Below are 288,358 nucleotides of genomic sequence, written 5' to 3'. Positions count from 1 at the left end.
TTCATTCTTCTGCATGTAGCTGTCCAGTTTTCCCAACACCATTTGTTAAAGAGACTATCTTTTTCCCATTGCATATTCTTGCATCTTTTGTTGGAGATTAACTGACCATACAATTGTGTGTTTATTTCTGGGCTTTCTATCCTATTCCATTGATCTACGTGTCTGCTTTTGTGCGTGTACCATACGATTAGTACAGCTTTGTAGTATAACTCAAAGTCCGGAATTGTGATACCTCCAGCTTTGTTTTCCTTTTTCAAGATTGTTTGGCTATTCAGGGTCTTTTGTGGTTCCACACAAATTTTAGGATTTCTTGTTGTAGCTCTACGAAAAGTGCTGTCGGTATTTTGATAGGGATTGTATTAAATGTGTAGATGGTTTGGGGTAGTGTAGACATTTTAATAGTATTTGCTCTTCCAATCCATGAGCATGGAATATCTTTCCATTATGTCATCTTTAAATTCTTTCACCATTGTTTTATAGTTTTCAGAGTACAGGTCTTTCACCTCTTTGGTTAAGTTTATTCCTAGGTATTTTGTTATTTTTAGTACAGTTGTAAATGGGATTGTTTTCTTAATTTCTCTCTGTGTTGCTTCATTATTAGTGTATAGAAAAGCAATGGATTTCTGTACATTGATTTTATATCCTGTGATTTTCCTGAATTTATTTACCAGTTCTAGTAGTTTTTTGGTGGAGTCTTTAGGGTTTTCTATATATAATATCTTGTCCTCTGCAAATAGTGAAAGTTTTACTTCTTCCTTGCCAAGTTAGATAACGTTTTTTTCCTTTTTGTTGTCTGTTGGCTGTGGCTAAGACTTCTAGTCCTATGTTGAATAGAAGTAGTGAGAGTGAACATCCTTGTCATGTTCCTCATTTTAGGGAGAAAGCTTTCAGTTTTTCAATATTGAGTATGATGTCAGTTGTGGGTTTTTCATATATGTCCTTTATTATGTTGTGGTACGTTCCCTCTAAACCTACTTTGTTGAGGATTTGTATCATGAATGGATATTGTATTTTGTCAAATGCTTTTTCTGCATCTATTGAAATGAGGATATGGTTTTTGTCCTTTTTCTCAGTAATATGATATATCGCATCGATGGATTTGTGAATATCGGATGCCCCTTACATCCCAGGAATACATCCCACTTGATTGTGGTGGATCATTTTTTTTTAATGTATTGTTGGATTAGATTTGCTAATATTTTGTTGAGGACTTTTACATCTATGTTCATCAGAGATATTGGCCTATAGTTCTCTTTTTTTCTAATGCCTTTATCTGGTTTTGGCATCAGGGTAATGCAGGCCTCATAGAATGAATTTGCAAACTTCCTTCCTCTTCTATTTTTTGGAATAGGTTGAAAAGAACAAGTATTAACTCTTCTTTATCCATTTATTTTTTTTCTTCCATGTTTTTATTTAACTTCAAGTTAGTTAACTTATAGTGTAGTATTGGTTTCTGGAGTAGAATTTAGTGATTCATCACTTACATACAACACCCAGTGCTCATCCCAACAAGTGCCCCACCCATGGCCCCTCCAACAACCCTCACTTTGTTCTCTATAGTTAAAAGTCTCTTATGGTTTACCTCCCTCTCTGTTTTTATCTTACTTTAGTTTTCTTTCCCTTCACCTATGTTCATCTGTTTTGTTTCTTAAATTCCACATATAAGTGAAATCATACGGTATTTGTCTTTCTCTGACTGACTTATCTCGCTTAGCATAATACCCTTTAGTTCTATTCACATCATTGCAAATGGCAAGATTTCATTCTTTAATGGCTGAGTAATATTCCATTTTATATATTTTTTATATGTATGTGTGTATATATATATATATGTATGTATGTATGTATACACACACACACCATATCTTCTTTATCCATTCATCAGTCAATGGACATGTGGGCTCTTTCCATAGTTTGGCTATTGTGGACATTGCTGCTATAAACATTGGGGGGCACGTACTTCAAATCAGTACTTTTTGTGTTCTTTGGATAAATACCTAGTGTATTTGGATAGTGTATTTATCTTTGGATAAATACCTAAGTACAACTGCTGGGTCATAAAGTAGTTCTATTTTTAACTTTTTGAGGAACCTCCATACTGTTTTCCAGAGTGGCTGCACCAGTTTGCATTCCCACCAACAGTGTAAGAGGGTTCCCTTTTCCCTGCATTCTCACCAACATCTGTCATTTCCTGAGTTGGGATGAACTCTTTTAAATGTTGGGTAGAATTCACCTGTGAAGCCATCTGCTCCTGGACTTTGGTTTGTTGGGAGTTTTTTTATTACTGATTCAATTTTATTGCTGGTAATCAGTCTGTTCAAATTTTCCATTTGTTCCTGGTATATGATTAATCCTTTCAAATTGATTCTGTGTCCCATCCTACGTATATAAGTATCATACATAAGACCCTAATCCCATGACTTTATCACTGTTGTGTGAGTAAAAATATTCACATGTTCTCTTTAAATGGAAAGGACTTTCAAGCCCCCATCTCTCCAGACCCATCCTGAAGCCTCAGTTCTGTATTGGGATACCACAAGGAAATTAGCAAGAGATAATGAAAATCATAACTAGAACAGCAATCTGTTGTCTCTCCAAATTGCAGAATTTGTAGTTCAAGCACTTTAGCAGTGGCCTAGTGGTTAAGAACACAAGCTTTGGGATCAGATTGCCTGATTTCTTTTCATGGGCCCAGGATTTACTAGGCATCCAGTTTGTCGATTGTAACACTGGTATTGTTCTTTTCATTTTTGTTGTTCCCAAAATAATTGAATGGAGGTGTGGTAGGCAGTACCAAAAGATGTCCACATCCTCATCCTGGAACCTGTGACTTTGTTACTTTCCACAGCAAACAGGAATATTGTGGTTGGAATTCAGCCCAAGAGATTCTCCTGGATTATCTAAGTGGGTCCAGTGGTATCACTATAGGCCCAAAAAAGCAGAAGAAGAGGAAGAAGAATCAACTAGAAGAGGTGGGAAGAGCATGAGGCATGGGAAGGGCTCAACCCACTGTTATTGGCTTGGAAAATGAAGGGGCGATAAGCCAAGGAATACAGGCAGCCTCCGGAAGCTGAGAAAAACCCCAGCCAGAAACCAGCCAGGAAACAAGACCCCCAGCCCTACCACTATGTGGACATGAACTCTGCCAAGCACCTGAATGAGTCTGGATGTGGATTTTCCCCATATACATACCATATATACTATGCCATTTATTATATACCATGTACTCCTACAGAACGGCTTTCAAGTGGGATGGTGTGACTAGAAATGAATGTGCTTGCCTCATGTTAGACACCATGCTAGAATCTTTGCATGTGTCATCTCATTTAAAAACACAGAGAGACTGGCGCACGTATATAGCAAGACCTGTACAATCAGGGTAGAAGGTCAAGAGTTAGACAATGAAAGGGAAAAACTTGCACCAGAAATCATGGCTGAGGTTACTCAATTTCACAATTAAAGTAGTCTTCATTAAAATATATTATTTTTATTACAAAAAAATTGAAAGATGTAGGACAGAGAATAATAAAACAAAAATCGTTTTACTCTTAATCCAGATTTAACAAATCGTGCCATATTTGACTCATATTTTCTTTTATAATGAAAACAAAAATGTCCCAGATGTGCTGTAGTCCCCATTGTGGCTGGCCTGCTCTCATCCCCTCCTTACTTCCTCAGAGGTCACCACCTTCTCGAAGTGATGGGAATGCTCTCCGTCCAGATTTCTATACTTCTACTACATATGCATGTACCCACATGACATTATCTGGGGTTCTCTGTCAGCCTTACACAAATGGTAATGTGCTGTGCTGTGCCTTCTGCCACTTGCCTTTTCTACTTCACATTGTTCTCAGTGTTTATCTACATCGATATCTGCAGATCTAAGTTATTTCTTTTAATTGCTTGAATAGCATTCTATGGAATGAATTACCCACAGTTTATTTACTCGTTGCCATATTGATAGACATTTAGCCCGTTTGCACATTTTTGCCATTACAGGACCTGCTGTCATGAGCTCTCGTACATGTGTCCGTTTTTTTTTAATTGGAAGGTTTGTCTTTTTCTGGTCCATTTGTTACTCATTATATAATCCCAAAACACATTCCTTGCTCACTTAAAGAATTAGAAATATCTTCTCCTGGTTGATTTCTTATTTATTTAATTTTATTTTGGGTGCCTTTTTTTTTTTAATACAGACACTGACTTGACACAGTTGTATGTATCAATCTTTTCCTTTGAGGTGTGTGCTTTCTGGGTCTTGTTTGTGGAACCCTCCCTACCCCGAGAGGGTTCTTAGAAGTTGACTTTGGGGCCACCAAGGAAGGAGGGAGGTGAGAAGGGGCCAGATTTGTAAGCTATTCTGTCTCTGCTCCACTCAGAATAGCACCTCATATGTCTGTTTTATATTTGGATACCTACATAGATTAGCATTGAAGATGTTGTCTTGCTATTTAAAAAAAAAAATCAGAACTTTGAATATTGTTGAATTTGCTCAGAGATTCCTGTCCACCGAGATAAAAACAGAAAGAAGGTGAATGACATGAACTCCTAAGAGAAAACAAAGAATGAATATAATGTGCCATATAGGTTCTTTGTGCTGGGAACAGGAGGACGGCCAATTTGCTTAGAGAGGGAAGCTCGGAGCACTAAGTCCTAGGCGGGACATGTCCTGTGGAGCCTGGTGTGAACAAGGAACATAGAAATAGCATAGATACTAGTTTTCAGAAGGTTCAGAGAGATTCTCATATGGCCTTGCTTATGGAATTAGCAGGAGACAAGGAGTTCATCTCAGAATACAGGGTCCTTTCAGGGCTTTACTGAAACAAGAAAGTATGTGTATTCTGGCCATGGCCCAAGTCACAGATCTGCCGTGAGCTTCACATAAGAGCGCACATTGGTGCCTTCGCATCTGGTGAATCAAAGGGTCTGGCTGAGAGAGCAATTCTCCCCTCACCAGGCATCCACCCCGGTTTTCAGCCTCTGCTCTCCTCTTTCTCCTGAGAGGACTTACTAGTTAATGAACTCAAATCCTTCATGTTTTGAATGATGTGTGTGTTCAGCAGCTACAGAGGTGAAATACGCAAACACGAATCACTGCAAACCTTACAAACCTTCCAGTTTGTAAAATTTTTCCCACCTGCAACTCCACATGTGTGCATTTTGTTCCTGTGACCACATGGGGAAGGAAATCTAGCTCATTCTTTATTGTTGGTGATGGCTGGAGAGCCCCTAGTAGCTGGAATATCTTATTTTGAAACATACATGTCATCAGAGACCTGTTTCTATCCCTAGCAAAAGAATAGAGCATTTTACTTTATTATTAACCTGGCTTCTTCTTTAATTCTCTTGCTCCTCTCCACATATTTATATTTTTCCCTTTTTTTTTTTTTTTTGGTTTATATTATGGTCTCATTTTACATTGTCTGTGCTAGGGCTCCATGATTATGCTTCACTTCATTTTTTTTTTTTTTTTATGTGACCTGCTTAGATTTAAAATGATCTGTTTTCTCAAAAAGAGTTAGCACACATGATAATATGTTTCCTGGCATTCTGCCACTGCCCTGTCCCCCCACTCTGTGGATTTAAGGCTTGCTTCTTCAGGAATGTGCAGAACTGTTCTGAATAAAGATAAAGTAAAGAATTCAAAACTCTTCTCCCAAGAAAGGCATGCAGAGTGATTTTTCATACCTGTATAGTAAAGAGGTTGAGTCAAGCATTTCCTTTGAGCAGTCAGAACATTAGTATTAAGTCATACTCAGCCAGACTTTTCTACCCGCGCCCTAAATATGCATCAGAGGGACTTCCACTGTGTGTTAATCTGTGGGCATTTCCCCCCAGGGGGTCTTTGTTCCATGGGTCTGGAAATTGAAACAAGTAAAAAGGATACAAAGATTTCTTGCCAGATTGTGAAAGACCTGAACAACTTTAGGGCCAACACACATGCAGACTCCCATGGTTACTCACAACACATCATGGATCTCAACTTACACACCTTTCCGAGTGCAAAGGAACTGGACTTGCTCACTACTGTTAGGGTCTGGGCAGACAGGAAACAGAATTCCATGCATAGGCTTTCATCAAAGTGTCTTTAACAAAGGAAGGATTTATAGGGTAAGTGGATTCAACAAAGGATGTTGAAGCTTCAGGGACTGCCAGTGAACAGCAAGGAGACATTTCCAGCCCTGGAGCTGAAAAGGAAGGGAAGGCAAGCGTGTTCCGGAGCCCATTGAGAGCGGGAGCCGGGAGGGCAGGACTGCCTGGGAGGAGCCGGGGTCACAGACCAGGGCGGCCAGATGGCAGTGAGGAGACAAAGAAGGAGCAGGTGCAACACAGCCCTTCTCCCTCTCGGCCTCTCCTCTCCTGCTTCTGTTGGCCAAACCCAACTGGCAAAGCTGGCAGGCTGGGGAGCTGGGATAGGTAGCCCCGTGGATCAGCTTCCTGGGACAGAGAAGGGTGGAGGAATGGCTGGTAAGAAAGGGACGGTTGGAAGTGGGCAGATGGAAAGTAACCAGCACTGGGGTTAGGAGTAAGCAGGTTTGAAATATGCTCAAGACAGTCTTTTTAAGGATAGTCTGACTTAGCTCATGAGACTTGGGGTTGCAGATGGCTTAAGTTATTGTGAAGAAGCACTCCGGTCTTCCACATGAGCTGGCCTTGGTGAGACATAGGAGCCGAGAACCAGCCATGAGAATTCTACTGACCTGCCAGAGTGATACAGTGTTTGAGCTAGAAGGGACCTTTGAGGAAGCATCTTACTCAACCACTGCTCTTTAGGAATAGGAAAAATGAAGTTTTTAATGTTCCTCCCTTCAGTCCTCCCTTCCTAACAAGACAAATATTTATTTGATTGCCTACTGTGTCCCAGGTACTGTTCTCATGATGAGAATTCAACAGTGGATGGAACAAAATCCTGTTCTCATGGAGCTTACGTTCTAACAGAGGGAGAGAGACAATAAACAATAACAAGAAAAAAATATATACAATAGGTCCAAAGGGGATATGTGCTATGAAGACAAATCAGGCGAGATAAAGGGTGGACGAGCCAACAAGAACAAGAGATGGGCTTTCTCCTTTATGCCGTAGACATGGAAAACCTCTTTGGTTGACATCATTTGAGCTGGGATCTGAAGAAGGGAGAGAATGAGCCATGTGCACATCCAGGGCCAGAGCATGCCAGGCAGGCAGGGGGAGTCGGAAGCGTCAGGACCCTGAGTGGGAGCACGCTTGGCGCAGAGCTCAGTGAGAGAGGGGTCTGGGGGAGGTGATAGGAGACGGAACTGGTGAGCCAGGTGTGAGCCAGGGCTGAGGAGCCTTGCAGGCTCTATGGAGCTTGGTGTCATTCCCACTGTGATGGGAAGCCATGGGAGGGTATTGAACAGATCAGTGACAGGGCTTCTGTTTTAATAAGCTCTGTCTGGCTGCTTGGAGAGGGGCCTGAAGGGGGCAAGGCCGGTGAGGAGGCTGTAACTGTCCTCTGGCGGAGAGGGGCGGATGGCTGGGAGCAGAGTAGACGTGGGGGAGGTGGTGACAAGTGGTCGGATTCCAGATGTGTTGGAACAGAGAGCCAACCGGATTCGCTGCTGGAGGAGCCATAAGGTAGTGGGACACAGGAATCAAGGATGACTCCAAACATTCTGGCTTGAGCATCAGGAAAGGTGGTGCTGACATTGCTGAGCTGGGAGAGAAGTTTGGTGGAGCAGGGGTAGAGACAGGAGTCAGGTGAGGGGCTTGGAAGGCTTTAAAGGCTTGTTTAGATGTCTATGCAAAAAAAAAACCCATATATACGTATACTCCTATGGACGTATGTACGTGTGTGGGCGTGAATATGAAGCTCAGGACAGGGGTGAGGCTTGTATAAATTTGGAGATAGTATTTAAAGTCATGAGAAGGTGAGGACATCTACAGAATAGGTATAGCTATAAAACAGAACAAAACTTAGCACTGAGCCTGGAACACACTATTATTAATATTATTAATACTAGTATTATTATTAACAGTCAGCACTAGATGCCAGGGAGGGTGTTCAGAATTCCACATAGAGTACTTTATTTAATTTTCCTCAGGGCTCTGTGAGAAGTTTACTATCATCCCCATTTTCCCTGTAACTAAAGCGAGGCGCTACGACTCCATCAGTCCCCTGAAGTCACACGGCTAGAATGTGGCAAAGCTGGAAGCGGGCCCAGACAGTCTGACTCCAGTGGAAGCAGCCAGCCCCAGCGCCCAGAGCAAGTTTGTGGCAGACGATGTCTGATAAGCTTCTCTCAGTGCTACGCTGCCTCTGCTGATGAAGTTCTTTCATTTCCATGCAGTTACTCAAAATGCAGAATCACACTTGAGTATCACAGCATCCAGATATCAAGCACGCCCCATGGCCAGCTCCAGTTTGCAGAGTTGATGCCATGTCTCCCCTCGGCATCATGAAGTGCCTGACTCCGGTCAGAGGCCAAGGTTCGGAATCACCTACCTTTCGTCAGTCACTTCACAATGACAGAGCAGCTGGTGTGGGCAAGGTGTTCGTGTTCGACACCGATTGGCATTATCTGTAACTTCCTCAACCTACATTTCCGAAAGTAATCAGGAGCGTGGTGTGAGGGGAACTGCTCGGGCTTCGGAACCAGGCAGGCCTGGGGCTGAATCTAGCCCCGATGTTCCCTGGTGGGGACTTTGGACTAGGTGTTTAATTTCTCAGCACCTTGTCATTCTCCTTCACAAAGTAGGGAAAGAGGGAGAATAATTCTTAGGGCTTGGAGTTGCTGTGAGAATATAACAGAACAGACAGGGAAAGCGTCAACACAGGAACTGGGCCATCATGGTGCTTGGTGTACCGTAGCTCTTGTGATGATGATGATGATGGTGATGGTGTTGATGGTGGTAGTTATGCTGATAATGGTGGCAGTGGTGATGGTAATCATCATCATCCAGCATAGGAGAGGCCTGGCTGGACCCACAACTCTGTGGGATACAACCTGGAAGCCTGAGAGAGAATGTCTGCTTTAAAGAAGAATGTTTAGTGAGGTTTCACTAAAATGCTTGAAAACCCACCACTCCATAAACTACTGTTTATTATTAACAACAAGTTCAATGTTCACTTATGGGCCAGACATGGTACCGAGTAATTTATATCTATTTCATTTACTGCTCAAGATAGCCCTTTGAAGAACAAAGTATAATTAGCTTCATGTCAGAAGAGAAACCTGAGGCTCCAAAATGTTAAGTGTCTGATCCAAGGTCACACAGAAGAACTGAAGGTCTGGGGAGAGCTAAAGCAGGAAGTCAAGCCAGGGTTATCTGATTCCATATCTGCAGCTCTTAACCCCTGCACCGTATTGCCTGGGTTCTGACCAGATGTGCAGTAGCCATTCTAAGAGGTCAGGGCACTCTGAGATGGTAGAGGGTACGTAGGGCTGATGCTGAGGGCTCTTAGGAGAAGTTCACACACATCAGTAGAAGTGTGTTTGAGATACACATGAGGATTTAAGCTAGAGACTGCAAACAAGCAAATCAGAGAGACACCTTATTGGCCCTGCCTAGTATTTCTGCATTTAAGAGCAGGACGTTTCCCTTTGAAAATCCAGATGTTTTGCTTTTCTTTGAAAGTGGGATGGTCTAGAAAAACTGGATCGTATTCCAGAATGCCTTCAATTAACTGGAGGGCTCCTACCTTTAGCTCAGGTGTATTTTCTTCAGTTGGCCCAGTGCCCAGAACTCCCTCTTTCTTTTGCCTGCCAAGTTTGTTTCTTTGTCCCCCTGGCCTGACCCTGTAGCTATTTGAAGAGTGCCCTGTTCTTGAAGGTCACATAGGGACCAGAACACAGTTCGGGTTGCAGTTAACAGAGCAGAGGTCCTTGCCCAGTAAATGCCAACCCTAAAGAAAGTGGGGAGGGCCCAGACTTCCTGTGGGTCACCTCCATCAGGAGGCCATCTCCACAGCAGGAAGATCAGTCTGTTGCTGCAACAACAGGAGTTTGCTCTGATCAGTTCTACCATCTGCCAAGGTCCCCCAGTGCCTGTTCTGCCTGCCCTCTTTGCTGGCTGTTGATCATTACTTCCTTTCTGTCCCTTTCACAAAATTCCTGCTACCCTTTGTTTTTCCTGTGGGCTTCTTCCTAAAACTGTTTGGGAAGGTCATTGTTTTCTTGTTTAAAAATATCTTGTCTTCAGCTTTCCACAGTTTCCAAGTTCATGAGCGAGCAGGACCCTAGCAAGCCAATGAGACAATATAAAACCTCCTTTTGAATCTTTTGTTGAAAAGAGGCAGGTATAAATAGAAGTAGAAATAAGAAATCATCTTGTCTCTATTGCACTTTTTGATTTTCAAGACACAGTCACATCTCCTCTCTTGCATGATCCTCAGAATAGTCCGGTGGGGTAAGGAGAGTGGGAGTAATGTGTCCATCTTTCAGGGACTACAGCTCAGAAGTGATGTGCGGGCGCCTGGGTGGCTCAGATGGTTAAGCGTCTGCCTTCAGCTCAGGTCATGATCCCAGGGTCCTGGGATCGAGCCCCACATCGTGCTCCCTGCTCAGCGGGGAGACTGCTTCTCCTTCTGCTTCAATCTCTCTCTCTCTCTCTCTCTCTCTCTGTCTCTCATGAATAAATAAATAAAATCTTTAAAAAAAATTATTTAAAAGAAGTGACGTGCCCTGAAAGGCTCAGTGGTCAGTAGGAGAGAAAATGTGGACTGGTGCCCAGGCCTGACCTGGAATGAATCTCCATGGCATAACTCATCTCTTGCCTCACCAGTTAGTTGACCACCTTATCATGGACCTTTGCTCTGAGGGAACTGAAGCTGAAATGCAAAGGCCAAGGATCTACTCATTCCGCCATCCTTCCTCCTCTTTCCTTCTTCCCCTCCTCCCACAAATGGCTCCGGAGCACCCACTCAGTGCCAGGCCCTGAGATCATCCCAGGCTGGGCAATGAAGCCAGGATGAATAATACCAAGAGAAGATGGCTTCACTGCTCTAAGAAGGCCACTTCGTGGTTTTATGGCTTTTTATGATTTTTAAAGCCAGTTCGCAGCAACCCTATGTGCTGAGTGTGCCTATTTTGTGGATGGAATTTAGGCTCTGAAAAGCCACATGACATACAGCTAGTCAGCCACAGAGCAGAAACTCATACCCAGGTCTTAATACTTTGGGCTCAATGCTCTTTCCATGACTGATACTATTAGCACTTAATAGTGCCTGGCACACAGTAGGTGTTTAAGAAATATTTGTGAAACATAAATTAAGATCACAATGCCTCTCAAAATGACTAAGAACCTCTAACATTGACATTTCTCCTTCAAGGCCAAGAAAATAAGGACTGTGAGGAATCTTACAAACCTATTCCTTAGTAGAAGCCAACAATGCCTGAAATTAATCCTATTATTTTCACCTAAAGCAACATATGAACCTAGAGAGAAAAACAAACACCTCAGCTGTGGCAGATAACTGCAGATAAAGCTTTTTCTTAGGTTTGTTGACATTCTTCTTTGCCCAAGGACAATCTGTTAAGAAGAAAATATTTTTCCCTATCTACTTCAAACTACATTCCAGACTCGAAGTCCAATATTGGATAATAAGTAGTAAAGCAAATTGCTTAAACTTCTCAGGCTCCTTTTCCCTAGGTGACTTTCCAGATCTACTGTGGGAGGGTCCCAAGAGTCTCCTCGCTGGGTTTTGTTCTCTTTTGCAACGGGGTGGGAGACACGTGGGGAGCAGGTTGATAGGAAACCTTGGGTTTGGCTTGGTTCATACATCAGTACAGAAGCGTGAGTGAGCAATTCAAGAACCAGTTCTGTGGTGTGAACTCTTCCTCTTGGAGGCCTGGCTGTCCATACCATTCTCCTTGGGATGATCCAAGCGGCTCTGCTGCCTGGCACCACTCTCTAAACTGGTCCACCCTTCCTTGCAGAAGGCGGGACCAAAGTCAGTTCTCCTCTGGAAAGGGCAGCCTAGATGCTGACAGGTAACAGAGCGGCTGTCTCGTTCCCCAAGCTCACCGCCTCCTCTCCCTTCTCCACCAGTTGGCCCATCTGGCTTTTCTCCCCTTCAGCCCTCTCTCCACCACTCCCAGAATTAATAGCTACTACATTGGACTGGCCATGGAAATGATGGACAGCAAGAGTGTGGACCCTGGAAAATAAAGGATATGGAACTGTAGGGAATAAAACTCCTTTTTTTTTAACCTTGATAATTTATTTTTTTTTTATTATGTTCAGTTAGCCACTGTATGGAACATCATTAGTTTGTGATGTAGTGTTCAATGATTCATTAGCTGCATATAGCACCCAGTGCTCATCACAACACGTGCCCTCCTTAATACCCATCACCCACTTACCCCCTCCCCTCTGAAACCCTCAGATTACTTCCTGGAGTCCAGAGTCTCTCATGGTTCATCTCCCTCTCTGATTTCTCCCCCTTCAGTTTTCCCTCCCTTCCTCCACGGTCCTCCATGCTGTTCCTTATGTTCCACACATGAGTGAAACCGTATGATAATTGACTTTCCCTGCTTGACTTACTTCACCTAGCAGAATCTCCTCCAGTTCTGTGCGTGTCGGTGCAAATGGTGGGTATTCATCCTCTCGGATGGCTGAGTAGTGTTCCATTGTATGTATGGACCACATCTTCTTAGTCCATTCGCCTGCTGAAGGGCATCTCTTATTTCATATTTAACCCTCCGGCCTAGTGTCTTTTCCATTCTTGTTTAAATCAGCCTGTGTTTCTCCAAGTGAAATCACTAGACCAGGGGCAGCAACAGCATCTGTGAAGTTATCAGAAATGCAAATTCTCATAAAAAAATTAAAAATTAAAAAAAAAAAAAGAAATGCAAATTCTCAGCCCCTCCCCCAGACCCTCTGAACCTCTCTGGGTGGGGCTCAGCAGCTCGTATTCTAGCTGGCCCTGCGGGGGAGTCTGCTGCACGCCCAAGTCAGAGAGCCACCGGTTTAAATCGTTTCTTCTTCCCACTGAGTATCATCCTCCCACATGGTAGCCTTCACCCTCAGAGCTTTGTCTTCGAATATTTATATAAATGGACAGAGATTTTGTGATCACACTAACTGATATGGAGTCTTCAGACTATAACCTTTGAGATAATGTCAGAAGAAATGTCAACCTCTGAAAATCCAGCTAAAAGTAGTCAGTAAAGTGTGATGGAAATAGCATGGACTGTGATATCAGACAGCTGTAGGTTCAAGTCCACCAGATGTTCAAATGCACCTGCTAGCACTGGGGTGTTAGTGTAATTATTCACACCTTCTGTACATTGTCCATAAAATGTGGATAAAAGACTAAAGTCATAGGGTCATTGGGAAGAATAAGCACATGTGAATATATAATATATGTTACACACCAACCACCCCGGAAACAGTCCCTTCTTCCTCTCTCCCCACCTCCAGTACAACCACAGTAGAAATGCACACACCTGCTCTTTGGTGTTCCCTCCTTGCCTCTCCCGAAACTCTATCAAGGAGGTCAAGGTATCTCCTAAGGCCAGGCAAAAACCAAAGTATGTCTCAGTCTGTTGTCTAATTGAGATGCCCAGCCTCTTTCCTCAGAGTTAGAATGTGGCCAGTAGAAAAAAAAAGTTATAACCTAGACCTTTTATTTGATCTAATCGTATGATGACCGCCGTCAGAGGAGGATGGAAGTAAGGCATGAAATCTAGAGAAGGGAAATTTGTGGTGTTTCAGAATTTATTAGTATTGGGATATCTGGGAGTCTCAGTTGGTTAAGTGTCTGACTGTTGATTTCGACTTAGGTCATGATCTCAGGGTCGTAAGGTTGAGTTCAGCATGGGGCTCCCCGCTCAGCAGGGAGTCGGCTTGGGATTCTCTCTCCCTCTCCCACTGCCCCTCTCCCCCAAAAAAAAAAAAAAAGAATTTATTAATATTCATCCAAAAGTATCCAATGAAAAGAGAGTGACAGGTACTTTATCAGAGGAACCCTAATGATTTGGGCTCCTAATAAGGAGGAGGGGCAGTTCAAAACTTTTCCACAGTCTGGGCAAAATGGTCCTTAAAAATATCTTCTTCCCTTTATGCTGAGTCTGCACTGATAATTCATTGCGTATTGACTTTTTCTATGTTACCAACCCTAAGCTATTAAATGATGCATGTGCATTGAACCCTCAGATGTAATTACTCTAACTTCCCCCACCCCAGATTTTCAGATGAGAAAACAGATTTAGAAGCTAAACCCAGTTTTTCTTTTTATTATTATTTATTTATTTGAGAGAGAGAATGAGATAGAGCATGAGAGGGGGTAGGGTCAGAGGGAGAAGCAGACTCCCTGCTGAGCAGGGAGCCCGATGCGGGACTCGATCCCAGGAGCCTGGGATCATGACCTGAGCCGAAGGCAGTCGCTTAACCAACTGAGCCACCCAGGCGCCCATAAACCCAGTTTTTCTGACATTACCAAGACCTGGATTCAAACTTGGCATTCCACCCCAGAATCTGAACTCTTAACCACTAAACCTCAAATTCCTAAAACACTTATCCAGGTAGCTCAATATGAAGGAGTGAATCTGCCGAGTAAGAGAAAGCAGCATTCTACCCTTTGGAAAGTTTTGTACTCCCATTATGAATCAGTCAGCTGGCATTCTCATTTATAAATCTGTCCAGTTAGTATCCTTCTGAGTCAGTGCCTGGAAGCTTGATAAACTCAGGGACAGCTGATTGAATAAGGTTTCTAAAAATACGAAGGTGAGGGTTAGGGCCTGTCCTGAGATTACCTTCCCAAGGAATTGCCTACCTGAGCAGACCTGCTGGAGGCAGCGAACCAGCCAGCCAGTTTTCTTTCATACCACCTTAAATGCAGTACAATTCAATCATAGCTGTTTAATATTAGACAATTCCGAGAAAAATTTAGAATGATTATGTTGGAAGGATTAAGCTTCTAGGAGCTTTAAGGATATAGGAGAATTCAGAGCTGCCAGAAATTCTAAAGATAGCAAATAGCTTTTATTTTAAGTAACAGATCCAATCAACCGGTGGTAGTAATTGCCTGGAACCCTGCATCAAGAAGGATTCTGAGACTGCTTCTGGACTGAATAGTAGAGAATGTCATGATTGATTAGCAATGTCTGCCATGATCACAGATGGTTGATGTGGGAGACCATGTGTCTTATATTTTATCGTCCATTCCCTCAGTACTAGTATCTCAATTGATATTGACAATTATATTGAATTCAGTGTCCAATTATATTTAGGTAGAAAATAATATATCTTGAAAAATATTTAAATTGTATGAAAGCATACGGGAGGGTACTTGCTGATAATAGGTGCAAACTTGAATTAACTTTTCAGTACTTTTGTCCACGGAGATTAGTTTCCACCTTAGCATGGTAAAATACAAAAAGAAAACTTTGCTTCCCTATAAGAAATGTGAGGGTTCATTTTGGAGCTGAATTTTCTTGTGGACAGAAGTAGATGCTGCTTTTGAGACATGAGTTTGTTCATCCCACACAATCACAAAACGTAACTTAAACATTTTAAGGGTGTAAAAAGCTCTTAATGTTTTATTTTAAATGTTGTGATTGGAAATGTGTCTGTTCTGGAAATTGGAAACACAGGCAATTTAAGTCCCCCCAAAATACACTTTTAGCTGTCATTATTTGCAGATGATAAGATCGTGTACACAGAATTTTTTTAAATTTCCAGATTCAAATTAATAATTTATAGATTTACAGATTCAAATTAATAACTGAATTTAGCAAAATTGGTAGATACAAAGTCAGTGAACAAAAAAACCAATTGTATTTCTATGTATATGCCAGCAGTGATTAGGAAATGAAATTTTTAAAATACCATATATAATTGCATCAAACAAATATGACATAAAGTTAGGACAAATATAGTGAAGGATGTATAAGACTTCTACACTGAAAACAAGACATAACTGAAAGAAATTAAAGAAAACCTAAATAAATGAAGGGCTCTTCCATGTTCATTGATTAAAAGATTCAATATTTTATCCCCAAATTAGTCTATAGATGCAATCTGAATCAAAATCACAGATTTGTCTCTCAGTGTGTGTGTGCGTGTGTGTGTGTGTGTGTGTGGTGCATGTACATGCAAAAAAAAAAAAATTCCCAAGTTGTTTTAAGCTTTAAGAAGAAGAAAACAGGAACTTGTATTACCAGATCTTAAAATTTAGTATAAAGCTAGAGTAATTAAGAAAGTGCAATAATAACATAGAAGCAGACGAATCAATGGAATAAAATCCAGAGACAATGTCTACATATATGGTTACCAGATATCTGACAACAGTGTCATTACTCTGCAGTGAGGAAAGGATGACCTTTACAACAAATGATGTTGAGTCACTTGAATTTCCATATGGGGAGGGAGCATAAGTGAAACATGACCCTTTCTTCACACTATTCACAAAAATCACCTTCAGATGTAAAAGGAAAAACAATCATCTTCTAGAAGATAACATAGGAAAATATTTTCATCACATTAGGATGAGCAATGATTTTTTTTTAGAGAGAAAGAAGAGAGAGCACAAGTAGTGGGGAAGGGGCAGAGGGAGAAGGAGAGAGAGAATTTTTTATTATTATTATATTATATTAATCACCATACATTACATCATTAGTTTTTGATGTAGTGTTCCATGATTCATTGTTTGTGTATAACACCCAGTGCTCCATGCAGAACGTGCCCTCTTTAATACCCATCACCAGGCTAACCCATCCCCCACCCCCCTCCCCTCTAGAACCATGTTTGTTTTTCAGAGTCCATTGTCTCTCATGGTTCATCTCCCCCTCCGATTCCCCCCCCTTCATTCTTCCCCTCCTGCTGTCTTCTTCTTCTTTTTTTTTTTAACATATAATGTATCATTTGTTTCAGAGGTACAGGTCTGTGAATCTTAAGCAGACTCCACACCAGCATGTTGGATGATTAACCGACTGAGTCACCCAGGTGTCCCAAGCAATGATTTCTTAAACAGGACATGAAAAGCACCAACTATGAGAAAATAATTGATAAATTGAACTATAGTAAATTAAAAACTTCTGCTCATCAAAAGGCATTGTCAAGAACATGAAAAGGCAAGCAGCAGAGTGGGAACAGATATTTGCATAACTAACAAAAGACATGTGTTTATGTTTTTTTTAAACTCTCAGACATCAGTAAGAAAAAGATAATACAATAGAAAAATGGACAAAAAGATTTAAGTAGGTATTTCACAAAAGAGGATATGAGGCCAATATAAGGACTCGACATCTTATTTTTCAGGGAAATGCAAATTACAACCTCAATGAGATAACACTATATACCCACCAGAATCACTAAATTAAAAAAAAACAACTTGTAATTACAAGTGTTGGTGAGAATGTACAGCAACCAGAGCTTTCCTGTATTGCTGGCATGTAAATTGGTACAACATTGAAAATTGCTTGGCATTGTCTACTAAAAACACATTAGCACTCTACGATGTTGCCAATTTCCTTCTTAGATATATAAAAAACAGAAATGTGTATATAAGAGCACTGAAAGACATGTACAAGAATGTTCACAGCAGCATTATTTGTAATAGCAAAAAACTGGGACCCACACAAATATTCATCAACATAAAATGGACCAGTATATTGTGGCATATTCATACGGTGCAATACTAGATAGCAACAAGAAGAAATGAATGTCTGCTCATGCAGCATCATAGACAAATCTCACAAGGAAACACACGGTTGAGCAAAAGAACCCAGATAGAAAACAGCACACACTGTTCTGTATACATTATACATGATCTGTATAATTCCATTCACATAAAACCAAAACAAAATTTATTGTAATAGAAATCAAAAGACTCGTTCTCTTTGGGTAGGATGGGGATCCATTTGGCTTGCTGAAAGTGTTCTCTATTTTTATCTGGGTGGTGCTTAGGACAATTATTTCACTTTAAAAACTAATCTCTAGTGATAGAGTAGCGGGAATAGTGAGTTTGAAGGGGCACACAGAAGATTCTGGGAGCTAGTGATGATATAAGAAGCTACATATCTTGATAGGTGGTGGTTACATGGGGCCTTCATTTTGCAAACATTCATCAAGCTACTCATGGTTTCTGCCCCTTGCACTGCAGATTTTTTGCCTCAGTAAATCTTACATTTAAAAAAAAAAAAAGTTCTGTATTTGAGGGAGAGAAGACAGTAAAAGCCCTGTATATGGACTGACCATTGTCCTTTGTGGTAACAATAAGAGAAAACATTTAGGGACACCTGGGTGGCTCAGTTGGTTAAGCGTCTGCCTTAGGCTCAGGTCATGATCCCAGGGTCCTGGGATGGAGCCCCACATCAGACTCCCTGCTCAGCGGGGAGCCTGCTTCTCCCTCTGCCTCTGCCTCTCTCTCTCTCTCATGAATAAATAAACAAAATCTTTGAAAAAAAGAGAGAAAACATTTACTGAGCAGGTAATACACGCCAGGCCCGGTGCTAAGTACTTCATGTGGATACTCCCATTTTATTCTCATATGTCCCAAGAGGATTGGTCCTAGTAATATCCTCCCACTTTACAGATGAAGAATCTGGGGTTTAGCAAGATCATAGGACTTGCCTGAGGTCTTACAGTTAGTAAGCAGCGTAGCTGGGATTCCAGCCCTGGTAGTCTGCAAACGGAAAAATGGAATTCAAATAATGTTTCTTAAAAAAGAAAGAAAAAGACAAAGGGTGTTGTCACAGATACCTGGTTGTATGTGCCCTCAGAAAGCTGCCCACTGTCCACCGGCCCAGCGAATTCACCCTCCGCCTCTCAGGCCCAACAGAAGGATGTTGTGAATTGGCTTTTCCTTCACACGTCGTCAGCCTCCAGGGCTGAGGAGAGGTGGTGTGTTTGAGTTGGATCTCAGGGAATTACTGTGGCAGGCACTTGCTGGATTTCCTGGAACTGGAGGAGTGATGTAATGGTACTGGACGAGGCTAGAAAACAGGCCTCACCATAAGCACTGTGTAAACCATCCCTGTCACACCAGGCCTCAGGCCCTCAGCCCACCCCACTGTGCATCTCTGGCACACGTACCCTTCACACCTCCACTCCTAGCCCCCTCTCTGTCTTCTCGGCACCCCATGACTGAAAATATTAATGTGTAGGCCATTCCCAAGCACTGCCTTTCACTGAGAACTTGGAGTTGTTCATCAGCTACAAGCGTTGCCCTGGTCTGAGTTGGAAGGTTAAGACGGGGCACTTCGCTTGGAGAAATTCTGTAGAAGTTTTTCACAGACCAAGTGGTGAGTGACCAATTTCTGTCATTTTTTCAAGACTATAAAGAAACCCAAGTAGCAGGAGACAATGAGGTGCCTGGGGTTAGGAGAGTGTTCTAGCGTTTGCAGATCAGAGGCCAGACTCAGAAATGGAGACCTTCAGCTCCCCTCAGAACAATGGGCATGATGTTTGAACAGCAGAAGATCCCAACATCTACTCAAAGTTACAGATCTAGCTGAACAGTTCCCTCTTCCTCCCACTGCGTTCCGGGGTGATTCCATGAGATTTTATTTTTCCCAAGAAGGCTTTAAGTGCCTAATGTAAGTTTTATCAATATTTCTAGAAAAATCACCCATATCCCAGGGTTCTTTTAGCCAGTGATTTTCTTTGGGTTCCATTCACCCTGACCCATTCTGATTGTTTATCCACTCATATTTCGTCTAGTGTTTCAATTCATTGCAATTCTTTTTATTTTTTTTATTTGAGTATAGTCGACACACAATGTTCCATTAGTTTCAGGTGTATCCACTCATATATTTTGTATTAACTCATTAACTGGCTTAATCCATCATTCATTTAACATATGTTTATTGTCCACCTACTGTGTGCTCTGGAGTATCAGCTGTAAGGGACATGGTTCTTCTCTTCCCCAAGGTACACAGTTACGCATTCCCAATTCAATTTTTATATATAATTATACATTTAAATAGATTTTACACCTACTATGTGCTAGGCACTCTTCTGACTATTTTTACATTTATGGTCTCACTCATCCTCACAGTAAGAGAAATTTCTGTTTTGTAGATGAGGAAACTGAGCCAGAGGAGCTAAAAATAACTGCCCTGAGGCCCCCAGCTAATAACAGATACAGCTGGGATCTAAGCCAGGCAATCGGATTCCATAATCCCTGCACCTACCCACTGAATATGTATATATAGATGAATAGAGAACAAATCTGGAAGGCTATAACCAAATGTCAGTCGAAGTCATTTGGTTCTTTGGAGAGAGGGAGAGGGTAGAATGACCTGGTGATTTGTATTTTATTCTTGCTCTATATTCTCTATTATGCGGTGCGCGCTCGCTCTCATTTCTCTCTTTCTCTCTCTCTCTTTCTCTCCCCTGAGTCTATTTTACTTGTACAATGAGAAACAGTCAATCAGGGTAGAAAAGCATCTGAAGAGCGGATCTGTAGGAGTGAGGCGGGGGAAGAGGCGGCGGCGGCGGGGGGGGGGGGGGGGGGGGGGGGGGTTGGGCAGGAGCTTGGCTTCGGGTCGAGGTCCGGCGCGTGAAGACACCTTTCCCTCAGGAAGTGGCACGCGAGAAGGGGAGGCCTGTTCTCCTCGGGATTCTTTCGCCTCCCCTGCCTAGGCTGGAAGCTTTTTTTAGTGACATTGCCTGGGATTTGCAAATAGGAATATTCTAAAGTAGGGAGGATTTTTAGTGACCACGCCAGCCACCTGAGAACAATGTGTACTCAGGGAACAAACATGTTGCATAATCACCGGCCCAGGGAAGGTTAACTGCACAAAAATACCTGCTCCGGAGTAAGGCTTGGTGTCAGCTCAGTCACTATGACAAGCCACGGGTGACCCAGGCTGCAGATGCTCCTCGCCCCACCTACTGCCCTGCTGGAAGTAAACAATGACGTCATCCTTATTTCAGAGACATTCCCTTATTCCCCTATCAGCCTGTCTATTTGCAAGAGCGAAGGATGCCTGCTGCTTCCTTTGCTCACAGGCAGAAAGACAGAATGCAGTGTTCATGCACTGACAGGTGTTTTCCCCTTTAGGTCACTTAATCTCCAAAGCAAATGTATAAAGTAGAAGATTGAATATCCCCATTTGACAGATGAGGAAACTGAGATTTGGAGAGGCTAAATACTCATCATATAGCAGTTTTCCTGGAGATGACCTGATCATCAAAGGAAAACCAACCTTTAAAAAAAGAAAAAGAGGGGCGCCTGGGTGGCTCAGATGGTTAAACGTCTGCCTTCGGCTCAGGTCATGATCTTCAGGTCCTGGGATCAAGCCCCATATCGGGCTCCCCGCTCACGGGGGAGTCTGCTTCTCCCTCTTCCCCTGTTTGTGCTCTCTCTGTCTCTCTGTCTCTCTCACAAATGAATAAATAAAATCTTTAAAAAGAAAAAGAAGAAACCTAAGAAAAATGTTGGTACAAAACAAAAGGCATCATCAGTTCATTCATGTGGATGTTGAAAGTGAATAGATTGGGAAGGAGACTCATTCTTCTGAGACTTCATTTGCTTTTCATAAAGTAGACCTGAAACCCTATTTGCTCCCCTAATGATATATTCAGACCAAAATGTTATCTTCTGTGGCTCAGTGTAGTCAGGTTATGTTGGGAAGTTCTGTTTTATTCTAAGTGCCACAGAAAGCCACGGAAAGGCTTTTGTGAGGGAACTGACCTGGTCCGATTTGTGTTTAAATCTCATGTTGGGTGCCAAGGGGATAATGGCCTGAATGTCTGTCTTTCCGACTGGACAGGAGGCACTATTCTTGTTTGCTTTTGATTCATTTACACCTGTCTGTGCCCACTCAAGAGAGTCAGCTCCATGAAGAGTAGAGACTGTGTCTGTTTTTTCACTACTGCGTCACCAGTGGCTAGAACAGTATCTGATCCAGATTAGGCTTCTGATAAATGTTGGTTGAGTGAATAAGTGAATGAATTTATACAAGAATAAGAAAATGAATCAAGTACCACATGAATGAACGTAAGGTATGTTGAGCCCTATGAAAGAAAGGATAGAGTGGCAGGAAAGCATATAAAAGGGAAATTTGGACTGGGGATGGGAGGGTGATGATATAGCCTGGAGGCAAAAATGAAGAGAAGCAGATTTAAGGCATATTGGTGACGTAAAATTAATGGGACTTACTTGATATGAAGGCTGGGGGGGAACGCCCTAGGTATGAAGATGAGCTTCATTTGCTCAGCCCTCCAAACTGGACATCCAGTTAAATTCGAAAAGAGTGAGTATTTTCTAAGTTGTTTATTAGCTATTTGTACAGAAAAGCTGCAGAATAGCAAGCCTGATTTTCCCAATAGTGAGATGCTGTCACTGAAAATAGGAAGATAAGAGTGGTTATTTTTATCGTATTTACAGGAATCAGTTGTTAGCAGTCTCTGTATGATGTTTTCTTCAATACTCCCTCCCTTAATCCCCTGATATTTCTATAAGGTTTCCATGGCTTGGTTTCCATGACACCACAACAGTCAGTTTCATCCATTCTGTCAAAAATAAATAAATAAATAATAACCGGTCAAGAAAAAAAGCCTTTTCCTGCACCTGAGTGAATGCACCGTCTCTCCATCCCATAAGTACACACGCATGCACGCGCACACACACACACCAGGGCTCCTAGCACAGAGCTAGGTACACAGATATTTACAACAATCAATTGCCTTTCCGACTTAGGTTAAAATAGCTTTCACATCTTAAAGACTTTTGTAAACCATCTGATTAATATTTATAAAGAGCAATTTCCAAGTTAAGTGTTCTTCCACTCTGGACTCTGAAAGTGATTCTCTTGAGACTAGTTGCTAAAGGCAGATGCTATTGTTTTATAAATTACGAATGAAATTCCTCTCATTTTATCATCCTCAAAGACTTGCTGTTATTTTATTATCTCGATTTCAAAAGCTAGTAGCAGAGGAGATGATTTTCATAGATGTGTAGGAAGCATCGATTTTCCTTTTCCCCTCAATTCCTCCGTTCAGAATTTGTTGGCTGGACAGCCCTCCTGAGCTTGCCCTGTGATGGGTTTCTTTTGAGATTTCTGTGTTTTTTTTTTTTAACCTCTGACTCCCTTCACCATTTCTCCCACCCCCACCTCCACCTCCACCCCTCCCTGCACCTCTGGCAACCACCAATCTCTTCTCTGTATCTCTGAGCCTGTTTTTGTTTTAGAGTCCACATAGAAATATCGTACTTGACTTATTTCACTTAGCATAATGCCCTTTAGGTTGATCTGTTTTGTCACAAATGGCAAAATTTCCTTCTTTCTGATGACTGAATAATATTCCACTGTGGGGTATGTGTGTACATATATCCAACAATTTCTTTATCCATTCATCCGTTGGTCTGTTTCTCTGACATGAATATTTTGGCTGAGCTTAGAGAGTTCATTCACAAGTTTCCCATCTACTGTCCAGATCCAAGGTGTGTCCTTCTGTAACACAGTGGGCTTTTGAATCCCTGCCCTGGTGAGTGGTGGATGTATGTCTGTGTCGATATTTCCAAGTCGCAAAGCTTGGATGACTAAACAAACAGCCTGTGGACTCAATCACTTCCTCCTTCCTCCTCTGACTGTAGCATGTTGGTTTTTCTGGGGTGGGTTGCACCTGTAGATGGTGCATGATTCTTGTGAAAACAGCTGAGAGGCTGTGCTATCTTCTCAGGCCAAATGCTCTGCAAGGCAGTAGCCCATATAAACCACCTCTGAACCATCAAAATTCTTGGGGACTTAAATAACAGGGTGAGAGTACCGCAGCCTCTCTGACACGAAAGGTGTGCAGAAGGCTCAGAAAATGCCACGCTTTTTGTCATTGTTCTCAGTTTGCAGCACAGCCAATTTCTATTGATTTTCTCATTTGTTTTTTTAAATGTGAAGTCCTATTTGTTCTATAAACATAAAGAAAGCCCAGACCAGGCACTTCACTAGGAGAGCCTTATGGGTCCAGCTGGGAATTTTGTTCCTTCTTGATGTCTGCACAATGGCCATATACTTTTACATGTCTCAGCTTCATAAAGGGCTCTGTGAAAGAGCTCTGTGATGGACAGATCACAAAAGTAAACAAAAGTGTCATTTTTTTAAAAAATCTCTGGGAATTATTCTACCATGGTTCTGCTCAGATCCCTGAACAAGAATTTGAGACAATTTTCATAGACAGGTATGTACAATATAACACAATGCCCTGGTGGCTTTTGGACATAGGTTTCCTTTTTGTCTTTCTTGTGTCTAATGTGTATTGGGTAAGGGGAGCATATATGATGTTGCTTAGACTCTTCAAAGTTTGCCCATTGCATCTTTCTCTTGCCGTAGCTTACAATGCCGTGCATATTGTGGGCCCTGCTTTTTCTCATTTCAGGCTCAATTACTTGACCCTGTTTCTCTGTGGTTCGGCCACCTGTCATCTTTACACTTCCTAGACACCTTTGTCCTCCCTGGCCCACCCCCAGAGCCTTTATACATTCAGTTCTGGTGCTGGACAACTCAGCCACAAACACATGCAGACACACACACACCTACCTACACTCACCAACCACACTCACTCATCCACCACACACCCTCTTCTACCCAGTTAACACCTAGTCATCCTTCATATCTTAATTCAAGCACCACTTTTGCAGGAAAGCCTACCCTGACCCTCCCAGGTTAGATTAGGTTCTTATCTTACATACGGTCATAGAACCTATTCTTTTCCTTCAGAGCACTTGACTAAGCTGGCAATTATATAACCATTTGGGTACTTCGTTATCAATGGCATTCTCCACCCAAGATTTTGTAAATCCTGTGCAAATATACATTGGATCTATTTTTGGTTCACCTTTGTATCCTCAGCCTTGTGCATAGAGCCTGGCACATAGTTGACTTACAGTGAATATCAGATGGATGGATGGATGGATGGATGAACGGATGGATATGTGCGAGTGCATGTGTGTGTCTGTCAGGTAATGGGGCTATTGCTGCTGTAACTTACCAAGTATATATTTAGTTTTCTTTAATTTGGACTGCTCTGATAAGCAGAAAGTAGAAGTAACACTATTCTTCATGTGAATCAACTTCTTCGCTAATTCTCCTTATGGAATGAGCATTCATTCAGTCACATAAACACCATGAATGATTCTGGTTAGCATTCAGGGAAGAAAAATCTATTTATAGGACTTATGAAAATCATATAAATACCATGTCTTGTTAACTGTGCACCTTTGTTCATTTCAACCTAATCACAAAACAGCAATCTCTCCTCTTTAACACCATTAACAAATCGTAATGTGCCCAAGATAAATTACTCAGTAAACACATGCTTAAGTACATCAGCAGTGAGCAACTGAGTGTTATGTTACACACCCTGGACACTCGGCAGCAGCCTCCTTCCCTCTCCACCTCCCTGTTAGAACAGCCTGTGGAATTTGGGACAGTTCCAAACAGAAAGGATGAAGAGTACAAATACATATGCTGATGCTTACAGAGAAATGATATGGGAAGGTCCCGTCACCCACTACTGACTGGTACAATACAGCTGGGAATGCATTGTGATTGTGTACCAGATAATTCACATAGTTGCAGAATGGAGAAACGTTGATAAAAAGCACATCAGGAATCAGAGAGCTTAAAATAGTCAAGATTGCATACCAAGGCCGGGTTGAATTCTGGTTACTAACTGCTGGTGCCCATCCAAAAGCTGGCTTAGGGAGTAATGGTCATGGTAGCATTCTGCTAGTAAAATTACTTTTAAATATAGAAACCAAGGCATTTTAGAATTACCTTGTACTTTGGTTTACAAGTATGTAGTCTAGTCTTGCCTCAAGCCTCCAACAATCAACGGAATCATAGAACAATGTGTGATTCATGAAAATGCCCTTTATAGGGCATTGCTGCGTGATTCATGAAAAATGCCCTTTATAGGACCTATTCCATGAAGAGTGTAGTGGTGAATTCTAGAGCGACAGGCATCAAGTGCCCATAATGCAAATCTGAATTATAGTTTCCATTTCTTTTAAAATTTTCAAACTTAGAAAAACTAATATTTTAAAACTTGAAGTAATATGCACGGATTTGCCATCATAGAAATCATTCACCTAAATTTATTGTTTTGGGTGTTTCTAAAAATAAAAGCAATACATGCTCATTGAAATATGTATCTATATTTACATATAAATATAGGGACATCTACAGAGATATGTAGATATAGGTATCTACATTAAGTAGTACAGATATTTATAAATTAAAAAGTACCTTTCATTCGCTCCTTTTCCTGCTGCATATCATATCCCGTTTCCCAGAGAAACCCGGGCTAACAATCTGACATATTTACTTTTATTTTTACACAAATAGGATCCTACCCTGTATGCGGTACTGCAACATACTTTGTTTATCTTTAGGATATATCTTAATGTCCTATTGAAGGAAGCTGAAGGAGGGGTACACAAGACTTTTTGTACCCATTGTACTATTTTTGCAACTTCTTGGGAGTCCATTAATATTTCAGAATCAAATGGTTTTTAAGAAAGTAAGAAACCTTTCATTTTTTTTTTTTAAATGTATCTTGGTTATGGTGCCACTTTGGTACATTATAACTACTTCACTCTGTTGACTGGGTTACTAATATTTTATTGTTTGGATATATAATAATTCTTTTATTTTATTTTTTATTTTTTTAAAGATTTTATTTATTTATTTGACAGAGAGAGACACAGTGAGAGGGGAAACACAAGCAGGGGGAGTGGGAGAGGGAGAAGCAGACTTCCCGCGGAGCAGGGAGCCCGATGCAGGGCTCGATCCCAGGACCCTGGGGATCATGACCTGAGCCGAAAGCAGACGTTTAACGACTGAGCCACCCAGGCGCCCCTATAATAATTCTTTTAATTAGTCTCCTTTTGATGGGTATTTATGTTGTTTTCCAGTCCTCTGGTGTTACACTAACAATGCAGGGGACAACCTAGTACTTCTACCTCTAGTTGTCATACACTTTCACAGGCCAAGCACCTCCCCTCTTTCAACTGTTCTTCTGTATAAGCACGTATCTAAACTTTACAATCTCAGGTAATTGTGTCTAGGAAGGTTTTGTACTAGCAGATTCACATTTTTATAAGAAACATCTTGGCAGAGCAGACATAAACAAATTACTGAAAAAGTTTGTGTCTGCTACCCCAAAGTTGGCTTTATTTTTCCACCAGGGTTTCTCCTGGAGGGGCACGTGCACACCAGATCTTTCCCGTGTGTCCAGAGGACAGTCGGTAGGAGGCCTGCGTGACTGAGCAGGCTTCAACCTTGACACAATCAAACAAACAAAGCCATCTGCAAGTTCAACAAAGAAGAGAGAAGGAGTTTCCCCAAGCTGGTTGAAGACACAGGCAAAGAAATAATGAACTTCTCAAAACCAGCTGCTTAAAACCATGCCTTTGCCAGGCCTTCTAAACTTGGCACCAGTTCCTGTTTGCCAACCAATGACAGACTTCATCACAATTCAATACTTTATCCCTAGCATGAAGTCAGCCTTGTTTTGAATGTTAATATTTGCCTCCACAACACGGAATCCATTTTGATAGGTATTAATGTGACATATTTAGGAACCCATGCTACTGCTAGGCACTATAACATAGGAATTGGAATACAAAGATAACTAAGGAACCCTCTGCCTGCCTCCCCAAAAATACTCTATCCAGACCAGCAGTTCTTAATCATTTTTGCAGCCACGGTCCCCTTTGAGGACCTGATAAAACCATGGAATTAGGACAATGTGCATATGCATGTATACCCAGAACTCTACAGATGATCTCAGCTAGTACACCAAGCTGGGGACCTAACCATTAATGCATGGACCTAGGTTAAGCTCTCTTAGTCTAGTGGAAGTGCAAGATGGGCAACTAGGAAAATAGAAATCATCCAGCTGGAAAAGTCCTGTAGCGAGGGATATAGTCACGACCACATCATACTTGTCATTTGCAAAGTACTTCCTCCTATCGGTGTTCTCTTGTAGGAAGCTGACTCCATTTCCATCAAATAAGGCAATATGCTCAGAGAAATGATGTGACTAGCCCAAGGACACTCAGCTGGAAGCTGGAAGAACTCCAACCAGAAGCCAGGTCTATAACATATACCCTGTTTTGCCAAATGGAATGGATTACTAATATAAAACACCATGAGCATAATTAAAAAAAAAATCCTAGTGTCCATCATAACAAGTTGAAAAGTTCCAGTCAGTCATCAGGATTACCCCTGTGTATGGAAATTATTAAATTTTGAATAGTATTTCTCCCACACACCCCAATCTCTTTCAATCTCTTTCTCTTTCTCACTTAGTGCTTCTTTGTTATACAATTAGTTCCCCTATTAAATTATGTATTCTTTGAAGACAGGGGCTATAGTTGATTTATTTACATTTCCTCAGTGCCTAGCCAAGTACCTGGCATAGTCAGGACTCATTGTCTATTGAGTTAAGGAAAGTTCATTACACAGAGATTAAAGAGACTAGCTTCTACCAAACGTGTTCCTCGGTTCATGTCACGCCTTCAAAGATTATCTCTAGGAAACAAATGTGTCACCAGTTTGTTGACATATCACCCTGTTTTCCCAGCATTTTTTTTGTTCTCCTTCCTCCCCACCCCCCTTTATTAGCTATCTGTGATATTTGATAAGTGGAACCAAGCTGGATTGAGTCTAATTTAAACATTCAACACCAAGCAGTCTTTCACTTGACATAATCAAAAATGTTTTCCATGTTCTATGCCAAAATACAAGAAACCTTAAGCAATAATTTAATTATTTAAATTAGTTCCAGGATTTGGATATTTTTTGCTGAAAGCTTATTGGAATGAAAAAAAAAGGAAAAAGCCAACTGTGACTTACTACCCACCCCAAGCCAAATGACAACTTTCGAAGCACTCTAGTTGCTGAAACAATAAGTGAATGGTTTAACCCCTCTTGGGTCTTAGAAACTATACCCAGCCTTGCCAAGAAGGAGGGAGGGAATAAGTCTATTTGACTTAACCACACTGAACTCCTTGAGGGCAGAGTCTATTTTTGATCCATCTTTGTTTATAAAAAAAAAAAAATTGGCACATTGAGCACTCAGTAATTTTTTGCTAAATGAAATTGGATTTTTGCAAAACCTATACATATCTGTAATACATGTTTATATGTGTCAACACATTGTGTAAATATCCTATGTGGGTGGATATCCTAAAAGGGCAGGCTCTGCCCATACCTTCTCATACACAAACTATATAAAGCCCATAGGGCTTAGCCGTGTGATCACAGCTAAAGTCAGTTATGTTACAGAATTCTACATAGTATGTACATACTCTGGTTAAAATCACTCTGTATAGAACCAATTCTTTATAATAATGTCTCTGAAACATTTTCCTAAGTAAAAAAGATGAAATGACCCTTTATAGCATAGAGCTTGCCATGTTTGACGCGTGCTGTGTCAGGTCCTCCGCTGGCACTGGGGCGGGGGGCGGTAGCCTGCGTTCCCCTGTCCTGGTGTGGGGTATACTGACCATTTCTCCGCAGGTCCTGTCAGCATGAGAAGCTCATGTCTACTGTTTCAGTGTTCTCCCCACAGTGTTTGGCTTCGTCTGATGCTTACGTGGCTCATGCTTTATAATCATTATGTTTTATTTTTTTCTTTTGTCATTATTGCTTTAAATGATCTTTCTTCATGTATTCTTTTAAGCTCAATCCAAGAATGGAGATAGTACTACCCCACCTCAGCCACTAAGGTACGCTCTACCACACAGAACTCGCTCTCAGACACGGGAGGTTCCACTGCACCATCTTGAGCTGAGTGTGGTTCGGCAGAGCGGGTCGTTACCCTGCATGACTGGCTTCTTCCTGCCATTCATTTTAGCTTCGCTGTGCAGTCCTGATCCACAGTGGCTGGTAAAGGTGGACTAATAGTGGAGCTGGACTCACAACAAAGAAGCTAAGGAAGGGTTAAAAAAAATGATGTAAAAGTGGCAGCTTTATGAAGCTCTGTGTGTTTTATAGGAAATGGTTGACAAAACAGAGGGCTGAAATCAGCAGATGATTGGGGATTTGGGGAAGTTGTGAAACAGTATCCAGAGCCTGGGAAACGCCACTGTAGATGACAAGAGTCACCTGCAGCTGGAAGCAAGTAGGGCCCCAGGTAAGTCAGGACTTAGAGGAATTGAAGAAACCGGAGAGCGATTGTTAAAGCACAGTCCAGGAACACACTGAGACAAGTCCCCTTTGCAGAAATACATGAATGCTCACACCATGGCATTCTGAGTTTCCTGCTGCTTAGAAGCACCTAGGCATTCCAGGAACAGCAAGGTGTCCCAGGAGAAGATCCCAACCTACCTTCCTGTCCAAGTGACTTTTGCAACAAGAAATGCTGACCTGGGGGGAAATATCTGGGGTCACTAACATTCAACACACAATAATTCCATTTCTGTACAACTACCTCTCCCCATCGAGGGAGTGAAACCTGAGGGCTCTGAGGAAGGGGGCCAGGCCAACTCCACACCTCTCTTCCTTGGGCTCTCTGAACCCACACTGGCTGGATTTAAATGTGGTCACTCTCCACCATCACCTAATTTAGCACCCTGGCACTTAATAAATATTTAACACTATCAACTGTGCTTGCAGGGAACAGCTTGAAAATGAATTGCCTCATTTTTAAGCAGCTGCTTGGGAATTGTGCATTTTAAAAAACTGAATTGACTTGTTAATAAAACAATGAATCCATGTGTTACATGATATATTTTTTTAGTGTTAGTTTCAAGCCACATGCCCCAGAAAATAGCTCTCTTAATAAGAAGGAATGACTCAATTTTTTATTAAAATGATGGCGTTATTCATCTGTTCATTCAGCAAATATTTGAGCCTATTATGTGTCCAGTTCTATTCTAGGCCCTGAGAATGCGTGGGGAGCAAGGCAGACAAGCTTTCATGGTGATTACATTTTACAAAGCAAAAGTAAATACACAGAGAGCTACATGATGTCATGTACTGTGAAGAAAAAGAAAGTAGGGAAAGGGGTAAAGAGTGATAAGAGATGCCATTTTACAGAGTATAAGGCATCTCAGAAGAGGCGACACTCAAGGAGAAAACCAAAATGGAATGAGAGTTCAAGGCATATGAATATCGGGAGAGTTTCAGGGAGACAGGAGAACAAGGGTGAAGGCCATGTGCTAGGGACGTCCTTGGCAATACTCAAGGAACTGTAAGAAAGCCAGGGTGGGACGCCTGGGTGGCTCAGTTGGTTAAGAGTCTGCATTCAGCTCGGTCATGATCTCAGGGTCCTGGGATAGAGTCCCACACTGGGCTCCTTGCTCAGCAGGGGGTGAGTCTGCTTCTCCCTTTGCCCTCCCCTGCTTGCACTCTCTCTCTCTCTGACAATGAATAAACAAAATCTTTTTTTTACACAATGTGTTTTTTTATTTTATTTTTTTTTTTTATTTTATTATGTTAGTCACCATACAGTACATCATTAGTTTTTTAATAAATAAAATCTTGAAAGAAGGAAGAAGAAGAAAAGAAAGAAAGAAAGAGAAAGAGAGAAGAAGAAGAAAGAGAAGAAAGAAAGAAAGAAAGAAAGAAGAAGAAAAAAGAAAAAAGAAAGAAAGAAGAAGAAAGAAGAAAAAGAAAGAAAGAAAGAAGAAAAAAGAAAGAAAGAAAAAAGAAAGAAAGAAAGAAAGAAAAAGAAGAAAGAGAAAGAAAGAAAAGAAAGAAAAAGAGAAGAAGAAAAAGAAAGAAAAAAGAAGAAAAGAAAGAAAGAAAAGAAAGAAGAAAAGAAAGAAAGAAAGAAGAAAGAAAGAAAAGAAAAAGAAGAAAGAAAGAAAGAAAGAAAGAAAGAAAGAAAAAAAAAAGAGAAAGAAAGAAGAAGAAAGAAAGAAAGAAAGAAAGAAAGAAAGAAAGAAAGAAAGAAAGAAGAAAGAAAAGAGGGAAAAGAAAAAGAAAGAAAAAAAAAAATCCAGCCAGGGTATTTGGATGAGTGAGGAGGAAATAAAAGATGAGGTTGAAGAGGTAGCAGGAAGTAACTTTTTTTTTTTTTTTAAAGATTTTATTTATTTATTTGAGAGAGAGAATGAGAGATAGAGAGCACGAGAGGGAAGAGGGTCAGAGGGAGAAGCAGACTCCCCGCAGAGCAGGGAGCCCGACATGGGACTCGATCCCGGGACTCCAGGATCATGACCTGAGCCGAAGGCAGTCGCTTAACCAACTGAGCCACCCAGGCACCCAGGAAGTAACTTTTGCCAGGGTTTCCAGGCCATGCTGAGGACTCCAGCTATCATTCCAAGTGTGATAGAAAGTCACTGGAAGCCTTGAGTAAGCACCGGAATGGCAATGCCATGGGCTTTTCGGCTAATTCCTGGTGACGTAAAATCTGTATTTTAAAAGGCTTTTCATCTAGAGAATGAAAGCAAATCCTAAGAGACAAGCAGGGCAGTACACTAGATCATGAGACTCATAGTTGACACCTCAGTTGTTAAAAAAAGAGAAGAACCATCCTACAGTAGGAGATGGTGGTGATAGATGTCTGTCTGAGTTAAGGCCTGAAGCTGCGGCATGTAAAAAAAAAAAAAAAAAATTAAGTCCCTCTGAAAATTCCTAAATATAATACTGCAGTCACGTAGATTTAGGACCATAATTTATAAAACTTTTGTGGCAAAAAAAAAGAAAGAAAAGAAAAACAAAATTTAAATTGGTATGAGGTTAGGAGTTTCCCCAGAAGCCTGCTTCTACCAACACAAATCCTTTTGGGAATAAGACACACCTCACAGATAAAGTTTGCAAAATAATATGAGATCTCTATCAAAAATCAAAAAAATGCATGAGGAAATAAGCCACGATGAATGAGAGATGATAAATCTACAAAGCACAGAATCAGACAAACCAAAAAGTCTAGTTATATACAATGTATCAGCTAAGGAACATAAGAATATTTGAATAAATGTCTAAATGGTACTGAAGTTGTAACAAAGAAATAAGACACTATCAAAATTGACCAGGCAGATATGAAAAAAACCAAACATATTTCCCAGAAATGAAATATAAAAATTAAAATTAGAAATTCAGTGGAGTGGGGCACCTGGGTGGCTCAGTCAGTTAAGCATCCAACTCTTGGTTTCGGCTCAAGTCATTATTCATGGGTCATGAGATAGAGCCCCAAGTCAGGTTCTGCACTCAGCGGAGATTCTGTTTGAAGATTCTCTCCCTCTGCCCCTCCCCCATGTGTGCAAGTGTGCAGGTGTGCACTCTCTCTCTCTCAAGTAAATAAATCTTTTAAAAAAAGAAATTCAGTGGAGTGATTAAAAGCAAATTAGACATAACTAAGGAGAAAATTAATGAACTGGGAGATAGAAGAAAATATCCAGAAAAAAGCACAAAGAGAAAAAAAAGGATATAAAAATAAAAGAGGAAAAAAAATAAGACAGCATAAGTGACAAAGAAAACAGTGAGAAACTCTAGATATACATTCATTAGAGTTATGGAAGGCAATCATAGGATAGATATATTTTAAGAGGAAATTGACTTAGAATTTTCCCGAATTGATGAAATAAATATTCAAATTCAAAGATCCCAAGCATGATTTAGAAAGAGGAAGAAGAGGAGGGTGGGGGAGGAGAAAGCACCAATGAACAAATGAAAAGAAAGAACACATGCTTAGACATATAATGGATACCACATAACTGAAAGCAAAGGGAAAAGATCTGATTGTGTAATTTTTAAAAGTCAGGATGAAACTAAAATCTTTTATACTAATAATGAAAGTGCCACCACTTCTGAAGCAGCAATTAAAGGCAAATGTAATACTTATATTAGAAAATATGAAAAGCTATAAATTACTTCACTATCTACTTTGAGTGTTAGGGAAATTTTTTAAAGGACAGTAGAAGGAAAGAAATAATAAATATAGAGTAGAAGTTAATAAAATGCATTTACCAGAAATGATCAACAAAACCAAAAGTTGGCTCTTCGAAAGGACTAATAAAATTTATAATACAATCAACAATTGACAAGATTTATCAAGGAAATAATGAAAGAAGGCACAAATAGTATTATAAATGCAAACCAGAACATAAATAACACATGGCATAGACATTAAAAAGGTAAGAGCGTTTGACAAAGAATTAGTATCTGAAATATATAAAGAACTCTTACAATTCAATAATAAAAAAACCAAACAACCCAATAAAAATTAAAATGGGTATATGCATAAAATACAAAAAAAAAAGATTTTAAAAACACTTTGCCAAAGAACAAGTATAGGAAATGATATCCAACATCATTGGTCATGAAAACCACAATACGATCCTTCCTTCCTTCCATTCATTCCCAATGGAAGGAAGCAAGGAAGGAAGAAAAAAGAAATCTGATGATATCAAGTGTGACAAGTATGTGTAGCAACTGTAATTTCATATATCACTAATGGGAATACAAAATGATACAGCTACTTTGAAGAACACTTTAGCGGTTTCTCAAAAAAAGTTAAGCATATACTTCCTATGTGATCTAGGAGTTTCACTCCTCAGCATCTACCCAAGAAAAACGAAATCATATGTTCACACGAAGATTTGTACACAATGTTCAGAGTAGCCATTATGCAAAATAACCAAGAAGTGGAAACAATCTAAATGTGCCTCAGCAAGGGAATGAATTTAACACAATGTGGTATAGCCATGCAATGAAATATTACTCGACAATAAAGAGAAAGAAACTACTAACACAACAGCATGAATGAATTTCAAAAATATCATGCTAAATGAAGCAGTGTACAAGAGACTAAATACCACATGATTCCATTTATATTAATTCGGGAAAAGGTAAAACCATATAGTCAGGAAAGAAATATATGATTGCCTAGGAGCAAGGATTGAACAGAAGGAGGTATAAGAATTATTTTTGAGGTGACCAGTGTATTCTAAAGCACATTTAGTCTTATTTGCATCACTGAACATGCTTACCAAAACTCTTTGGAATTTATACTAAAAATGGATGAATTCATTGCATTTCAATTACACAAAAAGCTAGAAAGATGCTAATAATAAAACAAGATGAGAGGATATTATAAACAACACTATGTCAAGAAATTCGAAAATACATATAAAATGGACGGTGAAAATTGCCAAAACCTCCTAGAAAAAAAAAACAGAATACTTACATGGTAGTATGATCTTTAATAAAAATCAAAGAGCAGTTACAAATATTCCTTGAATATTACATAGGCTCTAGACAGTTTTACAGGTGAGTTTTACCAAATATTCAAGAAATAGATCATTTTAATCTTAAACTATCCAGAAAACAGAAAAAGAAAAATAAAAAGAAAAGGTGGGAGGGGAAACACTCTCCAATTACTTTTAAAGACTTGTATAACCTTGATAGAGAAACTGACAAGAAAAACTGGAGATAGGAAAATTACACTCCAATCTCATTTATGAACATAGGTACAAAAAAAATCCTAAGCAATATGTTAGCAAAAGAAATTAAGCAATGTATAAAAAAAATAACTCATTACTTAGGTTTTGAGCTTATCCCCAAAACACAAATTTAGTTCAAATTTACAAAAACCTATTAATGTAGTTCACCATATCATCTAGTGAAAGGGGGAAAAAAAAAAACCCATGTGATCAGTACAACAGATCAGAAAAGGGAATCAGTAAAATTCAACAACCATCATAATAAAACCTCTCTTAGCAAACTAGGAATGGAAAGGAGCAGTCTTAACCTGATAAATGGTAACTGTAGAAAACCTGGAGCCACCCTCATATTCAGGGGGAGAAACACTGCAAGCATCCCTATTAAAATCAAGATCAAGACAATGATGCCCTCCATCACCACTTGTCTTCAATAATGTACTGGAGATCCTAGGCAGAATAGGAAGCAGAGAAAAGCCTTGAAAAATAAATAAAACTCACAATTGACAATAATTATCTACATAGCCCCAAAATATCTACAGACAGGGGCGCCCAAGTGGCTTAGTTGGTTAAGCATCCAACTCTTGATTTCAGCTCCGATCAGGATCTCAAGGTGGTGGGATGGAGCCTGGAGTCAGGCTCCAAGCTCAGCGTGGAGTCTGCCTGAGATTCTCTCTCTCCCTCTGCCCCTTCCCCCCACTTGCCCGATCGCTCTCTCTCTCTCTCTCTCTCTCTCTCTCAGAAATAAATAAATAAAATCTTTTAAAAAATCTACAAATTCTTAAAATTAGCAAGCAGGTTTAGCAATATCACTGGATATAAGATCAACATACCAAAATCGGTTGCAAATCTAGTTACCAGCCATAAGCAGGTAGAAAATTCAAATTTTATAAAGATACCACTATAATAGCTACCAAAATACAAGGTATTGAAGAACAAATCCTACAAAAGATGTGTAAAGCTTTATGTGGAAAACTATAAACCTATTTAAAGGAGCTTTATCAAGTCCTGGCAGTGTGCCAGGCACTCCCCTAGCTAGTAGAAATACAAAGCAAATGTATTGTTCCCACTCTCCAGGGCCAACAGGCTGGAGAGAGAAACTGTGCCCGAGCAAATGGACGTCACACCTTGGATCAAGTGCAATGGACGTGGGTTTAGATATGATAACAGGGATGAGTCATGTTTAGGAGGGTGAGAAAGGGGGCATTCAAAGTTGGAGACACTTACACTTACTCTGAAGGATGAGTAGGCATTTTCCAGGAGAACAAGGAGAGAGAAGGAGTAAGCAATGCTTGCAAAGCAGAGGAAACAGGATGGGAATAGGAAAAGATAGGGGACAAAGAACCCTGTTCTCCACAGCCACACCAGCTCAACAGGGGTTTGCTGAAAAGGTCATCCGTTGCCTCACCTCTGACCTCTCGGGCTATCCTATCCATCCAACCTCTCTTCCCTCCATTGCTGCCTCTTAAACCATCTCCTGGACCCCAAGACCCAATTCACATCACTTTCCCGACTCTCCCACCCACCCCAGTGCCATCCATCTTTTCCTCTGTTCTGATAGTAGCTGTAATGGATAGCAGCTGTTGCCTTCGTCTGTTCACCAAATAGCAGCTGAAGTATTTCTACTACCTTTGCAAATTATCAAGGTGATAATGAGTGGGCCCTAAACATACATGTTTTAAAAGGACCGTCATTGCTCACTTCTATAGAGTTGCTCTTCACAGAAGATTGTGATCTGAAGGAAGTCTTTGCTGGTGGTGGTTTTCTTTTATTACATGACATCACAGTGAATGACCTCTGTCTAACTCACAGGGAGACCAAGAGACAAAATATGTAACACTTGGCCTCTCAGATAAACTCCACCCTCTGTCCTTTAAAACAGTATGGATTTGCGAGACAGAGGGAGAGAGAGAGAGCAAGAGAGAAGACACAAATTACTGATATTGAGAATGAAAACTAGAGATCTCACTGAAGATCCTATATGTATGTATTAATGGATAATAAAGTCTTCAGGAACAAAAAAGAAAAACAGTATGGATTTCCTACCCTTTCACTGTTCTCTCCTGTCTCACCAAAATCCCCCATGTGGGAATGCAGACAAGTTATTGTCTATTGAGCTGCATTCTGCTGGTTAAAATGATAATTTGCTTGTCAGCTTGCTCACACCTGTGCACCACAAAGCACCTCATCTAGACACGCACGGAAGTCATTTGATATTTCCTGCTGCTGTACAATCACTACATCATATTTAAGTTCATAATTTTGCACAATTCAGTGTAGGGAATGCTGTTCTTTTTTAGGTTCAGAGGACGTAGGGAAGTATGGAATATTAGGAAGAGCACTGGATTTGCAGTTCCAGGAAAACAGTGCTGTGAACTTGGGAAAGTCTCGTAAAATCTCTAAATCTCTTAAATCTCTTAAATTTTTAGGGCTTCGGTTTCCTCATCTTCAAAGAGGTGATAATGTCACTCTCTGACCTATCTCATCTGGCTGCTGTGAGGATCAAAGGGGCCAGGCGACTGGGCTGGCATTTTGAGAAGTGTAAAGCTCCTTCCCAATGTCACGTGCTATCACTATTACGAAGAGTATCCAGCACAAGATGATAAGCATTTCCCTTCTCATGAACTTAAATCCTTTGAAGCTAGTGTTATCTACTTGAGAAGAATCAGCTCTGTTGAGGCATGCCCAGAAAGTTCACTGGGGACATCACCATTTTTAAGACTGCCAGGATTAATACAACGAGTGAAATTTATCATCTCCCTTGAGCATCTTTCAGCATCTCCAGAGTCTATCTTTTTTTAAACTTGAGATACAATGACGTATAACATCATGTAAGTTTAAGGTATTTAACATATTAATTTGATATGTTTATGTTGCAACATGATTAAAACAGTAGCATTAGCTAATACTTCCATTACTTCATATAATTATCATTTCTTTTTTGTCATGGAAGCATTTAAGATCAAGTCTCTTAGCAACCTTGAAGTATATAATACAGGATTGTTAACAATAATCACAATGTGGTGCATTATATTTCCAGAACTTATTCATCTTCTAACCACAGGTTTGTACACTTTGGCTGATATTTCCCAATTCCTCCACCCCCAAGCCTCTGGTAACCACCCTCCCCATCTCTGTTGCTATAACTTCATCTTTTTTAGATTGCAAATATAAGTGATATCATACAGTATTTTTCTTTGTTTGTCTGACTTCCCTCACTTAGCATAATGTTCTCAAGTTCCCTCCATGTTGTTACAAGTGGCAGGATTTCCTTCTTTCCTGTGATTGAATAATATTCCACCGTGTGTGTGTGTGTGTGTGTGTGTGTGTGTGTGTGTGTGTGTTACATATACACCACATCTTCTTTGTCCATTTATCCACTGATGGACACCTAGGTAGTATTCATTTCTTAGCTACTATGAATAATGATGCACTAGATACAGGAGTGCAGATGACTTTTCCATACCCTATTTTCATTTCATTTGGATATATAGTCAGAACTGGAATTGCTGGATCATATGATAATTCTATTTTTTTTAATTTGTTGAGGCATCTCTATACTATTTTCCATAGTGGCTAAATCAGCTTACATTCCCTCCAACAGTGTACAAGGGTTCCCCTTTCTCCACACCTTCACCAACACTTGCATCTCTTGTCTTTTTCGTGACAATCATTCTAACAGGTATGAGGTGATAGTTCATTGTGGTTTTGATTTTCATTTCCCTGGGGATGAGTGATGTTGAACACTTTTTCATGTACCTGTTGGCCATCTGTATATCTTCTCTGGAACAATGCCCATTCAGTTCCTCTGCCCATTTTTTAATCAAGTTGTTTGTTTTTCTGTTACTGAATTATATGAGCCCTTTCTACATTTTACATATTAATCCTTTATCAGATATATGGTTTTCAAGCATTTTCTTCCATTCCATAGGTTGCCTATTCATTTTGCTGATTGTTTCTTTTGCTGTGCGGAAGCTTTTTAGTTTGATGTAGTCCCTCTTGTTGATTTTTGCTTTTGTTGCCTGTGCTTGCTTTATCATATCCAAAAAAGCATTGCCAAAATCAATGTCAAGGAGCTTTTACCTTATGTTTACTTCAAGGAGTTTTACAGCGTCTGGTCTTATGTTTAAGGCTTTAATCCATTTTAAGTTAATTTTTGTGAGTGTGTAGAATAGGGGTCCATTTTCATTTTTTTGCATGTGGTTATCCAGTTTCCCGGCACCATTTATTGAAAAGACTATCCTTTCCACATTGAGTATTCTTGGCTCCACAGTAGACCACATATGTGAGGATTTATTTCTGGGCTCTCTATTCTGTTCTTTTGGTCTGTACATCTGTTTTTCTGCCAGTACCATACTGTTTTGATTACTACAGATTTGTAGCATGGTTTGAAACCAGGAAGTATGATGCATCCAGCTTTGTTCTCTTCCACAAACTTGGCATAGGAGGAACATACCTCAACATCATAAAGGCTATATATGACAAACCCACAGCTAACATTATACTCAATGGTGAAAGGTTGAAAGCTTTTCCTCTAAGATCAGGAAGAAGATGAGCATGCCTACTGTCACCTCTCTCATTCAACATATTACTGGAAGTCCTGCTAGAGCAATCAGTCAAGAAAAAGAAATAAAAAGCATTCAAATCAGAAAAGAAGAAATAAAGGTGTCTTTATTTGTGGATGATATGATCTTAAACATAGAAAATCCTGAAGACTCAACCAAAAAAAAAAAAAAAAACAAAACAAAACAACCGTTGTAACTATAAAAAGATTCAGTAAAAGTTGTGGGACATAAAACCAACATACAGAAATCAGTTGCATTGATGTACACTAACAATGAAATACCTGAAAAGGAAATAAAGAAAATAATACCATTCACAATAGCATCAAAATCAATAAAAGACTTAGGAATAAATTTAACCAAGGAAGTGAAAGATTTGTACAATGAAAACTACAAGACTTTGATGAAAGAAGTTGAGAAGAGAGGGATGAATGGATAAATATTCCATGTCCATGGATCAGAAGAATTAATATTGTTAAAATGCCCATACCACCCAAAGTCATTTATAGATTCAGTGTAATCCCTATCTAAATTCTAATAACATTTTCCACAGAAAGAGAAAAAACAATCCTAAAACTGGAACCACAAAGGACCCCCATATAGCTAAACCAATCCTGAGAAAGAAGAAATAAAGTCTGTTTTTTAAAAGATAACTATTGCCTTAAGTTTTAAAAGAAAAAAAATATATACATATATAACTATTAGTTTCATTATCTGGTGGCACTGTTTCCAGTGTAACAAATCACCAGAATTACATTATCTTCATATTTCCAGGGTTTGATTAGACTGGAAGAGTACATGATAGGTCTAGGTTCCCTATCTGCTAGTTGTTGTCAAGAATCTCTCCTCAGTTGACACATGTCCGATATAGTGGAATCTTTCTTTCATTGCCTGTTAAATATCTAGCATTTGGAGCTAGAAGTCATCCTTCATCTCCCTACCATTATATACCTCCATCATGCATTCACAGAGTGAAATACTATGAAGCTTTTCAAAATGAGATTTCAGATCTATATTTACTTAGGTAAAGAGACTCATTATATGGTTAAATATAAAAAAAAAAAGCATGTTATGAAACAGTACTATGGTATATCTCATTCCTGTAACAGAAGATGTGAACTTGTATTATCACATACCTAAAGGTCTGGATGGAAGCAAACTCAGGTAATGATTAAGTACCTAGACTTTAGAGTCATGTCGACATGAGTTCAAATCCATTCTCTGCTTGACTGGATGACCTTGGGCAGGTTGTTTAAACTTTCTCAGTCTCATTTTTTTCCTTCTTTAAACGAAATGCAATGAAATTTGCTTTCTGAGGTTATTAGGAAGATTAAGTGCATGATGTGTGTAAAACATTTAGCACAGTGCCTGGCCCACAATAACTAGTCTATAAATGATACCCATGATGATGATCATAGGCGAAGAGATACAAAAATGTCAACAGCTATTATCTCTGGATATAGACTTAAGAATGATTTTTATGTACTTCTTTAGGCCCCATCCCTATTTTAGCCAACTGTTCTGTGTCAACATGTATTTTTGTATATGCATATAACACAATAGGGATTGTTTTGTAATGTGATTCTTAATTCTGTGACACTATCATCTGTCTCATCAATAGTAATTTTGTCCCTACGCACTATGTCTTTAAGATCCATCCATGCTACTATGCCTACCTCTACTTCATTCCTTCTCAATGCTGTTTAGTGCTGCAGAGTGTGTGTTCTCAGCATTTTATCCAAAACCTTCTCAGCAACTGGACTCAGCTTGCTCCTGACACTCCACTGCTACAAATAAGATTGCAATAAATCTCCTGGAGCACAGCATCTTAAGGATCTGTGCAAGATCTCCTGTGACATACATACCTAGGGGTATAATTGCTGGGTTTGGCATATGTGTATTCTTAAATCAACTGAGTGGGGCCAGATGCTCTCCAGAAATGCTGCTAGTCAGCCCCAGGAACGATGATGTTCCTTGTATCCCCACTTCCCCACCAACACTCAGCCTGAGCCACTTTTATAACTTTTACCAGTCCAATAAATATAAAGAGTTAACTCATTGTTAATTTATTTTTCTTAGATTACTAAGGATTTGAGGCTTTATTTCTCTTCATATGTTTAGTTCTTCACTGAAGTTTGCTCATCTGTAAAGTGCCTTTTTGTATCCTTCGCCTGTTTTTCTATTGGTGTCGCTGCCTTTCCCTTGTTGATTTATAGAAGTTACTTATGGGATTCATTTAGTGAGGGCTAGACATTTTAAGTATTTTTCCAATAATGCCTTCTGTGTAACGAATGGGTGCAGGGGGTCTTGGAACAGAAAATCATCAGTATTTTGCTTTATGATTTGTGGTTTTTGTTTGGAAAGGTTTTCCTTGCCCTTAGGTCACCAAGATATTTCCCCACATTAGGCTCCATTAACCTTTATGGTGGCACCTTTCCGCCTTAGGCCTCTAATGCATGTGGAGTCCACATTTGTATGGTATGTGAGGCAAGGATCCGATTTTATTTGTCTCTGTAGTGAGTCAGTTTTCCCAATGTAAGCTGTTGACTCATGGTATCTTTTCACCATATTTAAATTTCCACATATACATATGGGTCAGTGTCTGAGCTCTCTGTCCTCTTTTATTAGCCTATTCATCTGCTTTCTGTACCAGTGCACCACTATTTTTGTTACTATGGCTTTGTTGTGTGTTTCCATACAGATGGCAAGCTCCCTCTCTATTCATGCTTTTTAAGCTGGACTTAGCCATTCACAAACTTTGTGAACTTGTCTCTGTCAGTCTGTTAGTACACTAACAGACTTATCCAAATAAACTTTAAAGTAAGATGTTACCATGTCCCTCAAAAACATCTAAGTAGAATTTTTATTAGGGTTGTCTGAATTTATCAATTAAATAAAAGAATTGATGTCTTTATAGAATAATATTAAGTTGTATCATAAAAAGCACAGGATTTTCTTCATTTACTCAGATCATCTGTTATGTCCCTTATTAATATTTTAAAGTTTTCTGGGTGCCTGGGTGGCTCAGTTGGTTAAGCGACTGCCTTCAGCTCAGGTCATGATCCTGGAGTCCCAGGATCGAGTCCCGCATCGGGCTCCCTGCTCAGCAGGGAGTCTGCCTCTCCCTCTGACCTTCTTCCCTCTCATGCTCTCTCTCTACCATTCTCTCTCTCTCTCTCAATAAATAAATAAAAATCTTTAAAAAAAAAAAAAAAAAAAATATTTTAAAGTTTTCTGTTCTCTCTATAGATACATTATTTTATTAATATAATTAACTCTTAGATATTTAATACATTTCTTGAGAGTGGGAATGATATATTATTATTTATTCTATTTTCTGATTGGCTGTTGCTAATGCTATAAAAAAAAGACCGACCCCATATTCAGTGATCTTAATTAGTTCTCACTGGTTCTAATAGTCTGTCTCTGGAATCTGTTGGTTTTTCTAGATAAAAGATTATATCATATGCAAATGAATACAGTGTTATCTCTGACCGTCTCTGTTAGTTCTCACTCAGTAATGCTACAATAACAAACAATCCCCAAATCTCAGTGATTTATAACAACAAAAATTTCTCATTCATGTAACACACTGAATACATATTGTTTACAGCTCTGCTCTGTATGTTTTCTTATTCTGAGATCCAAGCTGAGGAAGCAGCTCCATTCAGGACCGTATCATTCTTATAGCAGAGGAAAAGCTCAAGGGTGTCAGCTAATCCACACAATGGTTGTTAAGCGTATGCTCAGAACTGGCACATTGTCAAATCCATTCATATTCACTGGATAAAACAAATCCCATGGTCAAACCTGACGACAATAGAGTTAAAAGTTTCCTCCTCCCAGAAGAGAGCCCTACAAATGACAGGGCATTTGGCCGCCAGTGTGCTTTCTCTTATAGGGCAGGGGGTAGTGAATCATTGTGACCAAGAATATAATCTACCACCCCACCAACTCTCATTCTTATTATTTCTTTGTCCTTTCTTTAGCTTCAGCCAAGACCTCTAGTGGTAATAGTGAGCATCTTTGTCTTACTTTCATCTTGAAGAGAATGAATCAAGTTTTTCCATCAAATGTAATACTTAATAAAAGGAATCTTTGTCAAGTTAAGGAAATTTCCTGCTACTCCTCATGCTAGGAGTTCTGATCATAAATTTGTTGAATCTTATCAAATGTATTTTTATCTTGATTGATTTCATCACACATTTTTTTCTCATTAGTTTGTTGATACACTAGCATATATAATAAATTTTCTCTGTTGAGCCATCCTGTATGTCTGAGATAAACTCTAAATCTTGACATATTATTTTTAAATCTACAGTGAAGTTAGCTAATATATTATGTACAACTTCTGAATTCATGTTAATAAGTAAAAATGGCCAATTATTTTCTTTTATGTGTTGTCTTCACCTAACTTTGAATGAGGCGACGCTAACCTTGCAAAATGATAGGTATAGATTTTGCCTTTTTTCTATTTTCCAAAAAACATGTGTGAGGTAGAGATTAATAGTCCTTAAAAAATTGGTAGAACTTTCCAAAAAGCCATCTGGGTCTGGAACTTTTTGAGAAAAATAGATCTTTATCACTTCAGGTTATTTAATACACACTGATATAGTCAAATTCTGTATTTTTTCTCTATGTCATTGTGGCATTTCACCTTTTTTTCCAGGAATTTATCCATTTTATCTAGGTCTTCAAATTTATTATGCTATCATTGATCATTAAACTCTCTATTATGATATATAGAAATATACCAAAATGTTAGAAGTTTTCACCAAGAGTAGGATTAAAGATAATTTCTGTGTTTCAATATGTTCTATGTTCTTGTTGTTATAGTCTGAGTGGTTTACACTAAAATTTTGCTTTTATGTAATCAGAAACATCTCAGGCTGTTTCTCTTTTGAGTTGAAATTAATCCATAAAACTTACCTAATTTCAGGAGTTATTTTCAGACAACCCATGCCCCATCAGAAGGAGGTATTTGATGAATCTTGGGCACACTTGCTTTCTCAGGCACTGAATTCATCTCTAAACAAGGAGGAAGGATTTCCAGGGGAAAATCATAACCTGTATGTGGCCCTGAATCTCCCTGTACACTTCCAATGTTTTCTAAGTAATAATAATTAAGAGGCACTATCTGGCCCTCTTGGGTTTATACCAATTTGTTTTATATAAAAGGACATTTTAACATAGCCAGCCATGGGTACACTTTTTTTCCCTATTTACAATTGACCTCTTGGAACATCGGTTGTTTGTTCTGCTTGCCTTTTTACTGCCTTTACTCTCCATTCAAGTATGGGTTTTATTAAGCAGTGTATATTTCACTTAAGGCTTCGAAAATGTACTTTTTCAGGAAAAAGCTTTTCTTGGTATTTTGTGGCGAGTGATGACTTATTTCTGTTTGGTCTTTAATATGTGTTGTGTGTGGGTCCTAAGGATACAATGAAGCTATTTTCTTTTGAAAAGCTGTCAGAAAACACAAATTAAATCAGTAATTGAATAGACACAGCCAAACAGGTTTGGCTAGTTTACATACATTTTAAAACAAATGAAAAAGAGGTAGAGAGAGTGTGTGTAGGGAGGGATTTTTATTATCCTCTCCTTTCAATTAAATATCTTCAGTTCTCTAGGGAAATGTCTACAGTTTATATGTATATCCCAGAATGATAAGATTCTTCACCCCATCTTTGTCTTTCATTCATACTGAAATAATTCTAGGGGCATCAGTACTTTTTCTTGACATCAATAAAGGAGACCACAGGATCCAGCAGTGGATTAATTTGAGAGGGACCAGAAATCACACCAAAAAAAAAAAAAAAAAAAAAAAAACTCATTCACACAATTCTCTGCCCTCATCTTCAAAAAGAGGAGAACATGGTTTGAGAACATGGCACATGGCAGATATGCCCTCCTCATCATTAGATGGATGGACAAGAATATTAAGGGAGAAAGAGACTGAAAGCATAGATCCCGACTCTGCCAACTTAAAGCTGGATGATCTTGGGCAAGATGCTCAGCCTCTCCAACTTCGTTTTCCTAATATAAAAAATGGGGCTGATAACAGCACTTAATTCATGTGGTGGCAATAAGGATTAAGGGAGATAACAAAGTAAACCATCCTATTTTATATAGTTATGTATATAACCTTTGTTTGTTTCCCCACTAAGCTGTTAGCTTCCTCAGGGCAAGGAGCTTTGTTGGCTTTGTTTACAATAATATCTCCAGCAGCTAATATAGTGCCAAAATTATAGCAGGTCCTCAACAAAAGCTACATTTGTTGATTGAATGCTGAATAAAAAGAAAAAGCATTTATTTTAGCAATTTGAACCAGATATGTTCTAGATATGTTCTAGTAGGTGTTTAATGAATATTACTATAGCGATGGTAATTATAGGCAGTAGAAATGGCAGTGATGATGTGGCTGGTGGTGGTGATGATAGAAGACTGCAGGGGTTAATTGCAAAGGCTCTGGGAAACAGCCTGCATGCATTTACTTCTGGAACATTAGTATGGACTATGGCCTGGATCTCACTTCCCTCATCTGTAAGATGGGTGTAATAATAGTATCTACTGTGTAGGGTTATTGGAGGATGAAATTAGTTAATATTGTGAGCATATTTAGAACAGAGCTAGCTATTACTCTCACATCGACTACTTGCATAATTAGTCATTAATTGCTCTTAGGGACTTAATTTTAAGGGAAGGCATTTAGGGAAACTGCTTCATCAGTAAGGTACTTTGTAAAAGAAAGAAAAATCATCAAAAGAATGGAAGATGCAATTTTAAATGGCCAGTAAGTAAATATAAGAAATTGTATACCTAACAAGTAATCAAAGAATAGTGATAAAAACAATGAAAAACACATTTGACCCATTAGATTGGCAAACATGAAAACACTGATAACACCCAATATTACCAAGGGGCTGGAACAACAGGCACTTTTATACATAACTAGTAAGAGTATAAATTGGGACAATTCTGGGCAATTTAGCAATATATATCAATATTCTTAAAAGCCCCTTGTCCAAGAAATACCAGTTTTAATAATTTAGACTACAGGAACAATCAGACTAGTATTTTATAATACACGCACTTGAATTATAATCATATGTTGCATGTAATATTAAGCATTAGAATTTGCATCAATATGGCAAGAATGTAAATGTAATATTTGTTATCCATGCAATGGAGTATTCTTGCAGTCTTCACAAATGATCCATGTTTGTTGGCATGGAAAGATGATTGTGTTGTGTTGTTACGTGAAAAGAAATCCTATTATAGGACAATGTGTGATTACATTTTATTTTAAAAGTATGTATGTGTACACACTGATAAAATCCTATGAAGATATATCTCAAAAGTTTAGAGGTTTTAACAGCGGTTACCTCTGGATTAGAGAATTACAGGTGACTTTCATTTTCTTCTTTATATTGTATCTTCTGGAATTGTTACAGTAAGCATCTATTACTTCTGTAACGGGAGGGAGAAGGCAGTCAAAACGCTGGATCCACATGGAAGAAAAAAGAAATTGATCAAGTGTCTGATTAATTTGATCACTGAAGTCAACCAAATTTAAAAATTCTAACTCCAGAGTCAGTTCTATGATCTAAAACAGCAGCAGCTAACAACCAGTAACCACGTAGTTACCATTTTTGTGACCATCAGTCTTTATTCTGACCCAGATGGGGGTGTGGTAGAATGTCCCAGTGCATTAGGTGCCACGACTCGCCTAAAATAATGGTGGAACCATGCATGGTCAAAGGCTGGACTGAGCCAAAATGATTGGAGCATCTTCAGAGAGGGCCAAAAAAATCAAATACATTCTTCTAAGGGGATAAACTAGCAAAGAGGTGCACCGTCTTTTTGTCAGGATCCACCTTCATTAACATCTCCTCTCCCTTGGAAAATTTGTTCATTTGTTTATTTAATCCAGTGGTTTCAAAACTTTGATGCATCAGAATCACCTGGAAAGCTTGCTAAAACACAGATTACTGGGCCCCTCCCTGAAGTTTCTTATAGATCTGAGGTGAATTTGCATTTCTAACAAGTTTCCAGTTGCTACTGATGCTGATGATCCAGAGACCACTTGAGAACAATGGGAATGACCAGCTTGCATATCACTAACACAGCCATATGGATTATTCCCTTTTAAAAATCACTTTATTGCTAGAATGAAACTAAAATCATAAATGAAATTGAAGGTTTATATTGCCCAGAGTGCCCAGAGTCTCATTTCCTCTCAAGTCAAAGTGTTCATTTTTTCCCATTCCACTCTGAACTTTGTCCATCTGCACATTCATTTTTTTGTGTTGCAGTAATAATAGATAAAGGTATGGAAAATCATAAAGTTTTCCCATATTATTGGAGGATATGTTCTCCTTATCCCCTTCAGCTAACCACTGACGGCCAGGTTCTGATATAAATCTTTCCACAGCTTTCTCTGTGCTCATGTGCTCTGTGCTCTGTGCTCATATAAACATATGATTCCCGAGAAACAGTATAGAGAAGCGGTCAAGAGCTCTGGCTGTGATCCAGATGAAAATTCTGACTCGACTCTTAGCAACTCAATGTCCCTATGCATCTCCAGGCCTTAGAATCTTTCTTCTGTAGGATCAGGGTAATAACAGTACCTCCAGTCAGGTTATGTGAGATTCAAATTAGTTCACATAGGAGAAACACTGAGCGCAGTTCCTAGCATACAATCAAAATAACTGTAAGCCATAATTGGGCACATACTGACTTTATTTTTACATACATTTCTCTGGACCTTGTATCTTGAATCCCTCCAGGTCAGATAGAGCTCTAGCTCTCTAAAAGTTGGATAATTTTTACGATAGTATGGACGCCCCCCCTATTTAGGGAGCAATTCCTCTTAGTGATGGGCATTCTGGTTGGTTCCAGAGTTTTACTACTACTACAAATGCTGCAGCAACAGCAAGGGCAAGCGCTCCTTGGCCCCCTCAGTGCTTCAAAGCATCCAGTTCTGCCCTTCCCCTTTGTGCAGAAACTGCCCCTTGCCCCTGATCCCTCCTCAGACAGGAATTTCCTCCATGTGCCGCCTCCACTGGCTACTGTCTTCCCCAGTCCTTCCCCTGTCACTGGCCAAGCTGGACTAGAAGCCCCTCGGAAACCCAAAGAGGACTGGCTAGCAGCTGAGATGCTGAAGCCAGAGTGCCTAAGATGCTGTCGTCCCCAAGTCCTGCTGCGGCCATGATTCCCACAGTGGGAATTCAGGCAAGACCAGCAGAAGCATGCCGGGAAGCCATTTTGACTGTGAGGTGGGAACAAGAGACACTCAGGCCATTAATTTGTGGATATACCTTATATGGTTTAATGCACAGCCTCAAGAACAACTCTGGCAGCCACAGATTTAGCCTGTTTTAGGAATTAGCCACCAATATTGACACCTTGTATTGGCAGAGGGCCTTACACGTTCTCAGAAGATCCTCTTGGCTCTGTGAGGTCGTTAAGGGTTTTTTCTGCTGAGTTAAGTATCCCTCAGGGCTCAGATCAGCTTGGCTGTGATTTAGTTGCGCTCTTGATGTTTGCTGAAATACTAGATCCAGCCACCTGTGAGCCAGGTGTTTTGTGTTGTGAGGCAGTTTAAAATGCTCCCTTGTAATACCCGTGAGCTCATTCAGCTGCCCCTGGACACGGGAATTAACAGCTCATGAGCCTATATGTGCCTGGCACCGTTCAAATGTTATCTGACACTCAATCCTCCCTGAGACCCAGGACGGTTATCCCCTTTTTTGCAGATAAGGCCACCGAGACTCAGAGAGGTAGAGCACGTTGCCTGTGGTCACTTACCTGGTCAGGAGAGCTGGACTTCAAGCCCAAGTCCATGTGACTAAAACACTGGGTCCTCCCCACTACACACACAGCTAAACCATCGAAGCCCAATCTTTACAAAAACCAAAGAACTATAACTAAAACGTAATAAGGAAAAAGCCACTGTCCCGTAGTTGACGAGGATCGAAGCAATTTGAGTATCAAATCTATTTAACAGTCCTCTCTGATCAGAAGCCAAATTACGCTTTACACTCCTATCAAGCAGTTAGTTGTCAGTGGGACAAAGACACGAAGGTGGTGACAGTGGCAGTGATGTCTTTGGTTGTTGAGCGCTCAGCGTGGGCCAAGCACTCCATATGCTCGGCACTTTGCATTCTTGCACTGACTCTTCCCGTCCTTATGACAAGCCAGGTGTGTTGTGTCGTAAGGCACAACAAAAATTCAGCCCAAGCGCACGCAGCTCGACCCAGCAGGCCTGAGATTTGGCCTCAGGCCCCGGACTCCAGAGCCTGTGCTTGCAATCACGTCCCTGCACTTTGCCTGACACAGGGCACTGGTACAAGAAAACAGACCCTGCAAATACTCCACAAGCTTCCCCCACACTGATGGCCATTCTGAGATTTACGTGTTTCGTTCTGCAAGACTCAGACATATTTAGACACTTCAGGTTAATCATTACCTGTCACCATTTATCTGCGCTGTTCATTGTCAGCAAGCACCGGCAGACTTCAGGACCCATCGCCCTCTGCTCGACATCATTTTCTTTCTATACGGCCATAAGGTTAATAGATGAGGTCTCTTGCTAGCAGAAGGCCATTTCTGTGGACTCGAAGGTAATATAGGCAGATGCTCGACCTAAATTAACGGGATAATTGCCTCAAGTCTTTTCAGTAATTCGTCATCATGGGCTCCCACACAATTCAGACAAAAGTCAGTCATGGCTAAGATGACACTGTGTCCTCCAAGAAGTTGAAACAGAGCAGAAATGAACTCTGCCCAAGGCCTGCAGATTCCCAGAACCTGAGGTTTAGATCCCCGCCCCCTGCCTCACCTCCCCTTGACCAGAGCAGAGCTGCCCTCTTGGTTCCCCAGGCTCCTCACCTCACTCTGAAAGGTCATCATTGTAGTGCCGTGGGCCTGCTGGGCACCAGCCAGGTTGGCAGCACTAACACATACCAATGGCATGGCGTTTCTGCTTGACCGGCTGGCAGGCTTTTATGCAAGTGGAATTGTGAGTTCTTATTAGCAAAGTTACACACAGGCTCAACCCTTTTCCTGCTAGAATCAGTGTGAGAGCCAGCTATCGAGTCTCGTAAAGCATCACTTTCCCTTGGCAGTTGGTGAACCGTACCTTCCCCGAGGTGAGGTAGTTCTTCCTAATTCTGCATGTTACCAACCTGTGCTCTGGAGGGGCTGTCTGTGGCAGGGGCAGGCAGGGCAAGAGGAGAAAAAAGTCAAATACATGGGGAAACTCACTGCATTTGCTCCACCCCTCTTGGAGAGTCATGGGGGGATTAGCACTATTAAAGGTTCTGACGAGTCCTGCTGTGTAGGCAACAGATGGACTTCTTTTACCCAGTGCTTCCCAGTGTTATTTGAGTACCCACCTCTTTGAGGATGAGAGTTCATATGGCTATAAGACCACATTCTCCCAAGTGGCCGTGGCCCCTGGATTCTGGGGTAATGAAAATGAAGAAGGCAGCATGCAGAGACCAGTGGAATCTTAGGAATTCCACAGAGTTCATGGCGGGCGCCTCACCCCCTTCTTGAGAGTCATAGGACGTCCTGACCCAGAAAAGTTTTCACAGAGCTCCAAAATGAAAACCGCCCCAAATCTCTTCCACCAGTTCCAAACTATTGCTAACGTACACCATGGCTTCCTGCATCATGACAAAGTTGGGGAGAAGGCAGAAGAGCTTGTCAAGAGAGATGGCCACGGCTGGCCTCTTAGGTCTCAGCTCATTTGTTAATATTGCACATGGGCATGGCCAGACTCCTTTGGATCTTTACTAGCTTCCAGAATCCTGAATTTACATCGAGATGGCAGCATACATTCTTTACTTCCCTCACTCTTACTTACAGGAACCTAAAACAAAGTCCTCAAGTCTAAAGACATACTTGTGTAACAGGACCAGTCTAACACAACTAAAAGAAAAGAAACTGCTGGGGCATTCACAGCCATCCTGGAAGGGATTAAAGATGGGAAGAAAGGCTCAGAGTTGTCTGCTCCTTCTGAGTTCACTCCTAATTCTCTCTCCATCCCTGACCTCTGTATGATTAATAACATTGGAACTCAACAAATATCCACTCACACCTGACAGAGCACTAGTGCTCCACAGAACCCAGTTTGGGGAATGTTATCTTACCTTATCCAGGCCTTCTTTAGAGACGGAATGCTAAGAAGTCTCTTCATTTTGAAACTTATTTGTAGTTCCACAAGTAATACACGTGACTCAATTCTCCTTTTAGAAAATTAGGACATTGCAAATAAAGCTAAGGTCCTCTTCAACCAATATCCTCAATTCCAGCCCCTTCCCCCTGTTCTCAGAGGTAATGAGAGTGTTTTGCCCCCTACTTGTGTGTGTGTGTGTGTGTGTGTGTATATATATATATATATACACATATATATACCACACCTCCGTACATGTGTGCGCACACAGATATTCATAATTTATATAAAATATATAATAAGGGTTTTTTTTTTTACATTAATAGTGTACTGTTTGCAACTTGTTTTTTTCATTGCAAAATGTGTGTGGGAGATCTACCATATTGATATATATCTAGTCATTCCTTTTAAGTGCCGTGTGGCATCTCATCTTATGATTCTACCATAATTTACTTATTTCCATTCTGTTGGACCTATAGAGGTCATTTCTACTGTGGGGCTATTCTAAGCCATACAGTGCTAAACATCCTTGTCAATGGTCCCTTGAGCACAAACAAGGGATCACTAGGGTAGATACCTAGTGATGTTACTCCTGCTTCCCAGGGCTCATTTTCATTTTCAAACATGCTGCCGGGCCATGAGCAAGAACATGCATCTGCAAGAGTGTGTAGGAAGGGTATCTCCACAATGACTCAAGAAAAGTCCAAAAGGAGATGAAGGAGGTGGATGCATTAGCCGCTTTTGAAAAGCCTCCAACATTTGTGTACATGCCAACATCCCCCAAATCCCATCCCCTCTCAAGATTGAAGTTATGGTAGCTTTTTCTCAATCCAAAGACTGCCTTCTGCCTTTCTGAGCTTTCTTTTCCCCTTCTACACTATCCTTGGTATTCTGCTTAAGCTAGTATTCTGATCTTAACTGCTCTAGAATGTGAGTGTGCTCACACACATGGGGGAGGAAGACAGACATATCATCATTGAATGTTTACCATTGAATGTTTTATCACTGAATTCTCTTTAATAGGAAAACTAAAGAACCCTTTTATTTAGTAAGAAAGACTTAGGCAATTGACAGCCAGTTCACATACTGTAAAATAGAATATACACATCACAATGATGAATTTTCCCAAAAGGTGATAGATTTGCACTAAAGAGCAATAGGATATTTATAAGCAAGATAGTGACTGGTTTGCATCCAATCAGTCTTTCCAAGCTCAAGAACATTTGAAACCCCAGACTTAAATGTAGATGTAAAAATTGTAAGCACACTACTTTAGATGCATGTTTCCTTCAAAATCTAGGCGCAGGGGTCTTGTGATGGTGTGTTATGTGGTGGAACTTTAAAGAATGGGAAAGCAAAAGACAGACATCTACAAGTGTTGAAGACCCAAGTAGACCCGAAAAGATTACTGTCTTCTTGAATAATATGGTGCTTTCAGTCCACCCCATACCAGCCCTTAATGCTTCCAAAACGCCCACGTCTCTGATACCAAACTAAAATGAGAGAGAAGAATTGAGAGGTAAAAGTCCACCACTGAAATTAGAACAGGGGACTTTTGCACTTGTACCCTGGAGTGTAATTTCCTTGAGGGTGGAAACTTTTAAGATTTGGTAATAGCAGTCAAAGAGACAGGAACAATGCTTTATGACTCACACCCAGCCAACAAGGGTGGCAAACAGTATAATTTGAGGGGCACCAAAGGGCCTAAAATATGACAACGTATCAGCTCCTGAAATTCCCACCATTAACTTCACTGCCTCGGGGCCTCGTAGACATGCTTATGACGTTTTTAGTATTACTCTTTAATTTTAAAATTAATATATGCACAAGATTTTAAAGAAAAAACTAACATTACAGAAAGTGTACAATGAAAACTAAATTCTTTCCACTTCCTTGAGCCTAGAATTCCATACTTCAAAAACAATTAAGTTTTCACGAGCTGTATACCCTTCCAGAAATTGAGTAATGTACATTAGATAGATGACATATATGTTTAGATGATTGTGCATAAAAGTTCTTCAGACAAATAATATCTTATACATACTGCCCCTACCTTACCTTTTTACTTAATACATTTTGGGCATCTTTCTCAATTAGCATTTTTTTATCTTCTAAATTCTTCTAAATAGCTGTATGGTATTTCAAAGGTCCCTCCTCCTCTAAATGTGCTATAGTTTATAAATATGGTCCCTAAAGGATGGGCATCTGAATAATTTTAATTTTTTGCTATTTTAAATAATACAGAATTCAACATCCTCAAACATATCTCATTGCATATAGGAGAAAGTATACCCATAAAATTTTTCACAAACAGTGGAATTGCTACAGCAAAGAACATAAATATTTTAAATTCTGAAAACACCACCAAATTTCTCCCGAAGAAGTTTAGGCCGATGGTGTACAAGAATGCCACTAATCTCCCACATCCTCACCAGCACTAAGTGTTATCAAACTTTGTAGTGTTATTAATTTCATTTAAAAATGGTTTATTTTTATATTATGTTTGTCATTTTAGTAACATATTGCTTTGCTTTGTGTCCCTTGTATCATGATGTGATTAAACATCTTTTCATGATTATTAGTCACTTGTATTTTTTTTTCTGCAAAAAAAATACTTCTTCTTCCCCCCTCTGCCTGGAGTGAGGAGAGTTCTTAGTTTTTCATGATCTTGCCCCCATCCACCTTCCCACTTTTACCTTGCACCACTCTCCTCTTCGTAATCTTTGCTTATTTATTTTTCTCTTTTGCGCAGTGAATGGTACAGCCTCTAAAGATAGTCTTTGTCACATATACAGCGTGTATTTTTTTCCTAGTTTATCATTTATCCTTTTACTTTGCCTGTGGCAGTCCTTACCACATAGAAGTATTTCATTTATGTAGATGAATGTACAATGCTTTATTTAATAACTGCTGGAATATATTCACTCTAGTTCGATGTTTGATGATCTCTTCTTTTTCTGACTTCTGGAACACATGTGATTTTTACCATATATTTGACACTTAAACTACTGAGTCGTTTGTTAGCTAACATGTGTGGTATGTGTATGTGTGCGTGTATGTATGTTAATCCATCCTACTAGATTAAAAGCATCGTGAAAGCCTGGAGGAAAGAAGAGTTCTTTTTCATTCCCCAGCCCACAGTGTCCAGTATCTAGAAAGGGGAAATTTAGACCTGGGGGCGGATTTCACATTAGGGCACCCCTAAGAAGCATACTCTGAGAAGCTAGAGAGATGGAGGGCCAAATTGACACAATGACCCAAAGAAGGAGTAAGAGATTTCCCAAAGAAGGTATGAATGAGTCCCAAAACCTACCCAGTCTTCTTCCCCCCTCTGCCTGGAGTGAGGAGAGTTCTTAGTTTTTCATGATCTTGCCCCCATCCACCTTCCCACTTTTACCTTGCACCACTCTCCTCCCTGTTCTCTGTATCCTGAACCCTAGCTTTCTTTCTGTGATTCAAATATGTGCCAAATTAGCTTTTACCTAGGGCCTTTGCCTGGAATGTTCTTCCCCTTGATTTTCACATTCCTAACTTCTCTTGTCATTCAGACCCATGGCAGACTGTATTTTCCAAAGTCGGCCACATCAATATATATCCTACAATATGAGGCTGGTATTCCTCCATCAGGAGGTAGAGTCTATGTTGCTCCCTGTTGAAACTAGGCAAGTCTTTGTAATTATCTTAATCAACAGAATACAGCAGAAGTGACACTATGTGACTTTCAAGGCTAGGTACTAAAAAAATAATACTGCTTCCACTCGGCTCACTCTCACTTGGGACAATTGCCCTGGGAACCCCGCCACCACACTGTGAGACCAGGATACCTGGAGAGACCCCTTGAAGGTGTGCCCAGAGCAGTCCCAAATAAGTACTCATCCGACAGTGAGCATCAACCACCAGACATGTGCTTGAAAAAACCCCGAAGTGCTTCCAAGCCCCACCTTCTGGATCTTCCAGACATTGTGAGGCAGAGACAAGCTGTTTCCACTATGCCCGCTCAGAATTCCTGATCCAGAGAATCCCAGGAGCATAATAAATTGTTGGTTCAAGCCACCGAGTTCACGGGTGATTCATTATGCAGGCATAGTAACTGGAATAAGACATCAGCTTCAATGACCTCAGAGAGGTCTTCCCTAACCTCCCAAACTAAAGCTGTGATCTGCTTATTGCATCACCTTATTTAATTTTAGTCCTCTGCACAGCATGCCCTGCTGGTTTCCTTATTTGTTTGGTTGGTTTGCTTAGTGTCTGCCTCCCCCCACGAGAAAGTAAGCTCCACGTGCACAAAGGCCCTAAAACTCTTGTCCACCTCCAAGTCTTCAGCACCTACAGCAGTGCCGGGCACAGTCTAGGTGATCAACAATATTTGCTAAACTAATAAATGAATTAATCAAGTGTTCCTGGTCAGATTCTTTCATTAGACCTCCAGTTGCTATTCAATTTAACAAACTTTTACTGAGAACTTCCTCTATTCTTAGAGCATATGTTGTAGTTTCCTTTACTGTGATTTTATGTGTACTTCAAAGAGCAGTTTAAGGCAAACAGAAATAAAAATAAGTAATAACCAGGAGATATATATATGAGATTTTTTGCACTGGGCTTATAAAAGACAGAGAGGGGAAAAATAAAATAAAGGGACGTAAGATGAACTCTTTGAAAATTAAAATAGAAAAAGGAAGAAAAAGAGCTTGCCAAAGAAAGTGATGGTTATCAGCCACATACACAACTGAATTCCACCGTTGTGATATGGTGTATAATTTCTTAAAAACAGTATAATACTGATTATAGGATTATCTGATTCGTTTACTCAAAGAATACCAGCATGTTGGTCAGAGAATTCATGAGATGATGTGGGAAAATCCAGCTCTTTGAAATCTGATTTTTATGATTGGATAGAATGTTAAACAGAAAACCTTGCCCTTGCCCCCACTTATTTACCACTCTTTGACCCAAAAGGGGTGAGAATCGGTGACAAAACTGATGGAAGTATGGAAGAACCCATAATCTATAAATAGAATTCAGACTTTTTTAAAAGCTTGAATCTAATTTCTCTTAGCAATTGTTCCTGAAGTCAGTCTGGTTTAGCCAGTTACTTGCAAAGTTGCTTCCTGAGACAGTGAGTTTGAGGGCATCTACAAATGTCTTATTTCCTCCCTTGGACAGCACATTTATACTTTGGGGTTTCTTGTTTTGTTTTGTTGTTGTTGTTGTTGTTGTTGTTGTTTAAAAGATTTTATTTATTTGACAGAGAGAGACACAGCAAGAGAGGGAACACAAGCAGGGGGAGTGGGAGAGGGAGAAGCAGGCTTCCCGCTGAGCAGGGAGCCCAGGACCCTGGGATCTTCACCTGAGCAGAAGGCAGACGCTTAACAACTGAGCCACCCAGGCGCCCCTATACTTTTGTTTTCAAAATCAAAACCACCCTCGCTATTTTATAAAATGTTGGAGCCAATTTAACCGTTCCATTGGCCTTTAAAGAAAGTATTGGAATCTCAGAAAGGAGCACAGAACTAGAATATTATAAAGAGTTGCTAGGGTGATATGTATTTTTATGACATCCTTGGGAAAAGGAACACCTTAACAGCCATGAACTTGAAACTTGCTTGTGCCTATTATAACTTACAGCTTACAGTGATGACTTCTTGTCATTAAAAAATGTTCAAAGTTTCTTGGCTAAAAAAAGCATAGGAGATGAGGTATGGCCTGTTTGAAGCTAACTATTCCTCTGGAATAATAATATAATACATAACAAATAAGTCTTTCCAGAGACTGCAGAATTAAAATGAAAGATGTTAAATCCTCTCCTCTTCCCCGCATTCCAATGCTTAAATATTACTCCATGGCCCTTCATTATGTGCCCACTTAAAATATTCAAGTTGATACTTGCAACTGCCTACACCTTTCCTTCTTATTTGGCACCTATTTTGTAATTTTTATTGTGAATCTCAATTTAGCTAAGATTCTTCCTGGCCCTCTTCTTAAATGTAAGGTTGAAAGAAGTGAATTCAAAGACTACAAAATAAAAGTACTTACCCTCTCAGTCATCACCTATCAAGTCAAAAGACCGCTGGGACACTGATGTGATAACAGGACTTGGCTGATCATTAGAGCATTGTCTTAATAAGACCCAAATAGCAGAGTCAAGTCTACCCATAAGTTCATCTTACTTAACTATGCAGGATGCCTCAGAATACTCCTCTAGCCTTTCTTCATGCCCTTGATGGGAAGGCAATTAAATGATGAGAATATGAAAATTAGTCAAAAAACAGCAATATTCATTACACAGCCATTGGGAAGTTCTGCTCTGACCTGCATTTACTATGTTAGGTTAGGCCAGGTCTCCATGTTGTCTTGTGAGTTGGATGTCAAACTGATGGCCCCTGGGTGGGAGCTACCAAACCAGCTGTTGGTTTCCCAACCCTGGAACTTGCCTCTCTACAAGGAGACTAAGTGGGAGCTAATTAGATGTCTTTTACTAGAAAGTCTAGTCACAGACTAAATTTTCTGCCTTCAAAGTTAATGTTCTTTAAAAGCCCAAGTATCCCCAATTATGTTCTAACTTTCCCTTCCAGTTCTTTGCCTGCTCTGTTTTTACACAATAATTATTAGGAAAAAGTTTGTTCCAGGAGCAATCAGAAAATAACCCAAACCCAATCAGCCAAATAACCACAATCATCATCATTGTCCTTATATGAGGGTGGCAAAGACCAGCGTGGTTTTAAAAGAACAGATTCCAGCAAGCTTAAGATTTTTGAGAGTCCCCTCTGTGTTAAACTGAAACTGAAAAATGCACACTCTCCTTATTCCTTTTACTAAATTCCATATCCTAGCTCAAGAAAATAAGCTTTCAGGAGTTTTTTGGAACAACTTAAATGGCAAGTTGAAAATCAAATAGTTCTGACACAACAGTGATCTTGATGAGTTAACTGCCAATGTATATTACCATATGGATGAAATTCTTCCTCAAGTGCATGTGGGTGTGTTTAAGGGTAGAGCACTTGGGGCAAAAGGCATTTCAAGCTTCTCAAAAACCCATATATTTGCAAAAATCATTTGATGTACTTTTTTTTTTAAACTGATTCCAAATCTGGCCTATTTCAAAGGCAAAGAGTTCCTGGTCTTTCTAGGCCCCTTCCCTCTTTGTTTTATATAAGCATATTCCTTCCTATTCTCAGAGGGAGAAAATGTCCAAGTCCAAAAACCCAGACTGTATCCACACCCTCAACTCTACAAGCAAAGCAGCAGGCTGGAAGAAAGAGACGCTGACATTCAGTCCCATTGGAGTGGCTAATGGTGGGCTACCCTATTCAACTCTAGCAGCCCACCATTGCTCTAGGATGTTCTGTAGCCACACCATCCTATCGATTCATGTGGAACCTAGAGTCAAGCTTTCTTTCATGGACTGCCATTAAGCCAAGTTTGCCCAGTCCCAAAATGTAACCCATCACTGAATTCTGAATTTAAGTGCAGGAATATATAGTTATCTTCATGAGCCTTCATCTTGTTGGCTGTGATTTATGCTTTAGTATTTTAAGATTATTCTGAATCCTAATTCAGTCAAACGCTCCAGTGGAGTTACATTATACAAGGGGATTTGGGTCTAACGTCAGTGTATTTAGTGTTTAGTCTGCTATCAATGGTATTCTAGATAAGGCTCAGAATCCTTCTCAAATAGTGTTCCAACTCCTGCTACCAATCAATCTAGTTGGCATTTGAGATTAAATCTATTCACTGTGCCTGCTTTAGATGTTCCCTTTTCTCTTCATTAGAATTATTCACAGTGGGCAGTCAGAATTACAGTCTTTAATATCTATATATCTCTTGAGCTGGATCTATTTTAGAAGTTCTGCCTATGACAAGCCTACCCAAGTCATTTGAAAGCTTCCCAAGACCTGGGACACACATATGAGTGCCTAGAATCTCCTTGGTTAATGGGAGGGTCACCTCCGCCAGGTTCTCATCCTTTGCACAATACCACTCAGTGGTCTGTTGCTCATAGGAAAAACAATGGTAGCCTCTTGTGGTTTATTTTTCCCCATATTTTGACTGGTAAAATCAAAATAAATCAATAATTTATCAACTTATACAGAGGAACAAAGGCAATAGAACAGTAACTATGGTTGCTATTGATACCAAACCCAATGGAAAATGTGGAAAATACATTCCTAATGACAGATTACATACACCAAAGGCAACAGAGTACTCCTTCTGTTTTGCATTCCAGCTAAGAGTCTCATCTAACAATGTGTCAATAATACCTGTGAAATGATTCTGACTTTCTTATGTTCTGATGTCAAGTTGATTTCATTCATCACCTCTAAGTGTTTGTATACAGATCATAAATTTAGTGAAGGCAGGGGTTTTGACTTATTCACCTCCACAACACCAGTGCTGAGCATGGTACCTGGCATATAGTAGATACTCAATAAGTATTTGAAGAATGAATGAATCTGAGATTTAAACAATTACTCCCTATTGTTTGTTCCTGAAAAGTATTAAGTTCTTCCTCTATCATAGTTTTTACATAAAAGCAATTTGAGTAAGAATGAACAAGTTGCTATATTTATTGAACTTTATTTTCTGAATTTGGTAAATCAAAAGAATTGACTTTGAAAGCAAAGGTAGAAGTTACTGATTTCCTATCTCCCTCACATCTCTCCCTACTCTTAATCTTAAAACATAATACATACACACACACACACACACACACACACACACACACACACAGGAATAACAGATGCAGTATAGAGAACATAAGAGCATATTTTCTTCAGTAATAGAAGTGGATTTGTACACAGGACTATCTACACTGCCCCTTCCATCCCTCTTGTATCCAAGGATACTTTCTGCTAACTGGCTGGTGTGTGTTAGGCCTGTCAGTCAGCTCTGGAATCAAAGAGGAGCAAAGTGTCTCCCATAAAAACACAATCATCAGATTAATCTTGCTTGGCCGGGTACCAGTCCAGCTAACCATCCATTCACAATCTCATAACCTTCTGCATTCATCTAAAACAAACAAAACAGTGCCTGATTCCAAAAGGAAGAAGAGGGGAAAATGAAATATGTCTGTCCCATTTACCTTTCAAACAAAAGACAAAATGTAAGCGAGGGTGTAATATGAAAAGCATGGGCTTGGTAAGATCACAGTAGCTAAGTCACTTTGGGTACAAAGTGTATATTTTTGAGTGTACCTGGAGCTTTCAAATCAGGACATCATAATAACTGAAAATTATAGGGCAGTGATGGAGCTTCGTGGCTAAGAGCACAGCCTTTGAAGTTATGCAGACCTGAGTTTCACTTCCTGTTTGGTCACTTTCTTTCTGGGCACCTTGAACACATTATTTAAACTCTCTGTGCCTCAATTTCCTCAGCCATAAAGGGGATGCTCACAGTTTCTATTTCACAGGGTTGCTGTAAAAATGAAATGAGATAACCCACGTAAAATGCTCACAAAGTGCCTGGCACAGAGAAACACTTAATAAATGTTTATTATTATAGCCATAATTCTTAGATTAATCCAAGAGGAATTCATTTGGCAGGAAGGTTGATGGACAAAATAGAAATAGCACAGAAGTGTCTTATCACTGAGAACATAGCCTTTCTGAGAAATAAGCTACCCAGCAAGCCCAATCGCTAATTACAATTCATTTGGGATGAAACAGAGACAAATATGCCATTGTAAGAACCAGGATAGAGAGTTGCTAATGAGGATTGAGACAGTGGTTTGAGGAAGAGAAAAGGCAAATCAGTCTAGTGTGCTGTGGACGGAGCCTCTGGCCGGTGCTCCCAGACAAGAACATACTGTGAAAATCTTCACCACTCCACCCAAAAGCTGAATCAGAGTCCTGAGAAGCCAAATCAGTCCTATCATGCACGTGCCCGCCCTTTGGTAGCCAGCAACATGGGGCGCGAGGAGGTAGACATTTTACTTGCAAACTGACTAAAACGCTTTCTCGGACATGCTGTGAGGGAGGGTCACGAGGTATGCTGCCCTAGGGGGTCTCCGTGGTGCCTGAAGTCCAGCGTCCACATTGGAGGTCCTGGCAGTGGAAGCTCACGCCACATACAAGTCTACGTTTCATTAATGTCTTTCACTTGAGATCCTCCAGAGACCAGGTGGCCAGGCCCAGAGCTCATGGAGCCCACAGCTTAGTGAGAGGGTGACCGGCCTGCATGACAGGACAGGGTGATGGGCGCCCTGGCAGGGATACATGCAGGATATTTGTAGAGCTCAAGAAAGAAACAAGTAGTTAGCCTCGGGGTGGAGAGTCTGCTGAGAGAAAATATCTAGAATGGGGCGTGAAGAATGAAAAGGGTTAGAAAGGCAGTAGGGGCCAGTAGGGAGAGAGAGAGAAAGGAGGGGCGAGCATGGGCAGAGGTCCAGCGGAAGAGCGAGAGCGTGGCATATTTGAGGGATTAAAAAATGGTCTGCAGCTGTAGGCAGGGAGCACGGAGCACATTCATTTTTGTGATGGATATCCAACATTAATTTGCACTTACTCCATGCCAGGCCCTGTGACAAGCAGACCCATTATGAGTATTAGCTCATTAAATCTGCACAGCAATCCTGTGAACTAGGGACTGTGGTTCACCTCATTGTACTAATGGGGAAATTGCAAATGAGAGCGGTTAGGACTCAGATATTAAGACCGGGAGTCCAAGGCCTCACATCCTGTAAGTGAGCTGGGTTTTCTCCCCGGGGCAGCCCAGCTTGGGCATTCATAGGCTTCCTGCTGCCCCCCCCCCCAACCTCCCACCCCTCCCCCACCCCCACCCCTCCCCCACCCCCACCCCCCCCCCCCCCCCCCCCCACCCCCCCCCCCCCTCCCCCACCCCCACCCCTCCCCCACCCCCGGGAACAAGGTCCTGCCGCTGCTGACCAGCTCACCACACGGGGTTTGAGCTATAGGGCATTGGAGAGTGCTTTTGTGTAGAAGTTTACGTATGTGGTTTGCCTCAAGTTAAATCAAAATAATCTGCCCCCCCCCAAAAGAATCCCCAAATACCTTTCTCAGTGACAGAAAGTATGACCATAGGTTTTTACTTCCTCACAATTTTTTTTAACAGGTTTGACCTCTACAGACTCGCAATTCTTGCAGTCTTGATTGAGACTCTTAGAATCCTTTGGGTAGAAAAACGACTTCATCTGAGAGGGCTGTTCAGTCTGGGACTTGGGCAAACTTTCTGAGAGTGCCTGAGGCTGGATTCTATCCAAATACCAGGGAAAGTTCCGAGGTCACCTTTGGAGAAAGAATAAAAGACACTGTAACTTTTCTGCACACGACAGCCAAATGGAATATTGGTCCCTGTCAAAGTCTGACAGCACCTAGCCTAATGCCTTGCACCTGGCCGATGTTTGAAGAAATAGTGAGAATTAGTGAATAGATAAGAGCATGGATAAATAAATGAAAGAAGTCTGTTGCTTATGCGTTTCTTGGCTTTCTCCTTACCGTGGGGTGTGATAGTATAAGGAGAAGTATTTCTGATTAGGGCCGGAAGGTGTAAGAACAGACATTACTCTATGACCACAGAAGTAATACCATCTTGAAGAGATTTTTTTGCACACCCACATCTACAGAAGCATTACTCACAATGATGGAAAGGTGGAAGCCACCCAAATGTCCATCCACATATGAATGGAAAAACAAGATATGTGTGCACCTACAATAAAATATTATCCAGCCTTAAAAAGGAAGGACATTCTGACACATGCTACAACAGGATGAACCTTGAGGACATTATGCTGAGTGACATCCATCAGTCACCAAAAGACAAACGCTCTAGGATTCCACTTATAGGAGGTACCTGCTGTAGAAACATTCACAGAGACAGAAAGTAGGATGGTGGTTGCCAGGCATTGGGGGAAGGAGAGAATGTGGAGTGATTGTGTAAAGGATACAGAGTTTTGGGGCACCTGGGTGCTTCAGTTGGTTAAGCGAATGACTCTTGGTTTCAGCTCAGGTCATGATCTCAGCGCCGTGAGATCGAGCCCTGTGTTGGGCTCCGCGCAGGGTCTGCTTGAGATTCTCTCTCCCTCTCCCATTCTCTCTCCCCTGCTCCTGTGTGCATGCTCTCTCTCCCTCTCTCTCTCTCTCAAATAAATGAATCTTTAAAAAAATTTAAATAAAAATTTTAAAAAATGAAGGGTACAGTTTCAGTTTTGCAAGAGGAAAAGCATCGTGGAGGTGGATGGTAGTGATAGTGGCACAATGAGAATGTACTCAGTACCACTGAACTGTACCCTTAGAAATGGCGACAATGCTAAATTTTATGCTATGTGCATTTTACCACAAGTTTTAAATTTTTGAAGGCAAAATCAAGGCATTTTCAGACAAAAAAAATAATGCAAACTATTACAGCATAATTACAAGCATTAGCATATGGTATTAATTACTATATTATATAACATACATTTTATATAATATATAACAGTGTTATAATATAGTAATTATCATAGCTGACGCCTACTTTACACACCGTATTGTAATGTAATGATAACCGAACAGTAACAATAATTGCTATTATAGCTAACGTCTATTGAGCACTATGTGCCAAACTTTGTTTTAATTCTTCTTTGCTTGTATGCTTATCATAATGCAATGAGGCAGCTGCTATTATTTTCTTCTAATTACAGATTAGGAAACTGAGGTCCACAGGTGGTAAATAATGCCCCCACAGGCACACAGCTGATAAATACTGCTGTGATTACTCCAGAGGAGTAGCTGATGGGTGGTAGCTGTCTTGACACTTCATGGCTAGTCAAAGATGCCTGATGCACCTGACCAACAGTTTGGATTAGCCAGGCCAGAGGTTCCCCTAATTCACAACCTTGTACCAAAATTCTCCAGCTGTAGGTGATTGATAATAATAACAACAACAACAACAACATGAAAGGGGCTTCCAGATGCCTGGTACCCGAGTGAGGAGTCTGGATGCATTATCTTGCCCAGTCTTCCCAGCAACCATAGGAGGCAGGTGCCACTATTATGCCCATTTCACAGATGAGCAAACTGTGGCCCAAAGAGGTTAAGAAGCTTTCCCAAGGTCATACAACTAATAAGCGGTGGAGCAAGGATGCAAACACAGTGTCATGCTGGACTCAGTACATTGACCATAATGCCAAATGAAATGCCAGTTTTCTGGCATAAGAAACAATGCCAGTTTCTTGAACTGTGATCTGAGATTTAACTTCTTGGTATTACTCATCACAATTATAAGAAGAGCTCATCTTAATTGAGCACTCACCATAAACTGGGCCAAAGGCTTCTCATGTGTGACCCTCTGAGGAATGTCCTCTCATTGGCCCTATTTTGTAGGAAAAGAGAACAGCCTAGGTCTCCCCACTAGCAAGGGGTGGAACCAGGATTCAAATTCAGGTGATCTGTTCCCAGTTGCTCTCAGAGACTCCGCCCTGCCTCCTCAAAGAGGCAGCCTCCAGCCCTGACCAGGAGATGGTTAGATGTGCAGACTGCTGGGCCCGGCTCCAGACTGAGTGGACATTTCAACAAGCTCAGGTGACTGGTGTGCATATTGAAGCTTGAGGGGTGCTGGACTGAGTTCACCCCTTTCCTGGAAGGCAGGCCACATGGATATAGCAGTAAGCAGTATAGACAAGGTCCTGCCTTCCAACGCCTCCACACTGCTGGAGGGAGGCCAACCGGACCACAAGCAAGGAAAGGGTCACAGAAGTGCTAAACCTGAGGGGCTTGGCCAAGACGCAGGGTCTTGGTCTCCCCTCACGTACTGAGTCCAAGTCTCGGGGGGTGGGGGTCTTAGAAATCTGTATCTAAGAAGACAATTCATTTGCTCTCTGTAGTTTAAGGGTGACTGCTCTCGCTGGTGAGGCTCAGCGCTGGAATCAGAAAAGGGAACACCAGCATCTTTCCTACTTTTCCTATCTCCCTAGTCTTAGGGTGAGAGAGGCAGACTGCAAGAAACCTCTCCAGTAGGTTGCACAACTGGCCAATGAGGAACTGAATTTGACCATTCCATGTGCATTAACTTAGAACACTGAACCTCAGAGAACCACGTGATGCTAGTTAATGTGGCGAACAAAGCTGCAGGCACTGGCAATTGGCCCTGGGGGTATTGACCCTGTCCCCTACCGGAACACTTCTTGCTTCTGAGCCTGCCTTTGCCGGTCTGTGGCACCTTGAAGGCCCATTGCCCGCAGCACCCTTGGGACAGTTCTAACATGACAGTGGCCGCCAGGTCCTAGGCAGACACTAACCAATGCCATGAGCACATCCCAGCTGGGAACCAGTTCCCATCCGAGATGCTGGCCCCGATGCCTGGCTCCTAAGGAGTTCATACACAAATCACTGATGAGCAATGTGCTGCCATTACTGAAAACTGCTAGCCACCCCTGAATGGAAAGACCTAGGGGAGGAATACGGGCAAGTTTGTTCCCAAGACATGGAGTTGGAAAAACAAAATCAGAAGAATCAAGAGGAAAGGAACGAGATAGGTAACTTGCTTTTTATCCAAATAGTAATAAAAATCCTAAGTCCCACGTGGAGACGTTTTTACACACTGTGCTGAGGAATCAACACGTCTCACTGAATTCTCCCGACAGCCCTGTGAAGTCGGTGTCGTTTCAATTATCCCCATTTGACATTGAGAGGTAATGCTGTCACTTTATGGAAGTGAGAGAGAGAAGGAATAAAAAGGGGGAAGAGAAGGAAGGAAGCGGAAAGGAGGACAGCAGGCAGAGCTCTTCCTTCTGGGATTCAAAAAAAAGGGACCTGTGGAGGCCTAAGGCCCAAGAAATTTCTCCGAGGTATCAGGAATAGTATAACGGAAACTGACTTTTACTTAATCTGGAACAATTGAAATCCTCCAGAGATTGTCTTGTTATATGTTCTGTAAACTCAGGGCATAAATAAGTTGACGGAATTTAACCACCCCCAGAAATACAGGTGCACACGCGCACGCACGCGCGCACACAGTGTTTTCCTATTATGACTTCTTGGGAACGAATGGAAAATTTGGCAATCCGATTAACTGTAGCTTACAATAAAATAACACTAAATAGGGTGTTTAGATATGCTGTTTGTTTCTCATTCTCCTTGGAAGATTGTCAAGAGTTTAATGAAACTAATACTTTGGGATTTAGATCTCTCAGAACCAGAAACCAGAGCCTTTCCAACCACAACACTGGAAGGAAACTCAAGTTCTACGAGCCTGTGGGATGTGCCAGGCACTGAGCTAAGGACATCCTCCTGAATCCTCTCGACAACCCTACAATCAAGGTATGATTAACGATTCCATTCTACAGAGAAGGTAACTGAGGCTCAGTGGGGTTGTATAATTTGCCTAAATGCTAAGTGGAGGAGCTGGAGTGGGTACCCAGGCAATTGTACTCCAGAGCCTTCCTTCGTAAGCCAATGTGTTGAACAGCTAAGCTACAATAATGTTGGCACAAAAAATCTTTCTTTAATTAGCCAAATTGGTTGCTTGGTGTTCTGTGGAAATACAGAAAATATAGTTTGTCTAATTGTTTTTTAATGGTTCTACAGACAATGCCTCTGAAAGACTTCATACCTTTCTTATCAGAGTGATTTGACCCCTACCCCAGGACACTGAGGGAATGTATGTTACTCCAGAATTATTACCAAGGGAGTCACTGTGCTGCTCAGTCGTTCCAGCCTTCTCTCCCCAGTATCCATGGGAAGTGCACATTTCCCACCTGGGTCCATCGGGTATGGCAGATTACCCCACAGGGCTAATGTATTCATTGATTCAATAGATTCCAAGCACCTGCCTGCCAATGTGCCAAGCACCTTGCTGGGGCCTCCAGGAGCTATTCATTAATTCTCCCAAAGGCCCTGTGAGGTAGGTGCCATTATTATCCCCATTTATAGGTGGGGGAAGTAAAGATTCATAGTGTTTAACTACAGCTGGGCTTCTCACCACATCTGTCGACTCTGGAGCTTGCTCTCTCAAGCTCTGTGTACTAGTGAGCATGAAAAGGTAGACACAGTACCCACCCTGAATGAGCTATCCCAACAATAGAGGAGATTTACAGTGAGCCACTAATTACCCAACTAATTATTTCATTACCAATATGGAAAGTACTCCATAGTTGAAGCAGAGGGGCCTTCATGTGTGTTATAAACAGGAGCAACTGACCTGGGGAATCAAGAAATCTTCCCTGAGAAAGTGATGGTTCCTTTTAGAGTTGAAATGAGTAGTTGCTAACCAGAAAAGGAGAAAGGGAAAAGCATTTCAGATAGAGTGGAATGGCATATTTGAAGACCCTGATTAGAAATACTGGCATGTTGGAGAGAAATAGTAACAGGAGATACGAGAATCTATTAAACAACATCCACTGCCCTTGTCCCTTTCTCTCATACCTCCCTGTGTCATTCACTCCACCAAAAGAGGAGCTTAAAATCCACCCACTATCAAATTCCTCACTGGTGCCCAGTGTTGCCCAATAGACATTCAACAGATGATTGATAAGTGAATTAAAGCAAGTGGACAAATGCATGAAAACTGTTTGGTCCAAAGTCAAACAATGTACTAGGGAGGAAAAAAAACGATAAAATCAATTGTTTTTATCAGATATAATGTGTACAGATAAGTTTTATAACTGATTTTTCTAATATTTGGCTATAATTTCTAAAAGTGTATGAACTAATTGAGGAAAGACTAGTCTTTTTCAACAAATGATGCTAGAAAAACTGGATATCCACATGCAAAAGAATGAAGTTGAACCCCTCCTTTACATTATACACAAAATTAAACTCAACCTGGCCCTTAGACTTAAATGTAAGAGCTAAAACTAATGAACTCTAGAAGAAAAATTAAGTGTAAATCTTGTGACATTAGAATAGACAACAGTTTCTTACAAATCGACACCTAAAGCACAAGCAATCAAGAAAATAAACAAATGGAACTTCATCAAATTTAAAAATTGATGATTAAAAAGGGTTTTATTTTTTTACAAAGATTTATTTATTTTGTTTATTTGAAAGAGAGAGAGAATGGGAGAGAGAGAGAGAGCACATAGGGGGTAGGGGTCAGAGGGGAGAAGCAGACTCCCTGCTGAGCAGGGTGCCCAGGCGGGACCTCGATCCTGGGGACTCCAGGATCATGACCTGAGCAGAAGGCAGTCGCTTAACCAACTGAGGCCACCCAGGCGCCCCTGAAAAAGGGTTTATTAAAAATGCTTTGAGTTATCTCAAAGGATACTTTCGAGAAATTGAAAAACCAACCCTCAAAATGGAAGAAAATACTGTTAAATCATATATCTCTGACAAGGGACATCCAGAATATAAAAAGAATTCTTAGAACTCAATGATAGATGAACAGTCCAATTTTTAAATGGGAAAAGATTTTTTTAACTCTTTTTTTTTCCGACTTATTTATTTACTTTGGAGAGAGAGAGAGCATGAGCAGGAGAAGTAGAGGGAGAGGGAAAGAGAATCTCAAGTAGACTCCCTGCTGAGCATGGAGCCCAACTCGGGGCTTTGATCTCAGGACCCTGAGATCACGACCTGAGCTGAAAACAAGAGTCAGACGCTTAACCAACTATGCCACCCAGGTGCCCCGGGAAAAGGATTTAAAAAGATATATCTCCAAAGAAGATAAACAAATGGCCAATAAGCACAAGAAAAATGCTCAGTCAACATCATTAGTCATTAGGGGACAAGAAAATGAAAACTCCCACGAGATACCACTTCCCTCTCAATTGGTGGCCATTAATAAAAAAGACACAGTAAGTAACAAACGCTGGGTAAAGATGTGGAGATTAGTGGCGGGAATGTAATACACATTGGTGGCGGGAATTTAAAATGGTGCGGGCACTTTGGAAAATGGTTTGGCACTCCTCGAAATGGTAAACAAAGAGCTACCATGTGACCCAGCAATTCAGCTGGGTATAGATCCTAAGGTATCTACCTAAGAGAAATAAAAACATATGTCTACATAAAAAACTCATACACACACATCATATAAGCATTATGAATGTAATAGCCAAGGAGTGGAAACAACCTAAATGTTTCATCAGCTGATGAACTGATAAATAAAATGTCTTATATCTATATAAAGGCATATTATACATCAGCAGAAGAATTGAAGTACCAACACATCCTTTAACACCCGTGAATCAGTAAAACATTATGCTAAATGAAAGAGGCAGATCACTGATGACCACATTTTGTTTGATTCTATTTAGTGAACCGTCAGAAGAGGCAAACCTAGAGAGATAGACAGTGGATTAGTAGGTTGCCTGAGGTTGGGACAAGGATAGGGTACAGTGATGGGAAGTGGCTGCTAATGAGTATGGGTTTCTTTTTGGAGTGATGAAAATGTTCTAAAAATTGATGGTGGTGACAGTTGCACAACTGTGAATATATTAAAAACCATTGAATTGTATATTTTAAATGGGTGAATTTTATGGTATGTAAGTTATATATCATATGTATTTTGAAGGCACTGAAGGCACTGGTGCCTCAGTCGGTTAAGCATCAGACTCTTGATTTCAACTCAGGTCATGATCTCAAGGTCCTGGGATCGAGCCCGGGGCAGGCTCTGCGCATATCAGGGAGTCTGCTTAGGATTCACTCTCACCCCGCCCTCCCCCCACATCTCTCTACCCCCTCTTAAAAAAAAAAAAATTATATAAACTAATAGTGTCACAACCCTCAAGTTTACTGGAACAGCATTTTGCTTTTCCCTTTTTACTCTCAGCTCCAGAAGAAAGGCACTGATACTGTCTTTCCGCCCCTCCCCCTTCCATAAAACGCACTGGTCCTAAAGGGCCGAGTCTGCATGAAGGTTACCTCAGGTCTTCGCAACTCTGCGTCTGCAGGCCTGCCCAGCGAATCGTCTTCCTCCCAAGTAGGCCTGAAGCCCTGTAGAGTCCTGAATTCTGCAAAAAAGGCTAAGAATTTTCCCCTCTACTGGTTTTCCAAGGCTTTCCACCCCCCGCCCCCAGAAGTCTGTGAACAGAAAGCTTGAAATACCATCACTTTCTTTGTAGGCCCAGCTAAGCAGAACAGCAAAAACAGCAACAATAAACCCCAACCCATTCTGAAGAATTCTAGTTATGTGGGATTTTTTTTTTCCTATAGTCGCAACAGCAACTTTTAGGCAGACTTCAGCTGCCACATGAGGAATTCAGGTTACACAAAAGTCATTTTCTTAGAAACATTTCTGAACAATGGGCTATTGAGCAAACATGTCAGTTCTCCATCTATGGCCATCCTTTGTTTGTTTGTTTCTCTGAAGATTGCTGTCTGTGAACTCCAGGCTACGGTAGGGTTTGTCTTTCCTTGAAGTAAGCGGGCGAACGTGATTTCTGATAATCCCCCTCCATCCCCTATCACCTGCATTTAATGGTTTCCCTTCAACTCTTTCAGGGTCTCAATCCATCCCTGTTATTACTGTTGTTCATTATTAGCTTAATAACTACCTCATTCCATGCATCATCTCTCTGAAATTTTCGGAGAATAGCCATGTAAGAGAAATGCGCTTTTTGAATTTAGAACAGTACATTATGTGTATACTTTAATATTACGTTCCATTTGTGCTGCTCCCACGGCATTGCCGAGCTCAAGTGGCAAAATGAAATGACTGATGTTTTCCATTTGGAAAGGATGGCTTTATTTCAGCAAATACATAATAGCATTTATTTCTTTAACCATTAAACTAGTTTGGTGTCTGCCTCCCAGACCAGTTCTAGGCTTCAGCCTTCCAAGTTTGAGCTGTTTGTCATGGCCAAGAAGATTATAACGTTAGTTCTTTGTTTTATTAAAAAAAAAGAAAAAGAAAAAGAAAAGCCTCTTCATAACCCTGAAGAACTGATGAGCTCATCAGACAAATAGCTCTGTCTTTAAATTTTACAGGACAATTATTTTAATACCAATTCAGTTTCTAGCAGAGAGTAATAATAGCAGGGTAATATTTATTGAACTCTTGCAATGGCCCAGCTACCGTTTAAAGATATAGAGATAGATACAGAGAAAATTAATGTATTTAACCCCAGTAGTGACCCTATGAGACAAGTACTATTATTATTCCTATGTTGCTGACAAGGGAATTGAGATACAGAGAAGTTAAAACTTTGCCCTAGATCACACACCTGGTCAGTGGGGCAGAACTGGGATTCAAACCCAGGAGGTCTGGCTCCCAAACCCCTATGGCCTGGTAGCAGGAGCTTAATAAATCTCTTTGAGTGAACAAGAGAAGGATAGAGAGCAACAGAAGGCAAACTCTGACAGCAAAATTCCATGGACTCACTCCCACCCACCTTTTCCAGGCATATGCCCTCCAGGAAGCCTCCCCAGATTACTAGAATAGAAAGGACATTGTTCTGTCCTCCCTCCTCCCTGCTCTTTCACCTCCTCCCTATTCACGGAGAGACCTTTACAGGAGATGTGTTTATAGAGAGAAAAGTATGCTTGCAAAGCAAGCCAGTTCCCAGGAACCCAGACATCAGTGTGCAATGCACAAAGCAAATCTATTCTTTGACTCATTTTGACCATAAGAATAAAACAGAAGGATTCTGGTGAAGCAAATACGGATTGCAAAAATTCTGTAGGAACCCAGAGTTCTGACACTGGATTTTAACTTCATCTATTCCTAGCATTTGCAGGAGACTAAGGTTGCATGACTAAAATTAGTCTTTATTAACTCATGTGAAACCCTCTTTGATGCCTTGCTAATGAATCAGACACATGAACAAGGCGGCTCTTTCTCAGTTTCCAAGCCAGAAGTCAATACGTGGAGGTCAAAAGCATTCAGCACCTCTATAACTTTGTGGAAATGTTAGCATTCTTTGCTTCTCTGAACAAACCTTGGTCATTTTGGGGAAAGTGTCAGTAGGCAAATGACAGCTGAAGGTCCTGACAGAAATCCTGCACCCACACTTGGAAAAAAAAAAAAAAATGAAGGGAGTTAAACTGAGGTAACTGAGATCACGTGAGGGGAACAAAAGCCCAGCAACCTTGCCTCACCTATTGGGAAATTTCCACAAAGCCTGGTTTTGAGCCACACACTGAAGGGCTGAGGGCCCTGCTTTACATACATGAGCTCATTTCATCTCCCCTGCAGCCCTACAAGATTATGTACTGTCCTAATTAAAGAGAAGTAGAGCCAAGATTTGAACTCCCGTCTTTTGCATTCTAAAATCCTTGTTTTTACCATTCCTCCCCTCTTACCTCGGCATACATCTGAGCATGAAGACACAGCCTTTGCAACAAATATCTTTCTGGAACCACCTTAACTCAGTAGGATGTTATAAGCAGTGGAACACCGTGGATCCAAACAGATTTCTCTCAAGAGTCTGATTTTCCCCCAGTCTGTTCCCTGGGAATAAGGTATTATTTCTAGCACACCCCATTTAATGTAGATAGGGGATAATAAATTGTAGAGGATAACAAATTTCACTATAGGAAGTGATAAATTATTTTAAATTATTTTATATTCTTGTTGTAATGTTTTATTTTAACTCTTTGGCCTGGGTAATGAAATTTGATTCTTGATACTCCAGTGTTCCATAATATATCAGTCTTCCAGAATCTTTTCAGCAACATGATTTCATTTGATCACTGTTAACAACCTTATGAGATAGGTAGATGGAAGACTTATTCCATTTCTACAGAATGAAAACCGAGGCTTTGTATTCCCAGTGCAGCCCAGCTGCTAACCTGATGAGTGGGTAGTGGAATCCACCTCAGCTTGACTCCCATTATCAGTGTTCTTGTCACTATTCCACATGGCTTCTCGGAGTTCCATGGATAGACATTGCACACAAACATAAACTGTGTTATCCAGTTACCTGCCTCTTGTATGGCTTTCAGAGACCAAGTACAGGTCAGTTTTAACAGACAAAAAATGAAAAGCTCCGTTATATTGGATACCATAGTGTTATCTAAGAGAAGAAAAACACTGCAAGTACAAGGACATTTGTGGCATTTTGTAACTGCAAAAATTTAGAAACTACTCCATCAACAAGTAAACAGATTAATGCAGAATAGTCATGCAATGGACTAGCACACAACAGCGAAAATAAATGACCTCTAGCCAGGGTAGGGATGAATCACAAAAAGTTGAAAGAAACATGCCATTTCCAGGAGGATATATAGACCGTAACTCTTAAAGTATGAAAATGCAAAATACTGTAAGTTTCTATATATGTCTAGGGAAAGTATTAAGAAATGCATGGAAATAGTAGTCACTAAATTCACACTACGCATTGCCTCTAGAGAGCAGAGTGTGATCAGGGAGTGGTAAACACGTTCTTCAGCTTGTATCTGTAGTCAATACCTGGGCATTGTGATATATTCTTGATGTATTGATGCAGGTCTTAAATATCTTATAATATCTTTTTCAAAATGAAAATGAAAAAAGCAACCATTCACCCCACAAGCCTTGACTGAAGGCAGGTGGCCTGCCAGGCATCGGTGCTCAATGTTGGAATATAGTGGGGACGGGATGCGTACCCCACCTGCCCTCAGACCCTCCAATCCTGCAGAGGAGACAGAAGCGTGTTCGTGTATGGGAGCTCATGACAAGAAGATTAATATAGTTGAGATGACCTCAGAAGGCTTCCCAGAGAAAATGAAGCTTAAACTGAAAATGAAGAATGAAAAGTTTGGGGTATTAGGGAAGGGAAGAACAGCTCACATCAATTCTACTTATGTCCGTATCTAAAGCTAAGCATCAGGTCAAGCGAGGGAGAAAGAGGCCTGAGCTAAGGCTGAACAATGAGTAGGAGCCAGACCAGACAGGACCTCACCTTCACTCCTTGCTAACATTTTCTTCTTATTATTTTATTACGTGCTGAATATCTTATGAATTCAGGAGTCTTTTACAGTGCTAACCCCAAGAGGGGTTTTTTTTTTTTAGAATAGTTGACACACAGTGACACACAATGGCACACACACATTAGTTGCCGACGTACAACATAGTGACTCGACAACTCTAGATTGTGCTGTGCTCACCTCCAGCGTAGCTCCCATCTGTCACCAAACAATGCTGTGACCCATACCAATGACCGTATTCCCTATGCCGTGCCTTTTATTCCTGTGAGTTATTCATTCTGTAACTGGAAGCCTGTCTCTCCCACTCCCCTTCACCCATTTTGCCCATCCCCCCACCCTCCTCTCCGGCAGCCATCAGTTTGTATTCCCTATGTATAGGTCTGTCCTTGCTAACATTGTCCTTCATTGGAGCCCCAGCCATGTGCCTGGTACGGGGCTACATGTCAGCAAGTACAAAGTGGGGGTGGGGAGGAGAGGGCCGGGAAGCCCAGCATCCTAAAATGTTTCGGGGACTTCACTCTGGCTAGATCCAGAACTGCTCCCATATTCTAGCCTAATACAGAAGCAATTTCAGCAAGTGAGGGCTGGGAGCAAGAGACAAGAAGGCTGCAAGTGCCCATGAGCCGGCTAGGGCATCCCCTCCCCTTCCTCCGGAGGAATCGTTCTGGCAGATTTCCACATTGGAAGTATGTTACCGTTTTGTCATAGGCAAGTTACACAACTCGGTTAGTGATTAAATGACCAACAGAGCTGCTATTTGAGTAAGGGAGGTTCAAGGTTGCTTCTTGCTCCTGTGCTTTGGTTTAAAGGGAATTGAATTAATTCTTTCTTAATCTCCTTGGTTAGAAGAAGGAAACACAAAACTCAGGTCCAGTCTGCAGTAGACAGTGCAAAAAGCAGCACCCAAGGTCATTCATCAACCACTAAGGTCTCTGTGTCTAACCTTGGTCCCATGTTTAGATTTATAAAGTGTGAGATCATTGTCAGTTTCATTTATCGCTCTTATTAAATTTACTGGGCCTCCTTCACATGGCACTATATCTTCTTATCTAATTCAAATAAATGTCTTACTCATGGCTAGAATGCAAATGGTGAAATCTCATTGTTAACTCAGTATTTGAGATAATCTCATTGTTTTGCTTTCCTAATGGAATCTTGAATTCATTGCTCATGCCTGGGATTCCACTCGTTTTCACTGATCTTTTCTTTAAAACTGCTGCTCTTAAAGCATTCTTTGTGTCTCCCTGTTTCTACAAGGATGGAACATTCTTGCTCTATTCTCTAGCATTTATCTTGATCTGTTTGCCTTACAGAAAATATCACTCAATTTGACATTTGTGTTTGTTTTCATTAGTAATGATTAAATATGCTGGTCTCGTAGTAGCTAAAAGCACCGGCTTTAGAATAAATCCTAGGTTTGAATCCAAAGCTCCGTGCCTTTATAGTGTCTCAATCTCTGTTTCCTTATCTGTAAAATGGGGATAGTAATAGCTGTTTCCTAAGAGTGTTGTGGAAATCAGATGAGATTATTTTCATTGCATTGCCTGGGCTAGATGGCTCATAGTAAGGGTTTAGATTTTAGCCACACACAATACGAAAGATACTGTACTCTGCATTTATCCTAACTAGAAATACAGTTTATCATTTAAAGGTTTGAACCAACCTTCTGAATTCTGATTTGTGAAAGGGACTTTCTTTCTGCTTTATACCACCCTGTACTTAGAGCATTTGTATCTGAATTATTGGGGTTTGCTATATCATATATACAAACCTGTATCTAAATTCATTTTGTCTTGGTCTGGTTCCATTTTCCCGGTGACTTGTCCAGCTGCCACAGGTGGGCCTCTCCGTGTGGAGGAGGCAGCAGTCTGCCCTAGTGTGACCATCCCAAAACAGAGCGTCTGAGGTTCCCACCCACAGCAGCCTGGGCTGCCTGGTAACCAAGAGCAACAGTGTGTGGGGTTGGGGACTGCCAAGCTGTGGACTGAGGTTACCTCCCACAATCCACCTGAAACAGCCACAGCTGCCATCCCACGCCCCATGCACTGTCTTACATTGGAGGCTTTACACATACTCTCACCTCTGCCTGGAACAATCTTCCCTACACTATTCCTTCATCAGACTAACTCCTGTTCATTTATCAAGTCTCAGCCTGCATAGCACCTTCTTCAAGAAACCTTCTCTGACTCCACAGACTGGGTGGGTATCTCCGTGATGTTCTCTTGTTCTCCCTATGGTGTATGGGCCGTCCTTATTTTGCATAGTTCTGGGAAACATGAACTTCGCTTACCACAATTTAGTTAGATAACATCAGTCCTCCAGAGATGTGGTTCCAACTTTAGTGACCACAGTAGGTACACTGTAATTGCATAAGCTATACATTTCATTGCTTGCTTTCAGTCTATCCAATCACTTCATAAAAATCAGATTTCACATCATGACCAGTGACATTTTATGTCATTCCTTCCCAAGGGTATCAGTGCTGGGTCACTGCGCATTTGTTACTCAGTTCATGTGCAGACAGCAAAGGCTAAGTAGTTGTGTTGCCTCCTTGTCTCCCAGTGATTAACCCATGTGACGTTTTACAACTATAGACAATCAAAAGGGGGAATTAGCCAGAAAAGAGGAAAGTGCAGCAAAGAACGGAAAAGTGGTTACACTGGAATTCAGATTCTACCTTATGACCCAGCAATTGCACTACTGGGTATTTACCCCAAGGATAAAAATGTAGTGATCTCAAGGGGCATCTGCACCCCAATGTTTATAGCCGCAACATCCACAATAGCCAAACTATGGAAAGAGCCTAGATATCCACCAATGGATGAATGGATAAAGAAGATACACATATTTATATGTGTATACACACACACACACACACACACACACACACACACACACACACACACACACACAATGGAATATTAGGCAGCCATCAAAAATGAAATCTTGCCATTTGCAATGACATGGATGGAACTAGAGGGTCTTATGCTAAGTGAAATAAGTCAATCAGAGAAAGAATTATCATATGATCTCACTGATATGAGGAATTTGAGAAACAAGATAGAGGATCATAGGGGAAGGGAGGGAAAAATGACACAAGACGAAACTAGAGAGGCAGACAAACCATAAGAGACTCTTAATCTCAGGAAACAAACTGAGGGCTGCTGGAGTGGAGGGGTTTGGAGGGATGGGGTGGCTGGGTGATCAACAGTGGGGAGGGTATGTGCTATGGTGAGCACTGTGAATTGTGTAAGACTGATGAATCACAGACCTGTACCCCTGAAACAAATAATACATTATATGTTAATTTAAAAAAAATGTCAACGGAGTTACAGAAGAAATAGCTGGCCGTGGAATGTTAACATCATTCCCATTGGATGTCATCTACATATGTGGCCAGAGGAACTTAGTGCAGGCAAATTTTCGACATAAATGAGCACAGTGGTCATGATCAAAAAGATGATAATGTCCCAGAAGAAGGGGTGCTGGCAAACCAATTCACATTAAAGGAACTTTTGGCGATACTTCACATTGACATACAAAGAACAGAGGACAAGATGGTAGAAACTGATCCAAATTTACAAAGGAGTTTGATACTTTGCCCCCAGACATAGAAAGGACGTCTGCTCTGTATTGTTCCATGATGAGAAGGTAACCCCTTGACTCTTGATAAGTTTTTGCACTAATTCTCAATGTTTCTACTGTTTTACATTTCAGTGTAGTGGATAAATAACAGTTTTACTGTCTTTTTCATTTCCCTGTACATTTATAACTGACAGAGGTTTCGTAAAGGTCATGGAACAACCATAATTTTTCCCCTCACTTTGCACCGTTTCAGCATGCATGATAATTTTCATGGTCCTGTGATACTGTGCCAAGTGAGAAGTGCTACATTGCAGTTAGTTACCACACACACTCACACAGATACAGTTTTGAGTTGGATTGAATGAGTGAATGAATGAGTGAATGAATGAATTCTAATTGGGCTTCACTTATCTAAAACACTATGATGAACGAGGATATTCTTTTCCTCCCTGGCCAGTGTGATTTGTCATAGTTTCTCCCCCATCTGGATGCTTGGCCCATATTCCAAGGAATAGATTTGCTTTCTGGGCTCAAATTAATTCTGTAGCCCTAATAATATCCCTGAAGCTTAAGGTAAGCTCCCCAACCAGCAGGTCAGTGAAGCAACTTGCAATTGACTCCACCAGGTCTAGGCCTAATCCCAGCCAATCACAGCTACAAGCACCACTGTGTCAGTCTGGACTTGGGCTTTCTGATTCAGATACTCTATGGTTGTGGGGCAGAGGGCTATCTTAAATAAATGAAATTTACTGTTGTAATATAAACCTCAGTCTGGCCAATAACTTTTTTTTTATTGAGGTAAAATTGGTATGTAACATTGGCCAATAACTTTTACAACCTCTCCTCCCACGTCTTTATTACAACAGTTAATAAATATCCAGATTTTATACTCTTTTTATTTCTCATGCTGAGAAGTAGCAAAGTGGCCAAGATGTCAACATGGCCATGACAGTCCTTCCAAAGCCATACGTGTAATTTCAGGACAATTGGAAACCAGACTCTTTGATATTTTAATACTTTTGTCATAATCCTGCTGGAAATGCAATGGGGAAGAGACAGCATATGAAAGACACAGCATTCCCATAGCTCTTGGATGTCAGATGGACACTCTCATCAAGACTTTTCCAGGAAATTCCACAATCCAACTTATTTATGTTTCTTTTTCTCCTGGGATTCTTCTAAGAGAATGTTTTAAAACTTGAATTAACCTCTTTCCAAAGGCTTTTAATAATTCTTTGCTCCATAGGTATATTGAAATTTTCTTCCAAATCTGTTGCCCAAGGGGTGGCTGGGCACTTCATTCCTTCCTTTATTTATTTCGCAAACATTTATTGAACACCTACTCTGTTCTCAGCTCTGTGCTCGGCCCTGGAATCAGTGCTTGAACGGTCAGACATGCCTTTCTGGAGTTTACGGACTGATGGCAGAAGCAGACACCAAACAGATGAACAAATCACAAGAGTTGGAATTAAACTCATACCATGCACTCTGAAGGGAACAAACAGAGTGAAGGGCGAATACCAGGAAAGACCTTCCTCAGCCAAGGTGGTCAGGGAAAAGCTCTGGGGAGATGAAGCCCGAAATAGTTGTTGAGGGAAGAAATTTCCTTACAGGGGAAACAATAGGTCATGAGTTCTGACACAGGAAGCTTGTGAGGGGTGCTCAAGGAAATGTAAGAGAGGAACTGGAAATGATGTACAAAGCTTTACATGATGGAAGCCCATTTCAGGCCAGAGTAGCTGGTGCCACGGTGAGCCAGCCTATCACCCCCACAGCAGCTGGTCCTCTCAGGTTGAAGGGGGGTCCACAAGGAAGACTTCCTCGGGGAGCTTCAGCTTCACGCCTTCTGTTTCCTGTGTGCAGCAGGGCTGTCCTGGTACAAGAGTCATGCCTGAGGCCCCGTCCACGTCCACTGCTCTGACACTTGCTGACCCTGACTTGGGGGTCCCACTCAGCTCCTTCGTTTCAAGCCCATCCTCCCCCAAGTTTCTCCCTTTTAACAACCTCGACAAAGCCGTTTTCCTCATCATCACCCACTGCCACAGCAGGAGGCGAGGGCAAGGAAACCTTCCAGAAGGAGTCTTCCTCAGTTTGTAGGAGGGGAGAATGGCCTTGGGCCAACTCCGCCCTGGAGGGAACCTTCTTGGTAGGGGCCCAGGAAGTCAGGAAATCTATTTTCCCCATCCTTTTTCCTCAGGACTTCAAAATAAGCATGGCCCTACATGTTTAAAGTTCATTATCGCACATAATTGATAAAGTCTGTGATTTGAATGAAGCCAGGAAACTACTTACCACATGTCACTATGCCATACAATAAAAGTATATGTACAGCGATTTTTAAATAATCCATTACAGAAGCATTTTGGCTGTTTAGTCCAGCGACTCACAGGGACTTCACAATATTTCTACCTCTTATTAACAAGGTTTGGGGGCAGAGGGATAACTGAGAAGGTGATAAATCCAACAAGTCACTTCTCTCTCAGATTCTTAGCTTCGTTGTTAATGAAAAGGAGATAAATACCACTGTTGACCTCACAGGACTGTTGTGAGGACTGATGACGCCAATGTGTGTCAGCCTCGTGGCCCAGGCTACGTCACAGTTAGACCTTATAAACCATGACTATTATCATTATTTTATGATGAAAGATGATTTCTCTTTTAAAAAAATCTATACCTGACTTTTTACCACTAAGACAAGTTCTTCCATTGATTAAGACCAGGCAAGGGTTTATTCTTTATGCTAGGGTGATTATTTTTGTGAATTTTCCTTTGATTTCTCAGTTTTGTTAATCATTGACAGATTACAGCTGGATCCTGACTCCATGGATGGCACAGTTCAGTCCCACAGAGGGCAAGTCTGAAGCCACAGGGAGTCTGGCAAGTTGCTGGTAAAAGTAATCCATAACAGTAGTCTTGGCTTCATGAGAACTCTTGACATATGGCCTACCCTGTATTTATTCCCCTTCCTAAGCAAGAGACACTTTGATGCTCAGTACTTTATGAAATAGTTACAATCTAGATATAAGGGGCCTAATTTTAGACATTGTGATTTTTGACACCGGTAAAATAATAATAATAAATCTGTATTTCCTGAGTCTTTTCAAATGTATTTATTTTTTTAATGCCAGTGTAATTAGCATACAAAGTTTCAGGTGTACAAGACAGTGATTCAACAATTCTATACATGATTCAGTGTTCATCTCCTGATTCTTAATGTATGTCTTGAGTGCTAACCATGTGCTCAATGTTCTGTATGAGTTGCCTCATCTACTCCACCATCTGTAAGTGAGAACACAGAGATTTGGAGTTACCAAGTATGCTGCCTGAGGTCCCTTACCTGGTTAATGGCAGACACAGGACACAAACCCTGATCTCTGCCATCCTGACTGCTCTCTGTGGGAGGAATTTCTACACCCTCTTCAAGCTAACTGTGAGGGTTAAAAGCACAGACTCCTAGGGAAGTCACATCACCTCTTTGTGCCTCAGCTTCTTCATTGGTCAAACAAGAACAGTAAATCCTGCTTACCTCAGACAGCTACTATGAGGCTTAAATGAGAAGATGCATGAAAAGCACTTAACCAGAAACAACTGGCCTTACCCTCTAGGAACCCCACTGAACCCTCTGGATTATCACAGTTTACTTGATCAGAAAAAAATTTTCCCAAATGGTCTGGCCATTGTTCCTTGCCGGGGTCACATTCCTAACTAGCTCCATTCCCCTGTTTTGGCTTGTGCAGATGAAAGGTTCATTTTTCACAGTTATTGCAACTTTCTTAATCGGTACCAGTTGATTCCCAGTCTAAGAAATATACATATTCCCACGATTCTGTTGATTTTTGAGCTAAAAGATTTAACTCCAAAAGTTCTCCAGAATTACATGCTTCTTGGTCCCAGCCTTCCTCTTCATAGAAATGAAATCTTTTTTTTTTTTTTTTTTTTAGATTTTATTTATCTATTTGACAGAGAGAGACACAGCGAGAGAGGGAACACAAGCAAGGGGAGTGGCAGAGGGAGGGGGAGAAGCAGGCCTCCCGCGGAGCAGGGAGCCTGATGTGGGGCTCGATCCCAGGACGCTAGGATCATGACCTGAGCCGAAGGCAGACGCTTAACCATCTGAGCCACCCAGGCACCCCTAGAAATGAAATCTTAAAGAAATCTGTCAGGCCAGCTTGGAGGATTCTTTGAGGATGTGCCTTGCAGGAGGAAGGATTGGCATTGTATCTCTGCTGTAGCCAAGCCCCGTGAATTCACTGAAGGCCACATACCACACTAAATTCTATCTCTCCTCTCTTTCTCCCTCTCTCCCTCTCTTTCTCTCCATTATGCATCCACCTAACTATATATCTACCTGTCTTTTCGTCATCAGTTCTCATTTATCCTGTGGAAGTCCCTTATGAAAAAGTGTTTAAAAAATGGGCTCTTCAGCCAAACTTCCTGGGAGTAAAACCTGGCCCCACTATTTACTAGCTATGTGACCTTGGGCAAAGTATGTAACCTCTCTGTGCCTAGTTTCCTCATCTCTAAAAGGGGGATACTAATAGTATCTGCCTTATAAGTTTGTTTGCAAAGTCATTGAGTCTAGTGCTTAAAACACTACCTGGCACATAGATACTTCAATATGTCACCATTTATTGATCCATTTCACAGGTGGTATACTCTGGTTTTGAAAGGTCAGGTAACTTACCCAAGGTCACACAAGCTCTAAGTTGCCGAGCTGGGATTGGCTGATTGCAGAGCTGGTGCTCCAGCCCCGACGCTGTATTGCTCATACCAAGTGCTCATGACTCCGTGAGCATGGTTGGGCACTGTGGGATACGCCAAAGGACAAAAACACCCTTTGACAACAGTTTCACTTCTAAGACCTTGACCGAAACTGGAACAAGTGTATGAAGGCATAGGTAGAAGGATATTCATTGCAGCATTATTTGTGATGGCATAAGACCAAGATAATGTTTCAGTGAAAAAAACCTAGAATATAAAAAGGCTGTGACATTTGGTACGAAATAAGTAAATGAATGTTTCTCCCTATATGATCTCTTGAGCACAGATTTTCATGGAAAATGTCAAATCAACTTTTGAAATATTGTTGGGGAATAAGCAGGCTGTGGGAAGAGTTGCAAGCGGGGGGAGGCAGAACTGGGTTTCCTGTATTCTCTGGCGCTCACTTTCTCGCATTCTCTGCCTCTATCTGGAGAGGTTACCAACTCAAACTATGGAAATGCCACTCTGGTCAGGGTCCACCAGATCTAGAAACTCAACACTGTTTCCAAAAGGACAGAGTTTTTCACTCTTGGGTTCAGACTGCAAAGTCCCAGGGGTGGTCTCTGACTCCGTGGGGAAAGGTGAGGTGATGAATGTGGGGCTGAGTAGCATGCTCGTGACAGAGCGAAGAAATCACTGCACTTTAGGCTCTCACCCCAATTTGGATCGACCACATGGAAAACAAGTCCCTAGATAGTGAGGCAAAGGTTTAGGCCCCCTTTTTTTTCTTTAATTAAAAAAAAAAAAATTACTGTGCTGCTTAAATTAACACAGGGCACTGTGCACTTCCCTTCACATGTATGGACAAAACCCTTTTTAAATCTGTATTAAAAAATAGAATTGGCAGTGGCTTTTGCTCCCATTCAAGCTTGCCAAAAAGGTTGGAAATGAGCATGCTTCTTCCTGCCTCTCTTGGCTGAGCTCCCTTTCAGAGATGGGATCCTTCTCTTCTTCGACTTTCCCTGGAGCAGTGAGTAGACTAAGGGGTGGGGTCCAGGCGAAGTGCCCCTGCCTTTCACAATCAAGGAGGAGGTGATATAAAAATATCAGATGCTGGCAACAGGATTTTGGAGCTTCTGATCAAGTTCCCATGTTGTTGTTTAATCCTTAATCATCCCTCTTGGCATATTTCCCATTGCTACTGCTTGCATAAAATTGGAAAGGACTAATTGCCTCAATCTGTATTTTCTATAAAGCGATGCTTCATGCAGAACCCACAGGGACTCCCTGTGTGATCATTTTGACCTAATAAGCTGATTTATTTGCTTCCAAGGAGTCTCTTCTATCTTCCCCTCACATTCTAAAATTTTCTTAGTCCCAAGTGACAGTCAGCAGTATGGCAGATATTTAAACATTTCCTGCAGAGAAACAAGATGTCATTTGAATTTCATACCCATCTCTCAGAATGGGTTCAATTACCAATGGGGGTTGCTACCCTGAACAGGGGTCTTTATGGAAATTACCCTAACTATTTTGTTCTTCCTGAAGACTATTCTTCAAGAGTCATCATTATTCTTCAAAGCTTCTGTACTGCAAGAAAAAAGAAAAAAAAAAAAAAAAAAAACGGAAGGAGGATGGAAGGAAGAAAGGGAGGGAGAAAATATCAGATTCTTTCAACTACTTAAAGTTGAAATTTGAGGGCTTTTAGGATCTAAAACGTGTCACTCAACCGTAGATTTTCTCAGAAGAAAAAGCTCACTGCACTCTTCAGGAATGAAAATACAAGATCCACCCAAGTTATTGCATAAACCAAAAATGCTCAAGGACAATCAATCCCACGCATGTGAAGAAGGCCAACCCCTAGGTGCTGTCCCTCTGATGCCAAAAGGCCCTCGCACAAAAACCACTTTCCTTCTAATGTTAGAATTCTGCCTTTCATGAAAACTGCCTTAAAACCCTCAGTAACCACAGGAGGAAAAATAGCATCCGTTCCTAATAGCTTGTCGTCTATTTGTTCATTAAATCTTTCTCTACCTTGGAATGAACAGTGTTTTCTTTCTGTTGCCCTCCTTCTGTAGCTCTTACCATAGATAGATACATAGACAGAATGAATGTACATTACTACGAGAAAATGTTCGCTTCTCAGTCCATGACAAGAGATGCAATAGCACATAATTCTTTCAAGGGAAGAAGGAAGAAGAACATTAGGTTGTACGTGGAGAGAGACACAAAAGCCTAAGTACTAAGCCACAGTAGTGTCGAGTCAGGATGCCGTGCTCACCAGGGCTGGGTCAGGGAAGGTGTGAACACCGTGCCAGGGGGCATACCAATCTCTGCAGGAGGCATTTTCCACTCTCATTTCCGATAACCTGTGCATGCCCGCTCCGTCAGATTAACAGGTTCTTGAAATAATATTTGGGCTTTGAGTCCCTCATCACATCCATTGTACTGAAGTCTTAGAAATGAGAGTGGTTTCCAATCCTGAAAATATCCCAAAGAGATAATTCGACTGGTCCAGCTTCAAGCAGGTATCTACCCCTGAGCCAACCAGCTCAGACCAAGAATGCAAGCTTGGGTTAGTGGGAATCTACTGGAGCAGGCTGAAGAGAAGTTCTCAGAGGAAGGAAGGATCCAGGGAATTCTGGGACTTACGTGGCCTTGGGGAAAATAACTGGGCCTCTGTGAGCCTCTGCTCATCAGTGAAATGAATTCTACCTCCTATTGTAAGGATCACTGCTCTGTAAACCTTAAATTACTAGTTAAGGGTGCTGGGGCCTGAGTTGACTATAAGGTTAGGATGAATCTCCAGTGTTATGAGGCTACCTAAAGAGCACACTTGGTCTTGGATCATAATAACATAAATATATATACATTAAAATGAGGCAGGTGACATCCTTCCTTTACTGGAAAAAAATGTGACTCCCTTGGAGGATAGCCTTCAGTTTGAGGTGCCTAACTAAAAGAGATATTAGCAAAGTGGAACAGGATATGGTGGAACTTAATAATGTTTCTTCATAGCATACCATCATAACAATTAGAAAGGATTTAAAACACACTAGTCTATAGGATCTTAAACAGTCTTTGTTGGTTTGTCAGTTTGTTTTTACATAGCAAGATGTTAGAGACCTTGGCATTGAGTCAGTGGTTCAATGATGTTAAAGATAATGTCTCTGTGATTCTCTTGACCTTTCCTCATGGTTGCAAGATGGCCATCAGAGCTCCAGACAGCTCATCCATGTTCAAAACAGGAGAAAGGAGAGAAGGAGTGCCACTATCTTGATTTGACCGTATTATCAGAAAAGCAAAATTTTTCTGAGGAGTCCAAGAAGAGTTTTGTGTATGTCTCATTCATTAGTACTCTGTCTCATGGCCACCTTTACTAAGAGAGACTGGGAAGGTATTTGGCAAAAGGTGGTAAGGAAGAAGGAAATTAATCAGTAGCTATAGTTCAGCCAAACACCACTATCTGTCACCATTGTCATTGTCTCCTTATCCTTTTTTGAAAAAAAGAAATATTTCAGGTGTATGTAAAAGAGAGAATCTGATTGGCTCAGAGCAGTGAGGTATCCAACAGATCTGATCAGTTATGGCGAGGATACCAACATGGCTGTAAAGTGTTCATCTAAAAAAAAAAGAAGAAGAAGAAGAAGAACAAGAAGTTTCATGTTTATCCATGCAACCACACCCAGCTAAACACAGACAAAAGTACACATGCACAAATCCAACTGAAGCCTCCTGTATACTCCTTCTCAGTTAGAGTTCCTTACCCTGGCCTCATAACCAAGTACTACACCGAATTTGGTATCTATCACTCCCACATGTATTTTCAACATATATGGTTATTTTTACAATACTGCTTCATCTGTTTTGTGCAAGGGCACCTGGGTGGCTCTGTCGATTGAGCATCTGACTCTTGATTTCATCTCAGGTCATAATCTCAGAATTGAGAGATGGAGCCCCGCAATGGGCTCTGTGCTCATCAGGGAGTCTGCTTATGATTCTCTCTCTCACTCTGTCTCTACCACTCATGCTCTCCATCTCTCTCTCTCCCTTAAATAAATAAATCTTCTAAAAAATAATAAAATAAAATTTTGTGCAAATACTGTAACTTAGCCCTCTTCAACTTGCTTTTTTAGCAAGTTGCAATATTTAAAAATTATTCATGTTTTTACAAGTAATCTAGTTTGTTCAAATTTACTGCTATCTGGTAAGTAGTGTTTTGGTGGATATAGCACAATCTGTTTATCCATTCCGTCACTGATGGACATTTAGGTGATTTATAGTTCTCTGCTACTACAACAAGGCTACAATGAACTTCTTACGCATACCTCCTTCTGATTACATGAAATCATTTCTCTAAGGCATATACCCAGAGAGGAAATTTCTGGGTCAAATTTCAGCACTTTTAATTTTACAAGATAGTTCCGACTGGCTCTACAAGCTGGTTTATCAATTACGCAACCAGCGTAAGGTATTATTGTCCTAATTGCTCCACTTTCACACCAACACTTGGTGTCGTCAGACTTTTCAGTTTGTGCCAGTCTCATGCATATTGAATGATATGTTGTCACTTCAATTTACATTTCCCCGATTACTAGTGAGATTGAGTATTATGTCAGGTGTTTATTGGCCATTTGGCTTTCATCTCCCATTCATTTCCTATTGAAATCATTTGCCCATTTTCTCATGGATTTATTGTCTTTTCCTCATCCATGTCTGTGACTGTAAGCATCTCAAACTAGACTGTGAACATCTCTAGTTAAGAGTCAGGACTTCCACCGTCCATTCAGTTAATATCCCCTGAATGCCCAGCATGTGCCAACACTGTGGAAGCGCTGGAGATACAGATCCTTGCCCTGGAGACAGTACTGTGTCCTTACAATTCTTCAACTAGGTATGGAACGTAAAGAAATTTGTTGAATGAACGAACAACAAATAAGCGCAATTCTAAGAAATCTGGGAGCTGTCCTTGGCTTCGTGTAGACAAGTCCTCAAACTTACTCTGCATAGCTCTAAAGGGAAGACTGAATAGAAACATGTTGGCCGAAACATAACAAAAACTTTGTAATAATCAGATGTATTCAAATATAGGGTAGTGAGCCCACCATCACTGGAGGCATTCAAGTACAGCCTGATTACTTTGCAAACCTGTTGTGTAAGGAGTAGAGCATTAGGTGAGGGGTTGGACTAGGTGGGTTCCTCCTCTATTCCTTGAAATTTTATAAAATGCTGTGTATCACTTTAATTAACTTAAGATCCCACTTAAAAAAAATTCCCTCATAATTATGTGTAAAATTCACACCTATCCATCTAATGATTTTCTATTAAACTGCCTGCAATCGGGGCACCTGGGTGGCTCAGTCAGTTAAGCATCTGCCTTTGGCTCAGGTCAGGATCTCGGGGTCCTGGGATCGAGCCCCACAATGAGCCCTGCATTGGGCTCCACTCTCAGTGCAGAGTCCGCTTGCCCTCCCCCTCTGCCCCTCTCCCCGCTCATGCTCGTTCTCTCAAATAAATAAATAAAATCTTTTTTAAAAATGAAATAATAATAATGCCTGTAATTGCTCACCCCATGCAGTAAATCTGGCCCTTTCTTATGTCTTCAGGGAGTTTCATAAGTCACCTCTCTTCTAGTCTTTTCACCTTACATAACCCTTCACATTATGACAGAATGGACTCAACCTTCTATTTCATGCCGATGACCTGATGCGTTGCACCACAACACTTGATAAAACAAGGAAGAAATGCTTGCTTCCTGTCCCAACCCTGCTCTATAAGGAACAGAATTGTTGTTCTGAAGGCAGCCCTTCCATTGCCTGGTGTGCATCTGAAAACTCAGAAGCTTAACACTTGGAATTAGGCTCTCCATTGGTTTAAAAACACACACTCAAACGTTAACTAACTCGAATTCAAATAAAGACTTAGAAAACACACGCACACACTCCCCTGTTTAAATCACATGTTTAAAAAGCACAAAGAGATGCTAAAATCCTTTACATTTTCTTAAATTGGACATCTGGTATCAGGTGGCACTAAAGAATCACCAAATAGTCCTTTTTTAGCCTCTGCCTGTCTGTCTTGGTTGTGCATCATTGATTGCTCTATGGCTGCTTAACCGGTCAGTAAACCTTTACTGAGTGCCTGCTAGGAACGTAGCAGTCTGCTGAAGTTAGGGCCTGGCATGATGCATAAGAGATAGAATCTCTTCTCTCCAGGAACTTGCAGTCTTTGCACAAAGAGCTCACATGTCTACAGAGAACGAAGACAGTATGACACACATGAGTGAAAGCCAGAGTCTGGCGCACAGTAGGCATGAATAATTGTGTCTGTAACAAGAGGGCCCAGGATGACTCCCGGAACCCTGGCTTGCGTGACTGGTTGGATGGTGATGCTACTCACTGAGGAAAAAGAACCCTAGAAAGGGCAAGATTGAAGGCAGAGCAAGTGGGGAGCAGATCATGAGTTAGTCTTGGGCACCCTGGGGGTGAGACACTGTTGAGAATCTGAGAGTTGGATATAAGCGTTTAGAACCCAGACAAAATATCTAGGATGGAGATAGAGATTTGTGAGTCAGTTGCCTGTAGGTGGGAAATGAGAGGAGAGAGTCTGGAGCCACGGTTAGAGAAATGCCACCTTTAATGTCTGGGTCGAAAAGGATGTAACCACAGCAAAGGCAGACAAGGACCGGTGGGTATCACAGAGACGAAGGGGACTAGAGAGGTCAGCCGCAGAGGTGAATGCTGCCGAGAGCCAAGTGAGCAAGGACACAGGGGGCTGCTGGCTTTGGTTTGAGGTAGCCGGAAAAGACTTGGGCAGGGGAGAGGGCAGGGTTTGTGCTGATCCTGAAGGAACTGATGGTGGGGCTGGCTGTCAGACATGCACAGGAGGAGGAACCCCACCAACAAAGTAGCAGTCGGGGAACCACCTGTGTCCAAGCAGACCTTGCCTACACAGCAACCTCCCAGAAGGGGACACAGCAGAAGAAACCCGGATCGGAAGGGCCCTGCACATCTGGCAAAGAACTTGAATTTTCCTGTCTAACCAAAAAGAGTCATTGGTAGCTTCTGAGCCCAGAAGTGACTGCATACAGTCACGATAGAGGCTCGGCGGTTGTGGTTGTGGGAGATGCTCTCCTTCTTGGTAACTGGGTGGGGATACACTTCAGAAATACAAATTCCAGCTGAGATTCAGCAGCGGCGGAGAAAAACACGCCTTTAAGTGGGCAGATGTGTCACACCGTCCTGTGGGCTCATGGATGGGAAGGGTGTGATTGTCACAGCCAATGGCCATCACCTCTCCAAAGGGAAGTGGAGGAAAGCTGAGCTCCAGACCAAAAACAGGAAAATAGTAACTATTTCCCGCCCTAGTTTCTGACTTGCTGGGTTATATAAGGATAGGCTGTGCTGGGTTCAAGGCATTGAGATGACCTGGTTCCCACAGCAGAGCCTTCATCAACTCTGCCTCACGACCTTGGTTCATTTTGATGAGTATGAGGTTTCTGCTTGCTCCAGTACACTCAGAGTCCTCTGGACAGTTTGGGTCATCTTTGTGTTTTAGAAACAAAACCCTGTGGTCCCGACCCCTCTCCCTCCTGCTTCCTATTTCTGGCAGGCAAATAGAGAAGGGAAGCAAGATCAAGGAGTTTGGAGTCCTTTCTGGGGTTTTGCAAGGGAAAAAGGGGATGCTGGAAAAATCACCAGAGCTGGTGGCAGGCGAGGAGAAGTGAGAAGAAAGAGGGGCGGCAATGAAGCCCACTCCTCTCTGTGTGCCTCCCTGCCTCCCCTCCCACCCAAACTGTTAGGAGTTAGTTCGACAGTTAGGTAGTCAGGGCCAGGGTCCCCAACAAGAAAATATGGAGTCAGGACAGCTAAAATAAAATAGCACTGACATCCTGTTTTGTAGCTTAGACAGGAGTGCACTGACATTCTGCTTTGCAGCCTTTGCAGAAATGACTTCTGCAAAACGTCCTAAAATAAGACAATTAACCACAGAAACATTTGTCAATACCATGGGCAAGGGGCAGTTAAGACCTAAGCCCCCAGATGTCAGCAAAACAAACAAACAAAAAAAAGACCATCAGCACGTGGACATTAACCTAATAGGTAGACAGATATGTGACCAAAGCCCTGATTGGTACAACTCAGCACACCCTGATTGCTTAAGAAAGTTCCGCAAAAAGAGCTCATAAAAACCCCTAAACTTAGAAACTCCGGGGGAAACCCACTCGGGTCTCCTCCCTCCCTAGGAGCTCTGTACTCTTGCTCAATACACTTGGCTTTGCTGCCCGCCACTCTTCGTCTGGTCTACCTCTTCATTCCTCCAAGCGGCATGATCAAGAACCACAGGCACTAAGGGGACACAAAATCCTGGCACAAAATGACAATATGACATTATTCATCCTACACTGATTTCTTGAGAACTTACTATATATGCTCAGTGCTGACCCAGGCACTAAGGATTACCCAGGGAGCAGCACAGACAACGTCTCTGCCCTCATAAAATTTGCAGTCCAGCAGGAGACAAAGAGATTCAAGCAAGCGGTCACATAGGATGATAGGCATTTGCAGATCCCAGTGCAGTGAGTGCAGCGAAGAGCAGATACACGGAACCAAACCAGCGCACCAGTCCTAAGGGCACCTTCCCTGAAGAAATGTCGCCGGATGGGGCTGAAGGGTAAGTAGGACTTTAAATAGTTGTCCAGGATTAGGAGGAGAGTCAGAAGGGGTAGAGAAGAGCCCCTTAGGCCTGAAAGAGACTAACTGTGCTAGGAATGAGAAAGAAAGTCTGGGCCACAAGGGCAGGCAGAAGAGAGGGTGCCAAGGAGGTCCCCAGGGGCCAAACTGCTCAGAGTCCCCCAGTGATAAGGATTTAGGTAGCCGTTCTAAAAACAATGGGCAGCCACTGAGCATTTTGAAGCAGGGGGCAGATGGTGAGATGAGATCTGCATTTGAGTCATCATCAGCCAGGGTGTGAACGGTATGGCTACCAGTTTTCCATACCTGTCTGGAATTAGCAAGGCACTTCCCATCCTCCTGTCCCTAGGGCTGGTCCCTGATCCTGGCCCTGGGCTTTTTCTTGGGGCCAATAAATCACTTGGCTGCTGCAGGAGGAGGAGAAGGCGGCAGCTGGCAGATTGCACCCCTGAAATAGTGGCCAAGAGAAAACTGCTCTCAGGCGGCTGGCACAGACTTAGAAACGTGGGAGTCAGATAAGGGCATCTTGGAACTGTTTGGAGGTTAATCCAGCAGGCTTAAGAATACTTTGCATGGGAGGGAAATGCCCAGGATACCCTGTGCAGTAGAAAAAGCCAGGGATAAAGCAACAGAGGCAGTTCCCAAGGGCCCTGGGTGTCTCTGTGTGTTCATGAGCTTAGAGGTGTGCAGGAATGTATTCGTGTGGAAAAGAAGCCTAGAAGCCACAAAACCGTTAACAGAAGTTAGCTCTGCAGAGTGGGACCCTGGCAACATTTCTGTTCTTCCTTACGCCTTCCCGGGTTTTCCAAATGTTTCTTCAGTGGCAGTCAGGCAATGCCAGGAATACAGCGTTCACTGCCTTCCTGGAGGTCTTGGTTGGTGCTGGGTCCTACGCCCCTCCCCAGTCTTCACACCCCACACCCCCTTGCCCAGCATCACTGCTGCCTGGGGTAATCTGAGAGGGAAAACTCAGCCTCTACTGCCCCCATTTTCTCTCAGGACAACCGCTCTGCTCCTTAAGAACTCAAACAAGTGTAGAGGGACCAAGGACAGGGCTCACTCAGTCCTTCTCCACTGAGCCAGTAATCATTGAGTGGCATCCTCAGTACCAAGGCCTGTGATTCAGAGAAGAAGAGAAAAATGGGTCACCACCCACAGGAGACCGAGCTGAGGTCCCCTAAGCCTCGCCCTTGTATGTTTTACCACCCATCCCACCCAACAAGGAAGCTGGAAATTTCACAAGACTCATCTTTTAATAAGTTTATTTTGCCATGGGCAGGTTGGATCTAGAGGTCAGGGCTGGCTTTCAAGGATTGACCAGAGTTGGAAAAAGCCATCCATGAGATCTGAGCTCCCAAATGTCCTGGTCTATGCCTGTGCCATAGCATCTGGAATCTCCATGTAAATTCGATCCTAAAACAATGCCCGTGACATAGAAAGCTTTCAGAAATGTTTCTTGATGTGCATGTTAGGAACCTTCAAATAGCTGATGAAAGAGTCTCAAGCTAAAAGAGGGATTCACATAAATGAAAACAAATCCATGGTAGAACTGAATCTCATTGGCCTGGCCTGGTTCGTATGCACATTGCTGTGCTAGTCACTTTCCTAGGAGGATAGAATATATTGATTAGCTAGAGCCAGGTCAGGTACTAACCCCTGGAGCCTTGGGGCAGGGGTCAGCCTCCTTTGAAATCTCGGAGGGACTGTGGGATAGAGATGGTTCCCCAAAAAAAGAAATTGAACTGTTGTTATCATTGGAAATGGCTGCCCATCGGGCAAAAGCAGCAGATGTCCACAAAATCAAGGAAATCATTTAGAACCTTCTCCAGGCATTTGCTTCCCATGAGTCCATGGAGGCGATCTGGGGTGGTCCGTGGGACGCTAGGCTCACAAGGAAGAGACCAGGGTTCTAGACTCACACATACCAAGTTGAGTCTGTTCATGACTTCGCTCATGCCTTTCCCTGCAGCATCCCTTTGCCTCTCCTCACCCAGCCTTTACCCTGCCAATACCATCTCATCCTTTACACCTTGGCCTAGACATCATATCCAAGGAGCCCCCGCCCATGCCCTCCCCATGAGCGCCATAACACCCAAAGCATACCATCCTCTTTGCGCTTAAAGTATTCCAATTACCTATCTGTAATTGTAGTCCAACAAAATAATCATGAGAGGAATCTCGTCTTACTCTGACACTGGCACACTCACTGGCCCCAAGTAGATACTTATTAAATATTTGTTGAACCAAACACTTGGGGATTCCATTTCCCCATATCTAAAATGAGAATGTTGGATGGTGTGAGCTGTATGATTCCTTCCAGCTCTGGGAGATCATGGATCAAACTAACTCTTGTCACTAGAGAGCAAAATCAGGAGAGAAAGGGTTGTAGGGGAGGTCAGTTTTTATTTGAGGGACAGAAATTCAGAATAAATCCTAACCAAGAGGAGATATGCCTGCCCCAATTGGGCAGCCCGTGAATTTTGTATACCTAAGAGGAAATAAGGTTAGTGTGTTTGTCAAAAAAAAAAAAAGGAAAGAAAGAAAGGCGATATGAAATAGAGTCATTTGATCTCCAGACTGTAAGCTCACCACATAGAACATGTGGGCACTCATAGACACAGCGTCTAGCATGGCTGGTCACCACGTAAGCACCCAACACTTTTACTGAATTGAATGCCAAAAATCAACTCTACCTGCTTCTCCACCCAGAGAATGGGCTGGTATTTACCCAGGAAGGAGAGAACCGTGGAAACATCAGTCTGTATCATACCAACAACCATAGACTATCCTGACTGATCTCACCATGCCAGCAATTCAGGCTGAACAAACCCTAGAAAAGTTTCTGCTAACCAAGAGGGAAGGAGGAATATGTAAAACATAAAAACTAAAGTCCCTTAAAATGCCAAAAGCTTAATAGCAATGAAACGGTCCCACCAGCCTGCTTGAATATCTCTGCAGGGAAGACTCATATAAGTGTTATCACCAACTTCCTCAGATTCCTTGCCGTTCTTTCAACATCTGGTAGAGATTGAATTAGAGGCAGATTGAATTTATGGTTAGTGGAAAACCCACTCTGAAAATAGAGCGAGAAAGTTAGTATTTCATCATTGTTAGGCAGAATCATGTTCCCAAGAGCTTTCCCGTTTTTCAAAAACTGTGTGTCGGTTACTTGAGAAGGGGGAATAGAAGCTACTTTTTTTATGAAAATCTCATATTCTAGGATGAAGTCTAATTAAAGCTTAAATTTAAGGATACATTTGCATCAAAATAAAACTAATTCTGTTTGATCTATAACTGATCTTCTAACACCCAAGAGAGTTTATTTTCAGGGGCATTAGCTCATCATTTGTGTTGATGGTTTGTTTTTTAAACCCCTAGGAGTTTATGCCAAAAGATGTGTTTTGTCTCATGACCAGAGTTTTGGTAATATAAACGTACTTTGCTTCATTTAATTTATTCATTTAGTTTCTGCTTGGGTGATAGTCATCTGTCTTTTCCCCTCTTCTAACTCAGACTTCCTGACAATTTTATGTAGAAAATTAAAGTAATATTCTTTCTGAACCTGAATTGATTTCGCCCAGGTCTTGTTTCAGAAATAATAGCAAAGAGAAATAATAGACTCAAGGACCTTGAATTTCACAGATTCCTTCTTTGCAGTCTGGCCTGAAGCCATAATATGAAGTCAGAGCTTTTTATTTTTTTCCTTTCTCTCTCCTCTTCAACTCTCACATTTAAACAGTAATCACTTGACTCATGTCACTGGTTTGTACGACTCTGCTGCTGCTGCCGAAAATAAATCGGTTCAAGGGTTGGTAATTAAATCATCTGCTTATAGTTTTTTCCCTTTAAAAATCGCTCAGAACCCAAAACCTTCCCTCCTGCCCCGAGTTCTGGGAGGCGGTGTCAAACAGATCTTAGACTCCTGGGCTCTTGAGGTTAAAGGAAACCCTCAAGGTCATGAAGTCCAGCAAAATGGGGTGAATGGAAAGGGCAGCCCAACCCTCACGGGAACAGTTTTATTTACCCAAAGATTTGCCCTTATTCCTTCTTTTACTTTCTCGGTGTATCTCTCTTCCTCTCTTTTTTATTTTTCCTCTATAGTGTAGAGTGACTGTTGCTTGGATAAATTGACCAGGATAAAAAAAAAAAAGCACGTTCAGGCGCCTGGGTGGCTCAGTTGGCTAAGCATCTGCCTTTGGCTCAGGTCATGATCCCGGAGTCCCAAGATCAAGTCCCTCATTGGGCTCCCCCCTCAGCAGGGAGTCTGCTTCTCCCTCTGACCCTGCCCCCTCTCATTCTCTCTCTCTCTCAAATAAATAAATAAAATATTTTTTTAAAAAATAAGCACATTTGAGGAAGGAAACCAATACCTACCTCCACCTCACCCTCCAAAGGAAAAAAAAAATTATGGTAAGAATTTGTTTGTTTCCATGGATGAGGTTAGCCACGTGATACCTAGGTCTCCACTCATTCTATGCAAAGGCAACCTTAAAATTAGTTGTATATTCCTCCGATGTTGTTGCATTCCTCATGTTGTGTCACTGCGTGATAGAGGGCCAAGGTGTCACTACTAGGGTGAGGATTTGGGAGAACCAGGTCTTACACATGACATTGCTTCTATCCAGCTGCTGGCTCATAAAGCCCCTTAAATTCTGTGGGTCTTAGTTTCCAAACATGTAAATGGGGCCTCAAAATTTCATCCGGTTCTGATATTCTGGAGTCTTTGATTTCTTCTGAAATCTTCTCTAAGTGCCAGGATTCTGTTCATAGGACTCTTGTGATCTCCAACTTTATTCGTAAAGCAAAAGCTGCAATAAAAGAATGTTTTCCACTTTGATCATAGACTTTTCCTCTACAACGCTCATAGGCAACATATGATAATATTTATTGGCTCACAGACATTCCCACTTTGTCAAGGGCAGTTCCTGCTGCCTGAGGCTCTCTGTGGGAGCCAGCCTGAGAGTGGGCTTTCTCTAGTCTCTCCCTGATTCAGCCCCTTCTAGCACTTAAGGGGTTTGGCTGCCAAAGGAAGAAAAGTATTTCCGGGTCCTGAGATAAAATATTGAACCAGGCTGTCTATCACAGTAGCTACTGTGCCCATGTGGCTCTTAAACACTTGAGATGTACAAAATAAGGATGTGTTTTAAGTATAAAAATGCATACCAGTTTTGAAGACTGAGTATGAAATATGAATGTAAAATATCTTATTAATGTTTTAATAGTGATTCCCTTCTAAAATGATAATATTTTGGATATGTTTGGTTAAGTAAAACATTATTATTAAAGTTAATTTCCCCTGTCCCTTTTTACTTCTTCAGTGGGCATACTGGAAAATTTTGAATTATGTTTGGGACTCACATTTAGACACAAGCAGCACAGAGGTTTCGGTTACTACTGATAGGTATTGGCTGCCAAAATCCTTCCAGCAGCTTATCTGGACACATTGAGTAAGAGTCCCATGAGCAGTGAGAAAAATCTACCGTGGGTGAGGAGCCAGAAATAAGGTGGGAGGCCCATTCTGGGCCAGATTCAGATGGGCACATTTCTTTGGACAGAGAGGAGAGGCCAAATACCCCCAAAAGGAGGAAAAAAAAAAATGTTTCTCAAAGCCAAGTTACATAATTTCTGATGTTTTTAAATTTCTTTGCAAAAACTTCGACAAATTCACACCAATTTCAGCACCAAGAAAGCTGCCAGTTTGGCAGCCCCATCCTGAATTTTTTCTCTGATCTGAGGTACAAAGTTGGGGCCTCTGTAAGTTTTCCTTCCTGCTATAGTACTTGTGACCTGCTTGGAGAGGTTACAGTCAGGAACATAAAACTGCAGCTGTGAGATTGCATTATAATGGAGGAGAAAGTCTGTCCAAGTGCAAGCAAAATAGAACCCAAACAGCCTGATACTAATGTGAAGAGGAAAAAAAAAAATCCATTTACTTTCACAAACTTCCTCTTCTTGGAGAGGTCTTTTAGACAACAGATTGCAAAACTCTTTAATCAGATATGTGCTGTAGGGCCCTCTGGCCTTGCTAACTATCAGGAGCTCTATCTTACTCGTGGTGCATTCCTCTCTGTCTACCCTCCCTACTAATCTCCCCTCATCCACGTTGTGTGCAGCCACTTAACCCGCTGTTTCTCAAGCACACCCTGCTGTTTTCTCTGTCCTCAACACCCCCTCCCTCCACCTGGGAAAAAAAAAAAAATCTACCTATCTTTCAAAACTCCATTACAACCTGGTTTTCTTTCCGAGGCCTGGCCCAAACTTCAGGGCCCTGACCCATCCTCAGGGCGCATCCCTAAGAGGCCTGAGTGTGTTTGTCGCCCTCTCCAGTGTGCAGGATGCTTCAAGCTGTTGACCAAATACTATTCGTGTCTCTGTCAGCTGTGCCTGCATCATTTCTGGCTCATTGTAGGCAGGTAAGAAGCGCTTATGGAAAGAACAAGCGAATGAATGAATGAACAAATGAGTCTTCTGTTCTCTTGTTTCAGTATGAAAGACTGGAATTATTTTAACAACCAAATTACAATATTATGTTATTCTCCAATGCTGAAGTAGAGTGTCTTCCCTTTTGAACTTTGAAGCCTCTGCATGAGACTTGTTTGACTCCAAAAGACATACAGAGATTATCTGTCTGTCCTTGTTTCATTTATGCTGAATTCTGTTTTATTAGCAAGTGTTCAGGAGGCACGATAAAGACAATTCAGGGGCCTCTGATGATAGAGAAGCTGTCTGATGCATTATCAATCAGTCCATAGGACATGCCCTTTCACTTCTTGGCTTAGAATTAGGATAAGTGCAGATTCATCCATCTACATACTGTCACGCAGGCCCTTTGTGATCAATAAAATGTATTTTGCAAAAGATTTGGTGAGATGAGAGATCTATTTCCATGACCATAGAGAAACAGTAAAATCAGCTAGCCCAAATTGAAATGGAGGCCATTGCATCCATATAAAAGCCCAAAACAAAAACATCCATCCCCTTATTTATTTAATTTTAAGCAAATCATGATAGGTCAGTAAAGAAAATCCAGCAACTTTATTCTTCTCTTTGCATACATTTTGTGGCAAATGGTGATCCTCACATGGGTGAAGATCTAGTCTATCTTGTTTACCAAACAAGGACTGCTCCCATAAGGAAGTACTCCACAAATATTCTTGCTCACCTGGATGAAAGAATGGCAGTTAGTTGCTTGTGAGGCAGAAAGGGCATGTTATCGAATTACTCTCATAACCACTTGATGCTGAGAACAGCGTGGTTTTGGTAAACATGTTCTCTCTTCTGTAAAAAGAAGGTTTATGCAATGATATTGTCAGACTACAGCTTTCCCCCCACCTCATTCTTAAATGTGAAATTAAGAGAGATATGCTCTATGTCAAGAGGCAGCCAAATGAATGATGGAAACTGTATTCATTCCAGAAGTGATAATAAAACATGGAAAAACACATTTCTGCAAAGTGACCCTGGAGAGTCTTCAAAGAGTCCATTAGGTGAAAAAGGAGATGGTCCCAGTTGGGAGACAGCAACCCGTGGCTGCTTATATGTGACTGGTTTCCCCTCTCTTTCCACGGAGTCAACACAGTCTGGGAAAACGTGCTAAGTTTCTGAGTTTCTGAGTTATTTGAACTTTTCAAAAGCATGTCGAAAGCTGCACTTGGGGGTAGGGTGGTATGTTTCACAGAATGGAAAGTTATCATCTTAAAGGGACTTGGTGCCAGAGTTATGAGTTAAAAATTGTGGGTTTGCAAAGTAGTTTCCAAAGTAGTTTTTGTCAAAATTAACTAAACCCTTACTGGTATTACCCTACAGGTAGCCTACTATGGAAGAAAAAAAAATAGGAGAAACACATTTTACTTAAGTATGAGTCCCCAAACTAAAGACTGTTTAAGTTCCCTAAAGTAGCATTGAAAGTCTGAAAAAAACTTTATTTTTTTAAGGTGTACACTGTGATGTCCTGATATACATATGCATTGTGAAATGATTACCAGTATCAAACTAATTAACATATCCATCACCTCACATAGTTACCATTTGTGTGTGCGCGCGTGCGCACGTGCTTGCATGCATGTGTATGGCTAGAACACTTTGGATCCACTCCCTTGGCAGATTTCAAGATTACAATATTAACTATATTAACTCTATCACCATGCTGTACAGTACGTCTCCAGAACCTACCCAATTTATAACTGCAAGTTTATATCCCCTGACCAACATCTCCCCATTTCTCCTACTCCCCAGTCCCTGCTAACCACCAATCCACTCCATTTCTGAGTTTGACATCTGTAGATTCCATATACATGTGAGATCATGAGTATTTGTCTCCTTGTGTCTGGCTTGCTTTACTTAACATAATGTCCTCCAGGTTTATCCATGTTGTTGCAAATGGCATGATTGACCGTATTTGACTGAATAATACTCCATTGTGTATGTGTGTGTGTATATATTTTATGTATATTTATATATTTAAATATAAATATATAAATATATTTATATTTTATATATATTTTTATATATAATATATATACACACAGAATATTCCATGATATATATAATATTCCTTTCTTATATTATGAAATATAAAATATATGTATAAAATAATACATAAAGATATATAATATGTAAATTATATATGTGTATATGTATCTCTCATATTTCCTTTCTCCATTCATCCATCAACAGACACAGATTATTTCCATATCTTAGCTACTGTGAATAATGCTGGGGGTTCAGTTATCTCTTCAAGGTTGTGATTTTACTTCTCTTGGATATATACCTAGATGTGAGAATGCTGGATCATATGGTGGTTTTATGTTATTTTATTTTGAAAACTCCACGGTCTTTTCTTTCATAGCCACTCCAATTTCATTCCCATCACGGTGCACAAGCATTCCTCTTTCCTATATCCTCTCTAATACTCGGTTTCAAATCTTTTGACTTTTTGATAACAGCCACTCTAATACGTGTGAGGTGATAGCTCATTGTGGTTTTGATTTGCATTGCCCTTACTGTTGACCATTTGTATATCTTCTTTGGAAAATGCCAATTCAAGTCCTCTGCCTATTTTATATTTAGGTTATTTTTTTTTCTTTTTGCTATTGAGTTGTATGAGTTCCTTAGGTATTTCAGATATTAACCTCTTATCAGATGTATGATTTGCAAATATTTTCTCCCTTTCCATAGATTGCCTTTTCATTGTTGATTTTGCTATGCAGAAACTTTTTAGTTTGATTGTAACCCCACTTCTTTTTTGTATTTCTGTGGCTTATTTGGTTTTGCTGCTTTTGTTGCCTTTGCTTTTGGTGTCAAATTCAAAAAATTGCCAAGACCAATGTCAAGGGGACTTCCCCTTTGTTTTCCCTAGGGCAGTGTCCTAAAATGCTCAAGTTGGCGTGCCTTCTCCCAGTCCCACAGTGTTGAGCTGGCTTTCCACATGTGCTCATGAGCTGTGTGTAGAAGCTCCCACTCACCAGACAGTGGGGGAGGGTGCAGGGAGCCAGCCATTGTGCAGAGGAGGCCCCAGAGAATTAGCGTTGTGTGTATGGGCCAACCGTGTGTACGGGCCACTTAGGGGGCCTGCAAGCAGGGCATCCCCAGTGCTGGCCTCCTGATGGAGTGTGTGAAGCAGTTAATAAGATCCACATCCCCTTGTTGAGTTCTGAATCCTGGTTGCTGTGAATCCCCACCTCTCTTCCCTGCTCCCAGCTCCTCAGACTCAGCCATACTGATCCCTTCAGTGTTCTGGATGAGCGAGAAGGAAGTGGGCCTCATGGGCTGCATCTTGGGAAGCTGGGTACTTACTCCCTATGCTCTTGCTTCCCCCTGTGAAAGAAATCAGGACACGGAGATCTTTTCTGGCATCTGGCATTGAGCTCTGCCCCTTCAGGAGAGGGGTTATGTGGGTAAAGTGAAACTATTGTTCTGACCCTCTTCGATGTGTCCATCCGTGGGTTTTTTGCTGCAGCGATGTGCTGGAACTTTTCCACTGGAATCCTGGATGCCCACTTTCATCCTTGGGGTTGTCAAATCTATGTTCAATGGGGAGAGAGAGAGCTGGAAGTTCCTGAATAGGAATCATCATCCATCTTGATGATGTTACTCTTCAGTAAAAGTTTGAGAAAACTTTAGACATTTTGTGTGTAGGATCCTTCTCTAACCTCCCAGAATATAAATATGTTTCTATCATCAGGTTATCATCAGTTACACACATGTATGTGTATAACTCTAGCACCCATGAGGCATTGGAGATAGGGTAATAGTCAAATCATGGTCTGTCGTGCTATATGGTCAAGCTAAATCTTCCTTTTGTTAGTCTGACCTTAGGCAGGTTGTCTGACCTCTCTAGAGTTGGGAATAATAACCTACCTACCTCAGAGGGTTGATATGAGGGTTGGATAAAATAATGCATATGAAGTGACTGGCATATTGAAAGCACTCAAAATCAGTGACTATCTTTATTGTCACCATCATCATCATCATCACAAAAATTAGTATGAGGTGTGGTCATTTGGGGCAGCACTAAAATGTTGACCTTTCCTGAGTACGAAAAAAAGCATCCTATTAAGGAAAATAATAAAATATTATAGTATATATGTCTATAATAAAAAAAAGTTAAGACATCAGCAACATTAATTTTTGTAAAAACAATTAACCAGAGACTGTGCATTCAAATTATTTACAAGTTTGCTGTTCTCTAATCCTTAACTTGGGAAAATCTCATTGTATCAATATTTCTGTCCATAGGTTTTCAGCTTCATCTCTGTCACTAAATATACAGTAGTTGAAAGCTATAAACTACAGTTCTTTTTAATATATTCTGAAATTCAGATTTTACCCTATTCAATCAATACAATTAGTTTAAACAAATTAGTTTTGTGACTGTAGAAGGAGGGAAGGAGGAAAAGGAAGGGAGAGGAGGGGAGGGAGGGGGCAGGGGGGAGAGGGAGGGGGTAGGGGAGGGGAGAGGAGGAGCAGGGAGTGGAGGGGGGAAAGGAGAAAAGCAAAAAAAGGCCTTCATAAATTTACGTGAAAAGAAGATATTTGCTAGAAAACAGGAAAACTAGAAAACAAACTTTGCTTGTGGAAAATGAGCCAGGCTTCATTAGTAAGCAACTTTGGAAAAGCTGGAATGACAGACAAGTTACACCCTGGTAACTCAGTTCCCTGTTCTCAGTAGGGTATTTCTCAGAACCACAGCACAAGATCAGGGAGCTTCAAATAAATCATGAGCAGTAAGACGAAATGGGCTGCCCAGTTACCAAACTATAAACTGTCACTTTTATACTTGGTTTGGCCCAGTTTAACCTTGTAAAGAGAATTTTAATGTTACAATACTGAAAAGTCTCCAAGAGGCTCCTCTGAAGCAGTATCTCTCTCCTCACTTACGTTTATATATTTTAGTTCCTCCGTATGTCCGCTGTGAGAGAAGATACAGATTCTAGTATAATTTTTTTTAACAGTTCCAATATTACAGATTGGATTGGAGAGGCTGTATTTCACAGAAGTGCCAAGATGATTAGATTGCAGACTGCCTGCTTTGGTTTTACTGACTTTCTTTTTTCAGAGGGAGGATGTTAAATACAGATCTCCAATCCCCGTTCCAGACTTTCTGAGATCACATTTCTGAAGTGGAGGTTGAAGGAGGGATTCCATATACTAACAGGGTCCCAGGTGATTATAATGTGCAGTCAAGTTTAGGAACAACTGCTCTAAGTCTAAGACCAAGAAAACCTTGCCTAGATCACCTTCAGGGACTCTGTGACTCTGTCTTCGGCACATGATGCCATAAATCTTAACCAAAAGGAAGAACTCTAAATGGGAAGCAGGGAGGCCAGAGGTAAGGAGAGTTCAGACATCCTAAAAGGCATCCTCTTGATATCTCTGCTCATTCTTTCTGTTCTGGCTCAAACATTATCTGTGGGATCCAGTCCTGCATCGGGCTCCTTGCTCAGCGGGGAGCCTGCTTCTCCCTCTCCCTCTGCCACTCCCCCTGCTTGTGCTCTCTCTCTCTCTCTCTCTCTCTCTCTCTTTCTCTGACAAACAAATAAATAAAATCTTAAAAAAGAAAGAAAAAAAGAAGAAGAAAGAAAGAAGGAAAGAAAGAGTACCTAAGAAACTCAGGATAACTGTAAGAAAAACATTAGAAAATCCCAATTGAGCAACATTCTACAAAATACCCCACCAGTACTCATCAAAACTGTAAAGGTCATAAAAAACAAGGGAAGTCTGAAAAACTGTCACAGCCAAGAGAAGCCTAACAAGATGTGACAACTAAATGTGATGTGCCTTTCTGGATGGGTTCCTGGAACAGAAAAAGGACAAAAGTGGGTAAAAACTAAGGAGTTCTGGAGAAAGTATGGACTTCAGCGAATACTGATGTATCAATCCTGGTTCATAAAGGTGTGAAATGCCCCCATACTAATGCAGAATATAAGTAATGGGGGGAAACTGCATGTGGCATATTGGGAACTCACTGTACTATCTTTGAACATTTCAGTATATCTAAAGCTATTCTAAAATCTAAAGTGTATTTTAAAAATGAGGGATGCTCTCACCTACTTACCTGCCTGGTATCGTTGTTAGGAATAGCAAGTGACATGAAGAATGTGAGTATACTTTCTAAACTCTGATGCACACCACGAATATAAATATTTAAGCATTATTTTATTTAAATAATTTTTTTATTTTTAAAATTCTTTTTCATTGAAATTATTCTTGGCAAGAGGTTGATGATGCAGGCTGTGACCAGACTAGAAGAGCCCCAGAAGCTGCGTGGAAGAGGTTGGATTTAATTCTAAAGATGCTGAACTGTGAAAGGTTTCTTAGCCGAAGAGGAGCATGATTAGATCTGAATGTCAGGACTGGCGATGGAAGGAGGCAGGACTCGTCTGGGCAGAGATGCTCAAGAGGGCGCAGAGCCGGTACCATGAGGAATCAAGTGACAAGCTCTGACCCCTATGTTAGGGATCATTTCCCCCTCTGGTACCCCAAACCAATAATCCTCCAAAACAAACTTTCCAAGGACAGTGTTGATGTGATACCATTTTCATATCTTCAAAAAAAGGGATTCATTATTGAGCAAGCATGTGTGAATTTTTATATCTCGATGAAACTCTTACAAATGCATAAATCACAAAGAACTCTTTCGTCATCCCAGTGTCTGACCTGGGTTTGAGATGATTTTATCACAATCATGGCAGCCTAGCCCATGTGAGTGCTTAATTACTCAGCCTTGGTTTCCTTCTCTACAATATGGAGAGAGAACCATTGTCATAGCCTGTAGTCCATTGCCCAGCACATAGCAGGCACGTGGCAAATGGTAGCTATTATTAATGGTGGTAACAGAGGAAGTAACTGGCCTCCCTGACATGCCCAGGAGAATTATTAAATGTAGTGAAATAAATAAATTCCTGCGGCTCTTCATCCTGGAGCAGTTCGTATATTTGCCTTGGTGAGAAGCAACTGGATCGTTGCTAATGAGAGTTGACAATTGGGAACATCTGCCCTCAGTGACTTTCCTCTGGAGGCTCATATATAAAACCACTGGTTTATTCTCTGTCTGTCTCATCTTAATATAGAGTAAGCACTCAACAAATATTAGCTATTCTTTTTTTTTTAAAAGATTTTATTTATTTATTTGAGAGAGAGAATGAGAGACAGAGAGCATGAGAGGGAGGAGGGTGAGAGGGAGAAGCAGACTCCCTGCTGAGCAGGGAGCCCGACGCGGGACTCGATCCCGGGACTCCAGGATCATGACCTGAGCCGAAGGCAGTCGCTTAACCAACTGAGCCACCCAGGCGCCCAAATATTAGCTATTCTTAACAGTGTCATTATGCCATGCATTATTCTTCCAGTTGCAGTCCCATTCAGTTTCAGGTACACGGGAGGGCAATTGCTCATCTGCTGGAAATGCCCTCCTCAGGCTCCTTAAAGTGAATTTTTGTGCACTCCAGAGAGCCTACTTTTTACATCAGACTATCTCAAACATACCCTCCAGATTCCATAAAAATTCATCCCGCTGTTTCCTGTGATGTGATAACGGGCAAACTGACAGAAAGTTAATTTTATGAGTGTGAATTGTGAAGGCTTTCTGTGCCCCGCTGTTACCTGTTGCTAAGCCGTCAGCAGGTTGAGGACAGGGTCCCGTCCCACCCACCCACATGCAGGGCTTGGCCTCTAGCCTGTCCTCACTAAAAGGTGGTGATACGGCCAGGAGCAACCTCTAGCAAGTACCACCTCTCTTCCTAGGAGTGCCTGGGCAGAGAGGCAGAGCACCACCAAAGCAAACTTCCTGACAACACAGTCTTACCTGGGGGATTAACTCTCCTGGTGAAACTTGAATGCATTAGCTGCATCTAATAGTCCATTTATTTTGTTTTAAATAAGTCTATTTTCTTCCCTACGCCATCATTCCAGGAATCTATCTGCATATTTTTAAGGCAAGAACTATCTAATAATGAGTAATTTCACTGGTCTATACTTAGCAGCAAGGAAGGTTTTTTTTTAGGTCATGCAGGGAACTTCTCAGAAACTGTGCAAGTTGGGAAGAGCCAACAGAGGGTAGAGGTCATAAATTCTTTTTCCCTTTCAGAACAGCAGGATTCACTACCAGGAGACAAGTCTCAGAGAGTAGACAGTAGGGACCCAGTTTCCTCATTAACAAAATGGGCATTGTAGTACTAACCCTTCAGGGCCTTGGTGAGGAATAAATGAGATACATTTCTTGGCCATTCTTGGTCCATCTCCACCCATCCACCTCTTAGCCACCACCCTAAAGCCCTCTCTGCTGCAAGACAGCCTCTGACTGGTTCTCTCCTATTAGGCTTCTCCCTCTGATCTCCCACTTTGTCCTTGCCTTTCCCAAAGCCCAACTCCGAGGTGTCTCTCTCCACCCTGAAATCTCGCTAGACTTCCCTCAGCCTTGGGCTAGTATTCTAGCCTCCCTGACTCCACTACATTCCATAGTTCTGGAGCTGGTTCCCACTGGTTGCCTGTGCAGTGATTCTAAGTTTCCCAGTCATGCTATGTGCCGTCCAACAGGTAACTGATACATAGATTGAATGAGTTGGTTTATGGAAAGTTAGGTGAGGACCTGGGCCATGGTAAATCGTATTGTATCAATAGGTATCATTGTTATTTTTTTGAAATATTTTAACCATACAGGAAAGTTTAGTGTATAAAGTAACAAATACCCATGCCCCTGCCCCTCAACGTTATCAAACATAATATGATGCCATACTTTTTTTTGCGTCTTTTTTAAGAAGCAAAACATGATGAATATGACAGAGTTGAAGGCCCCTCTGTACTCCTCCCACCTTCCATTCCCATCCTCCCTTCACAGCCATGGCTACAGTCCCAAATTGGGGTGAATTTTATATTTTTATCTTGTGTTCTAATATTTTATTTACATGTATAATACTGGAGGTAGCCTTTTTCAAGTTACACTTTTGGTCAACCTTATGTTTTTGAGATTTACCCATATTGAAATACGTGACTTTAGTTAATTCATTTTGTTACTGTATTTCATTATATGAATATTATTTAATTTATTCATTCCACTTTTGAAGGACAGACATATCACTTCTAATGTTAGAGATAGAAGAAATCTCAGAAATCACTGTGCAGATGAGAAAATGCAGCTAAAGAAGGGAAGCGATTTGGCTAAAGTCATACAGAAAATCATGGAGACAGGACTTTAAAAGACATTCTAGTAATCTGCAGTGGACAGGCCAACACACTTTCTCATTTGTTTTCTCCAAATTCCTTTCAGTATCTCATCCCTCATTCCGCCAGACCCTGTTGGGAATATCAATTATTCCCTGACCAACTACCAACAGAGCCCATGACTCAGTCTTTGTCAATCACAGTGCCACATTCCTTGGCATACGATGATTGGTTTAGGGCAGATCATGTGACTTAAGCTGAGCCAATAAGAATCTTTGCTGAGCTGAAAAAAAATACAGGCCTGGGATTCCCAGAAATTAGCTGTCCTGCTGTGTGGGGAGAGTCTCTCTCCAACAGCTAAAGCAGCATGTAGAAGGAAATTTATAAAATTACATGCTTATATTAGAAAAGAAAAGAGGGCAGGCATGTCCTTACAGATCGCAAAGCCAGCGCATGAAAGAGAAACAGAGGCAAAGAGCAGAGAGAGACACATATAGAGAGGCTTAACATTTTTTGAGCCCCTGGATGTGGCATTACTAAACAACTCAATTTTGAAAGCTGATAAACACCTGTTCTTGTTTTGTTTTGTTTTTTAGCTTAGCCATTTCAACTTGGTCTTCTATAACTTAAAACAAAGAGCCCTGACTCCATGTTTACTGTTCTTTCTATTCTGTCACAACTGTACCCCCTAGATATTCAGTAAGCCATTAACTGAGAACGATGACCTCAGTGAATCCATAAAAATACCACCAATCTTGGACTTAGGAAACACAGCAAGACTAACTCTAGTCAAAGTTACAATGCAACACTTCCCTTCTCTTAGATATTTTATTCCGACCTGCCATCCACACACTCAGTGTATATTTATCGTGTTCCTACTAGGTGCCAGATGGAAGATGTATGATGAGAATAGCACAAAGGGCATAAAGATAATGGAACAGTTTTCCAAGTATTTTATATAAGGGGATACATATAGACTGCCTACTGTAATCCCTAGAAAAAAGACGGAAAAGTCAATAAAGGAATTAAGCGGAAATTTTTTTTAAAATATATGATTAGCGTAACAGGAAATAGGAAAGAACAAAGAGAGGAAGGAAGGGACACAGACAAATAGAAAACAAATAGCAAGATAGTAGACTTAAAACCAATCTTATCAACAATTACATTAGAAACAAATCGACTAAGCCTGCAGCTAAGAGGCAGAGATTTTCACATTGGATACAAAAGCATGACCGAACCATTTGTTGTCTCTAAGACACATGCTTTAAATAAGAAGTTAGGTTTAAAACAAAAGGATGGGAAAAAGAGACCCTGCAAACTACGAGCCTAAGAAAGCTAATGTGGCTATAAAGTATGAAGGATGAATTAATAAGGAATAATATCAGAGATAAAGACAAACGTTTCATAATGACAGAAGGGCCATTTCATCCGGAAGACATAGCAGTTATAAATGTACATTAACTTAGAAACAGAAATTCCAGATATACAAAGCAAAAGCTGACAAAACTAAAGAGGGAATTAGATTTACAATTATAGTTGATCTTAACCTCCTCCTTCCAGTAATTGATAGGACAAGTAAACAAGTAGACAGTAGCAAGTGATGTGCATAGAATATCCAAACACTACCAATCACCTAGACCTACATGATATTTATAAACCATGTGAAATCACGGCAGAATATACATTATTTTCAAGTGCACAGGGAACATTCATCAGGATACACCATATCTGGAGCTCTAAGAAATAAGTCTCAATCAATTTTAAAAGACTGAAATGGAAGTATATTCTCTAACAACAATTAAATTAAGTTAGAACTTAATAGCAACAAGATTCCTAGAAAATCCCCAAATATTTTAGAGCTAAACAATACATTTTTAAATAATGTGTGCATCAAGAAATTACAAGGAAAATTAGAAAATATTTCAAAGTGTTGTCAAAGAAAACACAGCTTGTCAAAATGTCGTGTGATATAGCTAAAGCAGCATGTAGAAGGAAATTTATAAAATTACATGCTTATATTAGAAAAGAAAAGAGGGCAAAAATCAGTAATCTCTGTTTCTATTTTAAGAAACTAGAAGAAAGCCAAATTACAAAATGAATAGAAAGAAATAAGTATAAGAGCAAAATTCAATGACACAAAATGAAAAGCAATCAATAGAAAAATGTAACAAATCAAAAAGCTTGTTCTTTGAAAATGTTAATAAGATTGATAAACCTCTAGCAAGACTGATTAAGGAAGAAAGAATGAGAGCACAAACTATGATGATCAGGAATGAAAGAGGGCAGGCATGTCCTTACAGATCGCAAAGACATTAAAAAGGCAATAAGGAAACATTATGAACAACTTTAGGCCACTAAAACTTGACAACTTAGATTAATTGGACAAATTCCTTGGAAGTCATTTGTCTTTCTTTGAAAGTCATTCAAAACATTACTAATAAGAACAAGTAGATTTTTTGAGGAAAATGAGATGATGATTATAAAAATATATATATAGGAATGCAAAGAACCAGAACAGCTAAAACAAGTTGGAACTAGAAGAGCAAATTGGAAAGACTCACATTACCTGATTGCAAGACTTACTATGAAGCTACAGGAATCAAGACAGAGTGACCCTGGCAGGTGGGTAGACAAAGAGATCCTTGACTCAGAACGCAGAGTCCAGGCCCAGACCTATAGACATTTTTCAATTGATTTATAATAACAAACCCAAGGCAATGTATTGGGGCAAATAAAATCTTTTCGATGACTTGTCCTGGAAAGCTGGATAAGCATATAGGAAAAAAGAAAGAACCTTACTATTTACCTCACACCATATGCAGAAATTAATTTTAAATGGATCCTAGGACTAAACACAAAAGCTTAAACTATAGATGTAAACACAAAAACTTGTAGGGAAAAAAAAGGATAATGTATTCATGAGCTTGGGATAAACAAAGATTTCTTATAGGACACAAAAAAGCACTAATCATAAATGATAAAATAAACTTTGTGAAAATTTAAAACTTCTGACATTTCTGATCATTGAAAGATAGGGATAAAATATTTGTAATGCATATATATAAAAAAAGATTTGTATCCAAATATACAAAGAACTTTTGCAAATCAATAACAACAAAGAACCAACAAAAATGGGCAAAATACTTGAATGGATACTTTACAGAGAAGTTGTCTCAGTGGCTAATAGCACATGAAAAAGTGCTCAGTACCTTTCATTGAAACCATGAGATACCATTTTATATCCCCTAGAGTAGCTAACATCAAAAAGATAATACTAGATTTTGGTGAGCACATGGAACCGCTGAAATTCTCACACAGTTCTGACGGGATTGCCAATGAAATAGCCACATTTTAAATCTGGCAATTTCTTATGGTTAAAAATACACTCCTATATGGGCGCCTAGGTGGCTCAGTTGGTTAAGCGACTGCCTTTGGCTCGGGTCATGATCCCGGAGTCCTGGGATCAAGTCCCACATCGGGCTCCCGGCTCAGTGGGGAGCCTGCTTCTCCCTCTGACTTTCTCCCCTCTCATGCTGTTTCTCTCTCTCTCTCTCTCTCTCAAATAAATAAATAAAATCTTTAAAAAAAAAGACACTCCTATAACCGAGCAATTCTATTCCTGGGTGCTTACTCAAGAGACATAAAACATACATCCACAAAAAGACCTGTACAAGAATATTCCTACCAGCTATATTCCTAATATCCAAATGTGGCCACAACTCAAATCTCCATCAGCAGAAGCAGATAAGCAAGTTGTGGAGTGTCATATAGCAGAATATATGGAATACTTAGCAATAAAAATGAACACAGTCCCGATATGTTCAACAACATAGACAAAACTAGTCTCCTGTGGTAGAAACCAGAGGAGTGGTTTTCTACAGCAGTTCGAAGATTGACTGGAAGGAGGCATGGCAGAACTTTCTAGGGTGATGGAAAGTGTTCTGTGTCTTGACTGGAGTATGGGTTACAAAAGTATGCGCATATGTCAGAACTCACCAAAATGAACACAGATTTGGGATCTTTGCATTTCGCTGTATGTAAATTTTACCTCCGTAAAAACAATATGCTCTTTTTTAAAAAGTGGGTGTGCAGTTGAAGGAAAATGTGGATATGAATCCCAGCTCTACTACATACAAGCTAAGCGACCCCACCTCTGTAACTCACATTTCCTATCAAGTGACGGAGATGGTAAGAACCCAGATCTCATGGTGGTTGTGGGGAAAATTAAGAGTGTGGCCCCCTGGAGAGGACTTAGCCCGGTGCCTGGCTTGACCTGTGCTTTCCCAAACCAGCTGGGTCTTAAAGACTTCGTTCCTTTCCCTTCCCTGAATTCAGCCTCTGAAACCAGCACTCCTGGCTTTGTTGTTAGTCCTTCTCTGGCTCAGCACTTGGTTTCTTCACCTCACATTTGGATAGTCATTATCTTTCTTTTTTTTTTAATTTTTTTATTGTTATGTTAATCACCATATATTACATCATTAGTTTTTGATGTAGTGTTCCATGATTCATTGTTTGTGCATAACACCCAGTGCTCCACGCAGAATGTGCCCTCTTTAATACCCATCACCAGGCTAACCCATCCCCCCACCCCCTCCCCTCTAGAACCCTCAGTTTGTTTTTCAGAGTCCATCGTCTCTCATGGTTCGTCTCCCCCTCTGACTTCCTCCCCTTCATTCTTCCCCTCCTGCTATCTTCTTCTTTTTCTTTTTTCTTAACATATATTGCATCATTTGTTTCAGAGGTACAGGTCTGTGATTCAACAGTCTTGCACAATTCACAGCGCTCACCATAGCACATACCCTACCCAATGTCTATCACCTAGGCACCCCATCCCTCCCACCCCCCACCACTCCAGCAACACTCAGTTTGTTTCCTGAGATTAAGAATTCCTCATATCAGTGAGGTCATATGATACATGTCTTTCTCTGATGGACTTATTTCACTCAGCATAACACCCTCCAGTTCCATCCACATCGTTGCAAATGGCAAGATCTCACTCCTTTTCCATTGTGTATATATACCACATCTTCTTGATCCATTCAGCTGTCGATGGACATCTTGACTCTTTCCACAGTTTGGCTATTGTGGACATTGCTGCTATAAACATTGGGGTGCACGTACCCCTTTGGATCCCTACATTTGTATCTTTGTGGTAAATACCCAGTAGTGCAATTGCTGGATCGTATGGTAGCTCTATTTTCAACTGTTTGAGGAACCTCCATACTGTTTTCCAGAGTGGTTGCACCAGCTTGCATTCCCACCAACAGTGTAGGAGGGTTCCCCTTTCTCCGCATCCCCGCCAACATCTGTCGTTTCCTGACTTGTTAATTTTAGCCATTCTGGGATAGTCATTATCTTTCTCATCCTCTCCGCTGTGTCCTGGGTTTCAATATGATCTCCACCGTAATCTGCAAGTTCTTTGAGATGAGAGAGCTATCTTCGCTATCTCTAGCCCTGGCAGAGCGTGAGGTGTTTCTCTGTGTTATAATTTCATTTGTGAATAGGTAGTACCAATGTTTAACAAGAAATATTCAGGGGTAAGTGTTACATGGCTCAAAAATTAAAAGTAGTAAAAGATCCAGAGACGAGCCCCCTCCAATTTCTCTTCTACCTAGTTCCCACCACCCCCCACCACCACCAAGATTATTGGGGGAAAAAAACCTCCTGTTACTTCCATAGTTCTCTAAGAAAATAGATATATATTCTTATTTCTCCCTCTGTGTTACATAAAAGGTAGCTACCATAACACTTGTGCGTTTTGTGTTTTTTTTTTTTTTTCACCCAACAACACATCTTGGACCTCTTTGCAGATCACTACTTAGAGGAATCAATCATAAATGTCCCACTGATTGATGTGTTCTAGGTGACTTCTAATCTTTTGCTGTTACAAACACTGCTGTAATGAGAACTTTTTACAATAGACCCTTCACATATGTACCAGTACCGCTATAGGATAAATTGTTAAAAGTGGAATTTCTGGGATAAAGGATGTGCGCATTGCTAATTGATACTGTTAAATCAGCCTCCCTAGGAGTTTACCAATTTACACACCCATGAGGAAGAAATGACAGTGTTTGCTTCCCAACACCCTTGCCAATGAATCAGCTATCAAATACTTGGGAGTTTTGCTAATGTCCTGAGTAGAAAATGGTGTCTCAGTGTGCTTTCTCTCATAGTGAAACAGAATCTTATTACATGTTCGGATGCCATTTGTTTTGCTTTCTTGGTGAATTATCTGTACCTATCCCTTGCCCATTCTTCTACACAGTTGCTGGTCTTTTTCTTATCAGTTTCAAGTCGTTCCTTATATACCAGAGGGATAAATATTTTCTAATGTGAATTGCAGTTATGTTTTATCAGTGTGTCATTTGTATTGGTCTCTGCTTTATGGGCTTCCTGCCATGCAAAATGGTTTTAATGTTTATATACTTTATTAATCTTTTATTTTGTGGCTTCTAGATGTTGAGTCATAGTTTAAAGGGCCTTCATATGTTCTTTGTTTTTAAGTTGGCTGTTTCATTGTACCCAGATCAAATTCCAGAAAGATCAACGATTACAATACAAACATGGAAACCTCAAGAACGTTGAAAGAAAAGACCACGCTTCTTGACTTGAATTGAGTCTCCTTTAATTGGCACACTGTGCATGTTTGGGGACACACTTAAGTCCACACTGGACACAGAGAAGGAATTTTGCTCTCCTCTCCCGAGGTTATGATGTTCTCATTACCCCATTGGCTGAAACGCTCACCAGTCAGCCTTAGCTGACTGCCGCTGTGACCAGGAGCTTGGGCTGCTCATTCTGGCTGTGGTCCAGAGACTTTTTCCGTTTAAGTTGCTGCTTTTGTTTCTCTTGTTGTTGTTGCTTTGGTTTGTTTTATTTTGTTTCATTTTCTCATGAGTAGGAAAAACGAGCTGTTGTCAGCCGCAATGACTCAGAGGCCCCCATTACTGCCTTTTTCCGCCTATCACACAGGGACAAGACGACGAATTAAATCGTTCCATCATTCACTCATTCAACAAATCAATGTAGTCAGCATCTGTTGAACGTAAGACAGTCTGCTCAGTACTAAGCACACGGGGGGAAAAAGCAGACAAAATCACCCCCCTCCCGAAGCTTATATTCCAGCAGGAAAGATCGCTCACAAACATGTGATAAGTGCTAAGTGCCAGGAAAAAGTAGAAGGTGTTGTGGGAATTTATAAGCGGGACCCCTGCCCTGGTCTGATGGATTGGGGATGAATTCCCTGGGGAAGTCTCTTTTGAACTGAACTATGAAGGGCAAAGACCAGAGAGAGACTTCCAGACAGAGGAACAAATAAGAAGAGTCTGGGTGCTGAGGCCAGAAACAGCATGGCACAGCAGAGTCACCTGCCAGAGCACATGGTGGGTGACTGTGCTGGCCGAGGCCGATGGCATGCAGGTTACAAAGGGGCTGTGGTTGTCACTCAAGACACAAGGCAAAATCCTTCTCCTTCAATGTCCAGGTATGGTGCTATCTGTAAAACTTTGCTTGATCAGTAAGGTGCAGGTGTATGTAGGGATCCTGATATTTTATAATCGGGGAAACTAGAAACTAGGGACGTGAACTGACTTGCTTGTGACTGTCCCAGATACTAACAGAGCTGTGACTAGACATCAAGTCTCCTGCATTTTATTTGCTGAACGCTGCATTAAAACAAAGGAAGATAGGTAGTCAACAAGAGTGGGCAGAGTGAACGCCAGATCAGTTAGGCATTTATTATAGAAGGCAAGAGATGATGGTAGCAAAGCCTGGGGAGAAGAAGTGGGCACAGCTAAGAGATTTCTAGGAAGTAAAATGGTCAGGACTTGGTGTCGGTTTGGGATAGAGGGGGTGAGGGAGAGGGAGGTGTCAAGGCTCACTCCTTGGATAACCTGATGTCATTCACTAAGCTTGAGAGCACTGGGAGAAGACAGTTTGGGGGAACAGACCGTGACTTAGGTTTTCATTTTGGTTCAGACCTCTAAGGGGGACTGCATTGCCTGGACTCATACCTCTGAAGTTAGGGGCTTGGCCCTGGCACCTCTCGGTGGGTCTGCCAGGTAGTTAGTTCTTGAACCTGTCAGGGGACACTGCGAGGCTGGTGTTCTAGTGGATGTTTGTCACTGATAACTTGCAATACTACCAGGAAACAATGGGCTTAGAGCTGCATGCTGCCCCCTTTTCCTGCCTCCCGCCTTCCTTCCAGTTTTCCACTGCTGCCTAGCATTAACAGAACCGAATTTGAAGCTTGGGCATCTGGGAAATGCAGCAGCACAGAGCAGAACATGGAGCAACGGGGCTAAAAGACATTAGATGACAATCAGAAAAACAGGTTTAAGGAATGAGCAATGAAATGGGGCTTTATTTCCAGCCCTGCCATCAGCTAGCAGTGTGACCTTGGACATGTCACTTCCCATCTCTGAGTCTCTTCCCCTCCTTCAAACGTGTAAATATCTCCTTGGTGTTGCACATACTTAAGTACCTTTAAGAAGCCTTCCCTGACTCCTGTCCCTCCCTGGGAACTGGTGCCCGCACACCCTGTGGCTCCTACAAACTCCTCTTCTACCTCCTTCTCTGTTTTACCTTACTTAATAATTGAGAAATAACTAACATACCATTAAAGCCACAGATATTACATATTGAGTTTGATGAGTTTTAACAATTGCGTACACTCATGTAATCACCAACTCAAACAACATAAAAGAAGTTTTCTTACTCCCGAAAAGTTTACCATCACCCCTTTCCAAAAAAGATCCCACCATCTCAAGCCCATACTCTGATTTCCAGGACTATAGTTTTTAGTTTGCCAGTCATTGGACTACATGTAAGTTTAGTATGCAGTATGTGTTTTTAAATATTTTTTTATCTTGGTAAAATGTGTACAACATAAAATTAGCCATTTTAATCATTACTAAGTATACAATTCAGTGGCGTTAATTATGCTCACAACGTGTGCAATCATCACCACTACCTACCTCTTTGTATCCCACTGCATTTTATTTGCCTATCAATGGGGTCACTACCTTCAAGGGCTAGGATCATTTCTTATTCCAGTGATTGGCATGTAGTAAATACCGGTATTTGTTGATTGGTTGAATGAGTGGATGAATGAATCGATGAATGTCTAAAGTCTCACTGAGTGTGTCTTCTATCTAGTAACTATAGTAGAGTCACCTAACTCTTCCTTTATTCTTCCTCCACGTCTTAGATATTTATTAAGTATCAATAGGACATCTGCACTAGGCTCTAGAAATTAACAGATGACTTAGACAAAATTCTTGCCCGTAAGTCTACAGCCAGGTTAGCTGTGGTTAGACAAGCAAGTAACATGTAATAAAACAATTAATCCTTAGTAAAAGAATGAATAGGGTAGGAGTTATGGGTGCAGAAATGAGGTCACGCCTTATTCTCCTTTGGGATATCAAAGAGGGCTTCACAGAGAAGCAAAAACAGGTTTAGTATTGAGTAGTGGTATAGGAGTGGGGAGAGTCAAAGGGGAACTGTAAGAAATTTTTTAGGCCAAAGTCATGGTCCCTTGTCCTTCTGGACTACCCCTTGCTGCCTCGATGTCTAAGACTATGCTTGCAGAGATGTAAGATAGCTCCCCTAATTTTTTAAAGCATGATGGATTTACTTGCACCCCCCACTCCACTTCCTCTTCATTAAGATTCTTCCTTATTTCTCTGTGTTTCCCTGTTTCTCAATGTTTCCCTTGAGTTAGACTCCCCTCTCTCTTTAAATGAGTTGCTTTTATTATTTGTGACTTCTCATAAAAGGTCTCTGTTTAAGACAGAGGAAAGGGTCTTTCCCAGGGAAAGCCATATAAATCTCCAAAATAGTTTTAATTTATTTATTGGGCTTTTCCCAGGGAAAGCCATATAAATCTCCAAAATAGTTTTAATTTATTTATTGGTCTCTTATTTCAAAAGTAGCCGCCAAATGATTCTATACTATACCACAGTATACTATGTCCACTCATATTCATGCTCACCCAAACAACATACACATTCTGCCACCTATTCCCCACTCTACCTTCTTCTCCAACTTGATGTAGCTTAGGGACTCAGATCAGTAAGAAGTGGTTGTCCGTGGTCAAAAAGGTGCTATTGGACTATCAATAACTTGGGGGTTACGACTCTCTTATTTAGAGGGCTGGATGTTTGGATCAATGGTTAGACATTTGGATGAATGGATGGAAAATGGATGCATGAATGGTTGGATGGACAGATAGATGGTTGGGTAGACAGACAAATGGGTGGATAGACAGATGAATGACCAAGACAATCAAGCTTCTAAAAGCTAGCCAAGACCACCCTTGATAACAATGAGTGTTGGCAATGATGATGAATGCACTAGTAATTTGATGATGTAATATGATCAGTGTTACAACAGAAGAATGGAGAGAAAAAAAAGTCCCAGGCTGGATGGTGATGAGATCCCAAAGAGTTAGGCAGGGCTAAGACTTCATGCTTTCCCTCCTTCACTGATTAAACAAACTTTTATAGAGCTATCTTACTAGGTATCACTCTCTGTTCACCTCTGCTGTATACTGTGGTAAATACGAAAAAAGTGTCAGGTGGTATCCCTCCCTGTTCTAGGGTAATTCATGGCCTAAAGGATTCCTTTCTTGGGGCGCCTGGGAGGTTTGGTCAGTTAAGCCGTCTGCCTTCGGCTCAGGTCATGATCTCAGGGTCCTGGGATCAAGCCCCACATGGGGCTCTCTGCCCAGTGGGGAGTCTGCTTCTCCCTCTCCCTCTCACTCTGTGCTCTCTCTCTTTCAAATAAATAAATAAAATCTTTAAAAAGAAATAAGGATTCCCTTCTCTTTGTTAATCATAAATTAAGTAATTAGTAATTAATCGAAAGTAATTTAAGTAATTCTTTTAAAGACATGGGAGGGCACCTGGGTGGCTCAGATGGTTAAGCGGCTGCCTTCTGCTCAGGTCATGATCCCAGGGTCCTGGGATTGAGTCCCGCATTGGGCTTGAGCAGGGAGCCTGCTTCTCCCTCTCTTCCCTGCTCGTGCTCTCTCTCACTATCTCTGTCTGTCTCTCTCTCAAATAAATAATTAATTAAATCTTTAAAAAAAAATAAGAGAAAATAAAAGACACGGGAAAAAATTCTGAATGCTAAAAGACAGGAATCATCCAAAAGGGTTTTTCAATAAAGACCCTTTCATTTGCTACTCTAGATAATATTAAGTAACAACAAGATATTATTCAAGTTACTTCTCAGCCTTCTGCTTAAAAGGTTTCTTTCTCAAATTGTTTGAGAAGTCCAAACAAGACCATACCCTATTTCAGGAAGCACAGACAGAGAAGTCCATTTCCAGCCATGCTCAGTTCAGTAGAAATGGCAGGCAGGAGGGATAAAGGTGGGGGACAAGAGACCATGTCTCTCTCTTTTGTACCCAAAAATTTTCTTAAGATTTAAAAGTACTCTCTACACCCCACATGGGGCTTGAACCCACAACCCTGAGATCAAAGTCACAGGCTCTACTGCCTGAGCCAGCCAGGCGCCCCAGACCCAAAATGTTTTATGTCAAGAAAAATATAAAGATGTCAAAGAATAGCTTATGCTTTCCTTCCTGCCTCTCACTGTAACTCAAGTAAATTATACAAGACCATGGAACAGGCCAAGTGTGACATTGCCATGTGGTCCAAAATCCCATCTTTGTCCATATGAAAAAGGACTGCCATGTGGCCACAGCCAGAAGACTTCCAGAGCATGCAAAGCAAGGTTGTCTGAGGACCCTGGCTTCTGCCCAAGGAGAAATGTGACTCTAGTTGCAGAAACAGGAATAACTCGAAAGTCATACAAGCCAGGGGTAAAAAGATGAACTGACCTAATCCCCTCCCCTCCCTTATGAATACGAAGGCAGAACTATCAGCGAATCGGCCATAGGCAGAAGGAGCAGGAGCTGAAAAGTCACAGACCCATGTGCAAGCGAAATTTACCTTTGAGCCAAAAGTATAAGCAAGTGGAGGCTGTGAAGCAGCCGATGGGCCTGGAACCCGTTTTCCCGGGTTCACTCATTAATCCTGTGGGTCTCCGTTCAAACATCACCTCCTTCTGGAAACCCACCTAACTAACCATTCCTCACCCTCCCCCAGACGCAGAGACTTGGAAAGAGTCCCCCGTCAAATCCTATGTGATTTTCTCTGTCACATTGACCACAGTTGTAATTATTTTTAGGGTGGGTTTTTTTTTTTTTTTTATTCAAGTACAATTAACATACAGTATTTACCACAGTTGCAATTAAACGGTCCTTTATGAGATGATCAGTTACCTCCCTTTCTCCCCTGCTGGACTGTAAGCTCCATGGTGGCAGGGACCCTGTCCCTCCTTCTATCACTGTACGTACTCTCCGTTTTCACACAGGGCCTGGTTTGCTTCAAAAAATAAGTAAAGGTTCCTCAAGAGATTTAAGAAGAAGCCTTTACTCGGCGGAGGACACAGCCTGGAGAAGCCTCAAGTGGAGAGTCCAGCTTCTGGAGGCAGGTCGCAGGGCCTGGAGAGATAGGGCCCAGCCTCTGAGTGGAGAGCCCTCAGCCCTGTTGCCCCAGGCCGCCAGCAAAGGCAATTGGCTGGGGCCCCAGTTCCTGTTGCAGGAGGCTTCACGGTGAGTTCTTGGTTACCCACATATGTCCCCCAAACAGACAGCAGAGGCAAAGAAGCGCAGACCGTGTGCCAGGGAAGCGGAACCATTTCTAAACGGAACGCTTCTCAAAGCCTCGGAACAGAGTCAGTGAATCAAAGGTTTATATTCACTCACAAATTCCTATTTCTTTTTGCTTACAGAAAACTGCTTTGATTTTCCGTGTCCATCTGCTTGATGTTTACTTCACTGACTGTATTAGGGCTCAGCTTCATCATGCTCTTTTCTTCTTGCTATTCAGGAAGCAAAAGGACCCCGATTGATAGTTTGTTAGTTTTTGTATAATAACTTGGGTTCAAAATACTGGATTTTTTTCTTATTCAGGGTACTACACATGTCTTTTGGGAGTAGGAGAAATATTTTTTAAGAAAATCATGTTCAAATAAATAAGTAAAATATCTCCCTTCTCCTCAGTGGTCCTACACATCATATTTTATATGGCTACTGTGGTATCCTTGCTGTGGAGCTGTCTTATCGGTCTATACTTTTTGGAAGAATAAGGATTTCATTTTATGGGACATGCATGCTTCAAAGCAATGTTCCAATGGATTTTTTGGACCAGATAAGTCCTTTGTTGTTGGGGGCTGTCCTGTGCGTGGTAGGATGTGAGGCAGATCCCTGGTCTCTCTCTGCCCACTAGGCACCAGGAGCACCCACCCAGCCCTGGTTATAACAAACAAAACCATCTCCAGGGGTGCCCAGGTGGAGCAATCAGTTCAGAGTCCGACTCCTGGTTTCAGCTCAGGTCACGGTCTCAGGGTCCTGAGACAGAGCCCCACCTCGGGCTTCCACGCGCAGTACAGTGTCTGCTTGTCCCCCTGCCTCTGCTCCTTCCCCCACTCTCTCTCACTCTCTCTCTCCCATAAATAGATAAATAAAATCCTTTTTTAAAAAATCGTCTCCAGACAGTTCTAAATACCACGAGGGGCAAAATCACCCCCTTTGGGCACCACTGTTTTACAGCATGGTGAAGACTAGCAGGCAGAGACTGTTTCCTTACCCTTCAGGAAAGGCAGACAGAGATGGGGCAAGACCATCATTGGGCTTTTTGGTCATATATTTTTCCAATCACCAATTTGTTCTCCATAGTCCACTTTGTTTCAGGTGCAAAAATGCTTCATGATGTCCCATCCCTTGGTGAAAACACAGGACAGAAAATGTTTTTCTGAAATCCCTGGAGGCCTCCCTCCCCGTCCAGTGGAGATAGCACTCTATGGTGATCTAGTCAGACCAGCAGTCTGCTGCTTCTTGCCTGTGTGCCCTCCAGAGAGCCCCAAATTCTGTATTTGTACAGTACAAATATGATACTTGGCCTCCAGATCAGAGAAGTTTGGAAGAATCAAATAGGAAGCTACCTGATTTTGTTTTGCCTAAGAGATAGTCAGACCAGGCAATGCCTCTCAATATATTGCCTTTTCCGGATAAAATGACTCTAGCCTTAATGAAGGAGTGGGAGGCAGAACAGAGCGCGGTGACGGGTCTGGTCTTTGAAATCCAACAAGCCAGGGCTGAAGGCAATCATGTGCCCTTAACAGCCATGTAGGTGGTTTACCAACTAGGACACATAACCTCTCTGAGTTTGTCTTCTGTCATCAATAAAATGATCCTAACATCCACTGTATAAGGGAGATTGTCAGAATTATAGAATATATGCAGGGACAAGCATCCAACCTAGAGTAAGCACCCATCAATTATGCTTGCCATTGCTGTTGCCATTCATAATAAATGCAGAAAAAACCATGTGCTGTCTGGCTAATGTGTTGGAGAAACATTTGGGAGCAGAATTTCCTTTAGGATCCCTGAACCAAGAGCTTTCATGGCAACTTCCATCTAAATTGCTTTGCTTAAAGCCAACGGCGTTGGAAGGCATGTTGGACAGATGAGTCCTTTCTCAGGCTGAGGTGACAAGAACTGTATCTTATTCATACCTATATTCAAAGCACCTAGAACAGTCCATGGCTGAAGTAAGTACATTCATAACTATGCTTGACAAGTTCTTGAGCATCCACAGGTTTCCAGAAACAGGTCTAGGGTCTAGGAGAAGGAAACGGGATGAGCACAAACAGACACAGACCCTCACAGAGATTACAGTCCTATCGCAAAGACTGCAAATAAAAAAAACTCACAGGAAATTGGCAGATGTAAGAAAAAGCCACACAATCCTTTTGGTCTCTTTCGTTTTTTCACTTATGATAGATGCTCAGTTACAGAGAAATCGTTCTCAACTTTGAGAAAACCAACATTGCAAGAATATTTGTAAATGGAAGATGCAAAAGGTGCCATGGTCTCAGGTTGAGACCCTAGGGAGTGGTGGGGGTATGGCAAGGTACAGAGGAGGATGTCATTCCTGAATGATAAAGATGGCACATTCTCTGCATGGTTTTGAGATTTTGAGCTCTGAGGAGAATGGCTTTTTGACAGTGGGGTGTTTATAATGGACAGAGGATGGTGCACAGTTGCAAGAGATATGGGCGAGGTACAGCATCATCCTCCCGAGCCCGGGTTACAGGAGCCAAATTCCCTTCCCTGAACCCCCAAGGCTCAGCCAGGTACCTGGCAGGACCTTTAAAACTATTCATCCAAATTCTACAGATGGGGGGCAAAAAAACTTTTGCATTCAATCAACTTGAGAAGGCTTTCAGAAAATCCCCCTCTTGAGTGATTTCAAGCATCTTATTCCTACCGGAAGAAGCCAATGGGATTAAGCTTCACTTAATCCTTTTAGAACGGTTCATTGTCGATAGGATTTGTTACAGGGCTGGGTATGGTCTTAACTTTCTGGATGCCTATGATTAGAGTCTTGACAGGGTCACGCGGGATGCTCCAAGACAGATTAGAACCAGGCTGCACCCAACTTTTCTTTTACAGGTGGAATAATCTACAAAGCTCTGGGAAAGGAACAAAATGAAGTAGGGTTACAGGGAAAGGCCAGTGGAGCCGAAGGACACTGAGAAAGGAGAAAAGAGTTTGGGACTGTCATAGTCTTAAAATACATGCAAAACAAAAGTCCAAAATGTGCATTATTTACTACTATATAGGACAACAGCTGGGACATTTTTGAGAAAAGGTCTGCAGTATTTTACACCTAAGGTACGCTGCTGTGGTGTGTTTATCCTACGGGTTTCAGAGTTGTCTGTTTTTCTCTTGGAGCACTTATAAAAGCAAGTAAAATTGAACGCTATTTTAATAACCCTTCTGGTACAGTGTTATATATTAGTTACGATCCGTTGTGTCCCACCCCATATTTATTTTCCACAGCATACCACTGCTTTTGCATTAGACACTCTACCCTGTAGGGAGAAAAATGGGTCTAAACTATAAAGCGAGCCCTTTCTTTTTGCAGACATCCTGTAATTAGCTCAAGTTTTCATCTTTCATCAAGATCCTGCTGCACAACACAGAAAAGTTTTCTCTTTTCAACATGTTTTTGCCAGATGTTTCCACAAAAGAAATGTAAAGGCAAAGTTTTTTGTGTGCACTGGTGCATATGACTTCATCCTTAATGACTGCTTCAAAAGGCTCCTCCTCCTTAATTAAGCGAATTAGTTTTCCCCGGGTTCCTTTGTAAAGAACACCTATTGTCTCAGTGTCCACAGTCCCTCAGCGTCCCAGCCGCCGGGTCATTGTCCCCTGTGCCCTCAGGAGGGGTCAGACTTGCAGCTCCAGCCTCACTCGTTCTATAGGTTCCGCACCACAAACTCAAAGTAAGTACTTTAACGTTTGACAAAAGAAAATTCGGTAACTGCAAATGAACACGTGAAGCAGCTCCTATCTCTCCAATTAACTTTCCATTTTCCTCTGCTTCAGGGATGATTCTGTGTGGAAATATGATGATGAACTTGCATCGGGATCAGCAGTGAGGCACTGTCTCTTTGTTTTGTCTCAGATAGCAGTGTTTTCCACTTTGCCAGAGAGCATTTTTACGTTTCCTTTAAATATTTCTTCCTTCCTTTCCTTCCTTCCTTATCGATCTCTACCATCCGCACAAAATTTTGGAAGGTCAGTACCAGAGATGGCTTCAGGGGATCTGATTCAGCCCCTTTATTTGAGAGGTGGCAAAACTGAGAGGAAGGTAATTGCCCTAATCATGCATCTGATTAGATTAGTAAAGACATCGGATGTCTTATTCCAGATCTTACATCTGCTACCAGCTGACGGATGGCGCTGACTTTTCCTGTGGAGACCCAAAACAAAATGACAAAATACCATCAGTTTTTATCAATGACATAAGCTTGAAACCATTGAAGTTGATGCCTGTATATACTTCCCAACGTTTGCAAGTCAGTTTTTTTGTTCCAGCTATCTCGTGGGGTGAGCTGATCTAGCCACACTCTCATTTAATAAATTTGGAATGCAAAATGAGTGTGAGCTCCCATGAGGATCAGTGGCATATAGTTAAGGCTGTGTAGCTAGATAGGAGTCCAAATCTCAACTTTACCTCTTATAAACAATGACCTGGGGCATGTTTCTCAATTTCTCTAAGCCTCAATTTGCTCATTTAAAAGCTGGATTAGTGGGGCGCCTGGGTGGCTCAGTCGGTTAGGCGTCCAGCTCTTGGTTTCCACTCAGGTCATGATCTCGTGGTTGTGGGATCGAGCCCGACATTGGGGCTTTGTTCTCAGCGTGGAGTCTGCTTCAGATTCTCTCTCCCTCTCCCACTCTCTCTCTCTCTCTCTCTCTCTCCCAAATAAATAAAATTTAAAAATTAAAAAAAAATGGATTAGTAGTAGGAACTTCTTCATAGAACTACTGTGAGTAATGAATAAATGAACTGATGAGAATAAGTATGCATAGTACAATGCATGACACATAGCAAGCAGATGACATATTAGCACTTTGCTCCATCTGGTTAGAGTCTAAGGGTTGGTGACTGCTTGGCTCAGAAGGTGTGGGAAAAGGAACAGAGGCAGGGTCACAGGTGAGGTTGAGGTTTCAAGCCCAGGTAACTAGACATTCCTAGTACTCTCCAATGTCCTCCCCACCTCTCCCTTCTAATCATGAGAAGCACTACATTCCCTAGCCCCCCTTCAGTTAGGAAGGGCCAGGGCCAGAACTAGGGTGAATGAGACCAGCAGGTATCTAAGGTGAAAAATCTGAGGAGCCACTGGCCCCCAGGGCCACACAAGTGCCAACCCCGTGATTGCATGACGCTGAGAGCCAGGGCCCTCCCAGCTTTCTGTCTAGGCACTTCCCTCCACTCACCTACTCCCAGCCCCGGGGAAGGCCGTGCTACAAGGTCTGGCCCGTGAGTTGCCCCTGGAAGTGACCCTGAAAAGCCAGCACCCGGTGATTCTCTCCCTCTGCAGCTGACAAGGTTGCTTGTTGCAGGTGGTAGAGCTCGGTATCCACACGAAGCAGGGTCCCCTGCTGACCTGCCTGCACCTATAGCGAGATCAAGAAATACACTGTTGTTGTGACGAGCCCCTGAAATTTGGTGATGGTTTGCTACTGCTGCAAAACCTAGCCTGTTCTTCTTGCTCTCATTCGTGTTATCCTCATCAAAATCAATCTCTCCATTTTTGTTGCTGTCAGCATGAGTAATGAACCCAGGCCGAGTGAGGTTTAAATATTAGCCATGACCCTCTCTAGTTGTATTGTCTCTGAGCCTCCGTTTCCTCAGCCAAGAAATTGGCACTGATAAGGCAAAGCTCGCAGAGCTATTGTGTGGGGTAAGTTGCGTCCTATTTGGCTATAAAGGGGAATGTCCTTCCAGAGGTGTTTCCTGTGGGCAGGGAATACCCCGATGGTCCCAACACCTAACCCAGTGCCTTTGCATATTACACAGGTTGCATCAAGGTTTGCTGATTAAGTCAAAGAAGACTTTGCTGTATGAGTTACAGCAGATTTCTTTTTTCCCAAAGTGAAAGCTATGAGCCATCAGTGCACCAAGAAAATGGCCCAGATTTTCTCCTCCGTCTCTCTGTGAATCTCCTATTCTTTCAGTGCCTGCATCTGCTGAGTTGTCAAGGTTACCTCTCAGCATCTTTGGAATATTATTAGATGTTGACCCATATTGTGTCAAAATTATACAGAGACCTGGATGTGTGTTTGTCTTCCCCACTGTCGCAACTATTATCACTCTTTCCTGATCTGCTTCCCTCATTCAACTGCATGTAGATGTGCGAGAGGTTTTACAGCTCAGCTGTTCATCAGAATGAGATATCCTTCTGTATTCCACTGACTCAGTGAGATTTCAAGGGACTTAGACTCCAGCCATGAACAAGTTGCCAAGTTCTTTCCTTCATCTCTAGGTGAGACTCAGCCTCTTCCTTCTAACCGTGTAGATACCATGTGGAGTTTCCCCACACGGGTACGATCAGGTCTCTCCCTCTCTTCAGCTTTCCTCCTCCTCTTCAGCATCCCCACCGTATCCCGGCCGTGTATTTCTTTGGTCCTGTGCTGGGGACTCCACTAAGCACTTTAGATGCATCCTATCACTTAAGCCTTACCACAACCTTATGAAAGAGGTGCTAGTGGGAGTCCTGTTTTACAGATGAGAAAATTGAGGCTCAAGAGAGTAAGTTACTTACCCAAGGACATGCAGTCCTAAATATCGGAGCTAAGATTGAACCCGGGTTTGGTTTGACTCCAAGTCCTGTGATCTTAGTTTTCTGCTGTACTAAAGAAGAAATATAAGTGAAGGGGCTCTCAAAGGTGCCCCAGTTTCTTTCCAACATGTATTTGAAAAATGGCAGTGATAACTAAAATTCTGAGTATTTCAGTAAGGGATGGGAAGTAGAGGAAAATAACTGGTGATCCAGTGTGAAGAATGGGCTTACATAAAGCATCACTCGGAAGAATACCCAACCACCCACCCCCCAGGGGCGCCTGGGTGGCTCAGTCGGTTAAGTGTCTGCCTTTGTCTCAGGTCCTGGACTGAGCCCAGAGTGGGGCTCTCTGCTCAGCGGGGAGTCTGCTTCTCCCTCTCATTTTCCCTCTGTGCACTCTCTCTCAAATAAATAAATAAAATCTTAAAAAAAAAAAAGAAAAAGGGAAAAATACTCCCAGTGTCTTTACAAGCTAGACTTTTAAGAGAATAGTAAAGGGATGTTATTTGGCAAAATTATTTATTGGGAGAAGGTATTGTTAAAGTCACTTCTAAAGGCGTGCATGGTGAGATTAAAAGTTAAGGAAGAGAAAAGGTACATGAATATTCCCCTTCAGGCCAGTGTAAAGCATTGTATCTTGTTAAAATAAATTTCCTTTCAAAAATTACCTTTTATGTATTTTTTTATAGTTTATTTATTTCCTTATTTATTTTTAGTAATCTTTACACCCAAGGAGGGGCTCAAACTTACGACCCTGAGATCAAGAGTCGCATGCTCTTCCAACGGAGTCAGCCAGGTGCCCCTCAAAAAAATTATCTTTTAAAACTGAATTTCTTTAATTGTTGAGGTTGAGTATCCTATGTCTGTTGGCCATTTTTATCTTCTTCTCTGCAAATTAGCTACTCATAAAATTTGCCATTTTCTATGGAAATCTCCACGTGTATATATGAATAATTTGCAAGAATGTTTTATATGTTATGGAAATTAGGCCTTTTGGTTGTCATCATATTGTAAATATTTCCCAAGTTTGTTGTTTACACTTACTTTGTTTATGGCATTTTCTGTTTAAATTTACTTTTAATATTGAGGTTTAAAAAGGTAGCTTTGAGGCTTCCAGGGACAAGAAAAGAATTTGGATGTCAAACCCAGTTTCACAAATCAATTTCATGCCAGTAGCGAGAAGGCAGGGAGCCACTGTATAATTTGTGAGGCAATTTGCCGAAAGCTTCCTGTTAGTCTCTGGGCATCATTAAATAATAGCCATGTGCTGATTTGGCTACTTTCCACGCAACGCCTTACAGCCACTCTATCAGCACTCCCATCAGTTTGTAATGCCTGGCTGGTCATAATAGGTGTTAACACCAGCCCATAAAACTACTGCTACTTTATGGATTTGTTGAAATGTCAAGTGATTTGCTGCCGAGAGAAAGAATGAAAGAAAGAGGGCGAAAGAAAGCTGGAAAGGAGGCAGGGCACAAACAAAGAGAAAAGGAAAGAATACAAGAAAAGGAAGGAAATGGATACAAGAAAAGGAAGGAAAAAGATGAAGAAAGAAGTAGGAAAGAAAGTTTTTGAAAAAGAAAAGGTTAAAAAAAGGAGAAAGAGCAGAAGGAAAGAAAGTAGAGAATCAAAATGTAAGTAAAGATGGATGGATGGATGGGAGGGAGAGGAGAAAATGAAAAAAAAAAAGGAAGGCCAAATCCATTCTAACTGTACAAAGAATCATAAATCCTAGGGATGAAAGAGAATACACGGTTTCTTTATATCTAAAGCTCTTGTTTTACTGGAAGAAATACTCAAGCCCAGAAAGGCTGAGTAACTTGCCTCACACTCCCACAGCACATTCATACCAGAATGAGAACCAGATTCCAGCCGGGTCTTCCAATTCCCAGTCTAACCCGCCTTCTCTCACGCTCTTTCATTTCACTGGAAGCTTGCTATTGACTTAAACTGACTTAAAGCAATATCTAACGAAAATAAGACCATAGCCAAAAATGGGCCTTCTGCTAGACCAGAAAATCTTACCCCCTGGGATTTTTTTTAACTGCAGCACATTGCCATAACAGAATTTGACCTTTAATGTGTAAACTTTAAAAGACAGTTGAGCTAGCAGTTCCTTCCTACTTAAAAAAAAAAAAAAAATTAAAAAGTTGTTCATAATCTATAATAGAAAAATGTATTTCAGAGGAAATTGCTGAAGTAAACTTAGGGAAAGCTACAGTTTTCAATACTGTTTGGTAGAATTTTGATTTTTTGATTGATACTTGAGGAACGTTGTACTTTTTTCTATTGCTGTTTGAGGTCAGATAGTCAAAGATAAAGAAAAGCAGGAGGTTGATGTCATTACACTTGAATTTTCATTCAGTGAGTGGGATTTAAGGTAGATTTGTGAGTTTCCCAAGAAGGCAAGTGGAGAGTGAGTTGTTGAACATCAAAAGGAAAAATTGTGAATGACTGGAAAACCAAAGTATTTCTCCAAATGCACTTACGTACAGAGAATATCACCTTCAACGTGGTGTAAATGTGCCCTCTCCTTCTTTTAGTCAGGAGGCAGGGCTGAGAGAGCTCACATTTCCTTTCAGTCCCATGATTCTATATGATCCTATAACACTACACAATCCCTGTGCCCTAATTAACTGGTTATTGCTTTAATTTCCTATTTTACTTTGGCAATGGGGAACTTGCTTCATTCTGTTAATTTTTTCTGGATGGCATTCAGTGGCATAAGCTTAGCTGTGTAGATTTGTGCCAGTGAGGCCAGAGTACTTACTTCCATTCATTCATTCAACAAATATTTATTGCGCTACTTCACCACCTGGCGCTGTTTTGGGTGTTGGGCATACAGCATAAACAATACCGATTAAAACAATAACAACAACAACAACATCTGCCCTGACAAAGTTTGTTCTCTAATGGGTGGCGGAGGATAGACAATAAATAAATTGATACAATCATACATGTATGTTAGGTAGCAATAAGGGCTATGGAGAACAATAAAACAAAGGGATAGAGAGGGCAGGGGTAGTAGAGGAGCTTTAATTTTAGATGGGATGATAAAGAATTCAGGTAAGATGTCTCTCTGATGAGCAAGAACCTGAAAGAGATGAGGAGTGAGACATGAGTATAACAGAGGGATCTTTGCAGGCAAAGGGAACAGCCTGAGGACAGTCATTCAGGATGCTTGGCTGAAGCGCTGTGAAGGGTGGGCAGACCTCAGAGAGGTGGGGGGTCCAGATCTCGTAGAGTCAACTAGCAATGGGAAGCTCTTTGGCTCTAACTCTGAGCGAGATGAAAAGAAAAACCACTGGCAATGCTTGAGCAGAGGGATGTGATCCATATTTTCACATGATTACACTGGTGGCTGGGTGGAGAAGAATGCATTCCAGGGCAAGGGCAGGGGCAGAATGAACACCAAAAGAGGCTATGCCAACCTGGGCCAGAGATGATGATGACCAGCATGGCCCAATAGCAGTGGAGGAAGAAGGATATGGCAGATGCCCCCTGGTAAATGAAGACATAAACATGCATCTTGAGACTAGGAATAATAGAACTTGTTAATGGATTGGATGTGAGGCGTGAAAGAGAGAGGACTCTCTCTGGATGATTCCAAAATGGGTCTGGTTATCTTCATTCCACTGTCTATTCAAATAAATCTCCAATGTCCCCCACAACCGTCTTCTTCTATCCTCCACCCAGCCCAGGTCCAGCTGTGCTGACAGCCAATATGTTAATACAAGTTGGCTGCCACTAGGACTTACAGAATTGACTCTGGTTTTCCCCTTGATGTGGATTAGCAGAGTCTACACTGAGTTTAAGACTGCAATCACAACTAGTTTTTTGCCATACTTGTTTCTTCTTTCTTTTCTGTGGTTTCTAGAATTTTATTATGGTTTTAATGGCCTGATTATATGGGAGCCTTTGTTGTTATTTGGAAACTTCTGGGGAAGCATATAGCAGGAGGGCGGAATGGATGGATGGACAGGAGAAAGAGATACATGGAAAGAGACAAAGAAAGAAGGGGTTGAGAGAGAGACAGAGAATACGAAATGGCCAAATAATAAATTGATGAGTTGAGTCCGAAAGTGAAGGAACAGATGGGAGAACACAGTTACTGGGCAGACAGAATGAAAGAATGTGATGGATCAGAATAGAGCCATCACCTCCCCCCCCCCCCACTCCCACGCAACTATCTCCAAAAGATAAGATGCTCACTGAAAAGTGTAGCAGTAGCGTCTTCCCCAAGCTGATGACTAATAGAACCTACAGTCACAGGTCATATTAATTTACTGTGGCAAAGTTCAAAAAACAGAGAACAAGATTTAAGACTAGGAAGAAAACCTAAGTTCAGTATATGCAAACTCAAAGAAACTTTTTGTAACTTCAAGGAGGACAACATTCTAAATTTCTAGTTCTAAAAAGAGAGTGAGATGGGATAAACAGTAGCACCAGGGTGATGATTTTGGATGTGTTAAGTTTATCGCCTTAAGACCACATTTATTTATATGTCCATGTTCCATCTCCTTGCATGACAGCTTTTAAGAATGTATATAATAGATGGGACACCTGGGTACCTCAGTCAGTTAAGCATTGGACTCTTGATTTCCACTCTGGTCTTGATCTCAGAATCCTGAGATTGAGCCCCACAGCAGGCTCCACGCTTAGGGAGGAGTCTGCTTGTCCCTCTCCCTCCCCCTCTGCTCCTCCCCTCGCTCTCTCTCTCTCTAAAAATGAATAAATAAAATCTTTAAAAAAAGAATCTACTGGGGGGGGCTGGAGGGCTCAGTCAGTTAAGCACCTGCCTTCTGCTCAGGTTATGGTCCCAGGGTCCTGGGATCGAGCCCCATATCGGGTCCATGCTCAGCAACGAGTCTGCTTCTCCCTCTCCCTCTGCTGCTCCCCCTGCTTGTGCTCTCTCTCTCTCTCTCTGTATCAAATAAATAAATAAAATCTTTAAAATTTTTTTTTTAATTTAAAAAAGAATCTACTATCTGGGTATTTTTTTAAAGAATGTGTATAATAGAAAAGGACAAAAGAAAAAAATTGCAAAAATAAGAGTGAAGAGAAAATACTGGTAATAAAATAAAGGCAAGGATGAAATTAATGTACTCCCACTCATCCTTGGGAAAAGAAAGAAAACGATATGCACACATAAAGTTCTGTGGAGTCACTAGAGATAGTCTGTAAATTTGGTTTTGAGCTTCCTACCAACCAAAGCAAAGAGAACAATATGATCCTAAATAAAAACCTACAGGTTCTATAAGACTAAAACAAACCAGCGGTATTGTGGAAACTAAGACTAAAATCTAAAGAAACTGTGTTCTGTGGAACCACAAAATATAGATAAAGACCTTGACGATATTCTTTCAACAAATGCAATGACAGTGCACGAGGGTTCCCTTTTCTCCATACCCTCCAAAACTTACTTCTTGTCTTTTTGATAGTAGCTGTTCTGACTGGTGCAAGGCAGTCAGAACAGCTACTATCTCACTGTGATTTGGATTTGCATGTCCCTGATGATTTGTGATGTTGAGCATCTTTTCATGTGTTTGTTGGCCATCTGGATATCTGCTTTGGAAAAATGTCTATTCGGTCCTCTGCCCATCTTTTAATTGGATTATTTGGTTTCTTCGTGTAGAGTTGTATATGGTTTTTGTATTTTGGATATTAGCCCCTTAATTGGATCTATCATTTGCAAATATCTTCTCCCATTCAGTAGGTTGTCTTTTTGTTTTGTTGATGGTTTCCTTTTGCTGTGCAAAAGCTTTTAATTTTGGTGCAGTCCCAGTAGTTTATATTTGCCTTTGTTTCTCTTGCCTGAGGAGACACATCCATAACTGTGCTGCTAAGGCTGATGGGCAAGAGATTACAGCCCATGTTTTCTTTTAGCAGTTTTATGGTTTCATGTCTCACTTTTAGGTCTTCTAATGTTCTTAAGAAATTATTCATCTTTTCCACTTGTTAAGTGAAACATCACCAGTTAATTCTGATAACTTTTATTTCATATCAATATGTTTTAGAACTATTAGAAATGTACCATAAAATGATCCTTGCCACCGTGGTAACAATTTGACCTAGCTGTCACTTTCTTTACGCCAGCTAATAGGATAAAAAGGCAACAGTTTCTAGGTGAAATTTCCACAGATATTTTATGTAAAATAATGACACCCTTTGTAACTTCTGCCATTTGACCTGTGTCAAACAAGCTTTCTGGAAACAAATCTATTTGAAAGATTCTGCTGCGATTAGAGCTGAATGCACTAGATGAAAACCTTCTGATTGGGGCCAAAGAAGCCAAGATTATTGGTTCTGCTGTGAGTGTTCTTGGGGTTAGCAGAGTTCTGAAGGTCACCATCATCGGTATTAATGTGGCCACAGAATGCATCTCTCAACTTGCTCAACTGTAACAAATGTGCTTAAAACTGAGCTAATTTACAATCTAAATGCATGTGTAGGATAGTAATCAGGGTGCTGTGCTGATTTAGGTGTTATTTGTTAGGGGAAACAAAAGGTACGTTAATATTTTATTCATCTTTAAATTAACTATAAATTTTGCATCCTTGTATAGCTCCTCCTCAGGCAAATGAGTGTTCAAATTAATGTATAAAAATAAAAATGAAATTTTTTTTTCCTGGCACCTGTTTGATGACAGAGAATTATAATCAATGGCAACATTGCCCTTGAAGGCAAGTTTTCATTTCCTCCCACGGGGTGGTCAGAATGCCTGGGAGGGTTTGCCCTCAGCCCCTTCAGAAGTCCCCTCTTCCTCCTCTCCAGTGGCCTCTCCCACTCATTCTTGGGCCTGTGCAGATATTCGTGTAGATGCAGATCACTTTCACTTCTGCTGGGGAAATTACAACACACTTCTTTAAATGGCAGAGACCGGGAGAGAACTGAGATTTTCAGACACTGAACTATTGGACTTGAAAGGATCAGGAAACTTTCAAGCCCAGCAACACCAGAAAAGGCTGTGTGTCTGAGCAAAGCACAGGGGCAGGATAGGGAAGGAATAAAAAGGAGTTAGAAAGGGAAGAGGGGAGGAAAGCAAGAGGGAAAGATGGAAGCACATTGTTTAGTGTGAATACGCATGCACTCATCGATCCAACAAATCCTCGTTGGGCATGGGGAGCCCAGCACCAGACCGCACATGCTAGTTTTCACTAGGGTCTGACCAGGGGAATATCTGCTGACTCAGTAGCTCTCAGCTGAACCAGGAAATGCACCAAAATTAGGAGAGTCGCTGTATTAATCAGGGTCGCTTTGAAGCAAGTTATACTGAAAAAAATAATCCTCTGATGTGACTTTTTCTCTTCTTGTGAAATTCCCTACTTCACGTTCAAAGCAGAGAACACACCAGCAGTAGCTTTTGTCCAAGTGTCATTCAGTTGGCTTCTTCTAGAAAAAAGGAATCTGCGTCACTTCGAAGTTAGATTTCGTTCTCTTGCTGTCAGAGTGTTGGCCCAGAAAGGGAGCCAGTTTCTGTGATGACTGCTACAAGAGCAGGTGCAGTTTGCATCCCACAGATACTAACTTTGATAAGCACTTACTGAATGCCTCCTCCAGCTGAGAATGAAACAGAGCAAGGCTCCTACCCTCCTGGGGCTTTAATTGTAACTTCATAATGAGAATTGTCATTTGTGTGGCTCCTCTAAAACACAAAGAAGGCTTTTCAGAGGCTGCTTCATTGAAGTGTCAGGGAAGGAAGGTAGGTGGTATTTTTATTCCCATTCTCCAGCTCGGTAAAGTGAGTTCTAATGAAGTCAAGTTACTTGCTAAAGGTCACCCAGAGGTCAGAGCATCAGAAAAGAAAGAAAGAAAGAAATGATCACAGGACTGTGTCATACGCTCAGTAGTTTAAACTGAAAAGGAAGAAAACGTTTTTGTGTATGTGGGCTTATCTAAAAAGAAATGGGTTGCTCTGTTTCTTAGTTTCATTTATTCAGCAAGTTAGAGCCGGGCGCTATTGTAGGCAAAGAGAATCTAGCAGTGAACAAAACAAAACTCACAGGGGGCTTACATCTAGATAGGAGGGCCAGACAATGCATTTTTAAAATATGTAATGTGCTATGAAGAAAATAAATGCCTGGTGAGAGGGTAGTGAGGAGAGGCACTGCTTTGGATGGAATGGGGTGGGAGATTCTCTGAGGAGGTAATATTTGAACAGGGATCTGAGTGAAGTGAAGGAGACTTGTCATGTGGACATCTGAGGGACTCCAGGTGGGGGACCAGCAAGGAGGAAGACCGTCATGGAGGAAAGTAGTTGGTAAATTTAAGAAACAGCAAAAAGACCAATGTGGCCAGAGAGAAGCTGGGGCAGAGGCGGAGATTTGGCCAGCAAGGCAGCCGGGGGCCAGGGTGGTGATGCTAGCTTTGACTCAGTGGGATGGAAGCTATCGAGGGTTAGAGCCAAGGACTGCCGGGACATGGCTTACTTTTCACAGGATCCCTTTGGCTGGTGTGAGAACAGACTTTAGAGGGGCAAGTGTGGAAGCGGGGAGAGCAGTCAGGGAACTGTTGAGATCTTGTCATCTGAGACAGGGTGAGGACTCAAGGAGGCAGGCAGCAGTGGAAGGGGCGGGGGGAAGCGGTCATTTGAGCTTGTGTTCTGAACGTGAAGTCAGTGGGATTTGCTGAAGGATTGGAAATGGGGGAAAGAGAGGTTTAGATCAGATAATCTAGCTGACCTGTAAGTCCTTAGCAACTCAGCATTGCAGGATACCCATCAGAGCCCAGGAAAACATTCCTGTTGTTGGGCATTCCATCTTTTGGCCTAAATAAGACAACACTGTGTATTCAGTGCCGGTTCCACCTAGCTGAAAGGCTAGGGCAAATGAGTAGCCCTCTCTACTCCTCAGGGTCTTAGTGGTGAATTAGGGATGATCATTTCTGCTGTTCCTACTTCAAAAGGATGTTGAATAAAACTATGTAAAGATGAGGCAGCACCAGCTTAGGGCTTATTAGTTACATCATCAGCACCATCAGAGTTAACTTTATGAGTCAATTGAGTTGCCTTTGGTGTATCATCCATAGATTCTAGGAAGTTCCCCTGCCCAAAATTCTCTCCCCAACGGCTTGTCATGGTGAAAGAATTTCACAGTGAGCCTGATTCCTTTCTGTTAAGGCACTATGGACCTCAGACATCCTCCTTTAAAATAGAAACTTTAACCTGACCTGCTGTCAGTCATTTGTCATTTTGGATGAATATACATATCAGATTGCTTTTCTGCCATCATAGCTAACTGAAGTTGCAATGGGAGAAAGGACAGAATAAATACGGGACAGAGAATGCAACAGTTGTGGAGCTGCTGAGTATACTGTGGACAGATTGAGAAGATCCCTTGGGGGAGGAGCCTCCAGAAATAAACTGTGTCTACGGTGCACTGTTGTCCGGATTTGCCTGATATCATGGTGGTTCTCTCCTCTAATAAAAATGATGTCCTAGAAGCACACCTCCTTGAAATAATTTTAACAAGTGGCTACAGAAGCCAAATTGCTCTAGAAAAACATTGAATTCACAGAGAGTCATATGCTCTCATGGCCCCTTTAGCTTGCTTTGTTTAAACAAACTGGTCCTCACTGCACACTTCTTCGATTATGGGTGCCCCTGCTTTGCCTGAGCCTTTAAAGAGTCCCTTTCCCCTAAATACCTTTGAAAATGCCCAGGGGTGCTGACATGTAATCAGAAATCATTCCTTCGAGTGTCCCCATCATGACAGGAACCCAGGGACCTGGGCTCCGCTGCTTCCACAAAGATGTCCCTCAGGACTAGAGGTCTGTCCCCGTTGCCATTGCTGTCACGGTGACCAGCACCTGGAAATCCTGCAGGCCCCAATGTTGGTAAATTTGGAATACCTGCCCATCAAGCTGGGAAGGCAGCAAAGCGACAGCCAAAGGTTTGCTGAGGTGTCCCACATTAAATTTGTTCAACCTCGGGTGCGATGGCGGTTTGTGGCAGGGCCTTCTCCCTGGAGGTGTGGCGGCCAGGCACAGAAGTCATCACCCCACACCCTGCGACTTACCCAGAAGTAGTGCCCCTCCAAGGTATAAACTCTGCTCCTGTCATCGCTGCAGCTACCATCCCCACTTCGAGGACGGTCAACTCCTTGCCTAAGCCAATGTCACTGTGATTCAAGCCGGTGTCATGGCGATAGGACACGGGGTGGCGGGGGGGGGGGGCCGCGGGGAGGGGCTGCTGCAAAGCCATATGAGCCCCATTGTGTTATACTGTTATAGAGTCATCATTCTTTCACATCACAGCCGCCGTGCCTTTCTCCAAGGCTGCTGACGAGCCCGTGGGCTGTCTGGGTGAGGGCAAGTTCTGGTGTCAGCTGAGATACTATCAGTAACTCCACTCTGCACTAACGGCACGCTTTCCCGTGGGAAGCCGTTTAGTTCTTCCCTAGAGGCACCTGTTCCTCTCTGTAACTGTCCTCCATGGGGGAGCGCCCTCCTTTCCACACCTTGGTGGGCAAGATTTTGATTTTTCTCAGGAGGCTCCTAAGCCCTGTTGAAAATCGGTAGATAGCCCTTTAGCTGCCATCTTGCGTCCCCGCGTGTGTGCACCTAATCTCAGCTGGTCCGCCCGAGACCCCCTGAGCGCCAACCCCATTCCCCCGCGCGGTCCCATTTCCGCTCCAACAAGATGAAAGAAACTATCATGAACCAGGAGAAACTCGCCAAACTGCAAGCACAAGTGCGCATTGGTGGGAAAGGAACTGCTCACCGAAAGAAGGTGGTTCATAGAACGGCTGCAGCAGATGATAAAAAACTTCAGTTCTCCTTAAAGAAGTTAGGGGTAAACAAAATCTCTGGTATTGAAGAAGTGAATATGTTCACAAACCAAGGAACAGTGATCCATTTTAACAACCCCAAAGTTCAGGCATCACTGGCAGCGAACACTTTCACCATTACAGGCCATGCTGAGACAAAGCCGCTGACAGAAATGCTACCCAGTATCTTAAACCAACTTGGTGCAGACAGTCTGACTAGTTTAAGAAGACTGGCTGAAGCTCTGCCCAAACAATCTGTGGATGGAAAAGCACCACTTGCTACCGGAGAGGATGATGATGATGAAGTTCCAGATCTTGTGGAGAATTTTGATGAGGCTTCCAAGAATGAAGCAAACTGAATTGAGTCAACTTCTGAAGAACATAAAACCTGAAGAAGTTACTGGGAGCTGCTATTTTATATTATGACTGCTTTTTAAAATTTTGTTCATGGATCTGATAAAATCTAGATCTCTAATATTTTTAAGCCCAAGCCCCTTGGACACTGCAGCTCTTTTCAGTTTTTGCTTATACACAATTCATTCTTTGCAGCTATTTAAGCTGAAGAAGCCTGGGAATAAAGTTTGAAACAAGGTTAATAAAGTTCTTTGCCTAGGGAAAAAAAAAAAAAGAAAAGAAAATCAGTAGATAGAAATGAATGCATAGGGGATGGGTGTGGCCTGCCTGGGCTCCCGCAGTTCCGGAGCCACAGGTCCTGCCCAGTCCTGGCGCACTGCAGTCTTCCATCGTGTCTGCACCTTTTCCCTCTTCTGCTCTGAAGGGACCCCAAACAGTGCATCCCATGAAACCGCAAAGATTCAAATCTCCCCCCTCCTGCTCGTGTCTCTGCGCAAGCAACAGTACAGATGATTAAATTCACAACACGCTTAGCTGCTACTGATGGTTAACTGGGAGTTTCTGAGTGCGATTCAGAGTTGATTCAAAGTGGAGATATGTTTTTAGTGGTTGCATTTTAGTGCTTAGTGCCCCCGAATAGTAGGGCAGGACCTTGCTGAGGACGCAGTCTGTCAAACACGGGGCACCAGCATCGTTGCTTAACATCACATGCATCGTGAAAATTTTCTCCCCATAAAAGTTAAATACCTTCATGGCATAAAGTTAGAAAAGCACGGAAAAATATGTTGAAGAAAATAGTAATCAACTATCATCTACTTTCCACAGATAGCCATGGTTAATATTTTAATGCATTTCCTGTGAAATTATTTAGCATAAATTAGTATCTTTTAGGAAACGTCTATATAAAGCATAAAATACATAAAGATCTATTGGAAACAGGGATAGTCTTATACACATACAATTTATACAAACATGTGTATGTATATATAAAATTATATATTGTTGAGTATAAGTAGATATTAGTAAGTATAAATGAAAATGTATATGTTTATGAATATCTTATTGTGAGCATTTTCCCAGATAATTTGAAAAACATGATCTTTGAGGGCAGCATTCTGTCTTATGGATGCAACAAATTTAAACATTCTCCCTTTGGCTGGTAGTAGGGTAGTTTCCAATTTTTTATTATCACAGCACTGCCTCTCTTCCCAGTGAGGGAGAACATATTCTTAGGAGCAGAACTTCTTTCTCAAGGGTTGTATTTATTTGGCATCTCCTAATATATATATATATATATAGAGAGAGAGAGAGAGAGCTGAAATACATCCAGATAGTTGGTTCTGACTCAGTGTCCGGCAGGTTCCAGCTGGGAGACTGGGCCAAAAAAGAGGCAGTGGCTTATAGTGCACCTTCGGTTCTTGCTTCTTTTTATTTTTTTTTCTTAAAGATTTGATTTATTTATTTGACAGAGAGAGAGAGAGAGCGAGAGCAGGAACACAAGCAGGGGGAGTGGGAGAGGGAGAAGCAGGCTTCCCGCCGAGCAGGGAGCCCGATGCAGGGCTCGATCCTAGGACCCTGGGATCCTGACCTGAGCTGAAGGCAGACGCTTAACGACTGAGCCACCCAGGCGGCCCCGGTTCTTGCTTCTGGTGGGAGGAAGCTTGACCGCAGCTTCTAATATTCCTCTGCCTGAGACTAGATACACAACAGTGTCAAATCATGGAACTTTGTTCTGCCTCTGCTTATTTACCTGGAAAATGAGGATAAGCTCATCGATTTTGTGAACCGTAAGCGACTCTGCAAGGCTGAGGTATTAGTTTCACTGTATCATGTGGTTATAGAACTGAAGTAATGAACTTGGTGCCCTGGCGTCAGGTAATGGGTTTTGAGTCCTGAGTCCATCATTTATTCTGTATTCTTATGTATCTTGGCCAAGTCACTTAACTTCTCTTTTCCTCATCTTTAAAATGGATGATAATAGCACTCACCTGACAGGTAAGGATTAGGCAAAATCAGGTATTTAAGGCGTGCATCATGTGTTAATGCCTATTATTGTTGTTACTTATTAGTTAGACTCAATGTGAAACTGCCACTTACTTCCTGTTAAAGGTTCTTAAAGCATGGATAGTATGAGTAGTTAAAATGTAACCGAAATGCCAAAGTAACTATATTCAAAGTGTCAAATCAAATCAGTAAAGTCAGTGTTTTTCAAAATATGTGCCCTCTGAAGTTATAAGTTCTGTAGAGCGTGGCCCAGGGACCTTTGGTGGGGGATGAGTGGTAATCCGAATGGTAAGGGCAGCCGGGTCTTCAGGAACCCCAAGCATGTAGATTTGTTTTTATGGCAAGAATTGTTAGCTGACGAACAAAACCATTTCTTCATCTTGGATGCACAACTAGACCTCCTGTCCCAAGCCCCGTGCAATTAGGCGTTACCATGTGACACTGTGGGCCATATGGTCTCTGTCTCAACTAGCCCCAACTCTACCATTGCAGTGTGAAAGCAGCCTTAGACAATAGGTAAACAAATGGGTGTGCTGTATCCCAGTAAAACTTCACCAAACTTTGCTGTCGTTTGCCAACCCCTGGACTAGAGCATGGTGAGCAAGGGAGAGTTACAGGGAGTGGTTGGAAGGGCAGAACTTGCCAGATAGGAAGGACCTCGTGGACCCTAGCGTGAAGTTAACTTTCATCCTCAGAGCAGGAGGGAAGGCTTCAGAAGGTTTTAGAAAGGGGTATGGCCTGATATATATAAACCCAGTCCTCAGTAGATTGGTGTTTCAGTTTGCAACCACCATGGGAACCACTGGCCCCATTTAAGAATCCCTCTGTGAATTTCCTAAGGAAATTCAAAGCGAGATCCTGACCAAGAGGGTATCTTCAAGGAAAGACCAGCAGGCAGACCCCAAGGGGCTTCACAAGGTGGCATTTATAACCTAGATGAAGTTGCCATGCCTTTATCACTGAACCTCAGGTAGGATCAGAACCCTGAATCTCAGTCCCCTCATCGCTCGCTTGTCACTAAATTCAGGTGATTAGCATATGAAATCAGAAGTGCAGCTAAGTGTCCATGGAAAACATAATTGCCCCATGTAGGCAGCCTATTCACTCCCCATAGACAGAACTACATTTGAACAACATAACAATAATCCTAATGGATAGCATTTATTAACAATGTGCTGGGCACAGTAGAAAGCACTTTATGATTACCTGGTTTAATCCTCACAACAATCCTATCTGGTAGAAACTGTGGTTAAGCCCCCTCACAGAGAAAGTCAGAGGTCCTCTAACTTGTAAGATGATGAAATGAGTGAGTGTTAGCGACGGGAGCTGAACCCACATGGTGCGAACTAGAGTCTGGGCACTTAACCACTACAACGTGGTGTCCCAGGGCAGGCAAACCTGTTCAGAAAGTTGCTAGTGAACATCAAATCGGTTGGGGGAAAGGAAGGCAGGGAAATCCAATTTTACGGTCTCAGGCATTCATCTCACTGAAGAACCACATTGCGTGCAGGTAGGTCCTCAGCTCACAGTCCCGTGGTTCCGTGGTTCCAACGCTCTTTCTCCGCCTCCATCCCAGGCCAAAGTGGCCTTCCTGCTGGGACAGGAAGTCCCAAATCCTCTTATCTCCTGGATGGGCCTGGAGGAAGTACTGCTGGGGTTTATCAACTCTCTTCTCCCTCTGTGTCTCGTCTTAATCTTTCTGTGCCTTTGGATCACTTTGCAACCATTTTATGTGAGTTTCATAATTAAACTCTGAGGGTAATTCCCTCAGCCCTACACCCCCAATCAGGGAGTCCCCAACATGATTAATCTCCCCACCTAGTAAGACTGCAAAATGCTTCAGAATCCTTATTTATATCTTCGGGGGGGTGGGGAGAGCCATATCTGGAGTGCAATCATCAGTAAGAACAGTTTGCCACATTAAGTAATGAAATCCTAACCTCCTACTGTGTAGACCAGCATCCCTCCTCAAGGATTAGAAATATGACACTTGCCTAGATAGGCTCAGGAGTTCACTGAGGAGAGTGAATCAACATTTGAACTCTTTTTTTTTAAGATTTATTTATTCATTTATTTGAGAGAGAGAGAGAGAGTGTGTGTGTGTACAAGAGTGGGGGGAAGGGCAGAGGGCGAGGGGAAGCAGACTCCCCACTGAGCACGGAGCCCCACGTGGGGCTCAATCCCATGACGCTGTGATCAAGACCTCAGCCGAAACCGAGAGTTGGATGCTTAACCGACTGAGCAACCCAGGTGCCCCCTGAACTCTTTTAAAAGAGAGCAGAAATGAATGAAAAGATCTGCTTGAATGGACAAGACAAAGTCCATATGATCTGTGAATTATATTCCCAAGAACATACCGAATCTTAACAGCTAGCCACATGAATGCTCTGCCCACAGAATAAGCAAGGTAAAAGCACGTGTAAGGAACAGAGCAGGTGCTGCTAGCACGGTCTTACAGACAGATGTGCTGAGAGGAGGCAGTAGCTCACCAGGGCCCATGGGTTAGCCCCAGATTAACAGCTGTTTAGTGTGTGCCACAAGAGCTCGGACAAGTCCCAAAGTGACTCACTGGTACTTCTGAGACAAGGTTTGACCCCCTAATTAGTGTACCATAAACTTTTAATAAAAACGTTTATTCAAAGTGCTGTTTTGATGAACACAGGAGTTACTATATGGGATTTTAGAAGTTAGTCAAAGGAGTCTCAACAACCAGGTCCTTTCAACTCGGCCTTCCCTTGGCCTCTGCCTCCTCTTGATCATAATCTGAACCAACCTTAACTTGTCACCTCGAACGGAACATATGTTTTTATAAAACAAACAGTAATGGCATAACTCCTGTGCTTTATTATTTCAGCTGATTTGTATCGATGTATCAACATTCCAAAGAAAATAGAAAGTGTATGCTGGTTTTAATAACTTTTTTCTTTCTTCTTTTTGCTATTGACATAGAATTCATATGATATAAACTTCACCATTTTAAAAAAATACAATTCACTGGGTTTTAATATCTTCTTAATTTTGTATATCCTCACTACCTACACCCAGAGCTCTTCCATCACCGCAGCAATAAACTCTATACCTGTCAGCAGCCACTCCCCATTCCCTTCTTCCCAAACCCCCTGGCAACCACTGATCAACTTTCCGTTTTCGTGGATTTGACTCTTCTGGACATTTAATAGAGATGGAATTTTATGTGACCTTTTGTGTCTGTCTTATTTCACTGAAATAATGTTGCGACATGTATCAATCAGTACTTCATTCTTTTTTATGGCTGAATAATGTTCTTTTGTGTAGATATACTTTTGTTCATTCATTCATTCAACAGTTGATGAACATTTAGTCATTTCTACTTTTTGGCTATTAAGAACAATGCTGTTGAGAGGCCTAGGTGGCTCAGTCGGTTAAGCGTCTGCCTTCAGCTCAGGTCATGATCCCAGGGTCCTGGGATTGAGTCCTGCCTTGGGTTCCCTGCTCAGTGGGGAGCCTGCTTCTCCCTCTGCCTGCCACTCCCCCTGCTTGTGCTCAGTCTCTCTCTATCTCTCTGACAAATAAGTAAATAAAATCTTAAAAAAAAATGCTGTTATGGACATTCATGTATTAGTTTTTTGGTGGATATATGTCTTTGTTTCTCCTGAATAGATACTTAGGAGTGGAATTTCTGGGTCAGAGGGTAGCTCTGTGTTTAGCTTTTTGAGGAACTTTCATGGTGGCTGCATCATTTTATATCTCATCAGCGATATATGAGAGTTTCAATTTCTCCACATTCTTACCAACACTTATTTTCCCATTTTTTTTTAAGATAGCTACCCTAGTGGGTATGAAGTGATACCTCATGTGGTTTTATCTTCATTTCCCTAGTGACTAATGATGTTGAGCAGCTTTTCATGTGTTTATCGATCATTTGTATGTCTTCTTTAGAAAATTATCTATTCAAGTCATTTACCTATTTTTTAAAACATAAGGTATTGTCTTTTTATTACTGAGTAGTAAAAATTCATTACATATATTGGATCTAGATCCTTATGATTTGCAAATATTTCTTCCATTCTGTGGGTTGTCTTTTCATTTTGTTTGTAATGTCCTTTGAAGCAGTTTTAAAAGCTTTTGATTTTGATGCAGCACGGATTGTCGATTTTTTCCTTGTTTTTGTGCTTTTGGTGTCATATCTAAGAAACCATTGCCTAATCCAAGGTTATAGAGATCTACACCTGTTTTCTTCTTAGTGTATTATTGTTTTAGCTCTTGTATTTAAGCCTTTGATCCATTTTGAGTTAATTTTTGTATGTGGTATGAGGTAAGGTCCCACTTCATTTTTCTGCATATGGTTATTCAGTTGTCCCAGCACTGTTTGTTGAAAAGATTATTCTTTCTTCATTGAATAGTCTTGACATTCTTGACAAAAATCAGTTGACAACAGACATGTGGTTTCTGGACTCTCATTTCTTTTCGACTGATCTCTATGTCTACCCTTATGCAAGTACCACATTATCTTGATTACCATAGTTTTGTAGTAAGTTTTGAAATAAGGAACCGTGAGTCCTCCAAACTTACTCTTCTTTTTAGAGACTATTTGGTTATTCCGATTTAATAACTTTTTAAAACATCAAGTTAAAAATGAAGCTGCAAGTCTCTAAAGGAAGACAATTTCAAGAACTGTAACTTCTGCTGTGTATGTAGCAGGTTCTTTTGAAAATGCTTGTTTCATGGACTAGATTAATTTCATCTCTGTTCAAACTCTGAATACCGAAGTCACTTCTTTGGAGTCTCTCCTCAAGTCCGTCTCCTTTCTAAGAAAATAACTCTTTCTTTCCTATTCTGTAAATACATCTATTTGAGCACCTGGAACACTTCATTCTGTTTCTTTGTTCATGTGTCTACTTCCTCCATTAGACTATACCCCCCATAAAGGACTAGAATGACATCTAATTCATCTCTGCGTCCCCAAAGTCATGCCCTGAGTGGATGACTAATATGTGTTTGTTGGAAGGAAGAAGGCAATAATGAAGGAAGGGAAGATGAGTGAGGAGGGAAGGGAAAGGAAAAGAGAAAGAGAAAAGAAACAGCTAACATTTACTAAATGTTTATGATGTTCTACACGTTGTTTTAAAAGGCACCATCTCGCACTCTTACAAGTACCTTACAAGTTCATAACAGCCCTGTGAGTGCTCTTATAATGCCCATTTTACAGATAAGGACAGAAAAACAAAGAGTTAAATAATTTGCCCAAAGTCATACAACTAGCAAGTAGCCTAGGCAGCCTGGCTCCTCGGTTGTGGTCTTAAATAACACACCGTTACCTGTCAAATAAAGACTCAACTAAATGTCCCTGGGCTCTACTCTTACAGATTGGCTCAGCAGGTTTGAGGTGGTGCCCAGGTATCTTTACTTCAGACAAATGACCCAGTGATTTGACGGACAACTCTGTTGGCAACCAGCACTGCAAGGGATGGCCAAATAAAACACATGGAGGGTCAAAGGAGGGAAGACTTTGGTGAGATGTCATCCTTGGGGGGAAAAGCCAGGAATGGTAAGAGATGCATGGATACTAGTAAAGATAACAGGTGAAGAAAAAGAAGCTATTTGTAGTCTAACCCAGAAGGAGAGCAGACCAAGCAATGAACACCCCTTCACCTATGGGCCCCCAGATGGCCCTGTCTGTGCCCATGCTGCATACTCTGCAGTGCACATACCTTCTACCAAGTCCATATCACACCTACAGTCTCCCTCACAGTATCCTAGCAAATGAATGAACTGCAAAAGCACGAGAAACAGCTGACGTGTATTTATTGCTTGTCACTGCCTGGCTATGTTCTAAGTGCTTTCCACGTCAGAACTCAGTCTTCACAACATTCCTGAGGCAGGTACTGTTGTCTTCCCTCAGGTTACAGGTAAGGACTCAGAGGCACACAGAGGGTAAGAAGCTTATCAAGGTCCCATAGGTAACAAGTGCTGGAGCCGGATTCAAAGCCAGGCAGTTTTGCCCCAGAGCTGGTCCCCTCCACCACTATGCTGCTTCTAGAAGGAAGATAGAAGACAGAATGAAGGATGAGGCCCATTAATGTTGCAGTTTGGAAATGCTACCTGAAGCAAATTCTCACTTGAGCAAAATGAATGCACAAACCTTTCTGAACCGCCTGTTGCTGGCCCAGCTCCAGCGGGAGTGTAATTAGGAAAACTATGAGAACTCCAAGGGCACTTAGTTCCCTCCCCCTAGAGGCTGCGGGAGCCAGCCTCAGGTGGCTAGCCATTTGTATCCCTGGTAGTGGGGATGTGGAGCAGGAAAGTGTCCCAAAGCCAAAACCAAAACCCAGTCGTCTGTTGCCTCACTCATTGCTTTGTCTAATGTGTTATACAAACTTTGATGATGAAGTGAAAGGGGTTTTAATGGTGTGGACATAAGTAAACAAATGAATTTGTAGGTTGACACATCGCCAGCAATAAATTCATGGAAGATAAATATTGACATCTGAAGATTATATATCACTGTGTTTAGTGTGTAGAGAACTGGACCAGGACCTAGGAAAGCTTGCATGTTCATTTTGGTTCCTTGGCAAATTGGTGAGACTACAGACAAATCATTCCTTTTCTTTGTGCTTTTCTTTCTTTTGGCTATAGACTTTTGTTGGTTAAAGAGCATGAGATCAAGTTCTTTGCTTTTAAATGTCTTTCTTGTTTGAGCATGCTCAGCCGGATGTGGGAAATCTATGGTTCTCTTAGGTTTCATAACGATCAGATCCCACAGGGATATGTAACTTGTGTGGTTTATAGAGTTATAGGACCCCAAAGCTGTGCGGGGTCTGATAAATCACATAGTGAATATGCCCAGCTAGTGGCTGAACTTCTTTTGCAGAATCCCCAGCAGGTGCTCAGTGAGATTGCTCACTTTGCAATCCATCATGTACGGAGGACAGTGGCTTAGTTTAAAGGAACCTACTGGTGTGTGTGTGTGTGTGTGTGTGTGTGTGTGTGTGTGTGTGTCCCCTTTCTGATTGGGGTATGCCGATGTTTCCTCTCACTTTCTGCGGAGATTGTAATTTGTTGGTTTCTTTACATTGCCAGTCCCTAGCACAGGGTTTAGTGACAACAATAATCACATAATATAACAGCACTTATGAAATGTCAGAGATTATGGTTTATTTAGAGTAGCTTCTTTAATCTATATGTGATTGTTACAAAGAAAATACTATCATTATCTTTATTTTTCAAATGAAGAAACTAAGATTCAGAGAGGTTCAGTAACTTGCCTGAAGGCACATGTCTACTAAGTGGTAGAGTCTCAAGTCTATTTCAGAGTGAGCTGGAGCTATTAATGACTAAATAAATGTTTACTGAATCCAACTAATGATGTCCCTATCCACCACCATGTCTTATTTCCCTGCAATGGATGAAAGAGGAGTATAAAACTTATATATATATATATACAGCAATATTGCTATAAGAATTACAGATTTAATTCAACTAAGTGATTTTTTAATTAGCAGAGTTTTTTCTTCACTATCTGGTTTGGGTTTCAAAAACAATAAGATATTAAAATATCTTCACTAGACCATAGTTACAGATACTGTATTTAAGGTAATATATTATCAAGTCTACAAAAAAGCAATAAATATAAGGCTGGATCAGTATGGAAAGCAGAGTAATAATTTAGGCAGTCCTAAAGAGAAACTAGGTAAGTTATTTCTTTTGGAGGATTACTGGAGTTTTATTTATTTGTTTTTTTTTCTTTTCAAGCACATCCTAAAATAGAGAAGTAATTTCTATATTAATTAAAAATGGAAAGTTGAGGCAGAATGAATGGTGGTTGATATTCTCATTTATGTACATGTATTTTAAAGAAACAGTTTGACCATCTCACCTGGTTAATCATTAACAGGAAACTCTAGCCAAACTCTTAAAGCAGTTAAAGTTTATTTTTAGGCATCCAACTGGCTTCTCTCTCTGGTTTCCCTTCTCTTTTAGGGCCACCCTAGATGCCTAGTAACCTTAGCCTGTGTCTCACTTCCAGAAGAAGGAGCACCCATGTTTTAGATCTTGACTTTTTGTGTCAGGATCATTTCAGATGCAAATGTTAAAGAGCTAACTCCAACTGGCTGAGGTCAAGAAGGGGGGTGGCAGGAGGAGAAGAGAAAAGAGAAGAAGAGGGAGGAGGAATTTATCGAGTCTATAATAGTGGAGTCTAGGGGTAGCCTTAGCCTCAGGATCTAGATATTCAAATTATATAACTGGAAATCTGTTTATCTCCAGATCTCTTTGTTTTTTTCTTATTTATTTATTTTTCAAGTAGGCTCCACATCCAGCATGGAGCCCAATGCAGGGCTTGAACTCACAACCCTGAGATTAAAACCTGAGCTGAGAATCAAGAGTCAGATGCTTAACTGACTGAGCCACCCAGGTGCCCCTGTTTTTCTTATTTTTCAATCACCTTCATTGCAATGGGGATTCTAAGTGGTAAAATACAGTTCCTCCAGGCTTGCATTTTATCAGCTTGAAAAGGGCAAGTTTCTGAATAGTAGCAGAAGGCCTAAAAAGAAAGCTTATTTGTGCCTGTTATGTGCCTATCTCTGAGAGGACAGGCCTGACCCATCCATAGAGTTTGGGATGGGGTTAATCCCACCACAAATACATGGACTGCATTTGGCAAAAGGAGTTTTCCAAAGGAAAATTGAAGTTCTAGTACCACATGTGGAGAGTGGAATCATGGCAGACCAAAAAATATATATATATTTATTATTATATAAATTTATATATATTATATAAGTATATATAATATATATAATATATTATATATTTATATAAAATATAAAATATATAATATATATAAATATTATATATATATGTGTATATATATATATATATATATATATATATATCTCCACCATCTGGTCATTGTAGAGGACACACCAGATGCCCACAAAGGAAGGAGGTTGGTCCTCACAATCATTGTGGTATCCCTAAATGATCCCTTGCAGGTGACTCTTCCCAGATCATATGTAAACTGATCCTCTTGAATTTATAATACAGGTAACATAAGGATGGATTCAGCAAAACTGGGTCCATAAGCAACACATGAGGGATCTTCAGGTAGAAGCCTGTTCTGCACAGCCATCCATGACTCTTGCTCTAATTGAACTTTTCTAGAATGCCTAAAGGAAGATGAAAGTAGAAAATGAGCTGGTAATGGACAAGCCTATTTTTAATAAGCCCATTAATGTGGCACATTTAGGTGCTTAATGATTGTTATGAATTACATTTGCCTGAGCAATTCTAATTCTATACTACAGAAATACTTTCACAGTGGTGCAGATATAGATACAAGGGTACTCATTGTAGCATGGCTTCCAATCGTGAAAAATTGGAAACAAATATTTCATCAACAAGGGAAAGGTTAAATTTATTATAATATAGCCAAACAATGGAAAACTGCTACTATTATCTGAATATATTGATGTGGAAAGATGTCCAAGAACACTTGAAGAATAAAGTTGAAAAATATGCATAGTAAAATCCCACTTAAAAAAATTGTGTACAATAGCCAAACTGTGGAAAGAGCCTAGATGCCCATCGACAGATGAATGGATAAAGAAGAGGTGGTATATATACACAATGGAATATTATGCAGCCATCAAAAGGAATGAGATCTTGCCATTTGCAATGACGTGGTTGGAACTGGAGGGTGTTATGCTGAGTGAAATAAGTCAATCAGAGAAAGACATGTATCCTATGACCTCACTGATATGAGGAATTCTTAATCTCAGGAAACAAACTGAGGGTTGCTGGAGTGGTGGGGGGTGGGAGGGATGGGGTGGCTGGGTGATAGACATTGGCGAGGATATATGCTATGGTGAGCGCTGTGAATTGTGCAAGACTGATGAATCACGGATCTGTACCTCTGAAACAAATAATGCAATATATGTTAAGAAAAAAAAAAGAAGAAGAGAGCAGGAGGGGAAGAATGAAGGGGAGTAAATCGGAGGGGGAGATGAACCATGAGAGACGATGGACTCTGAAAAACAAACTGAGGGTTCTAGAGGGGAGAGGGTTGGGGGGATGGGTTAGCCCGGTGATGGGTATTAAAGAGGGCACGTTCTGCGTGGAGCACTGAGTGTTATGCACAAACAATGAATCATGGAACACTACATCAAAAACTAATGATGTAATGTATGGTGATTAACATAACAATAAAAAATTTAAAAAGCAAAAAAAAAAAAATTAAGTCTGTGTGGGGCGCCTGGCTGCCTCAGTCAGTGGAGCATGTGACTCTCGATCTTGGGGTTGTGAGTTGGAGCCCCATGTTGGGTGTAGAGATGGCTTAAATAAATGAAATCTTGGGGCACCCGGGTGGCTCAGATGGTTAAGCATCTGCCTTTGGCTCAGGTCATGATCCCAGTGTCCTGGGATCGAGTCCCACGTCTGGCTCCTGGCTTGGCTGGGAGCCTGCTTCTCCGTCTCCCTCTGCGTCTCCCCTGCTCATGCTCTCCCTCTCTCTCTCTCTCTCTCTCTGTATCTCTCTGTCTCAAATGAATAAACAAAATCTTAAAAAAAATGAAATCTTTAAAAAATTATGCATGTATATACATGCATGCATAGACAAAAAGGTTCTGAAAGAATGCACACCAACTCTTAAAAATAGTTACATCTGCAAAATGGGATTGTGGGGGGGGTTCACTTTTTACTTTATACATTTCTATCTTTTTAATGCTTGGATTTTTAAAATAAGTGTGTATTTTTTAGCATGAATTATTTTAAAAGGTTTTTTTTAAGACACAAGTAATATCTAAAAATACGTTTCGTTCTTCTAGTGCTATTTACACGCAGATAACCATACTTCTTGGAAGCCCACGATTTTCCTTCTGTAATACCTTTCCCTCAGTCCTCACTGCTCTCCTTTTGCTCCACTGAGTGACATGATCAGGACATAGAGCCTTATTGAGCATTATTTCTAATTTTAAAAACCTGACTTATAAGGCATATGGGGAATGTACTACCAGAATATCCATTTAGTGACCCATTTTTTTCACAATTTATCCCTCACTAGTTCCAGAGAGGACTTCGACTATTTAAAATAAAAATAAATTTAGACAGAGAGGTAGAGATATCTCATAGATGGAATACAATTAAGCGATTAGAGACTGATCAAGGAGTCTCTGTTGGTGTGATGAACAGAAACACATGGGATGAAATCACAGAGAGGTAAAATAGAAAACGAAAATCAGGACCAAGGAAAGAGGAATAAAAATATGCTGGACATCATTCAACAACTATTTGCTGATGGTAATTATAGGGATGGAAAACCCATCAGGCCTATGGAGCTAAAATTAATCAGCAAGTATTCACAGAGTACCTCCTGCTTCTATTACTGGTTCTGGCTTCCTGCCTGCCCAGTGCCCAGGCTGGAGACATTTGCATGACATTCAGCTTGTCAAGACAGAAGGAGCAAAAGAAGCAGGCAGAGGCTCACAGCAGCCTTCTATCTCTACCCCATCATGTTTGTTAGAATCATAGTCAAGCAAGACAAATTCCTTCTGTGAAAGACTATGAAACTAGGCTAAAAGTTATAAACATCCCTGTATCACCTGAAAAGGGCCCAATTAAGTAGAAGTACTATTTCTGCAAAGCAATAGTCAATCCATGTGTGTACTCTTTAAAAATTTTAAAGTACAAATCCACATTCTTTCTCTATTGAAGTCAGGAAGGGAAATCACTAAGACCTCTAACAGCTATGCTTAATTTTGGGGGCTCTTTCCATTGCTGACAAACATTTTAGGTCACGAGTAATTCCCTTAAAATGTCAAATGTGATGTTTATATATCACTGGGAATATTTTGATAAATAGCTATAGTAGCGAGCATCTTTTCTCACACTCATCTCTCTCATTTTACCCCAGTCTTAGATGTCAGTGGTAAGAACTCAACCTAGGTTTTGCCAATCAGACTGTATTTCCCTTACATCCCTTGGACAGAGTCATTGGTTCAGACATGAGCATGTGACCTAACTACACCAATGAAGCCCCTCCCGGGGACATGCACTAAAATTAGTAGAAAAGAACTCTCTTTCCATTGAAATTACTAAGCTGGTAGGATATTTTAATTCCAGGTGCTGTGGGCCACCAGGTGGAGATAACCTTCTCAGGAGAAAAGCCAAAACAAAGTAAAGCTAACAGATCATCCAAACATTTTTGACATCATTTAGCCCCTGGATCCAGCCATACCTGAAACTAATATCCTCTAGATTTTAAGTAAATCAATAAACTTTCTTTTTGCATTAATAGTGGGGTTTCTTTTAAATGCACCAAAAAACCATCCTGCTAGAATATTAATGACAAGCTTTCTTTATAAGTATTGTTTCTGTCAGAAATAATCAAATTACCTAGAGGAGACCCTTCATACTTCAAATCAGTCATGCTGGCCTCCTAAAAGCACTCCCTGATTATATTACCATCTCCATACCCACACCTACCTTGCTACCCTTCACTCCCAAATGACTTCTTGATGCAAATATAGTACCCTATGAATCTGTCACACAGTTCTCCATTGTTCACATGAGTCTGCATTGATAATGACTTACTACTGTATCTGTCTCCATTTCCTCCAACATAGGTATTGTATCTTAATCATTTTTATATTCCTACTGCCTTACACTGGGGCCTAACATGTAGTAGTTGCTATTTTGTTGAAGGAATTGTATTTTGCTGAAGAAATAAATGAATGGGAGAGAAAATTAGTTCAGAAAGTACCTTCTATTAATAATGATTCCATGATTAATTGAAACCATCAGTAAAACAACTAATATCAGAAGACCCAAAGTAAACCAAATTGCTATATCCAAACTGAACCCTCAAAGTATCAGTCATTGGTAGCTGTTTGGTTGGGAATTTTTCCTTTTTCTGGTCAATATGGATGATGAATGGGGAGAGATGGTCCCTTCTTTTGCAAAACATTTACTATTTTAGAAATTCCATAAAATGTAATAATCTCTCTCTCTTTTTTAAAGATTTTATATCTTTATTTGACAGAGAGAGAGAGAGCAGAAGCAGGGGGAGTGGCAGGCAGAGGGAGAGGGAAAAGCAGGCCCCCCACAGAGCAGGGAGCCTGACTCAGGGCTTGATCCCAGGACGGGATCATAACCTGACCCAAAGGCAGATGCTCAACTGACTGAGCCACCCAGGAGCCCCTGTAATAACCTCTCCTATAAAATATTACAAATATAATATGTGATATAATGTAAGACCAAAACAATATATAATATGATGCAAAACCAAAACATACAACCTGTAATGGGGAGTATAGGCCGTATACATTGCAAGAGAGGAAGCAGGAAGAACAGTGGTAGTCAAAAACTCACTGTTGCCTAGTAGGCAATATGGTAGGGTGGCTTCTGGTAGTGTCCTTATTGATGACATAGCAAAGAAAAACTGGGAACAAGAGAAGCATAAAAGAGGCAGCACTGTCTGTGAGCACAGGGCAACTGAGTGAGAGTTTTGTAATTAAAATGGACAAATGCTAAAAAAAATTTACCAGACACCGGGATAGGATCAAGGCATTGGGATGAACAAATAATCCCTCTATGTAGGCAAAAATCTTTGTAATTTCTAGATGAGTAAGATAACTCCTGAGTATGTGAGTTCCAATTATGACATGTTACTGGTATTTGGGGTTTCCCCTCCCCCTCCTAATGTAAGGCAATCAAGTCTAACTTTCTCTGTGTGCTTCAGAGATAATTACTTAAACTCTAGAACTGCCTCTTTCCTTTCCTTCCTCTACGTGCAGCTCCTGACTCCTTTTCTTAGGTCCAGCCTCCCATGCCCTCGCTTCCTTCAACCACTGAGCCTTCTTAGTCTTTACCACACGGCCTTCCTTTAGCATAGACAGTTTCATGTCTTCCATAGAGCTACTGAATGACTGGTTTGCCTTCCTTTGGCCTCCAAAATGCTCCCCCTGTCCAATCGTAGCTTCCCACCACCACTGCCACCACCCAGTACAAATCTCCATCTTTTCCTAGACCTATGCACCTACCTCCTCACTGCTCTCCCTTCTTCCTCTTAGCTCCTACCACCCCGGCTTCACATTACAGGTGGAGTGATTTTTTTCAAATAGTAAATTAAGTTATGTCCATTAGTGTGTTGATAAATGTTTGACCACTGCTATCCAGGGAAGGAGGGGAAGGAGTCTCCATGTGTCTATTACACATTTTGCTGATATAAAAGATGCGTAGCACACAATTTATAAAAAAAGTAACTCTTTATAGTAAATTCTGTACAGCCAACTGATTTTCCCAGAATGGTTTCAACAAACTCATGGACATTGTCAACGTACAGTTGGAATGCAACCATATTTGGCAAAAGCAGACTATGAATAAATATTTTATTAAAATTCAGTTCAGAAAAAAAGAAAATTCAGTTCAGGGAGAAAAAATTCCAGTTCAGCAAAGAAGTCGCTCATGCCACTGAAGTTCAAACATGAATGTTGGTTGATGTTTTTTTACATTAACAAGCAAGATGAAAGTGAAACAACAGAGATATATATTAAGAAGACATTCATTCGTTAGTGATGCGAGCAACTTCTTTGCTGATCGGATAATAGTTTTCAACGATGAGAAAAATATTTCCTCAAATTTTTGCATTATTCATAAACTAACAGCTTTAAGTTTAACCTTCGTTACTAATATTTCTTCTATCACTTTCTTAAGTTTAGACAATCAACAAAAGAAATCAAGCTCTGATTTGTAGTTTTCCAATTCTGTAACTACTCCACCAGTTGATTTCAAACTACCAAAATAACATTTCTGAGTGCAGAATTGGAAGAGATAGGCTCTATCATATCACTATATAATACACACATTATAAAGAACAGATGGAGATAACTTTAAATCATAGATACTAGTAAAATGTTGTAAAATAATTATGAAGTGAGGTTTTGAGCAATTACTACCTTCATTTTTAGAATATTTAATTGTAAGTTTGTAAATAGTTTAGTTTTTAGTATTGGCTATGATTAACAAGTGACAGACAAAATTCCTGAAAATTTACCAGTCACCTCTTGCAAGCTGATACAACTGGCTCAAACTCTCTCCTGAATTGTCACTCCTCTACTTAAACTTTAAAGCTGCCCATTGCACAGATTATCTGGGGAATGGGCAAAGGGAGGTCATGACAATTTTCAATAAAATCAGTAATCACTTTTGTTGTGGTGAATTGATGATGCAAAAATTCTATGAGTCCCTCCCTGTTTTCTCAACTCCTTTTACATACATCATCCCATTTGAGCCTTACAGATTTCCTATGAGATGATAGGCAGGGTAGATAGCATTATCCTCCCTTTTCAGATAGAAAAACAAGCTATGAAGGAGTAAATGACTGGCCCCAGCTCATTCAGTTAGGCGGCCCAACAGGATTTCAAAACTAGGGCTTACATTGAAAAGTAAACAGGAGGCTAGAGAAAATTTAACTAATACTGAGGTCACATTTAAAAAAAAATGTAACAAATGTCCTTATAACACTCCAGAGTCTGGTATCAAGCATATTTATATCTTGTGACGGGATCCTTACATCAAGGATGTTTTGATCTTTTAAACTCCACTATTTCTGACTTAGCTTAAAAACAAAATACAACCCAGTGTGGCCTAATAAATAAATAAGTTGTAAGCACCAAAATGGAAATGTAGGTTTTCAAAAATTCGCTGACCGATTCCACCTAAAAATGGAGCAGATTGAAACAATCTCTACCAAAGGAACATGGGACAGAAAAAGGAGATTAAATCAGAAGAGGAAGAAAGCTAATGACATAATGGCCAGCCACAAATGCCACAAATGCAAAACAAAGTACATAATATTTGTTACAATTATTCAGTGTACTTGCTCTAATGTCTCTAAACTCTAAAAACATGAGGTTCCTGGCTTATTTCAACACCTCCCTCATTTATTTGCTCATATTTACCTTATCCTTGAATCAGGCACTGCTTAAACCAAGTTCTGCCAGCATAAGGAATATAGATTTAACAGAACACCCATAGAGCATGTCATGCCTTTGAGCACAAATTGTGATATTTTAGGTTGCATATGATGAAATCATTGAAAGCATTATGAGAAGCAGCAAGACACCAGGGATGCTGGTAACAATTTAGCATTTCCCAGTTCGTGTGGGAATGTTAATTCCAATTACAAAGAGAGGTACCAAAGTGGAATTCATTATGATTAAGAACTTGCTGTACTAAGTGTGAGTTGTTTATAACAGGCATGTCTGGTGTAAAATGCAAATACTGAAGCAGAAAGAGATGGGACATTTAAAGCTTAGCTGGGTTCTCTTGAACCTCTTACCTTACAAAGTTAAACAAGAATAGTACTGTTTCCCAAAGTTGAGTTATTTATTGTAAAGAGTCATCTAATAGCTATGATAGCTGCAAAAATAATTTTTTTAAATAAGTTGTTTGGGTTGGCTTAATATAAATTAGCATATGCAGTGAACCATCCTATTCAAAATTTTTAATACATAAAAACGTGGTAGGTATTTATTTGATTCCAATTTACATTTACTATCACAGATGTAAATTGTGTGTGTTGGGGGTGGGGGTGTGGGAATAGAACAGATAGAAAATAGAGCCATGACTAAGAATTATGGGCTGTAGGAAACTAAGTCACAAAGAGGTATCTTTATGTAAAAGGAAATATATGTGATAAACAATGGTACAGGTGGGAATGGATGTTGTATATGCCCTTTCTTCAGCAGGATGGACTCCTCTTAAATGACACTACTCAATGCCTTTATCTCAACTAATTCAAGTTCTCCATCCTCCCTGGAAAACAATCGACTAATGCTTAGGGAATGCTGAACACTGCAGCCAAGGTTAATTCTTATGTTCCACACATTTCTGCTCCCACCAAGTTAAGTTATAGGTTTACCAACAGTTCCTTAGGGGTTTTTTCCCCCCAAAAATCTTAATTCCATTTGTGCCTGTTATTGTAATTACTTAAATAATTAAATGATGAAATAGGATTAAAAAAAGTAATAGTTGTTCTATAAAATCTAAATGGAAAGATGCCATATAAACAATCACTGTCAAATTAGGTGGATGCAAGACAATTTTAACAGATTGGGCTGAAGTCAGGAGGCATAAATCATACAAATTCAGAAACTGACACTCATTTATATTTGTAAGTACTTTTAATTTTTTGTTCCAATTAAAAAACAAGGGAAATAATAATACTACATATTAATAATAATTGATGCTGCTGATTAAACGCTTAATAAGTCCCAGGAATTAGTCTAAGCACTTCACATATATGAAACTCATTTAATCTTTCTAGTAACTTGGGTTAATACTATTATCATCCCCATTTTACAGATGATGGAAACGGGGGCACAAAAAATTAGGTCACCCAAGGTTATATTCTTCATAGTGGTGCAAGTCAGCCAGCCAGTGTTGTTCTTAACTGCTGTGATGTACTGATGCAATGTGGGTACAGTTTATACACAAATGAAGACATGAACTCCAGTTAGTGGGCTCACAAAAGCTTTCACCAAAGAGGTAGCACATACATGTTAGGTTTTAGGTTTAAAACTTCATATTTCCAAGTGATTTTTTTAAAATAATTCCTTCACTTTAACTGACTTTTCAGTTTAATTAAATACTAGTCCAATTCCAACAGCTAAAAGACTTTGCCTTCAAGAAATGGGCAGGTGTGGGACACCTGGGTGCCTCAGTTGGTTAAGCATCTGCCTTCCGCTCAGGTCATGATCCCAGGGTCCTGGGATGGACTCCTGCATCGGGCTCCTTCCTCAGCAGGGAGTCTGCTTCTCCCTCTGCCTGCCACTCTCCCTGCTTGTGCTCTCTCTCTGACAAATAAATAAATAAAATCTTTAAAAAAAAAAAAGAAAGAAATGAGCAGGTGAAAGATGCTGGTCTTAACAGAATGGGAGTTGGGATCTCTCTACACTGGAAGGGAATTATTATAGATACTTGAGCAGGAGCACAACACGATTTAATTAATGTTTTGGAAGAATAATCTGCAGTGAGGCTTGGGTTATTTCAATGGGAATGGGAATGATAAAACAGATGAACAGAATGGTCAAGAAATGTTAGCCATAAAGCATAACAATTCTAACTCTGAAAAACAGACACTGGGTTAATCTACAGTCTTTGCCGGCATTCAGATGACTATGACAGACTGAAGAATGAGTTTTTTTTCTATCAAATTAAAAAATTAATAGGCATATGTAAACCACTGAAAATGTTACACTTCTGCCCAATTGAAAGTGTTTTCAATAGCAATTTTTAATTGAAAACAATGTGAGTCTTTTTCCATTTCAAGGCAATCTGCTGGACTTGCAGACAAAATGAGTGGCAAGAAAGTTAATGGAGAACTCTTGTAAAATCAGTTGTTATTTAAAAAACGGAATATATAACCCATATTTAAAGAGGTAAGAGATGAGGTGGATTCTTACAGCAGAGATTCAATTATGAAATAGGTTTATGGTATGGGGAGGAGCATTCTATTAGATAACTGTTACTGTCCCTTCACATCTATTAGATAACTGTTACTGTCCCTTTACATATGTTAAACATATACAAATTATATATTTTTATAAGGTATCCATACATATAATAAATTCCTAGTATAACTTTTAAGCAGACATAGAAGGATAATCATATTGGCATGAGTTATTTAACACACTTTTAAAACATACATATTACATTAAGTTTGGGTCTTGATTTTTTCCCCTCATCAACCTATTGGTAGTTTGGGGACCCATCCACGCAAGACATCTGATTTTGGTAACTGAGGCTCCTAAGGTGGAAAAATTGGCAAGTAGGCAAAACAGTGTTCTTGAAGTAAATCCTCAGTGTCCGTTATGAGCACCCACGGCAAGGGCCTCCCTCTAGTTGACTAGCGCCAAGGGAAAGGAAAAGGGAACCATCTCTTCTGGATCCAGAAAGAGGTTGTGTTAACAATTGGGTTGCTCAGCACCCTTCATAAAAATTCTATGGGCTGAGGGTTCTACGTTGGCAAACGTTTTGGTTCCCTTTACTTTTCCGAGGCGGAGAGTGGCTCTTCCTTTGCCAAGATGGCGGCCCTACAATTGTCTGGGGGCGGCCCGAATAGATCGTCTCCGAACATGTGCGTAACTAAAATGCTTAGTTTTCTCCTTTCACATCGGATAGCACATGGGGGCAGCGTCCACCCTTCAGAACCGAGGACGGGGTACTTCGGCTCCCTGAGATGGAGAACCTTTGCCAAGATGGTGGACGCGCGGCCGGGCTGGCGTCACCGTCCTTTACCAAGAGGGCGGCGAGCAGCTTCCGGCATGCGCTTCCCCCAATCCTCTTCAAGATGTCAGAGCAGAGGCGGCAGCTGCTAGCGTCTGAGCGCTGCCTGAGGAGTGAGTGGCTGGGGCCGAGCGCCCGGGCAGGGACTAGGTGGAGCTGCGGCAGCCTCCGCCCCCGTCATGAGCTGGCAAGCGCTGTCACCGGTGGGGGCGCAAAAGTTACCGCCCCAAACCCTAAAGCCACACGGCACAACCTTTCCCCGAGTCACAAAAATCATACTAAGTGTCGCACAAGGTAGGAGGCTCGGTCCTGGCAAAGCCCAAGCCCAACGGACGCAGCAAGCTGGGTTAGGGGGCAGGGGCGGGCGTCTCCCGCGCGGACTCCCCTAGCCCCACGCCCCTCTCCTTGGGGAAAGGCCACGTGTTTCCCTCGGACTGAGGGGGAGGCGCGTAACGGGAACAGCTGGAGGGAGTTAAATGCTGACATTTTTAAAACTGCGTGTGTTTTGTTTTGTTTGGAGGGACAGGGGTCCCCTGTACACGAAAGGGTGGGCGACGCATTGAGTGGAGTGCAGCAAATGTCAAGATTCGGGTGAGGGTCCTCCACGGGAAACTTGGACGCGGGCCCTGGAGGGGGTGGAAGGAGAGAGGTCAGGAGTTTGCGGGGGAGGGAGGGCGTACTTTGCAAGCAACTTACTGTTTCGCCTGCAACTTGCTTTTAGGCCTGCCACCCCCTGTTTTCCTTAAAAATAATAATAAAAAGGTGCAAAGAAATTCAGCTCGCCGGAGGTTTTGCATTTGGCGTGCAACTTCCTTCAAGTGTGAGCGCGCTAGCAGGGAGGGACGGTGGGGGTTGAACTTGGCAGGCGGCGCCTCCTTCTGCCGCCGCCGCCGCCTCGCAGACTCGGGGAAAAGGGTGGGGGACGGTCGGAGCGCGGGGGAGGGTGGGTTCTGCTTTGCAACTTCTCTCCCGATGGGAGAGCGCGGCGGCGGCTGTAGACTGGGCCGCCCAGACGATGCGGCGGTGGGAGACCAGCCGGCACGCGACTCCCCCCGGGCCAAGAGTACGTAAGCGTCGACCCCCTCCTCTGCCCTCCCCTCCGTATGCCTCCCCAGAGGGCGTGTCTGGCGGTCCGGCCCCGAGAGCGGCCGACACGCTGCGGCACCGTTTCCGTGCAACCCTAGTAGCCCGCGCTAAGTGACACCCTTCGTGCAACTCGGCTCCAGGGCGGCGGCGCGGACCACCCCCGCGGCGCTGCTGCGGGCCGCGCCCCGGCCCCCCCCCCCCAGACAACCCGCTGTCACCCGCAGGGGCGCTGACGGCGGTTGCCGCCGAGGTACCCGGCCAGCTCTGGAGTGGGTCGGGAGTCGCGGAGCTGGGCGGGGGCGGGAAGGAGGCAGCGAGAAGACAAACTAGAGAAACTCGGCTTCCCTCCCAAGCCCGCCCCAGAGAGACCAGGTCGGCTCTCGCCGCCTCTCCTTCTTGCCGGCGGGGGGTAGGGGGGAGAAGAGGTGGTGGTGGTGGACTAGAAGAGGTCCTGCGCGCCCGGGGGGCGGCGGCCGGCCGCTACGTCCCGGGCCGTGCCGGGGGCCGGGGGCGTGTAGGCGCCGTCGGGACCCTGGTGGCTGGGCCCCCGAGGGCGTGGGGGCGGGGGCTGCAGCCTCCCCTGCAGTTGCCGAGCGTCGCCAACAGGTTGCACCGTTCCCCGCCGCCGCGCGGCCCCTCGGGCGGGGAGCGGCCGGGGGTGGAGTGGGAGCGCGTGTGTGTGCGAGTGTGTGCGCGCCGTGGCGCCGCCTCCGCCCGCCCCCCGATCGGTCCCGCTCGCTCGCCGCGGTCGGGCGGCCCTTTCGCGTGTCCGCGCTCCCTCCCCTCCTCCTCCTCCTCCTCTTCCTCCTCCTCCTCCATTTTGCGAGCTCGAGTCTGTGACTGGAGCCCCAGTCACCGCCCGCCCGTCGGGGACGGATTCTAGTGGGTGGAAGGAGACGCCGCACCCGGAGCGGCCGAAGCGGCGGGGCGCCGGGACGGAGGACGCGCGCCTGAGAGCCCGGGCTCGCTGGGATCGGCGCGGGGCTGGGGGCTGGCTTGTCAGCTGGGAAATGGGAGACTTTCTCAAATAGGGGCTCTCCCCTCCCCCCCATGGAGAAGGGGGCGGCTGTTTACTTCCTTTTTTTAGAAAAAAAAAATCTCTCTCTACTGCTCCTCCTGCTTTCACATGTTAAGTTGTTTATCTCGGCTGCGGTGGGAGCTGCGGACGGTGGCGGGTGATCGGCGCCCCTGCCAGAGGTAAGAGGTGGGGAGGGCCGGGGGCCCGGGGCCCGCGCGGGCGCTCGCTCCCCCGAGGTGCGGGCCGGGGACCTGAGGCCGGCTCGGGGGCTGCCGCGGGAGCCTGCAAACTTTTATTAGCCTCGGGGAATGGGGGTGGGGGCTGGTGAGGGCCGGGTGATGGTGACGAAAGGGCAGCGCGCGGGTGACAGCGCTGGCCTCTTCCTCTCCCTCGGCCGCCGTCCCCGGGTCGGGCTGAGGGGGAGGAACCTGAGCTCTCTGCGAGTGGAGCGTCTTCGAGCTGCCCCGGCTTTCGGTCCTCTGCTTCCTGGCGCGGAATTCTGGTTTCTGCAGCCTCCCCCCGCAAAGTCCCCTGTCAGTGCCCTCCCGGGGGGCCTCCCAAACACCCGTTTTATGGTGAACACCGAGCCGCGTTTGAATGCTACTCGGCCGAATGTTTCCACTCCACCCTAGTGCGCCCGAGCGCGATCAGGGTTTCTGTCGAGGCTCCAGCGCGTCTCTTTTCTGGCGGGCACGCAGGGGTGGGTGGGTGGGTGTGTGTATATGTGTGTGTGTGTGTGTGTGTGTACACACGCAGGGGGCTGACAGCCTGCAACTTGGAGACTTCGGTCAGGGCTGGCGTTATCTGGTAGAAGTGGGCGTGTCGGAGAAAGAACTCAACAGGTCTGGACACATTTCTCTTTTTACCCTTGCACTTTTTTTCTCCCCGGGGAGAGGGTTTGTTCTTAAGCGCTTGGCATCATTGCGTGCCTGACGCTCCTAAGTGGCCCCTTGTGGAAAAAGACGTTCCCTAGCCGGAATAGTTCTGTGGTGCGTTTTTTGTGCAGCGCTAGTTTGACGTTTGGGGCCGCAGGCTGGGTAACTGCCGCCTTGTAATACCACTTAAGACGCCTTGATACGGTTCATTAAGGCCCATTAATGTGACAGTTACTTGCAGTTTAAACTGGGGGCTAAAGTCGTTGGAGGGATCGTTTCGTTTTATGAAATACTGTTTTGGTTTCGAGTTTGAGGGCAGCTGTCAAAGCGGCGTGGAAATTCATTAGGCTCCATTTGATACCTTGTGTTTAGAGATCGATATCAGATAAACTCGGCGGAGGGGCGGGGAGATGAGCAGTTTACCCTCAAGATGTGTAGAAGCAGGTCCCAGCCCTCTCTCTACCTTAATCCCACTCCACTTCCCATGAGGGCCGGTGAAGTTTCTGCTTCGGAAGGTCTCCGTAGAGCAAAAGTTTCCTTTCATTGGATGGGATTTGACTATGATGTCCCAAATGTGCTTATCAAAGTGTTCTCCTGCCTCTTACAACATCCTGATTATAAACAATATACTACCAACCTAATACTCTTGAGAACAGCCTCTGAATGGGGATTGGTGAGGGTTTAGAATACAGAGAAAATTATTCTGAGCATTTTATTGGCTGTTCTTTTACCTGAGTTTATATGAACGTGGTTTTACAGTTGTGGGGTTTTCCTGTTTTTAGTACCTGGTTATTTGGAAAGGAAAAAAATCTTAATTTAGAGGTATAATAGTGTCTCATACTGAGGGTCTTAAGCAATTTGAAAAATAAATGTAGCTTCATTTAGATTTTATCATGTAAGATTCGAGAGAGCTGTTTGTTGTATTTAAATAAGCTAAAATTGTAGTGAGAAGCTACTGCACATTCTACTTTGCTTGTTAAAATCCAAATTTTAGTTGGCCTATATACAACGTATTTCATTTGGTATGTCCAAAATTTGAAGGCAAAATTTGAAACAGACACATTCAGTAAGAAATAGGGGTTAAAAAATAAGAGCCTTTCTGAGTATAGTGGAAGATCATCATTGTTTATTTTTCAAATAAAATTTGCATGGTTACCAATAAATCTGAGGTTTGGTTGTGTGACTAGCAGGTGAGAGGGCAGTTTGTGAGCAGTTTGAGAGCGAATTCTATGATAGTATTTACCAAGTTTTATGTGTATGGGTTCTCAGAAGAGCAAAACAGCCTTGACTGATGGAAAGGAAGTAGGAATTTTAATAATCATATTCTTTTTAAATACTTTGACATCAATTTGAACCTTAGGAATAGTTAGATGTAATGAATTATAATGTCTGTGATTAACAAAGTTACAGTTCTGTGAGTGGCAGGATGAATAGCCAAGCTTAGTTTGATACAATTTTGCCCTCAGCTGTGCACTTGAACTGCATTGTTCTTTTAAATGTGGCACGCTGAATGGGAGCAGGGGATATGGCTTTTTTATTCTGGGAGACAGAAACTACTTTTCTGATAACAAGGAATTAGATTCAGAGTTAACTAAAAGGTTCATTTAACAGGCTCTTACTAATCAGATCACTGAGATGATGTGACTTTATAGCTTATTATGTTTCCCCCCTTCTTTTTTCTTTCCTTTTTTTTTTTTTTTTTCTTTTTCACCTGCCTGGTAGCTGATGATAGTATCTGATGGACTCCAAGGAATCACTAAGCCCCCCGAGTAAAGAAGTCTCTAGCAGTGTGCTTGGTCGGGCGAGGGGAAATGTGATGGACTTCTATAAAACCCTAAGGGGAGGAGCTACTGTGAAGGTTTCTGCTTCTTCACCCTCACTCCCGGCTGCTTCTCAGTCCGACTCCAAGCATCCAAGACTTGGGGTTGACTTTTCAAAAGGCTCAGGAAGCAATGCACAGCAGCCAGATCTGTCCAAGGCGGTTTCACTCTCCATGGGATTGTATATGGGAGAGACAGAAACTAAAGTGATGGGAAATGACTTGGGATTCCCACAGCAGGGCCAAATCAGCCTTTCCTCTGGGGAGACAGACTTTCGGCTTCTGGAAGAAAGCATCGCAAACCTCAGTAGGTCGACCAGTGTTGCAGAGAAGCCCAAGAGCTCAGCGTCTGCTGCTGTTTCTGCTGCCCCCCCAGAGAGGGAGTTTTCAAAAACTCTTTCGGACGTGTCTTCAGAACAGCAAAATTTGAAGGGCCAGACTGGCACCAACGGGGGCAATGTGAAGTTGTATACCACAGACCAAAGCACCTTTGACATTTGGAGGAAAAAATTCCAGGATTTGGAGTTTTCTTCTGGGTCCCCGGAGAAAGAGGCGAGTGAGAGTCCTTGGAGATCTGACCTCTTGATAGATGAAAACTGTTTGCTTTCTCCTTTGGCAGGAGAGGATGATCCATTCCTCTTGGAAGGAAACTCAAATGAGGACTGTAAGCCTCTTGTTTTACCGGACACTAAACCTAAAATTAAGGATAATGGAGATCTGATCCTATCAAGCCCCAACAGTGTGCCACTGCCCCAAGTGAAAACGGAAAAAGAAGATTTCATTGAACTCTGCACCCCTGGGGTAATTAAGCAGGAGAAATTGGGCCCAGTTTACTGTCAGGCAAGCTTTTCTGGGGCAAATATAATTGGTAATAAAATGTCTGCCATTTCTGTTCATGGTGTGAGTACCTCTGGGGGACAGATGTACCACTATGACATGAATACAGCATCGCTTTCTCAACAACAGGATCAGAAGCCTATTTTTAATGTCATTCCACCAATTCCTGTTGGTTCAGAAAATTGGAATAGGTGCCAAGGATCTGGAGATGACAACTTGGCTTCCTTGGGGACTTTGAACTTCTCGGGTCGATCGGTTTTTTCTAATGGCTATTCAAGGTAAGAAGAACGCTTTTCTATTTCTTAAGAAGGGATATGAAATGGATTGATAGACTTAAATCTTCAGTGATTTGTATGTGTTTTCCAGTGACTCCTGTGCTTTTTTGTGTGACTAAGTTTAAGTGGTCCTTTTGAAAGTGGACATGGTTGAAAGACAGCCTAAGTGATTTACCTGTACATAAGCATTTCAAGTTTTCTCTGAAATAATGGCATTCAGGATCCCATTGGCCCATAGTTTATTTAAAAATTCAAAATAATGTTGCTCATTAACAGGTATCCTGAGTAAAAATTATATAAATTAGAGGGAGTTTGATATCTAACACTTCATTGATTGTGTGTTCATTGATGTATTTTTAAAAATACGCTCTTACGTTAAAGTGAAAAGTACCCTTCATACTTTATAGAAGCAAAAGTGTGTGCTATATTCATACACTTGTGAAATGTTAGCTTGAGGAGGTCAGAGGGTTAACAATTAAAGATCTAACAATGAGCCTTTTCTTCACAGTGAACTATCTATGGCAGAATTTGAGTTTTGAGATTGCTAAAGCAATGCAGTGAGCAGTGAACCTGACTATAGCCTTAGATGTGGGACTTGCCCATAGGTTCCCGATTCTAAAGTACGTAGTTGTGTCTGCTGTTCAGTCTTGTTAGGAAAGGAATTGGTGGCAACATGGTACAAAACAGAATCTAATTTTGAAAAGTTCCTGCAAGTTCTCAAATAGATACATGATGACCAACATTGTGAAGCTTTGACTCTCAGCTGTCATTTGATTTCTCTTCTTTTTTCTCGGGCCTTTGTAAGTATACTGACATTTCCATTTGACCTCAGAAAGGTCTGTTAAAATGGAATTACCAGGAAAAGGTGCTAAATTTAGATGTATCTGTTGATAGGAGTTAAGTTCTCTACCATGGCCCCTGTCCCCAATTCAGATAAATACTGAGTTGTAGATCACATTTTAGGTGTGAAGGAGATACAAAAATGTGATTGTAGAGAAACAGGATTGATTAATTGGGTGTGGTGGTGGTGTTTGTTGTTGTTGTTTTGAAAGGCATAGTAGTAGACAGTGATTTATCTGTACATGAGCTTTTCAAGGGTTTTTGTTGCTGTTGTTAGTGGCATTCATTGTTCCCAATAATTAGTCAATGAAGATTTTATTTAAAACTCTCTTTAAGATACTTTTTCTTTTAAAGATAAATCCTAACACTGACGTGTTTCTTTTCTATCCTCTTTAAGGAGGAAGGTTTTTGGGTAGGGGAAAAAATTCAGACAGATTTAGGCTATGTTCTATTCTTTAAAGGGCTTGCTTGTTTCTTATCAATAGAAAAGACCTTGGTTCTTGTGTGTCTTCGTGTAAACTATCTAGTAATCTATTATTTAAATAATAATAATCTTTTATTTAGAACACTACTTCAATTTTTTTATTGTCATTCTGAATGGAAGGCTTAAAATGTTTTCAGTAAGGAGATTTGAGGTGTTTTTTTATCGTGTAAGTTGTTGTGTTTAAATGTTAAAAGGCATGCTGTGTTTTAAATTTTTCAATCTCAAAGTTTTGGCAATGGAGTTAATGATTCAGTGTGCTTGGTTGTCCTAAAGAATAAGTGCCGTTGATTTGACTGAGCTGTCTGTAGGAAACTATTACACTAATTTATAAAGCATGTAATTGTACAAAGAAACATAATACATCTTAGGAATCTCTTTGGGGATTATTAATGCATTTTGTTCTAATAATCACCATGGTACTGTTTTCATTTTTCTTACTGTAAAAAAAAAATAAAAGGCATAGATCAAGACTTAACCATTTTTCATCCATGGTGAACTTTGATTAAGCCTTTAAAATCTGGGATCTGGAGTGTAAGCTTTAGATGAACATAGATACCCTTACATCATTAAAGATAATTTTAATGCTTTTCATAAGAGTTTAGGGTGTATAAAGTGTCTTCACTTTTAATTTGAGCCTCATAACAACCTTATGGTGATAGGCAAAGCAGTGATGATGTGGCTCTTTCGAGATTATTTACTATCCAATGAAATGATTATTTTAATGCTGATGTGTGATTTGTAATTATAATCAGTAGTTTGTGTCCTAATGAAAAGGTGTAGTATCTTACACAGGATAATTTGCTAATGTTTGAAAATTTCATACCTTCTGCTGTTAAACTTAACGTGGGGGACTGTGATTACCCAGTACAAAGCTTCTTCCAAGTAAATAGAAACAATGTTTCTTTTCTAACCAGCATTGAATTAGTCTATTGTTTCCACACAACAGCCCTGATATAACTAAAATTGGTTGCTTTCTCTTCTCTATATGTTAACACGGTTCTTGTCAAACAATAGCTATGAGCAATGACCCAAGTGATCAACATGTTGAGACCACAACTGTAAATACTGACTTTCTGACTTGAGAATATTCTGTGCCACTAATAACTTCACTTGCATTCCTTTTTTAATTAAAAAAAAAAAACAAAATGTACTTTGGCTTTTTAAGCTGTCACCTAAAATTGCTTTTTCTCAAAAATGCTAAAAAACAAAACAAAACACTTTACACTCTCTTTTGCCAGGGAAGGCAACTCCTGCTGATTTGTCAACATAGGTTAACATCCAGTTCACATTGATTTGTAAAATTACGACTATCATGATTGAGTATAGTCAAATATTTTCTTTTTAAGGGTTAAGTTCATTGATACTAAAACAAGCGAAAACATAGTGATATTCACATACATTCTTAAAGTAAAACAAACTAGCCATACTAACTGAATATGCTTTTTAAATACTGAAATTCAGCAAATTTAGCATAAACTAGTAACATCGGTGAAAACACATTTTTGCACTTAAGCATTAATGGTGCAGCTGCTGAAAGGAGGCAGAGGAGTAAGTGGTTTTAGGTAGAATTAGAGCTTTTATTGGGATTATGTTGAAACTTAAGTGTTAAAAGGTTGACCATTTGGTGAAGGGTAAGATTGTTGAAGAGAAGGAATGATGCAAGATGAATTTGTAAACTCTGTCTTAGGGAGAGTTGAGGGCTTTGATTTATAAAGCTCTGAAAATTTATGTAGATTTTAAACATCTGTCAGTATTAATTGCATCCATGTCCAATTTTATTAATGTAATGAAATTGAAGACCTGTACAAACACAGGATAAGCGAAGCAAATTCTCCCCACCCCCCTTTTTTTTCCTATTAACACTGTGCTAAATGTTTTCTCCAAAAAGAGGCATAAGGAAGAGATTTTGTTTTGATTATGATTTACTCCCCTTTTTAAGGGATAGTTGGTTTACTTCCTACCTTTTGTTTTTTCTCTCCTTTCAGAGGTTCTGGCAGTGAGTATTTCATTGTCTTTTTTGGGTTTAATGTTAAAGGAGATTTGCTTTAGGTTATTTACATACTTTTACCTTTATGATAAGTATCTTTTTCATTTTTAACACTTGTACTTTATTAGGGCTGTCTTAGTAAAAGAAAAAAGATAAAACATACTGTGTGTATTCAGGTGTGTCAATTTAGTGTGGAATGACTCCGATATAGAAATATGGGATTAGCATGTGGTCAGATTTTATTGAAATTACTTCTTAAAATGTTTATTTGGTCATTCCATTATATTTGTATAATTGATAACATAATGTGTATTGTGATGCTCTTATGGTTTTGTCTCTTGGTGTTACAGATACTTTAGTTGGACCACTTTAAATATATCATTGAATGTTTATAAATTTTATGAAAGGCTCTGTAACATACCTCACATAAATGTAGGTTAAGTGCAAATTGTATTAATAATGAAATTCATATGTGGGTGGAGATCACTGTAGGGGCCTTTTGAGATTTTAGTGAAGGAGAGATTGGATCAAAAGGGTTTATTTTAGTATGAGTACCTAATGTGAAAGAGCATCTGTATTAATTGGTTGGTTATATAAGTCTTAATCCACTCTGGCCTGCAGGTGATTGAAATAGCCTAGTTGTTAGGAAATCTTAATTTACATTAGGTTTAAAATAAGTCTGGGGCATATTTCTTAAAACATATTTTTTCTTACTTTAAAAGATCACATCTAGTTTTAGTGAGCTGTGTTTATGTACGACTACTTATGTGAGCAAATTAAATAGGCATTGTAGTAATTGTATATGGTAGTATTTACAGGTATTTGCCATACTAACAGGCACCTGCTTCCATATTTCTGAGTCATGCAGAATACATGTTGGTGACTTTTGTTGCACAAGAGTTTTCAAGAAATATTGTTGAATTAAGCTGTAGCTGAAAAAAAAATCAATTCCTGATTATTGACCCTTCAGAAGGATTTAAAAGCCCATGCCCTTACTTCTGTAGTTTCAGAGAGCCAACTGCTCTCATTTTCTTCTGGTTTATTCTGCTTACGTTTTGTATTTCTCAAGTAAATAGAAATATTCCTACCATTTAGTATAAGTGCTGCCGAAGTGAACACATATTCCTACCATTTAAATAAAGAAAAGATCCCACTGAGTGTTCTTTTTCCTGTGAATTGCTATGCCGAACTGGATTAGAATGTGATTGTTAATGGAGATTTTTATCTTCATTTTGTTCATTAAAGTGTATATTTTAGAAAATATGCAATTTTAGAGCAGTTCAAAATTAGTTGTAGACAGTGATTTCAACCTCCAAAGACCTAATTTTAACAGGCTGTCGTCTTTATCTTACTGCCATTACGTATGTCCCTTAAATGCAGGATTTCCCGTGGAGTTTGTTAATTAAGTAAGGGGGCAGGGGGTGGGAGAAGGAGAAGCACGAGAAGTGTGGAATGGTGCAGGATAGGTTTAAAAATACCAAGAGTGCTTCCCAAAACCAGCAGTTTGGATCAATTGTCAAGAAATTCAGAGGACTAAAGAGAAATTTGGGGCTGTGTTTGTGTATGAGGGAGTGCACTAACCAGTATTACAATTTAGCTTCTTTCATTTGAGGTGGAAACCTAAAGCTAATTGGTGGCTGTATGGCCCTAACTGTATAGAGGGTTACGTTCTTGTCTTCTGCTGTGCTTCGTCACTACAAGAAGTATGGAATGGATGTTTTAATTCCTTTTACATTATTCCAGCTAAGATCAAGTTCATATTTGTCCCTTTTTACTTAATCTGCTCTTTAATCAATGAAAATCTGGTTACTGCAATGAAGTTGAAATAATGATGATCCACTTGATAGAACCACTTTAAATATTTACTATTACACTTTTATATACACTGTCATCTGACTGTGGAATGCAGCCTTTTTCTTTGGTAATGTATTTCCAGAGGCTGTGTATTTTGCTGCTGGAATATTGAGGAAATTAAATTCTTATTCAGTGGTAGATAGAATAAATTAGGGGGTTCTGCAATTGATTAAAACTATTTGTATTGCAGTATAGTCCTTAAAAGCCAATTATTTTGAATGGAAGCGTGTGATCCCCTAATTTTATTTCTGGGCCAATTTAAATATTAATCATTTATCTTGGTAGAGCTGTATGCTTAAACATGCTTTTTCAGTCATTCAAATATTAATTTTGAGTGCTTTAGAATACTTTTTGAGCCAGTTTCAAGATACTGTAAGATTGATAGTGTCTAATAATGCAGTAAATTTAGTGAAAGTACTTCTTATTTTAGAATTTTTTAAATTCTTGCTGTAAGGCACCCCATATATACATACATATATACATACATGTGTATAGATAAGGAGAGACAGGTTTAATGCTGTGAGGAGTTGCAGATGTTTAGCCCACCGTCTTAACGTGAATTTTTATTTTTGTAACATTTTGAGTGTTCATCTTGAGTATGCTGTATGACATATAGTGTGCTGCAATAAATGTTAACTTTTACTCCTTTTTATAATAAAAAGAGCCTTTCTTCTGGTTGTTTTCATAATTATCCATAATATTTAACAGTGGCTATTATGAAAGTGTGTTTGATAGCCAATTTTTTAAAGCTATTTTGAAATGACATCCAGTGTTTAGTTCCTGATTTATTATTTCATGCTGTTGGGGCAGCGCAGTGACTTGTGACCCTTAGGATCATCACATATTGAACATTAAAGCTCTACCAGTTTGTTATGGATAGACTTGTTGTTGTTATAATGTTTTATTTTGTAATTATTGAGGATAAAGGCTTCTTTAATTTTAAGATGATTTAAATTGCAATTTTGTTACTTTAAAAAAGAAACCCCTTCAAATTCCTTTCAATTTGATTTAGTTATTCCGTAATAGAAATAGGAAAGAACTAGACTCAAAATCAGAAGACTTGAGTTCTAAGGCTGAGCAGAGCCTGTCTTTGACCTCGAGTGATTAGATAACTGTGGAATCAAAGTACTTTCTTGACAATTATAGATGAATTATTTTCTTAACACATGTGTGTGTTTCTTTTTCTAAAATTCTACAGTCCTCTTAACCTATCACTAGTGAAGGAGGCAGTGGAATAGGGAATGGCACACAGGTTGGTTATTTGACTTTTTTGTTCATTATCAAGTACAAGACAAAAAACGAACTGGGATTTGGTATTTTCATAAGAATTAGTGTAATTGGTGGTACATAGAAAATGATAGGTAAACACTGTTACTGGTGGAGCTGGAGAAGTGGGGCTCTTGGGTTCTCCGAGCTTGTTTTATGTGCTAGGTACAATGACTTTAGATTAGAGCTTAAAGGCTCTTGAGAGCTCATCTGCTCCCCCATTCTCATGTTTCCAGATGAGGAAATGAGACCCATAGAAAATGTCTAGAGAAACACTGCAGAATTAGTCTGTGGTGTTGCCGCGTTGGACTAGCCTCATTCTCTGTCGTCTAAAGTTCCGTAGCAGGCTTCTCTTAACATCTGGTCTCTTGCTCTAGAGACTTGAAACGTAATACAGATTACCAGGTGTTTTATAAAAGTTGCTATGAAATCAACTAGTTTGGATTTAAAAAATGTACAGTATCCATATTCTTTCCTATGTATTTTTTTAATTAACCCTTTTCTCCCCCACTAATGTTGAGTGTGCATTAAGCGGCAGCACCATGCTAAGGGCTTTCTTTGTATGCATTCATCTCATTTAAACTTCTTAGCAACCCGTGAGGGTTCGTAACTGTGGTTTCTGCATCAGGTTATTGGTTCTGCCATTATCTCTGTGGTACAGGAGACAGCTGTTATTAGCTTAATTTTACAGGTGGGAAAACAAGACATTTCAAGAGAAAAGAATAGTCAGAAAAAACTTAACCCTGATCTGAAGGGGAATATTTAATACTGTGTTAGAAATTTCCTTAGGTCTTTGCGACTTTTTATTGGCCATCAGTGAATCTTGAAACAATATATGTAGGAGAAACGGGATGAAGCCTCTGCTGTCCTCCCTGTATGTTTGTATAGTCACTTCCAGCTTTCTGTGACAGTTTCAGCTTCTGTAAAACAGAGCGCCCAGCATTTTTGCCTGACAGGATTTGTGCATGGATGTTTACTTTGAAAATTAAAAAGTACTCTAAAAAAATTCAGGGTGGCATTTTTAAAGCTCTGCCAAGTCTCCTGAGCTCAAACCAGCATGACCCTCATTGGCTAAGTACATGAGGACATCTGTGCCCGTGTTAGGTATATCCTGTTCCTCGAGACTTTTCCTGGGTCTATGTGTGCGATCATTAACAGTCATGGATTCCAGTTCCATAAGGACTGTATTTAAAGCCTTCAAGCGCCAAGGTAATTGTATTTACATTAATTTTTTTATTCAGTTTTGTTTTTTTGTTAGCTTTTCAGTGCATTCTGTTTATTAGGGATGTCATCTAAATTTAATTGCACGTTGATAACGTCAGCGATGTTGTTAGGTTTTTATTAATAAATGCTAGAAGGTCCCCTTGTTTTATTGTCTGGTATTCTTAAAAAACGATTTGTGCAGAGATTCATTAAAGTTTCAGTAAGAAACTAGAATTTGTCTGAAAATGAGAATGAAGTTATTAGCTTTAATTTTTTTTCATGTTTATTATATTTAGCAAAGCTGTGTGAAAGGAGTTTCTGACTATATGGAATACCAAAATTTGTCCTAAGTGCATACATTGGGGAGGATTATGTAACTTACTTGACTACATTTAATAACTTCTTTCCTTATTGATCGAGTGATAAAACAAAACAAACAAACAAATTTGATGGATGAAACCAAAGTTATAAATCTTTTTTTTTAATATCACAAAGAACCAAGTACAGAAACCAGTTAAGTGGCAGTTTAAAATGGTAAACATGCCAATGTTAAATATAACTTAAGTTTGTAGGCAGCTTTTTTAAAAGGAAATACTAAAAAATTTAATTAGAACTTTATGTGAAATTTGTCATCTGGAATCCAACTGAGTTTATTAAGGACAAAGTGTGATCTATAAATATAGTTTATAGACTTATAATCAATCTATAAAATAGATTGATTTTTTTTTTTTTTAAACAGAAACCCTAAATGGATGTTGCATTTCTAAGCCTCCACCTTGGAAGGGTATACATATTATCCCTCTTTTGAAATTGCCTTCGGACCCACCTTGTAAGCCATAAAAGAAACTGGACTCATTACACTATAGGAACACCTGAATGTTCTTGCTTAATCAGAAAATGTATTTTTTCCTTAGCTTGATGGTTTACCTTTTACCTTTTTATGTGATTCCAAATAATTTCAGTATTTCCAGAAATTTAGAAATTTAATCCTCTCACACATTATAACACTTGTTTTCATTGAGGTTATTTAAAAGAAACCATGTAGGTGTTTCTATAGATGTTTAAAACTGTTAAATTTCCCTGGAATAAATGCCTAGGTTCCCAAGGTGACCAGTCTGAAATGGATGGTGCTCAGTGGTTAAGGTGTGATTTGTTCTCTATGAGCTATCCAGGAGCTTTATGTTAACAGCTGATGTATTTTCTTTTCTTGACATAGTATAGAAAAAAGAGATAGTATTCCCCGCTAAGCCTGATTTTTTTCATGTTTATGTTCAAATAAGGTGCCTGTCTTTCCTTTGGACTTGAAGGAAATATGACCATAAGTTATAAAAAGTAAAGGTAAATTCCTACATGTAATTCCTCATCTCCCAAAGAGTTTAAGTTCCCATTTCAATCCTCAGTGCATCAAGGAATTAACCTACTTGACAATCAATGTGGCAGGAACTCAAAGTACACTCAAATTACTGACACCCATAAAATAGTTTAACAGAGAGTTAAAGCTACAATATAAAATTCACATGTTAATTCACACATTTTCTTTTATTCCTTATAACCTGAAAAGAAATGTGCTGCTCATGGTTGAAAGTACTTTAAAAAAAATTAAGCAAATTTTGGTTGTCACTATTTTCTAAATTTAGTCATGTTTATTATTTACAAAATGCTAAGATTGAAATAGATCCCAGCCTTGGAATTCATAAAGATACATGCAGTGGCATGCATAATGGGATATACCTTTTGTAACCATTCTCTTACATTCTGTTTTCCTATTAGGTAGAAAATGTTTCTCATTGCTAAGCACTTACAATGATCTGGTGTTGGTGCAGTCTACAGGTGCTAGATTTTAAATATAATATAAGAAGAAATATCCTTAAAGGGAAGGTAAGACAAATAGGTGAAACAGTCTCTAACTCAGCATATTAAGGACTGGTGGCCCTTTAATTCATAATGTCATTTAGCAGAATTGCAGTGCTTTGGAGTCACCACAGACATATTTGAAAGAGAAAACCATAAACGAAGCCGGAGGGAAAAGCTAGAACTCAGAAATCTGTGGAAAAGGAAAATTCTACATTCCAACTCCAGCATCCGGTTAAATTTGATATTTCTGTGCCTAAGTGTTTCTGTATGAGCACTGGGAAATACATATAAGCAGCCTAGCTACGCCGTGTTAATAGGAGGAAGAGCTACAAAGGCATGTTCTGGGAAAGGAATTCTTGAGACGGCTGGAGTGGGAGGTTAACTTACGCGGATCTCTGAGATCCTTCCAACTACTCCAGCAGCAGCAGTTTGTGGAGCTAGGCATTGGGCATACAGAGGCGAAGAAGATAAACATCCCCAACGTCACGCAGCAGTCTGGTGATGTTCTATCCCCAGATCTTTGTATCTCTTCCGCTCTCCCTCCCCCTACCCTTGTGCAATTGGCTTTCTGAAATGTGTACTTGAAGGAGGTTAAACTTCTCCCCAGGAAGGCATGACTGAGACTTCAAAGGGGAAAATGTGTGGATGAATGGGAAACCGGAGTTGAGTCTGCTATTTGGAAAAAATAAAAGGAGGAGGGGAGGGTGGGTGATAACAGGGAGTCTGAGACAGAAGAATGAAAAGATGGAACGGATGAGCTCATCAGATGAGGACTCTGTAGTTAGGAATGAACCAGCAGGAGATTTCCATCACTTACGGAGGAACCTGATACATACACACCGTCATTACATACATTATGTGATACAAGACAGGGAGAAGACATGATTTTCACCCTAATGCAGAGCCTGAGGTTATGCACCCCTGGTGTTAGACACCTTTTTTTATTGTCACTTCAGAATATCTCCTTATGCTCTAGAAGCCTAGTCCTCTTTCTGGGACTCCTGTGCTTGAGCCCAAACTTGAAGAATTTTTGTCTGGATTCTTCTTTCCTCGGATACCCACATTAATTCTCTCATTTATCACATTTATTCTCTCACTTTATATAGGTCTCCACTTAAAGACCAACTCCATAAGAGAGACCTTCTCAGACTGCTGTATGTGAAATAGCATGTTTCACACACACTGTTCCCTTGCCTTCCATGTTAGACTGATTGTGTGCACCTTACCTGTTCACCTGCGAGACTGTCAGCTCCATGGGGCAGTGATCCTGTCTGCCACGATGTTGTACTTCTGTACCCCAGCAAGTAGAAGAGTGTCTGCCTAGCACATTGTAAGACTTCTGCAAATCCATGTTGAAGATAAGAAGAAACAAAATTGACATACATACCAAAAGATATATGGGATGGATCACACTTCTGTCTTTGTGGAGAAATGGAAATGTTAGCAGACCGTGAGCCTCACTAAGAGGAATTAGCACAGTTTGTCTCCTCCAGATTTTTGGTTTCAAGATGCACAAGTGCTTCTGTATCCATAGAAGACATAAAGCAAATGTGTTTTTAATTGTCATTCTTTAAATTTGCTTTATGACTTAGAAATGGACCACTTTTCATAGTTTCTTAAAACAACTCTGGTACATTTGCCATTGAACAAATTGGGGTAACCAAAGCTTGTAAATAAAGTTTGAGGTTCAGCTTTCTTTTATTTATCTTGTTCAAGACAGTAACCTTTCATAACAGAAGCTGTCATCATTATGTTTTTCAGCTGTTTAAGATTTGGGTTGATTCTAGCAGATATCTAATATATGCATTTGTGTTGACTTACCTAGAAAATCAGGCAAGAATTTGATGTGCCCATTTTTCATGTGTGTGTATAATTAGTACTCCGAGAGGTAGCTTATTTTTCCCTGAATTCTAAATTACCTTTCTCTTAGTTACATTTTAGATTTGCCTTCTTCTACGTATAGTTCTGACTTATTGCACCTATGGTATATAGCAGCAATTCAAAAGGTTAGTAAGATGAGTTATCTCTTCTAAGAGTTGTAGGAGAGTTAAGCCTAATTTGGTCAAGACAGTTACCGAAAAAAGAAAATGCAAGGTAAGTAGGTGTTAGCTACTAAAGCAAGAAAATCAGATGAGGTCATTTAAGAATGAACTGCTTTAGTGTTTAGGAAAAAAAGAGGGGAGGACCAAGGACAGGGCTCTGGAAAGCATCCAGAGACAGCAGCCACAAAAGATATACTGAATGTATAGCTGGAGAATTGGGAGGCAGCGGGTTTAAATCGGGGCGGAGAGAGAGAGTGGTTCGGGCTGTCCAGTCTGCTGGGGTGGAAGAGACTGGGCAGAGTATCCTTAAAAGAGGAAATCATTGTTGAAGCCAGTCCTTCAAGTATGGAAACATTCTCAGAACTCAAAGTCAAGAGAAATCAGTGAAACCCTAAATGGAACAACATAACTAGTGATTAGTTTATAATTTTTTTAAAGAAGAAACCCTAAATTTGAGAGCTTAGTCAGTTTCTGAAATTTAGATTAAAATATTCCAGTGAATAATAAGAAACACACTTCTGAGACCGCAGAGACCCTGAGGCTGGGCTAGGAGTAAGAGACAAAGGCTGGAAACCAGGAGGAAATTAAGTTTCTGTTCCCTAAGAAGTCAGCACACAAGGGAAAAAAATTTGGCCATCCCTTAATTTGAACTCTTAGCACCTCAGTAGTCTCTTGTTTTCCTCATTTCCCCCTCTCCTTTTTCAATTCATTCTGCACTGTACTGACAGATTAATCTTCCTATGATACTGCTTTCAATATTATTCCCCTGATCAAGAACTGTCTGTGGTTCTGTTCCTCATGGGCTAGTGGTTCTCCATGTTCTTTCCCCTACGACCCATAAGCCAACCATGGCACATGGCACGGAGCCCCATGAATACTCCAGAACCCTTGGAGGATTTGGTTTTTGCACAGTTTCGTACAACTCTGTGCTCTTCTATCTTAATCCAGGAAAGATCTGCGTGTAAGTGAATTTATAGGGATAAGTCTGTGAACCGGTTCTTTTTAAATTGTTTTTATTTATTATTGTTTTTCCAAATGCCTTTTCAAAGTTGGCAAAAAAAAAAAAAAAAAAAAAACACTGGCAGAATTCTCTTCAGTAAGATTATACCAAGAAAACATTAATCAATAAATTTATTCACATCGCCCTCTCTTTCCCTCTTTCTTCCTCCCATTCCTGCCTGTCTCCCCCCTTATCCTGCCCCTGTCTGTGTCACTGTGTCAGCATAAACACTTATAGAAGGCCTTCTGGGTTGTTTGCTTGTAAATAAGAATAGGACTATTGTACACCAGTTTCTCTGCAACTTGATTTTCTCACCTACAGTACATCCTGAACATCCTTCCAGATCAACACATGTGCATCCCATTCTTTTTAATAGTTGTAGAGTACTCCATTCCGGTTGTTGAAAGAGTTTTGCCATGACAAACAAGGTTCCAATAAACATCCTTTTCTATGAATACTTAACATGTAGCAACTTGGTTTCTAAGGATAGATTACTCCCAAAGTCGGGCTGCTGAGGCAGTGGTATGTATATTTACATCTTTAATGTGTACTTCCAAATTACTTTTCACAGGGATTACAGCAAACCAGTCTAATCTGGCAGTGTTTATATTTTTTCTTTACAATGAAAATACAAAAATGATTACTACTAGCATTTTGGCCACAAATCCCAAAATTGATCATAGCATCCCAGTGTGCCGTATGCTGGAACTGAGGATTGTTGCGCTCTGAAATCAAGCTCCTTCTCTCTGCTTTTAACACTGTGGAGCCTTCTAGACCACTTTAATGCCCATTTACTTTCTACACTTTTCCTTTATGTAGCCCTGCATATCCCTCTCGCTCTGGATATCCTTCCTGATGGTAGCCTGGGCAGCTGCCTAGCATCCAGTTCTTTATACCCAACTCCATGATTAGCACATAGTAGGTACCCAATAAGTAGCTGTTGAATTAATACTGGTTTCTAAATGTATTTCTCCCTTGCCTCTTCCTTATATATTTCTGATTTTTCTCTTCTACGAGATCCGTTCTTAAGGACGAGGACTGTTTTCACTACAGCACCTAGCACTTAAGATACTCAATTCAGGCTGGCTGTTTGAACAAAGAATCATCTAGAAGAGGGAGCAAATAGCATGGCCTGGCTTTTAAGCGTATATTTTACCCATTTTAGGGCAGTTTGGAACCAAGAATCCAGTAACAACAATAAGAACAGCACTTGTGTTAAGCTGTTAGAATATGTGAGGCACAATTCAAGTTACAAAGGATGGAGCGGGAAGTGAGGCCAAGTAGTCTCTGTCCTTGTGGAGCTTATGGTCTTGGATGTTACATTTAGAAGATTTGTAGGAAGCATGAAAGCAGTGGCAACCAATTTCAGGCTTTTTCCAACAGAGGCTGTGGAGTATTTATCCATTCATTCAATGCCTGCCCTGCCAGGCACTTCACAGAAAGCCCAGGGGCAGTCAGACCTTTGCCGAGAGATGGCTAACGGACCAGGGTGACGGCTCGTGGATAGTAGACTTGTTTGCCAAACCAGCTTCACCATTTCTTTTGCTGAGGATAGAAGCATAGGAGTAGATAGAGTGGCAAGGAGAAGGTGCCAATCCCCATCCCTATCCAAAACACACACCACAAGGTGTTCCTGTTGCTGTCACAGAATCCTAGAATTCCAGCTGGAGCCAGTCTTGATATCCAGTCCATTATCCATTATTTTTCACATGAGGAAACTAAGGCCTAGTACAATCAGTACAGTATTGTGGGTCAGAATGAGGACTCTGGTCACATTCTCTGGGTATGAACCTTGAGCAAGTTCATAACCCTGTGAACCCTCCTTTCCCGCACCTTTAAAACGAGCACAGTGAGGTAATGCATACAGACGCTTAGCACAGTGTCTGGTACTTCGCAAGCACTCACAAAATGTCACCGTTACTTTTGGTGGGGTGGCTGAGATGAGACCACTCCTTAATGCCACAGGTTCATGCTTGACAACGCTGTCCCTCGTGCCATACCACCCTATTCTTAAGCTCTTTTTCATAAATTGATAGTTGGTAAACTGGCTTCATTATGATCTTAACTCTGAGACTAAGGAATTACAGTTATGTCCTGGAGACTTGAACCTCTGGGACTTTTAACTTTTTTTTTTTTTTTTTTTTTTTTGCTGTAAGTTAGAAGAGGAACTGAAAAATGCATATGTGATGGATGTTTTGTTGAAATGAGTGCTGAGTGCTTCCTGTCTGGCTTTCTCCCACCCCTGCCTACCCCCCATCCTTGCCAGTACTCCTTTAGAATTGCTCTTCTACTACGTGAACCTCTTAGGAACTTGATTAAGGTAAACTAGAATCACTATCTGAGGAAGAGCAGTCTTCTCATTTCTTGACAAATTCTTGGGGTATAATAAGTAAGTTCATCGCTTATTTGATCTCTTTATATATCTTTGGCTTTTTCTTAAAGAAAATATTAACTCTCTGAGAGTCCTAATACAATGCAGTTTCTACCTCTTCAAAGAAGGACTTAAAAATTAGCTTTTTGTGATTCAGTATGAATTATATCCCCCAGTGAAAAGGACTTCACTTTCTGGATGTCGATTTTCACATACACACTTGTTTGTGTCCATATCTAAAGTTATTACCTCTACCGAAGCACCATACATGTTCTTGAATTGATCAAGTCACAGTTTCAACCTTATTTTGCAAATTAAATCACATTATGAAGGACTCATTGAACACCTCATATTTTTATATCAACGAGAGTTTCCACATTGAGGCCTGTCTTTTAGAAATAATTTCTCTGTTCAAAAAGGATTTGTTTGTGAATTGTGTCAGGTATTTGCTCTGTAACAAACCACCCCGAAATTCGGGATCTTTAAATAAGAACCATTTATTATTCCTCTTGAGTCTACAGGTCAGCCGGGCAGTTCTCCTGAACTGGCCGGGCTCAATGATGTCAGCGAGGCCCAGGGTGTCTGTGGCAGCTGGCTGGTTGACCGTGGCAGTGAAGGCTGACAGCCACGTCTCATTATTCAGCAGGCTCTCCAGAGCATGCTCACAGTGTAGCAGCAGCAAGGATCCAGAAAAACCAGCAGAGAAGCAGGCCAAGCTTCTTAAGACCCAGGTTTGGAACGACTCTGACTTCCACCACGTTGTATTGGTCAAGCCAAGTCGCAAGACCAGCCTGTATTCAGGAGATGGAGGAGCTTTGGAGTTAAAGTGCCCAGGCTTGACTATTGGGAGAAGTGGGGGAGTCGGGGGTTTTTGCCATCTGTTGCAGTAGTTATAGGAATTGGGTGCATTTGAAAGTTCTGATGTTTCAGATGGTGATACTCTAACTGCTTATGAAACTTTCCCAGGATGGAAAAGCAGAGTCATTGTGACCAAAAGGATAAAAGCGTGGAATTTAGAGACTAACTAGGGTTCAAGTTCCAGCTTTAGCACTTACTTCTGAAATCCTGCACAAGCCACCTAACCTCCCTGCTGGGCACTCAGTAATGGTTGATGCACCTGAACTTCAGATTCTTCATGTGTAATTTATGTAAAAGAAAGGGCTAGGTATCTGCTAAGTACTTAAATAATTGCTTTTATTCCTGCACAATAAAATTGCTTTTATTCTGTTTCCCACACTCCAGTCAGGGTGCAAGACTCAGTCACTTCCTTGGAATAAAAACAAAGGGAAAGTATGTAAGGAAAGAGGACTAATTGACTAATTGTGGCCTTATAATAAAGTGACTACTCACTGGGGTATTTTCCTATAAGAAAAGAATGGCTGAGGCCCATAGTTAAGATAAAAAGCCATGGTTGGGGGCTCCTGGGTGGCTCAGATGGTTAAGCGTCTGCCTTCAGCTCAGGTCATGATCTCAGGGTCCTGGGATCGAGCCCTGCATCGGGCTCCCTGCTTCTCCCTCTCCCTCTACTGTTCCCCCCCCTGCTTGTGCTCTCTCGCTCTCTCTGTCAAATAAATAAATAAAATCTAAAAAACAAACAAAAAAACCCATGGGTGTGGTAGGATTCACTGTGGTTCATGGGATGAGAGTTGTAACATAAGATAGAATCCAAATCTAGATTTTATTTTTTTTTAAGAATTCTGGTCCCTCTTAGACATACCAGGTGCCTTAACACTAGATTGGGGATTTGTCACACCTAGAAATCACTTCATTTTCTCCATCTTACTAGTAGGAAATGGAAAAGGTCACATACAGAACTCATACAAAGAGCCAGATTATTTCAGAATCCAGATAATCAGAAATGTTAACTGGGGTTTTTGTTGCGTCTCTCAGGAGAGGTCCCAGAACTGAAGACAGACTGTACCACCTCTGGCATTAGCTAATCACGTGCATACAAGCAAGTCAGTTGCTATTTGCACCAGAGCTACCTTTCATGTTTCTAATTACGCTTTACTCAAAGGTTGGGTATACTTTTTTGATTCATGATAGATAAAATATTTTAGTGTGGACAGTAAAAGTCCTTGGCTTAGAAGCCCTTGGTTGGTTGGTTGGTTGGTTGGTTGGTTGTTTTTAAGACTAAGCTACTGGTCTGTATGGATTTCAGTCTTTGCTGCTTCTTTTGATCAACATTTCCCTATTTCATTCCTTACACAGACCACTTTGAACCGTAAACGGAGGTGAACTTCATTTTCTGCAAACATATTTGAGAGGCAGGGATATTTTCCCAAAAATGTTCAGTGGTGATTTCATGTTTGTACATGTTTGCAAGAACCAACAGAAATAGACTGTGCTGAGGAAGGAACTTTAGTTGAGAGGGACAGTTTATTGGAGAGAAGGAAAATTTGACGGGCAAGTGAAGTTCAGCACTCAGAAGTAGGGTTCATAAAGAGATGGCAGGAGAAGAGTGTTTCTGCCCAGTATCACCTGCTGCTTCGGTGGGTCAGTGAATGTATTACTGAGGACCTCCCACCTGTTCAGTGTGGCACTCTGTGGCTCTGGGAAGGAAGAAGAACTCCTAAGTTCTTCCTGATCTCAGAGGAGCTTGCATCTGGCTGGGAAGACATGGTGCGAGCTTTGTAAAGTAATTAAACAATTATCTGTAACAGGTGCTGAGGCGTGCGGAGGAGGTCAGAGAATGGCCAAGCAAGTGTGGCAGAAGGGACAGAGTCACACATCCTCAGGTGGCTCTTCCTCATGCAGAGCCACATTTCCTGTGGGCCGAGTCTTGTCCCGGACACACAGCTGCTCCCTAGATACAGCCGTAAAGCTGGCCTGAGGCAAGTGGCAAAATCCACCCTCCTGAGTCATGGCCTTTGGGGGAGGCACCCCTTTCCTTTCCCTCCAGGACGAGGGATACCTCCCCCCAACCTGCTTTGTTTTAGTGGCTTCTTAAAAAGAAGCAAATGAATTTTAGCTGCATCAGTGAGAAGTAACAGTTTAATACTGAGGGCTGTTTTTGTTTTAACGTGTGACACAGCTTTAAGGAAGGAGTGAAATCCTAATGGTGGAATCCCAGACCTATTCCTTTTCTTAGTAAAAAGCCAGTGAGATAGTTTGCGGCAGAAGAGCCTTCCCGGTGTACCTGAGTCCCATATACATGAAGCCGGTCCCTCCTGTCTTTCCCGTGGGGCAGGCTGTGCCTTGTTGCTCTTCTTTCTCCCCTGGTCATTCTTCATCTCCAGTCTCCCCTGCACCACTTCTAAACCCTGCTGTCCTCAAGTCCGAGAGCGTGAATCCTTCAAGACTGGTGTTAAGAACTGGTAGGACCAAGCTCTTGCTGGGACGCTAGAAGAAAACGACTGATTTCTGTACAGTGCCTCTCAGGTAGATACGCCCAGGAATCTGAATGTTTTCAGATGCTCCACAAAACTGGGGAGATGGCCCACGTTTGGAGCCCCTGGTCTAAGGACACCAGAGATGCCAATAAACTCTCTTGGCAAGGAGGTGATCGTGGGCTTCGGACCCTCGCTGACATGACGGGAAACCCGCCGCAGTCCGAGAGTCCGCATCCCCAGTTCCATAAGAGTAAAGCCAACGGCGGCGGGGCCCGTGGGCTCTGGCTCCTCGTGCCCACTGTGTCTGGCCCGACTTTCCTCCTGAGATGTCACGGCCTGTGGGGGAACACGGGCGCAGCTACTGAGGCAGCTGTAGATGGCCGAGGGGCGATGGAGAGGATCCTGTGCTAGGAGGAAGGGGGCTCCCCCCCGGGCCCTAGCTCTGCAAGGCCCTCCGTGTCCGTCTGGCTGTGAGGACTTGCCTGAGGCTCCTGGCCACTCACCCACAGTCCGCTGCTCTACCCCTCCTCCCTTTCGTAACATTTCACTTTATTTTCTCCCACGGCCCTTGCGTGTCAAACACGAGAACCTTTTCAGCTTCCTGTGATTATCCACGTTTACTCTGGCTTTGTTTTTTCCCCACACCTTTCAGATGGATAATGATTTTTCCTGTTTTGCCTTAGAAAAATTCTAAATGGCACAGACCTCATTTCAGGGAGCCTCCCACGAAAGCCAAGTAACAGCGAGGGTTTATGAAAATAGAGTAGAGCACTGTGCCTACTTTAAAAGGGAAGAAATAGCAAAATGTTGCAAAATACCAAACTGTGCCCTGTGTTTCACATTCTCCCAAATACTCATCCAGAGACGATTAAGAAATTAACAGGATTATTTTGAAATAAGGACTTTTTTCTTAGTTTCTCAAAGCACTTTACACTTGCTTTCATTAATCAATCCGCACAGAGTGCAAACTGATACGGTAGTCTGTTCTCAGAGACGTAGATTCTTGTCAGAAATTGGTAAATGGCCATATGTTGTTAGGATGGGTGCTAACTTTTGATAATTTTTTCTAGTCTCCAGAAGTTGACAATCTACTTGTAAATAAAAGTGCTTGATTTTTAATTTTTTAAAATGTTTAAAAATATTGGTGCACCTGGGTGGCTCAGTTGGTTAAGCAGCTGCCTTCGGCTCAGGTCATGATTCCAGGGTCCTGGGATCGAGCCCCGCGTCAGGCTCCCTGCTCAGCGGGGAGCCTGCCTCTCCCTCTCCCTCTGCCTACCCTCACCACCCGTGCTCACACACTCTCTCTCTCTCTCTCAATTAAATAAAATAAAATCTTTAAAAAAATTGAGTAATGTTATTTGTAAAATATGTATGTGTATGTTCGTGTGTTTGTATATAAACTAAGTCTGTATCCTGTTTCCCTGTCAAATCTATCTCATTCTTTTAATAGCTCAGTGGACATGCTGTAGTATGTCTAATTAGACCTCCATTGAAGGGAATTTAGAATAACATTTTTTTTTTGCTATTACAAACAATGTTGTAGTGTACATGTGTGTAGGTATGTACACACGTATATTTATCCTCTTTGAGGTATTTCTTTAGGTTGAAGTCTTAAAAAGGTAAAGTTTGAAATTGCCTTAAGTAACGTCAGAAGCATTAAATAGCTTTCTTATGTTTTTCTTTTAAAATAATGTGTCATCCATATGACTGGCTTTCACTAGTTTGTTTTGCCTAAAATTCCTGAAGTCTTCAATGTAAGCATAGGTGGTATGACTAGGCTTTCTTACCTGAAAGCCTGAGGGCCTGGGAGGGATTTTGGAGAATGTGTGCAAATATAGCTGCTGACGTGAGGATGGCGGCCTGCAGTCGGGCAAGGCGGTGTGTTGAATCTAGCGACTACCTGCATGCCAGCATCTCAGGGCTGAGATGTGTGGTTCTCCTCACTTCATGCCAACCGTCCCCAATTACTAGATAGCACTTCTGAAAATGGGTAGACTATGAAGGCCCAAGGGGCTTCGGAGAAGAAGCATAATGTAGATACTCAGTAAAACGTGACTTGAGAATTCCAGGCCCTAAATTCAGCTCCATTCTCTTTCCTCGTGATTGACCTTAAGTGTTTCATCTTTTGGGTTTCACTTCTCCGCAGAAGAGTCCACAAGCTCATATGAGGCTCAGGCCAATTATTAACAATTTAGAATACGGGAAGTTAAACAACATAAATACTGAATAGGGAATATCCTATAAAGGCAGTAGCATGTTTTACATGTGAATAGAGTGGCAGAATGAGACTGTTGTAGGAGCTGGAAGGACAGAGAAACTAAATTTATGAACTCTCTTGAAAACAGATTTTCTTGTTTTACCATAGGCACCATATGTTTTGTGAATTATTTCATACCAAAGAAAATATCTATAATTTACATGTATGATTTACAGAATTATAATAGAGCAAGTAGTTCTCTGTACTCAGCCCCTAATGTAAGGAAGAGATTGTTACCATTACGTTAGCTATCGGCCCCATCTCCTCCCTCCCCACCTGTGGGAACTGTAATATTAAATTTTGTGCTTATCTTTCCTTTGTCTAGTTTTATGATTTTACCACCTATTTATATATCCATAAATAACACATCACTTTGTTTTAGATGTTTTGTAGCTTCATGTAATAGTTCGTGTTAAATGCAGTCTTTTACAACCTGTTTTTTTCCCTTTTTTAACTCGACGTTGTAAGATTCATCCATGGAAGCTGAAGTTTATTAATGCAGATACGTGTTAATGCCTCTGAATGAATACAGAGGTACACACATTTATCTCTTCTGGTAATGGACACTTGGGTTGTTCCTGGGTTTTTTGGCTATTTTGAACAGTGCTGCTCTGAAAATGTCTCTTGGTACCTATACTGTAAGAGTGTTCTAGGGAATTTTATCTACGTGGAATAACTGGGTCATAAGGTATATGCATCTACAATTTCTAGGTAATGCAAAATTGTTTCCAGGCAGTGTTCTGAGTGTTCTTTTTGCCCCACATCCTCACCAACAGGTGGTAGTGCCACTTTTAACTTTTGTGCCAGTGTGGTGGCTGTGAAGTGTTTACATTTCGGTTTTTCATAGTACCCTCTAAGTAGATTAAAAAAAAATAATTAAAAATCAAAGCAGTTTTTTTGTTTTGTTTTAATGCAGAATTTGAGATTAGGACTTGGAATAAACATTGGTTACAAAAGTGCCTAAAAGAAAAAACTTTCTTGGTATCCTGGAGCTGCTCTGCCTCATCGAATAAAACTGGTGTGTTAAATTCTGCGTGTGTGGTTTAAAAGTCAGACCAGTGATTGTGCTTGCTTGTTGAACAGAATGGCAGGAAGCTGCTTCTGAATGATTGTACGATGGCTACTTGTGGGCCAGTTTCAGTCTCCCCAACTTGTGTATGCCAATAGTTGTGCCAAAGTTTAAAGACTCATGTCAGATAAGCACGATGCTGACCAGCTGTGATTGAACGTAAGGAACTTGTGCAAGAAGTTTTGAGATTTACTACTAAGTGCTAAGTGAAGGCTGAGGAAGAGAGGTGGGGAAAGTGTTGGAGACGATCAGTTCACTTTAGGGGTAGGGAAACAATTATTTGGGAAAAGACCAAAAAATGGGGTTGGTATTCCATCTTAGTAACAGTGGCACAGGTAATAGCTGTAGTCACCTAGAACTCTTAACATTTACAGAACATTCCTATTTGTGATCTCATTTAATGATAAGGCTAAGAGTATCATTTTCCACTGCTGTGTTGACAAAGAGACACAGGGTAAGAGAGGCGAAGCAGGTGGACCAGAGACACCCCTCTGGTGAGTGACACAGTTGGAGTATGTCCTCGGGGCTCTTCTTGCCCAGCCCACAGCTCTGTTGCTTCATACCTTTCTGCCTCCTGAGCCCCACAGCTGCAGTGTCGGCCGTGATGAATGAGTGTCGACCAGCACTGATGCTTTGCCATGGGAGCACTCCTAGGTCTTGCTGAGGACTAGAAGAGAAAGCAGGATTTCTGCCCGGGAGTTTACAGGCTTAGGGAACAACGAAAAAGACTGATATGAAATAAGACAAGATCAAAATGGTTTCTAATGGAATGCTAGACCAATGTCAGTCGAAAGCAAGGGCACTTCTCATAATGGAATAAAAATGTGGGAACTGAAATTACAAGTAATTTTCAAAATTCTAATTGAGTTTTCTTTAAAAAAACAAAACAAAACACCTTTTCATTCTGGTATTTAAGGTATTACTAACTTGTCTGGTAACTGCAGGTAGCCACCTAGTGTAAAGGAGGATGTCCACATAATGAAAAAAAAAAAAAATCCAAACATGTTATTTTTAAAGACGACTACAAAATCTTTTTTGGCCTTTGGTCAGCGAAAGACTCATTTAGTTATCAGAATAGAGCTCGTAGAAAAATTTAGTATCTTATATTCCTCTTTTTGTTAATAGCCTTCCATGCCTTGCACTTGACTTTTCATTTGGCTGTGGTCTAAAGAATCCGTGGACAAACTTTAATAGTTTTCTTTTTTTTTTTTTTTAAAGATTTTATTTATTCATTTGACAGAGAGAGACACAGTGAGAGAGGGAACACAAGCAGGGGGAGTGGGAGAGGGAGAAGCAGGCTTCCCGCTGAGCAGGGAGCCCGACGCGGGGCTCGATCCCAGGACCCTGGAATCATGACCTGAGCTGAAGGCAAACGCTTAATGACTGAGCCCCCAAACTTTAATAGTTCTCTTCTGAATTGTTACTCCTCTAGCGTCACATTGCCTTCACTCTCAAATACTAAGCTTCCAAGCATTTTTAGGTTCCCGATGATTTGCTTTTGTATAGACCTAATGTCACCTTCTTTAAACTTCAGGTTTTCTTTTCTTCAGTTACTCTCTTACTGAATTCTTGAGAGTCAGTAAGAGCTTCGAAGTGGGAATTTTGGAGCTTCTGCATCTGTCATGGAACTGTTGAGATAATTAGGTGTTTGAGTAGGGGTGGACCCAGTAATAGCCTAAAGCCAGACCAGTACAACCTCAGCGAAATGTCAGGCATTGCTAAAAGCCTGGGAGGAGTAGTGTGTTGTAATACACAGATCTGTAGCCAGTGTTCTTAATGAGTCTTCACGTCTCAAGACTATTCCGTAAATACACAGCTGAAGAAATTCAAGTTATCATTCTGCCCCAGAAGAAAGATTCTCAAAAGTAATTTATCCCCTCATTTTAAGTAAAGTTGTCTAAATAATAATGGCATATTTATAATTAATGGATTTTGAGAAAATGATAATGGACATTTTTCCTCAGAGTTAACATTTTCAGGTCTTTAAAAAACAAAAATTCAGCAGGCTCCCTCTGCCTGGTGGCTGTGCAAGGGGGGGGGTACCATCTTATCTTTGGCACCTGGCTGCCAGCCCAAGATGACATCAAGTAAGCTAAAAAGAGTGAGCTTAATAAGTTGACAGCATTCTCAACATATTTGAGAGCTATTTGGAAATCTTATTTTTTAAGAGATACCGGAAACCATCTTTTTCGGGATTGGGAGAAGAGGATTCAAGAGACTTCTGTTAGGAAGGTCCATTGAGCCGCTTTAGTATTGTAATCCACTAACGAGCTGGGTTCCATCTCCGTGTTCTCGTCCATGAATTTTTAATTTTGTTCATTAAAAAAAAAACCTACATTGAAATGCATTCTTTATTAGGTAAATACAAATTGTATTACAAATTATTGTTTGATCCTCTAACTTGGTGAAATACTTAGAGAAAATATAAAATTATCCCTGTATTTTGGAATGAGGAAACAAGTCCGGAGAGATTGAGTGACTTGGATGTTAATTCAGCAGAGACAGGATTTGGAAACTAGGTCATGACTTCTGATTCTGTGCCTTTTCCCCAGTATACTTAGATGCTTTCTGCCTTACAGATTTATACACATGAATGTTTACTTCTCCTGCTTTTCAGAAGTGCATCTGTTTTGTAAATTAACACATTTCTGCCCGTGTTCATGGTTTTCAGACACCGTCATCGATGAGGAGCTCCCTTTGAAAGCTTTTGTGAACACCATCTTCCAAAGAAGAATAAAAGAACTAGTGATTGATTGGTCAGGTTCCGGTTCTAGGGAAAAGATCAGAAAAGATGCGCGGGTATCAGTGTGCTCACGGCTTTCTTCCTGTTGCTCACATTATGGTGCGGCGCACCCGCAGCAGCACACAGGGCTCTGTTTCCAGGCAGCCGCTTTTGAAGTCCTGGATCCCAGTCTCAGAAGCTATAATCTCATCCTCTCCAGTGACTAGATGTAAATATACAACTGGAAGGAGATACCTACAAAAGAAACATCCTTAAAACGGGTTTTAAAAACACTGTGATGACATCTGGATTTGCCCAAATCTTCATATCCAACATGGTTGAAATCTTTTCATAAAAGAAATGTATTTGAATTGCAGCATCTTAAAGATGTCTTAAATTGGCAAGATTTAAGGTATACTCTAAACGTGAGACTGATTTTTTTTTTTTTTAAGATTTTATTTATTTATTTGACAGAGAGACACAGCAAGAGCAGGAACACAAGCAGGGGGAGTGGGAGAGGGAGAAGCAGGCTTCCCGCTGAGCAGGGAGCCCCATGTGGGACTCGATCTCAGGACCCTGGGATCATGACCTGAGCCGAAGGCAGACGCTTGATGACTGAGCCACCCAGGCGCCCTAAACGTGAGACTGATTCTTGAACACTCCTTCATCATCCTATTTCATATTGTCAAAATGAGGAATTGCAGCTCTAATAAGTTTGGAGTACTTATGATTTTACACGTTTGGTTATTTTTTCCCATTTAATAGATAAACTTCACCTTAGAACAGAGTTTTTCAACCTCAGTACTATTGACATTCTGAACTGAGTAATTCTGGGATGTTCTGTTCATTGTGGGATATTTAGCAACATCCTTGGCAATCATTAATCTTTCTCTGTCTACAGATTTGTTTATTCTGGACATTTCATATAAATAGTATACAATTTGTGGCCTTTGTGTCTGACTTCTTTCAGTTAACGTGTTTTCAAGGTTCATTTGTGTTGTTGCCTTTTACAGTACCTCATTTCTTTTTATGACTCATTGATACTCCATTATATGAATATACCACATTTTTTAATCCACTCATCAGCTGATGGACATTTAGATTGTTTCCACTTCCTGGCTATTATGAATAATGCTGTTACGAACATTGATGTACCATTGCTTATGCGGTTATAGCTAGGAGGGAAACTACTGGGTCATATGGTAAACCCTACGTTTAACCTTTTAAGAAATTGCCAAACTGTTTTCCATAGTGCTTGTACCATTTTTCAGTCGCATCAGCAATGTGTGAGAATTTCATTTTCTCCATGTCCTTGCCAATACTTGCTGTTGTCTGTCTTTTTTATAATAGCCATCATGTGAGTGTAGATATCTCATGGTGTTGATTTGCATTTCCCAAAGAACTAATCATATTAAAAATCTTTTCATGTGCTTCTTGGCCTTTGGTATATCTTTGGAGAAATGTCTTTTCAAATCCTTTGCTCATTTTTTAATGGGGCTTTCTTTTGTCACTATTGTTTGTAAGAGTTTTTTAATATATTCTGGATACTAGACCCTTACCAGATAAGATTTAAAGATGCTTTGTCCCATTCTGTTTTCTTCCCACTTTCTTGATAGTGTCATTTGACTCACAGAAGTTTTTAATTTTTTTTTAAAGATTTTATTTATTTATTTGAGAGAGAGAGAATGAGAGATGGCATGAGAGGGAAGAGGGTCAGAGGGGGAAGCAGACTCCCTGCTGAGCAGGGAGCCCGATGTGGGACTCGATCCTGGGACTCCAGGATCATGACCTGAGCCGAAGGCAGTCGCTTAACCAACTGAGCCACCCAGGCGCCCCAGAAGTTTTTAATTTTAATGAAGTCCAATTTATCTTTTTCTTCTTTGATTGCTTATGGTTTTGGTGTCATATCTTTTTTTTTTTTTAAGGCTGCCTGATCCATTGTCACAGATTTTCACCTATTTTTCCATATAAGAACTTTTTTTTAAGATCTATTTATTTATTTTAGAGAGAAAGCATGTGCATGGGGGGGGGGGAGGGCAGAGAGAGAGAGACAGAGAGAGAGAGACAAGCAGACTCCGCACTGAGCGCAGAGCCTGACACAGGGCTCCATTCCAGGACCTTGAGATAATGACCTTAGCCAAAATCAAGAGTTGGATGCTTAACTGACTTAAGTACCCAGGCACCCCGTGTGCTGATGAATTTTTAACTTTTAGTTCTTAAGTTTTTGATCCATTTTTTTTTTATTTTTTTATTGTTATGTTAATCACCATATATTACATCATTAGTTTTTGGTGCAGTGTTCCATGATTCATTGTTTGTTCATAACAGCCAGTGCTCCATGCAGAACGTGCCCTCCTCAATACCCATCACCAGGCTAACCCATCCCCCCACCCCTCTCCCCTCTAGAACCCTCAGTTTGTTTTTCAGAGTCCATCATCTCTCATGGTTCGTCTAAGTTTTTGATCCATTTTGAGTTAATTTTTGTATGTGGTGAGAGGCAAGGATTAAACTTTATTCTTTTGCTTATGTATAGTTCATTGTCTGAGCCCCATTTGTTGAAAAGACTATTCTGTCTCCACTGAATGATTTCAGTACCTTCGTTGAAATGAATTAACCATAATGTATGAGTTTGTTTCTGGACTCCCAGTTCTGTTCTGTTGGTATATATGTCTAATCTTAGGTCAGTACCACACTGTTTTGATTACTGTATTTTTGTACTGTATTTTGAAATTGGGAAATGTCTGTCCTCCAACTTTGTTCTTTTTGTCAAAATTATTTCAGCTATTCTGTGTTTCTTGCAAATCCATATGAATGCTAGGGTCAGCTCATCTGTTTCTGGAAAATGACAGTTGGAGTTTTGATGGGGATTGGATTGAGTCTTTAGATCATTTTGGGAAGTATTGCAGTCTTAACAACATTAACTCTTCCAGTCTATGAAGACAGGATTTTTTTCCCATTTGTGTACATCTTTAATTTCATTTAACAATGTTTTGTAGTTTTCAGTGTATACTGAAAAGTTTTGTACTTTTTCAGTTAAATTTATTCCTAAATAAATGTTAATTTTATTTTGTTATTTTTGAAGCTATTAAGAATTTGTATTCTTAATTTCATTTTCAGTTTGTTCACTGCTACTACACAGTAATGCAACTGATTTTTGTGTTTCTTTTCTGTCCTTCAACTACTGAACTCATTTATTAACCCAAATAAGGTTTTTGAGTAGATGCCTTAGGATTTTCCACATATAAGATCTTCTCAGGACGCCTGGGTTGCTCAGTCAGTTGGACGTCTGCCTTCGGCTCAGGTCATGATCCCAGGGTCCTGGGATCAAGTCCTGCATCAGGCTCCCTGCTCGGGGAGTTTTACTTTTTTCTTTTCAATCTCGATTTTTTTTTTTTTAACTTCTGTTTCCTGTCTAATTTCCCTAGCTAGAACCTCCAGTATAAGGCTGAATAGCAGTGATGAGAGTGAGCATACTTCTACTGGTCCTATTCTTAGGGGGAAAATTTTCAGTTTAAGTATGTTGTTAGCAGTAGATTATTCATAGATGTCCTTTATCAGATTGGAAAAGTTCCCTTTTCCTTGTTAGTTAGTGCTTTTATCATGAAAGGATGTTGGATTTTGTCAAATGCTTTTTCTCCCTCTATTGACACGATTATGTCATTTTTGTCTTTCGGTCTGTTGATACAGTTTATTACGTTAATTGATTTTCCTACCTTGAACAAACCTTGTATTCCTGGGATTAGTCTCTTTTGCTCATGGTTATTAATCATTTGTGTATGCTTCTAGGACTCAGTTTGCCAGTATTTTGTTGAGGATTTTTGCATTTATCTTCCTAAGGGATATTGGTCAGTAGTTTTATTGTTATACCTTTGTCGGACTTTGGTATCAGAATAAAACTGGCCTCAGACTAAGTTAGAAAGTGTTAAAAGTGTTCCCTCCTATTTTTTGGAAGAGTTAGTAGTAAAGGATTATTGTTAATTCTTCTTAAATATTTGGTAGAATTTACCAGCTAAGCCATCTGGGCTTTGTTAGAATGTTTTTGATTATTAAATTAATGTCTTTACTTTTTATAGGTCTCTTAAATATTTTATATTTTTGAGACCGTTCTGGCAGTTTCTGTGTTTTCTAGAAATGTGTCCATTTCATCAGTGTTATCTAATTGGTTGGTACATATTTGCTCCTTGTTTTTCTTTGTAATCCTTTTTATTCCTACAGGGTCAGCAGTAATGTTCACTCTTTCATTTCTGATTCTGGTAATTTAAGTCCCCTTTCTGTTTTTTTGTCAATCTTGTTGATTTCTAATGAAGCAACTTTGGATTTTCTTGATCTTCTCTATTGTTTTTCTGTTGTCTATTTCATTTATTTCCACTCTAGTCTTTATTATTATTTCCTTCCTTATTCTTGTTTTGGATTTGGCTTGCTCTTCTTCTGGTTTTTTAAGATGGAAGATAAAGTTATTGATTTGAGTTCTTTTTCTCCTTAGAAGGTAGACCTCTACAGCTATAAATTTCCCTATTAGCCCTGCTTCTACTGGATGCCATAACTTTTGGCATGTGGTAAATTTGTTTTCATTTATCTTATGGCACTTGCTAATTTAATTTCTCTGTGATTTTTTTTCTTTAATCCATTGATTAATTAGGAGTGTTAATTTCAGTGTGTTTGTAAATTTTCCAAATCTTCTTCTGTTATTTCTAACTTCATTCCATTTCTCAGAGAACATAATTTGTATGATTTTCACCTTTAAAAATTTTTTTGTTTTATGGCCTAATAGAGTGTCTGTCCCAGAGAATGTGCCATGTGACTTGAGAAGAATGAGTATTCTTATTTTGTTAGGCAGAGTGTTTGGTAGATGTGTCTTAGATCTAGTTGGTATATGGTGATAGTCAAGTTTTCTGTTTCCTTGCTGATTTTCTTTGTAGTTCTATTATTGAAAATGGAGTATTAAAGTCTCCAACAAATATTATTGGGTTGCTTATTTCTCTCTTTAATTCTCTTAGTTTCTGCTTCATATATTTTGGGGTTTTGTTGTTAGATGCATATGTGTTTGTGTCTGTATTCACATGTTTATCATTATATGGTGTCCTTTTCGACTCTGGGAACAATTTTTGTGTTGTCTGTTTTATCTGTTATTAGTATAGCTACTCTAACCCTATTTTGTGTACTATTTGCATGGAATATCTTTTTCCATCATTTTACTTTCAGTTTGTGTCTCAATCTAGGTTAAGTCTCCATAGATAGCATGTAGTTGGATCATGTTTTCTTTATTCTGCCAGTTTCTGCCTTTTTTAAAAATTTATTTATTTGAGAGAGAGAGCACGTGTGTGAGTGGGGAGAGGAGCAGAAGGAGAATGAGAGAGAGAATCCCAAGCAGACTCCTCTCTGAGTGCAGAGCCTGACACAGGGCTCAATCCCAGGACCTGAGATGATGACCTGAGCTAAAACCAAGAGTTGGACAGTCAACCGACTGAGCCACCCAGGCACCCCGAATCTCTGCCTTTTAATTGGAGAGTTTAAACCATTGATATGTAATTATTGATAAGGAGAACTTGTGGCATTTTGCTATTTGTTTTCTTTATGTTGGGTCTTTTTTGTTGCTAAATTTCTCCATTACTACCTTCTTTTGTATTAACTAGATATTGTCTATGTGACAATTGTAATTCCCTTGTCATTTCTTTTACTATATTTCTTGAATTATTTTTTACTGTTTGCCCTGAAGATTAACATCTTAGTTAATAAGGATACTCTGGGTTAATACCAACTTAATTTCAGTAGTGTACAGAAATGTCCCTATACATCTCTGTTCCCTTCCTTTTATGCTACAGATTTCCTCCCTATACATTGTGTGCCTAGCCATCTAGATATATAATTATTGCTTATGCAATTGCTTTTTGAATCAGACGGGGAAAAAAGGAGTTGAAAACAAAAGATACATTTATAGTGTCTCATGTATTTACTTAAGTAGTTACCTTTCCTGGTGTTCTTTATTTCTTCATGTGAAGTCGAATTACTGTCTAGTATCATTTCATTTCAGCCTGGAGGACTCCCACTAGCATTTGTTGGAGGGGAGGTCTGGTAGTGATGAATTGCCTCAAGTTTTTTGTTTTGTTTTATTTTTAAAGTAGTAGTGCTCACTACTTAATGCAGGGCTTGAACTCATGACCCTGAGATCAAGACCTGAGCTGAGATCAAGGGTCAGCTGCTTAGCCCACTGAGCCAACCAGGTACCCCTGCCTCAGCTTTTGTTATCTGGCAATGGGTTAATTTTTCCTTCATCTCTAAAGGATTGTGTTGCCAGATAAAGAAGTCTTGGTTGACATCTAATTCTCTAGGCACTCTGTGTCATTCTACTGTGTTCTGGCCTGCCCCTGCGTAGTTTCAGATGACTAGTCTCTTAGTCTTATTAAGAATCATCTGTACAGAAGGAGTTGCTTCTCTCTTGCTGCTTTCAAGATTCCCTCTCTTCATCTTTCAGGAGTTGGATTATGGTATATCTAGGCTTGGAATTTTTTGAATCTCCCCATTGGGGTTTGTTGGGTTTTTTGACTGTTCTTCATCAAATTGGGCATATTCTTGGCCATTATTTGTTGACATATTTTTGCTTCCTCCCTTCTCCCCTCCTTCTGTGACTCCATTATGTACATGTTGGTATATTTGATGGTGTTGCATAGGTCTCTGATACTCTGTTTGGGTTTTTGGCATTGGTTTTTTTCTTTCAGTTCTATAGACTAAATAATCTCAGTTGACCTATCTTCAAGTTTGCTGATTCTTCTGCCTGCTTACCTCTCATGTTGAACCTCTCAAGTGAATTTTTCATTTCTTTTATTGTACTTTTCCATCTTTGTGGTTCCATCTATTAATCTCAACTTAATGAGACTTTATTTTTAACTTTGCTTTAATTCTTTAGACATAGTTTACTTTATGTCACTGAACACATTTAAAATACCTGATTTTAAGTCTGTCTAGAAAGTCCAACATCTGGGCTTCCCCCAGGAGCTTCTGTTCTTTTTTCCTGTGCATATTCCGTACTTTATTTCTTTGCATATCTTATCTTATATTCTTTGTTGAAAACTGGACATTTGGAATATTACGACATAGCAACTCTGGAAATCAGATTTTCTCCCCTCTCTGAAGGGTTTGTTGTGTGTTACAGCATGTTGTTTGTTTTGTGACTTTTCTGAATTAATTCTGTAAAGTTTGTATTCTCTATCCATGTGGACCCTGAGGGCTCTGTTTCATTGGCTTAGTGGTCAGCTAATGGTTACACAGAGCTTTTATTAAATAGGTGGAAGCCAAGAAACCAACCAGTCTTTGCTCAGAGGCTCTGTGTGCATTAGGGCAGGTCTTTAGCTCTCATCCCAGCATTTGGCAACTCTGCCTAAGCCTTTACTTTCAACTTCAATTAGAACTTCAGTGTCAATAGGAGGTAAAAACCTAGTGCCTTCTTAGATCTTTCCAGAGCATATGCACATTCCTACTCATGCATGTGGCCTTCTAGATTCCCAGGAATAGGTGAGACTTTTTCAAACCTCCAGCCGTTTTGATTAGTCTGTTGTTTGCCCCCAACTGTACCGTTATCCATCACCTCAGGCTGCAGCAAACGAAGACATTATCGTGAAGGTTTTCAACAACTTACTTCCCCCTACCCCCAAAATATAACATTTTTAGCGCTAGGCCAGTTCTGAGTTAGGCAAAATAAAGGCAGTCTTTCTGAGGTGGTCTTCCAGGGACACATAGTTAATTACAGTTGTTTGCAAGTGAGTCTCATTCTGCTAGCTCTGGTACCAAGAATGTGGGCTGTTATTTTCATAGCCACCGCTGAGCCTGGGGAGCAGGGGTTGGGACTGGGAAAGTTAAAATACTACAAAGTTCACTATTCTTACCAAGAATCAATGTATGTGTGTGGGGTGGGTGGGGGGTGGGGGGTGGGATAGACACCGTCTGGGTTGCTGCCAGCCTTTGCTTAATTTTCTGAGTGCAGAAGAAGTTGATTGTGACCGTTTTTGCTTTTACTCCTATGGAGGGATAGAATCTGGAGTTCCTTACGCCACTGTTTTTGCTGACTCTACTGTCTTATATTAATAGCACTTTTTGTAAAACCCAAATGTTTTCTTTTTAAAGTCTCTCCAATTCTGAATAATGAAAAATAGTATTATGGCCCTTTGGTTTGGAACATGAATTCATATTGGCCAAGATCCAACACTATTTTACTGTTTGTCTTAACTTCAGAATCCGTTGAATCTTACATACTGTCCAGTTGCAGGTGGTCTTGAACTGTCATACGTCCAACTTTGGAACAAATGAGGTTTCTCTGTGGAGAAGTTGGGCTTTTTGCAAAGTATATATTGATGCCCTATGCACAAAAGTACTTTGTATAGGAAATCTAGAAATTTCTTAAAGCGGCTGACAGACATTTCAAGTCACTCTGTGGCAGTACTTAGCTGCCTGCCAACAGTCGCAGTCCTAGCGCATCCTTCTGTGGGTGCTAGCATTTCAGCAACTGATGATCTTATTACAGCATATTTGCGACAACTCTGAAGAGCCGTTAGGAACTTCCATGGTAACCTGGGGGGGTGGAGGCAAACACAGAGAAATCTACCTGGCTCTTAGTAAATATCGTATTTCCAGCAATGCTGTTCTATGAAGAAAGAGTTGTAGGGTTTAAAGAAGTATTTCAAATGCTACTTCTTATATTGTGTTGCATTTTTATGTTTTTTTCCCTGATAAATTAATTGAAAATAGGAAAATTATGGTATTGATCTAGAGATAACAATCTTGGGTTTCTATACTTAATAAAATTAGGACATCAACAGAAACTGTGAGTATGCACCAAACAATCAATCTTTGGTTTCACCTATATGCTCCCGTACAGTCAGGTGGAATGTTTGTTCAGTAATAAAAGGGGAAAAAAGTCAGAAAACATCTGTGAAATACAGAAGTACATCACCGAATATTGAGTCTTTAGAATGAAATACAAATAGGGATTCTGTAGTACATTTTAACTCTCCTGGAATAGAACATTCCACTACTCCCCTTGTAAAACCTACGTCTTCTCGCTTACTGCAGATGATTTTAAGAATGTGTCCTGTATAGCAGTAGGGAATGCCTATATTTATCACTGAATCAAGACTGTCCATTATCTAGGAAATAATTTATTAAAAAGTTCTGCTAATTAACCTATCTTTCATTTCCTTTCCTTTTATAATGCTATTAAATTTTAACACTTTTTAGTTATGTTGTAATCCAGAGCCAGGTTTTAATCCAGTGACGTTAATTCCTGTATTGCTGCTCCGTCTTTGGTCTTCTGTCGTTCAGCAGTACTTCCTACTTACATTAATTAAAACTAGCTTAACCTAACGATCAAAAAGGAAATTGCCTAAGTTTAGAAAAACAGCCTTGAATTATTTTCAAACTAATATTCAGTAGATGCTCTCCGATGGCTGTAATTCTGCTCAATGCAGAAGCGTTGTGCAACATGATTATTTTTCCTCCTCTCTATTCTTTGTGGGATATTTATTCAGTTTAAATTGTATTTAGTATGTTGTAACTTTTGTGTGCTCTCTTTACTTCTTTTTTTCACTGGATAGTCTCAAGACAAAACTTTTAAGGATTCCTTACAACAGTAGCTGTCAGTTTATAGTGAAGGCAACTTAGAATAGAGCTGGGCTGTGTGCTTACGTGTATCTAACTTGGAAGTCACTCTGCTTACTGTTTATCATTTGCTTTACAGGAGTCCCTTAATGAGATAACAGAAACCATAGAAACGTCAGTAGGTGGAGCAGTGTCATTAATGTTTCATTAAATGTCATAAGTAAGACAAAGCTTCATACCAATTTTGGCATCTGTGTGATGAAACATCCATATTCCATTTTCTTATATTGATGTTGTTCCTTTTATGTGGCAGTAGAAAATTGTAGACTAGGCTGTAGTTAATCAGTAAAGAAAGATAAAAGTCTGAGGATATCCCAAATATTTTATGTTTCTAAATTAACAGTTGTCTAGTAATGTATTCCTATAGTAATGTAATTGATAAGCTTGAAATTTTCTTTCTCTTTTAAATTACCATCGTGAATTTTATACGTCTTTTAAAGTTGACTCAATTCCTTTCTGAAACATAAACAGGCATCATTTATTAATTTTTTTAAAGATTTATTTATTCATCTGAGAGAGAGCGAAAGCGCATGCTTACATACCTGGGTGGGGTGGGGGGCAGAGGGAGAGGGAGAGAGAAACCCTCTGCACTGAGCTCTGAGCCTGAGGCTGGGCTCGATCTCATCACCCTGAGATCACAACCTGAGCCAAAACCAAGAGTTGGACGCTTAACCAGCTGTGCCACCCAGGCCCCCCATGAACTAATTTACTTTCTTTCTTTTTTTTTCTTTCTCTCTACTTTTTTTTCTTTCCTTTTTCTTTCTTTCTTTCTTTCTTTCTTTCTTTCTTTCTTTCTTTCTTTCAGCTTGATAGTACATAAAGTTGCAAAGAAAGAACTAAATATCTCTCAAAACTGAATCATATACAAGACACTAGAAGTAGTTTTACTAAGTTTATGGATAGTGGTAGAGATTAGAACTCATGCATTTAGTAAATCTCAAAATTCTGATCCAATATTGTGCTGTGAAAAACAATTTAGATGATTATTCTTTAATCATGTGTGGGTTTTTTTTCCCCTTTTCCCCCGCCAACATAGGAACTTCTCTGTGTGCCAAACTGTGGCTTTTAAATTTTTAATTATTAAACAGCGTAAGTTGAAACCACAAATACAACTTAAATCAAACTGCGTTCATTTATTCTTTTTCTATAAAATTCATAGGACTCTTCAGTTTTGAAAGTCAGAAATGGGTTTGTTTTCTTCAAAAGAAATAAAAGCTTGATTTTTTTTAAAAATCCAAACTGAGGGGCGCCTGGGTGGCTCAGTTGGTTGAGCAACTGCCTTCGGCTCAGGTCATGATCCTGGAGTCCCAGGATTGAGTCCCGCATCGGGCTCCCTGCTCAGCATGGAGTCTGCTTCTCCCTCTGACCCTCTTCCCTCTTGTGCTCTCTATCTCTCATTCTCTCTCTCTCAAATAAATAAATAAAATCTTTAAAAAAATATTAAAAATCCAAACTGAGGAAACAATTGTGTATTTTAGTGTATTTCTCCTTGAGCAGTCTTGACTATAGACCATGTTGCCCATTCCTTATTAAAGGCAATCACTTCAGGATTTCTGAGTGGCAGGAGTCATCATGAACTTTGGAAAATTAAGAGGAGAAAGCTTTTGTTGAGGATGGTTGAAGAAAATTCTAAAGCAGTACTGGGCAGAATAAACAAAAATCTAGAGGCCCATTCTAGGTACACAGAACATATTTGTTAATGAATGAATGAACTTGGCATATTGAGGGACACTGAGAAAACACACTAACAGGAAGACAGTTCCTGCAAGAAACTGGTGAGAGCTAATGGTACAGTCCAGATTTAGGTGGCCCTTGTTAAAGTTTGGGCTTTATTTTTCTAAGATTTAACAGAAGTTTGGAAATGAGGCTTGGGCCTGATGATGGGGATAAAGTGAGGTTTTAGGGCAGTGGTTTCCGACCTCTATTTAAAATACAAAGTTTAGGGGTGCCTGCGTGGCTCAGTTGTTAAGCATCTGCCTTCAGCTCAGGTCATGAACCCAGGGTCCTGGGATTGAGCCCTGCATCCGGCTCCCTGCTCCGTGGGAAGCCTGCTTCTCCCTCTCACACGCCCCCTGCTTGTGTTCCCTTTCTCGTGGTGTCTCTCTCTGTCAAATAAATAAATAAAATCTTTAAAAAAAAATAAAATACAAAGTTGATGTTAAGCCTCCCATCTCCAATTTCAGTTTTACTGGTTTCATCACAACTTTACTGATCTCACTGATTGCTTCCTATACCGATTAACGTTTGTAAATATGAATTTATAAGATAGCGTTTTCTCGGGCCGCCTGGGTGGCTCAGTTGGTTAAGCGACTGCCTTCGGCTCGGATCATGATCCTGGAGTTCCGGGATCGAGTCCCGCATCGGGCTCCCTGCTCTGCAGGGAGTCTGCTTCTCCCTCTGACCCTACCCCCTCTCATGCTCGCTCTCTCTCTCTCTCTCTCTCTCTCTCTCATTCTCTCAAATAAATTAATTAATTAAAAAAATAAGATAGCGTTTTCTCAGTATAACACTGTTACCTGTTTTATGGATAGGGGGTTTCTGCATAAGCTTTAATCCTTTAAAAGAAAGGATTTTGCTGCTAAGGGCTTGAAAACACCTGAAAGGAATGCATTAGAGCTGACTAAAACTTGAGGCAAAGAGAACTATTCGGAGACTCTTGTGTTCAGAATTCTTTGCCAACGTTTATACAATATAATTCCTTCCATAAATATTTAACGGTATCAGATATTAGATGGTTGTAATGGCTGAAGTGTTCAGAGGACGGTATCCTATTCATGACGCATGATCAGGATGACATTAAGGCTCTTCCTCCTCGGAATTAAAAGATTTACTTGTATGGAATACTTGCTGTTAATGTCGGCATCCCCAAACCTTTGTTTCTTTCTTGTATCCTCTTGGGCCCTTTTCACTGCTGAGCTAACCTGGGTCTTGCTGATATGATAAAGAAAAACATCTTTGGTGGGGAGTTCTCTACATAGTCAGTGTTAAATAATGATGGGTTTGGAAAATGGCTGCAAAAGTTTTGAAAGGATGTATAAAGAAGAAAGAACAAAACAACAGTTATGTACCTGTTTTGTTTATTGAAGTGGGGAATGGAAGAGATGATGGCAAAAGAGGACATGAAGAGGGGAGATGCCTACCTTCGTTTCCTTATACCCCCAAGGTAGCCAAATCCCAACATACTTTACGGAAAATAAATGTTCTGTTCATTAGCATGCAGTAACCTAAAGATCGAGACATCTTTTAACTGAGATGTTTTCCAAGAAGAACTGTTCATTTGGCTTGAACACATGTTTATTTAAGAAAATATCTGCTTGTGGTGCCTGGGTGGCTCAGTGGGTTAAGCATCCCACTCTGATTTCAGCTCAGGTCATGATCTCAGGGTCGTGAGATCAAGCCTCGTGGTGGGCTCCACGCTGGGCATGGAGTCTGCTTAAGATTCTCTCTCCCTCTCCCTCTGTGCCTACCCCCACCCGCTTGCATGCTGTCCCGTGCACTCTCTCTCTTTAAAAAAAAAAGAAAAGAAAAGAAAATATCTGCTTAAGTTTTTTCTTGTTTGCCTCAGGCTTTTCAGTTAACTATTAACCAAAATTTCAGAGCTAGTTGTAGTGCTAGAAGCCTAACAACTATATAAGGGATGGTCAGGAATGGGGGAAAGACGAAAGGATTCTTTAAGAATAGAAGTACCAAATTAAAATAAGACCGTGAAATTATAAAGATGTGTATTTTTCAGTGAGGGCAACTAATGTATTACCATAGAATTTTCTTTTTTTATTGAGTGCTAGAAATGCCATTTTGAAGTTATTACTCAGAAAACTTAAAAAAAAAAAACTGGGGGAGGTGAAAAAAAGGGGGGAAAAGAAAGCATGGCATTCCCTTATATGTAGTTCATGATAATCTGCCTACATTGCCCTTCCTCAGTTGAGCGACAAGCTGAGGATTACAGATTGCTTTTAAAAATTTTTTCTTTCTTCTTTTTTTTTTGGAGGTATAGTTGACATACAATATCCTGTTAGTTTCAGATGTATATCATACTGATTCAGTATTTTTAAGCATTATAAAATGATCCCTATAGTAAGTCTAGTTACTCTTTGTCACCATGTAAAATTATAACGTTATTGACTATACCCCTTTGCTGTGTCTTTTATCCCTGTCTGTGATTTATTCATTCCATAACTGTAAACCTGTATTTCCCCTTCATGCATTCTGCCCATCTCCTATCCCATCCCTTTTGGCAGCCATCAGTTGTGTGTATTTATGCATCTTTTTCTGCTTTCTGTTTTGTATTTTAGATTCCCCATATTAGTAAAATCATATAATATTTGTCTTTCTCCGTCTGACTTATGTCATTGGCCTAATAGCCTCTAGGTCCATCACCATTGTCACAAATGGCAAGATTTCATTTGCTTTTATGACTGAATAATATTCCATTATGTATATGTATATATACCACATTGCCTTCATCCATTCATCTGTCGATGGACAATTTGTTTCACTGTCTTAACTATTGTAAATAATGTTGCACTGAACATAGGGGTGCATGTATCTCTTTGAACTGATGTTTTTGATTCCTTCAGATAAATACCAGAGGTGGAATTACTAGATCATATACTAGTTCTGTGTTCAATTTCTTTTTTAAGATTTACTTACTTATTTTAGAGAGAGAGTTTCATACTGGCATAAGTGGGGGGAGGGGCAGAGCAAGACAGTCTTCAAGCGACTCCCCACTGAGTGCAGAGCCCAGCGCGGGACTCCATCTCCACGACCCATGAGATCATGACCTGGACTGAAACCAAGAGTCAGTCACTTAACCGACTGAGCCACCCACGTGCCTCTGTGTTCAATTTTTTGAGGAATCTTTATACTGCTTTCCATAGTGGCTCCATCAATTTACATTCCCAACACCAGTGTGCAATGGTTCCATTTTCTGTACATCCTTGTTATTTTTTGTGATTTTGATGATAGCCAATTTGACGGGTGTGAGGTGATGTTTCACTGCAGTTTTATTTGCGTTTCCCTGGTGATTAGTGATGTGCATCTTTTCATGTGTTTGTTGGCTATCTACAGATCTTCTTTACAAAAATGTCTTTTCAAGTCTTCTGCCCATTTTTAAATCAGGTCTTTTTATAGTAAGTATGTATATTCTTTATATATTTTAGATACTAACCCCTTGTTAGATGTATGATTTGCAAATTCTCCCATTCAGTAGGTTGCCTTTTTGTTTTGTTAATAGTTTCCTTCACTGTGCAGAAGCTTTTGAGTTTGATGTAATACTGTTTGTTTATTTTAAATGCTTTTGTAACTCTCGTCTGAAGAGACTGACCCAAAAAATACTAAGACCAATGTCAAAGAGCTTACTGCCAATGTTTTCTTCTGGGGTTTTTAAAGGTTTCAGGTCTTACGTTCAGGGGTAAATCATTTTGAATTCATTTTTGTATATGTTTTTTTTTAATTTTTTAAATTTTATGTTAGTCACCACACAATACATCATTTTTGATGTAGTGTTCCATGATCCATTGTTTTCGTATAACACCCAGTGCTCCATGCAGTACATGCCCTCCTTAATACCCATCACCGGGCTAACCAATCCCCCCCACCCCCCGCCAAAACCATGTTTGTTTCTCAGAGTCCATAGCCTCTCATGGTTCGTCTCTCCCTCCGATTTCCCCCCCTTCATTTTTCCCTTCCTTCTCCTAATGTCCTCCATGCTGTTCCTTATGTTCCACAAATAAGTGAAACCATATGATAATTGACTTTCTCTGCTTGACTTACTTCACTTAGCAGAATCTCCTCTAGTCCCATCCATGTTGATGCAGAAGTTGGGTATTCATCCTTCCTGATGGCTGAGTAATATTCCACTGTATATATGGACCACATCTTCTTTATCCATTCATCTGTTGAAGGGCATCTCGGCTCTCTCCACAGTTTGGCTATTGCGGACATTGCTGCTATGAACATTGGGGTGCATGTGGCCCTTCTTTTCACTACATCTGTGTCTTTGGGGTAAATACCCAGGAGTGCAGTTGCTGGGTCATAGGGTAGCTCTATTTTTAATTTTCTGAGGCACCTCCACACTGTTTTCCAAAGTGGCTGTACCAACTTGCATTCCCACCAACAGTGTAAGAGGGTTCCCCTTTCTCCACAACCTCTCCCAACATTTGTTGTTTCTTTCCCTGTCCGTTTTTGCCATTCTAACTGGTGTGAGGTGGCATCTCAGTGTGGTTTTGATTTGAATTTCCCTGATGGCTAATGATCATGAACATTTTTTCATGTGTCTGTTATAAGATAGTGGGCCAGTTTCACTTTTTTCATGTATGTGTCTAGTTTTCCCAACACCATTTATTGACAAAACTGTCTTTTCTCCACTGCATATTCTTGTTTCCTTTGTCATAAATTAATTGACCATATTTGTTTGAGTTTATTTCGGGGCTCTCTGTTTGGTTTCATAGATTTATGTGTCTGTTTCTGTGCCAGTACCATACTGCTTTGATCACTACAGCTTTGTAGTGTAGTTTGAAATCAGGAGCATTATACCTGCACACTATTTTTGGTTTTTGTTTTTTTTTAAAGATTTATTTATTTAGAGAGAAAGAGAGTGTGTGGAGGTGGGAGGGACAGAGGCAGAGGGAGAGAGAGTAGCTCAAGCTGACTCCCCAGTGAGCACAGATCCTGCAGCAGGGCTCGAGCTCATGACCCTGAGATCATGACCTGAGCCAAAATCAAGAGTCAGACACTTAACTGAGCCATCCAGGTGCCCCTCCACCTTGTTCTTCTTAAAATTGCTTGCACTTTTCGGGGTCTTTTGTGGTTCCATACAAATTTTATGATTCTTGTTGGGAGTTATGTGCAAAATGCCGTTGGTGTTTTGGTGGTGATTGCATTGAATCTGTAGATTGCTTTGGGTAGTATGGACATTTTAACAATATTAATTCTTCCAATCCATGAGTACAGTATATTGTTTTATTTATTTGTGTCATCTTCAATTATTTTTTATCACTCAGTTTTCAGTGTACGGGTCTTTTACCTTCTTGGTTAAATTTATTCCTAGGTATTTTATTCTTTTTAATGTAATTATAAATGGCATTTTCTTAATCTCTTTTTCTGAAAGCTTCTTATTAGTGCTTAGAAACACAACCAATTCCCATTTGTTAATTTTGTATCCTGGGACTTTACTGAGTTCATTTATTAGTTATGATGATTCTTTGGTGGAGTCTTTAGAGTTGTCTATATATAGTATCATGTCATCTGCAAATATTGACCATTTTACTTCTTCCTTTACAATTTGGATGCCTTATTTCTTTTTCTTGCCTAACTGCTATAACTAGGACTTCCATTAGTATATTGAATAAAAGTGGGGAGGGTGGGCATCCTTGGCTCATTCCTGATCTTAGAAGGAAAACTTTCAGCTTTTCATTGTTGAGTGAGATGTTAGCTGATTGTCAAATATGATCTTTATTACATTGAGGTACGTTCCTTCTATATCCATTTTGTTGAGTTTTTATCATAAATGGATGTTGAATTTTGTCAAATGCATTTTGTCCATCTATTGAGATGATCGTATGATTTTTATCCTTAGTTTTATTAACGTGATGGGTCACACTGATTGATGTGCATGTGTTGAACATGTATCCCCTAGTATGTAATGAACATGTAATCCCACTGTATTATGGTATTTGATCCTTTTACTGTATTGTTGAATTTGGTTTGTAATTTAAATATTTTAAGTGAAGAATTTTCATTTAACAAGAAGAGTGAGCCATCTTTTGATTTTCTTCAGGTTCACATTCCTTATGCTTTTCAGTTTTGCGTAGAAGAGTTTTGTTTAATAAAATGGTGTTTTTTGTTTTTGTATTTTTCACTGGTTAAAATCAAAAGGAAAAGTGGACGTTAGAAATTTGAGAAATGAAACTGTTCCTATAATAATTATTAAAGAGGAATAGTTATAATTTATGACAATTATTATCAACCTATTAAATTTGAATTTCCTTTGTCAGTACTGTGCATAATCTTACTCTCAAGCTATTTGTCATGGTGTTGACAAATCAACTGCTTTCCCATAGCGAATGCTCTCAGAATACATGGCATGTATCAAATAAAACTTTCAACTTATTTAATGAATAGTTGATTATTTTTTCCCTTTGGATTCAGAAGTGACTGAGGAAGTGAGGAAGTACTGCTGTTTCAGCATTATTTTGAAATCCTGTTTACAAACTATATAATTTCCAAGGCCATGAGTGTGGCACCTCTCCAGCCATTAACTATTATAACAAAGAGAGAATTTTATTTTTCTTATTTACTTACTGATAAAGTCTATTTTAAACCTCACACCCGAGTAAGATCTTAGAAATAACATGCCCTTTGATCTGTAACTACTCCCAGTACTTTCTGTGTATATTCTTTTTTGTTTGGGCTCCTGAAAAAGAAAGTTAAGCTAAGTAGGGGCACCTGGGTGGTTCAGTCGGTTAAGTGTCTGCCTTCGGCTCAGGTCATGATCCCAGGGTCCTGGGATCGAGTCCCACATCCGGCTCCCTGCTCAGTGGGGAGCCTGCTTCTCCCTCTGCCTGCCGCTTCCCCTGCTCTGCGTGCACTCATGCTCTCTCTCTCTCTGGTAAATAAATAAATTAAACCTAAAAAAAAAGTTAAACTCAGTATGATGATAACTAACGCTGAACTTGTACGCCCTCCCCAAAATTTAGAACATAGCATATAATTTATTATTTGATAGAATTTGTACATGATCTTTTTTTGAAGAAATAGGAATTACGAGAAATAGACAAAAGTAAAAGACATAACAGAAGAAATAGTATTATAGGACCACACATTGCAGCAACTTAAAGCAAATTACTGGACATAATGGACTTAGAGGGGCGGGGGGAACAACCCAAATGCGTGGCTTAAAGAGTAGTTACGGTTCCTTAGGGCCTTTTGAGCTGAGGTCTGCTCAAAATTCATGTTAGGGAAGGAAGCTAGATTCTGTTTTAAAAAGTAAAAAATAGGGCTGATTTCATTCTGGGGACTTGTCACCAGGTGGTTTGCAAGCAGTCCCCCTCCTCCCAGCTGCAGAGCCATGCCACAGCTGTGGGAGTGTGCAAGCTAGCCTACAGCTCGTGTCTGCCCGCATCATACTTGAGGATTTCTTTATTAACTGTTTAGTAATGCCATGTATTTTTAGAAGGTTAGATTGTTTGCTTGAAAACATCTGTTTACATTCCATATTCCAATAAAATCGGAATTGGTATGGGTAAAAAATATTTAAAAAGTGCTTCTTGACTTGATTCTAGGATCAAGTTGATGTTGATGAGAAAGCCTGAGATATTCCCTTTTTATGTCTTTTACTCACTTGAACACTCCTTGGACACACCAAGTAGAGATCGGTTCTGAGCTTTCCAAAGAGCAACTGACCCCAGTGATGGCATGTCACTTAGAAAGTCGTTGACGGAACAGCTATAGGAGATAAGTTTGGTCCATGAGAAGAAGGTTTCTTTCTTACCTTGTCTTCCCTGAGCTGGCCTGTGTGGGTGGGAAGAGGCTCCCCGATTTCTGGGGGCAGTCCAGGAATCACTCACTTGAATCATTCTTACCTGTTTCTCTCATGATAATCAGAGTTCACTTTTTCTGTTTTCTCTTCCTCTGGACATTCCGCGTCTTTTACTTTTCTCAGTTTTTATGCTAATTATTGCTCATTTAAAGGTTTCAGTCTAAGTAGGTTAAAATCCATTTTAAGGTAGACATTGTGGCCTTTAAAAGTTAAATTAAGACGGCGCTTAAAATGATCAGAAGACACTACCCATTCACTGATGAACTGTGATTTTTCACATTGGCTGTTGAGAGACAATTATGTGAGTTTAAAATGCTGAGGTTGTGGAAACTGGAGCGGGCTATTGCGGAGTAGCATGAAAAGTAATCCCTCTAAGAATTTACTAAAGCTTATGAACTTCTCTTTCTCTGTTGCTGTATCTTGAGAAGACACGGGGCCTGTGGCTGGAGGCCCTGTTTCTCCGCGGCATGACTGGTGGCCGACGAGTAAACACGGTACTGTAAATGGGCAGGATGCCAGCTGGCTGCAGGTGACCTGAGGCTTGTGATTCGCAGTCCGGGTTAGGAAAATGCCTTTTAACTCGTTCATTTCCGTTTCTTTTAAACATGGAGAAAAGGCACAACTGTAGTTGTTTCTTAGGTTCCTGCACAAGATCTTTTAGGGCTTACACAATCTCGTAGCAGCCCCCCAGAAGTTACTAGTACTATTTCATTGGCTCTGCTCTCCCTCTCCTGTAATAATGACAGTTTTTAAAAGACAGTTTTAATATCAAAAGGAATTTTTCAAACCGGTTTGCCCTCACCTTGTCTGATTTATCTGGGATTATATTTGGGAATTCCTCTGACGTGCTTTCAAAGTATTTACTGTCCAGTACTATTTGGGGGGAAAATGTTATATGATATGAAAACTGAATTATTTTGTTTTTTATTTTTCTATTTACACAGGATAAACAACAACAAAAAAATCTTAGAAAATATCTTGTCTCTAAAAGTGTATTATGCCCGAAGCATTTGTATGGAGCTGGTGAATCACTAAACCACCCAAGCTGGCTGAGTGTCCTGACAAGTAGAGGCTTCCAAAATCTGTACAATTTTTTATTGAAAAACTGGCCAAGACCTAATGGTCTTCTTGGGTATTCTATTCTATTGTATTCACAACACAAATGCCTGTGCTTAGTTTTTTATTAAGATTAGAGCAGTTATGTGGAATCCGATTACTAATTGGAAGGTTTTTAAAAGATTTTTGAAGATTTTATTTACTTGTAAATTGTATGAAGAAGTTTGTACAAATTAAAATTCATTTTAAAAATTAAAACACTAGGGGTGCCTTGGTGGCTCAGTTGGTTAAGTGTCCCACTCTTTATTTCAGCTCAGGTCATGATCTCAGGGTTGTGAGGTCAAGCCCCAGTTGGGCTTCGTGCTGGGCTGGGCATAGATCCTGCTTAAGATTCTCTCCCTCTCCTTCTGCTCCTCCCCCCTGTGCACGTACATGCTTGCGCATGTTCTCTCTCTAAAAAACAAAATACTAAAAGGCTAGAAAATATTTTTGTTTCTTAACAATTAAACTTTTTATACTATCACTTGAGGATACAGTAATATAGTAGTGTCTGTCTTTGACCTTTAAATGTTTTTCAATATCTGAAAGTCTTTCAGGGCAGGGTTTACCTGCATGATGCAAAATCTGATTTTTATTAAGACAAAGCAGTAAGTTTCCTTCAGGTGAAAAAGACACTTATTGAGTTGATATATGTTTCCCTTTATAAGATCACTTAAATCCCTGTCTGTCCTTCCAGTGAATTTAAAACTAATAGCAAGCCAAAAACAGAAGGACGTTTGATTTTCGATAGCCCTCGCTTCTTTCATTGTTAAAATATGAAAATAATTTTTTGTGTGTACAGTATATTTTAGTCACCCTTTCAGTTTTGGTCCCTGAATCGTGTTTTTAAGCTTTCTTGGGCCATGAAAGTAGTTGAATTCCAGGCCCCCTCCCAAAAAAAAAAAAAAAAAAAAATGCACGAAACACCATACTTGCAGTGTTTTAATGTTATAATTGAGGAACTCCTTGGACGTAGTTCAAGTTCGTATGTCCTGTGGTTCTGTCTACATTGCAGACAGAATAAAACCTAGAAAGTTTAGGTTTGAACATCTGTTTTTACCAGTGTTTAAGGAACTCAAATAATGTGAAACTCCTTCTTGAAAACTAGGAAAACAAGTCAACACTGGGATTAGCATTTGCCATTTCAGACAATGATGCTTTACTTAATTTAAATTATAGCAACGGGCTAAAAATTAGGACAGTTGATGTAAACAATACTAAGAAATTGGTTTTTATCTCTAAAAAGTATCCATGACAGTTTACCAAAAAAAAATTTAAGCCAACACATTCATCTTTGAATTAAACTAAACAATTAGCAATGACAGAGGCTCCAAATGGAAACACCGCAAGTATGTAACATGTAAATTATATGTTCTGTCCCCTTGAATTGCTACAAAGATTATGATGAGTAAAAAATGGATCCTGTAAGCTAATTAACAAATCAGAATTCTCATCTGGGAAATTCTCAGGCTTCTCCCAGACTTACTAAATCAGAATTTGGAGGCTTGGAATTGGTTATCTGTATCTTGATAAAGACCTACATCTGAGAACTATTGGTAACATTGTAGCTGTGGACATTATAGGAGTACTGTGTCATATTTAGATATTAATAATATTTTGTGGTTGAAAAATAGACACAGCACATAAAAAAGGTAAGTACATATTATAGGGGCGCCTGGGTGGCTCAGTCAGTTAGGCATCCGACTCTTAGTTTCAGCTGGGTCATGATCTCGGGAGTCATGGGATCGAGCCCCATATCAGGTTCCACGCTCAGCAGGGAGTCTACTAGACATTCTGTCTCTCCCTCTCCCGCCACCCCTCCCCCACCTAGTGCATGTGTGCATGCACTCTTTCTCTCTAAAAATGAAAAAATAAATGTTTAAAAAATATGTATTATAGAAGATGTTGAGATTTCAGCAATCCAAATGAAAATGTTTTTTTTTTCTAATTGAGAAAATGCTTTTTTGGGGGGGTAATTAAAGTATGGTTGATGCAATGTTACATTAATTTCGGGTATGCAGCATAGTTGTATTATGCTCACCACAAGTGTAGCAACCAGCTGTCACTACATAATGCTGTTACAGTACCATTGACCACATTCCCTGTGCTGTACCTTTCATCCCCATGACTTATTCATTTCATAATTGGACACCTCTACCTCCTACAGCCCTTCACCCATTTTGCCCATCCCCCACCCCATCCTCTCTGGGAACCATTTGTTCATTCTCTGTAGTCAAGGGTCTATTTCTGCTTTTTGTTTATTGCTGTTGTTTTTTAGGTGCCACACATAAGTGAAATCATAAGATATTTGTCCTTCTCTGTCTGACGTATTTCACTTAGCATAATATTCTCTAGGTCTGGCCATTTTGTTGCAAATGGCAAGACCTCATTCTTTCTCATGGCTGAGTAATAATATTCCAGGGCGCATGTGTGTGCACATGCATGGGCATACACATCTTCTTTATTCTTCTGTCGAGGGGCACATGGGTTGCTTCCATATTTGGCTATTGTAAATAATGCTGTAGTAAACCTAGAGATGCATCTGTCTTATCAAACTAGTGTTTTTACTTTCTTTGGGTAAATATCCAGTAGTGGAATTATTGGACCATATGGTAATTCTGTTTTTAATTTTTTGAGGAAAGTGGTTGGTCCAATTTACATTTCCACCAACCGTGCACAAGTGTCCCCTTTCTCTACATCCTCACCAATACTTGTTTATTTTCTTTTTGATACTAGACATTCTGACTGGTGTAAGCTACCACCTCATTGTGGTTTGGGTATGTATTTCCCTGATGATTAGTGATGTGGAGCACTTTTCATGTTTCTTTTGGCAATCTGTACATCTTCTTTGGAAGAATGTCTATTCAGGTCCTCTGCCCATTTTTTTAAAAAGTTTTTTAGTTTTAATTTTTTTTTTTTTTTTTTTAAGTAGGCTCCACACCCAACATGGGGCTTGAACTCATGATCCTGAGATCAGGAGTTACATGCTCTACCGACTGAGCCAGCTGTTTGGTTTTAGTTTGTGTACATGTGTGTATGTTAAGTTGTATAAGTTATTTATATATTTTGGATATAAACCCCTTATATGGGCTGTATCATTTCCGAGTATCTTCTCCCATTCAATAGGTTGCCTTTTCCTTTTGTTGATGGTTTCCTTCCCTGTGCAAAAGCATTTTATTTTGGCATAGTCCCAATAGTTTACTTTTGCTTTTGTTTCCCTTGCCTGTGGAGATATATATAGAAAAATGTTGCTAAGGCCTATGTCAAAGAGACTATTGCCTGTGTTTTCTTCTAGGAGTTTTATGGTTTCAAATCTTACATTTAGGTCTTTAACCCATTTTGAGTTTATTTTTATATATGGTATGAGAAAGCAGTCCAGCTTCATTCTTTTGCATGTAGCTGTGCAGTTTTCCCAGCACCATTTATTGAAGAGACTGTTTTTTTTTTCCATTGTACATTCTTGCCCCACTTGTCATAGATTAATTAACCATGTAAGTATGGGTTTATTTCTGGGCTCTCTATTCTGTTCTGTTGAGCCCACTGATTTTTAAAGTACACAGAGTTAAGTCCTAATGATTTTAAAAGCTCCTGAAGCTAAGCCCCACTGGTTTTCAAAGCCAGATGTTAGAGGGACTCTTCTTCCAGTATAGGTCCCTAGTAACTGGGGAGCCCGCTGTGGGGTCTGAACCTCTTGCTTCTCCAATGCTTGTGGTAGTCCTCCCAGCTGTGGGTAGTCTTGCCAGGGCTGTGGCTCCCAGCCATATTCCCAGCCCTCCAGCCTTTTTCCCACATTGCCTCTTCTCTTCAGTCATCTGAGGAAGGTCTGTTCCAGCAATCTCAGGTCAACAGGCTGTTAGTTTTTGGGGAGTCAGAAGTTATACAAGGATTAACTATAATTGAAATTTTAAGTTCACAATGGTAAATTTTTCTTTATTAATCTCAGTAAGATTCTTCATAAATATCATTTATTTTGGTATAGGGTTTATAAAGTGTACGGTAATCTTTTGATGATCTTAGGATCATTGCATTTATATATCATTTATATATCCTTATATAATAAACATTGATGTTTTATATATAATTTATTTCATTCACCATGTATTATAATGGAGTTCCAAGGCAAGCAGAGTAAATTACAAAAGAGCAACATCTTTGGCATGCGTATTTTATCATCACTGCACTGCACTGTTTGGGTGTTTGTCCACATGTGTGATTGTGCAACACCTTAGGACGGAACAAAAAAAGTTAAGGGAATGGGAATGTTGTGAGGGATGCAGTTCTGCCTAAAGTGACAAAACCTGCTCGATGCATTAGGTCATGTTGCACACATTGCTCATACGTGTCTCAGTTCTTTCTGATCTGTGTAGATTAAAACTGACCTGAAAGTCTTAAATAGCTTTTGACCCATATAATTATTTCCTAATAGACATGTGTATAACTGGGAAGTTGTGACACTTGCTGGTTTAGCACAGCCCAGTAGCCCCCCCTTATCCCCAGTGTATACACGTTCTCAGACTCCCAGGGGATGCCTGAAACTGTGGATAGCACCCAACCCTGAGTAAACTGTTTTTTTTATAAGATACAAACCCATGATAAAGTCTGATTTGTAGGGTAGGCACAGTAAGAAATGAACAACAGCAACTAATAATAAGATAGAACAGTTTTGACACTAAATTACAATAAAAGTCACGTGAATGTGCTTTCTCTCTCTCCCCAAATATCTTAAATTGTGCTGTACACACCCTCCTTGTGATCATGGGAGATGACAAAATGCCTGTGTGACAAATGAAATGAGGTGATGACACAAGTGTCATGATGTAGCATTAGGCCTCTGTTGACCTTCCGATGATACGTCAGAAGGCGGATCGTCTGCTTATGGACTGAGGTTGACCACAGGTAACTGAAACAGTGGATAAAGGGGGGACTGTATGTACAAACTACCCTTTCCAGTTAGAAATCACTAGACAGCTTCTGCAAGGTTGGTAAGGGGAATCCTTAAAAAAAAAAAAAAAGCCATTATTTCTTTTGTTCTTTTTCTTATCATTTTGCTTAGCTGAGAATCTGGTTGAAGGAGTGAGCTGATAAGATAATAGGGTGGATATGTTTTCTATAACAGATTAGTATTTATACAATGCATTATTGAATGTTAAAACTTCATTTTTGCCCTCTTGAAGCCATGTGCTTCGTGCTATAACACAACAGGGAGTTTCTGTGTTATATGACAATTCTTTGTCAGATGTTATTTGTTTATTGTGGTAGAGTAAAGTAGAGCTCTGAACCTTTTCTTTTTTTTTAATAAAGAAATTACTTTCACCTGCATGCCCATAATTAAAATGTTGACTTTTTAAATGTTAAAAAATACTTTTTTTTTAATAATAGCATTTTTTTTACAAAGTCATGTGTATGGAGTATGGGCTGTTTGGTGTGTGGGCAAAATGCCTGGACGTACAGATTGGGACAAAATAACGGAAGTCTTGTCATGCTAAGGAGTCAGATTTTATCCTAAAGGCAATAGAGAACCATTATGTTTTTGGGCCACGATTGCTTTGCTCTCAGCTGTATCTTAGAAAAATTACTCTGGCATGTGTAGAACATGTTAAATATTTCTTTGTTTTATTTAAGGAAGGGGGAGTTGCAGAAAAAGACTACATAGAAGGGTAGTTACATGAGCCACTGACAAAGGTGAAGGCAAGAAGTAGTAAGAGCACGAACTGGAATGGTGGCAGTGGAGAAGGAAGTACAGGAAGATGTGACAAGGCAGCTGTTTGACCTTGCAGAATCACTGGCTTCTGGCTACACTCCACTGACATCTTTCCAAGGTGACCAATTACCTTCTTGTTAACTTCGGGGGACACTTCCAGTGACTTGTGCAGCAGCTTTGTGCTTGATACCAGGATCCTGTTTGTAATGGCTTCTTCCAGTGGTTTTTGGAACATAGTACTCTTTTTTAAAGATTGATTGATTGATTGTGAGGAAGAGTGAGTGAGTGTGGCAGGGGGAATGGGTGGGGAGGGCCAGAGGGAGAAAGTCTTAAGCACATTCCCCGCTGAGCTTGGAGCCCGACCCAGGGCTCAATCCCAGGACCCCAAGATCATGACCTGAACCAAAACCATGAGTCAGAAGCTTAACTGACTGTACTGCCCGGGTGCCCTATAACATAGTACTCTTGAGAGTTCTTCCACCAAGCGCTCCGGCCTCTTCTTTGCAAGTTCCTCTTCCTTTCAGAGTTTCTCAGAGCTCTGTCTGAGGATGGAGCCCTCTCCTCACTTTTTCCCTTTCCCTGAGTAATCTTGTCTTCTGATGCTTCAGTTACAGTCTGTTCCACGTGCAGCAGACACCCAGAGTTTCTGTATCTCCAGGTCAGACATTGTTTTGACCTCCTGACCCTTGGTTCCAACTAACTACTGAGTATCTTCCAAAATCTTCCATGTCCAGAATGATTCATCAGCTTCTTCCGAGCCATGCTTCCTGAATACAGTACCTCACCAGTCCCATTCCCCAGTATGGAAGTCTGGACATAATCCTCATTTGCCCCTTTTTTCTTCTAACCATTTATTTCAGTTGTCAGACCTCATAGACGTGACTAAGCAATACCTCACAAACCCATCTACTTCCTTCCTTCCCTTCTCTTACCTTTAGCCCAGGCTGCGGTGACCTTGTAAGGCTAAGTGCAGCGTCATCTTGATGCCACCTTCAATCTCTACTCTCTCATGCAGCTAGAGCTTTCGGACATACAGATAATGATCCAATCAGCCCCCTGTATATAACACCTCAGAGTCCTCACTGCCTCTGCACAGCCTCATGGCTTACCGTGGCTTATAGGATGACCTGGCAAGCTTTCTATTGTGTTGCCCTTCCAAACTGCTTTTCCTTCCCCCTTTCTTACCTCTGTGCCTTTGCGTGATGCTCTTCCCTATATTTCACCCCACGTCTAACCCCCATATCCTGTCCACCAGTAGAGCCAGCTCTTCTTCCTGGGTAGCTAAAACATCATAGCCTCAAGCAAGCCCATCCTTGACTGCCCCCCCCCACCGCCACCACCGCATTGGGGTTAGAGGCTCCTCCTCAGCACCAGGCATTTCCCCTGTCCTAGCATTTATCTCATTGTACTGCAACTTCCCGTGTACTTGTCTCTAGTCTAGTCTAAAAGTTCTGTGAGAGTAGATGACCATGGTTATCTTCCTTACTGAGGGAAACCCAGAGCCTCATACGTGTTAGGCATTCCATAAATACTGGTTAAACATAGGAAGAAAAGGAATGGTGAGAGATGAAGTTTGGAGGCAAGGAAACAAGACGATGCAGGAAAGGAACAAGTTAGGAGGTAGAAAAGAAGTTGAGTCTGTTTTAGGAGATACTGTGTTTTCAGACCATGATACCTGAAGCAAAAAACTGAGGCCTGGGTGGGAGTACAGTCAGCAGAGAACGGACAGTCGCGGGTGACAGGACGGAGTTGGAGACAGCCTGGTTCCAGAGTTCTTGAAGTGATACATGGCAGCTGGAAGGATTCGGGGATAGAAAGATGAGCCCACCGCTTGTGTAGACCCCACACCTGCAGGGCGACGGAGCCATGGGACGAGAGTGACAGCAACGGTGGCGTGCTGGAGGAGATGCCTGAGCCCTCTTCTCGGCTGTGAGTCTCTCGGGTGGAAACAGAGGAGGGGCAGCCGTCATCGGACGCACTCGTGAGGACACTTAAGTTTTCGGTGGGAAAACGGGTTTTTGTAAAGCGAAGCAGCCAGAGAAAACTGCGCTACTGTTTTTGAACCACCGCCACAAAAAGACAGTATGATCATCTTCGTCTCTCCCCATCCTTTCTCAAGGACTTGGGAGCGCTGAGAAAAACCGATGTAGGAGGCCTTCTTCCCTGACCCATCCCCCACTCGCTCAGCAGGCATTAAGAATTTGTATAAAATCTCACTAGGATGGCATATATGGAGAGAAAAGTCATTACCTGGATATTTGCCAAGGAGCATTTGTGGAAAAATATTTACAAATATAGGAAAATATATTCTCTTTCTATACTTATATAAAAATTTTAAATTGAGCCCTTAGATTTTTTTAAAAGGAAAAGCAATTAATATTCTGACAAGAAATATATGTATATAATATTTATGAGTAGGTGGACTGATATACATAATGGATATAGATGATGGATAGAGATAATGCATCTAGATACACGTCAGGGGTTGGCAAGCTATAGCCCACAAGCCAAACCCAGCCCTTCAAAAGCCATGAGCTAAGAATGGCTTTTACATTTTTAAAGGGTGTTTAAAACAAACAAAGAAATATAAGTAACATATGGTCTGCAAGGCCTTAAATATTACCTAGCCCTTTACGGAAAAAATTTGCTGACCCCTAATCTACATCATCCTTTTTAATGGGTGTATACTGTTCATCATATGGATATAGAGTCAGTTCTCATATTCACTCTAATTACGTTGTAAAATAGGCTCAGTGAATGTTGCATCAGTTAACACTGAGCTGTTGTTCCTAGGGGAAATAGGAAGTTAGGTACCTGGGAGCCTCTGGTCACAGTATTTTTGCCAACCCATCATTATGTAATCTTGTTTTATGTGTTTCTGTTTAATGACACCTTATTTAATGAAATCCTTGATTCATTGATAGTGAACGTACAGCCAACAGCTCTATAAATCACGCCTGATCAAACCTTGTCTGATACACTTCTGCTCCCTAAGCCTCCTTGTGCTTACGAATACTGAATACTGAAGGCTTCAGCATTATACTCGGGAGCCATTTTAAATAGGGAAATCACCAACAAAAAGCACACAAATGCAAAAAAACAGGGAACTAAATATACCACAAAAAGGAAACTGTTGCCAGGATAAAAGCTGAAGCAAGGAGGCATAATGTCACTTTGCTTGACCTCTGCTTCGAACATACGCAGCAGGTGCCTCAAATTTTGTCACTCTGTGCTTACCCACTGTGTTAATTTTGGAGTTACAAATTTTAAACCTTCATGGAGGCCCTGAGATTAGAGATGAACACCGAACAACTTTGTGCAGGGTAAATCAGGCTACCTGTATTCTGAGGGTTCAGGCCTCAGACCAAAAAGACCTGTCTGCACAGGAATTCAGATACCCTGGTTGGAAGACAGAGATTGAAAGCTGACCCTGGAGAAAGAGCTCAACCTGAAAAGGCAGATTGGGCACAGACCGTGGGAAGCTGTGTTTGCTAAGTGAAGAAATTCAGGCTTTATCCTCTACAAATTAAGCTCTTGATTTTTCAGGGGTTGCAAAAAACTACCATTTTAGTACCATATGTTTGGTAGAGGGATTACCTGTCTGAGTGTATCAATGTCATTTCACCAAATGGTATCCCTCCCTGTCTAGTTTGGCTCAAGTCTCCACAATGGGAATGTTTTACACATTCATTCTTTTTTTTTTTTTAAGATTTATTTATTTTAGAGGAGAGCATAAGTGAGGGGGGCAGAGGGAGAGAGAATCTCAAGCAGACTCCCTGCTGAGCCTGGAGCCTGACACAGGGCTCGATCCCAGGACCCCAAGATCATGACCCAGGCCAAAACCAAGAGTCGGACCCTCAACTCACTCCGCCACCCAGGCACCCCTTACACATTCTTGATTAGAGGGAATAGGTGGCCTTTTTAGGACAAAATTCATAGGTAGCAAAAGTTCGTATCTAATAAAGCTCTTGGCAGTTTCCAGCCCTGTGTACAGTAAAACGGATTTCCCAAAAAGCCAGTGTCTGTGCCTTCTCATGTCTATAATAGATAGAAGAAATGTGATGTAATTTAAATGAGGTTTCAAGTGAAGAAGAAGCCTTTAATTCTTTAACAAAGTGATAACCCTGTAAAAATAATTGATAGAAGAGTTGGGGCTGCAGATGCCATGGAATTGTAAGCTTGTAAGGGGGAAGGGAAAGGACACAGCAAAGTAATGACCCTGACCCAGCCCCTTGGTTGAGCACAGCCTGTAGGTCATTTAACCAAATGCATATAGCTCAACCCTTACCAATTATCTCTAGCTTTGCAGTAACTTACTCTGATAACCTAGACTCGGGACTCTGACAGCATGTAGTGCATGCATCTTAATAATCTTAATAATCTACTCTTGTATTAAAGGCCTAAGTTTGTATGTTTAGCATAGCAGTTAAGAGCTTGGCATCAGAGTGGTCTACCTAATCCGGGATCCAGAAACAGCTGTTTCCTACTTGTGTGACTTTCTTGCATAAGATTACCTGACCTTTCTGAGCCTAAATTTCTTCATCCGTAAGATGGGGCTAATACATATGAGAAATAAGAATGCTAACTCTGTGGGCGCCTCAGTGGCTCAGTTGGTTAAGCGTTTGCCTTTGGCTCAGATCATGATCGCAGGGTCCTGGGATCGAGCCCCGCATCGGGCTCCCTGCTCTGTGGGAGGCCTGCTTCTCCCTCTCCCACTCCCCCTGCTTGTGTTCCCTCTCTAGCTGTCTCTCTCTCTGTCAAATAAATAAAATCTTTAAAAAATATTTAAAAAGGCAAATAAAATATTAGTCATCCTTTTATAAATTAATTACGAAGTCGAGTGAAAACATTTGTCACTTTTGTCTCCATGATGTTGGCATTTTTAAATCTGTAAAGTGCTATATTTCAAAGAGTGCGGAAAGGGTGGTCACAAAACCTGGATTCTAGTCGCAGGGCCATTCCTGAATCCCCCAGGACCTTTGAGAACTTTGGCTATTTCATTTCTAAGTCAGGATGATAATACTCAGTCTACCTTCCAAGAATATTATGAAAAATAAAATAAACTACTATGAAAATACTGTGAAAAAGCTAAATACTATCCGTGTACGCAGGCTAACAGTACTGCTATTGCTCCTAACAGTGCACAAAATAGAGGCAGCATAGAGCACACAGTGCTGGTTAAGGGCTTGGATTCTGTAGCTGGAATGCCTAGAAGAGAAATATGGCTCCATCAATTGCTAGTTATATGACCTCGGAGGGGCAACTCTCTGAGTCTGCATTTTCCTCGCCTGTTTAGGAATAATAATAGTTCCTACCTCATGTGGTTGTGGTGCAGATTGAGTAAGGTAAGGGATGTCAAGTGATAGCACACTGCTTAGTCTTGAATACATAGTACAGTTGGCCCTTGAGCAACATGGGGTGAGGGGGGCCAACCTCCCACACAGTCAAAAATCCATGTATAACTTTTGATGCTTCAAAAACTTAACTATGTACTAATTAGCCTACTACTGACCTCAGGCCTTACCAGTAAAGTTAGTTAACATGTATTTTGTATGTGCTACATACTGTATTTTTACAGTAAAGTAAGCTAGAGAAAAGAAATGGTATTAAGAAAACCATAACAGAAAATACATTTGGGGGCACCTGGCTGGCTCATTCAGTACACTGTATGAGTCTTGATCGTGAGGTTGTAGGTTCAAGCCCCACATTGGGTGTAGAGATTACTTAAAAATAAAATCCTTAAAAATCAAAAAAAAAGAAAATGTATTTACAATACTGTACTGTATCAATACTATAAGTGTACATTATGTGTTTACAAGATGACTCGTTTGTCACTACATCAGTACTGTCTTGCATGATACAAAACAATGTAGATGTTTTATGTATTCGTAACAGTGAACATCAAAAATGAAAAGATAATGTGAAAAAGAAATTCATACTTCTTTATGTATAAGACTTCATGCATTGCTAAGAATCAACAGTCTGGTGCTTTATGGTAGCCTAGTGTAATTGATAGTATTGCTTCATGGTAGCCTAGCCTATATACTCATGAATGACTTGTTATACAATTTTAGTGGCATTCAGTATTACAGTCATATTCATAACACAGTACTGGAAACATGGTTACATTAAAAAAATTGTGATGATAAGCTCATATGCTGTTCCTTCAATGAGGAGAGAGAGAGAGACACATACCGTATGGTAATGTTCTTTGAAAGCAAAGTTCTAAAACAGTAACAAAAGTAACACATTATGAATTTTATATTGAATGTCGCTCATCTTCTGCCTGTGTACGGACAGGCTATCCACTTCCATCCAAGCCCTGCACTTGGTGTCCCCCTCACCGAATACTTAGGTGGCGGTGACGAGGACACAGAAGCGTGTGCTGCGGTTCTTGCAGTACAGTGAGTAGATTTCCACACAAAGACCCTCACAGACACAGCAGCTACGTGTATTAACTGTACAGCATGGTGATGATTCACTCTTCGTTAAGTGGATGGGGATCATCATAAAGGTCTTCGTCCTTGTTGCCTTTATGTTCAGGAGGCCGCGGAGGCGGAGAGAGAAGACGGGTGGGTCTTGCTGTCTCGGGGGGTAGAGGTGGAGGATGGAGAAGAGGCGGCAGGAGAGACACTCAGTGTAACGTGATGGAAATACCTTGTAATTTCTGCCTGACTTCTCCTTTCTCCAAAAGTGACTCTCTGTAATACCAGTCTATCTTCCATCATTTGCTTTAGTTTCTGTGCTTGTATCACAAAAAGGCCTGTGTCATAAGAGAGGTCAAAAGCAGTCTTGAATAATCAGAACGCTTCAGCCAGATTGTCTGTCAGTTGGTTCTCCAGTGCTGCTAGTTCCGCGTCTCCCTCCTCACTGTCTGGCCCTGACTCGGAAGCACTCAGAAGACGATGAGTTGTCTGTTAGCTCCCCTGCTGTGGTGGCTGTGAGCTCTTGAACTCCTACAGGATCCATACCGTGAAGCCCTTCATTCCCACTTTTTTTTTTTCTTTTCCATATTGACTATGTCTCTCATGATGTTGTCCTTGATGGGCTCTCTCATAAATACTGTGAAGTCCTGCACAACAGTGTCTGGACACAGTTTGCTCCAGCAGGAATTTATTGTTTCAAGCTCGATGTAACAACGATGCCATCTTCAGGGGGGTCATCCAGACTTGCATGGTGCTCTCTCTGTCAGGGTTCTCTTCCATAATGTTGACGATTCTTTGCATAGAGTAGCTTGTGTAATCACTCGCCAAAGTCCTTATGACTCCCTGACCTGGAGGCAGAGCTAGAGACACTGTGTTTGGGGTAGGTACCCACCTTGGCATCTTTGGGGTTGTGGGTGAGCAGGGGCATCATCAAAGGCTGTTCCTTACTAGCAGGGTACTTTCTGACTACCGGGACAAAGCATCAGTGGAACCAAGCCAGAAAAAGGGTTCCCATCCGGGCCTTCTTTTGGTACAACCAGAAGTCTGGTGGCTGGTGTTTTATCTTCTCCCTTCAAACGCTTGGGGCTTAGCAGCCTTACAGGTAAGGGCTGCTCTGATCATAAACCCCACTGTGTTTGTGCCAAACGGTAGAGTTGGCCTGGCCCTTCCTGCCTTAAATCCTGTGCTTACTTCTCTTCCTTACTAATAAACTTCCTTTTTGGCATTTTTTTCCAGAATAGGATACTTTGTCTATGATAAAAACCTATTCAGGCATATACCCTTTCTCCTCATTGATTTTCTTAATGGCGTCTGGGAATGCATCTGCTGCCTCTTGGTTGGCAGAAGCTGCTTTTTGCCTGTTCTCTTGACATTTTTTAAGCCAAACCTCTTTCTAAAATTATCAAACCATCCTTTGCTGGCATTAAATTCTCTAGCTTTAAATCCTTCACTTTCCTTTTGCTTTAAGTTATATAATGACTTTGCTTTTTCTGGAATCCTATTAGGGTCTCTAGGTGTGTCTTTCTTGTAGCAATCCTGAATCCACATAAAAGCTGCAATTCCACATGAAATAAAAAGGTATTTCACAGAAAGTACAAGGAAGCCTGCTGAAGTAGCTGCAGGGACCATGTCACAAATTTCCTTTCCTTTTTTTTTTTATTTGTTATTTATTTTTTTACTGTGGTCCTTATGCTGACCTCCTGTATATGGAAATGCTGGGTGCCCACAGCTGTGGCCCTCCATCTGCAGTGCCTGCCAAGCAGTTCAGCTTTTTCTTACGATGTCATGACTTTTCTCTGCTTCCTGGGAGCACTTCCCGCAGCACTAGGAGTACTTTGTATGGGTTCCATGATGTGATTCACACTCTACAGTATCGCACAAAACACGGTGAAAAATAGGTGAGAACCACAAGACATCACTTTGTACCGTGATATGCAGGTCACTGGAGAGATGGACCGCTCACGGAGATGGTGAGCATCACATGGTGTTTTAGGCAGAGACTAGCAACAGGAGGTGGCTGTGAAATTATTACCGGAGTACAGTGTGGACTACAGTTAATTTTATGCAGTTCTGATTTAATACTGCATCTTTACATGTGTTTGCATTTCTCTTGACTGTTAATGGTACCATGTATGGTCTGTAGGTCTGTGTGTACATAGGTTTTGATGAGTTTGAACTTTTTACAATTTGTGTATTTTATGGTAGTAAGTGGTAAAATAAGACTAGTATCTACATATATTTTATGCATTCAGGACATGCGCTATTCTTTGTTGTAATATGATAAGCAGTTCATCTCCAAGTGTCTTCAAATTGTTCCCGCTATCCAATAACTTTTCCACATCCTTAGTGAAAAAACTTCACATATAAATGGCCCTGTGCAGTTCAGGCCCTTGTTGTTGATGTTGTATTTGCTACTACGACCGGTTCTCTTAAGATCATGTTGTTGCTGTCCTCCCTGGTTATTTACCATCATGTATCTGACAGAATCATGGATATTAGAACTTGAGGAATTATCAGGTCAAGTATCCTGCCCCCTGCAATGCAAGTGTCTTTATCTATGAATAACAGAAGAGGGAGCTTGAAGTTCAGGGACACTAAATGGGTTGTTGATGGTTACCCAGTGAATTGGTGGTAGGACATCTGAAGTGTCTCTGGTTGCCCATTTCTCGCTGGGGCAGGGAGTGGTCAGCTTGGCACTAGAATGCTGTGCTATTCTAAATAGCACGGGGACCACTGTGTTATTAAAATTTCTATCTTACCATCTTCCCATCCCTAGATGCTATCTTGCATTTGCACTTTATGAAATTTAATGTATAATTTAGAGGTTATGTTGGAACCTTGGTTGGACATAATTTTCTAATGTTCTGTAATATTTTTGTCAGTCGTGTTCTGTTGCCTTTACTTTGAGTTTCCCAGAAGAGCTTACTCTGTGTACCAAGAGACCTCTGTACATGTTACCTTGTTTCCTTCAACCTCCCTTTCATGCTTACCTTTCCAGCTCTTCACATTTGTGCCATCTCCTCCAAGGAGACTTCCCTGATTCCTCTCTCTAGGCCCTTCCATTCCATATTCTCCTGTGGTAGCATGAATCACAGTGTATTCTAATTGCCCATTTCCTTGTATGTCTCCTATAAGGGACCATAGAAGGCTTATGAAAACATAATTTGTGTTTATCTTATAATTACAATCCGAAGTACACAGCGCATTTCCTAGGTCCTGATTAAGAACTCCATCTTCCTTCCTTGCTCAGGATTTTCAGATTCCATCTGCAGACATTTTGGAGCATCTCCTTCTCGTGGTTTTTGTTAACATTTTCTCTTACTGCCATGAAGCCTTTTGGTGGCTTTTCCAACTTCTAAAAGTTGCTTCTTCAAATGTGTATCCATAAGAAATGTTACCCATATGTCATCAAAGTGAAGAGCAGCAAAAGAATCCAGTGAAGAAACTCCTCAGCAAGAGGTCTGAGAATCTAGATTGTCATTCTCATAGAGCTGCCACTCTGGTGGCCTTGGGCAGCTGACCATCTTGTCCTTAAAGTGGGGATAATAACCCAATCTCAAAGATGTCACAAAGATGAAAATAACCAAAATAATTCCTACACAACATTTGGTTAAGTGTCTGACACATATTAAGTGAAAATCAGCAACAATTAATTGTAAATTAAATTAGGTACATTAACAGATCAAGTGGGGTAATGAAAAGGAAAGAAATTCTGTTATTCTTGAAACATAATCTGTTTCAGGACTTCTTTTTTTTCCCATGAAACACCTGCATGGCACCTTTTTGTTATTCATACTGTTTTGACTGTGGCTGTTCTGGATTCTTGTCAAAGGCCCGAGAGACCAGTTTGTCATTTTGAACACGGCGTCAGTGGAACAGCATCTGACTCAACAATCACGTCATCCTGGACAGGCAGCAGATGGGTGTGAGCCAGGACACGGTGCAATGAAAGGCATTCATTTCTCCCCTCTTCCTGCTCTGTATTTTCTTTGCCACAAACTATTCACATCAAGCCCACAGAAGTAACATTTCAGTTCAATTCATAATAAAAATTGAGGGCATTTGCATATATTATCTGTTGTAGGCACTGAATAATTCTGTATTCCATCTCAGTGTATTTGAAATGGATCTTTTCTTTCTGCTTTAATAATGAAAGAATAATAATTATCTAAGAATATTTAAGAACAGGCTCATATTAAACATTTAATGTCCTTTTACTATGAACATTCTGATGGTAAAACAACTAGAGGCAAAAACTAAGGGATCTGATGCCTGTGTTCGTGTAAAAGAGTTTTGCAGTTAGAAGACTTGTCCTCTCACACTGGAAGGCATGATCCTTAGGGCAGGTGTGAGCACTGTATACCGATGACTCTGGAAAGACCGATGGTAAATGCAGTTCTTTCTCCTTCGGTCTTTTTTTCCTAGCATTCTGATTGCTGAGTGATTTACTTCTCTGTTCACCTCTTCTCAGACTCACTGCTGTTCTAATGACTTTGCTTAAGTAAAGCATCTCCTTTTGCTGTAAGCCATCAGGATATTTACTTTTAATTTTTATAAGTGCTCAAATGAGAACCTCATAAATCAAAGAACACCTGTAATTCTGAGTTAACACATCCAACCAAGCCTTTGGCAAAAAGAATTATCCTTTAAGTTGTTTGGCTTTCCTTTAACACTTCATTATTCACTTGCTGATTCTTTGTTTGGAGCAGTGACTTGTTTAATATATTTCAGGCTTTTGGGGCACTTGGGTGGCTCAGTCGGTTAAGCATTTGACTCTTGATTTTGGCTCAGGTCATGATCTTGGGGTCCTGGGATCGAGCCCCATGTTGGGCTCTGTGCTCTGCGTGGGGTCTGCTTTAGATCCCCTCTCTCTCTCTCAAATAAATAAAGTAATATATATATACACACACACACACACACACACACACACACACACACACACACACACACACACACACACACACACACACACACACACACACACACATATATATACATATATATGTATTTTAGGCTTTTGACCGAGTAATACGGGTTATTATTTTGAAACTGCAAGAGCTTATAAAAACATCTGAAAGAAGAGCTTGTGTATGCCCACAGACTGAAGAATTGTTCCAGTTTTAATGGATGAGCTGCCTTCATTATATATATTTAATGCACGGTACTCAATATATGGTAAAGGAATGATAGTATCTTTCAAGATATTTAGCCCTCCCCCAGAGGGCAGAGCCAAAGCTTAGGATCTTCTCTGTCTTTGCAATTTCTTGTAAATTTTTAGAATCAGCTTGTCAGTTTCTGTACACAGAAAAAAGCCTGGTGGGATTATGATTGGTAATGCATAGAATTTGCAGACCAATCCGTCAGATAACACTGTCCATCTCTTCATTTAGTTAGAGCTTCTTTACTTAGTTTCAGCAATGTTTTCTGGTTTTCCCTTAGAGCTTTTACATACGTTACCCCCATCCCCCCACCATTTATTCCTGTTTTGCTTTGTTTTTATAGATTTTATTTATTTATGAGAGAGAGAATGAGGGGAGGGGCACAGAGAGAAGCAGTTTCCCTGCTGAGCAGGGAGACGGACAAGGGGCTCCATCCCAGGACCCTAGGATCATGACCTGAGCCAAAGGCAGACACTTAACTGATTGAGCCACCCAGGCGCCCCATTCCTGTTTTATTTGTAAATGTGTTTGTGTTTTGCTGCTATCACAAATGACATTAATTTCATTTTTGAACTGTTTGTTGCAGTATATAGAAAGAAGATAGATTTTTGAATATGGTGCCCTGTGACCATGCTAAATTAATTGTTTTTTGTGGGTTTTTTTTTTTTTTTTTTTTGTAGTATCTGATCCTTTCTCATGTTCTTCTCCTTCTTGGACCTCATTTACGTGTATGTTAGGCCATTTGATACTGTCTTTTAGGTCCGTAAGGCACTTTTTTAAATATTTTATTTTATTATGTTAATCACCATACATTACATCATTAGTTTTTGATGTAGTGTTGCATGATTCATTGTTTGCATATAACACCCAGTGCTCCATTCAATACATGCCCTCTTTAATACCCATCACCAGGCTAACCCATCCCCCACCCCCCTCCCCTCTAGAACCCTCAGTTTGTTTCTCAGAGTCCATAGTCTCTCATGGTTCTTCTCCCCCTCCAATTTCCCCCCCTTCATTTTTCCCTTCCTACTATCTTCTTCTTCTTTTTTTATTTAACATGTAATGTATTATCTGTTTCAGGGGTACACGTCTGTGATTCATCAGTCTTACACAATTCAAGCACTCACCATAGCACATACCCTCCCGAATTTCTATCACCCAGCCACCCCATCCCTCCCACCCCCCACCACTCCAGCAACACTCAGTTTGTTTCCTGAGATTAAGAATACCTCATATCAATGAGGTCATATGATACATGTCTTTCTCTGATTGACTTATTTCGCTTAAAATAATACCCTCTAGTTCCATCCACGTTGTTGCAAATGGCAAGATTGCATTTTTTGATGGCTGCATAATATTCCATTGTGTGTGTGTATGTATGTAATGTACACCACATCTTCTTTATCCATTCATCTGTCAGTGGACATCTTGGCTCTTTCCATAGTTTGACTATTGTGGACATTGCTATAAACATTGGGGTGCACGGGGTGCCTGGGTGGCTCAGTTGGGCAGCTGCCTTCGGCTCAGGTCATGATCCTGGAGTCCCAGGATCAAGTCCCGCATTGGGCTCCCTGCTCAGCAGGGAGTCTGCTTCTCCCTCTGACCTTCCCCCCTCTCATGTACTCTCTCTCTCTCTCATTCTCTCTCTCAAATAAATGAATAAAATCTTTGAAAAAAAATTGGAGTGCACATACCCCTTTGGATAGCTACATTTGTATCTTTGGGGTAAATACCCAGTAGTGCAATTGCTGGGTCATACGGTAGCTCTATTTTCAACTTTTTGAGGAACCTCCGTACTGTTTTCCAGAGGGGTTGCACCAGCTTGCATTCCCACCAACAGTGTAGGAGGGTTCCCCTTTCTCTGCATGCCCGCCAACATCTGTCATTTCCTAACTTGTTAATTTTAGCCATTCTGACTGGTGTGAGGTGGTATCTCATTGAGGTTTTGATTTGGATTTCCGTGATGCCGAGCGATGTTGAGCACTTTTTCATGGGTCTGTTGGCCATTTGGATGTCTTCTTTGGAAAAATGTCTGTTCATGTCTTCTGCCCATTTCTTGATTGGATCATTTGTTCTTTGGGTGTTGAGTTTGATAAGTTCTTTATAGATTTTGGATACTAGCCCTTTATCTGATATGTCATTTGCAAATATATTCTCCCATTCTGTCGGTCGTCTTTTGGTTTTGTGGACTGTTTCTCTTGCTATGCAAAAGCTTTTTATCTTGATGAGGTCCCAATAGTTCATTTTCCCCTCGCTTCCCTTGCCTTTGGTGATGTTTCTAGGAAGAAGTTGCTGCAGCTGAGGTCGAAGAGGTTGCTGCCTGAGTTCTTCTTTAGGATGTTGATGGACTCCTGTCTCACATTTAGGTCTTTCAACCATTTGGAGTCTATTTGTGTGTGGGGTGTAAGGAAATAGTCCAGTTTCATTCTTCTGCATGTGGCTGTCCAATTTTCCCAACACCATTTGTTGAAGAGACTGTCTTTTTTTCCATTGGACATTCTTTCCTGCTTCGTTGAAGATTAGTTGACCATAGAGTTGAGGGTCCATTTCTGGGCTCTCGATTCTGTTCCATTGATCTATGTGTCTGTTTTTGTGCCAGTACCATACTGTCTTCATGATGACAGCATTGTAATAGAGCTGGAAGTCCGGAATTGTGATGCCGCCAGCTTTGCTTTGCTTTGCTTTTTCAACATTCCTCTGGCTATTCGAGGTCTTTTCTGGTTCCATACAAATTTTAGGATTATTTGTTCCATTTCTTTGAAAAAAGTGGATGGTATTTTGATAGGGATTGCATTAAATGTGTTGATTGCTCTAGGTAGAATTGACATCTTCACAATGTTCTTTCAATCCATGAGCATGGAACGTTTTTCCATTTCTTTGTGTCTTCCTCAATTTCTTTCATGAGTATTTTATAGTTTTCTGAGTACAGATTCTTAGCATCTTTGGTTAGATTTATTCCTAGATACCTTATGGTTTTGCATGCAATTGTAAATGGGATCGACTCCTTAATTTGTCTCTCTTCTGTCTTGTTGTTGGTGTATAGGAATGCCACTGATTTCTGTGCATTGATTTTATAGCCTGCCACTTTACTGAATTCCTGTATGAGTTCTAGCAGTTTTGGGGTGGAGTCTTTTGGGTTTTCCACATAAAGTATCATAACATCTGCAAAGAGTGAGAGTTTGACTTCTTTGCCAATTTGGATGCCTTTTCTTTTTGTTGTCTGATTGCTGTGGCTAGGACTTCTAATACTATGTTGAATAGCAGTGGTGATAGTGGGCATCCCTGCCGTGTTCCTGACCTTAGGGAAAAACTCTCCGTGTTTCCCCATTGAGAATGGTATCAGCTGTGGGTTTTTCATAGATGGCTTTTATGATATTGGGGTATGTGCCCTCTATGCCTATACTCTGAAGAGTTTTCATCAAGAAAGGATGCTGTACTTTGTCAAATGCTTTTTCTGCATCTATTGAGAGGATCATATGGTTCTTCTTCTTTCTTTTATTAATGTATTGTATCACATTGATTGATTTGCAGATGTTGAACTCAAATCAGTGGGGCAGCCTTGCAGCCCAAGAATAAATCCCACTTGGTCGTGGTGAATAATCCTTTTAATATACTGTTGGGTCCTTTTGGCTAGTATTTTGGTGAGAATTTTTGCATCCATATCCATCAGGGATGTTGGTCTATAATTCTCCTTTTTGATGGGGTCTTTGTTTGATTTGGGGATCAAGGTAATGCTGGCCTCATAAAATGAGTTTGGAAGTTTTCCTTCCATTCTATTTTTTGGAACAGTTTCATAATTAATTCTTCTTTAAATGTTTGGTAGAATTCCCCTGGGAAGCCGTCTGTCCCTGGGCTCTTGTTGGGAGATTTTTGATTACTCCTTCAGTTTCCTTAGTGGTTATAGGTCTGTTCAGGTTTTCTATTTCTTCCTGGTTCAGTTTTGGTAGTTGATACATCTCTAGGAATGCATCCATTTCTTCCAGATTATCTAATTTGCTGCCATATACTTGCTCATAAACGTCCCCCACTATTATTGTATTGTTGTCAATGTGTTTCTTTGCTTTTGTTATTTAATTGCCTTATATAATTGGCTGCTCCCATGTTAGGGGCATAGGTATTTACAATTGTTAGATCTTCTTGTTGGATAGACCCTTTAAGTAGGATAGAGTGTCCTTCCTCATTTTTTTATACTCTTTGGCTTAAAATCTAATTTGTCTGATATAAGGATTGCCACCCCAGCTTTCTTTTGGTGTCCATTAGCATGGTAAATGGTTTTCCACCCCCTCACTTTCAATCTGGAGGTGTCTTTGGGTCTAAAACGAGTCTCTTGCAGACAGCGTATACATGGGTCTTGTTTTTTTATCCAGTCTGATACCCTATGTCTTTTGATTGGGGCATTTAGCCTATTTACATTCAGGGTAACTATTGAAAGATATGAATTTAGTACTATTGTATTGCCTGTAAGGTGAATGTTAGTGTATATTGTCTTTGTTCCTTTCTGGTCTTTGTTACTTTTAGGCTCTCTCTTTGCTTAGAGGACCCCTTTCAGTATTTCTTGTAGGGGTGGTTTTGTGTTTGCAAATTCCTTTAGTTTTTTTTTTTTTTTTTTTTTTTTTTTTTTTGTCCTGGAAGCTTTTTATCTCTCCTTCTATTTTCTTTTTTTTTTAATTTTTTTTAAAGATTTTATTTATTTATTAGAATGAGAGAGAGAGAGCACGAGAGGGAAGAGGGTCAGAGGAAGAAGCAGACTCCCCGCTGAGCAGGGAGCCCGACATGGGACTCGATCCCGGGACTCCAGGATCATGGCCTGAGCCAAAGGCAGTCACTTAACCAACTGAGCCACGCAGGCGCCCTCTCCTTCTATTTTCAGTGACAGCCTAGCTGGATATAGTATTCTTGGCTGCATATTTTTCTCATTTAGTGCTCTGAATATATCATGCCAGTCCTTTCTGGCCTGCCAGGTCTCTGTGGATAGGTCTGTTGCCAGTCTAATGTTTCTACCACTGTAGGTTACAGACCTCTTCTCCCGAGCTGCTTTCAAGATTTTCTCTTTGTCTCTGGGACTCGTAAGTTTTACTATTAGATGTCAGGGTGTTGACCTATTTTTACTCATTTTGAGAGGGGTTCTCTGTGCCTCCTGGATTTTGATGCCTGTTTCCTTCCCCAAATTAGGGAAGTTCTCTGCTATAATTTGCTCCAATATACCTTCTGCTCCTCTCCCTTCTTCTTCTGGGATCCCAATTATTCTAATATTGTTTCGTCTTATGGTATCACTTATCTCTCGAATTCTGTCCTCATGATCCAATAGTTGTTTATCTCTCTTTTTCTCAGCTTCTTTATTCTCCATCATTTGGTCTTCTATATCACTAATTCTCTCTTCTGCCTCATTTATCTCAGCAGTTAGAGCCTCCATTTTTTATTGCACCTCATTAATAGCCTTTTTGATTTCGACTTGGTTTGATTTTAGTTCTTTTATTTCTCCAGAAAGGATTTCTCTAGTATCTTCCATGCTTTTTTCAAGACCAGCTAGTATCTTTATAATCGTCATTCTGAACTCTCGTTCCGACATCTTACTAATGTCTGTTGTGATTAGGTCCCTGGCAGTCGGTACTGCCTTCTGTTCTTTTTTTGAGGTGATCTTTTTTTTGAGGTAATTTTTTTCCATCCTGTCATTTTGTCCAGAGGAGAATAGATGAATGAGAGAACAAAATGCTTACAGGGTTAGAACGACCCCAGAAAAATATTCACTAAACAAATCAGAAGAGACCTGAAACCTGGCGAAAAGAAAGGGAAAGAAAGATAAAAGGAAAAAAAAGTTAAAAAAAAAAAAGAATATGATCAGATATGATCAGGCTGGTGAATAGATCAGTGCCACACACTAGATTTTGGGCGTATTTTAGTCTGTTAGAAGAAAGTGCCTCCCAAAATTAAAAGAAAGAAAAACTTATATATGTACAAAAATAAAGGTAAATACGATAAAGGGGTAGAATATGACTGTAATGTTGAAAATCATAAGTATTTTATAAAAGGAATTGATAAATTGGTTGAAAAAAGAAGAGAAATTAAAAAAAGGGAGAGAATGTGATCAGGCAGTCGACTAGAATAAAGCCATACATTAGAGATTTAGGGTATATTTTGGTCTTTTAGAAGAAATTGTATCCCAAAATTTTAAAGAGAGAACAACTTATATATATACCAAAAATAAGGTTAACGACTATGAAGGGATAGAATATGACTCTAAAAATGAAAAACAAAAAAGATTTTTATAAAAGGGATGATAAGATGTTGGCTGAAAAAGGGAAAAAGAAAAATTAAAAAAAAATAGGAAAAAAAAAGAAAATAAAAAAAATTAACTTTGAAAGACTAAAGAATCGGGGAAAAAAGCCATGAATTCTATGTGCAGTATTCCCCTAGTGCTGGAGTTCTGCCGTTCTCATTGATCGGTAAACTTGGTCTTGGCTGGCTGTTCCTGCTGATCTTCTGGGGGAGGGGCCTGTTGCCATGGTTCCCAAATGTCTTTGCCGGAGACGGAATTGCCCCGCTCTTGTCCCAGGCTAAGTAATCTGCTTGGGTTTGCTCTCGGGAGCTTTTGTTCCCTGCAAGCTTTCCCTACAGCTTTGGAGGACGAGAGTGAAAATGGTGGCCTCCCAATCTCCACCCCAGAGGAGCGGAGAACTCGGGGCCCCACTCCTCAGTGCGCCCCCAGAGAAAAGCAGTCAGTCACTCCTGTCTCCCCAGTCTCCGGCCGCACTCCATGCTCACCCGGCCTGTGCCTGAGCGTTTCTATCTCTGGTGCACGACCTCGTGTGGAGTCTCCAAACCCAGCAGATCCCTGCGGTGCACTCCTACACTGCTCCCCCCAGGGGAGGAAGGGGAGTATCCTTGGCTCTGCCGCCTGTTGGGTCCCTGCTGGAGGAGCAGTGGTCCCATTGGGCCGCGGATCACAGTTTATGGCAACCCTGAGCTGAGAGCCCGCACCTCGGCTCCATCTCTGCAGCCGGCTTCCCCATTCCGATACCTGGGAGCTCTGTTGCACTCAGGCACCCCCGGTCTTTCTGTGACCCCGAGGGTCCTGAGACCACACTGTCCCGCAAGGGTTCTACCCGCCCCTTAGCCACTGGAGCGACGTCCCTCAGCGGAGCCGACTTCTAAGAGTTCCGATTTTGTGCTCCGGTCTCTATCACTTGCCAGAAGCGGCCGACAGAGGCCCCCTCCCCCGCCGTCTATCCTTCCGAATATCGCCTCGGATTCACTTCTCCGCAGGTCCTACCTTCCAGAAAGTGGTCGCTTTTCTGTTCAGAGAGTTGTTGCTATTCTTTTCTTCGCTCTCCTGTTGAGTTTGTAGGTGTTCAGAATGGTTTGATCCCTATCCAGCTGAATTCCTGGGACCAGACGAAATTTAGGTCTCCTGCTCCTCCGCCATCTTGCTCCTCCTCCATAAGGCACTCTAAACGTTTCTTCAATCCTTCCTTCCTCTCTGTTCTTTAGACCACATGAATTCCATTGATAGTGGATATATAACAGCTCACTTAATCTTCCTGGGTTTTTTTGTTTTGTTTTGTTTTTTAAAGACACCTCTATCCTAAACTGTGTCTGGAATCCTTGTCCAGAGCTCTTCTGTTTTGCTCTTCACAGAGAAAAGTCTCCAGTCTTCTGCCTTGAAGAAGGGGACAGATAGGGTGAAAGGAAGGACAGCTTCTAGTTTGAAAAACAAAGATCAAAACAAACAACAGAAGAATCCACCTTGGAGGAAATAGAAAGTATTCAGAGAAGGAACTTTCCTAAAACCTACTGTTTATATGCTTGGAGATAAGAAAAATACTGCATTCATCAAATAAGAGTAAAATGTTTAAAAAAGGGAATTTTCAGGGAATAAAACCAAACTTAAAATTAAAAAGGTTACAGCATAAATGAAAAGCCCAGTAGAAGAGTTGGGAGGTAAAAGCAAGAAAATAAGCCAGAAATAAGAGTAGAAAGACAAAGAGCTGGAAAAATGAGAGAGAAAATAAGAAAGAGAACCAGTCTAGGAGTTTTGAGAAAAAATGCCAACAAGAAACCATCAGTGACTGGAGTGGGAGAGGTAACACGGGGATTAAGTTATCTGCTGCTTTTCCTATTGGTTTCGTTAGAATTAAGAATTTTTCTTACTATGAAACAAAGCACACATGAGAACAAACACACATACATCTACACACAATGTAATGGATAATTAAAAAGCGGGCACTTGTGTAATTAGAACAGGGCCTGTGCCTTGGGTGCCTCCCGTGGGACCTTCCAGGATCACAGTTCTGCTTGGCTCCCCCTCCTCATAGGTGACCACTAGCCTGACAGGTACAATAATTATATTCAGGCTTCTCTTACCCCCTGTGTGTACATCCTTCAACACCGTAGCTTAGTTCACATGTTTGGAACTTAAACTGTGTGTGTTATTTTGTGTCGTACAATTCATTCACGTTAGGACATGTAACTGCAGTTCATTGCTGTATACTGTTGTACCACTGCACATACATCCTTCCCATTGTTTTGAGCACTTGACCCGTTTCTGGTTGTGGTATTCTACAAAAGCCGATCCTCATTCTTCCACATCTCACCTTACACACACATGAATCTCTTCATGCGTATGCATTTCTGGAAGTAGATGTCAAGTGGCAGAGTTGCTGGATCACTGGATAGTCTTGCCTCCCCTCTTACTGCATGATGCCACACTGTCTTCCAAAGCCATGTACTCTCCAAACTCAGACCCTTCGTGGTGTCACACGGTTAATTCTTGCCAGTCTTCTGGGTAGGTGTGTAATGGTGGTTTTAATTTGCATGTCCCTGAATATTAATGAAGCTGAATAACTTTTCATATGTGTATTGGCCATTTGGAGTTCTCAGTTTGTAAAGCATCTGTATAATTTTTTGTCCATTTTCCTAGTGGGTTTTCTCTCCTGTTAGTTGAAACCTACATTTGTCTAAATGTGTAAGTATCATCAGAGCACGTGGCAAGGGTGCTTTCCTTTAGATTTTAGCCTAAATCCTTATTTTGTCAGTGCATTGGTGCTTTTAAGGAGATTTTTTCAGTTCCATTTTTTAGCTAACATTTAAATTTTGACAGTCATGTTGGCCCCCATAACCTGGCCTGTCATTTCTTTAAAAAGAAACCTGTAGATGTTTTGTTTTTGTTTTTAAGATTTTATTTATTTGACAGAGAGACAGCGGGAGAGGGAACACAAGCAGGGGGTAGTGGGAGAGGGAGAAGCAAGCTTCCCGCTGAGCAGGGAACCTGATGCGGGGCTCGATCCCAGGACCCTGGGACCACGACCTGAGGCAAAGGCAGATGCTTAACCGACTGAGCCACCCAGGTGCCCCTAGAAACCTGTAAATGTTCTTAAACAGACATCGAATCAGTCTCCCTGATTCTAACCCCTACCTTTGTCCCCAGTTTCTGAGCCTTTTGAAAACTGTGATATTAGGTTGTTTCTTCGCTCTCCCTGCCGCCCCGCCCCGTTGCTTAATGGCCCCAGAATGCCCATTCCAGTGTAAAATGTTGCTGGTATCATCTCCTTTTTTTCCATTATTGCCGTATAATTGACAAAATATCAGTTCTCTTGTTGTGTTTACTCTGAAGGGTTTATGCCGTTAAAAACAAATGCCCATTACTCTCATTTTACTGAGTCGCAGAAGAAGCTGAAATTAAAGCATGTTTTAGAGATAGCATGTTTAACCAGAACTACATGTGGCTGGTCATTTTATTTTCAAGCTCACACAACACTTGAAGTGGTAATGTGGCTAAAAGAAGTATCACGTGAGCAATAATGATTCTGAATGGGCTATTCCATCAGACTTTGAGTATTTTAAAATTTTATTTAAAATTGGCTTTGTAGATATGTCTTCAGTGGACTTAAATGTTGAAATACTGTCCAAAACAGTCTTCTAAATCAAGAGAAGACCAAACACCCCAATAGGGAAATGGGCAGTGTTCATCAATTGACAGTTGACCAGATAGGTTTTTCTCTTAGGAGCACATGTGGGGAAATGCATGGGTCTGCTTTCCTGAAACAAGGGAAGGTGGGCAGTTTAACAGTGTGCATGAAAATGCATGTATGTAAAACTGCCCATTGGCTTTCCTTGCCCTTGTGGGATTTTAACTTAAGTTATATAGTCGAAGATGTTAGCAAAGGTCTGTGCATTGATATTTATTACAGTGGAAAAACAGAAACAAAGAATGGCCAGTAATAAGGGAGTAGCTAAGTTACTGCCAAGTACTTTGCAACCATCAAAAAGTCATGTAATGAGATAACCTATTGACATTTTCTCAAAATGTTGTTAAGGAATGAACAACAAATAAGCAGTGCCTCACATATAAAAAGCTGGATACAAAGCAGTCATCTGTAATATTCTCCACAAAATAAATACATACATTTTTTAAAAAAATAAAAGATGTATAAAAGTGTTTGCTGGTTTTCTCTGACAAATGTATGATGGCTTTATTTTCTCATTTAAACTTCTTGGTACTTTCTAAATTTTCTAACTAAATATTTATAATTTTAAAAAATACCTTGTAATTCAGTTTTATTTGCCCAATTTATTATGTCTAGTGGAATATTTCTAAATGACTATAAAGCAATAATCTTGAGTTGTTGATGGATTCAGTGTAAAGAAGTGAACTAGGACAAAAACAGGTGCGGTTTTATGGACATAATAATGAGCTTTCCTCAGTGTGGTGATAACAGTTATATGGAGTTTCTTCAGGTTTCTTTTCCCCATGACTGAAAAATGGGGCAGCCCACACCTAGAGCTGCCATAGCATGGAGCATCCTAGCAAGGAGAGAAACACAGGGCTTCCTGTCCCAAATGAGAGCCTCGGGCCCCCAAGTACAGCGCTTGAGGACAGTCAGCACCCCACTCCAGAGGCAGCAGAGTGTAAGCCCTTGTTCTCTGTCTTGTAAGTTTCCCTTAGTCACTGTTTCTCATTCTTTTCGGGTTTAGGGTTTAAACTGCATTTTTGAAATCACAAAATTTTTACTGTATTTTATTTTGCTCTCTTGGAGCATTGTGAAAAAAATTAAAATTTTAAACAGGCAGACGGCTCAGTTGGTTAAGTGGCTGACTCTGGATTTCCGCTCAGGTTGTGATCTCGGAGTCCTAAGATCCAGCCCTATGTAAGCCTCTGTGCTCAGTGGGGAGTCTGCTTTAGGGTTCTCTCTCTCTCTCTCTCTCTCTCTAATCTTTGAAATTAAACAGGGATTTTCCAGCTATTATATGTGTGCGCCCATTTGTCCCCCTCTTTTGGGAGGGGTGCACATTTCTTCCTCCAGCTAACTAGGCTGACTTTTGCCAACCATCTCCATTTAATTTTGAGAGAGTGGCTCTAACATCTTGCTCTCAGTACTTTTAATTCTTACCGTTCGGGTGTCACGGTTCAGCCTGTGGTTCTTATAGAAAGTACAGAAACGAAAATGAACACTCAGGGTGTCCAAAGTGTCTTAAAATAAGCCTGGAACAGCTCAGCTCATGCACTGATTATCCCTAACAGTTAACAGTCCACATTGTGATGTGCTGTTTATTGCTCTGAAATACATGTCAGCTCTCAGTATTAATGTGGGAGAATCATTTATCACCAGTGAAACACTTAGTCGAGACTTGTCAGATATTTATGCTATAAATTAATGACTTGTCCTTATAGTATCAATTTTGTGACCTATTTTGGCAGATAGATGTTTTGTGTTTTGTTTTAAACTATGGATGAAAATTTTGTCAAAGTCATCGTTGTATTGCTTCCCTGTCTCCCTTCCATTCTCAAAAGCTTACAACGTATTTGTTGCTTTATTTGTTGAACTGTGTTGAATTGTGAAGTTGTTTGAAGTGATGGTTTTGTTGAAAGTACCAAGTCTGAAAACTACTTTGGTATTTTAACTTAAGGACTGTATTTTCAGAAGTTCCATTTCTCCTAGACTTTGGAGCTATCCTTTGACAGTAATGCCAAATCTGGTATTTAGCAGGTCCTGTTTCCTGCATACACAACCAACTGCTTACATAAGAATTCAACTTTAAAATGCTTTCTTAATGGATGACTATTCACATTCTTATTCTTTTAAGTAAGGGATTTGGTTTAGTTAAAGTAACGATTTTTGTAACACTTCTGTGAAAGCAGAAACTTTGACAGAGCATTTAAGACAAGTTTGAGAGAATATAGGTTTCATTTTTCAATCTGCAAATTATTTTATAAATGGAATTACTATTATTTGATCATAAATGTTTATCACTTTCAAAGCTTCCAGCTTGCAAATTTCCCACCTGCAACAAGTGTTACCATTTATCCCTTCTCCAAAAAGTGCTGCTTGTGCCCTTGAAATTTTTACATTCCAAATAGCCCCAAAATTTTAAAACAAAAATCACCTCATAACTTGCTTTCAGAGCTTCTTCTCCATTCCCACATGGTTTCTAAAATGTTGGCAGATACCATTTTAGAAGAAAACAGAAGTTACTTTTCTAACGAATATTCTAGAATGAGCTAGCGTTATCTACACTGAAATGGACTATGAAAAACCAAAGCTTGCTTGTTTTTTATTGCTAGATTTAGCAAAAGTGGAACTACATGATAGGTTATGTTGCTTATCACTGTTTTTATAAAATTTTGTTGAGAAAATACATGTGGAGAAATATTTTAATATTACATATTTAAATCAGTATACATATACATTATAGACAGTACCACAGTACATTATCTTCTCCAGTGTGTTTTGACTGATTTAATTATATAACCAAGGGATCTTCCCAAAGTAAGGAAGGTACTGAATTTAAGCAATTCACATGTGTCTTTTTAAATGTAGTTATACCCTTTGTATCTGGAGAATGCAAGATAAATAGATAATGGCTATTGGTGAAAAGTACTAATTCTAGATCTAGGATAACTGTTATTTCAGGCCTCATTGTACCTTACTTTCTGTGAAATAGGAGCTCTTCCATTTTCCTATTCTAATTTAATCTACCATATAGTAAGCCAAAAATTTATTATTGGTATGTGATAAAAATTTAAAAAGTATTAGACTTGGGATCTTGAATTCAATTAGACTTTGTCTTTCGGTAGTATTTTTATAGGGCCCTGGGACTAGTTCTCTACATTTCTGAGTCTTAATTTCTGTATCTGTAAAATGGGATTAGTGAGATCTTTTAGGATGGTGCTGAAGATTATAGACCATGTATATCAAAAGTGCCTAGCACCTAAAAATGCTAAATAAGGGGTAGCTGTTATTATATAAGTCCATTTGAATGTGTAATTACAGTACCTTAGTGCTCTTATATTGAATAACTACAATTTTTTTTTTGGCTTTCTCAGTCTTTTTGACACTGGTTGACTTGTTAATTTACACCCATAATTTTTTCTAGTCAATAGATCTAAACCTTCCATCTGTAAAACTGATAGTGTGGCTAGATAGCACCTTTCTAGCTAAGGCTGTGTAATATAAAGTTCATTTTACTAAAACTGTTACGCATTTGTTAAAAAAATAGAATACTATTGATATCATTACATATCCTCAGTAGGATACTTTGGTGGAACAATATTCTGACAAAATGTGTCTCAAAAAAGTCTAAAGTCTATTATGTTCGTTAAACATAATTTCTTCAAAACTCCTCTAAGGTAAGAATAGTATTATAAATATACAAAACACTCCGATTTGTGTTTTCATTTTTGGTGCATGATTGCCATGTAATTTAGTGTTTAATGGCTACTGTGACATCATCTTAATCATTTATAATGTGAATATGCTAATTTAAGATTTAAGCCAACACAACTAGAATCTTAAGAAAATGGAGATGACATGGATACTTTCATACCTTTTTAAAAAATTGAATTATAGTTAGAATACAATATTATTATAGTTTCAGATACACACCATACTGATTTAATGTTTATAAACATTGTGAACTGATCACCAAGATAAATCTAGCTACCATCTGTCACCATACAGAGTTGTTACAATATTAGTAAGTATATTGCCTATGCTGTACATTGCATTTCCCTATCTTATTTATAACTTGAATTTTGTATCTTCTAATTACCTTCCTGTATTTGCCCATCTGCCCATTTCCCTCCCCTCTGGCAACCATCAGATTGTTCTCTGTATATATGAGTCTGTTTCTGTTTTGTTAGTTCATTCTGGTTTTTAGATTCCATATATAAGTGAAATCACACAGTATTTGTCTTTCTTTTCTTTTTTCATTTAGCATAATACCCTCTAGGTTCATTCATGCTCTCACCAATGGCAAGATTCCATTCCTTTTTTATAGCTGAGTAATATTCCCTCATACATACATACACCACACTTGCTTTATCCATTCATCTATCACTGGACACTGAGGTTGCTCCCATATCTTGGCTATTGGAAATAATGCTGCAGTAAATATGGTGTATATATATATATATCTTTTTGAATTAGTGTTTTCATCTTTTTTCTAGATAAATACTCAGAAGGGAAACGGCTTGATTGTATGGTAGTTGTATTTTTAATTTTTTGAGGACCCTCTGTTTTCCACAGAGGCTGCACTGGTTTGCATTCCCGCCAACAGTGCACGGCGGTTCTCTTTTCTCTACATCCTCACCGACGCTTGTTATTTCTTGTCTTTTTAATAATAACACCAGACTGACAGGTGTAAGGCAATATCTCATTGTGGTTTTGACGTGTTTCCCTGATGATGAGTGACACTGATCATCTTTTTATGTGTCTGTTGACCTTCTGGATTTCTTCTTTGGAAAAATGCCTATTCATGTCCTCGGAATCCATTTTAAATTGGATTGTTTGTGGGTTTGTTTTGTTTTTTTGTTTGTTTAGTTGTGTCAGTGCCTTATATATTTTGGATGTTAGCCTCATATCAGGGGTATCATTTACAAATACTTTCTCCCATTCAGGAAGTTGCCTTTTTGTTTTGTTTTGTCTTTTTGTTTCCTTCACTATGCAAAAGCATTTTAATTCCATGTATTCCCATTTGTTTATATTTGCTTTGGTTCTGCATGCCTGAGGAGACAAATCCAAAGAAATATTGCTCAGACTGATGCCCAGGAGCTTACTGCTTATGTTTTCTTCTATGAATTTTATGGTTTCTGGTCTTATATTTAAGTCTTTTAATCCATTTTGAGTTTCTTAAAGTGATCCAATTTCATTGTTGTGCCTGTTTAGTTTTCTCAATACCATTTATTGAAGAGATTATCTTTTCTCCCTTGCCTTTGTCATAAACGAATTGACTGTATAAGCATGGGTTTATTTCTGGGCTCTCTGTTCTGTTCCATTAATCTGTGTGTCTGTTTTTTTGGCAGGACCAAATTGTTTTAATTACTACAGCCTTGTATACTTTGAAATCAGGCAGCAGGATACCTCCAGCTTTGTTCTTTCTCAAGGTTCCTTTAGCTATTTGGGGTCTTCTGTGGTTCCATACAAATTTTAGGATTACTTGGTTCTAGTTCTATGAAAAATACTGTTGGTATTTTGATAGGGACTGCACTGCATCTGTAGATTGCCTTGTGTAGTATGGATATTTTAGCAATATTCATTCTTTAAATCCATAAGCATGATATATCTTCCCATTCATTTGTGTCATCTTCAGTTTCTTTCATCAACGTCTTACAGTTTTTAGCATACAGGTCTTTCACTTCCTTGGTTAAATTTATTCCTAGGTAATCTATTCATTTTGATGTAATCATCACCTGGATTGTTTTCTTAAGAGAAGTGTATAGAAATGCAACAGGCTTAGGTATATTAATTCTGCATTCTGCAACCTTACTGAATTCATTTATTTTAAGTTCTAACTAGCTTTTTGGTGTACCTTTAGGATTTTCTATATATAGTATCATGTTGTCTGCAAAGAGTTTTACAGTTTTACTTCTTTTCCACTTTGGATCCCTTTTATTTTTTTCTCATCTGATTGCTATGCTGCTAGAATCTCCAATACTACGTTGAATAAAAGTGGCAAGAGTGGGCATCCTTGTCTTGTTCCTCATCTTAGAGGAAAAGCTTTCAGCTTTTCACCATTGAGTATGATGTTAGCTGTGGGTTTGTTAGGTATAGCCTTTTATGTTGAAGTATGTTTTCTCTCTATCTACTTTGAGAGTTTTTATCATAAATGGATGTTGAATTTTATCATGGTTTTTGGGCAGCTATTGAGATAATCAAATGATTTTTATCCTTTTGTTGTTCATGAGGTATATCACATTGATTGACTTGCAGATACTGAAACCATCTTTGCATTCCTGGAGTAAATCCCACTTGGTCATGGTGTAAGATTCTTTTACTGTATTGTTGAATTTGGTTTGCTAATATTTCATTGGGGATTTTTGCATCAGTGTTCATCTGGGACACTAGCCTGTAATTTTCCTTTTTTGTGGTGTCTCTGGTTTTGGTATCAGCATAATGCTGGCCTCAGAGAAAAGTTTGGAAGTATTCCTTCCTTTTCAGTTTTCTGTATGAGTTTGAGAATAAGTATTAACTCTACTTTAAATATTTGGTAGAATTCACCTGGGTCACCATCTGTTCCTCGACTTTTGTTTGAATCAATAATCAAAAAACTCCCAACAATTGTGTTACTAAATAATTGGTCTGTTCAGGTTTTTTTCTTCTTCTTGATTTAGTCTTGGAAGATTGTTTGTTCCTAGGAATTTATCATTTCTTCTAGGTTGTCCCATTTGTTGGCAAATAATTGTTTGTAAGAAGTCTCATAGGATCCTTCATATTTTTATGTACTGGTGGTAACTTTTCCTCTTTCATTTCTGATTTTTATTTACTTGGACCCTTCTCTCTCTCTCTCTCTCTCTCTCTCTCTCTCTCTCTCTCTCTCTCTCTCTCTCTCGATGACTCTGGCTGTAAGTTTATCAATTTTGTTTTTCTTTTTAAAGAACCAAGACTTAGATTCACCGATATCTTCTATTGCCTTTTTTCCCTATTTCATTTATTTCCACTCTGATCTTTATTATTTTCTTCCTTCTACTTACTTTGGACTTCTTTTCTTAGTTCTTTTATGTGTAAAGTTAGAGTGTTCATTTGAGACTTTTCTTATTTCTTGAGGTAGGCCTATCTTGCTATAAACTTTTTAGATCTGCTTTTACTGTGACCATAGATTTTGGACTGTTCTGTTTCCATTTTCATGTGTCTCGAGCTATTTTTTATTTTCTCTTGGCTTTGTTGACCCATTGGTTCTTGAGTAGTAGCATGTTGTTCAGCCTCCATGGGCTTGTGGGTTTTTTTTTTTTCCAATTTTCATCTTATAATTGATTTCTAATTTCATACCACTATGAAAAGATGCTTGTTTTGTAGCCTAACCGGTTATCTATCCTGGAGGATATTCCATGTGAAATTGAAAATACTGTGTATTCTTCTCTTTAGGGATGGAGTGTTCTGTATAATCCATCTATTAAATCTATTAAATCCATCTGGTCTCATGTGTCATTGAAAGCCAGTGTTTCCTTATTGATTTTCAGTCTGGGTGATCTATTCATTGATGTAAGTGAGGTGTTAAACTCCCTTACTATTACTGGATTACCGTCAACTTCTCCCTTTATGTCTGTGAATAATTGCTTTGTGTCTTTAGGCTCCCCTCTGTTCCTTGCATAGATCCTTAGAAGTGTTACATCTGCTTGTTGGACTGATCCCTTTATCGTTATGTGATCTCCTTGTCTCTTGTTACACCCTTTCTTTTTGTCTGATACAAGAATTGCTTCCGTGGCTTTCTTCTACATTTGCATGGAATATTTTTTCCATCCCTTCCCTTTCAGTCTGTGTCTCTCTTTATATCTGAAGTTAGCCTCTTGTAGGCTGCATATGGATGGGTCTTTTTAAAAATCCATTCAGCTACCATATATCTTTTAATTGGAGCATTTAGTCCATTTAAGGTATTTATTGCTAGACTGGTATTTATTGCCACTTTGTTCATTGTTTCTAGTTGTTTTGTTAGTTCTCTGTTCCTTTCTTCTTCTCTTGCTCTTCTCCTTGTGATTCGGTGACTTCCTTTAGTGTTATGTCTGATTTCCTGCCTCTTTATTTTTTGTGCACCTCTATATAGCAGTCTCTTTTAGGTTGATGGTCACTTAAGTTCAAGCGTGTTCAAAAAGCACTACCTTTTATCCCCTTTGATGGTTTTGATGTCCTATTTTAGATCTATTTTGCGTACCCTAAGTACTATGGATCTAGGTGATTTTACTGTTCTTGGGTTTTAACCTTATAATACGAGCTCTATGTAGGTGCTTGATCCACTACCTCTACTATAAGTTTACCTTTAGCAGTCAGAGTGGTTTTGTGGGTTGTTTTTTTTTTTTCATAATTTCCTTATTTCTAGTTATGGCCTTTTCTTTTTCATTTAAGAAAGTCCCTTTAACATTTTTTGTAAGGCCGGTTTGGTGTTGATGAGCGTTTTTCATTTTTGTTTGTCTGGAAAACTCCTTTATTTCCCCTTCAGTTTGGAATGATAATCTTACCAGGTAGAAAGAGTATACTTGTGTTTTCAGTACCACTCCCTTCCAGCCTGTAAAGTTTCTGCTGAAAAATCTTCTTCCCTTTTATGGAACAAGTTTTCTCTTGCTGCTTTGAAGATCCTCTGTAATGTGTGTGAATCTCTTTGGGTCCACCTTATTTGGATGGGCTTGTGTGTTTCTTTCACCAGGTTAGGGAAGTTTTCAGCCATTATTTCCTCTCTTTCTCTCTTCTCCTTCTAAGACCCCTACAATGCAAATGTTAGTATGCTTGGTGTTGTCCCAGAGGATTTTCTTAAACTTTGCTCAGGTTTTTAAAATTTTTTTCTATGCTGTTTCGATTGGGTGATTTCTACTAACCTTTCTTCCAGGATCACTGATCCCTTCTTGTGCATCGTCTCATCTGCTTTTGATTCCTTGTAGTATATTTTTCACTTCAGTTATTGTATTCTTCAGCTCTGGTTCTTTATATATATATTTTTTTTTTCTATTTCTTTGTTGAATTCTCACTGTGTTTATCCATTTATCTCCTGAATTCAGTTAGCATTTTCATAAGCACTACTTAGAATTCCTTATCTGGTAGGTCGCTTATCTCTGTTTAAGTTTTTTTTTCTGGAGTTTCTGTCTTACTCTTTTAATTTGCAACATACTTCTGTCTCCTTATTTTGCCTGTTTCTCTGTGGTAGTAGATCAGTTACATCTATTAATTTTGAAGGAGTGGCTTTGTGCAGAAGGTGTCCTGTGGGGTCCAGTAGCCAACCCAGGTGCCCAAGGAGTAACCCCTGGGTGGGCTCTGTCCACCCCTCCTGTTGCAGTGGGTCCCGATTCATATGGACTCATTGCCGTGTGTGGGGCTGGCTTAACCCGCAGTATGGCCGGGCTGGTGGGCAGGGCAGGCCTCCTGCACAGCTGGCTGCAACTGTTGTACGTGTTCCCGCTTGCTGGGCTGGCACCCAGGGCAGGGTGCTTGGCAGGGGCTGTGGTCCCTGCAGGAGAGGTCGGGCAGTAAGCCACTTGTGAGGGGCTCCAGGTTGGCTGGATGGGGTGAGTTCACAGGGAAACACTGGGGCCAGGCATGGTGCTAGCACAATAGAGAGAAAGTGTTAGAAATGGTGTCCATCGGTGCTAGTCCAGCTAGGTAGAAGTGGCAAGTACAAAATGGTGCCCGCCGGGGCCATGTCCCCGGGGAGTGCTCCAAGTGATCCCTGCCCCTCTGGCACACACCCCACCGTTAGTGAATGTACTTCCTTCATGTGTCAGCCAGGTGCTTTTCAAACTGCTGCCTCTGCCCTGGGCCCCCACACAAGTGAGAATGCGTGCACGCCCTTTAAGAGTGCAGTCCCCATTTCCTGCTGCCCTCTGGCTCTCCTGGCTGTAAGCCCCATTGCTTTTCAAAGCCTGTCATTATTGGTGCCATTCACCTGGGCAGTGGCACCTGATGCAGGGCTCAGGCCCCTCCTTCCTCAGTGACGGCCTCTGTGGTTGCGCTCTCCCTCCCACTCGTGGGCCTCCCCAGCAGGCGTGTGGGGCCTGGCCAAACTGTGTCTCTGCCCTTCCTGCACATCTCAGTTGGGCTCTCTAACAGCCTTCGTTGCGTATGATCTTTCCTGCTCGTCTTTGCTGCTTTCTGCGAGAGCCGTTCCACTTAGAGTTGCAGATTTTTATGTGTCCGTGCAAGGAGGTGAGCCCAGGATCCCCCTTTTCCTCCCACCTCTCAAATCTCTTAATTATAGGCAATTTCTATTCTGTGATACTAATGACAGAAGAGAGAAAAAGCAGAAATTATTTTTAATGTTTAACTTTACCTCAAGACTATCTACTTGGTGACTCACACAAGATTTTAAAAACTCTGTCGAGCTTGAATGGATATTACCCTGCAGGTCCCTGCCAGACAACACAGTTACGAAGGTAAGGAGCAAAGATTTTGGAATAAGGCAGTGCTGAATTCAGATCCAGGTTGTGTTCATGTGACTTTGGGCAAACAAATGGCTTAACTGTCGTCAGTAAAATGGACTAGTAGGAACGATTATTTGAGGTATTATACTTATTAAAGTACCTAGCTTTGAGGAGCTTGACATATAGAATTAAAATATCCATCACCTGGCTTAAAATATGAGTATTACCATGATTGGGAGTGTTTTGTTTCACCTCCTAAAAACCGTTTGTCTTAAATTCTTCATCTGCCTTCTTGTATTGCAGATGCCCACTAAGTAACTTTTACATCCTTTTAAAGACTTCTTTACCTCTTTTTTTGGTCCTCTTTGAGGGACAAGTTGTCCAGTCTTTTCACTGTTTATTCAATCCTTAGAATTCTTCCTTTAAATTGTTCCAATGGATATTAGAAACCAGGGTGTGAAGTAAGAGCATCATCACCAAACCCCGAGGGAAATGTATACAGCAAAAAGAAAAACAGAAACACCATACAATAAAACAACGACAAAACCCTCTCATCTGGTAGACTGGCATGATAGAGAAACCAAGAAATTTTCGCACTAATATAAAAATCTGAGAAATGAAAAATCAATCCTTGGCTTTGGACTGAGGGAGGAAGCATGTGGCCATAGATCAAGTTGGGGTTGGTTCTGAGAGTTTCATTCCTTCCTTTATACTAATATAAATATGAATAAGGACACAGCTGCTCTGAATTGATTTTACAAACGTTTTTGTAGGGATTTAGGAATTGTGCTAATTGTGCAGAATGAGATGAGCATTGGTGTGTGGGTCATTTGAAAATTTAGTCCAACAATACAGACTGTTGCACGATTTTAAGGCAGCTGTTTTTATCTGTTTGACCTGTTTGGGGCAATGGTTACTTGGGCAAAAATCTTGATTTACAGATCCTGGTTGGAAGGGAATTTGCTACCTTTCGTTGTGTATCACTAAAGAAGTCAGACCTCTGGCTACAAAAGTAGAAGGCCTTCGTACCTCAATTTGAAGACCTAGATCTACCTCAGTTTCTTAGTTTTGCCACTTTATCTTTGTGAGAGAGGTGGAGTATCAGTTAAGAACACTGTTTTTGTTGGCCAAAGGACCTGGGTTTGAATCCTGGCTTTGCTAGTTACTATGTCACCTTAGGCAAGCCACCTTCTCTAAATCTCAAAAACAGAACTCACCTCATAGGTTTGTGGAACACATTAAAGGGGGTAACGTATATAAAGAAAGAGTTTCCACAGTAGCTCCTAGTAGTAGTTAGGTGATAACCTATATTCTGGCTATAATCTCAAACATCTACCATGTTAGCTGCCTTACATTCTTTTGCAGAACAGATAAAGATGATAAATAAATACATTAACATCTACTGGACACTGTACAAGATGATGGTAATATAAACAGGCCTAAGCCATGGCCCTTACCTAAGAGGAATTATTGATAGAAACCTCCATCAAAAGGTATCCTAGAATCAGCTATGTAAAGTGCTGCATGGCAGTGTTTAAGGGAGTCTAGAGGTTGTCATGGAACTGAAAAGCCATGGTGGACACTCCAGGCTTGGGGAACAGTTCTTATAACAGTATTCCCAGGAAACATGTAGTATCACATAGTAGTCACTTCATAAATATTTATAGAATCCAGGATCCCTAAGTGATAAACCAAATGGTTTGTGTAGAGGGGTGGGAAGACCTACAATTGGAGAAAGAAACAAGAGCCAGAATGTGGACCCTTTTGGGCTTGAACTATATATAGTGGAGGAGTCCTGGAGAGTTTATTAAAAGACCCATGATGGACAAAAGCAGTTTTAGCAGTGTGGGGAAGGAATGGAAGGAGAAGCAGTGAAAGTCAGGAGGACTCTTTAGTATAAACCATCATTGTGGTTAAGGCAAGAGAGGGAAGGCGTGTGTTGAGATGGCTGCAGTCACAGTGGACAAGAAGGAGAAGATACATGACCATGCCACACGGAGTAATAAAAAAGACTGGAAAGGGGGTTGAAATTGGCAAAATTTCTGCATTTAAGCCCAAGTTACTAACTATAGTAACTTAGAAATAAGTTCCTTTTGTCAGTTGGGGCAGAAATGAGCAGTGTTGGGTTTCCTTAACATCTTTATTCAAGTGTTTCACAGCAATTGTATTACAAATTACAATAAATGTTCAAAATTCCAGAATCAAAAACAGTTCACTTCAAACTAATGTAAAATGAAGTCAAATACAAACCATCAGTTTAACACAATTCTAAATTAAACTACAAACCCGAAATAGACCGTAGCTGATAAAGTCTACTCAATCTTACAAACTGGACGTATATGACTGAAACCCAGGATGACTCCCACAGGTGCTGGGACCAGCCTAAATTCAAGCTTGCAGGGTGATTGCAGATAATTATAATTACAATGGCCTTCAGCTCTGGACCCCATAATGAATTTACCTACTGAATAGCACGGTAGCTTAACCAACTTGATTGGCATCTGACTCCCTAAAAATAAAATCCAAACTACATATATACATTGGTATATGAGAAAAACCAAATCATGAAAAGATAGGGAAAAAAACATTACAGGTGAGATGTGAGCTCAAAAACACAACTCCACAGGGCGCCTGGGTGGCTCAGATGGTTAAGCGTCTGCCTTCGGCTCAGGTCATGATCCCGGGGTCCTGGGATCGAGTCCCGCATCGGGCTCCCTGCTCCTTGGGAGCCTGCTTCTCCCTCTCTCTCTCTCTCTCTCTCCCCCCCTCCCCCTCCCCCTCTCTCTCCCTCTCCCTCTGTCTCTCATGAATAAATAAATAAAATCTTTAAAAAAAAAACAAAACACCACAGCCATCAGTTTCAACCTTTGGTATCTAGTGTGACAGACATTAGGAGAAGGTAGTAAGCATCCCATTGTGTCACACCTGTTCTTGAATTCTTTGAAGAGATCACATTCCTAACTCTGTATGTACCAGGCCATCATTATCCCTGTGTGCTCTTAAGAAGTGAGGAACACACATCCTTACTCCACAACATCATTACTGGTTAAAATTCATGTCTGCCGATGCAGGGAACAGAGCTGAACACATGCAGCCTATGGTTTCAAGTTACCTAACACAGTGACCAGACTGAGGACTGATCCTTCCAAAGACAAAGAAATACATTTCTTCCGTGAAACACGTTAGATCAGACTTGAAGAAAGAAACGTAGACAAGGCGACCCTATAAATAAATACACAAGACCAAAGAAGCTTTTTGCAGACCCAGATGTATTCTTCCTTCCCTATACCTCCAGCCCCACCTTGGGAAACATGGGCAAGCTCTTAGAGTTTACTGATGGAAGACCTTCATTTTTCAGGCAGCAACTAAGCCCAGAGATGTTAAGTGACAGGCCATTGGCGTCTCAAAGGTGTGACAAAGGCATTACCTTTTTCATGCATCCTTTACTGAAAATGCTCCTGGCTTTAGAGTATAGTGTTTGGTGCTCTAACCTTGTCCCCAAGATGAGTGCGCATAAATGATGCATAGTTTGGGGAAACTGTCTTAATATGTACCTTAAGTTAAAACCAGTAGAACCCTCTCTCAACAAAGGCAAAGCAAAGAGAATCATCAGTGTTTCTTCTCACTAAACAACAAAATGTGTGCTAGTTAAAACCATGTAACAGAAATATTGTGAAAGCCTTCCACCAATTTTTCTGTTTGATTTGAAAACTAGTCCATAGCTTATTATCAAACAAATCAGTAATCCTTTAGCTAATGCAGGCATAAATGGGCAGTCAGAAAATGTAATCACCTGGTGTGTGCAGCGGAGTATTTACATTCTTCCTAATGAAAAAAGATAAGAAAAATGCAGGTGACTTTGGTGTGTAAAAACCACCTTTTAGGGCTAGCGCTGGAGGGACAAATAAATTAATCACTAGACCTGTATAGTCCCTGGTGTCAGCTCTGTTTTCAGACTCCCTTTGGACTTATCTTGAATCAAAGAATATTTAAGGCTGCCTCAGTAGGGTGCTTGCTCCACTTAACCATAGTTAAGAGGTTTTAAAATGTTTCTGGTCCTTGTTGAATTTTTGTTTTTCCTCTATGTTGCTGAAAGCTTTATGGCACAGGGCTCTTAACCTCAGCATTATTGACATGTGAAGCTGGGTAATTCTTTGTTGTGGAGGATTGTCCTGTGCACTGTGGGATGCTGAGCAGCACTCTGATCTTTTCTCGCTAGATATCAGTAGCATTTCCCCAGTTGAGACAATCAAAAATGTCTCCACCCATTGCCAAGTGCCCCCCCCCGGGGGGGGGGGGGGCAAAACTGCTCCCAAATGAGAACCACTGGTTTATAGTATTTGGACAAAAACTGGTAAGCCTATGAGAAGACACCTGTTCCATGTGTAGTTGGTAAAAATTAATCCAATTATAGTAGCTTTATTTTCAGGATTTTCCCCCCATGGTAATTAATATTCATTTTCTGAGGTCATATTGTTTTTGCCTTTTTTTTCCTCCAAATAAAAAATGTTGATTTAATTCACTTAAGTTGAAGGCTAAACCAACACCACAATTTAACCAACACCACCATTTGGGTTTGTAATGTTTATCATCCCTGTTCCTTTGTCTTTGGGGAGAAAGCCTCTAACTGAGTAAGCGATACTGGATCATTCTGCCAGGCACATTACAGTCCCCATTTAGAAATAGGGCAATTGAGATTGAGAGAGATTAAAAGGTCACCGAGCTACTACATTGCAGTTAGGTTATGAATTCTCGCCTGCCTGACTTAGAATCCCGACTATTCTCTGTAACAGCAGTTCTCCCTATGTAGGCCACAGACCCCTGGGAGTCCCCAGGATCTTTTCAGAAATACATTCAAGATAATACACAGTCTCTGTTTGCCTTTTTCACTGTGTTGACATTTGCAGTGATGGTCCAAAAGCAGTGATGAGTAACACTGCAGGCGTGCGAGGGTACAGTAGTCATTGTCTTCACTGCTATGCGCTCACAGTTCAAGAATATCCTGGAGGAAGCAAAATATTACTGATTTTCTTAAACTTCCACTTTTGACAATGTCCTTTTACTATCCATCTGTGTGACAAAATGGGAAGATGCGTAAAGCTGATGATGCACTTAGGCTGCACACAGCACTTAGGCTTGTGTCAAAGAGAGGAGTAGGTGTAAGATTGTTTATGTTGTGTGGTGAAGAGCCCCCTTCTTCATGACCTACCATGAGTAAACTATGGTGTTTAGCCTTGGGTGCTTGGCAAAGGTTTTCTCAAAAATGACTGAAGTGAGGTTATCACTTCACAGAAGACAACTGACAGTATTTGTTGCCGGTCTATAAAAATTTGAGCTTTCAAACAAAATTTAGAACTTCGACTTCTGTCTGCCACTGTGAGCTTGACAGATGTGACTCTTATATTGTTTAATGAACTGTGTCAATATTTGGAAAATCTGCCTAACTGAGTGAAACAATATTTTCCAAATGACTAATTCATGACAGTACGAAATCACGCATGGGTCGTGCTGGCCCTTTGGCTGGACTGGAGTCCTTCGGCGGTGTCACAGGGTCGCACTTGGAGCTGCGTACCGTGTTGTCCTCACCCGTTTCCCAGTGGTGTTCATCATGGGCCATGTGTCTTCACTTCTGTGTGACAAAACGGACTTCTTCCACTGCTGTCTGTGGTACACTTGCCAGTTTTACACACACTCTGTGCTGACGTGAGGTAGCGTGGAAGGACTGAGGGGAGGCCACGAGGCTGACTGGAGTTACAGACCCCGAGCTACACTTGCATCAGTGCATTTGCTCATGTCATTTGCCCTTTCCTTGTTGCCGTCGGTCGCTCGTGGTTCAGCATATGCTCTAATTTATAAGACAGAATTTGGGAAATACTGTCCTGGGTTTGGGGCTTTATACTACTTTCCACTTATATAATACTTAAATTTAATGCTTTTTTCCTAAAATCTCCAGTTTTCCTGAAACAGCAAAGAAGGAACATCTACAGAGTGCTTGCTCAGTTCAGGAACAATGTGCTAGATGTTGTGTGTATTCTCCTGTTTTCCCAGTGCACGCGCACACACACACATAGGTGATGTCCTCCTTCCCAGTCTGCTTGTGGAAACTGAGGCTCAACGCAGTAGCCACCAGCCCAGGGTCACAGGCCTTTCAGTGGTAGGGTGGGAATCTGAAGCCTGTCGGTTTGACTGCAAACAGGCCCCCTGATCACCCTCCTCCTCCCGTGCAGCCTCATCTCAGGGTGACGCCATCCTTCCATAGGGCTGCTGAGAGGCTCGATGAGGTTGTACTCATGAAGCCTTTTACAGCTAGAGGACAGGCACACCTCGTCATAGGGCACTCTGCTTTATGCACTTAGGGTTGGCACAGAGCGGCAGTTTGTAAAAAATGCAAAGTCGAGCAAGCCTTTCGGTGCCATTTTTCCCACAGCATTTGTTCATTTGTATCTCTGTGTCACATTATGGTAATTCTCTATTTCAGATTTTTTTGTTTACTATAGTTATAGTGATCTGTGGTGGTGACTCGCTGAAAACTCAGATGACGGTTAGCATTTTTTAGCAATGAAGTATTTTTAAATTAAGGTATATACTTTGTTTTGGGGGTTTTTTTTTAAAGATTTTATTTTTTGTTAGACTGTGCACAAGCAGGGGTTGCAGCGGGCAGAGGGAGAAGCAGGCTCTCCGCTGAGCAGGGAGCCTGATGCGGGGCTCAATCCCAGGACCCTGGGATCATGACCTGAGCCGAAGGCAGATGCTTAACCGACTGAGCCACCCAGGTGTCCCTATACCTTGTTTTTGTAGACATAAAGCTCTTGCACACCTTAGTAGACTACAAAATAACTTTTATATGCACTAGGAAATCAAAAAAGTCATTTGACTTGGTTTCTTGCGATACTCCCTTCACTGTTGTCTGTGATCTGGAACTGAGCCTGCAGCGTCACTGAGCTATGCCTCTACTACAGAGCACTATTTAAAAAAAAAAAAAAATTAAATACATACACGTATGTGTTTGTAATGTATGTCAACACATATAATTGGGTGAGGAAAAATTACAGAAGCAACCTTTGAAATCTTTAAATGTTACTACTCATTTTCCATAAACAACTGGTTGGTCTCTAAAAATAGCTGTCAGATGGCAGAGATGGGCCGAGCAAGAATAGGAGCATCTTCAGGACTTAAGCCAAAGAAGTTTTTGCTTCCCTAACACATCGCTCTGTTCACTCACTCTAAGGTCCTCCTACTTTCCTGTCACACTCTGGCCCAGAGCAGCAGCTCTGCATTAGTTACAAGCTTCCGTCCATCCAGGGCGCCTCACGCCAGACCTACAGCAGAGTCACTTCAGGTGGCTCTCTCCCGTTGTAGGCTGTCAGCATGTGCTCCATCCACTCTCCCAAACTCAGCAGGGAATCGATACCTTGTGAGAGAGAAGTCTCCAGAAGTTCCTGAGAGCATGCACAGAACATCATGGAACCCTGGACTGGGGGGCGGGGGGGGACTGTCCATTTGACAGAAGCCTCTTCCACAGACAGAGGATCGGCCGGGGGCAGCAGCTTCATTTGCAGATAGAACTGAGGGGAGCTTTTGGGCTTGTAGAAAGTCTCCAAAACAAATGAGGAATAGAGGATCTCCCAACACCAGAACAGCACTCAGCGGGGTGAGAAGTCCGCAAAAGGAAAAACGGGAACTGGGCAGAGCAGCAGATTCCCCCCTTCCTCCCTTTTCTTGAGGCCATCCCTTCCTGAGTGGGGAGGGCAGAACAGGGGTCCCCCTGCGGAAGCCCCGTGCTTTTTCCGCTCTCACCACGAGCCAGCCGCGGGGCTGAGAGACAGTCTGGCTTCTGCATCCCCCCTAAGCCGCAGGGTCCACCCAGACGACCCTGGGAATGACATGTCGGCCCAGGCTCACGTACTGTAAAAAGCTGTAGCTCCCGGGGAGGACGTAGGCAGAGCTGTCCTGAGACATGAATGAATTTAGAAGATGCCTGTACAAGATCTTAAAAATCAAAAATTAACTTGACGTCCTAAGCAATTAAAGGGGTAGGAGGCATCTTTTCGAAGTGATGGATGCATACTGTGTCTTAATCCCGGTGGGAGATGCAGGCTATCCGGCAAGCCAGACTCATTAGCTGCACACTTAGAAACGGTGAGTGATACCGTACGCACAGGACACCTTCATAAAGGGGACGATGAATATAAATAAGCCCTCAGCAACTAACAATTACAGTTTCTAAGTGGATCTCATTTTCACCATTCTTCTGAAGGAATACTTAAAAAGAAATGACCTCACTCTTAATTTTGTCTGAAAGAAGAATCCAACATTCTTTGAATATATTTAGGTGGGCAGTTGGAATGCCTACTAGTCCATAAAGCCAGAGTTCAGTGTGAAACATGCTCGCTGGGGAGTGAGAAGGTAAGAGAAGTGGATTTTGATACTTCTTTGACAGTCATGACAATTACATCATAACCCTGCCCTCTTCCTTCTTTAGCCCTGGGATGAGACCAGATGTCAGCTCTCCTCCATCCAGCTCCTCTGCAGCAACGGGACCACCTCCCAAACTCTGCCTTGTGTGCTCTGACGAAGCCTCGGGCTGTCATTACGGGGTCTTGACTTGCGGGAGCTGCAAAGTGTTCTTCAAAAGAGCGGTGGAAGGTAGTGTGTATTTTGAAGAGTTTTATTTTTCCTCTATTGGGTTCTTGTCTCCCAAGGTAGATTTTGAAGTTTCTGTTATATGTAAACCCCATTCAGGTTGGACGTCAGGAAGGGCTGGTGGGGTGGGGAGGTGGCCTCTTAGGCCTTCCAGTGGGAAAGAGATTTTAAAAAGCAACACAAGCAGAACTAGAATAAAACAGAAAAGTATGAATTCAGGGGCAGGAGTTTGGTCAGAGAACAGAAGGTAACTGTAAGAAAGGGGTGTCGTGTGAAATGGCGGTGTTAGGTTTGGGCGGTAACATCATGTTCATTGTACGAGAATCATGGGCTTTAACTCCCAGCAGGTAGTTGGCTCTGAAACTACCAACTATTCCAGTGTGACAGAAATGAGGGACAGTAAGGGGCGCCTGGCTGGCTCAGTCGTTAAGCTTCTGCCTTCGGCTCGGGTCATGATCCCAGGGTCCTGGGATTGAGCCCTGCTCAGGTCATGATCTCAGGGTCCTGGGATCGAGCCCCGCATCGGGCTCCCTGTTACGCAGGAAGCTTGCTTCTCCCTCTTCCACTCCCCCTGCTTGTGTTCCCTCTCTTGCTGTGTCTCTGTCAAATAAATTTAAAAAAATCTTAAAAAAAAAAAAAGAAATGAGGGACAGTAAGAACTTATGAAGGGGAAAGTCTCTGGATGGGATTTTTTGTTGTTGTTGTTCTACTGAGCCAGGCATCTTAATTCAGCATAAGAGCTAGTCCCTGTCCAATGGGTGGTCACGGTCTACTTGAAGTGAAGGATGAGGTAACAGTTTCCAGGTACGGAGGTTAAAATACTGAGAAGCAAGTGATAAACTGCCTGAGGAGGTCAAGAAAGAGGTATTTCAGAGGAGCTGATTTCACTATATGAATATTATGAACTTTACCCTTGTTATGGATTCAGCCTACTGACAAGGGCAGTAACATCAACTCCTGCAAGAAAGAGAAATTCATTCCATTATTTTTGGAAGTTACTCAAATTATTTATTTCATGTTACCAGTGAATCATCTTGGGAAAAAATCATGTACTTTAGTTACTTGTAAAGCAGGTTGAAGGTAGTGTTGCCTGAATGCATTACCTAAAGCTCTGATTATATTAATTTTTAAAGAAGTGTAATTATCCATTCACAGTATGAGAAGGATTATTATTATTTGCCTAGAGTACTGTTTGCATATCCTTAAGAGTCAGAGGAGTCATTTTCTTTTGTTTGGATTAGTTTGTAAAGAGCCAATTATAAAACTACTCCTTTAACCCCACACAGAGCACAGGGATTCAGGCTTTGCCCAGGTCAGCAGCTGCTGGGTCCTATGGAGGGGTCACATGGAACGCCCAGCCCTCCTGCTACAGAACCCACCACAGACCCAAGAGAGTGAAGCCTGTTCTTGTCCTCACTTTACCTACTTCAGCACTTCATTAACTGATGAGTTATTTCCATGACATAAATACAGTGACAGCAGTAGTAATATTATAGTAACGTTGATAAATTGATTTCTGAAAGTGAAATTCAGAATGAGACCATGGAACCTTAGAAGAATGGATATTTCAAGAACTATTTTAGTTAAAATGGAGGAGAATGAACAATTCTTTAAAACAGGGCTATAAATTCAAATGCCTACAGGGACCAAGTGTGTGTCATTCTGGCAAAGAGAAGACATTTGGGGCAAGGAAGGCATGCAGTGATGTTGGAGAGAGCAAGCTTACCTAAAAGCATCCAGTGTCCTTTAAAAAGTGTAAACAAACAAACAAATGCTAAACATACCTCCCCAGTAAAATACCACCGCAGGCCACATGCCCTCTGGGCTTAACCGCTGCTTCAGAATTAAATTCTTATACTTGCTTTTAGGTACAAATTTCATAGACTATTAGCCATACCATTTCAAAATGGTTATGTAGTGTTTAAGTCGGATGGCTCGATTACACAATTAGTAGGAAAAGGTTTAACTGTGGACTGTTAAGTAAATCCTATTTGGATTTTCATTTCCTCAAATGACCTTTGCAGCTCTAAAATTCTGTAATCTTTTGATAACCTAACTCATAGCAGTTTTACTTTTCCTTTCTAGACATGATGGAAATGTTTTAAAGCCCAGATACATATTTTGGAGCACTTTCTTAGATAATTACAGAGATGCAGTGTGTAAGGTCTGCATTACACTTGGCACTCCATTTTCAGCACCTGCTGGAAATAGTAGTTACCCCCGCCCTCAGATTGGCATAATATAAATACCCAAACATTCAACTGTTTTTAAGAAATTTGCACAAGTTTTAGTTATTTATTATCTAAATCCTTGATCTGGGTTGAATGGCTATTTTGAGGTTTTTAACTCAGTTCTGGGAGTCGCTTTTCTGCATACAGAAGAAAACTTTGGGTAGCTCCACTTCTTCCATGTATGCTAGTTCAGTGATGCCCCCCCCCACCCCCGCACAGAGTCCCTTTGACTTACGTCCCCCCTTTGCACAGAAGTGCGTGTAAGCTTTGTTGGTGCCCTAACGGCGATAAGCATCCACTACCCTCAGTGTACCATGAACCCAGTACTACGTTTTGGGTTTGTCACACCGCTGAATTAAGGGCTCTGTGAGCTCTTAGAGGCTGTAATGATCCCATGTGATCATCCAGGAAACTGAGGCTGAGACGGTGAGTGGCAGCGCTGGGATCCCACTGACCGTCTGAGAGTTTATATAACCGAGTTAGATACAGAGATGAAAGCAGTCCAAGGGAGTTATTTACCAGCAAGTGCTGAGTGCTCACAATGTGTAGGTGCCATTTGGAAGAGCATTCTACATAACTGCCTTCAACCCTTGCAGAAGCCCAGCAAGCTAGGTGCGAATGTTCCAGCTTTGCAGATGGGGAAATAGGGGCTCAGAAAATGTAATAAACATTACTGAGATCACACAGCTGGGAAACAGAGCTGCAGTTCATATCAGGGCCTTCCTGGTGCCCATGAGTGCATGTTCTACCACACCACACAATTTTTGAGAGCAGGTAAAGAAAGACGCTCAAGCTCACAGAGTGCACATTTAAGACCTGGATGTTTCAAATAAGGTAAACCAAGTGCACAAACCCCAGAACATGCCCTTTTTCTTGGACCACTGTTTTTTTTAAACTTAAAAACAACTACTTTACTGTCCCTACTGTGTTAGTTATCGATTGCTGTGTAACAAATGAGGCCAAAAATTAGTGGCTTAAAAGAGCAGGCACTGATTATGTCCTGCAGTTTCTGAGTCCGGAATTTGGAAGGAGGTGAGTAGCAGGGCAGTCCTGGGCCCCTCACGAATCATATTCAGACTTGTAGGCTGGGGATGCAGTCATCCCGCCTGGGGCCGGAGGATCCACTTCCAAACCTGTCATACTGCTTGGCAGGAAGCCTCAGTTCCTCGCTGTGTGGGACTCAGCTAGGGCTGCTCTAGCGGCTGGCCTCCCCCAGAACAAATGATCCACAGGAGAGAGCAGACTATGGAAGCAGTCATGTCCTTGTGACTTAATCTCAGATGTGACATACTGTGATTCCTGCCATATTTTATTGGTCACACAGACCAATTCTGTTATATTCTGGGAAGGGACTACACGAAAGTGTGAATACAAGGACGCAGAGACCATTGGGGGCCATCTTGGAAGCTGGCTATCACACCAACCATAAATGGAAACCAGAATCACTTGCCAGAAATAGGTAGTAACCATAAAAATAAATACAACTCAAACAAAACAATGTTAAAAAAAATTCCAGCTGTCTTGAAGTCTTTTCTCCTATTAGGTAGAAGAGGAATTTACAAAGTGGTAGAAGAGACGCAGGAACTCCAAACTAACATGACTCACTGTCTTATCAGAAGGATTGACCAGGAGTGACTATAAGTGATGCATGTCCATGTCTTGTAAAATAGTGCCCACTAGTTGAAACTCCTCCTTTTATAGATAAGACACAAACAGACTTGCCCAGCTTCACAGTAATAGCCAGAAAGGACTAATTTTAACTTATTTAAATTATTGATCGGTGTCCCCCTGATCCAGTAGCTCAGATTCTTTAGGACAGTGATGTTGGGGGATGCTTACAGGGTAGAACTGCTTTATATTTTAACTGCTCCAACTATGGATGCATCCATTGTTCCTACTTTTGCTTTAAAGAGGTGAGGATGGCTGGATTAGTGCTTCCATTTCCTGTCACCCAGAGAAGCCACGAAACATGCATGACACCAAAAGGAATGGAAACAGCTGGTACAGACATTTGGCCTTGGAGGGCAGCTCTGGAACAAAGCTCAACTGTAGGCCACTGGTCACCTCGGTGGCCTACTCCTTACACAGACTGGAACCTGATACAGTTAACCATGTCCCCAAAATACATGCTTAATAGCATGGTGATTTTTCCTAGGGATGTGAACAGAGTATGTTTCCATCCAAGTCTTAGACTGTCTCATGAAGGAAGGATCCTTACGCAGAAATCAGAACGAGGTATATTCAACCTAGTGACTTGATAATGATTTTTCTCTTTTCTCTAAAGGTGGTTTCTTCTTGAGAAATGTTCTGTAGTTCTGTGAATACCATCCCCTCTAGTGTGAGATTCATGGACTCTGAGTTGCCCAGGGCTCGTGTAGCTGCATGGGTCTTGTGCAGGAGGGTCCTTTCAGAGTTTCTGGCAGGCCAGATCCTCAGAGTTTCCTTCAACATTAAATAACCAGATTAAAAGAAAAGTACAAGACTGTGCATTTTGCAGTGGGTAAGGGTACACAGACTTTTGGTCTTCTCCTGTTAAATTTTTTTGCCATGTGAAAACTGCACTTCTGCCTCTTAGCGCATTCTTAAATCCTAGGTGCCAGAAGATTTTAGACAGCAACAAATGTAAATATTTGGGGTCAGTGGTCAATTCAAATATTCTCACATTCTAAAAGCATGTAAACGAATGAACAAGTACCCATCAGATCCATGTACTAGTTAGTTGGCCAGTGGTGTGATTTCCCTAACTAGTTGCTGGCAGCCTTCCCCTTCAAGATGAAGTGTGTGGCACCTGTCACTTAGAGCTGAAGGGGGAGCACACTGGATTTTGCAGGTGGTAGCCTAATGCTGAATGAGAGTAATTTTCCATGTGGGACTCAGAGTATTTGGAAAGCAGTAACCCAAGTGAGAAGTCATAATGAAGGAGGGCTTACAGACATCCTCCGTAGCTTTTAAACTGTGCTTGAAAAAGTTTCTGCTTGTATCTCAAACGAGGTGGCCTTGGAGGGCGGTGCCTGGGAAGAGGCAAGAGGACGGTGGGTGGCCACATGTTCTGTGCTTCTCCATCAGGGAGGTGTTCAGTTTGGGAAAATGTATCAGATGCTGCACTGAGCATTGGTGCCCTTTTCTCTATGTATATACTGCAGGTGACTTTCATGAACTACAATTATTTGTTGAACAGAGGAAGAGACTTTTTTAACCTGAGCTCACAGCTCTGTAAAGGCCATGTTAGCAAGTGCAACTGTACCTTTCTTAATCGGTGCCCATGGTCCTAGGCTGTGTTCAAGCCACAAGAGAAACGCAGCAAGTCTCCCCATAAAAATATCCTTTAAAACCTGGGAAATTTTGACAGTGCCTTTGTTTTTCCATCTAGGACAGCACAATTATCTTTGTGCTGGAAGAAATGATTGTATCATTGATAAGATTCGAAGAAAAAACTGTCCAGCATGCCGCTATCGAAAATGTCTTCAAGCTGGAATGAACCTGGAAGGTAATGTAAATGTCTGAAAGAAATGGTCTCTGCATGCATATAAAAATGCATTATTTTCCTTTTTAAAATAAAAGTAAGCAAAAGTAATTTAGTCATTACAATATATGTGCTTGACTAACAATTTTATTTGACTACCTTAAAAACTAGGAGTATTTATGAATATTTCATATTCTGCTTAAGTTTTTTCACCAGCTCTTATGGTGCGTACAGCCTTCATTATAGCCAGAATATATACCAAGAAAGTCAACTAGGTAACAATGACTCTGAAGCAACGTTACTCGTAGTTTTTTCTCCTCCCTTTCTGCAGCCTCCAAACTCTTCCCTAGAGTTAAAAGTCTTCCCTGTCAGATGTATTTACCTGTCCATTTTCCTCTCATTCACCCCTTTTACTTGGCTCTATAGCTGGAGAGAAGCAGATGGACGATAAATCTGCACAGGGAAGTAACTCCTCAAGGAGGTACTGGGATGGGTTTGGTTTTGCTTTCCAAGTAAAGAAGAAACCTGAAACTAGTTAGAACTTTTGAGTTTCATATCCCTGTTTCTATAACAAGTTGTATAATTAACATTGATCTCATCATTTAAAAAACTTTGCTATGAAAGAAGTTTGGAATTCTGCTGTAGTTGATAATGCGAGGTCCATGAAGGTAGCGGTGGCTCTGGAGGAACCCACAGGCTTCGTACTTGGGATATTAGTACTTTCCTTCTCCAGAAGCCACCAAGGAGGCAGGCCAGAGGCAGGCACTGAGCCTGACTGTCTGCAATGAAGGAGTGAACCGTCTACCGAGGTTGCAGAGTCTGTCCCAGAACAGCATGGCGTGCTGCAGAAGGGGCCAGAGCCCCAGGAGCACAAGGTGGGGTGCCTCATTCTGTCCTGGAAAGCTCCCTGGGCAGAAGCAACAATGAATCTGAAGTCTAGAAAAGCTAAGGAGGAGAAGTTAGGTAGAAAGGAAGAAAGGGAGGGAGGGCAGGAGGGAGGGCAGGCAGAGACAGCATCAGATTTGTACTTTAGAAAGACTCCTCTTGTCTAGGGAGATCAGCGGAACGACCCTAGAGGTAATCCAGAGAACACATCGTGATGTGGGAGGGAGAAGAGCAAGCATGTGGTTCCAGCAGAACGGAGACGGGTGCTGGTGCCGTCTAGCACGCTCTATGCACCTGTTTTCAACTAATAGATTGCTGGGTCTGACTATGAAGAGTCTCATTCCCCAATTTCAGACAGATGAAGTGCGCCATGTTGAAGACAGTCATGATGCACCAGTCACTGAACCCAATGTTTTCTAAGTGTGACTATGTTGCTTAAACTTGACTGCAAAGTGCCAACACATTAAGCATTGATTTAAAGAAAGTGATAGCAGCCCATCTTCTTGTAGGTGTTACAGAAGCCGCAGAGATGAATGGCACATTCAGGTAGTTCATTTTCAAGGGCCACAGGGATAATTGTTTTGTTCTCTTTATTTCTGCCCTGATTTTACCGAGTTTCTATTTGCTGCTGTCTGACCACTTAAATATATTTTATTTTCTTTATATAAAACTTCACCTCCCTCTTACAACTCTGTAACAACTGCAGTGCCCTCCCTCACTAGAAGACAACCAGGGCAGCTGGGGACATCTCAGTTTCTGTTATCACAATACCATCACTGCCCTTTCCAATCAGATTTATTTTAAATGTAAGCATACAGTTGAGACGGAGCTGCAGTTTCTCAAAATACTATTTAAAAAAAAATACATTGTATGCTTTTATAAGATGTCAATATAAGATATGAGAATAGTGGGGAAACCAGCATTTGTTAAGAGCTACTTTGTGCTAGTCTCTATCCTATCTTCTACTCACAGACGTTACCTGAGATCCTTACATTATTAAGAACACTTTGGAGCAGGACCAGATTGACCTCTGTCCACTTCTCCATATTTCTGGTTTGTTACTTAAGAATGTATCAGTTACTAGGTAGAACGTACAATACATGATAACAATTTTAATTATAAAAAACTGGAAGGCTTTTTAAAAATCTAAATACATAGAGGTTTTCTTGTGTGGTTTTAATGTGAAAGTCTCATTTTTGTCTTTAATTATTCCTGTATATATAAAACCTTTATTTGGAGTAGGTATGTGTCTGTGCCAGAATTGTTTGGCAGAGCATAATAGAGTGGACCCGTGAACAAATGCAGGTTTGAATTGTGCGGGTCCACTTAAAATGGATTTTTTAAATGTATTTTCTCTTCTTTAGGATTTTCCTAATGAAATCTTTTCTCTGGTTCCTTTATTGTAGGAATGCAGTATATAACAAACAGAATGTACAAAATATGTGTAAATCAACTGGTATGTTCTTGGTAAGGCTTCTGGTCAACAGTAGGCCACCAGTGACCTTTTTGGAGAATCAGTTATATGGAGATTTTTGACTGCATGGGGTTTGGCGCCCCTAACTCCCTCGTTTTTCAAGGATCAACCATATTGAAGAACAAGAGAGAGGGGTCAAGTGTTTCATTTTGTTAGTATTTTTTTTTTTTACCATAATCTTTAGAAACATTCCCTTTCAGGATCGCCCCAAAATAACGCTGCAGAACAAGTCAGCTCTTCTCAGAGCCTGATTGATTCTCTCCATAAATGTACCTTAGTATCAGAAATGGTATATTTTGATGCTGTTGCCCCCATACCACGTAATTCTCCAGGTTTATTTTAAGGTGGCCCTTCTCGATGCTGGCAATTGAGTACAGATAAATCCTCAATGTTTTACTTCATTTTAGGGTGTGTTGTAATCATTCCAAATTACAGCTTTATTTTTGGCATAAAGAATCACGTGGAACTTAAAGACAGGGAGGTTTTTGACATGGATCAGATTTCATACCTAATATTTTTAAGCTAAATTTTAAACTAAGATTTCTTTCTTTATATTACAAAAGGAGGGGAACTATCAGACTCAAGAACACTTCTGTAGAAATCAGATGCTGACAGTCTCTATGCTCCAAGGAGTCAGGAACTTGGTATCAAGTAAAAATCTTAGTCAAGTGCTTAAAAATAGTGGTTGCTGAAATAATTCAGTTAACAACTTCTTACTCAGGTTATATGAAAACATACTAGTACGCACTGTGGCTCTAGTCAATATTTTTGAGCTTTATTCAAAAGCATGAGTTCTCTCAGGGCTATAGATAAATTGTAAGAAACTAATTCTATACTAAATACAGAAGATTTTTGAAAATCCGCCAGCCTGTCACTGTCCTTCACCCTGTTCTCATATGCAGTGTAGGCGTTAAGGTGTGGGGAATGGGGGGTGGTCTTTAGAGTACTGTCTCAGGGCACTGATTTGGGATGAAGTACTTGCCATGATTTTGAAATGTACCTTTGGTGTTTGTTTAAAGTGTTGCCTTATGTTAGGTGTAGTAGCACTTTCTTTTTTTTTGTTCTGTTTTTTAAAGATTTTATTTATTTATTTGAGAGAGAGAGAGAAACAGCATGAGAGGGGAGAAGGTCAGAGGGAGAAGCAGGCTCCCCGCTGAGGCGGGAGCCTGACGTGGGACTCGATCCCAGGACTCCGGGATCATGACCTGAGCTGAAGGCAGTCGCCCAACCAACTGAGCCACCCAGGCCCCCAGCACTTTCTTTTTAAAGTTGATCACTCCTCTCTCCAGCTGTACTATCTACATTCAAAATACTCTAAAGCCAATTCTACCACCAGTGGAGGTAATGATGCCTCTGTAGTACTTAATGGGAGCCACCAACTGTTCTAAACCTTTTACATATTTTAATTGATTTAATCCACAGCCACCCTCTGAGCGAGGTACCAATATTACCCTCACTGTAGAGAGAGGGAAACTAAGGCCCAGGGAATAACTAGGAGACCCCACCAACTGCGTGACAGAGCCAGGGTTTAAATTCTAACATGCTGGCTTCAGATTTATGGTCATTACTACCACACCATACTGTGTTTTCAGTAGAGTGTGATAAAATAAAAATAGCTCTGTCATGATCCTTTTTTGTGTTTTGAAATGTTACGTGAGAATTCTTCAATTTCTCCCTATCTTATCAGTACACAATGGGACCATTCTGTCATTTTAAGGACAAAGAATCTAACAATTATTAATTTTAAAGGTGAGGAATATTTACTTTTGTCTTAGCAAAATGGGTTGTATTCCTGATTAGTGAGGCAGATACATTTCTTCTTTCATATAAATTCTGTTCATTGCCCTTCCTTGGATCTCTGAGTACTTTCTATTTAAGAGTACTCTCTGTTGCCTTCAGCAGCATATGGAGTTAAAAAGAAACATTCTCATTTGTAACTTCAAGAATATGAATCTGTATTATAATCTGATTACACTATTCCATACTAAGAGTTAGAAGATAGCTTTACTTTGTACATATGAAAAAGGATGCTTTAGGTTTATGGAATCATCAATATAAATCTCTTACAAAAGGGCAATTTCCCACTAATATATGAAGAAATGTAAAGTTTTTTCTTCATCTCCCCAAATGTTTCTAGACTCAACAACTCTCATGTAAACATAAAAACCGGACATTTCTGCTGTTGGAGTTACTGCTTCTAGCATAGGATCTGCAATGTCATCATAATAGTTTCTTGAGAAGAAGGGCACCCTGTGTGAAGTTATCAGTAATATAGCTCTATTCCTTAGTACCATAATTTAGGTTAACCCAAAGCCCCAGTATCTAGTCTGCTATTACAAGCTTGGATTCTTTCTTTCAAATGCTAGTGAAGTACTGCCTTACTGAAGCAATGAAAATTTCAACTTTGGAGGGAAAGTGAGATAGAAATTAATTCATGCAAGAATCTAGAAGTGCTTTGTTTAGATTGCTTTAGCACGATATTGAAAGACACTTAATTTTATATAAAGGATAACCAATGAAGAATTACCCGGCTTCATATACAAATGGGTTCCTCTTGACTCTTTGCCTTCTCTTCTTCCATGTCACTTTATAATTGATAGTTTCAGAAATTAAAATACTTCCTGAAGAAACTCTGCCACCCAGACCTTCCCATTAGAACTCATTTCTTGTGTATTTTTTTTAACACCCACAGCTCGAAAAACAAAGAAAAAGATCAAAGGAATTCAGCAGGCCACTCCAGGAACGTCACAAGAAACTTCTGAAAATCCTGCTAACAAAACAATAGTTCCTGCAACATTACCACAGCTCACCCCTACGCTGGTGTCCCTGCTGGAGGTCATTGAGCCTGAGGTGTTATACGCAGGGTATGACAGCTCTGTCCCAGATTCGACTTGGCGGATCATGACCACACTCAACATGTTAGGTGGGCGGCAAGTGATTGCGGCAGTGAAATGGGCCAAGGCGATACCAGGTAAGCCTCGGAAGGGGACTTGGCGAAGGTACAGAGCTCTGTATTGTCTTCAGCAGGGGCGCTCTGGCTCTGTCATCCAGGTCCCACAACCTGCCCTGTTTTCTCCTCCTCAGTTCTGGGGCCTGACCAGGGCAGAGGCCAGAAAGCATGGGAGTGGAGAGTTTATAATAAAACTTGTACACTGCTCCCTGCTTTTCAGATTGTTGCTCAGAGCCGAGTGATTTGAGGTCAGACAAGGTCCTGTCAGAACTAGAGTCACAGGATCTACTCAGAATTCCTTTTTCACCCAAATCTAGGGCAAGAACATGTAGAATACTTCTCAAAACTCCATTGGTTTTCCTTCAGTGTATCACTTTTAAAACTCAGGGTAAAATTGGTAAAAACCCGGTACGGTGACACTTTGTCAGGGTGTACTGAGCTCATCTCATTTTTAAGATCATATGATATTGAAGTCTCCCTGTTGGAACTTGGTGTGGAAAAGCAGAGGTCCACGTCGGTGTCAGTCAGACTTTACAGCTGCAGATTTGACAAGCTTCTGTTCACTCTGAAAGAGTAGAGACAGAGCAAGAATGAAGTACCCTGACTTCCTGTCATTCCTACTCTGTCAAGAGGGAAAGAGGTGTAACTATCAGGGGACATTTTTAAAACTAAATTCATTGAGTAATGTACCAAGTCAGGACTCAATTTGCTTAAATATGGAGAAAGTGACAGTAAGTTTTATTACATTGGATGCTATTAAAAAGCCCTTGTGGGCTTTGATCTGAATGTGTCAGATGACAGAGGAGAGAACTATGCCCCCTCGGTGCTTCACTTTCTCTGTCAGGGGTCCCCCCAAACAAGGCTAAAGTCCTATCTGATCTGTGGCAGTTCCCAGAGAGATAATCTTCTCTTTGGCGACTAGAGTGTTTCCTCTTACCTTTACTTCTCTTAATTCAGGATTCAGGAACTTACACCTGGACGACCAAATGACCCTACTGCAATATTCATGGATGTTCCTCATGGCATTTGCCCTGGGGTGGAGATCATATAGACAATCAAGTGGAAGCATGCTATGTTTCGCTCCAGATCTGATTATTAATGAGTAAGTTATTTGTGAGTCATTTTCCCTGTGTTCATAGGGTATTTTTAACCAGCTGATGTCTTCCTGATGGATTACTATTGTGATCATTCAGGACTGAATCAATTCTCTCAGGTTTCTTGAAACTGGGCAAACTTGAAATAGAGTTGCTTATCAATGCTTAATGGCAGGCCAAATGTGGATGTGGGGCATTATTATTACTGTCCAGGACATATTGAAAGGTACGTTTTTTAAGATTTATTTATCCATTTTAGAGAGTAAGCAGGAGGAGGGTCAGAGGAAGAGGGAGAGAGAGCATCTCAAGCAGACTCCCCGCCTAGCCCAGAGCCTAACGAGGGACTCCATCCCAGGACTCTGAGATCATGAGAGATCACGACCTGAGCCGGTATCAAGAGTCAGACACTTAACCTACCGAGCCACCATGGAGGGTACTTTTTAATACAGTTGGGGTCAACTCTGGGGTCAGTTGATCTCACTTTGAAAGGGGACAACTACAGATGAGGACATCTTTGCTGACGGGGAGGCAAAAGGATCCTTATGTCATGGCAAGGCCTACTCCCTGTTAGGACTTGGACAGTTTTTTTAATTGGGAGGGAACCAATCAAATTTTCAGATTTTATACATGAGCTATTCTTGTGTCCACTAGGCCTCTGCTTCCTTCTGTGAAGTATTTGAGGCATCCCTTCCCTGGACCTCATTGTAGTTGTTTCCTGACTAGTTTTCTGCCTCCTGTGTGTCCTCCATCAGGTTGACAATTTTTTTCTTACAAAAATACAGTTTGATCCCATTACATACCTCCCCAACACGCAGATGTCCTCGCAGTCTCCACCCTGCCCACCGGGTGCATACTCAGCATGGTTTCTGGCTTCCCAGAACCTGGCCTCTCTGTCTCTCTCACAGCATTCCCACTCAGAGGCTCTCAACTCAGCACCTTCTAAGACCTCTCTGCTGTATACCCCTAGCTCTGACCACTTTTCTACCTTATATTACAGTTTTCTGTGCCTACTAACTTACCTCCTTTATGAGAATGAAACCACAGAGTTCTCACCCTCTCACACACATATCCATGGTCAGAGCAGAGTACGAAATGAAGATTTAATTGTGAGAGCTGGGGTACTTTTGACCAGAGGTCAGAAGAATCGATGAAACCTTAAAGCCCATTATTAGAGTAGTCCCATTGCACCCGATATGAGTCGATCCATTCTGAGTAGTTTGTGTTTAGAACTGGATGCCGTATGAAGAGTGACAACTTTAATTATGTCCAGAATGGCAAAGAGTATGGAAATTTCTATCACTCAAACGGGATGTTTGGAGGAAAGAGAAAGGCACAGTTGGGAGCAAGGAGGAGAACCTCCAGAGATACTCTTTTTTATCTTTTGGGTGAGCTAGGCCCCAAAACAATGGGTAAAAGTTCCAGAAAAGCATCTGTTGGAGCAGTGTTAAATGGAAGGGCCTGCCTTACCATGTGGTAAGCTCACATTATTTTAAGTGTTTTAATAGAGACTGGATGATACTAGCTTCAGATATTTTTAGACATTCTTAGGCATTCTGAAAGAAGCTGCAAGTATTGGGTTAATTCTAGATTCAGAACACATCTTTATACTGCTACTAGGTCAGTCCAAGGCCACTTATCTGGCAGGATAAATACAAACTACCTAAAGCAGAAATTTCACCTTTCTGCTATCAGGCAAGTGAGCTGCATAAAAACCTAGTCCAGAAATCCTGGCTGAACTGAATCCTGAGTTAAAGTTGGTGTTCTTTCTCTATTGGTGATACCTCTCGGTGATAGGTGAGTCCCTATCGAGTGCCAGACACTATTTTAGGAGCTTGTGCTGTAATCGTGAGCACAACAGATGAGGCCCCTGCTAACATTCCAGTGGGGAAATGAAATAAATAAACGAAATTATTTTGGGGAGCCATGATACAATAGTGTGACTGGGGGGGGAAGGGGTGCATTCTACTTTAGATTTGGGGACCACAGAAGACCTCGGTAGGGAGCTGAGCACCAAACAGTACAGAAGAATGAGTCGTGTGAAAAGTAGGGGCTGGCAGAAGAAACGAGAGCAAAGGTTGGAACTCCCTTACGAGCTTGAGAGAAGTGGATCAAGCAGAAGCTTGTAGGCCAGGAAATGGAGTTGAAATTGTATTCCAGGAGCAAAAAGCAGCCAGTGGAGGCTTTCAAACAGAGGATAACATGGAGCATGCATTAGAGGGAACAGCGTGTACTTATTACATTCCTAGTAAGCCTGGTCCAGAGTAGCAGGGATCGAGCCAAACTTCCTGGCCGGTATGACTTACACTCTACCAGATAACGACCAGATTCAAATGCTGCCATCGAACTCTGGTTTAAATGAGCAACTGGTAAAAAGTGTTTACAATGGATTCCTGCGGAAATTAAGTACATAAAACAGTCTATGGCATGCACAACAGAAAACTAATTTCTCCAGTGTGAACTTAGATCATTCAGTACTCTTTTTAGGTCCTGTGGACCCAGGAACAAGTTTCCTTTCTCACCTATAGGGAATTAGCATTAATAGCAATAGTTAGAATTTCCTTTGTAAGTTCATAGTTGTGTAAAATAAAACAAGTGTACTTTGGGGGGAAACTAACTCAAACGCTGGTGTTTGTCTTTCACAGGCAGAGAATGACCCTCCCCTGCATGTATGACCAATGTAAACACATGCTGTATGTTTCCTCCGAGTTACAGAGGCTTCAGGTCTCTTACGAAGAGTATCTCTGTATGAAAACCTTATTGCTTCTCTCCTCAGGTTGGTAGAACACCTCTTGGCTTCTAAAATTCACTTCTAAGTGTGTCAGAAGTATGACATGTAAACGTGTAGAAACAGAGGTGTGTTCGTATACATCGCACCAAGTCTGTCCTTATTCCCTGCTAGTCAGATAACTTAGGGTTTTCATAAATGCCGAACTTTACAAAGGCACAGCCAATGATACCAAGATTAGTCAGACAGCTAGGTGCCACGGGGAAAGAGAGCGGTATGGGAGCTCTGCAGGAGCCTCTGTTCATCCGGAGTGTGTACAGACCTCCTCCTCCCTGTGACCTTCGGTACCACCACTGGGTCGAAAATTAGTGACACAAGGAATAGGACTATGCCTAAGAAATTATGGTAGAAAAACAGGATGTACAGAAGGTGCACCTGCTGGCTGTTAGAAGACTGGCTGATGCAGTGCTGCTGCTGCCCTGGGGGGACGGAGGTATTCCATCTAAAAAACAGCAGCAAGCATTTATCAAACAATCTAAAGGAAGTGGTGTATAAACTTGAGTGAGGCTAGTTGCGGCCAGCAAAGGCGTTACTTAGTGAACCTAGAGAGCTTTTGAAAAATACAAAGTCTCTTTTTAGTAAAAAGGTGGCATTTTCAACAACCCGTAAAAGAAGGTCTGTGAACAGTTGGTGTTAAACACTTACAGGCTATTCCAACAAAAATTACATACCAGGTTAGTGTTTATAAACTACAAGGTTGATGACTGAATACTTCTTTCGTATACAAATGAGTAAATGTGCAGTGTTTCAAAAAGTGTTCTTTCCATGAGTAACTCTGGTTTCAAAGCTGCCAAATAACTTGAAGGGATGGATGTTGCACATGTAACTGTATCGGTTTCAGCTTTTCCAAGGCACACATATCATTAATGCCTTCATACTACCTTTGTTCTCAGAAAACCTAAAGGAAAAGATCATTGCTAGACACCTTAAGGTTACCTAACACAGCACACTTGTTAAGGATGTGAGCTTGATGTTATTTGAGTTAAACAGCTAAAATTCTGATCATATCTAGGTACAGATCAGTGCCAAATACTAACCAATCTTATTTGTAAAAAAAGGTGATTTACGTTTTATACATGCCACACTCACAGTACTACGTGTACTTTTATCATTGCAGAGGATACGAAAAACTGAACTAGTATCACTGGTTCCTTAAAAAAAAAATCAAGAAGGAATAAAATACCATTAGATATGATCAGATTTCTAGTCTGACAATACTAGAATAGGTACCCTAATCTCCCACTAAAATATGCTAGACCACCAGCCGGCAAGAACCCAAAGAGGTTAGCTGTACTCAGAGGGTATAATTCACATATGTTTCCAACCTCTGTCTTTAAACTTATTAAAATTTTAGCCAGAATACAGTTTTTTACATGTATATATACGTACATGTGAATCATGTACATAAATGAACAGGATAAGAGGCATGAGTGAGGGAGGAGGGCTGAAACAGTGCTTTAAAACTCTTTTAAAAAGGGATCCCACTTGGCGACTAGCATAGTGAATGATTATCCTAACACATTAATAACCCATTCACAGTATACCCATTGAAAAAAAATCTCTGGGCTAAGGTAATCATCAGAGATTGACAATGAAAGGTGGACAAGAAGAGGGAAAGGAATTATACAAAGAACAGCCGAAAACTTCCCAGAGTTGTTGAAAGACACCAACCCTCCTACCTGTCCGGGCAGCTCAGTGAATTCCACATAATATACAAGTAAAATCCAACTGACTGAAAAAAGACCTTCAAAGGAGAAGCAATTTAATAACCATATAGCAGCAAAGAAAATGGAATGATTTTTTTCATAATGCTAAGGAAAAAATACTGGAAAATGAAGGTGGACTTCCAGCTTCAGCTCTTACAAGTAAACAGCTTGGATGCTGCCATTCCCATCCTCAACAAGAAGCTGAAGTGAAAATCAGTAACTTTTCTTGGCTGCATCAGAGAATTGAGGTCACAAGGCAAATGACCACATCAAAATCTAGAGAAATAGGCGGACAGAAGCATCGGAGCCAGGAACTGCTGGAACAGTCACAGTAATTCTGATGAATTGCTGGAGAGAGAAGGAAGAGCTTGAAAATTAAAAACTCTGGGGGTTGTCTCCCCACACTTTCTTGGGGTTTACCTGCAGAAGCCACACCAGGTTCTCACTGTGAAAATCAGAGAAAGAGCCCCCTGTTTTTGCCCTATGAGGGAAACCGCTGTGAGAGAGCTTTATTGGACCTGAGGGAAAGGGCAGAAAGATCATTGCAGCACCCTCTTCCTTCCTGTCTCCTGTAAGAGGTGGGGGAGGAGGCTCAGAAATGCTCCTGAAGGTCATGACAACACAGATGTCATCATAAAAGGATAAGACCCACATCCCCAACACCTAACCACCCTGTAGGGCTCCAGGATAAGTAACTGGATTACAACTGCCAGAACTGCAGAGCACAGCCATTTAAGAAGGAGTTCTCGGGGAAACCCAAAACAACAAGGGAAACCAATAAAAACAGGGAAACAGATTTCAGATTCTGTTAAACACCTCTATGGCCAACATGAGACAGTCCAGCTCCTGGCCAGATTAACATAAAGCCTCATACTAAACGCATCATTACCTCCGCTCTGATCTATCACTATCCAGCTTTCGGGGGAAAAAAAAAAGGTACGGTATGCAAGCTAAAAAGCAACAAAAAACAGTCCAGAGAGACACAGAAGCATCGGACCCAGCTCAACTATGACACAGATGTTAAAATTATCAGATAGGGAATTTAACATAACCATGATTACTATGTTAAGGGCTCTAATGGAAAAAAACAACATTGAAGAACACATGGGTAATGTAAGCAGAGAGGGTGGAAAACTCTAGGAAAGAAACAAAAAGAAATGCTACAGACTAAAAATACTGTAATAGAAATGAAGAATGCTCATCAGTAGGTCAGACATGGCAGAGTCCCAAACTCAAATGCAAAGAGAAGGATAAAAACAAGATGGAATGGAATATTCAAGAACTGTGGGGGCCATTATACAATGTGTCACATACAAGTAACGGGGACATAAGAAGTAGAAGAAAGGAATGGAAGAAATATAGGACAATAATAATGGTTGAGAATTTTCCAAAATTAATGACAGATGCCAAAACATCAACCCAGGAAGCTCAAAAAACTCCAAAAAAGATAAATACCAAAAAATCTACATCTGGGCATATTTTACTCAAACTGGAGAAAACCAAAGAAAAAATCTTGAAAAAAGCCAGAGGGGGAAAAAACAGCTTACCCATAGAGGAACAAGAATAAAAATGACATCAGAATTCTCATCAGCAACTACACATGCAAGAAGAGAGTTGAGTGAAATATTTAGTGTTATAAAAATCAGTCTACAATTATGTATCCAGTGAAATTATCCTTCAAAAGTGAGGGTGAAATAGTCACTAGAAGACCTGCCTTGCATCAAATGTTGAAGGAAGTTCTTCAGAGGTAATGAAAATGATATAGTTCAGAAACGTGGATCTACAGAAAGGAGAGCATGAGAGAAGGAAACAATAAAGATGAAAATTCATTTTTCTTCTTATGTGATCTGAACCACAACTGTGCAAAGTAATTATAGCAGCAGTGCATGAGATGATCGATCATAACATGCAGGTGAAGGAAATGCATGACAGGAGAGAGGACCCACACATACTGTTTGTAAGCACCTGCACCAGAGATCAAGTAGAGCGGTCTTATTTAAAGGAGCTGTAGATCAGTTGTCTGTGTATATGGGGATCTCCAGGGCAAGCACTGAAAACAGCTTTAGAGATAAGTAATAACAGACTGAGAGGAGAGAATCTACAATCATACGAAATGCTCAGCAAAAACCATGGAAGGTAGAAAAGAGGCAAGGATTACAAAAGAACCAGTGCAATGAGTAGAAACAGTGACAAACATGATAGCTCTTAACGCAAATATATCGATTACCTGACATGTGAATAGTCTAAGTGTACCAGTCCATTTTTTTTTTAATGAAGGTAAAAAGAAAGTTTGCCACCAGAGATCCTTAATAAATAAGATTAAAGGGTATACTTAGGCTAAGGGAAAGGAGTCCCATCTCTAAAAAGGAAAAGAGAACAGAGCATCGTAAATATGTAGATACGTTTAAACTAATATTTATTGTATAAAATAACCATAGTGTTTGTTTTGAAGGGTCTAAAAAACAATTGAAATACACAATAATTACACATAAGCAAGAAGGGTAGTTTGATAAGAATGAGTTTAAATTTCAGGGGCACCTGGGTGGCTCGGTCGGTTAAGCATCTGCCTTCAGCTCAGGTCATGATCTCAGGGTCCTGAGATCGAGTCCCACATTGGGCTTCTTGCCCAGCAAGGAGTCTGCTTCTCCCTCTGCCTGCAGTTCCCCCTGCTTGTGTGCTCTCTCTCAAATAAAATCTTTTTTTAAAAAATTTCAGTAATGATGGCTAAAGATAGGAGAAGTACACAAAGTACCAAACCACCAAGTTGGGGGGTGGGGGTGGGGGTGGCAGCTGAAGCAAACATGGTAAGGAAAAGTAATCCAAACGAAATGAGGGGGGAGAGCATAAACAAATGCATGGTAAGGGAAAGTAACAAATGGTGTATAAATAAGTTTATCAGCAATTTCATTAAATAGGAGATAAAAGCTCCAAGGTAAAAAAGACCCACAAAAAAAATCCAAGACTGTATTTAAAAAAAAAAAAAAATCCAACTTTATGCTACTGACATGAGAATATCTAAATAAAGCTACTGAATGACTGATGTAAAAGGCCATACAGTAACCCAGTGATGGTAAACTTGCACTATAGGGTGTCAGATGGTAAATGTTTTCAGTTTTGTATACACACTATCACACCTGCTCATCTCTGCTGCGTGGAGAATGAACACAGTCAACAACAGAAAGAACAAGCCTGGTTATGTTCCAATAAAACCTTATTTACAAACACAGGCTCCTGGTGGGACTAGGCCACTGGCCATGGTTTCCTGACCACTGTTTTAAACCAAAAGAAAGCTATGGCAGCTACATTTATTAGCACAGACTTTAAAGTGGGCGGGGGGGGGAAGCTCTTTATTTAAAGATACTCCTTACATAAAGCATTCTCCTACCAGGAAAGTAATTCTAAGTATATGGCTTAACCACATGAAGCAAAAAATTCATGGAGCTCCAAGGATAATTAGGGGTAATTTGGGATAGATGAAATTCTTTTAAACGTAAGCACTGCATAGGGCTTCTCCCATCATTATTTTTAGAAATCGGGTAACATGCAAGAAAAAAAATTACAGATAAACTATCAGTGAAAATATTAAATTTTAATATTTAAGATATTAACAATAATTAGGTTATCTGTAATATATTAACCCATTTTTAACATGGTAGGCTCTTACCACTTCTGATTAAGTAGCCTTCGTTTTCACAGTAATACATCTTACAAGTACCAAGTATTGTTTCATAGAATCAGAATGTCTTCCTTGTTCTAGCTCTAGTCAAAATCCAGGTAGCATGATACACTACATTAACAAAATAAAAGGTAAAAATCATCTCGACAGGTGCAGAAAAAGCATCTAACAAAGTTCAGCATCTATTTATGATAAAAACTTTGAACAAAATGAGTATAGAGGGAACATAACCTCAGCATAATAAAGGCCATATATGACAACCCACAGCTAACATCATACTCAATGGTGAAAAGCTGAAAGCTTTCCAAGATCAGGAATTAAGACAAGGATATCCCCTGTCATGACTTTTATTCAACACAGCGTTAAGGTTCTAGCCAGAGCAATTAGACAAGAAATAAACAGCATTCAATTCTAAAAGGACTAAATAAAACTCTCTTGGCAGATGACATGATATTATAATCTTAAAGACTCCACAAAAAGACTGTTAGAACTAACAGATTTACTAACCATTCAGTATACAAAATCAATATGCAAAAATCTGTTGCAGTTCTATACACCAATAATGAACTAGCAGAAAGAGAAATTAAGAATAGAACTCCATTTACATTTGCATCAAAAATAATAAAATATCTAGGAATAAAATGTATCCAAGGAGGTGAAAGACCTGTACACTGAAAACTCTAAGACACTGATGAGACAAATTGAAGATGACAGAAATAAATGGAAAGATATTCCACATTCATGGATTGGAAAAATACTGTCAATATTGTCCATATTTCCAAATGCAATCCCTCTTAAAATTTCAGTGGCATTTATCACAGAACAAATAATCCTAAATTCGTATGGAACTATAAATAAGACCCAGAATAGCCAAAGAAACCTAGATAATGAAGAACAAAGCTAGAGGCATCACACTCCCTGGCTTCAAACTATATTACAAAGCTGTAGTCATAAAAACAATACAGTGCCAGCATAAAAAGAGACAAGAGGCACAGAGTTCAATGGAGAGATTAGAGAGCACTGACATAAACCCAGACACAGACGGTCAATTAATTTACAACAAAGTAGCCAAGAGTGTCCAGTGGGGAAAGAACAGTCTCTTCAATAAATGATGCTGGGAAAAATGGACAGCCATATGCAAAAGACTGAAAGTGGATGATTATCTTACACCATACACAAAAATTAACTCAAAAATTAATCAAAGACTTGAACATAAGACCTGAAACTATAAAACTCCTAGAAGAAAACAGAGACAGTAGCTCCTTAACATCAGTCTTGGCAATGACTTTCTGAATCCAGCACCCAAAGCAAAGGCCAAAAAAAGTAAAAATCTGGCACCACATCTAACTATAAAGCTTCTGCACAGCAAAGAAAACGATCAACAAAATGAAAAGGCAACCTACAGAATGGGAGAAAATACTTGCAAATCCTGACTGGCCAACAGGCACGTGAAAAGGTGCTCATCATTACTAGTGATTAACAGGGAAATGCAAATCAAAGCCATATCTCATCTCACATCTATTAGAATGTCTTATCAAAAAGACAAGAAATAAGTGTTGGTGGAGGTGTGGAGAAGAGGGAACTCTGCACACTTCTGGTGGGAATGCAAACTGGTGCAGCCACTGTGGAAAACAGCATGGATGTTCCTCAAGAAGTTAAAAATAGGACTACTGCATGACCCAGTAATTCCACTTCTGGGCATTTGTCCACACAAAATGAAAACACTAACTTGAAAAATATATGTAGCCTCATATTCACGGCATAACTATTTACAATAACCAAGACACAAACAACTGAAGTGTTCATCTCTGGATGAATGAATAAAGATGGGATATATATGGTATATACAGTAAACATATATTCGATGGAATATTTTTCCACCATCAAAAAGAGTGCCATCTTGCTACTCGCAACAACATGGATGGACCTTGAGGGCGTTAGGCTAAGTGAAGGAAGCCAGTCAGAGGAAGACAAATACAAGTAAGTGTAGAATCTCACTTGTATGTGGACTCTAAAAACAAACAAGGAGATAGGCTTGTTTGTACAGACAACAGACTGGTGGTCTCCAGAGGAGGGCAGATTGAAGGGTGGGAGAAAGGGGGGAAGGGGGTTAAAAAGGACAAACTTTCCAGGCATAAAATAAATAAGCCATGGCTGTCATATGCAGCATGGTGATTATCGTTATTAGTACACTATATTATATATGTGAAAGTTGCTGAGAGTAAATTTTAAACGTTTTCATCGCAAGAAAAAATATGTTTAGTATATGGTGATGGATGTTAAGTATAGATGTATTGTGAACATTTTGCAATATACACAAATTAAAAAACAAAACAAAACCCTCGAGAAAGAGTAGGAGACACAGCTCAGGCAGGTTATTCTCAAATCCACAGGGCAAGTACAATTAAAACTTCTTGTTCCTAAAGCCAGTGCTTTTCCTGAATTCCAGCATTTTCTAAGATGTCAGCAACAAGGAAGTGGAGTTTGGGAAACAATATGCTCCCCTCCCTAGAAAGTGCCTGATTTTGGCTCTGACAAATCCTGAAAACTAGTGATCTAGTTTTGTATTTTGTATTTGTATTAGCCTTTAGTTTTGCTTACATTTTGACCAAATCCTTTTTTCCCTAACCATTTAACACAGAACCAGAGTTCCTAGGAACACACTTTGAGAAATCTGGCTGTGTACAAAAGTCAGTCTTTCCAGGATTCACGGACAACATGATTAACCTTCTGTTCACAGTCCTTCTCCCTGGTACCAGTTTTTGAAAAGTAATATAAAACGATTGACTTGATACCAGTTTTACAACCTAGAATCCATAAGGTATTTTCTAAGTACACAAGGGAAGGCAGATACATGCTCCCCAGCAAGGCATGACTCCACGTTAAATCCTCCAATTTTCTATTATCCCCTAATCTCTCTTGCACTTTCCTGAGCCCATGAAATGCTTGTGTTTTCATAGAATGTATTCAGGGTGTATATATAGTATATGTCAGGAAGCATGCTATTAATAACAAATGCCCTACGGGCTCATAGGCAGTGTTACCATGAGAAAATTCTTTTCTTGACAACATCTTAACCTTTTAGTTCCTAAGGAAGGTTTGAAGAGCCAAGAGCTATTTGATGAAATTCGCATGACCTACATCAAAGAGCTAGGAAAAGCCATTGTGAAGAGGGAAGGGAACTCCAGCCAGAACTGGCAGCGCTTTTACCAACTGACAAAACTCTTGGACTCTATGCATGATGTAAGTGTCAGACCTAAGTCCCAATATCTGGAATACTGTCTGGGACATTGGGTTAATTATAATTACATATAACCTGATTTATTGATTATATATAATGATACATCAATAGTTTCGGTTTTGTTTTGTTTTTTTTTCCTGTTGGCGGATTTTGGTGATGGTTGGAGCTCACATTATCAACCTCAGTTTGGCACACATTTCTCCTAAGGCCAGTTATGAAATGTTATTTCGTCTAGTCACGTGCATAGAACATCCTGATGCCAGTACAGAATTTAATAGCACTGTTTAACTAAAAAACATCAAATTCCCCATTTTTATATGACTAATCAATTAAATTAGCATATGTCCTTCACATATTATTGTATTAGAGTTCACTGGGTAATTCTGTATACAATTCTAAAGAATCCAAAATGTGCCTGGAACCTGAGTGCCCACTTTATCTAACTGAACTTCTTTATCTGGTGGATTCCAGCAAAGATTGGTATATTCTAGGTCAGATGTATTTTCTAAATTAGAGGCCAAAAAGCATAAGATATTCCTACCAGTAAGTTTTTAAGAATAATCGTTTGTATGTTTTCTCTTGCAGGTGGTTGAAAATCTCCTTAACTTTTGCTTCCAAACATTTTTGGATAAGACCATGAGTATTGAATTCCCAGAGATGTTGGCTGAAATCATCACCAATCAGATACCAAAATATTCAAGTGGAAATATCAAAAAACTTCTGTTTCATCAAAAGTGACTGCCTTAACAAGAAAGGTTGCCTTAAAGAAAGTTGAACTTATAGCTTTTATTGTACAAACTATCAATTTGTCCTGTAGCGGTTTTGCTGTTTTATTTTTTCCTGTTTTTGTCTGGTCTTTGTTTTCGTTTTGTTTTAAATACGCACTACATGTGGTTTATAGAGGGCCAAGACTTGGCAACAGAAGCAGGTGAGCCATCGCTTCTCAGTGGTGGGAAGAGTAGAGAGCGATAGTAGGTGGACCCCAGAAATGAGCCGCAGTCATGGGGGGTGATCTCCACTGTCAGGGAAGGATGGCACCTAAACCCCCAGTGCCCGAAGTCTGCGTGACAAACTTTCTGCTCATACTTTTCACAGCTGGCTGGACAAAATTTTCTAGACTTTTTGTTGGTGTATTTTCCCCTGTATAGTTAGGATAGCATTTTTTGATTTATGCATGGAAACCTGAAAAAAAGTTTACAAGTGTATATCAGAAAAGGGAAGTTGTGCCTTTTATAGCTATTACTGTCTGATTTTAACAATTTCCTTTATATTCAGCGAACTATGCTTGCTCATTTTTTCTTACATAATTTTTGTATCCAAGTTATTGTACAGCTGTTTAAGATGGGCAGCTAGTTCATAGCTTTCCTAAACAAACTCTAAACATTAATCTTCTGTGTGAAAATGGGTTGGTGCTTCTAACCTGATGGCACTTAGCTATCAGAAGACCACAAAAATTGACTCATATCTCCAGTATTCTCGTCAAAAAAGCTCATATTTTGTATATATCTGCTTCAGTGGAGAATTCTCTAGGTTGTGCAAATTAACCGTCCTAACTGGTGGTAGAGCACCTAGTCCAGTGACCCGCTCGGTAAACTGTGGATGATGGTTGCAAATGACTAATTTAAAAACAAAAAAAACACCACCACCACCAACAAAAACTACCAAGAGGCCCTGTTTGCACTTAATGCCCTATCTCTGCTATGGCTAGATGGCAAGAAAGTTGGTCAACGGTCGTTCAGGACCTTTTGTTGTAGTTTGTATAAGTTCTTGAAAAAGTCAGGATTCCAGATAACCAGCTGAGACGCAGCTGAGAGATAGGAATCAGACCAAGTATTTCCTCTCACTCAACTTGACCCCCCTAATAAATTTCCAATATGGCAAAGGTAGCCAGACACCCATTTTCACATTCCCATCCGTCACCAATTGGTCTCTCTTTCCTGGCGGTGCAGGAAAGCTCAGCTACTGATTTTTGTGATTTCGAACTGTCAGACTTCCATGTTTGTAAGACTACACATGCCTCACATCCCTCCGTGTGCCATAGAGTTTAACAAAAGTCTTGTGAACTTCTCCTCACTGTTGAGAATGATCATTTTAAACAAAATAGAAGCTGTAGTAGCCCTTTCTGTGTGCACCTTACCAACTTTCTGTAAACTCAAAACTTATATTTACTAAGCCACAAGAAATCTGATTTCTATTCAAGGTGGCCAAATTATTTGTGTAATAGAAAACTGAAAATCTAATATTAAAAAATATGAAACTTCTAATATATTTTTATATTTAGTTATAGTTTCAGATATATATCATATTGGTATTCACTAATCTGGGAAGGGAAGGGCTACTGCAGCTTTACATGCAATTTATTAAAATGATTGTAAAATAGCTTGTATAGTGTAAAATAAGAATGATTTTTAGATGAGATTGTTTTATCACGACATGTTATATATTTTTTGTAGGGGTCAAAGAAACGTTGATGGAGAACCCATATGATTTATAGTGCGTGCAAGCATTCATACAGGCAGCAGTGGTCTCAGAAACGCAACAGGTTTGCTCTAGGGAAAGAGGGACGTGGAGACCGGCCCCCGTATGCTGTGAAGGCTGCCGAGGCTCAGTCCCATTCAGGTCACAGAGCGAGTCATCCTCTGCCTCCCACAGCAGGTGACCGCCCTCCTCATTCCCACAGTCTGTCCACCCAGGTATGTGGGCGGAGTCTCCCCTGGCTCAAGTGCGCAGTTGTGGGGGGGGCGGGGACAGAGAGGTGGTGCCTGCCGGCCCACCCCCTCCCAGCACTCCCTGACAGCAGGGCTACTTCCCACAGAGCCCCTCCAGCCGTGTGGTCAACACGGGGGCTTCAGGACTTTGGCAATAAGACGCGTAGAGGTACCAGCAGTCTGTAAATAGTGCAGAATCCCATAGGTTGCCAAATAATACACTAATTTCTTTCTATCCTACTAGAGTTCATTTCCAAACAAAATGAGTACACGTTTGTTTTCTTTGAATGCTTTTTTGAATGTTATTTGTTATTTTTCAGTATTTGGAGAAATTATTTAATAAAAAATGTAATCATTTGCTTTTTGAATGCTCTCTAAAAGGGAATGTTCCTTTTGTAATGGTTTAAATTGATCTCAAAGTATTTTAAGATGGTCTGTAACCCAGCTGGATATGAAATTTTTGGTGCCTAAGAAATACCGCTTGAATATTATTATCAATGACAGTGTTAAGTTTCAAAAAGAGCTTCTGGAAGGTAAATTATTGTTCATTATGGAAGGTTATATGGTTAAAACCAGAAAGCACATCATATGTTACTCTTATTTTAGTCCCAACTTCGGTTCTCAAGAAAATAGAGTTCAGTGAAAAAAGAGACACATGCACTTGGTCAAAAGAAAATCAACTGACATTCGTGAAACTAGGAGGCTGTATCCTACATGGAAAAGAAGTTGTGCCCTTGTGAAATAAGTGGGAAGGAAGAAGGTTATCTTAGCTATGTTTGAGTAGAGTTTAACTGAGAAAAGATCCGGTGCTATTGGAAAGCAGCTTCATTTTCTACGTAGGTGGTGTCTTGTCATCCCAAACTAAGTTTGTAGCAACTTCAGGGAGAGTTGGCAACATGCTGAGGTGACTTACAGCAAATCCTGAAAAGTATTTTTAATTACTAGTGGAAAAATGTGTCCTCGGTGTTTTTAGGCCTTGCCGGGGACACTGTTCAAGTGCTTGTCTAAAACTCTGGCAGGGGAACCTGAAGGGGCATCTACCTTCTGGAGAGGGGAAAAAGGAAAGGACATCCCAAAAGGAAAGCTAACATGACTCCTGTCTGAAGAGCTTGATAGTTAGTTAGCATCAGGTGAGCTCTGGGTGTGCGTGCAAAGGAAAGCGGACCTCGCTTCAGAACTTGGGCTGAGGGGGGGGGGGGGGGGGCGGGGCAGGGGCAGTTTTTTACCTGAACCACCTCTTCTCCATCATTCTTAGTTTTGTGTTTAATACCCTAAAGCGACATCACTGTGGAATGAACAATAAGATTAGACTCTGGTCTGTCGAAACTCCAGAACCCTGGCAGCCCTCAGTGAGATTTCAGTGTTGGCCGGTCACCCTCAAGACTGTAGTTGTAAATGAATGTGTTTTCACGTGCCTGGTTTGAGAGCTGGATGGGAGGAGAGGAATGTAAGGACACTTTAACCACTCTGAATGGAAGTTGCATCATTTTCCAGACTGTGATCAGTCAGCCTGGTCCACCAGGGATCAGTGACCAGGTTTTCAGGAAAGGATTGTCTTCTCTCTAGAAAATGCCTAAAAGAAGGATTTTATTTTCTGATGAAAGGCTGTATGAAAATACCCTCCTCAGATAACTTGCTTAACTACATATAGATTCAAGTGTGTCAATATTCTATTTTGTATATTAAACAAATGCTATATAATGGGGACAAATCTATATTATACTGTGTATGGCATTATTAAGAAGCTTTTTCATTATTTTTTATCACAGTAATTTTAAAAATGTGTAAAAATTAAAACCAGTGACTCCTGTTTAAAAATAAAAGTTGTAGTTTTTTATTCATGCTGAATAATAATCTGTAGTAAAAAAATGTCTTTTTATCTACACAGTGAAATGTCAGACTGTAAAATCTTGTGTGGAAATGTTTAACTTTTATTTTTCATTTAAATTTGCTGTTCTGGTATTACCAAACCACACATTTGTATTGAATTGGCAGTAAATGTTAGTTAGCCATTTACAGCAATGCCAAATATGGAGAAACATCATAATAAAAAAATCTGCTTTTTCATTATGTGACTCCAACATGCTTTTGTAGAACTCATGCAGTTCCAATTTTCCTTTTTTTTCTCCTTCTACCAAAGGCAGAGTTATCACTTCAGCAACTTTTAAGACACTGAAGTGGACACTGACACGTCAATGTGGCAATGTTTGAAGGCTAATGGGGTGGAAATCCCAAGTGAGCTTCACCCTGGTGCCAGAGACACAGACCATCCTGTCCACACCTCGAATGGTCCTATGCCAATTCCTGCAAAGGGTACAAAGGGAAGGAAGAACCCACGCCCAAGGATTCTCCCACTCTAGCAGTCTTGATCATGAAAAGTGACATTTTATGTAAACAGATGTTATCTAGCCAAAACTCTTGCCTTAATTTAAAATCAATTCTTTCTCCCAGAGAAGAACATATTTAGTACATACGGCAGCACAGAGGCACAGTATAAACCATAAATTCAGAAGGGGCTCACCTGGTAAACCAGCTCTTCTATCCAACCTCTTGAGTATTTCCCCAAAGTACCTTGTGTCAGGTTAGATCCATGGACTGGATGATGTCACAGACAAACTTTCCTAAAAATACTCTTTTCTCCACCACTAACTTCCTTTACCAAGAAAAAAGGCATTATGATTTAAAACCCAAGTTTGCCTTAGCCATCCTAAGGATACCAAGCATTTGCTACGTACCCGCTTTGCTAGGTGATAAATACTGCAGAAAGAGTACGAGAGAGAAAAATACTATCCCTGTAGCCTCAGTCAGTCAGAATACATGATTGGAGAAATGTGTCTAGCAAACCGTTCCGCAGTGCTCAGCACTGCAGAGGCCCAGGTCCAGCAGCAGCGTGCGCATACAGCACTGCCTCAGTATTCCCGGCAAATAGCAGAGCTGGAGAGCACCTTCACGCACATCACGCCAGCGAGTCCTCACCCGGTGCATGCATGAAAGGAGAAAAATTCGGAGGAAGATACTAACTCCATTTATAAAAAAGGCAACAGGCTCAGAGTTTAAGCAACTGGTTCAGAGCAGCTAATGCCTGTTTTACTGAGGTTTGAACGGAGTCTCTGTAATGAGGCCGTTTATCCCATGTCCAAGAACATGCCTCTTGTCCACAAGCCTCCTGGGGAACTGGTTTTATTTTTCTGTTCTTAGATTAATGTTTTACATTTACTGAGCATTCAACCAAGTGCCAGGCGTCACATTTCAATACAGTATCTCACTTAAGCTAGCAAAGCTCCACAGCAGCGCTATAAAATGCTCCTCACAAGTGCTGTCAACTACCATGATTACCTTTGTTGCATTTATATGAGGAAACGGGCTTACAGAACTAAGTTCCTTGCCTAGGGTCACAAAGCTCAGAAGTGGTTAAATAGAACCTTTAAAAAAAACACAAACATTGGGCATCTGGCTCCAGAGTTCATGCTCTTAAGCACTACTGAGAAATTATTAATATGAAGCTCCTAACTAGATTAGAAGAACCCATACTGAGCATTCTGTGTCAGTCCTTGTGACATGATCTCCTTTTAATCTAATCCCTTCTGCTACCATATCAATTATGAGTTAGACACTGAACAATGATATTTCCTTCTCCTAAACGCATGTGTCCTAGCCCCTGGGGATGTTGCTGGTCAAAAACAGTAACTGCCCAGAGACAATATGCTTGACTTTGTCAAATATCCAACAAGGAACCTGTCTCATCAACAGCCACAGGAAAATCAACCAACATTTCTCCAAGGGATATGGGGTGTATGGGCTACATTCACACTGAAGAATAAAGTTGCTTACAAAGGAAAACTCATGCAGGTCAACACAGGAATCTTGTACACACTATAAAATAGTCATAAGCTTTTCTAGGATCCTTCACGTGTCACTGTCACCTAGAGTCCCGTCTCAGTACACGTGCGGCTGTGCTGGAAATAAGAATCAGGGCCATCCAATACTGTTAGGATTGTTGGCTAGAACTGTGAGGAACTGAGATAAGAATAAAACTCTCCAAAATGGAGAAATGGGGAGAGTGTGCATAAAAACCAAACAAAGGTTTTCATACAAGATGCACCATAAATCTCTCCCGATGAGTTTCAGGACCCATTATGTGTCGGGCATGCTAGATGAGTGAATTTAAAGACCACAAAGGCAATACTAAAACTTCAAGGTGAGGTTTCTGCCCCCAAGGAATCAAAGATGGTAGCCACATCGCTTATCAATTCCACTCCTCTGTATCTACTCAAAAGCAATGAAAATGTGCACACAATGACAGGCATGCAAATGTTCACAGCAGTATTCATAACAGCCCAGAAATGCAAACACCCCAATGTCCATCAACTGATGAAGACAAACAAAATGTGGCATATCCATACCAGAGAATACTATACAGCAATAAGAAAGTGACATAATGCATGCTCTAACATGGGTGAACCTCAAAACCAATATGCTGAGTAAAAAAGACCACATGTGACTTGATTCACTTATATGAGATGTCTGGAAGAGGCGTGTCTACAGATACAGAAGCAGATCAAAGGTTGCCTGTGCTTGGGGATGGCAATGGGGTTTGGGTGACAGTAGGTATGAGGGAATTTTATGGGGAGATGGAAATGTTCTAAAACTGGATTATACTGATGGTTGCACAACCCAGTAAACTTAATAAAAACTATACAACTGTACACTTACAGTAAAAATACTTTGTGGTATGTATGTTATCTATATTTTTAAGGAAATGTATTTTTTTAAATATATAACAGGCAGACAAGCAAATGTATAGCCACCATTTGCATCAGAAGCCAGTACGAAGTACTTTGAATACATAAAGACTGATGCAGCTGTTTTTCTGAGAAGCCTACAGAAGAGGTTTTCATGGTGCTGGGCGTTAAAGGATCAATTAAAGTAATAGCACAAACAAGGGCTTAGTAAGTAATAGATTTTCCCCTAATATTTTTTTCACAATAGTAATTTTACTTATGGTCAAGAATGTACTCCCCTAATATTTAATTGATTGTGTTGTACTCACCCTGAGATGGCTACCATGCGCAAAGCGACCACAAACACGTCAAGTAAACACAAAACGAGCACACATGTGCTCATTTTAAATACAAAGGATCTGTGGCTCAAATACTAAGTGTTAATAACTAAGACCTTGGTAGCTACTTTATAATGCAATAAATCTGGGATCAAGTCTTACTTCTATCCTTTAACTCAATCTGTGACCTTGGGAAGGTTCTATAACCACTCCAGTTCCACATGAAAAATGGAGTAACATCATCTTAAAGGAATGAGAGAAGTAAGTGAGATGCAGTATTTAATCTGCTTAGCTCAGTGTTTACCACACAAGAAGCGCTCAAGACATGTTAACTGTTTTTAAATCCTCAAGGAAATCTAAAAGGGGAGTTTTTTCTAATGCTCTCCCAAAAGTACACAGAAAAAGTGAATGATAAAGAATGATGTGAACACCAAGACTGTATACAAACTTTCAACCTCACATACCCTGGTAAAGGTCACACACAGGTTTAGGGGAGACTGTTAGGATACTGGCCTGCATTTTCATTATGTCATACATTCCCAACTATCAGACCTTGGCAAGGGTCCCCAGAAGAAGGGACCATTCTTTCAGAAAGGGTCTTCCATTTCCAATGAGAATCTCACAGAGAAGAGCAGTGCCAAGGCAATTAAGATGAGAGGAGAAGTGGCGAAGTTACAGATTTGATCGAGGGCTTTTATACAAAATATTTCCTGGTCAATAAGGAGACTGCCAAAAAAACAAAAAAAAAAAACCCCAAAAAAAGGCAACCACCCTGTTACTCTTTTATCCCACATGCAGAGTTCCCCCAGGCTCTCCCTGTAACTGATGCATATAAATGTGAACTAAATTGCATTAATTGGCATTAATGAGATAGAGAACATTCTGAGCTCAAAATCACTACTATAAATCTTTTTTTAAATATACCCAAAAGAACTGAAAACATGTCCACATAAAAACTTATATGCAAATATTCAGATTAGCATTATTTATAAGAAACCAAAAAGTGGAAACAATCTAAATGTCCATCAACTAATAAATGGATAAATAAAATGTGGTATATCTATACAGTGAAATATTATTTGGCAAGAGAAAGGAAGGAATTACAGGGGCATGCATACAACACAGACAGGCTTTGACAGTAGTATGTTAAGTGAAGCCAATCACAAAAGACCACATTTTTTAAATTTTTTATTGTTATGTTAATCACCATATATTACATCATTAGTTTTTGATGTAGTGTTCCATGATTCATTGTTTGTGCATAACACCCAGTGCTCCATGCAGAATGTGCCCTCTTTAATA

General features: G+C 40.7%; 1 protein-coding gene and 2 long non-coding RNA genes across 9 annotated transcripts; 1 reads left to right on the top strand and 2 right to left on the bottom strand.

The window, feature by feature from the left end:
• Window positions 1-8,658: 8,658 nt before the first annotated feature.
• Window positions 8,659-18,767, bottom strand: LOC113928659. Its single transcript, XR_003521915.1, has 3 exons — window positions 18,667-18,767; window positions 12,505-12,746; window positions 8,659-8,974 (listed from the first exon to the last, which is right to left on the bottom strand). It is a non-coding gene; the product is annotated as an uncharacterized LOC113928659 (long non-coding RNA).
• Window positions 18,768-123,160: 104,393 nt separating this feature from the next.
• On the bottom strand, window positions 123,161-136,704 carry LOC113928714. The gene is made up of 3 exons (XR_003521940.2): window positions 136,310-136,704; window positions 125,320-125,499; window positions 123,161-124,291 (listed from the first exon to the last, which is right to left on the bottom strand). It is a non-coding gene; the product is annotated as an uncharacterized LOC113928714 (long non-coding RNA).
• Window positions 136,705-158,839: 22,135 nt separating this feature from the next.
• On the top strand, window positions 158,840-284,059 carry NR3C1 (nuclear receptor subfamily 3 group C member 1). 7 transcript variants are annotated; one of them, XM_027604647.2, is made up of 9 exons: window positions 158,840-158,900; window positions 163,751-164,962; window positions 255,624-255,787; window positions 261,386-261,502; window positions 266,530-266,808; window positions 267,745-267,889; window positions 270,524-270,654; window positions 279,134-279,291; window positions 279,875-284,059. In XM_027604647.2, the coding sequence occupies exons 2-9, from the start codon at window positions 163,767-163,769 to the stop codon at window positions 280,025-280,027; spliced, it is 2,343 nt and encodes a 780-aa protein (XP_027460448.1). In that variant the 5' UTR covers window positions 158,840-158,900; window positions 163,751-163,766; the 3' UTR covers window positions 280,028-284,059. The 7 variants fall into 7 exon arrangements, with proteins under 7 accessions (XP_027460448.1, XP_027460449.1, XP_027460450.1 ...); XM_027604648.2 differs by lacking the exon at window positions 158,840-158,900 and adding an exon at window positions 159,237-159,343; XM_027604649.2 differs by lacking the exon at window positions 158,840-158,900 and adding an exon at window positions 159,622-159,640.
• The last annotated feature ends 4,299 nt before the right edge of the window (window positions 284,060-288,358 follow it).

This window comes from Zalophus californianus, chromosome 5 (genome assembly GCF_009762305.2).
Source record: "Zalophus californianus isolate mZalCal1 chromosome 5, mZalCal1.pri.v2, whole genome shotgun sequence".
Classification (NCBI taxonomy): Eukaryota; Metazoa; Chordata; class Mammalia; order Carnivora; family Otariidae; genus Zalophus; species Zalophus californianus.
This window is presented reverse-complemented; position numbering and strand designations above follow the sequence as displayed.

What these genes read in the sequence shown, in the direction of transcription:
- NR3C1 (XM_027604647.2), top strand. Translation starts at nt 163,767, where the DNA reads ATGGACTCCAAGGAATCACTAAGCCCCCCGAGTAAAGAAGTCTCTAGC. An exon ending in AGCTGGAATGAACCTGGAAG is followed by an intron (nt 261,503 to 266,529) that starts GTAATGTAAATG and finishes TAACACCCACAG; the next exon opens with CTCGAAAAACAAAGAAAAAG. An exon ending in CCAGATCTGATTATTAATGA is followed by an intron (nt 267,890 to 270,523) that starts GTAAGTTATTTG and finishes TGTCTTTCACAG; the next exon opens with GCAGAGAATGACCCTCCCCT.